This window comes from Serinus canaria, chromosome 3 (genome assembly GCF_022539315.1).
Source record: "Serinus canaria isolate serCan28SL12 chromosome 3, serCan2020, whole genome shotgun sequence".
Classification (NCBI taxonomy): Eukaryota; Metazoa; Chordata; class Aves; order Passeriformes; family Fringillidae; genus Serinus; species Serinus canaria.
Window position 1 is genome coordinate 61261391 of NC_066316.1, and position 288358 is coordinate 61549748.

Genomic DNA, 288358 nt, shown 5'->3' on the forward strand with positions numbered 1-288358 from the left:
ACACAGCTCTAGAAACTCTGATTTCCAGCCTACACGAGGAGCTATGTGAATGGTACTGCTGCCATCAGCTGAAAAAGCACCTTGGAGTTCTACTATAAGCAGCCTGAAAAATCTTTGGTTTGTAGAACAAGTTAATCTGCATTTCTTCAGTTGCTGCAGCTGGCCCCATAGCCTGAGGACAACAGTATGCTAAATGCTTCTCAACACTATCCTTGAAGATTCTTCATCCTTTTTCCAAGGCTCAGGCACATCATCTTCCCAAGCAAAATACAGGAAAGAAGATTGTTCTCCTGCTCTAGAATTGTTCGCCTCTCTTTCTTTGGGAAACAATGGACTTGCTTTCCAATTCCTGGCACAGAAGCAACACAAATGCATCCCCACTTTGTCCAGATGAAGCTCAAAAGCAGAAACTTTTCAAGGAGAGAAAACCAAGAAAAGTGAGAGGCCAGAGCTCTGCTCACTTCCATCTCTACTTCTCAGCTGAAGGTCCACAGAGCACCAGGGTTTCTACAATGCCAGGAGGTTGCTGGTAAAATGATTACACTTTTTTTCAAGCAAACCCACAGTTTCTAAGGGGGTTTGCTGAGAAGCATCACCACCTGCTGGAGAAAACAGTGGGAGCCAGTCACCCAGCCACCAGTTTTTATGTGTTGGCAGGACCTATTGGCTGGCATAAAGACATTTTTATTATCAACCCATATAATCAAATTGTCTGATTACAAGATTAAGCTAGGATTTTGCAAACTGATTAACTCGATTCCCAAAGATTTTCTAACTTATTACCGACCATTTTATCAAATAAAGAGAGGGAAACAGAAAGGTTCATAGATTTTATAAGACCATATCATTCTTCTAAATAAAGAAAGGCCGAGAAATATTACCCTTTTTCAAAATATTCAAAGACATATAATATTACAAATCCCCCTGTTCTCTGCCATATGATTTTCAAAGTTATATTAAGTTGGGAAAAATAGAACCTTAAAACAGACAGATCAACCTCTCCCAAGATCCTTGTTACAACAGAAATGGAGCTGAATGTATATGAATGACCTTCTATTTCATGGTTTCCCTTTTTCTTCTCTTCCACATAGAATTAATAACAAGTATAGGTTCATTCTATTAGTTAGACCCTTGAATAAAAGCAATTCCTGCCCTCTGTCTCTAACAAAACATCACTGAGTTCAAAATACCCCAACAGCTCTAGTAAGCTGTTACAGGTCTCTATTGAACAATTTCTTTGCAAATCAGATTGACATGGAACAATTTTGTTGGCCAAGAAAACCAAGAACTCAGCCAGAAAGAGAAACAAAAAAAAACCCCTGAACCTTTCCCCTTGGTTTTCATGCAAACACACAACTGTAATAATATTTGAGCATATTTTATCATCAGAATCAACTATTTCACTCTTAAACAACTTACAGTATTTAGCCAGCCATCCAACTAAACTGCTGGTCTCTCCAAACAATTAGTCATATTTTAAACCAATGATAACAGGAAACATCATGGTTTCCATAATAAATATATATAAGTTGATCATTATTATTATATGGTTTCATTAGTAGAAACCATACTTTGTATCTGTTTCTCCAATATATATCTTACTGTATGCATTTCAAGGCTGTTAATAATCAGATGACAACTGTTGGAGAAGAGAAAAGAAACTGAGGCTGGCATAGATCCTACCTCATCCTGAGTTTCTGCTTCTGGGGCAGGAGTCAGCAAAATGAAAGGTCTCAATAAACTTCATTCTGTCATAAGAAATGAATAGTAAAGAGGAAGGTGAACCCAACAAAGAAACTGGAACAAGACCTTGGCATTTCAAACTCCCTTCCAATTAATATAAAGAGATGCTATTTCCTTTGGGTTTCAATCTCTACCCCACCTTACTGCTGTGTTGCACATTATACATAGAGGCCCTAACCATTTACTTGACTGGATAAGCCCAGTGTGTTCCCAGAACTGTGACCACCAGGAGAACTCAGGTCACCAGCCCAAGAGACTGGCTGCTCTGCCCCTGCTAAGGGCTGAGTGGTTTTACTGACACAAAGCAGACACCTTTAGAGACAAGGTCATGGCACATTTTTGGTCCTTCCAAGCTCTGCACCACAAGGCACAATGTCCTGCTTTGACAGAAGAGGTATCGACGGCACAAAATAAAGCAGCTGACTTCCCACTGCAGGGGGGAGAAGGGGACTTTAGGAGAATGGGGGTCTGTGGTGGCCTGAGGCAGCTGGACACAGATCCCCTTTCCCTCTGACTGCCCATCTGGGCAGTGCTCAGAGGAGACCTGACAGTGGCTGCTGGTACATTGCCTCATAGCCATCTGCAGCAGGATCCTCTTCTCACGAGGACTGTCCGAAATAAAGACATTCAGAACTAAAATCTAGACTTTGCTGTAGGGCTTTTTGGAGCTGGGTTTTGTTGTGGTTTGGTATTTTTTTCAGGCAAACATTAATGTAACAGAGAGCACCTGAACTAACTGAAATCTAAGTAATAATGCAAGGAAAGGAGTGGGGAAAGAATGGGGAAAGGAGTGGAAAAGCTTGGTCATCAGTAATTCTGTACCTATAATAATTCCTAAACCTGGCTAAGCACCTAAGCATGTGCAAAACTGCCTAGACTGAAGTCTTCCTCTGGCTCCCCTCCAAGACATTAATGCAGATACACTCATAATTAACGAGATTACATATTTTTGTGAGATCTCATTGTTTCCAGCTTGATGTAAGAAGAGTAATTTTAGAGGGGTCAGTTGCCCTTTCTTATCCAAAGAACTTGCGTCAATGTAAAATTACTAAGTGGGAGGAGAATTAAAGCATGTCACTGGAAACTGAACTATTTAAGTCTCTGGAGATATACATCTGGCTTTACAGTTCATTCTTTGATATTTTTCTTTAAAAACCTGAAAGAATACAAGCAATTGAATCCCAGTTAAACCACTGCAGTGTCTGCAGGACATTTTTTCCATCACAGGCTCAATAACCTAAATGAGGTATTTTAGTTACTTCTGTTGAGTCCAGATTTACAAAAACACACAAACATGCATGTCTTTGAATGCTGGAACTCCTGGTTTCATCTCACATATTGAGATCAGTCCGAAGAAACTCAAAAACTACAGTGCAGTTATGTGTGCAGTAGTATGGTCAACAGATAGGAATCGTTTTGAAGAAAGGCACCCCCTTTGCCCCACTTAGAGCAGCTGTGAGTCAAAGTGAAGCACACCCAGCCATTGTAGCTGCAAATGCATCCTACAGCTGCAGCAGGGATGATTCAACAAATGTTCTCCACCTCCTTTTTCAGGACTTTTGTATTAGCACAGCAGATTAGTTGGACACTACAAACTGCCCTATCCAATTTCCCAGGTGCTCTAAATCTGCAAAGCAAAAGGTGAATGGTACCAGAAGACTCTTGGGTACCAAGCTTACAGACAGTCAAAGCCTTAAGCCAAGGAACTGTTAAGTCTCCTTTTCTCCACCCAGACTATAAAGAGGGTGTAATATTTCATGGTAAAATATTGCCATGAAAGATATTTGCCTGTGTTTTTTTTTAATAAAGTCTCTTTGGCAGCTATAGAAAAATGGACCATTAGGTATTTTTCCATCTCTAGAGTCTATTATTCTAACTTCATTCAGGAACAGTAGTCCAGTATCCATCTGTAGCAGTAAAGGCTAGAAAGGCAGAGTTAAGCACAGACATAAAATCACGGGCTGCTGGAACAGCCAAACGATCAGTTATCCATATCTGGTAGCCAGTAATCTGATAGTCTGGTTTCTTACCTTTAAGACTGAAAATATCCATCATCATAGAATGGGAATTCATTTCTAGAAGAATAAACATAAAACTTTGAAAATAATCTTCTGGGCATGTGCTGGAGGTACCTCACCACGCCGTCCTCTTCTTTGCGCTGATGTGTTGCATCCTGTGAAGAAGGCTAAGACAGCCTCTCTGAAATGTTGTGATGTTTTTCTCTTCACCTTGTCACAGCTCTGCTGAGTGATGGAGGAGGATTGAATGGTCTATTCTCTCTGGAGTGAGAGAATAGTGTCAACACTGCTATAGATTTCAGATCTGGCAAAATGTGCCTGAAGGTGACATGGAAGAACAGTAAGTTTTAAATGACATCTCCGCTCTCATATGACTCCCATGAAGATTTGCCATTAATAGCAGAAAGATTTCTTAAAAATTAAATGTTATTCTTGTGTTTCTTGTACTGAGTATCTCAGCCCAATGCTGATTTAAATAAGGCAGACACTTGGTTTAGATGTGGAGGACAGGCAACAATTCCAGCTTTAATGAAAATTTATGAGTGTGTTTTAGTCCCAGAACCATCAGTGCTCAGAGACTAGCAATACTCATAGATAAATTAGTCTTTCTTGGTGTTAGCAATCACAGACATTCATTTTTTACTTTGGAAATCCTAACAAAGACGGGGCTTTTGTGAAAGAAATCTTTCAGACAAGCTTTGAAGATAACTGCTACAATAAAGGATTGATTTTCTCGTTTCCTAGGTCTTGATCTGTTTGCTGTAGTTTAGTATAAAACAAAGAGTAGCTTTCTTACAATTGACAAGCCAGAGTGAATGAAACTAATTGTGCAGATTACAACCTTTGAAGTTTTACTTGAAGACTGTACTAATTGTCCAGAAAAAATTAACAGTAATTGACAAATTCACTTGCATTGTTTCTCATAGTAACAGGAAGTTTTGTTCAAGAGAACATTCAATATATTGAGGACAATTACTTTATATTTCACCAATAATTTTCCCACTTATTTTAAAATCATTCTTTCTTTCACATATTTTTAGTACAGTCCTATGGATCATTAGTTATTTCCAGTTAGAAAGCAAATTAATGAAAATAGTGCCTACAAGCACAAAAATATTAAATGCTACAACAGAACCTGTGAAATTACTAGTTTCACAGGTAGACCCAGGTTGGGATTTACAGATCCAGAACATTTTGCTTCCCTGATCTCCTAGCACAGAAAAAAATCCCAGTGGATGTACAGATATGTGAGTTTGTTGTGATCAGCCCTGGAAGAAAAGCTGGTGGAGTGGTTTGGGAGCTAGCCTGAGACTTGGGAGATGTTCATTTTCATGACATCATGTATGGCCTTGGGCAAGTCACATTTCTAAAATGGGAATAATGCCTATTTCATATGCATCTTCAGAGGACAAATGCATTCAAGAATGCAAGGCACTCAAATTATGAAACCATAGGAGCAGAGAAGCCTTAAAGTTCATCTTTTTCCAATTCCCATGCCATAGGCAAGGACACCTTCCACTAGACCAGGTTGCTCAGCGCTCAGGTTGCATCCAATCTGGCTTCAACACATCCAAGGATGGGGCATCCACAGCTTCTCTGGGAAAGCTATTTCAGTGCTTCAACAATCTTACAGGGCAGAATTTCTCTGTAATATCTAATAAAAACCTACCCTCTTTCAGTTTAAAACTGTTACCCCTTTTCCTATCACTACACTCCCTGATAACCAATCCCTCTTTATCTTTACTGTGGTTCCCCTTTAAGTACTGTAAGGCTACCGGAAGGTCTCTCTGGAGCCTCCTCCATGCTGAACAACACCAACTCTCAGTTTGTCATCCTAGGAGAGGTGCTCCAGCCCTTTGATCATCTTTGTGGCTTCCTCTAGACCTGTTTGAACAAATCAATGTTTTTTTTCTTATCTTGAGGGCCTGAGAACTTGTGGTTTACAAAAATACATAAAGGAACTTTGTAAGCTCTGTATTTGGAAACACTGCAGGATAAGGAGTTCTGGGCTCCCATATAACTTGCAGAAGGAAGGGCCAGAGGAAAGAGTCTTAACCCTGCCTTCCTGAAGGCAGATGTGTCACACAAGAAGATGTTCCCTAGCCCAGAGATGAACATGCTCTTGCATTTCACACACAGAAACCACCTTCCTGCTTCAGGCAGGATATGAACTCTGGGTTACCCATTGCAGTCACAGCTCCTGCTCTGTCACTTTTGTACCACTTCACCATCTCAGCATATCTAGCAAAAATATCCCCACATGGCACCTCCCAAAACTCCTCTGTGTGCTGCTGTTTGGTGGGTAACTTGCTACACAACCCTGCTGCTCCCTCACATTATTCAGGATGGGATTAACCAGTCAGTGATCTCACGTCTTCAGTCTGGCTTCTGTCCTGCTACTCAGACCTTACCCACACAGACAAGGACTGTCTCACCAAACCACAGAGAGAGAAAAATCAACAGCCCAGCACATCCTCACACCAACTACCCAGGCACGTTCTTGAAATGCTTGGGTTAATACATTGCAGCATCCAAATGAAAGGAATCCCAGGACAACCCTCAGCTGACAGACTGAGAGGAAAGGACTGATTTCTCAATAAAAAACAGTAGCCACTGAGATGCAATTCCAAATAGGACAAAGACCACAGCAGAAAAATATTGTTTTCCAAAAGGGCCACTTTCACCGTGTTGGAAACTATTATAAGCCAAATCAGCTTGAAGAGATTTTTAAGAAAAGTAGTAATTAGGAGGTATTTTAAAAGAGAGCACTGAATAACTAAATATCCACAATCACACACACAAAAAAGCTAATTTTTGCTCTGTGGCATATACTGTGGTTGGACGTCCCCACACACCTTAAAACCCTCCAAAATCTGAAGAAAGACTGCAAGTGCTGCAGGGCTGCAAATCTCTTTATGCCCCTCCAAGGTGGTAAATCCCATGGGCCGTTTGTAGCTCCACTACTGATCCTCATGGCTCTTCTGTGTTAACTCTGGCACACCTTACCCCTGGATCACAGGAAGGAAAGAAAGCTTTCAGCACTCATGACATAGCTCTTCAGTTAAGGGAAAAATGTAATAAAGCATTGAGTCTCAGGTGAATAAACAACCCCCAAAGGCAACCCTCCTCACTTCAGTGTATCATCCCTTTTCTCAAAGGCATGGCCTGAATTTCCTTCTTCTGAGGTGAGTTGTTGGATCAGCTCATGGTGGTCATGAAGCCATGGTCTCTGTCACACAAAAGACCATCATTTGCTTTCCTTCTGCCACGAAGTTCTTGGGCAATTCAGCAAAGAGCTTCACAGCCTCCGCAGTCAGCCTGAGGTCTAGGAGTGATGTGACAGAGATCAGAGTTCATGAGCACAACAAGCTGATCCAAGAGCTCACCTCAGAAGGTGGAAATTCATTGCCTTGGGATAATCTGTTTCAGCAAAATAGACAGTTTTATGCTGGCTTAGTATGCTGAACTGGCACAAGAAATGCTCCAGTAAGAATCACGGTCAGTGTAAGCATGGGTTACTCTGCAGAGCAGAGGGTGAGAAAAGCCAGGACCAGGGAATAGGGAAAATGCACAAACCCCACTCCTTTCAGCAGCGCTGCACTGTCACATTAGCATCCATGCTTGTGAAACCACAGGCTGAGGACTTGCTGAGGAGCAATAACTCATCTGCAGAACCTTTCATGAAGTGCAATTCAGTACTCCCAAGCAGGATTCGTATCTTACCCATCAGCTCTCCAAAGCATCATACATATAAAGTAACAATCCAGTGAAAGGGGAAATAAAATTACCTGCACAAATATTTAGATAACCCACGATAAAAGGAGAAGTAGTCAGCAGCTCACAGAAATCATGAGCTACAAACCTGATAGCATGGACAAAAGGACAGAAGGAAATAACTTCTGTGACTGCCAAGAGAGCAAGAGAGATTTTGATCTTTGGGTGTTTGCTCTCCTGGGTGTTTCTTGATTTAGTGGTTTTTCCTGTATATCAAAACCAAATTGGTTAATTTTTGGATGGACAAAGTAGATGAAAATGAAGAAGGCAAAACTATTTCATAAATATTCTTATCCAGCATCACAGAAGCAGGGGCTCATATGCATATATGAAATTAAGGTGAATTAACTGGCCTCACTGTAAACAAAGTTCAATAAAAAACAGACATTACCAAATAGAGTAGCTCCTAAATGAGCAAGTCTGAGTTGTGCACAAGCAAGAGCTCCAGAAGAGCAGATGGACAAGTGCCCTGCCCACTGACTACAAGGATACTAGCACAACTGCTTGAGATATGGCACTGACATGAAAGACAAGGTGCCTCGAAACTATACTCATGACTATCTCAAGGCATCCTGAGAAGGAAAGAAAAGCTCAAAGAAGCTGGAGACAGCCTCTCAAGCTCATACTTGCTGAACTGCAATGGAGCAAAACAGCAGGAGGACACCACATAAAAACAAAGCCCTTGGCCCACTGGAAATTAGTGGAAAGGGTAGGTCTCCCACAGAAGAACAGAGGGGCTGCATATCTTTCCATGCCAGCAGGCACAGCCTGGAGACAGGAGATGGTGCTGTGCCTACACTATCTCCCATAACAGAATTGGCCACCTCCTTCACAATCTTCAGATTTGCCAGAAATTGCAAGTGGGGAAAGTTGCTATGGTTCCTAATGATTATCAGACTATGCCATCAATATAACTGGTAATATTCATGTTCCTTCTCCATGCAGGAGGCACTCCAGGCAGGCCAGCAAGGTGCTTGGAGCATCTGCAGCAAGGAGCTCCTGCCATCCCCTCCAGGAAGCACTAGGATCTAAGACATCATGCTCACAAGTAGCTTTCAGGTGCCTGGAGGGGCTGTGCTGGTAAAGAGGGCAGCCTGTGGCAAGGCCATGGGAAGAGGCTGTCAGCATCCCACAGCACTGCCCATGTTCAGAGCACTGCCTTTTGTTGGCCTCAGCATGGCCATGAAGGGAGGAACTCACCGAGCGAGGGCTTAGTAAGCTCACAAGTTTCCAGAAGACTCTCCTGGCGAGAGGGAAGAGGAGCAGGAACATGGGCCACTTGCCAGAGATCGATTTGTCCAATTTGAAGAAATTAATTTAATTGTCTGTGGCAGCAGGAAAGCTTGCAGCTGCTGGCTCCAGGAAGCCTGGACAGAAAGACAAGACGGCGCCAACACCATAAGAATTAAGCAAGTGAGGTGAACACCCAGCAGCCGGGACTCAGGAAGCTTGGTGGCTTCACATCCTTGCAATGAGAGGCTTGCACACCCACCATTTCCACTCTGAATTGTTACATCCCAAGGCAGCAACTCTCTCTGAAATCCAGGCTGGCTGCTAACATTTAGTGCAGCTGGTACAAGATAGTGTTTAAAAACTCCACCACTCTGCAGTTAAAACCTTGCCCTGTAAAAGCCAGGGGTCTGTCCTGAAGAGGGGAGCCCCAGCAGGCTGCGGAGCTGGTGGGACCCTGTGTCCCAGTCCAGGGAGGTGAAAAGTAGGGAGAATACTAACAACTGTGTAATTACAAAATTATGTTTACTTTTTTTTTTCTTCAGAAGATAAGAACAGTTGGAGAAGTATATGCTGTGGGGCCTCAGCAAATCTACTGCCAGGATTCATCCATCCAGTTTTAATCCAAATTAGTAGGAGCTTCAGAAAGGGATTCTGGCAAAGTCACAGCTGGAAAGATTTTCATCATTAATTCTGCCAGGCATATAAAAATACAATTTAAAAAAATAGGAAGGGGGTGGGCTAGAACAGCTCTTGGCAGAAACTTGTTTTGGTTTGCTTTTAGAGTAAAAACAAAAACCAAAATAAAATCCGTATTTAATTAAGAAATAATCCTTATCTTTGTTTTCCTTGACATTTTTACATAAGGCTAAAAATGCCATTCTAGGATTATTATAGAATTAATTTCTTTACTTTGTAAAGAGGCAGGGCAGCTGGGGGTGAGCGGGGAGGGCCAGCTCCCCTGGCCCCAGTGGCACAGGGCTGTGCAGATTTTTGGCAGGTCATTCCTTGTAGCAAACAGCAGTAGTTTAACGAGTTCAGCCTGCAGCTTGTCAGGGGGACACCAGAGCAGGAGGCAGCACAAGCCCAGGTGGTGCCTGCGGCTTGTGTGTGTTCAGCCAGTAAGCACCAGCATGTCCCCCCATGTTCCTGGGACCAGCTCCTCAGCAGGGACAGGACCAGAGGTGCACACACATTTCTGTGACAGTTCCTGCTCCAAGCTGTGGAGACTCAAATGTGACATTTTGCAAATGCCGACTTTGACAAGTACTGCTTCAGCAAACCAGCTCCTCTTCTCATGTAATTTCATTTATTCAGGGAGTGTTGTGTTTGGGAATGAGGCTTGAGCAAGGGCACACAAGTACTCTGCCACATACAGATTTTGAAGAGAGAGTAGAACTTCCCAAAATGCTTCTAAATTGCTATGGGTCTGTCTATTAATGAGACACAAGGTTCCCTCAAGGACAGAAGCCTATGTCCTATGGTGCTGCTCATGATTCTGGTTATCCTAGTCTCTTTCACAGCTGTTATTGCAATAAACCCATTGCACCTGCCCAGCACTCCTGATCCCAGATAAAGCTTTAAGCCAACTACCTCAAAACAAACCTGATTTATAAAGGCACATTGTGACCACAGAGGCATCATTCCACCCATCACATACAGCCACACAAAGAAGACAACCATGAACAACTCAAGGCTGCCTGTACGTAAATGTGAGGGGCTAGACTGGGGAATCAGAATGGGGAATGAGATGCTGGAAAGCAGTCTTGTGGAAAGGGACCGGGGGGGTCCTGGTCAAAAGAGAGTTGAACACAAGCCAGCAGGGCCCCCGCAGCCAGGAGGGCCAACCATGTCCTGGGGTGCATCAGGCACAGCATTGCAGCTGGGCAAGGGAGGGGATTGTCCCATGCACTGGGGCAGCCTCACCTTGAACCCTGCATGCAGTTTGTGGTGCCACAACATAACAAAGACATTAAGCTATTAAAGGGTCCAAAGGAGGGCCATGAGAAAGGTGAAGGGCCTTATGAGGAGCAGCTGAGGTCACCTGGGTCTTTTCAGCCTGGAAATGACTAAAGGGAGACCTCATTGTGGTCTTCAGCATCTTTGTGAGGGGAAGAGGGGCAAGCACTGATCTCTTCACTCTGGTGATGTGACTGGACTAGAGGAAACAGCATGAAGTTGAGGTGGGGGAGCTTTAGGTTGGATATCAGGAAAAGGTTCTTCCCCCAGAGGGTGGCTGGGTGCTGGAACAGGCTCCTCAGGGAAGTGGTCAGAGCACCAAGCCTGACAGAGCTCAAGAAGCATCTGGACAATGCTCTCAGGCCCACGGCGTGATTTCTTGGGGATGTTCTGTGCAGGGCCAGGAGGTGCACTTGATGATCCTGATGGGTCCCTTCCAACTCAGCATATTCTGTGACTCTGTAATAGATCCAACTACTCAAAGGATTTTCTCCACATAGCTGTGTTTCATGTCTAGCCAAAAATCACAGTATTTAAGCAACCTTGGCTATTAGTTAAGAACTTTCATAACTGAATTTATTCTGTACTGCAGTTCCGCACTTGCATTTCCCCTAGTGCTATATCAATAGAAAAAAAGATAGAAAAAGGATTAGTTTTGCCTCCAAAATACACAGCATAATTCTCAGTGTTTAGTGGAAACCTTTCATATTGGTCTCAGGATAAAGCAAAGACACTCTGGGCTGTCCAGTCATGGCACTGAACATCCATCCCTAGACATCAGGCAGAGACATCCCATCTACTGGGACAGACTCCAGAGAAGGAAATATTGCAATTAACTATGACTACTTTGCCAATGGTATCTCCTTATGGAGATGAGACTTTTGTGGGTTATGTATTTAATTACAGTCAACTACTTATCCTATTTCATAAAATAACATAACCTGTTATTTTGCACTTTATTTTTTTAATGACATATTTATTAGAACGAATCCATGAAGAACAAATTTTAAAACAGAATTTATACATCAAGTGGCATTTTCATTGGAAAAAAACTTGAAACAATATTTTCTTTCTGAAAGAACTACTACAGTGATACTATGCTGTTTTAACATGCTTTTTTTATTTTCATCTCTTTCATGTAAGGCAACAAAACTTTGGATCAGGATCTCAGATGATCATTAACATGTTATTGTACAAAATCATCCTTTTCCAGCACCTAAAAACTGAATTTAAAAAAAATAAACATTTGGGGAATTTTAAATGAAGCAAAATATCCTGATCCTACTTTGCTACTCAAAGTACTCCTTGACAAACCTGACACAGTCAGTGGAATCCTCTGTGCCTTGGTTTGCTGTGGATTTTCAGCAGCATCTGAAGCACCTCCTGGGTGCACATTTAGCCAATATCCCAAGAGCAGGAGCAAAGACACTGAGATTTTCCTCCTGACAATGAACTTTACCTTTTAGCTGCCCTCCTCACTTTATGCAACCTACAAGAGTTAAAAAAGATCTTATTTGGCAAACCTGTCTCGAAGTCCAGGGCCCTCAGTGCAGCCAGCCAGAATGTCCATCCTCCAGGACCTTGGGTCTGATGAGGTATTTTAGCTAACAGAGAGCTTTCATCTCGTTGGAGTGGTGTCCTTCCCACCCACAGGCTCGGGAAAGCTGGAACTGGTGAGAGGCAGTACAAAATGCAAAATACAGTGTACAAAATCACAGCACCCAGGACAGAGAACTGTAATGAAAACAGCTGGGAGGATACATACATAAACACATGTTTTCTCAGCCCACTGAGCCAGCAAGACAACATCAGAGAAATATATTAAAAGGGTAGCACAGGGGCAGGTAAGATATATTTTGCATTTTAAAATTTTAAATTGATCACCAAAATCAATTACAGGAGAGAATAAGGTTAAAGAAATAGGGGGTTTTGGCAAATATCAAACAAAAAAGAAAGGTGGAGAGGGATACCAGTTTTTTCATTCTCCTGGGTACCCACAACTCTATTTTTTTTAGGAAGAAGTTTCCAGACTTAAAAGACAGCCTTGTTCAACTCTGGACCTCAGTTTAAACTGCAAACCAAACTAAACAGCAAAGAAAGAAACGTTAAATTTTTCTTCCCAGCTTCTATGAAAGGGTGGAGAGTCAGAAAAGAGAAACATGGTGGTGATGGGAGCTGAGCCAGCAGCTGAACCTCCTGCCAGCTAACCCCAGAGCTCTTCTTGTCCAACAGGGAAACCTGCAACCATTGCGTATCACCCCCATGCCTCTTCCCTCCTCTAACTGGACATTTTTGTCTGTGGAGAACCTGTGGCCAGAGGACAGTGCAAAGTCACAGGATCACCACTTTGTGATACCCTTCTCTGGCTGATGGCCTTGAAGCTGTGGAACAGTCCTGAAGACATGGGAAAAAACATTAAGAAGAAATCTTAAAAAGCAGAGCTAGAAGGAAAGCAAAGATTCAGAATTATTAAGGCATTTCCTCCCTATAACATTTCTACATTTAACCAATATCAAAGCAGCCTGAAGGCCCATGGTGTATCTTCCTAGCATCATTTTTCAGTAATTTTGGATAGGTGAGCCTTGACTGAGAACTCACAAAAATCTGACTGCCATCTGGCAGCTGTGGTGCATATGAACACCCGTGACCTTGTTAAGTCCCAACACTGAGTGCCTGTCTAATAGAAAGAGACACTGAACTGTTAAGGACTTCCACCACAGACTTCCAGGCCTCTAGAAAAGGCAGAGAGGAATAAAGGGTCCACCAAATCCAACCATCAAGAATTGCTGTTGGAAAGCCCATATCCAGTGAGGGGACATTGCCTCTCTACTGGAAGAAACCTAGCTGTCATCCTGTTAACAGACACCAGTTTCTTAGCATGGTTTACAGGGAGAGCTGCACTATCCTTGAGAAGTTCACCAAGCTGACACATTTGTCTGACTCAGTGATAAGGAGAAACTACTGAGTCTGAGTTTCTGCGAGATGGCCTCATAGCTTGAGTAGAAGTGGGAAGTTCAGCCAAGACCCTCGTGTTCCTACTAAAAAAAGCTTTATGTATGCTTTTACTTGTGTCTCTTTGTTTTAATGAGAAGATCAAGAAGCAGCATTGCCAGCACTGGTTGTAGTAGCAGAAACAAAAAGAATTGGTTAGAGCTTTTGTCCAGGTCTTGTTTCCATGTGGGTTCTCTGATGTTTAATGAGACTTGAACTCATATTACAGCCTTTTCCTTGGAAGAGGTTGTCATCTTCTTCACTCCCTCTGCCTATTTCAACATAAGTGTAGCTCTGTTATCAGTAAGACATCATCAAACCGTGACCTTCTGTTAAACTCAGTCAAATTGGCCACTAATTACAAAAAGTATTAGAGAGAGATGGCAGGTAGGGTACACAGTAAATGCACAGAAAATCTATTTCCACCACTTTTCCCCTTCCTCTTCCCACATATATGTGGTATGCTTGCAGTCAGAACACCACCACCAGGTAAATAGAGATCCTGTAAAAAGAGGGAGCTCTTTCCCTTTGTTGCCTCAACAAATTGCTCTCTACAGCAAGAGACAGCTTCTGCCCATATGACCTTGCAGCCGTTTTCAGCTCCTCCCTCCATCCAATCTGCCGCAGCACAACAAAGCACTCCAAAAATAACATTTATTTTTAAAAACTGGAAAATGGCACAAACCACCCCAAAGGAGAGAATGACAACGGCATGAGTTCAGCGCCGGCTCATGAACTGACACTCCCGGCCAGGGACAGGAAACTGGAACCTCATGGAAAGAGACTGAATGGAACCAGAGTGAAAGGAAGTGCCAGGAGCCGCGGCCACCGACGGCCAAATGCCGCCGAAAGGATAAGTCAGCCCTGCGCGAGGGAGAGCGCCAGGACTGTGTCACAGCTCTGGACCTATAAACGCCTGTGCTCTGGAAGTCTGCACACACAACAGGCTAGAGCGCCCACACTAGCAAGGAGAAATTTAAAGATGAGGAACGTTTCCAAATGACAGCTTTAAAGTTGGGGATCAGCAGAGACTGAACATCTGATTTCAATTCTAAATGATTTCTGATTAGCCAAGGTTGATGCAGTACCCCAAATACAGTTTCTGTTCAAAACGGTAACCTTCAGTAATGACAGAGCTGCTATGTATGGACTGCTAAACAAAGGCCACACCACCACTGCTGAAGGGACTAGAAGTTGGACCAGGCAAAGGAGAAATAAACTAAATCATTTTCGTTGAACAGGCTGAGCCAGATTTGCCACTACTTTACCTCTTGTACAACCACTTCAATCATGTGTAAGGTAGCTTTCACGAAAATGGAGTTTTAAATACATCTAGAAAAAATCCTTACCTATGAAGAATGGAAATTAATTTTAATTTGTTAAGTAATAAAAGATGAATGCTAAATTGTAATGCTGAAATGCAGACAGGTTTTCAGAAGCAGCACATTTTTGATGTAATATTTGAAAATGATAAATTCAAATTCTGCTTTTGAAAAAATTTCTGAGCTTTGATCTTGCTCCAAGTTGAGTCCAGAATGACTATTATATGGCTGACATTAAAAGTGTCAGGACAAAGTGATTTATAATGGAAACACAAAAAATAAATCATTATTTGAGAACTTTTTAACACACCGCAGATTAGAGCCAGAAGGCCAGACTAAGTTGTCACTGAGTTTGTAAGCTTTCCTGCTGCAGCTGAGGACCACAATACACAGAAGAGCAAATTCAGTTAATGAACTCAATCAGATACACACAATGACCTGCGCCTTCCTTGGAGAGGCACTTAAAAATTATGATCTACAAAGACATTAACATGACCACAGTCAGCGACCTGCAGCAAACTGAGAAGCAGGGCTCCTCTGGCTGCAGTGCTGATGCGTGCACCAGGGCCTTGCTTGGTGAACGCAGACCAAGAAGAATATGTGACCATATTTGACCACCAAAATGAGCAGAGCCATTAACATCCTGAATTAATGGGCTTAGTGGTTTTCAAATGAGGTATTTCCATGATGGACGTGGTGTGGATTCAGCAAAGTCTGCCCTTTCACAAATACAGCTTTGGTTTCAAAGATTTGATTAGGCTTAATACCATTAGGGAACCATTACTGATTTTATGCTGTTGTTGTTACTGGTTTAACTATCGATTTCTGAACCAAAAATTGAAGACAGTTGGCGTTACCAAGAGTCAAGGTTTAGGAATGCAAAAGCAAATCCAAGGTACAGATGAGCTTCAGATGTGGACAGGCTTCACAGGGTTTAATAGGCTCTCCAGAGTTTGTCAGGTCACAGAGGCTTTTCTTTTTGCGGGGTGTGCATGAGCCCAGTTGTTTCTTTGTGTTTGTTGTTTGTTTTAAACACTTGCGACCTCAGCCAGAGCAAGTGAAATTCATATGTGCAATTACTGCATGCAAGAATTAAAAAACCCTCACGCCAACCTCGGTTTATTGTACACCATTTACAAAAAAAACCAAAACAAATGAAAATGATCTTCTTAATCAGCAATCCCTGATCACCACCATGTGTTTTTAAAACAGCCAGATGTTCACAGTTTAAGAAGCCAAATAATACTACTACTTTCTTGTAAACGTTAATGGTGAAAGAACAATAATAATGGTTTTAGTCAATCATCATTAGTACTTGAAAGTACAAATATAAATTAAGTAAGACTCAAAAAACTTGTACAATAAAATCTGCTATAAACAAAGCTAATTAAAAAGAACTGCTCCCAACCTGGGTTGTGGGTTTCATCTTGTTTTAAAATTAAAAGCAGTATTTATTTTCCTGAAGCATCCAAATGAATGTTCATATCCAGATGTCCTTACAAAGAAACATGGTCTTCATTCTTTTCTCATTTTTTAAGCTGTTTATATAATATTTTACTTCTGATTGTCCTTTTCTTCCTTGGCAATCCTCTTTGTCACACCACTGAAATACTTCTCACGGAAAGAATTGTGTCCCCTGTACGGCATATACTGGCCATCCAACAAGTAAGAGTTCCCATCTTGATCCTGCACGGCACCAGAAGAGAAACATTAGACTTGAGGGTAGTGTGCTCAGCACGTATGCCACTCTGCCTCCAGACTTTTTCAAACCATGACATGCAAGGGTAAGGTAGTTAGGTTTTTGTTTTACAGTTCAACAGCACACACTTAAGTCGCTGAAAATATCTCAGCTGACATCACCAGAATCCCACCATTACACGACCAAATGAGCACAGGTACCATGCACCAAACAGGTCACTTTCCAGAAAAAATATTTTCAGGAGAATTCAGTCAGTCAGAGGTCTGTGGAAGGCAGGCACAAACAGAAGAGGAACACAAATGGTGAAGTGAGTTCCTACAGTTACTGAAGCACATTCAGAGATTATTTTTCTGTGCAACATTCATGTATTTCTGAAAGTTAAAGTTGACACAGGAAATCCCCACACATAATACCTATTTGACACCAGCCAAAAACACAGTTTAGAAAATTGGCCCACTGTATATACAAAGGTTTAGTTCATCATATACTGTGGCTTTATACAATTAAGATACTTGTCAGCTAACATTAGCAATGCTGTAAGATAAACATTACATCAAACTTTAATCTGAGTGTTAAAGAAAACTGATGGCAACTTCTAAAAACAGTTTAATGCTTCTGGGTGATGTCAGTTTCTCATTATGCTCAAAAGCAGGAAGGAACAGTGAGAAGCCTCACACAGAACAAATGAACAGCACAAGGAGAAAATAAAAACAAGCACACAACAGAACCAAGCCTCTATTCCGCCATGTGTTTCTTCTCAGTTTTAACCAATGCAGTAACATAAACATCAGTTCACTACCTTAAAACGCTTAATTATTTGTTTGTACTCAAAAATAAAGTTACTGTGGAATGTTTTAGCATTAGTAGGAACACTGAAGTAGCTTTTAGTCAATATTTTCATATTACAAGAGTACTACAATGCAAGGATGAACAGAATCCTAGAGGATAATCTCTCCCTTCAGCTCTTTTGTTGCCTTTTCCAGGTTTTCACCTACTAAGATCAACATCTCTCCTAGCTCCCCGAGATTTTAACAAGCATTCTAAGGGAGTGAAAGAAAAGGTTTTTCAACAAAGCAAGACGCTTTTGTGCATGTAGAAGGGCCCTCTTCTGGACACAATGAGATATTACTTCAAAGAAGGTCTCACCTGCTATGAAGGCAGACATCAGGAATGTGGCACCAGCTTAAATTAACTTGCTAAATGTTCAGTGCCATGTAGATATCTATTATATAAATCATGTGCACCAGCAGCAGCAGCTCTATTTAAATACTGCACTGTTGAAAAATAGCAGGAGAAAATGGCTTTAGGAAACCCAATGCAGGCACAGTATTATCTATTGTCTTTTGGTCACCTGCGAGGGACTGCTGTCTCCATGACTATTCTCAGGCTGATAAACAACAGGCTTTTAGCATGTTTGTGAAAAAATGAAAATTACTATAAACAGAACAGGAAACAAGAAGGATTTAAGACATACTCCTCTCACAGCCAGCCTGTACCCGTTTCTCCAGCCACTCTTTGGAAAAGAGCACTTTTTCTTCTCTTGAAATTCCAGCTCAGAAATACTTCTTCAACATAAACATATATTTTTATATCATTGGGATGTTTTAACAAGAATGCTATGTAATTCACTTCTTTTGAAAAATGGAAGGGATATTTGACCCTGGTGGATAATGATACATAGACCAAAGATACTCTAAGATAAAAATTATTCCCCACAACCTCTAAGAGGCCATGCATGTGTACAACATTCATCTTGATTTCACAGGAAACAAAATGCTGATTCAGTGGGAAGAGATGAAGGAGTAAACTACCCTCTCCTCTACCTCCAAGCTCGTTAGGGCAAAGAGAGGATGTGCTGTGTAGAAGAACAAACTTCAACGAGAACACAGGTGCAATAGGGGCAACTGTAAGCACCAGATAGAAACAGGTTTGGTGTACCACTCCACTGCAGAATCTCATCTCAAAAATCCAAGCCTCATCAAGAGCTCTGCAAACACTGCTCGCTAAATGAGAGATCTGCAGTCAGGCATGGATTTCATAAAACAGATTACAAAGGAAGTTCCTGGCCCACATCACAATAATTCCGGTCTAAGAGGTGCCATTCCCTATCTGTCACCTGTACAGGCATGACTGTCTAATAAATATGGCAATTGCTTAAAAAAAACCAAAAAAACAAACAAAAAACCCCAACCAAACACCAATAGGAATGGGAATTGCTGCTTAAAAATGGAAAAGAAAATAAGAAATCCAGAACTACCTGGGGATACCAGTCACTACTGAGATTTACTAGTCAAAGGAATTCTAAAGGCAGCATGAGGACTGATCAAAGTAATTGAAATTCTTGAATTTCAGAGACTAAGGATTTTCAAACAAATTCTAACTTACACCGTTGTATATCAAGGAGCTGAATGGGTACAATCTGAACATCAGGGATAGGCTTCATTTAACTCTACAGAGAAAATAACTTGCAAAAAAACCCTTCAACAATTTATTTGTTCTAAAGACAACATTAAAATAGGTTTTCGAGATCTCTAATAAATAATGAAGAGGCAGAAGAGAAGGGGATGCTGAACGATAACAAGAAAATGTTTTTCTTTAAATCTTGGCAAATATTGAGTGACTTTCTAAAGATTCTTATTCATCTAGCATGCCCCAGTCCAGCTTCAAGGTAATTACCCACATTTAGTTTTCATTTTAAAAAAAGTCTTCCTAGCCTTATCACTGTTTCCTACCACTCTACATCTGGTGCTGGACAGTAGCTATAGAAACCACTTGTACTAATGTTATACAGCTATAAACAAAAAGGAGCAGTTACCAAACCAGAGACAGCCGGGTCATAAACCCAGGAATAGACACTGCTAAATTCAGCAGGAAAAATTCTACACCAGTAACAACTCCACAGTAATGACGTGACATGGAAATGTTTCACCCATTCATCAGGGTGGGCTTGGGTGCCTGGTGCTTCACAGTCCCTTCCTGGACAATCATATGCTCAAAGTTTGTCCTTCAGTCAAGTTTTCTGTTACATCTTACTATATCATCTCTTGGTATTAAAAAAGTGGGATGCCTCACAGGGAGGGAGGAACATAGGGCTCTGGGCTGGGGCTGCAGCTGGCACTGCCCCACCCACCCCGGGTTTTGGGGTGAAAGTGTGCAGCTGTGCCAGGGGAGAGGCAGGAGGGGAGTGTGCATTTTGGGGTGAATGCTGTGCTGGGGGGAACAGTGGCAAGAGTTGTCTGAAACAATAATCAAATAAACCAAAACCCTTCTGCTCATACTGTGCACATGCTGGAAGAGCATATTCATATCAACACTGAGTTCAGGAAGAAATCTTTTCCAGTTGGCACAATTTCACTGTAAACTTAAAAAGAACAGACTGGATGCTTACAAGACAGTGAGTCATATACCAGGTTTGTGAGGTTTTTAATACAACATATGATCTTCATGCTTATGATCTGTTATGATAGATCAATACTTCACCTAGACATAGTCACTTTTTGCCTTCACTTTGATCTCCTTTTTATTACAAACCATTCCAATCAAACTGCATCACCAATTTCAACAACTGACTGAATTAATCTCCAGTTCAGAGTTTATTTAAAGTGTTAATAGCGAAATCAAAATTTGCTGTGAAATCTGCAATTCCTTATTGGTGGCAAACAGTGGGGAAACAGAAGAACTGCACAGTAACAGTAACATGATTTGTAACATTTCTCATCCATTTGCAAGCACTGCACTAAGCTGAATTAAAAGGCAACTGAGGGCCTGTTACAAACCAGTTTAGTAATGCAGACAGGAACCGTCTGCACACATAAATGTTAGGTATATCCATAAAAATTCACTCTTTCACTTAGGAAAAAGAAAAGCAGACAAAAGTATAACTACTGAATTTTATGGTCCTATCTGGTAAGTCAGAAGTATCCAATTCAAAGGTTGCTCAGAATATTAATAGAGGAAAAAACATGTTCCAGGTAAGGGACACTGGGGTGGGGAAATCTCAGACACCAACACAAGGTCCTAAACCAAGCAGGCAGTGGCTAAGGATTCAAATGTGAATTTTGTTCTCTAGACAAGTTTTGCATCATCAGAAACCACACATGGGTTCTGGTATCTTTAAATTATCTAACACACATCTGGAATACTGAATGTAAGCACTTCCACAGTCTTATCTAAGCAGCAAGCCTGCCAATGAGTCTCAGGTGCTCAGAGCTAAGCACTTCCAGACATGAACCTGTCAAACCATGAACTGAAGAACAGGTGATGCCCGAGAGGAGAGTAACAAATGACGCAAGTCTGTTTGCAGAAGGGCTGATAAACTTTTTAGGTTAGAATATGCTACCCTACAGCACTGATAGCAATAAAACTGCTGTCAAAAACCTCCCTGAACACCCTGGGATGTAGATGTCAAAAACTTTCATCATCTACTCTCCTGGTTTGCTACTGGTGAAGTTGGCAGCTCCGAGGCTGAACTCCAACACAGAGTGTTTACAGAAGTTCAGGTGTTGCTTGAGAACTGCAGTCACCACGAGCATCATGAAGGCAGCACTGAACCCCTGCTGTGTCAGTAGTGCAAGCACCACACAGACACAGCAGCCTGACTGCATCTCCTACCATCTGAAACAGCTCTTCCAGCTGACAAGCAATGTACTGAAAACACTTGCTCACTGAGTGCATTTTCATTTAGAATTTGCCTCACATGTGTTTAGCATTTCTTTTAACATTATTAAGTGAGAGAAGTAGCGAGAATGGAGAGGAGATCTGAATGCAGTATTCCCTGGTCCCAATGCCTCAGGGGAAGCACTCAGTGTGTCACAAAACAAAAACAGAAGAAAGATCTAGTGCACTTTGCTGTGCTTGTCACAACTTCAATATTATTCCAAAAATTAAAATGTACCACTCTAAAGATGAAGTAAAAGAATTAAATAAGGTCTACCTGTACTGCAAGACCCACAAAGATATGTAGTATTTACTTGGGCATTGAGACACACTTTGCAATCAATGGAAACTAAGGCGAAGACTCTGTGGATGGGATTTACAAGTAACTGTAAGTTCAAAGCTCTTTTTCACACTACCAAGGGACTTTTTCAGGATGAAAAGTTTACCAAAAACTGAGAATAAAAAGGAAGAAACCAAAACCAGAACAGTCCCTTAAATCACTGCTCAATTTCACAAAAGCTCTGATCATAAAAACCAAAGTGTGACAGAAACAAGGATCAAATGCTGAATAGCACGAACTTGTCACGAACACAACAGCTACTATTTTACAAAATATGATCAAGAATTCAAGCTTACCTTGAATTCTTTCACCTTTTCCATGGTTATGAGACGCCTTGATGTGTGGCTGGAAAGCAGCTGCTCGCAGTTGCTAATAAGTTTCAGGCATGGATGGCGGGGAATGATCTCTTCTGTGTATCTGGAAGAAATAATCATTCTTAATGCTGCAGGCTCATGAAGTGGAAGACCTGCAAACAAAATTCTTACAGACACTTCACAAAAAGGTTCACAGTTGAAAGTTGTTACGCACTTTAACCTGATTAAATTAATTCAGATATTACTGCTTCAGAGTTTTGACATCATATATATTCCAATCACCTTGACATGCAGTGTGTAGAATAAATTAAAACCTCACAGTAAAGAGACACTCCCCCCACTTTCTGCATGTATTTAAATGATGTTGATGTATGTACACATGGGCCTGCCTGTATAATTTCAAGCACAAAATACCTCAGCCAACCAAGAAGAACAACATTATCAGTCAGAGCTGTGATTTTAAAGATATTTTTCACAGTCAACATATATGAAGTTGAGAGAGACTTTACTCTGGCTCCCTAAAAGGAGATCATGGCACTTCAATTTCAAATCTTATTAAGACAGCTCTTATTAGAGAGTAACATTCCCAAACTTCAAAATCTGGTATTACAAATTTATCTCATTATAAATACTTTTTCTAATGGCAAAAAAAAAAAAAATCCACCACCATTTAACATTAGACAGGCTTTAATTATAAGCCAATGTTGCTACTATCTATAGAAGCAAGAGTTACAGTGTTAAATGTCCCACCTTATAAGCACACTAGTTTCTACATAGAAAGTCCTTTCCCTAAATTGCTTTCAATCCTTCTATTTCTCCAAATGCTGAAAGAGAAATTTATAGATTTAAGAGCTTTGCAAGGACTACATCAGCAAGAAGTATTAACCTAGCTGGTATGATAAATATGAGATATCCTTCCTATATACTGAAACATAGATCAGCCATTTATTCCTAGATTTTGTAATAAGCTTTCATGTAACAGTTATGAAAGGATAACACAGAAAATGGGTTCTGGTATTGTCAGGAATGATTTTGTACAAAACACCCGCTCCTATGATTCTCCAGTGTTTGGGGGTTAACAGAAGTCAGAATTGACCAACTTAATATCTATGACTTGAATTTAAAAGGTACAAAGGAGGAGATTTACATTTTTCCTGTAAAGAGGTGGATTTTCTGAATAAAAGTAAAGGTGTTGGTCTGGATTAAAATAGGATCTATCTAGGTGCTGGTGGAAAACTTGGCATTTCTTAAGATAACAGAGAGCTGCTAAAGAACTCAAACCCAAATACAGATATGCAAATAAGAAAAAGACCCAAACAGTACTGCCTCTTTACTTTCCTCCAAAACTTCCAGTCCACAAAACTAGCCACTTCTCATGTAGAAACAAGTATCTGCTTCAGCTAGGTGAAGTCAGAACATGCTTTTGGCAAAGAAGAATGAAATTAATTCTCAACTGCTTTTTCTATTACACAAGACTTTTGATGCATCCAGTACCACCAAGCTGTCTTTCTTCTACAAAGGTAGGCACCCGGCCACAATATTTTAAAAGTTTCTCTCAATAATCATACAGGAGGCTGACTTTAATGGAATTAGAAGAATTTGTACTCAACAATGATTTCAATGTCTGACTGAAAGAGTAAACTCTAGAGTGAGATCCTATCTTGAAGAGGGAGAGATCACTATCACTTTGTTAAAAAGCCTTTTCTGTTAGCATTAATGAATGTATCTCTACATTCTTTCAGGTAAAACTCAGAAATATGTCAAGTAAGAAATACACAAGCAATGATTTAAACAGACATCCAATCCAGTATTTTCGGCCTTAATTTAGGGTAATATTCAAAGATCTCAAAAAATGAAACTCAAGGCAGGTGTTGCCAGGGATATTTGATAATGCAACATGTTAGTAGAAAGTATCTTCTTCTCCCCACTTAATTGCTTCAGTGCCCCATGTTCATTATCACAGTTGAAAATAAAGTGACTATCCTATTATTCTATGCTAATTCTAGCAACTTTAGTATTTCAAGTCACAGTATGATGTGAAAATTTACTTTTAAAAAGTCAACTCAACTAGACCTCCCCAAAACAGCAACTAAAGTTGATCCCAAATATGCAGTTCCCAAGTTATCTGAAGTGAAACACTTTACACTGCTGTAGTGAGGAAGCACGCTTTTACAAAAGTTCAATGAGCAGAAGGAAAAGCACTGGTATCTTGACTAAAATAAATTCAGTAATTCCAAAGAGATTTTACTGACATGAAAATTAGCTATAACAGCATTCATTGCTTTGTCTGTGAATTGTTTCAAGAGAAAAAAGGCCTAAAATACCAATTTTATCATTTACTAAAAAATACAAACTACTAAGTGCACTCTCCTGTTACAGAATCATGTAACAGAAATGGCTCCTTTTGATTTCCAAATTTGCAAAACAGCATGAGATATACAGGACTATCACAAGCCATTTCCATGGTGAAACCAGGGACAACTACCACTTTATGTAACAGTATAGTTTGACTGTATATAGAAATATAAGACACTGTAGAAACTACCTTCAGAGCGAATCTGTATCTGGAAGACACCTTGAAACGACTACTACACATGAACTCCTCACTTTGCAGTAAAAATCTTTACAAAAACAAAACAAAAAATCCCTCAAACTTAATCTAAGAGATGCTGAAATAAGGCATGCAAACAGCTGGTTTTCCTTATGCACTCAGCTCTGATCCCAGGCTGCACTCCTGAGCAGACAGAATCCCACAGTCTCTGCTGGCCTCTCTCGTCCCTAACAGGGCTGCTCTCAGATGTTCCTGCCTCTCACTGCCACCTCTTGGTCATTTCACTTTTATTTCTCAGAAGTTAAATCAGTAGTGCTAAACCCCAAAGAACCAAGGATGACTTTTACACACCTCTATCAACTACTTTAGCAGAAACACATACTAATACTAGCCTTGCTTCTACTGTCTTAGAAATCTATCTGCACCTTGAAAGTAACTTTTTAAGCTTAAACCTCAACCCACTGGACATGCATTTACAATGATATGCAAAGGCATTTTCTGTTTGGTAACAGTCAGGAATTATCTCCATTCAAAAGCTCTGTTACAAAATGTGGCCTCCCTCACACAAAGTTTTAAAAGACAAAGTCTGGGCATTACTCTTAAGTGCTGGTACTATGGAAGCTCCAGCTATACTATGTCCCAAAGGAAAGCACAGTGAGAATACAGCATCCATTCTGACACACAACACAGCAGAATTCAACAGTACATACTCAGGCCTGTATATGGGCAGCCAGTAAACCAATCTTCCTCCCATCACCAGATATTCTGCCCCAAACTTCAAGAGGTCAAAAAAGATGTCACTTAGATGGTAACTGGATGAAACGAAGAAGTGATTTTCTGTGCTGAACAAAAAACATACAAGTGTAAACAAACAAGAGCATAGGTAAAACCTAAATTTTTAATAATAATAATTAAAAATATATACTAAGCCACAAAAGCACTTTCTGAGCTTTGCAAAGCTACCTAAGACAATCCAGGAGCACAGCTTTTACTATGAGAAATACAACTTCTCAAGTTCCCTATATCTCTGACTTCCACATGTATTAAAGATGAATCTAAAGAGCCACAGGTATGCTGGCTATAGTTATTTTGCACAGCATCTTTGTAAAGAAATTAAAGTCAGAAGGCAAGGAAGGCCAGGCGCTGGAAAAGCCATTGGACATCTCTGAAAAGAAAAGAGCAGTGGAAAATGCAAAAGAAAAAAGTTGCAGGTAAAATTACAGGTATTCCATTTTAGAGTGATTTCGCAGCTTGCAGGGACCAAAGACAACTTTTCTGGAAATACATGTTAACGGTGACTCAAAGAGGTGAGAAACAGGATTCAACACCTGAACATACACAAGGGATGAGGGAAAACAAAACCAAGAAGGTTTCAGGAAGTGACATAGTGGTTTTGCAAACCGAACAAAAAAAGGTTTTTCCTCCTTAACTATAATTGCTACCGTTTTTTAACTTCTGACAGCCAAACAAGAAGTAACAAACATTCTAGAACTCTAACTAGGTTTCTATTAAGACATTTATATTCTATAACAGACAAGACAGCTTCCCTACCTTCCTTCAACCGATTTAACTGCTTCCTTTTGTGATCTCATTCTGCGAGGAGCTTCTCTGATACCATATGGTGCTAGACAAAGCAAAAGCAAAATGCATAGATGAGAACCTCACCCTTTGTCCAAATAACACAAAATTACACCACACACACACAACAGTGCACAAACTGTGGCTTAAAGAAGGAAAGCTTTTACAAAGTTGAAGTCAGTAAGGGAAATTTCTTCAAGATCTGTTGAAAGCTTCTTGCTCCAAAAAGTTATTTTAAAACTGTTTCAAGCAAATCTCTTCAACTGTAAGAGCTTCTGGCAGCCTACAGTTTTGCTACATGGCTAAATGCTGTGTTGTTTCTTAAAAGATATTCCTTAGATTTCCAACATGTGATAAATAATCCCATCCTTTTTTGCTTGACAGACATGAATATGTCCCCTGTAGCACTTAACTAACCTTTTTCAAAATGAAATTAGGTATATCAGAATTCTTGTCAGCACGTTACACAAATGGTAATTTTCACACATAAGAACCAGGGAAGGTTTTTTGTCATACATTTTTTGCACATTTCTAATAGCATAAGATACTTACTTCATGTTCAAAAAAATCTGAATTTGTGCGACTTGTTTCACAATCACAGAAGCACCAATGTAACCACTGCAGAAGTTTTACAAATGGTTTCACACTCAATTCTAAGTCCATATTAATATTCTAAACTGTCTTGCTGTCGAACAGGCCAAAAAAAAACTAGCAAGCAACCCAAAAAGAAAAGTCACACTTCCTATTCCTAATGAATATGAGTGTGTTATTTTAAGAGCCAGCACTTGAGATCAGAAATTGCTGGATCAAGGTCTTCATTTATCCCCTTGGTTTCTCTTCCCTCTCATACAAGAAAAAAAGTGTTTAGTAAATTGGTTTCTAAAAGAGCAGAGGATCCTTTCAAACTGCTCTATCTTCCAGTAGCTAAGTGTATTGGAAACACATTAAAATTTCTCTTTGGAAGCATTACATTAAGCATTAACACAAGTCTCCCAAAGTCCATAAGATGCACGGCAGACTCCAATGTGCTGCCAACAGCAATACAGACCATTCTGGTAAGAAGTCTCTATGCACCAATCATGTAATGCTTTTACTGAAAGAGACTTCTTCAAAGGATGATTTTCAGCCACATTGATTTCTACTAGTGAATGTAACATTCTCTCCATGGGAGAAAGTGTCATTGTCAGCTTTATTACATGTTAATAACTATCCCTAAAATAAATGCAGAGATGTCAAATGCAGATCCAATTTCCGTAGTGCTGCTCTCAACAATCACCTTTGGAAACATGGAAGCTGCAGACCGGCACACTCATCCAGACATTTAATCAACAGGCAATAATGTTTTAGTCACTGTTACTGGGCAACAAAAGGCAGTAACAAACTTACGGTCTGTAATGATTGCATCAAACAACATCCCTTTTCTCCATACTGGCCTTGAAAAATCAGCAACGAGTGCATCGAGGTAGTATTTCTCTAAACCATACTGTCGGAGATTAGCTCTGATATTTTCATCTGGCCCTCTCCATTTCTGGTTCTTTCTGCTTGCCTTGCCTGGGAGGGGAAGTGGAATGGAAAGGGATAAAAAAAAGCATACTCAGCAAGAAGCTATTATATATGAAGAACTTTCATATACTATACCATTTAAATTAAAGGAAAATAATCAAATGCCACCAAAAAAAAAAACTATCAGAAGTGCTCACAATAAACTTCACAAGTAGTAACGAAAAATGAAAATACATGAGAAAAATTCTGCTGCACCATCTGCACAGGGTATCAAAGAACACATTTACAAAAATGTTGGTTTGTAAGAATCCCTCTCCATCCACCAGTCTCAACCCTGTCCACTAGGTCAAATATAATTTGTGTATTTGCAGAGAAGTAACAATGAGATGAAGGTTCCTGGCTCAGGTTTTGAAGAGCTTCCCACATCATAGGTTAAAAGAGCACACAGCTGTGGTAATGACTATTTGGAACTTTGTTTTGGTCTTCACTATTCTTTTTCAAAAATATTTCCAGCTTAAAAATAAGATAATATCTTGACTAGTGTACATGTAAATTGGTGAATAAAACTAAGTATGACCAAATAAATCCTGCAAAGATTAATGCTGCTTTAAAATCCACTAAGTATCATCAGCTACCATCAGTCTTCTTAAATTACAGAGGGTAAGATTTTAGTGGCTTCAAAATATGTAACATACCTAATCCATGGATTGTGTTGTAATCTATATCAGTACCACACACGTATGCCCCGAAATGTGCTGAGGAGATTAAAAGGCCACCTAAACAGGGGAGAAAAGAGGCGAAAAATAAACTTCTGTCATAAGTGTCACCTGCGTTAGGATTTTTTCCTCAGGGACTTCAGGAGCCTACAGCAGCAGCACACTAGACCCAAGGAAAAGAAAAAAACCCAAAGCAAACACTAAAAAAAGATGTAGAACTATCAACTTGTTAGAATCACTATGTAATTATAATCAGACATAATAACACTAAGTCCTTTGTCTGCTCTACATGATTTTCTTTATCTTGCTATGCCCTATGTCACTCCTCATCTCTGGAGATTGTTCAGGAGTTTTGTTTATGGCTTTCTATATTTTAAGCAGTAAGATCCTTTAATCATTACATGAACCAAAACTTTTGATTCTACTTTGCAAGGAGCAGAATTTCAAACTCCAATTTTTCCCAATTGTCAAGCAATTGGAAAAATCATCACCAAACAAATGGCAGTTCTACTGTGTCTGTTCTCAAAGCCAGTTTCTTTAAAGGTGTCCAAAAATCAAACTTCTGTAAGATGGCTATTGCCATTTTATAAGAAACAAAGGTCAGGAGCCTTACAAAAGTAAATATCTTCAATGTAAACATAAACATCAAAAACATTTCTGCAATCATTTTCAAGTGTGAAAACTACATACAAATGCATTTGTCTGTGAGTAGGCAGTCTACTTTGTCAGTAGCTTTACCAATGTACTTATTTTGTAATAACACCATTTTTGTTTAATTACTACTATTGCAACACATCTTCCTAATTAAAAAGAAAAGAACACCGTACCACAAAAAGTGTGATTTCCCCTTGATACTGACAACAGCTGAACAGCCCACAGAAAAGAATAAACGACATTAACTCTTTAACAGCTTCCAAATGAAACAATGGACAGACTGTAGGAGATGAACAGATACCTGTGTGGTCAAGTTATTAATAAAGAGGTCTGTGGCTATCAGAATGGTTTAGAACAGAAGAGAACTGAGAAAAAGGCTGTGAACCCCACTGGTGTCAACAGTCCTGCTAAATAAAGGGGATGACTGCTGCAGCATGAAGGCTGACAATTTGCAAGCTGGCTGGGGCGTGACACCAGTTCTCCCATTCACCAGGAGCGTGGAAAGAGGCATCTCAGGTGGCTGCACTGTCCTGAGCCACCCACTGAGCACCAGCAAATCCCTAATGTGCCCCGTGCTCACCAGAGAACTTTTAATGAACTCTACCAAAACCAAAGGTGAGCAAGAACAAAAAAACTTTTAATATTCCTCTGTTTTTTCTTGCGAAATGGATCAGGGAAAAACAAGGTTACTCACCCCAAAGGAATCACCCATTTCCCTTCTTGGCTGCAATCCCTCAGAACAGATGGGCAGTACATCCAGAGGGTCAAGACAAATTTAGCTAGCCCTGACCCCAAGTATGGCATACCACCCAGTCCTACAAAAAAAGTAAGAAGAGAGTCCTTTGCCCATCTAAGAATATTTTTAATCACAGGCAAAAAAAGAAGCTTGAAATTATGAATTTACAGCTTTTAATAAATCTCAGCTTGTACTAGTTCAGGTGTGTTCACACAGAAGGTGCATGGATACTTACACACTCTACCATGGCCAACCCTTTGATCGGTATATGAAACAGACAAAGGGTTAATCAGGGAATCACTCTGTCCCTGGTGACTTGTAGCAGAATGATGATGGCACAGAGCTTCATGCCTTTCTACCACACACTATTCTCTACCTCTTCACCATGGATGAGGTCTGGTCCTCCAGGATGCCAAAGAAAAACATCCTGCCATTTACAACTATGCAGTATCACAAATATCTTCCAAAAGAACAATCAACAAGATTACTGAGATAGCCTGAACTGACTGTCCAGGGGGAAGCACAAAATATTCAGGTAAAGGACTTGATTTATTGTTCTAGAAGCTTCCCGGCTTTCTTCTGCCCAGCCCTGAGGAAAGAATATCTAAACATGGATGGAAGTTAAAAACACAGTCTTGGCCATTCCAATTCTGCTCGACAATAAAAAGGGGAATCAAGTCTTCTAAAAGCCAGCCTGGTCAAAGAGCACTTTATATTTCAAGGAAAACTGCCAATTGTCCATTCTTATACTAATGTGAAAGACTTATGGTTTGGCTTATACAGCAAAAACCAGTCTGCCTGCAACTAGCAAGAACCATTTTGCAAGGCCATCCTGGTTTTGTTTTCTATTGGTTTATTACTGGTTTACTCTTCACTTTATCAGTGAAAAAAACCAGGCAGAAACACAGCCAGGTAACAAAGCTGTGCTAATAAAGAAATATGAACTGCAGTTCTTCAAAATGTTCCTCAGATCCTGAATATATATTTTTTCCAAACCCATCAGCTCAAAATGACTGCATCACACTCAACTCCAAACACTTCCCAGAAACTCCAATGACAGGGCACTGGAGTACTGCCAAGCTCAAACTCCAGTTACAGGGCACTGCAATATTGACAAGCTCAAAATCTTCTGAAAGTCCTCAAGAGACAACCGAAATTCCTGGGGTTTACTCAAAAGAAGTAAGTGCAAAAGCCACTGTTATTTAGTCATAAATACACTCTACTGACAAATGGCATGCCACCAAGTATCTCCCGTGTCCCCTTTAATCCCTACACTTTATTACAAATGTCTAACAAAAAACAAAAAAAAAATTGGAGTTCAAACTACTAGGCAATTTGGGGAGAATTCTGTATACGTTACATATATGAATGCATATGAACATATGCATGTACATTAATTATGTAAATGTTTGAACTGAAACACAACATTTATCTTGAATTTCTACAGCTTCATCATTTTTATGTGATTTTTCTGTCTTTACCCTTCCTTTCTTCCCCTCAGTTTCACTCCCAAGAGAAAGAATGCTTTCAGAGACTTTATTTTGTGATTTAAGTTAGCAGGTTTTATAAGACAAAAAGCCACAGATGCCAAAATGAAACCAACTGCTAAGAGGTAAGTAGAGGGATTTCCTGAACCTTTCAAAGGACAAGCACAAGAAAGAGGAGAAAATTTCATAAGGTATTATTATGCATTAAAAAATCAGGTCCTGTAAGAATAAAATTTAAGACAAAATCATAGAGTTCACCAAACCCTTCTGTTTCTGAAAATATCATATCCATGCTCTTTTTGGCACAGAGAAGACACATGCTAATAAGAATTTATCCTACTAGTGTAGTCTTCTCCCTCCCTAACTTCTCTGCAGAGATTTTTCTTCATCTCCCCAGTAATATAAGTATTTTTAAATCTATGCATTTCACATGTGGTCACCTTGACTAAAGTTTAGCAAGTTGAACATGAGTCAGCAGTGCCCTGGCAGCCAGGATGGCCAAGTGTGTCCTGCAGGGCATCAGGCACAACATTGCAGCTGGGCAAGGGAGGGGATTGTCCCGCTCTGCTCTGCACTGGGGCAGCCTCACCTCGAGTGCTGGGCGCAGTTCTGGGTGCCACAATGTCAAAAAGACATTGAAGTATTAGAAAGTGTCTAAAGGAGGGCAAGAAAGATGGTGAAGGGCCTTGAGGGGAAGCCTCAAGGGGAAGCAGCTGAGGTCACTTGGTCTGTTCATCCTGGAGAAGAAGAGATTGAGGGGAGACTGCAGTACAATTTACAGCTTCCTAGCTGGGAAAAGAGGAGGGGAAGGCACTGATCTCTTCCCTGTGGTCACCAGTGACAGGACCCAAGGGAATGGCCTGAAGTTGTGTCAGGGAAGTTTTAGGTTGGATATTAAAAAATACCCAGAAACACAGGCTTTGCTACATTTTTGAAGAAACTACTATAGGTAGCTTAACACAATATAGTCTGCTATAATTATATAGCACAAGCTGACACAATAGATCAGACGTTTCTATCCAGCAGTTTCCCTAAGGAAAAAAGTACTTGTGTGCCATGCACAGTGATATGTGGAATAAAAGCTCCCCCTCCTGGCTAAGACAGGGAAAGCTCAGCTGGGCAAGGGTACCTTGGGTGAGTAGTAATATCCTGAACACAGGCTTTGCACAATAAAGAGTTCCTCATGGAATGTTGCCATGACCTCACTATTGCTATGTAGTGTTGTATGACCAGAAATGCCCTCAGCACTCCCCTAAAGAGCCAGCTCTAAAATGCTGCCCTTTTTAATGTCCTGAAAGTGACTGCAGCAAGTGCTTAGCCAAATTCCAATTCTTGGTCACCTTGATCTTAAGCAATCCATGACACACATGGATGAGTGCTTAGGCCACTTGGTGTAAAAAAAACAATGAAGACAGACCTTTTAAAAGAGCAAAATAAACTGTTTACATATTTGGAATTTGGTCTCCTTCCTCCAAAATCCCTTTCAGGTTAACAAACCATAATTTTATAAACACCATTTTGCCTTTGGTATCATCTCAAATATCTGTTGAGCACCAGAAGTCATGACACCAGGTAAAAGAGCAGTGCAAGCACTAACACAATAATCCAGTTCTTCCCATCAGCTAAAGAAAAAAAAAATTACATACCTGTTCCAACAAATGGATCATATACAATGTCATTGGGTTTTACTCTCCCATGGTTTGCCATGATGAAGGAGAGGCAGGCATCCATGCTCGTATTTCCAATGAAGTGTCTCTTCTTTACACTGTAGGATTCGATGAGTTCTCTTTGGCCATCTGCAATCTGTTGAAACATTTAAAACCCCTGTCAAATCCTGGATACAAGATATAAACAGACTTGCTTTAGTGACACACCATCCAAAACCAGGTAACTTCACAACACGTCACCTTGCTTTCTGATGTCTGAAAATATGACAGGCCTCTTTCCAAGCAACAGATATCTTGGTTCAAAACCTGGGTAAATTCTTCCAGACAGAGGTCAAAAGTGTACAAACATTTTAGAGAGAAAATTCTAAGCAATTACAATTAGAGTAACTTTGCTATTATTCTAAGCATCAGAAAAACAATTCCTGGCAATTCATAGTTAAAAGGATTTCAAAAATATGAGGATTAAACATGCATGTTAAGACATGCACGTACATACACAGATGCTTAAGGTCAGACAGAATTTCTTTCTTCACTGGCATTTCTGTCCCACTCAAAATCCAAATTTAGGATAGCGTTGACAGGTGAGAATTTGAGGGAAAAGCAAACAAACACCAAATGCTGGCATTTTTACACCAGACTTCCAAAGTACATTGGAGAAGACCAAAGCAATCCAAAACAAAACATATTCAAACACTGTCCAATACTATCCCCCCACCTCTGCTCAGCTTCAGTCTTACTGGGCTAACAAAATACACCTGCCTATTTCTTCAGGTTGGTTTACTCATTTTTAAACACTTCAGGAATTCAGCACAGATGGGACAACAGTTGCAATGTTTCGCAGCATTACCACAACCCAGTGTGCTAGCACATCAATCACAGGCATGGAGAATATTCACAAGCCCTAACAGATCGCTTGAATCTCTAACTTCTCTGGAACACAAGCCACTGACTACAGCTACACCACCTCTGCAGTGCTTCTCCCTCCTTTCAGCTGCCCTTGACCCAGGACACTGCAAGCACATAGTCCCGCAAGCGGCGAGTGTCATTCTGACAGATATCCTTTGAGGTACCCCTTTTCCCTCACAAAAACATGAAAGATCAGATTTCCTCAGGATGTCCTAATAATGCAGCAGGTTTAGAGTGCACATGGCCAGCAAGCAAGAACATTTGTAGTGAAGACCACAGATGACAGGCTCCAGACAGTTTTTGTACTTGCCTCGTTCTGCACTGTCAGTGCTCCCTTGGGCAGGTGCCTGACTCTGGGCTGAACTCACTGATGTCCAAAGCCTCAGGGATCAGTCTGCACCTTTCCACGGAGGTGCCTACCACGGTCACTTGAAGCACTTACAGAATACTCCAGTGAGGCTGATGCCACTCAGCAGGGCCACGAGGCATCTACAGTTCTGTACATCTTTCTATGTGTTTGGAACAGGTGCTTTCAGCTGCAGCCAGGTCCAAAAAATTGTAACATGCCAACCCAGCTGTGCAGGCTCACGGCTGTGCTGAGTCCTCTCAGTGGATGGCAAGACAAAGGTGTGTTTCCAGATACAAATTCATTTTTTTTTCCACCTCTAAATTGTCCAGTAAAGCCACTTTTTCCTAGACACAGTAAGGACTCCCAAAACTTGCTTCAGAGTATTATGCAATGACAAATTCAGACGGCATTTTCTGCTTCTATTAAAAGTCAAAACACTTTTTACATTTAAACTGAAGTACACTCTCCTGAAAATACAAGCTTGCAAGAACTGAAGCAAACATGCACACGCACCCATCTACCAAAATACAGATGAATGGGCTCTTCTGGAACATCGTTTGGGTTCATTCCATAATCTTCCAAAATCCAAAATACGTGTTCTGGATTCTTTAAATTTACTTTTCCTTTGAATGGTAGAAACTCAAGGGCCTATACAATAAAGTAAAAAATAAACAAGTTTTTTTTTTTTTTTAAATAGGTACCTTCCCCCCCAAGAAAAAACACCAAACAAACAAAAAAATCAGCAAAACTCCCACAATTTCACTTGTGAGAAATGGTATATTAGTACTAAAAAGTTCAATTTTCACTGTTTTTTTGAAATGCCTTTCTTCTAAACAAAAATAGCTCAATGATTAAGGATTAGAAATTGGGAACCATAACACCTTTTATCAACTGAACAGAACTCAACTTCCTAGGAAATTAACTGTGCATATTAATTATGCAATTTTCAAGTTATAGGAACAACAATGATGATGAACAATGGGATGTGAAATTTCAGTGATGTGCAGCTACAACTGTTTACATACTTAGCATTATTTCATGTACACAAAAACTGAACAGACGTGGAAAAATAGCTGCTACTTATACAGATAATTTCAGTCTCTGTAAATGAAGAAAATTGAATAAATAGGTGCCAAAATAGAATGTGGAGGAGTAGAAATAAACAGTAATTTGGAAAAATTTCCTAAATTAAATACTGAAATAGCTAGGAGGATAGCATAAGTACAGATAAGAACAGGAGATCAGCACACAATCCACAGCTTGCAGCTGAAGTCACTTGTTCCACATTCTGCAACAATAAAAGCCTAATAAGGAGATCAAGTAACAGATTTTCCAAAAATCTAGCACCTAACTCTTGCCATTTGAATCTTATAGTTCTCAGCAGTAAGCTGCAGTTTCCCCAGCACACTGGGATGAAATCAGCAGTGATATTTGTTTGGCATTGTATATGCCTTAAACAGTCAGTTTATAGGGGGGAAAAAAGTTGTGAATTTTGAGAGAATGTTTATTCAGACACAAAAATCTCATTTAGCCCTGATAAGACACAAGACATAAACTCCCTTAAGATCTTGAAGAAACTTAAATACACTGATAGCATGGAATAAGAACAACATGAACAGATTAAACTAAACAAAGATTTCTTAACCATCTACTTACATCAATCTTTTTTATTTTCTGTGCTTGGGTCAGTGTTTTATTAAATGTATGAATATGTACTTTGTAAGTAGAGTCTGACTGTAGATATGGAAGCTGAAAAAAATAAAAGACAAAGACACTTTAATAAGTAGAGATACAGTGCTATTCAGTGGGCTTAAGGAACCACAGTATCCAGATTCTTTATATATACCATCTTGTCTGTTGGATAGTTCTTCAAAGATGCATAGAGCTCCCCTGCAGATTTTCCATGGCCCCACAGTTCAAATATAGACCTAAAATTACAAAGTTTTTTAAAGTCAGTCACATAGAGCAGGGAAAATGCCTTACAGATACTTATTTCTTTTAACCTATTTGGCCAATGTAGGCTTTAATTCATGGAGTTTTAATTCATGGAGTTTTAAAGTCAACATTTAATTCTAGATAAATGTTTCAGTTTGTCTGAAAACAAACTGAAGGCTGATTTCACTGATGCTTTTCTTTGTTTGGTAACATGCACCAAATCTTCAGAGCTTTTCATATTGATTAGCAGTGCAATGGAGGCTCCAGTGATCTTATTCTAAAACTAACACATCTCCCCACAACCAGCAGTAGGACAGAAAAATAAGCCATGGGCTAGTTATGCTTTATACACAGAATTAGCATACATTAGCTGAGAGTGCGTGGTGTGCAGAACATCTGAAAGCTGTTTTGTCACATTTTACTCCCCTAGCTGCCTGAAGCTGCTTTTTAAAGTGCAGTGCTCTATTCTTTGGGCAAAAGTGGAGAACCCAAGTCATTGTAGGTAAAACTGAACACCTGAGACAAGCACTCAACAGGGACTGTGCAACATTCTGCAGAGGAGGCCAAGCTCTGAAGAACACAGCACAGGCACCACAAACTTAGTATGGTCAGAGGGACATAACACACCTATGCTGCTTCTCATCCTGAACCATACTTCAAGGCCTCTTGCACACACCTCACTGGAAATGTCTGCCAGTTATTCAGACACCTCTAAAAAATTACCAACTGGACAATCACTCTCCAGCATATTCTTGTGCTCTTGAATTTCTTAGAAGGGACCTCTGCTGCAGAAGTCAGGGCTGAAGGCTCAGATGCCAGCACTAAGGGATCTTGAGTCACTAAGGGAGAGTGACTCAACCTTTCCCTTCCATGATTGTCAGTTTTCACATATCACTGGTTTTACCTTTCAATTCCATACATATTTTAGAAAAAGCCACTAACTCAACATTATACAAGGCACATAAAACATGAGTGACACTAGAAGTGCTGTCTCTGGAGTGAAGAACACCATTTTGAGACCCCGAATTGATCATATACTGAGTAAAGACGACACACAGGCATGCTACATAATCAGTCAGTCCTACAGGAGTCCTACAGGCTCCAGTAGCACCTTCTCAATTCTAGAGGAAATCAGAGACTCTTTATTTTATGACTCCATACAAAATTTGTATTTGTATGGAGTCATAAAATAAAGAGTCTCTGATTGTTCTATTAATACAAATTTTGTATTAATAGAACAATTAATATTGTTCTATTAATACAAAATTTGTATTAATAGAACAAAATCCCACTGCTTATATTTTTATTTACAGCATTTTTAATCTCTTACTTTGCACATACTGTCCGCTTCATTAGTCCCCTTGCCATCTCTTCTGAAGGAATATTAAGAATCCAAAAGGGAGACTGCAATCAAGAGAAGGTAAGTGATGCAAATACCCAGCTGCAGGATGTCACATGAATTACACAACTACACAGTTCTGTTCTATAAAACCAGAACATGCATACTGAAGATTAAATAAATTAATAAAAAATACATCTGTTACTATTAATCATACAGAGAACATGGGGATAAAAAAAATAATCTGACACAAAACTGTTTACTCAGCTTGAATGTCTGAGAAATTCTGTTATGCATTTAATTTTTCCAACATAACTGGCTTGGTAAAATATTATTTGCACTTCTCTTGATTATTCATTCTCTAAAGACTGGAAACACCTCATTACACACGAGCAGTAACTAAATCCCAGTAACATTCTCTGGCCAAGCACTGAGACCAGAATCATATGGCTTCATAACTGCACTCCTCCTCTGTCTCACTGATTTAGAGGCAAACACCAATTCCAATTTGAGTGTTTTCAGGGTTTAGCTATCCTAAAAAGCAATGAGAGCCTCCCAGCAGATGGCACTGCTTCTTTTCATGCTGGTAAATGAAGACAACTTGAGGTGCATTTTGTGCATCTTTTTTTTCAAGTTCTGAGTCTTTACTGAAATTGAGAAGTCCTCAGTTTTGGGAAGATTTCTGATTTTCCTAACAAACTTCAATATTTATTCAGATGCCCACAATTAATAAAAACACTGTAAAGAACATACTTGCAGGCCATACACACACTCAAGTAAAATATTTGGTCCTCACTTACATTTACACGAATTTCCTGCTCGCCACTGAATTGTCCACCACAAAGGGAGAGCAATGATGTTATTTCCTAAAGTGAAAACATAAAGGTCAGGCTTTAGAATCTTATAAAGAAGAAAAGGAAAAGGGAAAGAAGAGAAAAGAGAAGAAGCAGCATGACACAAATTCTAATGCAGACAGTGGCTAGGGCACACGTTCACAAGTAAATTCAGATTGTATGTACTGCTCATGAACTGAAAATGAAGACTTCCCCGCTATAAAAACAGCCTTCTCAAAATTCATTGGCAAATATTAGGAAAATTTCAGTAATGAAATCCCACCATTTCACATATTCTCCTTCATCAGAATCTCTACTGTTCAATCCTACACTCCCACAACAATATTACCCACTCTCTTCTTGAAATATTTTTCTAACTAACTAACTATGACTTTCTTCTAACTTCACATGACAGTGATATTTCACTAGTAACACTGACTCAGGGCCAGGATCAGCAGATCATCATCTGGCTAAAAAAATCTGTCCTTGCTTATTCCATTAAATTTTTGACAAATCATGTTCCCAGCATAGGTATCACTAAACCAAACAAGCTGAGCGGTCACCAAAATAAAGAAGATATGGCTCTGCTTCCTTCAGCAGCTGTATCAACAAAGTGTCACCAAAACCTTGGTGATAAAAGGAAAAACTTTCTGTGTTACATATCTATCATTTTCTTTTTACTTCATCCGATGACCTTGCCTAAAGAAAAATCAGGATGATCATGAATGGAACTCATCAGGTTCCAGTCCCACAAAGCAAACAGGAAAGAGAACCTTAATGAAAAAAAGGAAAATAAAAAATTCAAGACACATTAAACATTTTGTAACATGTGACAATCCAATCAAGGAGGGAACATCACCCTGTGAAACAGACCATGGCACTCAGTCTTGAGTGCCTGAGCACCTGCAGGGACGGTGACTCCACCAGCTCCCCGGGCAGTCCATGGAGGGAGGCGCTGGCGTGTGCCCAGGGCAGCACCAGCCACTCCTGCCCTCAGGGCACGCTGACGGGAGCTGACGTATAACTTAAACTTCAAAACTAGTCACCAAAGCCAACAACTTGAAAGCGTTATTATAACCCCAGCTTCCGCTTCTCACATAGAGCCCCGGGTACTCTGCTGGCAACCTCTCCTAGCGCCAGAGGCTCTGGAAAAGCGAGCGGCAAGAAAAGTGCTGCCTTAAAGCCACCACGCGGAGGCTCCCCATGAGCCTGGGGCAGGAGAGGGAACCTGGGGGTTCCCACAGGACGCGGGAAGCGGCGAGGGAAGAGGCGCCGGGCGCTCCGAACCCCCGGCTCTCCCAGAGTGAGGGGACCCCGGCCGGGGTCCCGCCCCCCGGCACACCCGAGGGCCGCGCTGTCCGGGAGCGCCCCGGAGGAGAGGGGAGGGCAGCGTCTCACCCGGCCCCGGCCCCGACCGCAGCCCCGATGGCGGTCGCGGTCGCGGTCCCGGCCCCGGTCCCGGTCCCAGCCACGCGCAGCGCTCACCGGCAAGCGGAACTCGAGGTGCTCCTGCGCCAGCAGCAGCAAATAGCGCCGCAGCGCCGGGGCCGCCAGCGCCATGTCCGGCCATCCCCCGCCTCCCGCATGCGCCGCCGGCAGGGAAGGGCGGGAGCGGCAGGAGGAGCCCGGGAAGGGGCGTGTGGCGGAGAGACCCCTGCGGCCCCTGCAGTGCCTGGAGCGGGACACGGGGCTGTGCGAGCTCTTCTAGAATTACTACTCATTTCATCTTCTTCTCATCCTCCTTGTAGTTATGTTTTGGGTGTGCTTTATTACGCGCGCCACGTGTCAGTGCAGCAGTACCTGCGTGTGGTTTATAAATAACTCCGTGTACACTGGGGACGCGCTCGCTCGGGGGTGTTTCACTGCCAGGGGCGCGCTGCGGCCTGTCCCGGCCGCGCTTAAGGATCTGGAGCATTAAATAACATTAAGAATTAACAGATGCCAAAGGAGTCGCATTCCTTTTTCCGTGGGAAGGAGGTCAGCGCCGGCGGCGTGGGTGTCGCAGCAGGTAGAGAAACATATTCCCAGGACAGGAGCAGAGAGAGTGTGACAGTCCGGCTGAGGGGCAAAAACGAGTTTGTCTTGCGGATTATGTTTTATTTTAATATCTAGTCTTGATAATTGTAATCCCGTAATCACTGGTCTCGCTGCTGTGTTGATCTGAAAGTTTCATCTTATTTTGGTAAGCTGTTTATTAGGACCAGGCTAGCTGAGCGCTGAACTCATGTTCTGTGTTTTATGTGCTGATGTTGTTGGGGTTGGTTTGGGGTTTTTTTCAGTTTTTTGGGTTTTTTTTTTCCCTAGATGGCTAAGATTTTGCTCATGACCTGTGAGCACTGCACGGGACACCTTCTTGATGCATCTCCATAATCTCATCCTGCAGCTTCTCCAGTTATCCCTTCCTGCAGTTATCAAAACTGAGGTTACTGTGAAGCTTTAGCCCTGATGATTGACAAGAAAACAATGTAAAGCGACCTGGCACCTAAATGTGAGCTTTCCTAGAAGAGAAAGGAAAGAGGTACATGTGGGTCCGGCTTCTCCACCCCAGTAGCTGAATGCTGAGACCTAGCAATAAACACATTGCTGAACTGCTGACAAACCCTGCAAGCCTGAGATTGCTTAAAAAATCTTGGAATTGCTGAGAGAGCTTTAGTGGAAGAAATCTGCTTCTATTTTTCCTATCTGCCTCACTTTGAATTTCTTAGCTGTATTGCTTCCATTTTAGAAACTCCTTAGAAGGGGTTGATGGTATTATTTTTAAGCTTAATCTCTTTGAAACTGGCTTTTGCTTACTTTATCTGCACTGCTTTACCTTCGGGGCATTGCTGCCCGTTCTCTCAAGGTGAATACCTGCTTTTCGCTGATACTGTTTCCTTCCGAAGATTTTAACAAAAGCCCTGGTTTTTTTCTTACTTTTGACTTGAGGATCCATGCATTATCTCTGGCAGTGTCTACATGTTGCTCCATTTAGTTTGAAAGTGAAGGTACATTACTAAGATTTACAGAGTATTTGAATTCTCACATAAAAACAAAATACTTTTCAGATGCAGTGTTTGGAAACAGATCATGCATTCCTGTAATGCCACTGAAGATAATCAAGCAGTTTGGTAGTGTGGATGTGGGGAGTCATCTTAAAAACATTTTATATAACTCTTAACTCTCCTAGGGAGGGAAAAGAAGAAAATTTACACATTTTAGCCTTCAGGGGAATTTTATATATACAAAGTGTAATTACTCAACTTGAAATTTATCCAGGAAGCTAGAATTAACCACTTTCCTGTCACAAAAGAATATGTAATATAAAATATGTAATAAAAATGGTGATATACAACAATTGTGAGTTTCAATTTAAAAGTGATAGACCATGATTGAAAAGCCATTATTTCATGTGTGCTGTTGCTTGTTTTTCCCAATTCCCTTCTCTAGCCATTGTGTTGCCACTCTATGCTCACCTCGTTCACTCTTCTGGACCCAGAGGCAACACAAGTGTTTTTTGACTGACCTGGAGGTTCTGCTGGGGAATTTAAGGAATCCTGTCCCTGCTCATGGGTTCACGTGCAACAGCACCAACATATGCATGCGGGCAAATGCCCATGAAAACTTATTTTTAAAACAACAATTGTTTCAAAATACAGAAATACCATCTGTAATTCAGCTGTTAAACTGTTCAGAATTTGCATTTCTATTTCCGCGTAGAAAATCCAGCACTAATCCTGTGTTTTGACTTCAAGTGTCCGTAGAAGTATCAGCTCTACTCATGTGCTACCTGGAAACTCCGGTTTGCGTAATTCGACAGGTGAACGATACGACCCAGCAAAGACATGGCTATAGCCCATTCAGATCTCTATAGGGATAAAAAAGTCTGTCTCTAATTCACCCGAATAACCACTTCCTGCACACACAGTCGGTACTCCAAGCGCATGGGATGCCGCAGGTGGTGGGCAGCCCGCAGCGTTCCGAGACCGCCGAGGCGCTCGCTCCCCTGCCCGCCCGCGGGCTGCAGCCGGCGGACATGGCCGTGCAGCACAGCCTTTTAAGGGAGAACAATCTATTCTGCCTTTGTCTTCCTCACTAAATAGGGTGTTGCGGACAGAGACGCGATCGCTAACTGGATTTTTACTTCTCCTTGCAGTGCCTGAGGAGGAAAATCCCCCTGCTCCCACCATGTACTGGCGTTTCGGCTCCAGATAATATTTTCTGCGCATAATAACTAACGCAGCCTGAGAGAACTTTGTCGGCACGGCGTGAATTCGTCCACCTTTAATCGGCGTTCAGGCGGAGAGCGGCTTCCCACCCCTGTGCATGGGTTGGTGTGCCGCTCGAGAATGGTTTGATCTCTCCGCAGCTCAGCCAGCACTGCATCGGATTGCTTGGGAAGTCAGCGGGGCTGCCGGGTACCAGGATAAAGTTCGTGGAAAGGCGTCATTGCAAGAGGAGTGAGTACTGCACTATGTGTTGCACGGAGGCTGCGGGGTTTGTTCAGTAACTGCGGGATCGGTGGAGCACCGAGTAACCTTGTAAGCATAATTTACTGCCCTGTGTTCTTAAATTACTTCTGAATTTCACCTGAATCACTTTCACTTTCTTCACTGCTGTAGAACTATGAATGGACTTAAAATCTTCAGATAATTAGCCTCTTTTTCAGCAGCTTTGCCTCTCGCTCGGGCAAAACTCTTCCAAAAAATATCAGGCTGATTTGTTGTTTTCCCCTCACAGCTGACAGTGCACACAAGGAACCACAGTTGCAGCCAGTCACTTATTCGTTTCCTGCTTGAGTGCCATAAAACATTTTCAGAAATGGAAGGAGAAAAAGGGCAGAGTGCTAAAGCTACCAGTGCAGTGGGTGACCTGAGGAAAAGCTGGCAGACCTGGGCAGAGGATCACATTGAGTATCAGAGGAAGAATCCATTCAGCAGTGATGACAGGCTTGCATCTAAACCTGCGCATACTCACAGAGGAGATCCTACCTACGGGAGACCCCCTGAAGGGTCTCGGACAGAGCAGAGAGGGAGAGATGCTCACTCACACGTGGGTAAGGAAGTAGAAGAGCTGTGCTTGATCATCAGAAGAACTGGAGAGGTGGGAGAAGATGGACACGTGAGAGTCACATTCGGGCAGCTGTTTGAAACATATGTGACTATTTCCAATAAAGTAGTGGGAATCTTGTTAAGAGCCAGAAAACATGGTCTGGTTCATTTTGAAGGTGAAATGCTTTGGCAAGGAAAAGATGATGACGTAGTCATCACTTTACTACAATAAGGCTTTGTCCTGGAATGAACTTTGCTGCATAGTTCCAGTTGGAAAAACATATCTAGATACCATCTTCACAGGTTTTGGTTACAGAATTTCAACTCAGCTACCTACTGGGACAAGCAGGAAAGGAAATGGGCAAAAAGGATATTTTTGTAAAAATGGTAGAGATTTGGACAGAAATTGCAGATTATGAGCTACTCTATCATGCTGACATTGGATTGTTCTTATTGTCATCTACTAGCAAATATATGAGTGTTCTTCAAATAACTATGCTGGCCGACTGCTCTTAGGTTACTAAAAGTATAAATTACTAACTTGCTGTGCTACACCACTGATTCCTGCAGTTTGTGAAATACTGCGTGGGAGAGTGGGATTTGTAAAACATGGAATTGAAAACTCTTGTGGGAATTCATATACTTCTTTAAAAAAAGAGCCTGGTATATAGCAAAAAATTTGGGTTCCATCTCACATAGTTAAACTGAATAAATGAAAGTTATTTTCATGAAGTAGATAGAAATTCCCAAACTTACAAAAATATCACAGCAAGGGTACTTGATGGTTTCTGAATTAGTTGCATCTTGCTTGGATTTTGGACAGCTGCACTGGTTTTGGTATTTAATAGGCTAATCTTACAATCATGTCTTCTCCAAACCTTCTGTGTCTCTTGTTCTTTTTGTTTTCTATCTCACACCAATTTTTTCCCATTCTTCTAATGCTTCATAAGTCCACAAAGCTCTGGAGCCTTTTCAGTGAAATCAGCTATACCACTTCAGAGAAGGTAGGGTGCCCCTATGTGAAGATGCAAGTCAGCAGTCGCTCTGTATTGGGGCACCTGTGCATTCATAAGGATAAAAAAAAAGGCTGTTCTTTCACCAAAATGTAGCAATGTTTTTTACAAGAGGAGAGTAGAGATACTGTAGTGCCAAATGCATAAATGAGAGTATTGCAGCAGTCCCATACCTCATTTACCTGCTTTCAGAGCACAGTTGTGAGCTCTTCAGAAGGAAAAAGAAAAGGATTGGTTATATAACATAGTTGTGATAGTGCTGTGAAAAATAATCAGGAGCTGTATTTACAATAGTTCCCACCAATAAAGCTGTATAATTAGAAATCTAAAGTTCTATTTTTTAGCAGTGCAAATAGAAGCTTCTGTGTGGTGTTAACTACACTACTTGATGAGTCTTTAAGAGACTGTTCTTGCATCAAAAGGATATTAAAATTTAATATAAATTAGGAACTTGATAAAAGTGATGTGTTATTTTATGATATTTATATAAAAGAACTTCTGTTGCAAAAAGCCTAAAAGAATGGGGTTTGTTTTGATGTTTTCATCCAATGGGGATTTGCACCAAACTAAGTCTCTGGCTGAGGATTTCATTATTTTCCTGCCTCCTTTTTTCTTTTTCTGGTGAAAGGACAATGAAAAGAGAAAAAAAAAGGAATAAATTAATGCGCTGAAATCAGTATATCTGGGGAACAGGGCAGTCAGGTGCAGGTAGAGAATGGATTTTAATCACCACATAATTTTACCACATTGGAAAAGGGGGAATATGCACTGCACCAGGCACTGTTAGTGTGCTCCCTTAGCTTTCAGAGCGAACATACTGCTTCTTTCTAAACAGATCTACATCTTGCAGCTGAAAAAGAAGTAGATGTAGTTTGTGATCTTAACATATTTACAGTGCTTTTTTCTTTTTGAAAAAGCATTGTTTGCCAAATGACATGAGCACACTTCATTTTTCAGCTCATATTAGAGGAAGTCTTTACGTCCATCAGATTTCAACACAAATTGAACTTTTTATAGTTCAGTTGTGGAATGAGTTTTGTTTAATTCTAACAATTCTGAAATCCACTCAGTTCTGCTGTAGTGTTAGTTCATAACTTGCAGGAAGCAGCATCAGGCATTCCAAGTGTCACCAGCTGACTAATGGGATGGCACTATCAGGAAAAATAATACATTGCTGGACATTGTACAAATAATTAATTGCACGACACACATGCGAGGTGGTATGCAGCCTGAGCACCATAAGATGCAAGTCCAGCTCACATAAATTTACTACATTTTAATTAAGGCTGGCTCAAATAGTTGAATATCAGCAATCTAGGCTGTCACTGCCATATAAGTGGTAGATGCTTGAGCACATCAACAAACACTTTTTAAGGACACCTCTGATCAAAACAGAAGCAGAGCAAACCCTTAATGACATGTCCTTACCTACTTTGTAAATGACTAAACAATGCTTCTCTATTATTATATTTTTAAAAGAACCAAGGATTACTATATAACAAAACTATTATTTATAGAGGGATTTTTTTAAGCAGTTACAGAGCCAGCCTGCTAGCTTTAGATGAGCATTCTGGAAAACGTGACTGAAATCTGCGTGCCCATGCAATGATTATAAACACTGAGCTGCCAAACTGGCTCAGCACACAGGTTGACAAATCCAGTCTTGTGCTTCCAGCAATAGCCAGCATTTCAAAAAAAAGACTAAAAGATAGATAATAGAACTAGTCAGCTTGCCCACTGGTACACTCTAGAATAAAAAATTACTCCTGAAGTCTAGTCATGAATGCATTATATCTAATGCACATGACTCAGTTCAGCTACAAGTTTTACAAAATTATGCTTTATCTGTGATTAGACTAACATCTACAGATTAAATAGGAATTTAGACTTTTCAACACGCAACTTGTTTTTTTCAGCAGGCTCCCATTAGAGTAAATGGAACAGAATTTATTAAATTGTTTTTGCAAAAATTGTAGCATGTAAGGGGTTTTAGTATTACAGATTATTTGGAGTAGTAAGTAAACCCCAGACTTTTTAAAAGGTGTTCTTGCCCTACTAAGCATCTTTCAGCTGTTTAAATCTCTCCTAAACTTCACTTTGTGACAGATTACATCAGTGGTCTTTGCCCTCCTTCCACTTCAAGTCTGTAAACTCTGCATCTGGTTTGGACTGTATATCATAGAGGGATTATCTGTGTTTTGTCAAACACTGAAGGCATGTCACCATTTCAATAAATGTTGCACATTAGTTTGAAATGACAAGAGTTTTTATGCAGCATTTTATTGTGTACAAGTTTCTTAAATTTCAAATACAATTTTCACGGGTTTGCTCTCATTACCAATTCAAGCACAATTTCTTTTTATTTTTAACAGCATTTTATGTGTATGTTTCATCCTTTCAGCATAAAAGCATTATTCTCTGAGTTCTTGTTAGGTTGGGAGTTTATGTAAAACAATTGAGCAAAACAGTACAAATAAAGCTTTGTCATTCCTAAACATGAGGTCAAAAAAGCAGCTTTTCTCAAGACGGCTAATACTGGATCAAAGAACAGAGCCAGCAGCAGTAGCTAAACAGCTTTCCTTTGCTTCTCCAGGCCCTTGGAGAGTAAGAGCTGCTGAGTTCATGCTCCTTATTGATCTTTGCTCCTTAGAAAGCTCTACAGATGGTTTTGGAAGTTTTAAAATTACTAAAAGCTTCTATAGAAGAGAGTGACAAAGTTAACAGGATCTGCCCACTGTCTCTTCCAGGGGCTAGCCAGTAATTCAGTACTATATTGGAAGTATTAGGTTAGGTTTTTCAGAAAGTATTTCTTCACCTAATTAAAACAATTATCTTCAGAGTCCAAGAATACTTGTCAATGCAGAAGGACAACAGACCACAGTTCTGAGCTGAAAAACACTAATGAGAGGCTGAGCATTCCTCTCAGTAATTAGTGTGCCTCTGTTTAATGCTTTGCTGCTTCAGCTGTTCTGAGCCCTATCTGTTGCTGTCAGGGAACATGGGATATCCCCATCTTTCTCATCAGCAAAACTCTGGAAGTGACATTATACCAAATTTTTACCTTTTCAGTCTTGTCCTTAGTGGGGCTGTTCTCCAACACTAAGACATAAACGTTGGCCTTTGTGCTTTCATATACATTTGGCAACATACAGAGTCTGGCTGGGATGGAGGTAACTTCCTTCAGAGCCTCCCAGGTTTTGGGTGTGACTGGAAGTGCTGGTAACACAGCAGTTCTGGTGATTGCTGAGCAGTGCATGGACAATGTCAGGGCCTTCTTTCTCCTGCTCTGCCCTCCCTCAGTGGGCAACAAGCTTCGAAAGAACACAACCTGCACACCTGACACAGACTGGCCAGCAGGGATATTCCATGACATATAATGTCTGGAATAAAAGCTGAAAAGCGGACTTTTTTTGGGTTGTGGGAGTTGTTGCTATTGGCCGGCCTGTGGGAGGTCATGAGTGATTACCTTTGCTTTTTTCTTTATCTTTCCTTCACATATTAAACTCAACCCATGAGTTTTTTCATTTTGTTCTTTCTGTTCTCCCACCCCACTGGGTTAAGTAATGAAGAGTGAGCAAAGAGCTATCTAGGATCAACCCTGAGTCATCAACTATTCAACTGCACTGGAAAATCATCCCAAGATAAGCATTTATTAATCCTTTTTGACAACAGTTCATGTTGATATTTAAAATATTACATGTCACATAAATTAATTACAGATCAGAACACATACACTTTAACTCCTGAAAGTTCTTAATGTACAGGTATTTCACTAATTCAGGAGCCAGCTCAAATCTCTTCATCTATTGCACAGTCAAAGTTTGGTGGCTTTAAGTCACACTTTTCCTACCAAACGTAACAAATTAAAACCCCAAAGGGCTGCAAATAAAACGCAAGTGCCCACTAATACATATAACAAGACATTAGGAAGAAGATCTTACAGACAGAAAGGTACAAACTCTGCCAGGTAGAAAATGCAGTTCTTCAGAAGGGGGTATATTCTCAGAAGTACTGTAAGAATATTACAACACATTGTATCACTAAGGCAACAGGTGCTGGATCCATGGAAAACACAGACTGTTATGTTCAGGGAAGCTTGCAGGTGCAACAAATGTTCTCACCTCAGCTGCATCTGAATGCATCAGGCAAGGGCACTTGGTTAGCTCGGCACCAAGACAAGCTCTGTGAACAGAGAAAATCCACTCCATGTGTTCTGGAGTTTTAACTTGCCAAACAGTCTGCCTTATTATGGTACTGAAAAACAAGTGCTAGCATTCCTGATTAGAGTCATGCAGCAAAGGCAAATGTTCAACAGGTTCCTTAAGCAACTTGGCATGTTCCAGTTTTGGGCTGAGTCCCTCCTATCCCAAAGTCAAATCACATTGCTGTTATGTAAGTCTGCCACACGCGCGCACACACACACACACACACACACACACACACACACACACACACACAGAGCATTTCAGACCAGCTTCTCTTATGACTTCATTTAGAATCCAAATTTGGCCAAGGCATTAGTAATCTGCAAGGGACTTGCAGTGAGAATAAGACAAGAAAATCCGGACTTTTCTATCTACTGCCATGTAGAAGAGCAGTATATTAAATGCATTCTTTTGAACTCTTCGCATTCTTTGTAAACATACACTAAATTCAAACATTGTGCAAATAAGAGGGAAAAAAAATCTTAAGGTCTATTTACACATAAACTATATTCTATTTAATAGAGCATTATCACATTTTGGGCACATACTGTATTCATGTTTAATGTGCCACTGTGATGCAAACAAGTCAGGTAAAGTGGTTTTGCACCAGAAAGTCAGTACTATACTTTCAGCAATGCACCTACTCATCACTAGGCATAAGTAACATATCATACAAATGCAGGTGGGAACAAATGTTTGAGATGTTACCTGCAATCCCAGAACAATGCATCTTGACAATGAAAGCTTGATTCTGCAGCAAGTACTTCCTTTGGTACCATTCATATGCTGTTAGTTGTACATTCTGCTGCTACGCTTTGCCTTTTAATAGGAAGAGTTCTGTGCCTGTGTGCATGTGTGTGTCTATAATGTATGTATCTATGCACATTAAAATTTTAACTAAAATACATCGCGCTATTGCCAGGGAAGTATACAGACTGAGATATCCAAATGGAAGAATTAGGTTAGCAGCTACAAATTCTGTGTGTATTTCCTCATAAGGAACTAAAGCTTTTTTTATCCTGGGATATTATTGGCAACATCAAACTGTGCAACCTTAAATCAGAGCTCAAAGACCAAACTGGCTGACAACACACGCTTTCAGCTGGCAGCATTTTCAGTCTGCAGTCTCTCGATCAGTTGTTCAGCCTACAAAAGAGAGAAAGCAATACATTAACTACACTGTGGGCCTTCATTTTACTGAAAATTCCATTTCTAAAATAGTGACACTAACAGAGAATTTGCTTTTCATTTTTACAGATCAAGTGTACAGGAGAAGCAGAATACAACAATTCCTTTCAACAGCAGACTCACAGTTTCCACCACGCACTCCTGAGGTGATCATGATGTGGAGGTCAGAGGAGGTCTGAGCAAATGAACAGCAGATCTGTTAAAGCACTGCAACTGCAGAGACCTCAGAAGACAGCAGTGCTCGGAGCAATCCAGTGGTGAGACCTGGGATTCTCTGTGAGCCACTCCAGAACTGTGTGTTGCGACCTCTCATCACTCACCCAGCTGCACCACCAGCCACAAATGCTACTGAGGGACACAGGGCATTCAATTGTGTGGCTCCTGTCAAGAGCTACCACCTCACCCTTTGGTCACATCACTGCACCAACACATACTTTTGTCATCATACATGGCTATTTATGCATCATGGGCAGAGCTGGGACAGCTGTACTTTGTACATATAACAGCACCAGCTCACAGAGCTCTCAGGAAGGCTCAGGGCAGGAGGAAGTCTGCCAACAAGTAGGCCAGATTGGGCACATGGAGGCCAACAGGGGCACTTCTGAAACAGATCAGTTTACTGTCAGCCTTTGCTTTTTTTGCCAGTCCTACTGAATTAATCTTTTAATTTGATCTAGTGCTTGAGGCTTTATTAAAATCTCCAAAGGAACTATATTAAGGTGAAAAGCTCAAGTTTTTAAAATGCCGACGATAAAAATGCAATCAGATACTTCAGGCAGGAGCAGCTCAACAGGAGTTCAGTAATTACTGCAGTTTATTTAAAATAAAACTACATAAAGCATGCAGCAGCTGAAAATTATATTATCTGAATCCTGTTTTGCATTCTTAAGCAAGTACCACATTCAGGATGCTGTAACAAAAAAAAAAAAACAAACCAGAACCACCACCAACCCAAGAACATTTTCCAACCTGACAGCAGGGCAAAATACCAAAGTGCATCCATACTGGATAACCAGACTTGGTAGGGATCTGCCTGACTTAATCCAAGATAATAAGCAGTAAAACTACACAGCTATATGTACTTCAGGGACAAATATTTCTGAGACACTCAATAACACAGCAGACACGTCTGCTTTTTTTGAGCTAGGAGCAAGGTCCCACTGTAAAGCAGCTGTGTTTCTTCTCTTTAAGTAAGAAGCTATCTCCATTTTTTAGAGATAGACCTTTTTCAGCAACTTTGATCTGGGGATGTGCAATGATACTAGGATGCTGCAGCTACCTTGCAAGGACAGGTGCTTTGCTGTATCAAAGCAGTGAGAGTGAGGTTTAGGTCTCTAGAGAGAGATTTTCAAAGTGCTTTAGTCAGTGTCAGTTCAGTCTCATTGCTAATCTCTACTGATATAAATCAGTACCAACAATGTTTTTGTAAAGCAGGCACTAAGTTTAGTCTAAGGATGACAAGATGAGGGAAAACCACACAAAGCCATAAATGCAGTCATTAGGTCTTCACCTACACAGGATTAACGAGGTTATGTGCAAAACAGTCCATCACATTTGAATAAAGTCCTTTATATAAAAACCCAAATATTTACAAAGTGTCACAGAGGAACATCACAGAGCCTGAGCCTTGGGCAACATCCAGAACTATTGTACTCTTTGCTGTTAGTTATTAGCACTCTGTTCCTTAATGTTTATAAACATAAAGGTCTTTATTTTTTCTCAGTTAATGCAAAATATGCATAACTGAGAATTAAAGTAATCACAAAAATAATTGGTCAGAGAATTTTTGGACACAGTTAAAAGGTTAGAAAGACATGGCATTTTCAGGTTCCAGCTGAAAACCTAGGGCAAAGCTCACCTGCCTTACACTTACCGTGATAAACCAGTAGGAATTGATTCTGTAGTAGATCCTGGATAAGAACCCCAGCTGACTGGCTGGGGCCAGGACGTGCAGATGCAAGTGGGCTATGGAGCAGAACGGTGGCCAGTGAAAACCCATTCTTCAGAAAAGAAAAAGAGGTACAAGATGGTGGTGATGTTAATTCAGGAAGAAGTGGAACATCGCGGGTTATTTAACATGATCCACAGAGTTAACAACTCATAGCAATTTTGATGTACATAGAAGCAAGAACAAAAACATGCCCTTTCATTATACCACAAAAAGCTCTTCAAAAGTTCATTCATTTCCTCCTTCACATCTCTGGATTTAAGACACATTAAAAGGGGTTAAAAGAAAAAGTATCTTAAATGTATCCTACCTAGTTTTCAGCTGGAAAGCCAACTATCACTTTTCATCCTGAAGAACCAGCTCCCTATTTCTCTACAGTGCTCAAATTATGAAACAGTCTATTTCAGAAATCAAGGGCCTTAACCTGAAGAATCCAACACCAAAATCCAGTGAATTCTAGTATGACTGAAACACAGAGGGGTGTCCTGCTTCAACAGGCCAAAGTTTACCTCTCTTCTGGCATCTTTGTAGATGCCAGAAGAGAGCATATTTGTAGCACATAATGAAAGAGCAGCCTCTTTGGTAAGCTATTTGAAGTGCTCTCCCAACATTTCAAGATGTGTTCAAGAAAGAATCTCAGAGCTAGAACCCAATTTGTGCCAGAAATTTATCAGAAAAAAAAAAGTTTTTATTCAGTGCCAGCAGATTTTAATTGAGATTTTATGCAATAAGTGAAATGTAGACTTGATTTCTTCCATAAATCACAGTACAGGATCTGCCTCCATCTCTAAAGTAACATTCTGAAAAGTAAAGAACAAACTCAATAAAAGATGGAAGGTATTTATTACATACCTTACATCATTCAGGTCACTAAAATTATTCTTCAGGAGAACAGCTTTTCCCACTTCCATCATTCTCTTCACTATTAAAACACAAATAAATTTCATTTTAAAAAGGAATTCTTCAGAATATTAACATCAACAGACTAACCTACATTGAGATCACAGACATGGGTTTTTCAAAATATAAACACTAACCACTCCTAGTCAAAGAAAAGACAATCAAGAGAGTGTGTGCAATGACTTACTTGAAAGCTGCCACTGATACCAACTTCCACACCTGCAATGCTTTCCAGTGTGATATAATTAAAAGAACTTTGGCCAAAGCCATGCCATCACCACACCCTTATTAAAAAAACCCAACAAGTACTGATTGGTCAGAATGATGACTTTACACTAATTCCAGTGTTGTATCTCTGCACAGCTACAGGACTTTGATCTCCAGAACCTGTGAAGCCTGGAGTACATTTCAGAGACAGTACATAAATTTAAATTAAATTGTAAGTACTTCTTATTACTAGCACACAGTTTCATTATCACTGAACAATGTAGTAACCCAAATTAAAAAAAAAAAATCAAGGCAGAAGTTAAAGGAATTGCTTTGAAGCCAAACACATACAGAAGTTTTTTTCTCTGGAGAAAACCACCCTATGTTTACAAGAGAAATACAGCAAAGCAAGATTTGCAAAATTCAATTATAACTCTTTTCTTGCATCACCTGTAAATTTCCCTAAGGTGGAATTTCTTCATGGCTGCAGTTTGTTCTGTTACTCAACACACTTAGCTAGCCATATCTTGTGAAACAAATTCCAGGACAATGTCCTCTTAAGGGGAAAAAAACCAAAATAAGCCTAGCAACAATAAATAATGGCTTCAACATTTCAGAATTTTATTTTCTCAATTTTTTTTAAAGTTATTGAAACACCATCTCCCTTTTTCATCTGTCATTCCCTTTTTTCCTGACAAATAATGCAGCACTTATCTGAAAGTATGCACATTATAAAATTCTTCTGTAAGCTTTTAGAATTGCATATTTATATCTAAGAAAATGCAATGAAGCAGCACATAAATGCTTTAAAAATAAAGTTGTACTTCCAACAAAGTGCAGAAGCATCTATACTCCATGCAAACAGTGACGTTTTTCCAGAACTGCACAAAAAAAAAGTGCCATTCTAGACCAGCAGCACATAGAAGTTCCCAGAAAGGGTAAGTCCCTGTCTACATTCACTCACATCAGCTATTTCTACATTTACAAATTATGTCCAAAGTTGTAATTTACTTGACAACCCTCTATTTCAGGCTGTGAAAAACGATTTTCCTTGACGTTAAGCACACACTTGCAGCCTTACCTAGAGGTATGTGCTCTGTCTTCAGTGTTTTGCAGTTTCCCATGTGCTTCACGGGCACCACCAGGTAGTGGTGGGGGGCACCAGGTTTTATATCTCTAAAGCAAACAAGGTCTTCATCCTGGAAAAGGATGCAAACGTTTTAGATTAGCACGAGGATACTGGCGCAGAGTAGGTAACAATGTCTACATCCCTCATATGAATAAGATACTAAATGTCACAGTTGACGCGACCAGCAACAAAAGCTGAGGGTATTTCGGAGGCAGGCTCCAGGCACGGTGCGCGTCCGCTGCTGACCTTCGGCAGTCAGCATTCCTCGGCGCCAGCTTTGAGGCTGCCGGCTGCTGGGCCAGCACTTACGGAAGGCTTTAAGGTGCTTTCCGTGCCAGCGATGTCTCCCCGCTCTGCCCATGCAGGCGCTGAGGGCCCTCAGAGCCGCCGCGACCCCAGGGCCGGCCCGTGAGGGAGCGGGGAAGGAGGGCGGGGAGGGAGGCGCCTCACGCACCTCGCAGGGGAGCAGCGCCGTGCCCGGCTCCTCCCGGCGGGCGATCCTGCAGAATACGCACTTCCCGTCGTAGCCATCGTGGCCGCCATTCCCGGCTTCGCTCCCCTCAGCGGCGGCGGCAGCACCAGCGGCCTCAGGCCCGGCCATGGCCGCGCTCCCGGTCCCGTTCCCGCTGCCGGCCCCTCCCTTGCGGGTGCCGGTGCTCCGCCTGCCGAAGGAGGAGCGCCCGGGCCCGGGAGCCCCCGCTGGCACCGGCCGGCTCCGCCCGCCGGGCACACGCGGAGCGGAACTGGGCCTCGCCGGGAAGTTTTCACGAAAAAAACAAAACAAAAAAAACCCCAACCAACTGAAAAAAAAAAAGGGGGAGGAATAAAACCATGGGAATGCACTCTTAAAAGTCGAATTGCTTCAGAGGGAAAAAACACGCAGTAAAGAGGGCGGAAAAAAGGATGGTAAGTGCTTATGATGCTGGATCTTTCTGGTTCTTCACCATAAAGTTATGTCCAGCAATTCATTGGTCAATACAAACCAAGAAAAATTTAGACATCTTGCCCCTATAGTTCAAGTTACTTGGATTTTTATATGCGCACAAATAATCTTAAAACACCATTTCAGCACTGTTGCAGTTTGTTCAGGGTCACTAATAGAATTCCAGAGATTTTTCCAAATGAGTCTACATTTTTTCTTCGATACTCCCAGCAGTGAGGGCTAAAATCTGATGTTAGTTCTAACCGCATAAGCTGGCAGCCCTGAAATTGTTGCCTCCTCATGACAGCTATGCTAATTCACAACCAAAGTAAGGTATTTTGTAAAATCACAGAATGGTTTGGCTTGGAAGGGACCTTGAAGATCATCTCGTTCCAACAACCTCCCCTGCCATGGGCAGGGACCAGGTAGACCAGGTTGCTCAAAGCTCCATCCAGCCAGGCCTTGAACAATTCCTGGGATGGGGCATCCACAACTTTTCTGGGCAATCTGTTCCAGTGCCTCACCATCCTCCTATCAACTACTTCTGAAGCTAATAAAGAGTAAGTGGTGGCTAGCCTTCAAGTTCTAAAAATGTTTTCTTAATAGTTTTTATTTAAAATAATTCGCACTGTTCATTAGACTAGAGCTGAAGAATCACTGACCGTGCAACTTAAAATTATTCTTCATGCAGCTCAAAAGGCACAACGTGCTTCTCCCACAGGTGACAAAAAGTGTTTTAAAAGGTAGTGAGATGAAAAATTAAGACTGAGATTTTCTTCAAAATTTGTTGTTTTTTTTTTTTTTTAAGCAAGCTGTGCCTGTACAAACAAGACATGGTTGGCTATTCTACCTGAAGCAACTCACTTGCCAGATGTGCCAACCTGCAGAGTGCTAGGTAGTCCCTTTGCAATGACCTCACCTGCTCCTTTTCTCGGTAACAAACAGGCAAATCAAATCTTTAGTTTACGAATGAGGATTGTTCTAACATAACCAGACTTTCCTTTGCTCTAAAGTTAGTCTTTGTGCAAAACATCCAGCACAAAAGATGGATGTCAGTACCCAGGTAATTGCAGATGTTTTATTTGGTGCACTTAAACTAGCACCAAATAAAACATCTGCAATTACCTGGGTACTGACAAGCCTGATTTGTGAGTCTGTGTTTGAACACGGTCCTGTATCAAAAATCTGTACCCAAGTACCACTGAAGGAACACGTATTTCATGTTGCAAGAACAAGATCTTGTTCTCTCTGAGAGAAAGATTACTAGTGATCATAATTTTCCAGTTACTTTAGGAAAGTTGTTACTGCCATTTCACTCAGAGCAAGGCTCATGGATAGCACACATGTTCAGTTTCACACATAATTGTAGTTTGTTTTCTTTTAATGCCACTGCTCTATACAATGAAAACCAGGTACTTTTAAGGCATCTTTGCTTTTCTGGACATAAAAATATATGTGAACACTTTGAAAATATGAAAAGGGTGCATACAAAAATGATGCACATGGACTTTTGACTTCTGGGAAGAGGTTGGTCAAAAAAGATGAGAGGATGCTTGTCATTCACTGCAGCTGAGAGCAGCAGCAAGAACTGCCAGGTAAACTGCTGTTTACTAGCATTTCTTAGCCCTTTGTCAGTCTGTCTCAGAGTGAATTCAAAACACAGCTCTCTTTAAGGGCACAACATACTACACATGCAAAAAATCCAAACCCCAGATCCAACCCCATCAAAGTCTCCAACCTCCTTATCTGTGTTTGTAAAATACAGAATTGCTGAAATTCTCTTTTTATGAGGTGGCACAGGTATTTGTCAGCATAACCTGTAACTTAAGCTGCATCCTCTCATCTTTAAAATGTTATAAAGTTTGTGAATAAAACAGAAAGCATCTGTAACAAGTTTCTGAATGCATAAATTCCTTTATTGAAAATATTGTGATAGCACTGCATTACATATATTCAATATTCATAGTTTTAAGGGTCACAGAATTTTGATTGAACAACACTGTTTTGAATATAGACCACAGCGTTTAGATATGCTTTGACAAGGATAATATAATGGAGTAAGTTGTAGGTAGCAAGAGTGAAATGTATGCAAAATGTTGAACTTGGTTTCATTTTGTTTGTTGTGGGGATTTTTTGTTGGGTGTTTGTTTGGTTGGGTTTTTTTAAACTATTCAGTGGTCTTCTGCCACCATTTAAAAGAGCAAAGAGTGTTAGATATTCTGGGTATCTTCAAAGCATTATGCTGTTAACAACTTCCAAAATATTTTAAAGCATTACCAATAAGAACTTTGTTTATGGCTGTAGTAGACCACAAAGAAAGGAAGTGTGAAAAGCTCAAGTGCAGGGTGTTACAGGCTTACTGTGTATAGCATTGTTCCATTAGACTGTGAAACTTCTGTGCAAGATTAAGATTTAGAACTGCTTTTGAAGGAAAAGAAATTGGCTTTTTTAAATTATTATTTAATCTATTGAAAAATGAAAGAGCAGTAACTAAATTGAGTTGTACTACTCAGTTAATAACATTCCAACATTAGATTGTACTGTTTTAATGCACACTACTGTCTCTAAAACCTGCCTTTCTCAGGACAATGAAACACTCAGGTCTAAGGGCAGGACAGCATACTAATATTAGGCCTGGATTGTGTAAACAAAACCACAGCTTAATGGCAATGCAGAATTCCTTAGCAAACAGTGAAGATTGCCAGTCCTCTCTCACACTCTCCCCATTTAACAAATGTTTTATAATTTTACAATACATTTTATTAGTAAAATAAATTTTACAGATTTTGTAATATAGAGTCTTTTCAGCTTTGGCAGGGGGGAGGGGAAAGTGTCTGATAATTTCATTAAAAACAAACAAGAATAATTAGTTGACTGTCAAATCCTAAACCAGACTGCTGCTTGAAGTATTCTTTTAAAGGAAATTATATGCGCAATTATTAGGAAAACAAGTTTTACACTAATGTGACCTGGCCTGCTAGGAAAAGAACTTTCTTCTCTAAATCTCAATTGTATTTTCTCCTTAAAAAATTCTTCAATTTGTAGAGAAATGCTCATAAAAGCAGAGTGGGTGGCTTATTTTGAACCATTTTGTGGTGATACAGAAAAACAGTTCTCTTCAAAATCTCCTTCATAATCAGTCAAATAATACTGAGTAGAATTGGAATAGCATAATAATGCTATCCCAATTCTCTGGACTGCAACTGAACTGATAAAGTCTACACCAGGGGGCAGCTGCCCAGTGTCTCCATACACTGGCCAAAATAGTTATCTATTAACAGGAATGTGATGGCAGAGTTAAGAAGAAGCACTATCCACCTCCTCCCTCATTTCAGGAAAAGAAAATGAAACAGAATTATGCACTCAAGTGTTTCTGCCAGGAAAACAAACCCTCTAATTAGGGTATAATGAAAACCTAATCTCATTTACAAAATAAAAATATAAAAATTAACTTCAGAAATCAAATAAATTGATTCAGAATAAATGCCAATGCATAAGAAACCCACCTCAACAGTAATTATCAAAATGAGATTTGAAACATTAAACAAAAAAAGCTCATAGCTAATACATTTACAAAAAAAATCTACTATACAGTAACAATAAATAAAATAATTTTAAAAAAAATGTTCCCTTAAGTGCTGTGTACACCTATTTCTGATTCTTTTCCACGGCAAACATTATGCTGTAGATTTTGGTAAAGTAACCTTTTATTTTTGGTCAGCATTTGCATGTTGAACATAAATACACATGGAATGTACTAGACAGTTATAGTTCTTCCACAGGATCTCTTTCACAGTTACATAAGAAGTTTTCAACTTATACATCATGAACATTTTCATAAGCATTGTATCTTCAATGGAAGAGTGCTGAAGAGGAAGTAAAAAACACTTCAGAGTGATCTCTCACTGTTCTGTCTCTTACTGCCTCTCAAAACCAATTCTTTTATTCTTGAGTTGTTTGGTTGGATTTTTTGCGTAGTCATGCTCTGGTACAAACTTGAGGAAAAAGCGTGTAACATTGTGAGGCAGCCTGCACCTTCTGGATAGCTTTTAAGTGCCTAATGGATCCAGTCCTTAAGGCAGTCAGTGTTTCACTCAAATGTCCATACTTCTACATCTTGTATTATGAAATCTTCTTTCTTAGTTAAGATGTCATTATTGAAGGTGCTGCAGGAGTTGCTTCGCCCATGATACAAATCTGCATCTAACCATAAACCAAACCGGCCACTAAAAGGAAATACACGACAGATTTGGTGTTAGATGGAACAGTAGAAGCACTGGAAGCTGTACAAACAATCAAAGCAGTGATACAGAGGAATCTAGGTGACTCTGAGGCCAAATGTGAAGAGCTCAGTACTGGCAAAGCACTCTCCAAGAAGCTCGTGGAGCCATCCTCTTGCTTTTGTTTACACCAGTGAGCAGGGCAGTGGGTAGGACCCTGCGAGTGCCTGCAGCCCTGGCCACCCGGCTGCTCACACTGCCAGCTGTGGCTACACCAGGGCACAGACCTTGGGGTCCCTTCCCTGGCTGTTTGAATGTGGACAGACCTTGGGGTCCCTTTCCCTGGCTGTCTGGATGTGGACAGACCTTGGGGTCCCTTCCCTGTCTGTTTGGATGTGGACAGACCTTGGGGTCCCTTTCCCTGGCTGTCTGGATGTGGACAGACCTTGGGGTCCTTTCCCTGGCTGTTTGGATGTGGACAGAGCACCTTCTGGTTATCCACTCCTGATGTAAACCATGCCCAGCTGTCCCATGGTGCAAGCTCCAAGTAAGCTTTAGTTGGTTGTACAGTCTTAGCCCTTGATTTTGTACCTACCAACCTTTGAAACTCATGAACTGATTATGCCCTGTCTCCTTGCTCTGTGCATCAACAGAAAAACAACTACTTAGTAATGACCACTTGATAAACCCCAGAAACTGATGGCAAAATTGCCATCAGGGATTATCTTCCAGAGACAAACCGCTTCAGCAACGAGTGATGTATCTACACAAAACATCTGTTTTTTTTCCTGGCTAAAAACAACTCCCATTCTGCAACAAACCCTACTTGCCTACCATCAGTCACTCTAAGCAAACAAAATTGCTTTCAGTCTGTAACAGAAATTAGATTGCCGAGGTATCTCTGCTAAACAGCTTACTAAAATTAAGTTCAGCCACTTTACTGTGAAGTTTTTCTTGCATCTACCATTGTCCCTATTTCCATTTAAAATTTAAAAAAGAAAAAAAGTTGGCTATATGATTTGAAAACCAAACACTCACTCACCCTCCACCTCCAAGCTCTAGAGAGGTAGTGTCTCCATTGATGAAGTAGGTGTTTTCTCCACTCCATTTAAATACCTGAGGAGAGGAAAAAACATGAACATATTTAGACTGAGGATTCTTGTAATCTCAAACTACTGGGTACCTACTCTTAGCAGCTAAGAGATGTGGTCATCTTTTATCTTTTTCTTTAAAGAGGAAAAGGTAAGGTAGGAAAGAAAACGATCAATACATATTTAAAACTATGAACAAAGCACCCTAATCCTTATTTTACATGCTGCTTCCCTCTCTAAATCAAGTGGTACCCTGTTAAAAAGGAACAATGTGTTTGATATAGAAAAAGTGCATAAGCTATGAGCATCAAGGGGTATTTCAGTAGCACTCATCTCTGTTTTGTGGTCACTGTGATCCTAAGAATGCATGACATTATATCCTGTTCTTGACTTCTAGGTAAGTCTTTGACACTCTAAGTTCTTCCTGCTTCCCTCTTCAACTCATTTAAAACTCTCTCCTCACACTTACAGACTGTCCTCCCTTCAGATAATTACAGACACTTTTGCTTGAAGTATTACATTGAAGCAATGAATGCTTAACTGTATTCATCAACATCTGGCACCTCATCTACACTCAAACATGATATTGTCATAAAAATCTCATACATGTTTCAGAAGTAGAAACCAAAAATCTTATTTCAGAAAATGGACACCCACTTACCTTGAAATGTGGACTGAAAGTGTAGAGGAATGTTTCACCTGTGCCATAGTAATGGTCACTAAACCTGAAGGGATGAGTAGCATACGCTCCAAATATCTGTCAGAATAAAATGATTACTTTAGTGGAAAGTGCAGAATTCAAGAGAAGAACCCCCAAACATGTCCAAGTAATTTCTAAGAACAACTAATCTGATTTTCATGTTAGAAGAACCAACTAGTGAAGTGTACAGATGTGCAAGTATTCCTCCACATCTTCTGTATCCTGCAAGTTAAAAGCCAGATGACAACCATGCAGTAGCATTGCTGACTCTAGCAGCTGCTGAAGAATGAGACTTCCAGAGAGGCATTGCTTGTGACAGCTCCTTAACTGAGATACCTGAGAAAGGTACTTCCAAAGGCACTACTGCACTCACTGCAATTCTAAAACTTTTAATAGTGCTGAAGTATTTTCCTTCAGTAACTCTAGTTTAGGCAGTAGAAAATATAAAAGAATACACCAATGTCTTATTTTGGTATGACATGACTTCACAGTATGACTAGCATTTCATAATGATCACTTTACAAAAGGCTGCCCTTTCTGCCCCACCCCCATGGAACAAGCACTCCTTACCTGGTTGTCCATGTCCTTGATGACAAGGAGAACTGGACTGTCGAGAGAAGCCGACTTGCGGTACAGAGTCTTGAGGCTGGTGCCGTGCTCCAGTGTGCTGTATGCCAGGCGCCACGGGTAGCCCTGCACCCGTGCGGGCAAGCGCCGGGCAAGCTGGGCAGGGAGCAGGGAATGAGGGAAATGGTTACACAAGCAGCACAGGCAGTGCCACAGCCTGTTCTCTTTCTCACACTTGACAGAGGCAGCACCACCTCTAAGAAGGAAACCTGAGACTTCAGCCATACCTGCTCTATGTGCATATTCTCCAGAAGAGCGCTGTGATGCTTTAGGATAGGCAAAGTATCATCATCTTCTTCTTCTTCATAGTAACTGCAAACGCTCTTTCGTCGTTTAGCTTCTTCTACAGTAATGATCTGTGGCAAGAGAACAAGTGTCCAAACTAAAGCACAGCTCTTACACCATCAATCCTCTGTTGAAGCCGATTCATCTAAAACTTACTCCTCAGTGAGTAAGTTTTTTTCTCCAAACAGAGTGTCACACTGTTTGGAGAAAAAACACCATATGGGATAATTTTATCAAGCACAGGTACCCTTAAGCAAATGGGGAAAATCTTTAGCTGGGGCTCAGTGCCACCAGGGCATATAGCAAGCAACAGCAAAAGCTCTGAAATGGAACTGATGAGAAAGAGAAGGGGAAGCAACGAGGCCTAGCTACGCAACAAACAGAAAACCTTTAACCGTCTTTTCCTTCCATGAGTGTATCACCACAGTGGTCTTGGAGCAGGAATTTCAGGATGCAGCTGCAGAGCCCATTGTGCTCTGCTATGCACCTCGCTGCCAATAAGGCTTCCAAATGGCTTTCATGTTACACACAGATCAAGTTTTGCATAATTCCTCCACGCCTTCATGAGCACTGCTGGAACTTGCAGAAGCTGTCAACAGTGAGACAACTGGGAAGAGATGCCTGGAGGTCCTACACACACCTGCCCCTCAGGCGAGAAAGCAAATGTGCTAGACTGACTCCAGGTGTGGATTTAACCACACAACAAAGCACAGAAGTTTTGCATGAGGACCAGGGCTGGTGAGGAGCTCTCACAGCCCTAATACCCTCAGTCACACCAGGCATCCCCAGTGGGATGAGAGCTACTCATCTGCTGCATGCACTCATGTCCAGTACATGCTCTCCCACAGATGCCTGGAGCTGAGCAGGGCATGTGGGCTCTGGCACTCCAATGCAGGGTCAGGAAAAGTGAGGAAGGCAGGATCACAAGGCAAAATCCAGCCTGCAGAACAAACACTGCTATGTATCCCTGCACACCTGAGCAGTTACAGGTATTCCTGCCCATGACAGCAAGAAATGTACTGCTTCATCCTGACCCTCCAGCCTCTCCTTCTGAGACTGCAGATAATCCTGTGATGGAAAATTTTTCATATGGTCAATTTCAGGAAAGGTTTGCACTGCAAAATTAGGGTAATTAAAAAAAACCCCAAAAACGCCCACAACAAACTGCTCAAAAAAAATCAATCTTTCTACTTGTATCATTGTTCTTTTTTCACTTCAGACTGGTATGCCTTCACTCCTCATCTCCCAGAACATTATTGTATATTTTTTAATTAACACCTTTGAGACATAAATCAAAGTACACAACTCCCCTTTTGAGGACTTTCTTTCAGGAATAGTCTCCCCCTCCTCCAGGAGTGGGGGAAAAGTACCAGACAACAGCAAATCAACCAAGAGGTATCTGTAGAAAAATACAGCCTAAGTCACTTAGGCAACCAGAGAAAACCTATTCACACAGTTGTAAATTGCAAATTGGCTCCAGATAGAGACAAGCCTCCTCTCTTCTCTGCATACACATTTATTCAGTCTCTGAATTGGATATGTGAATGAAGTTCAGTCAACATCTGCAGAAAGAGGCATCTGCAAGATCAGGTATTTACAGACCACACAAAAGCAGAAATGGATGAAAAAAACTGACCGCTACAGAAACCGGATCTACAGAGTCTTTCAAAGATTTTATAGGGCTGAGAAAGGAAGCCACCTGGAAATGCCCCTCACCTGAGTGAAGGACAGAAGTTCCATCATCAGATTCACACTGTTCAGATGGGAAATAATTTGACATACCTCTACGAAAGGTTCCTCCTGGTCTGGTCTGGCACAGTAAATAATTCGAATATTCAAAGGCATTTGTCTCTGTTTCATCATCTAGCAGTTTATTTTCAGTACTCACTACTCTACCCCTTGCTCTAGTGGCAAGAGTTCTGAGCCCCAAGAGTGACAGAGAGCTACTGGCTAAGGCATGCTGTGGTAAAACTGCTTATATGCTCCTCTACAATTAGAGTTTCTGTTTCCCCGCAAGGGAGAGTGAAACTTTCACTCTCATCATTTCTCAGTCATCATGCCCAAATTTGGACTTTATTCAATAGCGATTTCCTGGCAAACCTACTTTAAATTTGTGAAGCTGGAATATATTACAAATAAAACAGACACACCTTTGAAAGCAGTTTTCAGCTTTTCTTCCTTTCAATAAATATCTAAAAAAAACAATGAGAGACAAGCTCCCAGTGTGGCCAGATCTCTCCTACATCTGTATTTAGATCACTGACTCTCCTTCATTTATGAAAATGGTTTATGAAGTGGTTTATGAAAATGGCAGGCAAATAACTGCACAGTAAAATCTAGAGCAATGTCTTACTGCACTCAGCTCTAAGCAAAACAAGGAAGGTGGGTTTTTTTATATTTCAGCTCACAAAGCACTAACATTTACAAAACTGTAAAAATATTAGTTCCTTGGGAATATAGGTTGCTACATTTTAAATGACAGGTCCCACTTCCAAGCTCCATTTTTCAACAGAACATACTGTGAAGATCAAAATGCTCAAACAAACAAACAAAAAAAGAGAGGGTAGTAGAATTTAAAGAAAAAAAGTTTATGTTTAAGATGAATAATCAGATAACTTTTTAAATCACCATAAAGATATTTCCCTCTTTGGAATTTGTGTGTCTGTTTCATTTATCCTATATTCTTAGCACAGAAAGTGTTTGAGCATTGAGAAATATGTTTTTTAAAACTGTCTGTAAGCTTATTTCCCTTAGAAACTAGGCTTTGTATGCAGAAGAAGGAGATAACAAGCATAGGCATGCCAAGTGGTTAGAACAGATTGCAGAAGACCACACATGAAAAAGCCAAAGTCCAATGATAAACTTATCCCACTTACACCCAATATTCAAACAGAACTGCTGTGTGCACCCAAGAAGCATACACCAATCTACTTCAACCAGCACATAGGAGTCTGTGTTGATGTTTACATGCATATATACATTTCGAAGAATTTATCTGTAGCATATAAATACATCAGGAATTTAGCAATGCTGACCACATATGCCTGTATAGCTTTGCAAAAGACTAATATCACATGGTCAGAATATTTACACTTCTCCTGGTTGCACACCAGAGAGCTCCCAGTTGCTTACCTGCTCTTTCTAGGGAGAGAAGAAATGAAGACTGAAGGAATATGAATACATTTGTGAGACAGATACAAGCCTTAAGGAAACACCATAAAATCCTCTAAAGAACAACTGCTGAGATTCTTAGCAGAGGATGCACACTTGATACACACATGCTTCATATAAAGGCAGAAGGCACTCACCTCCCAGCTTTTAGTAGTGGGCTCACTAAAGAAGTTGTCAATCATGTCAAGCTCCTCCTTTTCTACCACAACAAAACCTTGCTCTTTGGCATCTTTCCCATATATTTCTGGTGACCACTGAACAAAAAATGTGTACAAGTGATCCACCCTGTTAAGAGAAGAAGAGGAGACAACCATTGCTCAGTGGTCCATGAACCCAACACTGTCATGTAGCACAGAGGTTTTGTCCAATGCCAAAGCAGGGACAACTACACAAACGGGATACCCATGTACCTCCTCCCTCCCATACCACACAAGGCAACAGCTCTCCCTCCACCTGGCAGCCTGAACCACTTCAAGGTTTCTCTGCTTGTATTTTCCTCCTCCCTTTGCTATATGAAAGCCAAAAAATCATGGTAAAGCAATATGGCTTGTCCAATCCCACACAATTCATATTAAGAAGTCAAATTGATTGATATTAGGTCATAGTCACTAAAGTTAACTCTGTAAAACATTCACTTTATCCATTTAGTTTGATTTCCAGCAATGAAACAAGCAATGAGATCACCAGTGAAATCTACACTACTGTTTTAGCCTCTATAACTTTAAAAGTTATAGAGGCTAGCCACAAAACAATCTTCATTCTCTTAGCATTATGAAAATAAGCTGTTACTGACAGCTTTGCTAATGATATAGTACCAGCAGCACACGCTCTTCCATAAATGTAGTCAGCTCTCAGCCACTGTCTTTAAAAAGATATTCCTTGACAACTTCCATAGCAAACCACAAAACAATTTCTGAAGAAGGAATTTATGTATTAAGTTAAAACGAACACGTACAATTTCAAACAGGAATACAACAGTGGATCCACTATACAAGAAGCTGAATTGCCAAGAAAAAAATCAGACCCACAGTAAAGAGGGCAGATAGAAAGATAGTAAGTGCCTACGACATCAGATCTTTTGCCAGCTTTTCACTAGAAAGTTACATCCAGCAACTCTTAGATCAACAGAAAACAGAAAAAACCTTTTAGAAATATAGACATCCCTCCCTTCCCCCACCATATTTCAAGTTATTTGGATTTATATGTATGCACAAATCTTAAAATACCCTCTCAGCACTGTTACAATTTGTTAGTCACTAGTATAATTCCAGATTTTTTCAAGTGAGTCTACAAAAAGAATAAAGAATTTACTTTGCTTCATCATGGAAATAATGAGAAAGGAATAAATTAGCATTGCTCACAGAGGTTTCAGAGAAAGCAGTCTGATTAGCTCTTTGCTAATTAATTTGAGCTTTAATTGAAAGAGACAACTGACCTGAGCACTGTGTATTTTATATACAGTAGTCCTACTCTGGAAAGCCAGCTACTTAATTCCTACAAATCCCTAAGAAAGGGCAATAGAAGTAGTGATTTCTGCTGTCTGGGTAAGATCAGTTTGAAAGCACGTTTGTGCAGGTGGATGAAGGAGAGCAGCACACTTGTATCTCAGAATCACAGAATGTATTTATGTTTTAAGCCATCTCTGGAAATCATCTAGGCCAGCTCCTGCTTATAGCAGGGCTAAGTTCCAGTTTAGAGGAGGTTGCACATTCTTGTCTATTTGAGTTGGAAAATCTCCAACAGTGATTCCAAAAGTTCTCCATGCATAGCCTGTCTTCTGGGTTTTTTTCTCTTTTATCTCATCACCATTTCCTCTGAAGCATGCAGCACATGATCTGAGAAGGGTCTGGTGCCATCCTACATTTTCTGTTTCTTGTCCCCTCCCCTCCATTTTTTAACCAAGTGCCTAAAAGGAAGAGGGGATTAATGGCTATGTAAATTGTTTGGCTGTACTTCCTTACTTGAGTCAGCAAGAAGTGAAGCCTTCGTTACTGCAAGGACACACCACTGACATGTTGAGTTTGTTCTCAACTTCCCCAACTCCTTTTCAGCAGAGCTACTCCCAGGCTGCCTTTTCCCACCTACTGCTGCAGGAACTGCTCCATCCCAGGTGCACAACTTTTCCATTTGCCTTTTCTGAACTTCCTGATGTTTCTGTCAGCCTGATGTGTTGAGGCCCCTCTGAATAGCAGCCCTGCCCTCTGATTATGAGCACTCTCCAAATTTTGTATCATTCCCCAAAATGACAGAGATGTGTTCTGTCTCAATGTCCATGCCACCAGTGAAGGCATTAAGCAGTCTCAGTCCCCAAGAATACCACTTGTACCTCACTGCCACTCAGACCAGCCACCAACTACCTTTGAGCCCAATGGTCCAGTCAATTTTACAACCACCTGTAACATGACTGTCCAGGTCATATCTTTCCACTTTGGCTACAAGGATACCATGGAAGATTGTGTTGAAACCCTTAGTAATGTGACGGTATCAATTCCTTGCTCTCTCCTTGCTCAAGGAGCCAGCAATCTCAAACAGAAAAGTTATTTGTTCAGTAGAAAAGCAATTTGCCCTTGGTAAATATATGACAGCTGATCCTGATCACTTCTTTCCCTCTGTGTGCTTGGAAATGGTGTCTGTAAGGACTTGCTTCCCAAGGACTGAGGTGAAGCTGACTGCCCTGTGCTCCCACAGATACTTCCTTGATTTTTCTGACAATGGTTGCAGCATTTGTCTTTCCAATTATTAAGGAATACTCCCCCTGAACACAACCTTTCAAAAGATGATAGAAAGCAGCTTTGTAATAACATCAACCAACTTCCTCAATATACTCAGAATGTTTCCTGTCAGGCCCCATGGACTTGTATATGCTCAGTTTATTTAAGCAGTACATAACTAAGTTTTCCTCTGCAATGGACAGTTGATAAATCCAGACAGTCTAGATTTAAAAAGCAGCAGCATAAAATAGAAATAGGTGATTACAGAGGTGATGTCATTCTGAAAAGGGATGATCTGCTAATAAAATTCTAACATTATGCTACAGTGGTATTTCCAAGCTACCAAATGTAAAACATTTGAACCAATTTTTAAATTGAAAGGCCACTTCTTGAGGAACTTTCTTACGGTCAACTAGACAGCTGTGAGAAAATTTATCCTAGAACTCAATAGCTGTTTTGGTGATCACATGCTTATGAGTGTATCATGCACTAAAAGAGAGACACCAATAAAACAAAGTACTTGGAAAGAGACAACTATAGAAACCTGAAGTTAGTAACTCCAGAAAGAAAATAATCCAAAGGCTCTAAGTCCAAGCACTGTTCCTCACACAAAGAAAGACATTAATCCAGAAGTATCCCATAACTTTGTTATAAATGTCCTTGACTAAATGATGATTCTTCCCAAATCTTGAGCACTGAGGTATTGTAAGCCCTCATATGCTTTTATGAGCTTATAGAGACTTCTGTGAGTCCTCATTATAAGACATTAAACTATAGATACAAACAGGTTTTCATAAATTTCCTCTGTACAGCTTGATATCTTATTATCAGGAGTCTAGGAGTATTCTCCTTATAAAAGGCTAATTCAAAAGGATTCTAAATCTAGCAAAAAAGTGGATGCCCTCTGAGCAGCACAATCTCAGTGCAGTGTCATTTACATCAACTTCAGTGCAAACTGTACATTCATAAAATAAACATGTTTGCAGAATTTACACTGTGGAAAATTAAACAGATTTACCTCTTGAATGAGGAACCAGTCAATGCTATTACTTACAAGCAAAGAAATTCTGCATTACTATCTGTGTCTCAGTGCAAGGCATTTTCTTGTAAAAGGTCTTCAGGAAATGTGTGACCTAATTACTGAGCTGCTACTCAAAATTCACTGGGGTAGGAAACCTACATACCATTTAAACATAAATCCATATGGTAAGAGCACACACAGACTTACCCTCTAATACTGTAAGCTATACCCATTGCAAAACTTCCCAGCAAAACAGTCAGTCGCTATTTGTGACCAAAAGCATGGGTGCACCTCTGCTCAGCTGAACCTGGCCAGAAGCTGCCCTAGGCTGAGTAATCTGTATATAAGGAACTCAAGATGCCCAGCACCCCCTCTGTGTGCTGAGGTGAGCACTGCTGTGACCAAGCAGGCAGCCCAAAGCAGCGCTGCAGTCACTGATTAACTCAGCCACACCATGTTGGTCATGGGCCGACGTGTGCTGGGACACACGTGGCACCTGGGAAACCATGCATGGAGAGAGAACACCTACAGCAAATGAGACAGAAGATTCAGTGCCTTTATAAAGAATATCAGCCTAAAAGTCTTCTTTCTAAATTAATAAAGTTTCCAGAGGCTTCCAACAAAAAAATAAATATATAAGTACTGGGCCCAGAAAGCAGCAGCAGCCTGCACATGGAAGAGCAGCTCTGCTGGGAGCTGTGGGCTATGGGAACAGGCTGAAATTGGGAGCCATTTTCACAACTGATGACAGAAGCTGTTTTAACAGCAAACACTATGACCATGGAAAAAATGTAACTAAAAGCAAATCAGAGGAATATTTAACTTACACTAAATATAGAAATGCAGACCAATTTTTTCACCATCTCACTCCAAAACTGGACAGTTTTTTTTTTATTTGCTTTGTTTTTTATTTTTTTTTTAATTACTACAAAACATTAAGATGCTGCACAAGCTACTGTGACTGGACTGGAGAAGGTGTTTTATTTATGCTACTTTGTGGCCAACAAGATGAGTGTTATTCTTGATATGTTCACACATGAATATAAATTGCATTCCAAGTAGTTTTAGACTTGGTGAACTATCTCATATTTTGTCTAAAATACATGGCAAAGCTATTGCAAACAATCTACTGTTCATGGCACTCCCAAGATGCAACACTATGTTTATATTCTACACAATACTGATTCAAGAATATCCCCAGAAGGTAGGAAGTGTTGTGTTTTGCTTTGGGAAAGCATCCAAGAGCTTGGAGGAAACACCATCTTGTTCAAGAGGCAAAGACATACCTGGCATTAATACAAAGGAATGGGTCTCACATTGAATTTCTGCTCCAAGTTGATCTGTCATGCAATTCTGGGGTGTTAGAACAGGCATGAATAGCACTAGAAAGACCCAAACTTACAACCAGTTATTCACCACTACTTTTGATCAAGATCCAAATGGCAGCCCTGACATCAAATATCTGGAATGTCAGCCAGCATGGCCAGGGGCTGCTGCAGCAGCTCATTGCAGAAGTTACTTTTTTCTCATTATAAAAACTGAAGGACAAACCAGTTGTCAGCACTTCAGTTTACAAAGGGATTAGTTCTGCTCACCATTCAGAAAGTTCCTGCTCATAAAAGGACAAGCAGAAAAGCTGTTTTCCAAGTCTGTGGTTAGAAGCTTGATAGATTTACCTGTTACACACAGCAGTGATTAGAGACGAACTCAGGCAGCTCAGCAGCTTTATTCACTGTTAGCTGCACTATCCCCAAAGCACTAACTGACCTTGTGTTGTATTACAGCATCACTACAGCTCCCTGAAGTATTTACTCAAACTTCAACCCAGAATTTTCTGAACCCACCCTTTTGCAATCCCTGATGAGTCCCAAGGACTGGGATTCACAGATAGCAAGCAAATCAAAAGCTATCCACCTACTCTCCCAAGGACCACATTCCAGCTGGATTAAACTCTCCCTCTCCTCCAGAAAGTAGTGTGGAAGTTGCTGTCTTGGAACTTTACAGACAATCAAAAGACTCCTTTTCAAACCACAAAAAATATAAACACTTAAATCAACACACAATACACATTTGAAATTAAAATTATTAAGTAAAAATTATTTTGAAAAAATTGACTGCATCTGAAAGAGACATCTCTGAGATGGATCACAAGTTCAGATTCCTCCTTCCTGGCATCTAATTTACCAGAATCACTGATTTTGGTTCATCAAGAGACCAGAGAATTGCTCTAGTTGCCTTCTGTCAACAAAATAATCACATATTTGATTCTTCACAGCCAGTGAAAATTCTTGGGTGATTTATGTGGAAAATCAAGACCTCCACTTCTCTAGTTTGTTGGTTTGCTTTTTTCTAGAGTACTATTTATGCATTAATACATACTTAAAGGAAAACATTTGTGTTCCTCAATTTTACTGCAAAGGGACTATTTTTAATGGGACAAAAGACAGGAATCCTCACCCTGTTTAGTTAGGAGTGTCTCCTTTTCCCATATGATTCCCTTTGCTCATGTGAAATACTTATTTTTTTTAGCACTGACACCTCAGTAGATTCCATCCCCCTCCAGGCACTGCTCCCCTTTCCCCCACTTCCGAGACTACAACTGAAACCCTGATCATCTCCCAGCTCTTTTATCATATGTTAGCTGCACATATATCCCTCTGTCCATCTTCAAGTGGCATCTGAGCCCTTTTTCCTTCCCACTGAGAGCCATATTAGACCACCAACAAACATTGCTTTATTTCACTGGCATGCAATGAAATGAGGGCACCCCTCAGCATTCCTGCTGCAGTTCACAACTTGGACCATGTAGGTAATGTGAGATTCACCTCTAGAAAGCACTTCACATTTAATAAGTAACAGAGACATTTTTGTGCTGACAGGATTGCAGCTTACCTTTCCCGAGGAACAGCAAACCAGTACTCTGGTTGCTTTATCTTTTTACTGTACTGTTGAGACATGGTTGTGCTCTGAGACACAAAGGACTTTCTCATGGGCTTGCCTACTTTAATGCACAGAAACATTGGAGGAGTCTTGCTCTTCTCCTCTTTTGAAGGAAGCATATCTGAACAAGACACAAAAGAAACAGTCAGCTTACAGGAAAGTACAAATGCCGCAGCTGATAAAACACTGTGACAAAGATTAACAATCCTGTGCAAAGGAATACTCAGAGGCACCATACAAAGAATTATACCTGACTTCAACAGCACAGCTAGTTTAGTAAAACCACGTTCATCCTAAACTGAGGCCATTTATTCCCATTTTGTCACTGCCTGTCTCCCCCTCAGCAGTGTACAGAACAGCCCTGTAAGGAAATAGGTAAAATGACCAGGCTGAGTGCTGCCTGCAACATGAAGCAGGCAAATAAAGGGGATGTGTTAGGGTCCAGAAAACCTGTCCAGGCTGAAGGGCAATCCTGCATGCACACACACACGCACACACACAAAAAGCCCAATCAGTTTCTCAACTCTGTCAGTCACACAGCCATACAAGCACCTTTTATCTGCACAAGACAAGGCCAAGCCTAGAAGCAGTTTAGCCTCCTTTAATTGCTAGTGTGATAAAAAAACTTGCTTATTAAACTGCAGCTTCAGTCACACTGAAGTTGCCTTCTTTGTTTTAGCAGTACATGTACAGCCAAATACCACCAGCAGAAACCCTTATGAAAAGAAAAAGGAAAAATCATTTTAAGAACAACATTCTTAAAATAGAGACTTCCACTTTAATCATCCCTCACCACCTGCTTTGACTCAAGGGTATGTCCACTGGTTCATTAAATTACCCAGAGAGGAGCATCAACGCTCCAGGACAGACTACTGCTTAGAGGCACTGGGCTGCCACAGAAATGGTAATATGTGTGCACATGCTCTGAACAGAGATTTCATTTGGGTATGTGCTTTCCTGGAACAGCCTGAATTATTTCTGATAATGCAGTAATCAATCAGGAGAAAACTGATAATTCAGTAGGACTATAGATGTATTCCTATTTATCACTTCTTTAAGGGTTTCCATAGCATGAGAGACACCAGACACGCAAATATTGTCAAGAATACTTCAGTGCCCCATTTCACAGCAATGCTCTGCTACCTTGGATACTATCAGAAACAAAACTGACAGACTTCAATGAGCCAACAGTGATTACCAATACAGAGTGACAGTTCCTAGGCCATGAAGTGTCCCTGCCAATACTCAAACTGGACGACATTTCACTATGCTTCTTAAAGGCAGCAAACAGAAGTAAAGATTGTATAAGCAATGATCACAGAATGTGGAAAAAGCACACAAACTACTTATCAAACTACAAGCTTAGAGAATTTGAAGACAGCAGGTAATATAAAATTGAAATGCACAAGGAGTAAAAAAGATACCAGGTATTACAGAAAGAAGAAATTTAGAGAAGGCTGTCAATTCAAAGGTTACCGTCATAATGCTGTCCAAGTCTCAGAGGAAACAAGCATAACCAGAGACCTACCTTCAATTGGCACTTGAATTTTCTGCAGCAGCCACAGTCTGATTTCTGATTGATTGTCTAACTGTGTTTCTTGACAGGTCTTGTCTACAGCTGGTACTAATGAAGAGTCCACAGACTCTTTCAGATCCTTTTCCTCTGCTGCTGCTGAGTTGATTTCTAATGAAGGTGCTTTCCTTTCAACACAGCAGGAATCAAGCTCCATACTTTTAACTGTATGGACTTCATTAGCTTGGGACTTTGAACAGCTAAGTGTAAGGTCTATGCCAATTGCTTTATTGTTTTCACCTTTCTGGATTTCAGCCTTGTGTAAGTCTTCAGATGACTGAGACCCATTTCCATCTTTATTGAGGTAAAATTCAATAAGTTTATCTTTCTCTAGCTCTTTCTTAGTGTCCAATTCAGTCTCCACCTTACCTGTCGGGGTACTGACACATTTGTTTACTTCTGGAATAACATCTTGCTTTTCACACAGCTCTAAGTCTAAGTCAGCTTTAGGTTCAACACTGTCCTTTTTTTCCAAGGAATCAACTGTCAAGTGCTCCTGGACTTCTGTAGTAGGTTTGGTTACCTGCTGCTTAGTTCTCCCCAAGTCCCTGGGGTCAGCCAGCAAGCCTTCCATTACTGAGATTTTCCTGTCCAACCCTCTATCCATATGAGATGATGTCTTTTCCAAGTCAGTGAACTCATCCTCTCCTTTTCCTAGAAGGGATTTTTCTTTGGTTTTGGTATCTGAAGCATTTTTCCCCCTGGAAGGGTCCTTGGTACATGCATCTGCATCAAACTTTTCCAAATGGTCAGTGGCAGTGACGTTGTTGGGAAACTCCAGAGACTTTGATTTGATTGAGCTTGTACTCTCTGATGACTGAAGAACTTCAAAATCCGCAGACTTTTCCTTATCTGAAGGCTTAATCTGTTTGGCACCCAGAGCAACAGATGCATCCCCATTCTGCTGCCTCTTTTCCCTGCTAAGGGATTTGAACTTGCTGAAAGGATTGATATCTTTCTCAGAGGACAGGTCTTCCCATTCTCCTGGCCTGTACAGAGGACAAAGATCCTTTGGTATGTCACTGTCAGGGGAAATGATGGGTGTACATACGATGTTAAAAGCAAAATGGAAATGGAAAAAAATGAAAATAAAAACTAAACATCAACTTAATTTAAACCATGAAACTTGTCGAAAAATAACTTTCTTCAAAATAAACATACAGTACTGGAAATAAGTGACTTTAAAGAGAATGGAGAAAAATGCTGAAAGTGTAATACCAAAATAAAATGAGTAAATCACTTGGCAGAATATGCCACATGGATAAAGAAATGTAACATGTAATAAGAATGTGGAAGTCATCAGAAGTTCCATAACAAAAAAGCACAGGACATGTATTTAGCTGCTGGAATTCAATTCAAATCCTATTAATATTGTAATTTCCCACACCTGACAATGAGTCAACATCTACAACCATCCATGCTTCCCTAGTCAGTACAAATGTATTTTTGAGGAAAAAAAAATCAGAGATAAGTTGTATCCTGTTTGAACACGTTTACTGTGGTACAGTAACAGGCAACACAGTAAGTAGATTTCTTCTTCTATTTGTCTCCATTATTCAAACATACTGTTTTGAATGCAGGCTTCCCCAAATATTTCTTTTTAAAGCAGGACAATCATAAAATGCTTCAAAATTAAAAATTCCAAATAAACGTATCAGCATAAAACTTCCGCTCTTTGTTACTGCTAAAACTCTGAGGAGAAGTAGAAAACAAGATCCTCATTGCTTAAAAATTACTAAGAAGTAGTATCTGGAAAGTTTTTCTTGAAATGAGGAATTCAGTGAATTTCACTGTTCAAACAGGTATTGCCTGTAAGAACAAAATCCTGCTTAGAACAAATAGATAAGCAGTGCCTGGTCTGTGCATAAATGAAAGCAGCCCACCCCAGAAAGTCTATAATGTATTATAGATTATAACTATCAATGTATTTCTGGTTCTGAGATACAAGTATTCCACAGTCTGGTGTTTCTGTAAGTAGTGAAGATGGTAGCTATGGTGGTGTAACCTTCAAAAGTTTCAAATACTCCTCTGAGAACTGTCCTGGTAACACAATAATGGTCAAAATCCAAACCTCTTCACATCCACTGAAAGAGCCCTAGAGACACGTCAGTATCAGAGCCCAGCTGTGGCATATTACAAATGCTTTTATTGATTACTGGTTTGTACTCCTTTGCACTTGGGTTCTCACATTTGTGACCCACTTGTGTTTAATGCCACTTTAGTGTTCTAAAGAGAGAGTTGCTGTTCTGAAGAACAACACGAGTGAATCATTCCTTCACCAGCACTAAAACTCTTCCCCCCTCCATTCCCCCATTCCACCCGCCTTTTCCATGACCCTTACTGAAAATCTGCAAACGTAAGTTCAGGGAAGAACACTCCTTACGATGGCAATGCATCTTTAATCTTCATGTGAGAGATGTCATTGTAGAGAGCTATAGAGACAACCTCCTCCATGGGGCAGATGAGCCCATACTCTTCACAGCCATTCTCAATTACCAGAGGATCAGACTTATGTGGGTCAAACATGATATTGTTTGGAGTGACTATCATGACTCCTCCAACGACGCCCTAAAACAGGAGAAGAAAGAGTCAACACATCACATGTAATGGACTTATCATTGGGTGTTGGATTTTAGGCTACTATCCTCAAAAGCAAAATGACTTTCCTGCCTCTTTATACTGTGTCATGCAGTGTTTGCTAGCAAAATACTTTGCTTTTCAATTGCATCAAGTCAGACATTTTAAGGAGAAAAAAAAAAAAAAATCTTACTAACGTCCAAGTTCCTGGCTGATAAGGAAGAACATATGAACTATTCAAATTTCAGTGCTGACTGCTACAAGCTAAAAATATGATTTTTAACCAATCTCAAACAAAACAGATTAGAGGATTTCTTTTTTTTTAATCTACTGGCATTTTATTCTAGATGCAGCTACTTTCATTTGATCCATGAATTTACATGCAACCATCACACTTGCATGCAGTTTTACTCATGGAAACATCCAGGTTACTATGCCAGGCTAACATCAGAGCCTGATTGATCTGCTCTCCCAGAGGTACATACAAAAAGCCTCTCCATACAGGGCTCTGGTATGAGAAAGCTTCTTCCCAACCTAAAAACAGCTCCTATGATTGGTCCAAGCATATTCTGCACAGCTGCAGAGGACTCATTTAATTCTTCAAAATGTGCTCTAGCAATGGATTTGATAAAATTCTGCTGGATCAGCCATTATTCAGCATCAATCCATGGCAACTGACCATCTTCCAAGGTTTAAAAAGAAGATTGCCACTGTCTCACTTCTGCACCCTCTCCTCCAGATGAACTACAAAATTCACCAGACTAACTAGGAATCTGTAAATCATGACATCTGACAAATGAGAGACAGAGATCAACTGGAATGGCCCACACTGCAGGTACTATTAATTATATGAGGTCATCTGCAAGGCAAGCCAAGGAAGGCTCATAAATACACAGGTAAAAGACCAAAAGCTTGGTCTGTGGGGCTTTTTTTTAAAGCAGTTAAGATATTGAGCTGATGGCTTGGCACTGGCAAATGAGCACATGAATGCCTGCTCCTTTATAAAGAGAAGTCTGTTTGTATTTCCCATTCACTTCTCCTGTGTGACTCGCTCCTTAAGCTTGGTTTGTGTTTGGATGACAGAATGAAAACAAGTGCAGAGGCTTCTCCCAGAAGTCAGAATAGAATACATCAGTAGGACGTACTTCCCACCCAGTCACTGCAGGAAGCCAGGCAACAAGGGATTTCAGCTACACTGGCAAAGAAGCCATCTAATTTTTGATTGCTCTGGCTGAAAATTACTTTTTCCACCCTGCAGCCATAAAATTGGCAATCTGTATCCCCTGCACCTAACAAGCATCACAGAGCAAGTGACAGCACTGCCCTAATTTACATGCCAGACATCAAGTCTCTATTACATTCTACAAAATGCAGATTGTAAAACTGCAGAGTTGATAAATAGAGTCTACATCCACTCAATGCAAAAAGAAGCTAGAAACCCTAAATGTAAACACATCCATCTTACAAAAATCAGGACTCAGGGGAAAAAATGTTGTAACTACAATGATTAGCATCTTCAGTGTTATAAATTCCAGAGAACTTGAAAACCCAAACACGCAGACAGCTAACTGAAACCAGAGTCAACAAGGACAGATATGTCAAAGTAGGCAGCTCAGGAAGACAGTGTCTTGCAACCTTGAGAAAAGGGCTAAAACACTACCCAAGCTCTGTGCTTCTAAAACACTTGCTGTAATTTAGGATTGCAGTCCTGGCCTATGTTACAAGAAACAGAAAGAAAAGATTGTATAATGCAATATTTTTCCTTTTATTAGGCTGCACAACATTCATTAGCAAGTGCAGAAGCAACATAAAAATATCTGGAAACACTGCTCTGGAAACAGTTAAAATTTATCTTCATATCATAAATGAAATAGATTGGCATGTACTCATTTTATAAAGCTGTTGCTCAATTTGATGGACATGGACAACTAATCCTGATATGTCATAACTCTGAAGTGCAGTTCTCTCTGTGTATCTAGCAACACAGAAGCAAAAGAACTAAAGTATACAGCATATTATCACAGTACCAACAAACACAACAGTAAGAGATAAAGCCAACATACGTTTTACATTCTTTAAAAACATTAGGAACATTTGACTCCCCCAGTATTCATCCCTCACTTATCCAAAGAGAATCTCAAACAATGCCCAAAAATCAGGTTCCACTTACCTTACCATCTGTGAAGTAACGACAATTCATTTTTAAAAATTTGACAACCACAGGCTCATCCTCTTCTGAAGTAGAGGACAGGACTCTCTCCACTGGTTTGAAAGCCTTTCTTGCCAAATCAGCATCCTTAGAAAAGAAAAAGTTCAGTGCAGAGCAACAGAACCAGAATCATATACTTCTAGATTTTTGAAAACTACAAGGCCAGGTTCAAACAATTATTTTCTGTTTGCATAAGGAAGAAAAGCAACAATCATGAATGTAGGTATATATGTAGACCTCTTACAGTGTCCTGTATTGAAAAAAAAAAAAACAAACCAAAAAAACCAACAAACCCACCCTTGTAACCTTACAAGAAACTCCATACAAATAACAGGCAAGAAATTAAAAAACACCAAGGCAGGTCAACTCACTAAAATTCAATTACACACTCTCAGTAGGGAGAGGGCCTACCCTGACACATCATCTACACTGAAGACCTCTGCTCACAGAGCACTGGTGTGATTCCCCTATGCAGATGGCATAGGGGCAAGGTTAAACAGAATTATTTACTCCAAGCTTCTCTCCACTTTTGACTAGTGATGCATTTGAAACGACTAATTACTTTCATCTCAGCAGATGTTAAAGAAGTTAAAGGCAGCTAAACTGCCTAAAGGTACTATCTAAAAATCATCATGGCAAATCACCTTCTAAAGAAAATGAAAGATCAGCTATGCCAAGACCTTTCAGAAAGATTAAATCCAGCAGTCTTGTCTAAAGACAAATCTGTATATGGGTACCACCACAATTTAACTAGAAAGAAACTGACTGCTCAGGCTAAACTAACAGACTCCCTGTTCAAGGATGCCAGCACAGGATCAAGGCTCTGGACTACAGAGCAGCATAAAAATCTCCACTAGGAAACACTAAATAATTTTTCATATTTAGCTTTCTATTCTTTGAAGATTATGCACTACACTATTTTTAGTAGTTTTGATAGACTTAGGGCCCAACTGAACTTGTAATGGATTTCCACACTCTGAATTCCTTCATTTGGAATATTTTTAAGACAATGGTAAATTCTGTAGTACAGCAAACTAATTTAATGCAAGACACTACACACAAGGCCCATAACCTCAAAAAACACCTATCTACACAGCCCTGATTCTCAGCTTCAAGATCAGAAAATATTTTGAGAGTTTAAGACCAGTGAAGTATGTTTGACTTACAGGGAGTTTATCATATTCAGCATCTGATGATGAAGGAGAAACAGGAGCACCAGGACTAGAAGACAGCCTCCCAGCACTTGTATCTGGCACAAAGAGAATCTAAATACAAAAAGGCATTTCAAAACAGTGATGCAAATGCTTTAAAAGGTTATTAAATGAGTTGTATTAGAAAGACAACACAATACTGATCACTCATATCTGCAATGTACACCTTAAAAACATTCAGAAAAATGAAACAATTTCCTTATTCCAGCTTTTGTCTGCTGGGTGTTCTTAGGCAAGTCACACTATCTTTCTGTTTCAGTTTCATCTGCAAATCAAGACACTTCAACCTCTGCATGGCTGTGAAGCAGAAGTAGAGATCTGCTCTTTAATAACCAAGTGTTAATCTCCACACTTGCATTTCCAGTCCTGGAAATTTTAGGATTTAGGACCCTCCTAAAAAGTCTCTCTCCATTTATTTCTCATCTTACAGGAGACTGACTCATACCCAAATTAAAGGCACAAAGACATTTCAATTTCTGTCTCTCTCTAATTCCTTAATGCATTATAGACTGCATTCATCCAGACTTCCCAATAATCCAACGCCCTTGCAACAGCTGTATTATCTTCTTGAGCTTCAGAGTCTTTTAGGCTTTTTAGGCTTTAGTGACAGTACATAAATAGCAAGTCAGATATGGCAATTACAAAGCTTTCCCATCACACCAATTCCAAGTAATAATCTACTGAGTTTCACTTTGAGGGAGGGCTTTAAATTAGTGCCCATTATCCTTGTATCCAAGTACCGAAAAGAGACATGTAAGTAGTAAAAAACTTCTTAATACATAGTAAATAATTACGTTTCAGGTATTTAAAAAAAAAACCCAGATAAATAAAAGATTTACCTGGCCTGGCACAATTGTCTGTGTGAAAAGCTTATTGAGCTCCACAAGCTTGTTTGGGGTGACGTTGAACTTTAATGCTATGCTGTTTATGGTGTCCTGATTTCCAGCCTGAAGAAAGAGTTAATGACAAAGATACCATACTGAACACAGCACCACACATGAACTAAACTCATTTAACAGACTGTTTGCAGGGATAGACTTGATAGACATCTATTTAACAGCTTAGGTGATAAGCCAGTATCAAAAAAAAGGATAGAAATATTCTTTCACAATATACAGTAAAAAAATGTAGAGGTGTTACAGATGTCCCTCTCTTTTTCTCTTAAAACTTTAAAGCAGCACATCTGTATTTACAACTGGTCTAGCACGGGGGGGAAGGTCATACACTGCAAAGTTCACTACACCTCCAGCAACCACAGCATGTCAGGCATTTGTGCAGTTCCCAGCTGGGACAATACCTCCCACAGAGGCTCTGTGTGGTAGAGTGGAATGCACTTAGGGACCTGAGGGCTCACACAGACAGAGCAGAGCTAGCATGCTGCTGCCCTGCTCCAGCTTAGAGAAACAGATCTCATCCAGCCCAGGTCAACTGCTTGGTGACTTAAGCAACACTGCAGAATGGGAGTATTTTTCAGAATAACAAAACCACTGCTCTATTAGAGAGCCGTAATGCAGAAGTAAAAATGGAACTGGCAGCTGCAAGAGGCAGGGATCCTGGGCTGAGCAGAGATTCAGGATGTGACCCCATATAATAACACCCCATATGGTGTTATTTCAATGGTATCAATAGAAGCAATCCCTACTGAGATAAGTGCAAACTGAGAAAGAATTGGTGCTCACAGTTTTGTGCTGCTGCCCCCTCTCAACCTCAACAGCTCCACCTTCAAAAGGCAGACATGAACACACCACACACCAGCACTTACTATATATTCTATGGTACCATGGGGCTTCTGAGAAACCATCTTCTTCTCTTTCTTTTCATTGCTTTTGTTTTGATTGTCATCTAAAGAGAAAAAAAAAATCAAGTAATTGACTGTCAAGATGTTTATCTTTCAGCATATTTTGAAAGAAAACTACAGCATGTGCAAATTGCAGCTGTGAAGAAGAAGAACAAGAGGACACATTAAAATGCCTATTGGGCCTTAAGATTAAATTGTAAAGCAAGAAACCTTCATGAAGTAAGGTTTAGTAATCATTCAGGAACTCTGCTGGAGTAATGTATATATGATACCATAGCAATATACAACTGCTCCCATGATTTCTTGGTGATTTCTACACAGTTCAGCTCTGGATACAAGCACTTTGTACTGCCAGGTGAATATACTCACATCTACTGCCTTGGTACAACCACAACAAATACTGGTTAGTCACCACTTTACAAGTACAATATGTTTAAACACTCCTTTAATCTCTGAAGGTAAAAGTGTGCCAAGAGTCCTGCAAAGCATACATGTATACAGTCCGGCATGAGAAAGCAGAAAGGTTGTGCAGAACAGTTTTTTTATCAGCTGCAATACACAGAACTCACTACAGCTGCAGAACCCAAACCCTTGCAGGACCCAAAAGGCACATGTGACTTTTCAGCACCAGAACTCTCTACCAGAGCAGGGTAGAGATTTCCAGTTCTTACAACAGCAGTGGGTGAGTAAAGCCAAGGCTCAGGGAGGATGGAGCTGCCCAGCCAGCCCCAGCCCCACTGGGCTCCCCTCCAAACCCAGAGCCCAGACCCACATACCTGGGGGGAGCGAGGGCAGCATGCAGCCCCAGCTCCAGGAGTGGGGATGGGGTGCCAGGAGGCAATTCATGGCTCTCCCTGCCTGACTGCCCCCAAGCCCTCAGAAAGGTCCCACTGCCTCTGGCAGGATGCTGCCGCCTGGATGAAGCGGGGAAAGACAAGAAGACAAGGCAAGGCTGGGCCCAGCAAAACCAGCAGCCAGGACCAGGAGCAGGGACACGCTGTCCAGGGTGGACTCCTCCTGTGGTCCAAGCCGGCAGCTCTGGAAGATCAGGGAGGAAAGGACTGGAAATGGCAGCACAGAGTTTCTGGCTTGCATTCAGGCTTTGCTGCAACCTTTGCTATTTCCAGAGAGCAAGAGGCAGATAGTAAAAGGAAGGGCGAGGACTTGCCTGCCACACTGTAATGTACACAAGAAACAAGGAGGGGCCCCGTGTGCTGCACCTGAGCCTTCTGCTGGCCCATGCCCACAGCAAGACAAATGCTGTGGGGCTGCCTCAGTGTGCTCAGTGTCCCTCAGACAGAAGAGACTCACAAGAGCCCTGGACATGCATCCAGATGTTACTGCTGGCATATCCCACCCACCACCTGTCAGGGATGCAGTCATGAGAAGTGCATTAGCGACACTACAATAAGGCAACAGAGGCAGAAAGTGTGTAGAAACCAAACACAGTTTAAGTACACGCACACAGTGTACCATGGCATGAAGGACAGCGGGAGGAACAGGAGAATCAGGATGATGCTGTTTTTTCCCTGACAGCATCAATCAATCATCTCAGACACTTCACCTCTGAGACTGGACACCCGCATTGAAACTTTTTTAATTAGCTCTCTTACTGTGTTTTTTCTGGCCATTTGTGTTTTCACCATTGTCACAACACCTTCTGCTGATCAAAGTAAAAGTGTGTGGAAAAACAGGTGATGGCAGCATCAGCAGGGCAGAGTATTAAACCATCAGAAACATAATGACAACATAACAAACAAAAAAATCTGACAAATACTGGATGTTTTCTTTATCCATTAATTGCATAAAACTGCCAATATAGCACAATCCTGCCTGAAGAAACCCTGCCAGCTACTGAGTTCACACTGTTTTGTGCTATTAGGAGAAACCACTTCAACTAGTCCAGGATAACTATAATTACAACTACGTACCACACATGTAGGCAAACTACCAGAACTTTTTGTGACCTTTCCCTGGAGCTAGACAAAAAAGGTAGATCTTTCAGCTAGACTTGGTTTAGCTGAATAAAGTAGACAAGTTTTCAGATATTTTACCATTACTTATCTCTGAAACAGTACTCAAGGTAGGAAACAGTTAAGAGCAATAATCTCACACTAACTAGACATGCACCAGTAAGACCCTGGAGGGGTGGGAATAAAAATAAAGTAGGCCAGAGAGATGTGGAGAGAGAGAGAGAGAGATTTTGCACCTGCTGAATGGGAAAAAGTTCAAGTCTGCATGTAGATGGGAGAAATAATGATATGCATTAAAAGCAGTTTCTCTGAAGAGCTTATAATATTTGCTATGAGCTGAACTTTTTTTTGTTCCAAAGCTTTATGTTTAAAAATGGAGAGCTGAGCACAACAGCCACCACTATGCCACTGTGGCACAAAAAGACCATGAAATAGCAATACAGACAATTCTCTCCCCTGCAGCTTCCTACCTGGGAGGTAGGACACCTCTGTCTCCCCCTGTGAAATACCAGTATTTTCCAGGTCCTCCTAACTGCATTGTCTGCTAAGTCTGGAGATGAAGAAATACTATCCAGGAAAAGGCTGTATAACCTGTATAACATTTACATAACCTATATATACTGTATTCACAGGAGACATATAGTATGCTCTAGTTCTTGGCTGACAGGACTGTGAACCTGTTTGCTTAGTACAACAGAGTGGTACAACAGAGAACTAAGTATGCACACATAGTTGAAAATGTCTACTGCAGGACAAGAAAAAGAGAAGTTTGAAAGGCAAGCTGAGTTAAGATTAAACAAAATACCGTGGTAATAAGTCCTAAATAAGTTGAACAATTAGGCAATTTTCTTTCACACCTATGTGCAAGAATACATGCTGTATAGTCTGTTTAGCTGCAGCCTAAAAGAAGCAGTCACAGTCTGTGAATTTATTTGCCTCCTGAAACCAAAATCTGACATTTTGTGTTTGGATACTTTTTTCTTCTACCCCCTACTGCTCCCTTTTTTTTTTTTTTTCTATCCCAGCAACAAAGGATTGAAAACACTGTCCATACATTATGCCTAACTACTAGACAGGTTTGGGCAATTCAAAACAACATCCTAATTATTTGAATAGTGTGAATTTTTAACTAGCCTATGTTTTTAATTGTGCATATAAAGATTTAAAATAATGAATTAAAGATTTCAGACCTTCAGAAGAAAAAATTGCAATGAATCTATTAAACCTGACAGGAACTGCTAAGCCCACATACTGCTCACGTGGTGAAGCCAAGGTCACAAAATCATGCTCGAGATGAACGGTTTACAGCAGAGTGACTGCCAAGCCTGCCAAAGCAGCACACTTAAAATACTTAAAAACACAGAATACTGTCTTTCCAGTTCCCCTTATCTTTTCCCATTTCTCCTCCAAGAAGCTAAACATTTTCTGACATGATCTGAAGGCAGGAAGCTCTTGTATAGCCACAGAGGCACCCAGAGCACACGCAGGCATGATGGCAGCCTCAGGAACCACATTTCTTTCAGTCTCAACTAGATGAAGAGCTCCACAGGCTTTAAACAACAGCCTTTGGCTACTTTTTGAACTTGAACACTTGCTTAGTGGTGAAATGACTCACGGTTCTAACTCCCAAATTTTCCTGCACTGCATGTACGCTGGAGATGGGATTGCACACCCATGAGAAGTGACTAGGTGTTAATGCAAATTTGATCACAGTGCATTTTTAGGCAAAAGGCAGAGTGGGTGGACTGAACCTCTCAGTGGTTTTGGGAAACTTGTAAATTGAGAACTATGTAAAAATAGTAAAATAATAAGCAGTGAGAAGAAGAATGCCAAGTGAGAACAGGCAAGAAAATACAGGCTTACTGAAAACAGACAGGTCTAGAATGGGAATTTTTCTGCCCATAATGATATATTTGTATCTCAGTTTCCTAGCAGACTCTTGACATTTCATTTAGCAGTGTTACAGGAAACCTTACAAAAAAGAGTTACCTAAGAGTAATTTGGAAACCAGCTATGGAAGGAGTATGATAAAGAGTTCAATCAGTTTATCACCCAGAAGACCTTGACGCATGATAGGAGAATTACACCTCTGCAACTGTGTAAATAGCTCTGTAAGTAGATAGACTAGGTCAAGGAGCACCAGGAGTCTCCTGGGCTGCCCACATGGAGCACGGGCCATCCCCTCTGCAGGATGATGCCATCAGCAGCACTGCTGCCCAGCCCAAATGAGTGTGAGGTGTGGCAGCGCTGGCAGTGCCAGCTGAACCCGCCAGGCAGGTCCCGAGCCACCGCCAGCCTCATGTCTGGCACTGCTGGCAGGAATGCCCAAGGAAATAGGGGATAAAGGACTGACCACCTTCCACACCTGGCAAACAAACTCAGTAGCCTGAGAGGACAGAGACACTGGCACATTTGGTGCAAAAATCCACTTTACTCATTAATTTCTGTCTTACCAAAGATTTAGGCCACATGTCAGTAGGGAAATCTTTCCCCTGATTAGCCCCAAAATCACAGATTTCCCAGAGTAACACCATTCACTGAGCTGTTCTGCTCTTTCAGGAGCTCCACACCACTTCTATGCCAACGAACCCCACGCTAACATGTGCTCATAAAGCAGTGCTTCCCTTCTTGTACCTCATACTGCACTGAACATCCTAATAATGCTATATTAGGGTGAACAAATAAATAGTCATTATTCACCTTCTGCATGCCACTCATGATGTCACAGATTTCCAGCATCTTTTCTCAGTTACTTAACTTTTTCCACCTGACTAATACTGCGATACTTTGGACTCTCCTGTTTCTCTGATCACAAAGGCTGCCCTTCTTGCTAGCTTTTCTTCTCCTACTACATCCTTTTTGAGCTGGAGGAAGTAAAACCAAACACAGGTTTAAAGCTATGAAAAAACCAATAATATGTGATGGTGACAGAAAAGAGGGTTTCCTTAAACATGTATGATACTAGTCATTTTCCCACAGCACATACTAATAATTTTTCCATGCTGCTCAGTATGTCACTGCTGTTTCAGGACATTCCAGTCCCACATTTCAATTACAGATTTGTTAGAAGCAATACAATTATGTTACTCTAGTCCAGCCAAGAACCAGGACAAAGGAGTGAAAACCTACAGGCAGCTTGAAAGAATCTGAAACACAATAAATTTGCGGGAGAACAGTTATCCCTCAGAGTAACCCAGTCAGGGTATTGATAAGAAATTAAGCAAACAAAGCTTCCTGGGGTAGCTTCCTTATCAATGAATGAGGTCTGATACCAATTATGGTGACAGAGATGGAATACAGTAAGTATCACTTTAGTGATTCTACACACAGAGATCTCAAGAATATGAAAGACCTACTTGGGACGATAAAGGGGGAAGACAAATCAGTTTATCTGAATAATTTTTTCCAGTCCTGCCTTCCACCCTGACATTTTAATAACTTTCAGCAATTCTGCTATGTGCAAATTTGTGCACCGAATGATGTAATTGTGATTTAAAACATCTTTCTGGCTTTGCTCATGACTCTCAAAGTGATGAACTGAACGGCATTCACATTAAAATTACTAGTTTTAAATAAAAAGTATTTCTTTCAGCTCCTGTCAAGTGTGGGTGAACCCCACCACCACAGGGGCCCAATTCCCGGTTTGGGACACCTTCTACCTACTCTGGTGTTTCAGCTGCAGTACCCTCTGAGAAAAGAGACCCAGCCTCTCCTTCAGCCAGCTGCAGCAGTTAGGGGGAAGGCATTTAAAAAGGTCTTTTAGCCATCTTATTAGACCTATCTCCCTGAAGAAACCAGTAAGTTAGGCAGAAACACTCCCTACTCAGATTTGGATAGTGTACTGCTACCATGTTAAATGAGAAATAAAAAAATCCCTACACTTTCTCACCAATTCAGGTATCTGTTTTTCCTTTCTGCTTCTCACTTTCACCAGTCTCCTGACAAGCCCTCACCTTATTTCTGCATTTTTTTACTCTACTGAATCCTATCAGTTGGCTTTCTCCTTCGCTACTGCTGAAGTCACTTGAAACAAAAGGGCAGCTGTCATCCGTCACAATCACACTTGTGCTCCTTCATTAGTGAGACTTCTCCTGACACAGGAACACAGCAATTCCCTGATCAGTACAAATCCAGACACATAACTCTGAAATAGCCATGCCTTGAACAACTTTTCTCCATTCTCAATAAAAACTGATTGTCCACTAATTATTTTCCAAGCAATTCTTCCAAACGAATAAAGAGATCACCAAAAATACAGAGTCTCAAGGAAAAATGAAAATCAGTTCAAAGAACTGATAAAAAAGGTAGTAACTCCTTCTGTTATTAGACATTTTTAGGCACACTTGAATAAAAATTTGACTACTGATATTCATGCAATATTCACATGCTGAAGCTTCTACACAAAAAACTGCAAATATTTAAGGAACTTAAATTTCCTCTTTATTTACTTCATCCCCTAGAAGGGGCTTTAGATCCTTTGTGGTCTGACAGCTTTACTTGTGAATCCTATTCAGGAACATGTCTGCTTTCACTAAAGTATCACCATAAAATTTTTGGCTATCCATGACATTAGGTACTCAAGAACCTGTCAACAAAGTAGGGCTGAGGGAGGGAAAACTTGGGCATCACAAGAGAAAATATGGACATTTCAGAAAACTGTTAACACTACACATGCTGGTTTTCTTCATTTATTTTGCTGCTTGAACACACCACAGCTTGCCTGGGAAGGAAGGCTATGCCATGTAAGTCAACCAGGACAATGTCTCCTAAAATCAAGCCCTGTACTGTCCTGTCTACTGAATGGTGTTTACAAGGTCAGAGGCTAAAAATAGAGATGAAAATCACAAAGATTCTAAAGATACAGGACACATGCTCTGTTTTTGTCTGGAGATGACATCAGCATCTGATGTGCTGCTGTCATCACTTCATCATGCAGATCCTCAGAAGCCATAGAAAAGAGCAACTCAGTTTATACAAGCTATTGTTGGATCCCAAGCATGACCCAACAAGTTGCAACAGAGACGTTGCAACAGACTGAGAAGATATTAGGAAATTCAGTAGAGAAAGCTGGGAGCCAGGGCGTTACACCAGCAAAAAAATCTGGCTTAACTTTGTATTATTATTTAAATGCACGTGAAGAGAGTGCTGCTTTTCAGAGCAGAACTTTCAACCGTGCTTTTCAAGCACAATATGGGAACTTGGTGGAGAAGAGAAATTGAAAGCCTGCCTCGAGGATACCATGCCTGAGTTATGCAGACACCCTAAAAATGAGTACTTCTGCCTCTGCTTGGAGACCAAAAGATTTGCAACATAATTTCAAATGCACTATATTGTGCTTTTTACATACTTGGCTTATGAATATTCCTGTCTTGGAGAAGAATGTCTGAAACTAAAATGAGAATATTCTGCCTATTCCCTGGGGGCAGAAATCCCAACAGAGCTACGGTGAGTCACTGGGAGAGAGCTGATACACGTGGGTGCTGCAGAGGACTGCTCTGCAGGCACTCAGGGTGCAGATTCTGGAAGCCTGGGTAGGGGAAGAGGCAAAGGATGTGATCTGCCTGCTTGACAGCCCTCCAGGAAACATGGAAGAGATAGACTTGTTAGAGTCCAACTCTTTATCCCAGCACAGGATACACCACCAAGACTGCCTCTGAAGAGCTGCACATGCCTTGCAGGTACTCAAGACTAACTCCACAGGGCACCCATGCTCAGCAAGCACAAGACTCAGCAGGCAGCTGGCACAGCCTAGAAAAGCCAGGCTACCCCAGGCATGATGAGCCAGTGGATCCTGGAAGTGACGAACTTGCTAACCACAAAGACTTATTTCCCTTCATTATCCCTGGCAGAAATATGACAACTCTTTTTATTAATTCTCCTGGCATGCTTCCTTTTCACCTCCTGCACACACACACCTGTCACAGCCTCACCATGGGCTATGGGACCAATCACTCCACAGCCTTCCTCTCTTCCTCTGGGACCACTTTTCAGAGATGTTAAGTGCATCTGAGCTTAAACATAATTAAAAACATAAGTGCTCACTCTTTCTGAAAATTCAGACCTTGGGAAAACAGGCAGCCCTTGGAAACACACCGGAGTCTTTCAGCAGTGAGATCAGTTTTAGCTAACTAAACACCAGCCTATCATTCCATAATCTGACCTTTCCAGAATAGATCACAAGATGTCACTGATTGACAAGATGTCAATCTTACTTTGAGTAATTGCTATAGTGGAATGTAACTTTGTAAAATAGCAAATACAGATATTTTTTCCCCCATGACAGAAACACCACTTTTTAATTTTCTGCCTCAATAATTTGTGCCACTGTCAGAAAGGTAACCCTGATTTCTAATCTCCACTTGTTTCTCTCCATGTCCTGGTCTGCTGAGCCTGTCAAAGCTCTTTGCTATATTTCAATTACACAGTTAATTTAGGATAAGGTTCTTGGGTTTTTCTCCCTTAAGAAGAATTATAACCAAAGTAGTCTCTCACAACTTCCTCCAGTCTACAACATCTTCCTTCTTCCCTGAGCTGTGCTGAACAGAACTCACAGTAAACCAAGTCAGAAACCTGAATTAAGAGTAAAAACACCCCCTGTTCCAGTATCCTGGATCCTGGAGGTCCAGAGAAGGCTAACAAGGACAAGCAAAGCCATGAAACAGCTTGCACGTAAAGAATGCTGAAGATCTTTAGCCTGGAAAGAAAACTATGGAAGAGGGATATTTTATAAAGAGAAAAGAACAAAAAAAAAAAAAAAAAAACCCAAAAACAAACAAACAAAAAAAAAAGAAACACCACAAAAAACCAACCAACCAGCCAGAAAACAACAAAGAAACACAAAAATCACAGGAGTCTTGGAGATGGTGAGTAGGGATTGACAGTTCAGTTTCTTATACAAGAACCCATGGCCACCTAACAAAGCCAGCAGAAACCTGTCACTCTTCACTAAAAGATACCGCAGGAACCTGCATACGCCCAGGGAGAGGCAAGATAAGCATATGGCAGAGCACTCTAAATGCATGAACTATGAGCAGCTCAGAAGAGGACAGTAGTGTCATAATCTTCCCCAGACATCCAGGTGTGGCTCTTGTGGGAGAACACATGCTACACTAAATGGGTTCTGGTCTGGAATGGCATGGGCTCTCCTATTGCCCCTCTAGCACCTCTTCCCACTGGAATCACACACAACACCAGGCTTGGACACAGTGGTTCAGTAGCAATCACAGAGTCACAGTGTAATTCCCTCTACTCACCTGCATAAAACTTTCAAGTACTGTAGGATTTTTTTGCCTCCAAAATGATGTTTTCCAAGTTTACAGTCGGGTAAATAGGCACATCAAGTAATTTTTCATAGTTAACAGGCCATTCGTCCTGGAAAGCTTTGTTCTACAACCTAGCTTTAAAACACGTAATCTGCCCGTACTCAAGTTACCACTCAATCCATGTAATTCAGCATCAGTAACCTGTGATGGGCACTTTCCCCCCTCACCTATAAAGTGCTGAATCATACAGAAAGCTACTGACACCTTCCAAGATAAACACACTTGGTCATCCTACCAGAGGGACCTACCATCCAAATCTTAAACTTGAGACATTCTTGAATATAAACTCAAAGGCCTCACAAAATACTAGTACATGACATCAGCAGTGTAATGCTTACAAATGCAATTTGCCTTGATTGACTATTCAAAAATTAAGGACAGAACATAAAAATTTTGTATCAACCTTTTTTAAAGGCTTACTGAAAAAAAACCACATCTGTTATCACAAATTCATCAATAAACTCTCAGGACTCCTATGTGAAAAACAGCTCTATCAATTAAAAAAAAAATAAAAAATTGTGTCTATTAAGCTACTGTTTACCTTTGTTTCTAACTGAGTGGAGAAAATCACACCACAGTATATAAATACATCAATTCTCCTTCTATGTTCTTTCATCTTCCTTGCTGTCAGAAGCATCAGAAATTTACTGAAAATTCAACTACTAGTATCAGATACTGAGCTAAAATTATTTTTAATTTCTCTTTTGTTCTTAACACAGTTAAGAAATCTCTTATTTTTCATGTTCCGGGACAGTTTTCATGTTGTGTCCTTTACTTTTCCATTCAATTCCCTTGCTTTCTACTTGAAATACACATGAGATTAGTGACTACCAACAGGTGAGTTTACAAGATAAGGTGTCATGTGTGCCACTGGGATTATTAGCTCATTTGCTTTGAGCATGGTGCTAATAATGCCAAAGTTGTGTTGATGGGCAATACCTACCTATTACATATAAAACATCAACTTTCAATTGTTTGCATCTTTTACTTAGTTAAACAACAAACAAAAGATATCCACCAAGATGAGAATTTGAAGCAGACCCCACACATGGGGAGCTTGCCCATTGTTAAAATTTCCACACAAATTTTCAGAACTTAAATGCTAACAACATTATTACTTGCACTTATTGCTCAGGTTGAATTCTCCTGCCTATGGACAAGGAATCCCTTCTCTGTGCAACTCTTTCTAGCAAACATCAGCACAGCTTCAATATAACTCAGTGGCCTTAACGCTGATGCTCGGGGATTCAAGACCATTTGTTCTCATTCCAAAACAAGTCACCTGAAAACAGCTGCCTTTCAATCATTTGTCCACTTTATTGTTTCCACATGGTTTCTATTAGCACTAACCAGTCCTAAAAATCCAGCTTCCTGAAGCTTCCCAACCAGCCACTGCCCAGTCAGTACTTTCATTTTCCCCTCATATGCAAGTCATTCCAATACCCTTATAGTATTCTACACAAGCAATTATAACCAAATTGACTGCTTCTTATGCTGCTTCAACTTTTTTTGAGATCTTCATTCTGAAAGAAACATATTATTTGCATTTTCACCCCTCCTTATATCCACAGTCATTTTTGGTCTGAAGCACAAACACTAAGCCAAGGTCTCAGAACTTGAGAAAATTTAGATCCTGTTCTTACTGCTGTATTAAGCAACTTAACACAACACTGGGTAGCCCACTTTGTAAATCACTTGGATCACTTAGAATAGAAAGTATTTCGCTACATGAATAGGGCTGACCAAATCAAGCCCCCAGGGATTAGGGCTGAGTACAGTTAGCTAGCTACAAGCAAAAATTTGTATGGATTTTCTCTTTTATTAATTCTTTCTTCTTCTTTTATGAGTAGCACCTGAATTAGGTCCTCAACTGCATCTTATGTTCTGTACCAGGTAATACAAAAGACAAAACCAGGACTCATAAGCAGAAGGAAATTTCCATTTAAACTCAATACGTATTGAAAAATCCACTTCAGATTAAGCCTACTTAGCAGATGACCTAACTATTTTGCAATGTGTGTTCAGGAAGTGTCCTACCATTTCATTACATTTAAATTCTCTATAAATTTTCACTGCATTGCAAGCAGCTTTCATCTTTGAAACAAAGTACCTCTGGTATCATGGGAGCTGCCTCTGCTGTTTTTTGTGCCCATCAGGGCCAATCTCACCACGCAATGAGCAATCGAAATTGTTATGTCCTCTCTGCTTTACTTACTAAAATTTGTTCTTGGTCATTTACCCAGAACATTCAGAGGCTTGGTAACTGCACACACTGCACTGTTCCTGCATCACTCTCTGCTAAGGGATGCCAGGGAGGACAAGTACAAAAAAAAGGCATCTGCTTTCTGCCCCTAGGGAGGTACTCTGGCACTTCCTGCTCAGCATGTGATATACTCTCTCATTAAATGGACATATACCACTTTCCTTCTCATGGTGTTTAAGAGTCCTGCTTGTCTTGATGTAAATCAGAGCTACACTAAGAGAGGGTTTTGTTACTCTCACCTCCCACTCCTGCAGAAATTGAACACCCTGCAATGAATGGGAAAGGATGGCTTTATGATTGCAGAGCACAATGATAAGCTAGTCAGCTGGATTTTATGTTGTTGACAAAAGTAACTCTGTGATATAGGACAAACCACCCAAACCAAACTTTACTTTATGACATTCTTTAATGGAGACCAATTCCTCACATATGTTGCCTGCTTGGGTTTTCAAGCAAACTGAGTTGAATCTAGGAATATTATGCACATCTGATAAAAAAGACACATTATATCATGCTGGAATGAATACATGGATGAAATTCAGTGTAGTTTTTGACCACTGTTACACTGCTTGCTTTCAGAATCTCACACTTTTACCTGCCTCTGTGTCTTCAGTGGCACAAAACAAATGTTTTCACCTAGTTCAGCAGCTCCTGACAGGAAGTTGTGGTTTCCTAATCTTTCAATAAAAACAGGCTTCCCAGAGACAGCACGTCAAAACCAAGAAGCCAAGCCGCAAAAGTAGGTCAGCTGGGTTATCCCCAGAAGGAGGGGAGAGCATGCTGGGCACCAAGTACAGCAGCCAGAGCACCTATGCAACCACTGTACTATGCCAGACAGACATATCCCCCAGAGGTCTGAAAATTGTTTACTGCAGCAACAACAGCAGAAAAAGTGAGACAAAGTTACAAAGCGGATTGCCACATAGGCCAAAAGATGTGGCAAGAATATAGAGAGTGCTGTTTCCACTGATCTTCAGGAAAAACAACAGGCAGTATTAGCATCTCTGTTGTCTGAAGGCAAGGGAGAGAGCAAGGGCTGTATCTGCAAGGCAGTGTCTTACAGGATGAGATCTGGAGACTGAATGTTGCAAACTATTACGGAACTACAGACCCACTGAAGAACAATGCAAGTGCTAAGAGGAAAAGAGCTATGAGGCTACACTGGAGAAACCTTCTGGCAGTAGGACCTAACCAGCCACTTAGCAGTGCCTCAAGAAAAATGATCATTCCTGTTTGCCATCAGGTTATGTGTAAGGCTGCCACCACAGTGTACGCCTATATGCTGTACTGCACAGTCTTGGCTGGGAGAGGGATGCTGGAGGATCCCATCCTAGAGGATGCCCCAATCACACCACCTCCTCCTCCTGCTCGGCTCGGCGGTGCCACCCGCTGGCTGCCGGCACTAACACAACACCACACCTGGATGCAGGACACGAGCTCCTCGCTGCACCGCTGCGCTTCCACCTTCCTCAAACAATCCCAGCCTTTTAGCCACTACCTTTTGTACAAGCTTGCCAGGAATAACCACCTCCAGTTCTGCACAGCTTTCAGAAGCTGTGTTAGTCCTTGCACCGGAGAAGAGGAATTCACTGAGTCAACAAAATCCCCCTGACAGCATTGGTGCCTGCAGGAATCTATTAAAAAGCTATTAAAATCTATTAAAAAGCTGAGCATTCAAAGTGGGAGTCAGGATGTCACTGCATTTGCAAATTCAAAAAGGGAAACACATTCACAAGCCTCTAATGAAAGAATGTGGTGTGCAAGGAACAAATTATAATGAAATGCTATGTTCCCTCCCCCATCTTTTAGAACAATAAATAAAGAAGGATTTATTGTCCTGTAAATTACGAGAGAGATATTATTCAGAGAACAGTGGTCTTCATTCTGTTAGACTGACAGACACAACTCTGGACTCAAATCATCTAATGACAGAACCTCCATTAATCCACAAAGCTTGGTCGTATCATGGGAATATGCAAGGCTGTTGCTACATTTAATAAATTTTCCTTCTGTGGAAAGTTAAACATTTTGATAAAGTGCAGAAAGCATTTAAGGAGAAAAGAAGTAATTACTGTGTCAGATTTTCATAATGTTAGAATTATAGAACTGTTTAAGTTGAAAGGGACCTTAAAAATCATCTAGCTCCAACCCCCCTACCATTTTCCAGACGTTAGTCAAAGCTGGATACTTGGGCAGAAACACACACCAAAACTCCCAAACCCTTCAGAAAACATAAATAGAAAAATGGTTAACAGAGAGAGTGTGCATGCTTTTTAGTCAGAGCACTTCCAAAATATCAATAATGGGACAAGTCAGAGGGGAAAAAAAGACAGGGAAGGGGGGGGAGAGGGAAATGAGGTATATGTATCCCTGACATTTAATAATTAAGACAGACGTATATGCATGGATAATCCCTCTCAGACACTTTCATATGAAAGCATATCAACAAGGAAAAGATAAAGTCTTTACAGATTGGCAGTACCTTCCCACCACTGCAGCTGGCACATCTTCCAGCAGAGAATTGCTGAATGTACGCCTGGCAGAACTCAGCAAGGCAGATGGGTTTGGCCTCTGCCACGCCATGTGCAGGTAAAAGGCAAACTACTACTTAAACAAATCCAGTTCTTTCAGACTGCTGTGGGTGTGCAGACAGCTCTCAGAAACTACTCAGGATATTGGCAAAGGTGGCAGCTTTCTGGAGAGCAGCAGTGACAAAAAGCTGAGCAGGTAACCCTGTGAGCTATAGCAGCAGTGGGTGAAGGCAGCATAAGCCATGTAGTCCAGTGCCGTAGCAACTAACAATTCCACTGAAAAGGCTTCATTTTGAAAGTTGCACAAGGAGCTACTGCACTTGTTTCACAATCAACTCTTTTCTGTCTCTATTTAAATTTCACTTCTGCAATTTGGTGCTCCAGTTGGGTAAAAGCCTTTAGGAACCACCAAAAGGAAGGCATTTAAACAAGGAGGAAGTTTTTATCTCTCTGGATTTTGCCAGTTGAGTCTGTGCTTAGCTCAACAGCAGCATTAAATTATTTCTCCACAGAAATTCTGTATTTCTGCAGAACCCAGAAACTCTGCACATCTACATGATGATAAGTAGCATTTCAAGTCATCCTGTAATGATGCCAATCCACATGAAACCAGGGAACAGTAAGGCAACAGACGCAAGTGAAACCTGAGTTTGTACTGATTGCTGGATCACAAGTCAAAGACAACTCAAACACACCTTTACATTTTCCTTAGCTAGCACTGCCACATTCTTCAGTGACACAGAGTGACCCCATTGCCCCCCATCTCGCCACCCCAAGTGCCAACTGCTGCAGAGTTTTTTAATTTAACTACTGAAAAACTTGAGAAACAAAATTCACCTACCTCACAAACCCCTAAGTTCCTCTAGGTACAAACCAACAAGTGCTTTTAGTAGAAGCACTTTACTAGGAATGCAGCAGAAGTTTATATTTTGGTGTGTTTGAGGTTTTTTATATCATCATACTACCAAAGCAGAAAGAATTTAAATGTTTGTTCATTAACTGTTCTCCTGTTTTCCTTTTAGAGATTTTATTTCCAGAACAGTGTGGTCAGAACTTCAGAGAGAGAGAAGAAAGTTCTTTTAGTTCTCAAATTATTGATTTTATGACATTCAAATCTGCCAAAAGTTACAGCCTGATCAATAAATCACTGTAAACCCCAGGAAGTATTACTCCAGGGTTTATCTTCCCTATGGCAGGGCCCATACTGCCTCATAAAAGGTGCTCTATGGTTGTGGGCCAGCTGTACAACCACTCCACAAATAACATTTTCACTGCATATTTCTTTTTTTTAATCCTAAAATAAGACTCCTCCTTAGGAGTCAGCCATCCATGTGTGAGCAGTAAAGAAGTCTGCTTTGAGGATAGCTAGACTTTTCTGTTCCTTTTCTTCTCTTTGGGAAAGAATTCCTTACAAGATGGAACCAGAGTCCTCCAAATCTAAGAATTCATTCCAACAAAATACCAAGACAAAATCTGGAATGAGAAGTAAATCATATCTAAATCATATATCTCTATCTAAATCATATATCTCTATCTAAATCATATCATATAAATAATATCTAAAACCATTTAAGAGTATCTAACAAATTACAATCCAGAAACGCAGATGTGTATATGACTCACTACATATATTAAGGTACAAATATTTTTTTCTGAAGTACTTGGAAAAAAAAATCTAAAAAGGAATTTATAATTAATTGAGTTACTTAGCTGGGGGGGTGAGGGGGAAACAAGCCATCACACAAGCCCTTTGACATCTTGTTTAAAAATATGCAGTTAATTTACATACTTCCTTGCACTTCAACAGACAAACATGAATATGAATTAAGACTGAAGTCTTGAACAGTATACATCAATTTATGAAAGAAATAGCTCTGCCAAAAAACCGGAACCCCATAAAACATTGAAGACTAATCTTAAAAATAACTAAAATAAAATGCAATAATAAACTAACCATGCCTATAACAACAGTGAACTTTAGAACTGAGAAACAAGACAAAGGTATTTTTGCAAGGTTTAAGTTAGTACCAGATATTCTGAACTATATAATTCTGTTTGCTTTTATAGGAAGGATATCCAAAGTTAGTTATCATTTTAAGAAGGCTTACAGAATATGAGAAAAGTACATCTGCAAGCTATCAAAGCAAACATATTTTAATGTACTACAGCATGAATATAACTCACCAGTACTATAGTATCTTTTAAGTTCTGTGCGTCTGATGTCTTTCAGTTGATTGTACTTTTTCTTCTTCTTTTCCTTGTCTGGAGCAGTTTCCTTTTCCCCAGGAGATTTACCGTTGTCTTCTGAGGAACTGATTTGCTCCAAAATAACTTTACTTTCATCATCTTTCTCAGAAGGTGTTTTGGAAACAGGAGATCCAGAGGAATTGGCAGAGACAGTCTCAGTGGTTTGTTTGACTTGCCTTTTCTTTTTCAAACTGTGCATAAAGAAAAAAAACCCACATTAAGATTTAGCCAACCTCTAGAGACAAGTAAACTCACTTTCTAAATTGATCTTTAAAAAAATTAATTTAATATCAGAATTCCTTACAACCCTTTAAAAATCACACACTTGGCATCAGTAACTTGGTAACTTAGATGATGCTACCTTATACTCTTTCTTCCAGTATATCATAATCTCAAGGACACCTTCTCAAGAATAACAAAGTTTTTACTGTTGTTCACTGAGAAGGAACAAAGAAGAACAAACAAACCAACCATTGAAAAACTGGGGGTTTTTAAAAGGACCATACATCTAAATGTAAAAACAAGGTACTGAATTCATGTTTTCAAGATGAAGCTAAATAAAACCTCAGATCACAATGTACTATAACACAACAGCTAACAACAATTCCACAGTCCACTGCTCCTGCTTTATAAAACCATCTGTTCTCATATAAACTTGTTATTTTTTTCCATTTTGTCCAAGGTTATCTCCTAGAGGCCACTCATGCTACTCCACAGCTGTTCTGGCACAACCCACACTAGCTGGTATTCCAGGTGTCACCCAGGAGCTCCATCTGCAACATTATCAACCTGGCCACAAACTGCTTGTGCCAGAACATTTTCCAGCTGCCTAGATTTCTTCTGAGAGAAATCTTCATGAGCTGCCTATAGATCTTCCAACTTATCACTATAGCAACAAGAGTATTTTCTTTTTAGAAGACTCCTTAAAGCACAGATCAAGTGAGAAAGATGCTTCAGGAATCCTAACACAGAATTTTCTGCTAAATCACCATTTATAGCACTGAGTTTGCTTAGTGAGAGCAAAGACTGACTTTATGGGTTGAGGGTCACTGTCACTAAAATAACTTCCAGTTAATCACTGACTCATACCATCCAAAATGAAAAACTAATCTATCTAATGCTCCTTCTCTTCAGTACATTAACTTATTGGTTACAAGGTACCTAAGGGAGTGAGTAGTGTATTTATCTTGTTGATGCCAAAAACTTTGCTTTGTGCCCAGGAAGAATTATGCATAGAAAATACAGACAGCCAGTGAGTCACCACAAATGGGAAAAGGTCTCATGAGCTCACAGCAGTAGCTTATGTAAGTGAAAACTTAATACAATAAGTTATTAATATAATGCAGGAATTTCAGAGATTCTTTTTTCCACCTTTTATGTTTATATGCTTTTCATGTATTCTTTTAGACCACAACATAAAAATATGTACAGAGCAACTGCAAATTTTAGTAAAACATTTTGGGCTACTGACCTTTTTTAAAAAATAAAATACTAAAACCAGTTCCAAGTTCAGAATGCTTAGAGTGAGAAGGATCAGTTTCTCAGACTACATGTGACCAGTGCTTTCCAGTGAAAAATTTCAAAATACAATAGCATTGTTATATTGTTTGTGTTACAAACTGTGTCGATCACATAATGTTTATTTCATGCTTCTCAAAATAGAGATTCACATCTTGCAGCCAATCTAGTGATCTGTCTCACAGATCTGTAAGACAACTAGCATTAGTAGCTCATGCTCTGCCCAGCAAGAGATAGTTACTGTATATGAAATTTATGAATTCAGTCCTGACTATGTATGAAAACACCATATGGGGATTTAGAAAAGATATAAGTGAATACATCTATATAACAAATAAAGTGTTTAAACTGACTAAGTGCTAAACTAGACTAATTAAAATTTGCATATGCAAAGGAGGCTTATTTTTAACTAGTAAGCCACATCCTTTCTAAAAGGTTGCTGTAGCCATCACAAAATATTACAAACACTCTGCATGCACAATGTGTATATTTAGCTCTGGTGTAAATCTTGGCAACACAGCCCTCAATGCTGAAATGGCATATTCCTACCATGGTTATACCCAATTACAGACTTTTAAATGAGCCACATTCCTAACTTTTGACTCCAGTGACTCAATGACCTTCCTGTGTGTGTGCATATCACAGGACACCCAAGTCACCTGCTTCAGTAGATGAGAACAAGCAAACATCCACTGGCACCCCATTTCTACTCACACTGCAGCAGAGACTGCTGTCTTCAGATTCACAGTCTATTTGTTTTGATCACAACTTGCTTAGTAAGCATCCTGTAGTATGAATGTATTATCTCAAAACAACAGGAGAGCCACTAGTGGAAACACAGAACCCTTTCTGGCAGGGGGGAAAAAAGAATAGAGTGAAACCTCTCAAGAGGTCGACAGTCCTTGTGACAATACTAACAGCTTCTGTCAGTACTTTCCTTAAAACATTCTCATTTGAGCTGGAGTTTCCAAAGATGGCCCCTGGCAACTTTTAGAATGAAGAGCTAAAACAGAACTGGTCCATTAGTGATAGAAAAAGGGAAAGCAGAAAGGAGGGTCTGAACTGACACACTGCAATGAAGCTGACTGGTTCTTGTCCACACAGTTTAATCCTGCTGCACTCCCAGTCCTACAGCACACTGGGGGCTCATTGCACAATGAACAGCATCCCCAGCACACAGCTGCTGCTGCTGTGAATGGACAGTGCCCTCGGTATTTCAGGTACAAGTGATCAAGGATCTGGGGACTCCATAATTTCTATTCCATCGCCATGGCAGCTCTCAGATTTTCAGATGGTGCCAAGCTTACTCCTCCTGCCCACTGCTCTGTTTCAAGGCCATGACCATCCAACACCAAAAGTGCAAATCTTAGCACTAGGAAAAAAGATTAAATTAAGACCAATTATCCATGACATTCCAGACAGGACTCAGAGTAACTGCAACTCTGACTAGGGTTGTGATCTCTGCTTGCAAGAGGCTTTTTCCTGAGGCTTTAGAAGCCTGGTAAAAATTACCAAAACCCCTTCAATTCACCACTCCTGAAAAGCCTTGCCTGTAATATATCAAGGAACCAAAACAAGCCTTCAACAGCATTTAAAGCCATAATGGCAGCTTCAAACCTCCTATGCTTTTGACATTATGCACCCTCTTAGTAAAGCAAAGCCCTGTGTACACACAAGGCAATTCATTATTAATGCACACTTGGTACAGTGCAGCAGAGACTGGGCTGTGAAGAGCACAGATGAAGGGTTTACTGCATCTTAAACTCCATTCCCTTGAGGTACCTCCCTCAGCCTCCACTCACCCTTCTCTCACAGACCTGCACATCCCACACAAGCTGCCAGTCCTTCTCCCGCTCAGATTTCAAACCCATCATCTCCTAAAGAAGGTAGGGGCTGAAAGTCTAATCGACTCTTCTCTCAGGTATTTCCCAACCTTCACAACAAGACCTGCTATGAACGATGGTTTTAAGAACCTAATTTGTTGAATTATTTCTTTTTTCAACTACTATGGAAGATTCTGAGTGGGTTTGTTCAGTTTCTAAGGGGCAGAGGTCTGTGAACCAATCTAATGTTCAGTTTTGTCCTAATAGTTATGAAAGTAAAAGGGAGCTGAACAACAAAAAAAAAAAATGAAACCCCTCAGTTTGATCTTGTTCTGTAATTACATTAGCCTTTCAGGCAAAACAAGATGCATACAGTGGATTCATGAAGTGTTGCTGCAGAAAATGCTTGGTTTTCAGTATCAGTTGATGGATATGTTGTGTTCCACAAAGAAAGCTGCTGGGGGAAGAAAGAAAAAGAAAGAAACAGGGAGGGCAGGATAAACAAACATCTTATCTGCAAAAACACTCCTGTTTATGACTAAAGTCTTACACATCTGTAATTTCATTTAGACACCAGATAACATTTTCCAAGCTAGCTGTTTCTGACAGGCAAAACATTTCTTCTGAGTTTATACAGAGGGGGATCCATTTCCAGCCACTCAAGTGCCTTCTGAGCAACAACCAATAAGGCAGTTTCTAAGTTTGTCCAAATACAAAGTTTGCCAGCAAAAGAAAAACTTACTGCAATACAAAGATCATTTAATTTAATAAAGACTAATGATCTGAAATGGAGACAATCTCAGAGTAGGCGGGTAAAAATGCAAGGTTAGCAGCACTTACTTAAATTAATTTGCAACTGACTGTTTAATACTTTGAGCACTGACTTACAGGAAAAGAGCTAGGAAGCATTCCAAGAAATGGCCTACTTCATCTTCCAGACCCAACTGTATTTGACTGCCTATGAAAGGCAAATAACTAATTTTTAGAAAAAAACAGCCTGAATTTCCCATTACACTTACAAGGTAGGTGGTTAGGGTAAAAAGAAAACTGCTCAGAGAAAAGAGAGGTGATTTTATCTGCCAACTTCCACTAGAAAATACAAGCAACCAGTAAAGCAACTCTGACACTGGACAATAAAGACATGGAAATCCAACAGTAACTTCTTTCCTAGAAATTTCATTTGTTTTTCTTAGCATTTATTCAATAGAGGTGTCTAACAGACAATTCAATAGGACCTCATTCAATACATAATGGCACAGTCAAAGAGCACTAGGTCCTTATCATAGGATGTTCTAAAAAACTCCTGTGATAGTAATGCATGTTTTTTATGATGTATTAGATTAATAAAGATCATACACCATGAGCAATTCTTGCTTTAGAAACAAAAGCATCTAATAAAGTGCCCCTCCAAAAATATAAACAAAAGAAGGGGGAAGGGAGAAGAAATCTTTTTATCTTTCAGCTGACAAGCCAAAATTTTCTTTTTTGGATATTTTCCACAATGTGCATCCTCTAAAATGTGCCTTGATATCTGGCATACAATCATCTTAACATCCTGCAGAGCACAAACAGATCATGTGCCTCAAATACCATTTTAAAAAATCTATTTATGCATATACACAATAAGATTACAAAAAACCCTTTAACACACTTCAAACACCTTAATCTGTTTTTTGTTCCTATTAAGATTCCTTTTATATAAAAATGATATGCACCCCAATTATTTACTTCAGAATTAATAATTTTAATCCTAATTTAAACTTCTGCACTGATTAGAATATATACTAGTTTCTTTCTACCCCCCATGCCTTTCTCCATGGAAGAGATAAATAATCAAATGTCATGTCAAAAAACCCCTACCTACCTACCTACAGAAATCTGGCAGTAAATATCACCATTAGTCACCCACTGGGCTGATCCTAATCAGTCCTTCTCTCCTTGCACAGATCAACCCTCTCCCCTTTACTCAGCCAGCTCCAGGCATGGCCCTGCTCTCAGCCCATCCCATGGAACCTGAAGAATAAGCAAATCTCAGACAAAATAAATCATTGCTGCTTGCAAAGCCAAAGGAAGTCAGACTGCTTGGCAGACCATAACACTTAACCCAGACCTTCCCGGTGCAGCTACTTTCACTTCAGCACAGAAACAAATACAAAGCCATTCACCGCCGAAATCTTCCTAAAACTGAACAGCATCCACCCCAAAATGAAGCACACTCCACGGAACACCAGCCATTTCAGGTTGGCACATGTCCTGTTTTGGAAACAAGCAAGCCACAAGGCTGTGTGTTTACTATAAAAACAGACTACTATTAAGGCAAATATAAGGGAGAGAACACATCTTTTGCCAGACATTTAAAGAATATCTTTATATATTTATATCTTCCACAGAGAGATTAAAAAAACTACCAAAAAAATCCATTCTGAAAAAGTTATCAAGGAGAACCATGTAGTTGCAGTATGGTGGTTGCAGACACTCAAAAGTGACCAACCTGGTCATTCCAAAGGACACAAAAAACAAATCCTGAAAGCTCTGATGTTAGTAGCACAGGTCAAAGCTGGAAATTTCCACTTTTATTGGAGCTCCTGTTACTGATTGACAGCAAGTACCAGAACCAGGCTTCACAGATGGTCAGCCAGCAGCAATGCTCAAGAAAGCTGGAGTGCTCCAGAGAGTGAAGTGTGTACTGACAATCCAGGGTACGTCTGTTTTCTTCCCAATATGGCCATTAACTTAAAAAACAAGTTATTACATCTGTTTCATCATCTGTAATGTGGAGGGGAGGATTTGCAGTAATGTTGTTCTGGAATTTTAAAGACACTGCACTTTCTGATGAGTTCTTAGATTAAGTAAAATATGTTAATCTCCCCTCCCCAGCTTTCTGACTTAGAGCAGGGAATTTAAAATATCTCCTCTAACATATTTTATGTTTATTTAAGGGGTGGGAATAATCCCTGTCTGTCTGGGTAAAACTCAAAGAGGGTTTTGAGCTGTCTGAAAGGTTTTGTTTTCCTAAATTTAAGACTACAGCGTTCCCACACACCTTAACAAACTTTCCATTTTCAAAGGCAAAAGTATCCCCATCTTTTGTGTTTACTTAGCAAAAAAGGTTACAATGTATTCAGCACTCAGTTGCTATGACAACAGTTTAATAAAATCTTTCCCATAGCAAAAGGATTCTGGAAAGCTATTTTGCTTGCTTTAGACATCTATTTGATTCTCTCCCTTACAACCTTAGTTACTGCAAGCTCTCAAAGAAGGCAGAAGGCAAAATGAAGAAGTCATTCCCTTCAGATGACACCTTTAACCTTGCCAGAAGTTCACTTAACAGGCTTACTCAGTCAGAGCAGCACCACAGAACTATTTTGTCACAAATACCAACTTGATTTTTAACACACTCCCATGGGCTCCTACTGCTTTCGTCTGCTGACAGTGCCAGATCCTCTCTCCTACTGTGTTGTTCATTCATCACCCCAAAGGGCTCCTACACATGCCAGGAATTCTTCTGAAAGTAGCTCAAGAAGACATTCTCCCTGCACTGAACCCTGGCAAGGGAGGGATGGCCCTGCCCTGTCACCTCCAGACAGCGCTGGCTCCCAGCCGCTCTCCCCACTGAATGCCAGCCCCTCGAGCCACCACTGCCCTCCACATCAGCTGAGAGAAACTGCAAGGAAAAGGGAACTGCAGTTACACAGCTAGGGAGGATCTTACAGAGAAGCTGCACAGAAGGAGCCACACTGTAGCAATCTTTTTAATTTTGATGAGGACAATAAGCTCATCAAGCTGGCTGACGCATCTCAAGTTTCTCCAAAGCTTTGGTAAACTCCTCACTCCCTGCCTCAACTGAACACTCTTCATAAAACCCAAATTCCATGAAAAAAAGAGGAAGGCCCTTTATCATTAATATTTAATTAACATAGGGAAACAAAATGCAAGAATTGAGAACAATCCCAAAGGCAACAACATGGAAAGCTCTGGGGGATGTGTGCTGCTCCATACAGTGGTTGCTCCACACCCACTTTCTCAGATCACCCATGTAACAAAATTTCCTGATAACAGAAAGCAGTTTTAGTATTGATTAAACTGCCTGAAAACAGAAAGAAATGTAGAGCTCAGTGACTCAAATGGCAATAAACATCCGCAAGGAAGCAATAAAACAGTAGGTGAAAATCAATGGTCATTTACAGCATAACTCACAGGAAATGTGCCACACATCATGCAGCAGTAATGTAGCTGGAGACCACCTCCAGGAAAAAAAACCTCAAGGAGTGCTATCTTAGTATTTCTTATATGAGAAGTACCAAAGATACCAAATTAAATTCTTTCAAGAAATACATTCAGATGAAAGTGAAATGCAGACAAAAATAAATAGCTTAGGCATGTTGTTTGCCAAAGATGTAAAAGGTAAAGAGCCAGTATGATGTAAAAAGATGCAAAAAGGTACAAAGAGCCAATATGAAAATACATCATGGCAGGGCCACGGAAAAATCAGTGACAAGGATACAGTCTTTCAGTTTTGGTGATTTGGTTAGTTTGTTTTGGTTTTAGGGGCTTGTTTGGTTTTTTTTCTCAGAAGGAATCTACATGGCAAAGGCTGCACACACGTGGGCAGACTCTTGAAGGATACCTGCAGGCACTCCTGTTTTTTTTCCCCATCCTTCATTCTTCAACAACTATTCTTCAGCATCTGGCCCCCAGCAGAAATCAATAATGGTGAGTGCAACAGTAAGGAGGCAAAAAGCACAGCAAACCCCCAGAGCTAAACACCATTTGAGGAAAAGGAGACTTGTTTCAAAGCCTGTAGCTCAAAGACACACCTTAAAGCCACTTCTGTTAGCAAGAGCAGGTGCCTCTCTCTATCTCTCTGCGCTCACCACTGATTCTGGCCCCAGGAGCTGTCCCCATTCTTGCACAAACCCATTTTTTGCAGCTGCACAGGGACCAGATCTGGGAAACTATGTAGGTTAAAGGCAACCCAGCAAAAGTACCAATATATGAATAAATTTTTCAAAATTGGATCACTCCACCATTAGATCCCACTTGGCTGTGCTAGCCTTTGTGTCAATACAAAAGGAGGCAGCCTTTTGTAAGCAGAGTCAAAACTGCTCCTCCAAGCAGGCACTTTGCTGAGATGGAAGGGCTTGTTGAGCAACTGCCTCTGTTATGTTACTTGAGACAGTAAAAAGAGGATGCCAGAAAGCCAAGCCAGGCACACACCACATCATGCCCAACAGACCTCTGGACTGGAACACTGAAGTGGTCATGGCAGATTCTTCCCACTTATCCAAAAAAGGTGCTTTGATGATGGGAAGTTTTCATAAACATTGGCACTCCGAGGGCTGGAAGATAAACAGCTTCCCCTGCTGCAAAAAGGAAACAGTGACTTTGTTCCTGCTTCTCCAACAGGAGCACAGAGAGAAGAAAGTGTTGTTTTCTCCATAAAAAGCATCTTAATGTTGAGTAAGTTGACACAACTCAGTAAGTGAAGTCATCTCTCAGCATTTGCTGACCAAAAGTTGCTATGGTTGAGAAGTCAGTGACCAAAGTAAAGTCAAAAATTCAACAGTTTTCTTATTTAAATGAGCAATAATAAAGCTATCTTAGAAAGGGAGGAGACTTGGATTTGAAGTACCTGTCTTTGCATTAGCCTTTGCTTCTCTTAAGAAAGTTACTTTGCAAATTACCATTTAAATGTCAAGCTGCTCTGCATCACTGCACCAACCTCTATGGCATCAAACTATCAATTTAATACAGCTGTAAACAAAAATAGTTTAAAAAAGAAAAACACAAAGAAAAAAAAACACATTTTCTCCTTTATATTATTAATAGACAAGGCCAAGTTTTTTTCTTTTTAAAAAAGGCACTAAATGGAAGCCAAACTGATGGCTTTAAATGCTAACTTTCATAGTAACACCAAAATTATCCAAATGTCACCATATATTTCTCAAGAATTCTATTAGTAACAGCTGGATATCACAGTATAAGAGATGCTGTGCACAGGCCTGCAAACAGGTTGAAAACTTATCTATTCAAGAACAAATTTAGAGCAAAAAGCACAGCAACGTGAGTGGAAAAAGGTTTTATTTAAAGTATTTCAGAGTAATTGCTAAAAACAAATCTCAACCAAACAAATGCATATCTCATTTCTCAACACTGTCCTCAAACAACTTGCATTCACTGTCCTCAACTTGCAACCTATTTTGCATGTTGAGCACTTTAATGTTTTTCCTGAACAGACTTCCCATGAACTGGCATGCAGCATAGAAGAAATGTTCATTTAGGATATTGTAACATGGATTAAAGTTCTGAAAAGACACACAGCCATGCTGTCATGGAGGAATAAAAAAGAACCTGTACTTTCAGTGTTCAGAATAATGGCTGATATTGTCTCATACAACAGGTATTTTGTAAGTGAGAATCCTGATCAATCTACACCCTGAACAGGTGTCTGCATCATATTCTGTATAAAATAATGTGGCACCACCTTTTTAATACTGTAGTGAAAAGGCCATTAACCACAGGTATAAAGATGACAAGACAGGGAGAGCTTGTCTTTGTGAGACAGTCACATGGCAGGCATGTACAAATGCAACTTCTAACAAGCATAACCTTAAAATGAGAATTTGACATGGTCTGATATTTTTCAGCAGCCATACCATTACATTAGTGTAGTCAGTCCTCAATTACACTCATCAGAGATAAAACGTGTATTAATTACTACTTCTTAAAACTGCTCTGTGGGTTTTATATCAAATATTATATTACTTATGGATTTATTTTTGCCTGAAGAATATTTGCATTCTTTCATTTTCACTTCAACTGAAACTTTTAACCTGCAGTTAAAATGCATATGGCTGGAAGGGGAAGAAGCAATTAATTCAAGGAAAATGAAAAAGCAAAAAGTAAACCTTGCCCTCTGTCAGCGTGATGGAAGATGGGAAGACACAAGAGGCTCTGCTCTATCTCCATGTTCTCTAGATTCTGTAAGTCCATGAGGTCTCACTGCCCTTGAGGCAGTAGCTGAGCTAGAATAATAAGCTGAGGAAGCCAGGGAGTTAGAGTGCTCCTGGATTGAATCCTGCAAGGCAGCCCTTCTGCTCCCTGCAGGAGCACACCCGGGAGGCTGAGTGCTGCCACCTTCTCCCTGCACATGCAGAGCAGGAGGGTGGTGGGGACAAGCAGGCCAGCAGCTTTCTTCAGCCTCCTGGTATTTTCAAGGACAACAACTATCAAATCCAGTCAGCCCACGCCAGGTAAGAGAGGTGCTCTGTGACACTGTGTCCTGCTGCCTGCCATTATGCCCACCAGTCCGTTCCCTTCTGGGCTGGGAAGGAAAGCTTCCTGGCATGCTGGCTGCTCCCCCTGCTATGGCAGGTGGGTAGGGAGCTGCTGACCTCCCCTCCCCTCTGCTGCTCTGGCACTTCTCCTTGCAGCTACAGCGCTTTGGACCTGCTCCCACCACTCGTGCCTGGACAGCTCAGCTCCTACAAGCAGCCTTCACTGTTCTGTAACAGTATAGTTCCTCACATGCATTTAATTGCTCAAATGCATCTGTCCATAGAACCAGAGTCATATGCTGTAGTTATGGATTGCCAAAAAAAAAAAAGAAAAAAACAGAAAAAAGACAGTTTTGTCAGTATTTGGAAGAACAAAAAAATCCTTCTTAGCCTCATGCAAGCAGAACTGCAACATGCAGCACCTGCTGTGGTCCAGGTGGAAAGAGCAACATCATCTTTTTAACATTTAATTCCCTAACAGATAGCAAACATACAGATAAATCTTCTGCTTGAGGAGATTTGACTTTTAAAGATTGTCTGATTGAAACATGTGATTGACACCTTCAAGCCATTTATTTATAGAAGCAGTACTGAAAGTAAAAATCCATTACAGAAATGCACTGTTATGCCAAAACCATAATATAATTTAAACTAAGCTTACTAGTGATTGGCTAGCTGTTAAGCTTACACCTACTGAAATAAAAATAGCCAGTCCAGAAAAATAGTAGCAAAAGCCTGAAGTTATTAGCAGTATATTAAGTATTATACAAGACAAGTTGTCTGTGCCAGAAACTGCTGTCTCACAGCAAAATACTCAGTGTATTAAGACACCCAAAGAACTGATTTATGGCTTATTTACATTCCAAAGGTTTTCCAATATAAGGACATTTATCTCCCTCCTCCCCAAATTCCTAAACATTCCTGCTGCTCTCCTTGGGATATTTTCTCATATAAATCAATAGGAGGAATCCCACAGATCCCAGTGGACTAACATGAGAGACTTAAAGCATAGGTAACATACATCTTCAAATTTCAGATGATCCTAGGAAACACTCCTTGCTCAGACTACAGAGTAGGACAGAAAAAAAACCACCCAAAACCTACGCTTACAACTCACCTCCACATAATCAGATTGGCAGGAGCAGGGTGGGGTGGAAGAAATCCCTTCCAAACACAGTCTGGAAGCTGGATTAACACTGAGGGCATGAGAGTTTACCATGGGGAGCCTAAGGCCACCAGGAATATGCACGCAGCCTCTTACCCTGCTCAAAGCTCCAGAGCAGAAGCAAAAAGCTTCATTTCCTCGGGAAGGCAAGAGTGGGGAGCCCAATGCCTAAAGGCATGCAGCAAAAACTACAGAACGTGCATCTCGCAGTTCAGATATAGTGCAAGCAGACAGGTATCCACTGTACCCACAGAGGACCCACAGTATTTCCTCTCTTACCAACAGAATTGCCTTAGTTAGCTCTATAGTGCTTTCCAGTCTCTCAGACAGAGGGGGAAAACTGCCCCTTTCCAAAAGCATGTTCCTGCAGCTATCATTCATACCTTTCCCCCTAAACATGCAGCACCCTTAGCAGAAATAAACTATACAATGTAGCATGGCACATGGCAAAACCATAAGACAAAAGCCTCAAATGATGGCAGATACAAAGGCAGGCAATTTTATTTGTGAGCCAGAAACGCTTTCCCTGAGGGTGCATGTCTATCTTCTTATCCACCTGTGCTTTCTTCAATCCAGGAAACTCTAACATAGCTCACAATGCCAACTGTTCTCCTTCTCAAAATACTGAACAGCCCACTCCCTACTCTCCATGGTATAAAGCACAGGAGAGCTGACCAGGACTGCTGCCAGAAGGAGGTAAGACAGCTGCTATTTCTCAGAGCATGAGCAGAAGCTGATTAACAGCAGCACTAAAAAGTCAGTACCATTAGGCATCTCTTTAGGTGGCTGCTTCTGGAAGGTGCCTTCATGCTGGGGCAGCTCAGTGATGGCAGCTCTGCCATCCATAAGAGACAGGGCAAAACCAGAAAGCTGATTGTGACCGCCTCCTTTCAGTAGCATCTTACACAGCCTCACTTCAAAATTGGCCATGCCACCACACCTCTGCCAAATATTATACTACATTTCCACCAGTGTTTAGGCTAGACCTAATTTTAAAACAGTTCACTGGGGTTAAGCAGAATTTTATGCAGAAGATACATAAAGTGCCTAAGAACAGAAGAGAACACCTGGGAGGCTGAAAGACAAGACTGTATCTGCAGACACTACAGAAACAGTGCCATTTAAAAATGTAATTATATCAGATACAGTAAGAAGTCTGTATCTCACCTATCCAGAAAGACACCTTGTGAAGACTGCAAATTTCATCATTTTTGAGATATGTCTTTAAATCCTTCCAAGAGCAAAAAGGTAAATGGCACAGCCCAAGAGGAACGCCCAGCACAGCCCTCAGTGCCGGGAATTCCCAGCGGCAGGCTGCAGGGAAGGGGAGGAAGACAAATTACATTGCAACTATGTTAATAGCCACTGTTATCCAAACTACACAGATGCCTACACCAAAAGGCCCATCATGTAACTATTTAGCCTAAAGAAGGCTAAATAAGTTTCTTTTTAAAGGCTGATAAAGGCACCCAAAGGTCCCTCTGGGAAAAGCAAATTTAAGCTCATTGCATGCTTCTGTCTAACAATCCAACCTTACAAGAATCTTGAGAGGTGAAAAACTGTGATATTACTGGTGTGACACAGTACATTTGGAGATTAACTAAACTCTCTTCTCTGCCCAGTCTTCTCTCAAAGAAATCAAGAAAAACACAAACCTCCCCCTTTCTGTCCTAAAAAAAGCCTCTTCCTTCAGAGGCCACACTGTTACCCAAGCCTCACTTCACATGCAGGGGAAGTGAATGGGTGAGGAGGTTAACCATGCTTCCTGTCTTACACAAGCTTTGTGTCTCCATAAACAGCACTTCTGATACTGGAAAGTTTCAAAGCCTAAGGAAAGCCTCAGGGCCCTGTTAAATACTTTCAGTAATTCTGTTACCAGTAACAAAATTCTTCTTCAATCCTAAATGACTTCACTACTCTTGAGGATGAAAGCACTGGAAAGAACCAAGACTACAGAAACCACTATCTTATGTTTCCCAGAGGAAGCACTCACATTGGGAATAATTCTGTGATTGAAAGACTAAACAGAAAATGGTGATTCATGTCCTTTTGCTGAATTCTATCCTGCACCACAGAATTACAAGACTGCTAACACAGAAACCTTGGAATCCAGAAAGCAACTCCAATGTGAGATGAGGAAATAGTTCCCAGGATAAACAGCTGTTCAACTTTTCCCAGGCAACACTTCAGAAAAGGCAGGTTCAATTTCCCTCCCAACTCTCATTCTAGAGATTTACACCTATGATAAAAAGAGAACTTTATATACACACACATACACATATATACATATATACACACTAAAAGGTTTGTAAGCAATGAATAGCAAGTGCCTCTCAAGCATCTGAAGGACCTGACCAGCCTCCCAAAGCCCCACCTAACAGGTCCCAGGGATGCTGTCAGTGAAATTCTAAACATTTTTCAACATCTTACACTACAACATTTGCAAAGGGCAGCTAAAATACTGACCTACAGCACAGAAGACAGAATGCTTGCTAAAAACATTGAAACCACTCAAGCATAAGTACATGGCAGGTAAAACACTGTATGTTTCAGAAATATTTTATGGGGTTTTTTCAGCTATCCACCATAGCAAATCAACTATCCTTCACACACACACACACACATCCTAAATAACAGAGCAAATAACAACCATTGCACGCCATAAATCTGAAGTAGTGATATATTCAGCCTTTTTTACAGAACAGAATGCCTCAGGCATACGTGATACTGCCTGAAACAATATGAATAAAATGCAATACTGTTATTCAGTTTCAGTAACTCAATTATGATGTAATGTTTATATATCTGGAAGCAGAGTTAAGATACTTTCATTGTATAGATGAACTAAAATGATGTATTATTTCCTAAGGCCATTTAAAAAATATTTAAGCATCTCCAGGATCTTGGCTTGACTATTCTTCACACCCAAGATAAACCTCCATGATGGTTTAAAAACAATGTGTGGAAAACTTTTCATCCTAAAAGCAAAAAATAAAATATGGGTGCTACAGGAAACCTGAATAAACATCAACACATTGACTCAGGAGAATTAGAACAATTGCAAGGAGGCAACTGCTGGAGGAATAGTGAGCTGAGGAGCAGCCAACACTTGAAGTCTGTTACATAGATATAGTGAGTCTGGCCAACAAGAAACACACCTAACAGAAAAACTTATGAAAAGGTCTCACATACATGAGATGCCCTCAAGTAACTTTGTGCATATATATCTTATCTAGGTTTTCCTCTGTCCTAGCCACCGCTGATGCCCTTCTTCCACACAGTTCCTCTGTACTTACTGCATTTTTATTTCATCATCCTACTGTGCCTTAATAGCCACAGGAATAAAAATTATGAAGTGCACTATTACTGAATATGGGAATAAAACAGAAGACAGGAGAAGTCCAGATGAGATGCTTACAGATCTGACAGCTTGCAATATGCAAAAGACTGACCAAGGGAGTGACCACAGCATCTGTGCAAGCCGACATCCTGCCTCCAACAGCTGCCAAGAGCAAGGATTAGGGAAAAACCACAACAACATGACAATTACATATAGCCTTCCCCAGCTAAGCTTTCCAGAACCTAGCTAGCTGCTAACAGCTCAGTAGTTAGGTATCAATGTTTCCTACTGTTGGAATTGTTGTGAATACTTAAAAGGAAAGCTATGGTTAGGTCATAACCAGCTATGGGACAGAAAAGTTGAACAACATTTATTGTATGGTTTTATCTAAGTATTAAAAAAAAATAGAAGGGGAAAAAAGGTGTAAATTGGAGCTGGTAACAAGTAAACAACAACTGCAGTAAACACTTATATTTATCTTCTTTAAATCTTGGGTTTAATGTATAAACCTTCATCTGTATGGATGTAAATTTAGGCATCTATGCCAAGAACCTAAGTCAACTTAAAACATGCTGTGAATTCCTTTATTTCCCTTAGATATTGGCATCATAAGGAAAGAGGAGGTGAGCATCAAGCTGTACAACTGGCCTCAGGTTCTGAAAAAGTATTAAAAACCTGGAGCTAAAGGGAGCCTCTGCCTGCTGAGATGGCCTTTGGAGCATGTCCTAGACATTTATGTGGTTTTCTCAATAGAAAGATGGTGGCAAGACCAATGTAAACTCAATAAACACAAAGGCACCCAACCCCCAGTGAGATTATTTTCCCTAATACAAGTGCTTCATTCTTGGCTTCTGAAATACAGCTTTCAGTGGTGACCAAAAAGAAACTGAAAGCCAAAATTCATAATTCCCTTGGAAGCCATTAAGAAATCGTTGAACATAAGTATGGTTTTTTACAGCTCATCTCCACACAGATTGTTCAGATTAAGTCACCACGAGTTGAAGACATAACAATTAATAAAATTAATGTAAGCATTTTGGTCAACTTGTTGAAAAGCAGCATTTTTCCATACAAAGCACACTTATTTCTTTTCCCTAAGACAGTAGAAGACAGCTACTTAACACAGGACTGTACAAAGCATGGAAAATGCTCAGCAACTTGCTGTGATGAATGCTGAGACCCAGAAAATATGAACCTGAAAGAGCCCCTTTTCTCATCCCTCCTAAAAACTATTCAAACTCTTCCCTTATGATTTCTCATATCCTTTAACTGCTTGTCCAAAGATATCCAGTATCACATAATAGCACATGCAAAATATATCCAGCAGCACACAACAGCACATGCAAACCAATTCCACTTTCAAGCTGGAATCAGCCTTCCAGACTACCAATTTATATCCAAGGCAATTCTTTTCATGTGATACACAAGACTCATTCTGGTAGTTTCTTTCTAAATTAAGTTAAAAATTTGATATCTACACATTTTATGAGGTGAACTACCCCTGAACTCAAGGCTAAGGGAAAATGGCCAAGGGAAAACAAGGCTCTACATTCTGTGAGAGAGAAGGTGCACAGGCAGATAGGAAATAGGTTTTATCTGGGTCCATGGGCACATAAGCACAATAAAAAGCACCAAATGTCACAGTGGAGTCAAAACACATAAATGTGCCACTGTACACCCATTACACTGTGCCACCTATTTTTGGACTTGCTGAATACCCGCAGAGATACTGGTCCCTTCGGGAGCCAGTTACACAGAAGGCAACAGAAATGCCTAAAAACATGATTGGGGAAAAAAGGCAAAAAAAAAAAGACTATTCTGTGTAGTTAAGTTAAGTAGGAGTAGCAGTTAAATAAGGATCTATTGCATAAGAGAAATTTATGCTCATGTTACTCTTCTACTTTCATTTCTTGCCTGTTAAACTCCTACGAGCCATAACATTTTATCTACACATGGAATCTAAATCACTCTTTAAAAAGTTTTGAAGACATTTCTATTTTGTTTGAAAAAAATCACTTTTTTTGTTTCCTGACAACCAAGGCAAAAAAATAAGCCCTTTACCACAAAACACAGTGGGTAAAATTGTATTTGGTAAGAAGCAAAAATGGATGGGAAAAGCTTTATTTCAGCTTCACTTGCCACAGGGAGGAGGGAAGACCTGGGAAAACTGAGGCACTGTATCTGTAGTGGAAAAATATGATGGCTGAGTGGGTGTCTTCAACAGAGCAATTTCAAATATTTTAAAGGACAAATGTGTAAACAATTTTGCTAAATTTGGAGGACAGAGATGCAGACAATTTCATGTTCATCTTGATCTTGCAATTCAGGAGCTGGTTTGTCAGCATATATTTTGGGATTCTTAAGCTTTCCTTCCAAGAATTGCAAGCATAACCACTCCGACATTGAGCACCACCCCTAGCTAGCTAAGAAACAGTAAGCTGGCTAAACCATATCATCTTTGTAAATAAAAGCAATGCTTTTTCAATCATTTTTATAATTTGGAATTTATGATCGGTGAATTTTAAGAAATAAGTGATGCTGCTTTCCTAATAATGTGTCTTTGTTAATTTAGCAAGTCTCTAATCATCTCTGAGCTCTGATGTACAAGAACAGCCAAGACCTGCAACCTATATTAAGAAAAAACATGAAAGCTGGGAAGGAAAGAGACAGGTAACCTCCCCAAAGTTACACAGCAGCAAAGTGCTGATACTATGAATTGATTTCCCATCTTTTTGAACATTGCTCAATGTCCTGTGCCCATACAAGACATGCTGCCCCTGTGAATTTTTAAAAGAGAACACTCACAAGATGACAGAGGAAAGCAGATTAAATATAGTTGTCAAGGACTTTCCTGAAAGCCTCTTGAGGATTTCCACTTGTTTAGCAGACAGCACTTAGAAAGAACACAAAACACTCTCAACACTAAAGCATCTTACTCAGACATCTATCTCAAAGCCTGAGTCTTCATTAACAGAAAATTTCTTGTTCCTTAGTACAATCCCTTTAGCTACTTCTGCTTTATCCTTCATAATGCCTCCTCTGTTTTAGGTGCCACTATCCATTTCCCCTTCTCAGAATCCCAAGCTGCAACATTTCTGCCAACATCTATTTGCATTTCTCCAAATAGAAAGCAAGTCACCAGACACTAATACATGACCAAAACTTCCTCCAGTCTTTAGCCACCATTACATAGAACTTGAATAGCAATAAAGCAGCAGCAACTTTTCCCCACACTGCTTCCAAATGTTGTGACAGGCATGTCTCTAGATCTAGTCTGTAATGCACTAAGGCTACAGTCATTTACTACTGAGTGGAGATACAATTCTCCTCTTCAACAGAACAGAAAACATCCTTGAGGCAAAGATGGTTTTCAAACCTATTTCCTATCCCCTCACTTAAAAGAGTCAGTGAGCTTTGGTTCTTCTTGTACATCAGAGCTCAGAGATGATAGAGACTTGCTAAATTAACAAAGACACATTATTGGGAAAGCAACATCATTTATTTCTTAAAAATCACCAATCATGAATTCAAAATGATAAAAATTATTGGAAAAGCATTGCTTTTATTTACAAGATGATATGGTTTAGCCAGCTTATTCTTTCTTAGGTAGCCTTACCCTATGAGATGATACTACTAAATCTTTGCTTTACTTGAAAACAAATAAACTTTGGGTTTAGACACACATACGTTTCAGATATGCTTGGTTTCATCAACACTGTCCAGGAACTTGATGCCAGAAGCTCAAATACAGTGCAATATGCAACTGAATAGCCAAGAATAGTTTAATATTACAAATTAGAATTATAATTCAAGTATCCTCTACTACTCAAAAGAAAAAAAATCTCCACTTAAACATCAGGGATACAGCAAGGAAACCACTTCCTGGATACATACTGCAGCACGGGTTTCATTTTTACACATACTTGAAAAATCACAAAGCCTTGTCAAAAAGGCAGAATAAGGAGTTCTGCGTTTTAACCAACACTGAAATAAGCGCTGTGAGCTTACCGAGCAAAATAGCCTTGTCGCCGTTCCTTCTTCTCCTCCTTGGTCTCCATCATTTACAGTGGAAGGGGCAAGGTGAGCAGCCAAGCGTGATACTCTTTTTCCCCTCAGTACCTCATAACCAGGCAGAGTCTCCTGTATATAACAGTTAAAAACAGGAAGTTCATAAATCAACACGTCAACAACACCTACAAAACCCAGCAGGTTGTGGAAATACAACTGACTCAGTGAAAAAGCAAAGTAAAACTTTAACCAATGTTTGCTGTGAAGTGTCCATTAAGTATACAATGAGACAAACCAATAAATGCACTCAAGCCAGTTTCTCAGCAGTGGAAGAGACATTTTGCAAAGCAGGAGACTCAAAGGGCAGCATCAAGTTTTAAAATTCTACTTTCAAGTTCATACAAAAAATATCTTCCAGGTCTCATGTGTTTCCTAGACAGGCAGATCAAGAGAAATTTGGAAATATATAGCATAAACAGAATAACCAGTAAGACACACAATGCTTAATTTGAATTTAAATTTTAAATTCCTAAAAATACTATAAGACTGTGAGAGATCTGAAAGTTTTAAAAAGATGTGAAAGAAAATAGAGTGATCTACATTCAAGGTACAAGGTTTGATTTTGTATTTGTGACCAATATACAAGCTCAAACAACCATACAGAGAGAAACAAGATGGACCTCTGGCTCTCCCAATGATGTGTAATCACCTTGAAATAGGTAGGACTAGGGAAGGTCATCTAGGTTATCTGAAAAATTAAAAAAAAAAAAAAAAAAAGGAGACCAGTAGCACTGTTTTTTGTCATGAAAATCACTACCTCTTGGTGGAATGCTGTATCAAGCCCCTTGGAAAACAGAAGCTGAGAATTTCCAAACTGCTTTATAATTACTGTAATTAACAACATGCCACATAAACTGCTGTCCAAGATCCCTGCCAAGATGATTCATAATTTTCCTCTCCTCAACATACATTTAACCTACCCCGATGGCTTGTGCACATGCACAAAGTAAGTTAACTTTAGAGTTTTTAATCGGTATTTCAGAATAAACTCAAACCAGAAGTTGCTACTAAACATTTTAGACTAATGAGCTGTATAACAAAGAAATGGAAGCCACATAAATTATGATTCATAGCAAAAGAAGAAAAAAATCCTCTGGGACCTAATCAGTTTCCATTATTTTCCCTTGCATTAAAAGATCATAAGCTACCAACTGCCAGATGTCAACAAAAGAGATGATGCAGCAAAGACAGACTAATCTACTTGAAAAGCCCAAGAACAAATCATGCTAGAAATACTTGCCACAATTTTCCCTCCTTATTGATGGATGATTAGGCCACAGCATATGACCCCATTGCTTCAAAATGCACTTTTTCTAACTCATTAGTTTTGAATTCATCCAGTGCATCAGAAAGAAAGAATCAAATTGCTCTCATTTTTACACATCAGGTAGCCTTACAGTAATGGGTACTCTTTATATGGCAAGTATCTGACATCTTTAGCTTTAGGAAGGGAATGCTATTTTATCTCTGCAAGGTAACACATAATGGAGGACACAGCTGGACACCAAAACCTACATGACAGAAGCATAACAGCAGCATTAGAACAAACTGGCCTGCTCAGATGTTCAGTCTGTATGAAGACACCACATACTTCCTCAGAATTCTGAGGCATCTCTATCTCCCCTGTCAGGGAAGGTTCTTAGATCTTCAGAGGATCAGAACTGGTGGCTTCATTAGCACTGCCTCTGGAGTTGCAGTAAGTCTTCCAAAGTGTACAACTACAATCTCTACAGCAAATTACAAAGAGAGTTCAAAGAAAGAGGAACCACTTTTCCCCCTTCACCTGCTTTGCCTTCACCACACTTGAGGGCACTGACAGGCCAGAGCTGAGCCTCACACTGACACCAAGAGCTATCAAATAACCCCAAAGCATCAATACAGTGTTAAACCCATGACCACAAGGACAGCAGGACCCATGAGAATGAGAAGAGGGAAGAGTCCTTCACCTCACTGAAACAAGATTAGTTGGGATGAACAGAGGCTAGAGAGACCTATCCTCACTGCCTAATCCCATGCAAGGGTCAGTGGTATGCCCTTTCAGTGAGGAGAGGCATTCCTCTCCCATGATCTGACATGCCCAGCCAGGGAAGCCACTGCCCAGCTCCAGGCTGGGAGATGAAGAGAGCACTACTGCCCAGGGAGCCAGGAGGAGAAACCCCTGCCTGCCCACTGCCCTGTCAGGCCCAGAGCCAGAGCAGCCACCCCTGCTTCAGCAGAAAGGGGCACAAAAAAGAAGAGAGGAGGTTAAGCCTGGATCTAACCACAGATGCTGCAGGAGGTGCCAGCACCAAACCAGTGAGGCACTGCTCAGCTCCCCACGTGTGAGGTTTGCTGTTTGCTTTCATCACTGCTAAGCTAAACAAAGCCAGCAACGGGTATGGAGCCTGCTCTTCTCATATCAAATAAATCCAACTCCAAGTCCTTTCACATGGTGAGGAGGAATAAATCAAGAATTAAAAAAAATGAAAATGAAATAATTGCATTTATAACAGATGGACACTCAGAAAATTGGAATGTTATCCACAGAGCAGACACAGCAAAGGCATTCAGGCAATTTTTTTTTCTTTCGTGACTAAAAAACCACAGCAATACAATATCCAGTCACCAGTTAAAGTAAATTTTTATAATAGTATAATTCAATGTCAGATCCCACTCTGTTGACCTAAAACTTAGTTTGCCCTCTTAGAAGAAACAACAATGTTGTTCTAGAAAGGCATATTAAAGTCTGAAAATTATACTTTGAAAACATAGTACTACAAATAGCAAACTGATTAGGAATGCTGATTTCTTAACTTCTGAGTTCACCTGTGTTGTTGGGAATTTTGCACTTGTTGCCTTAAAGGAAAAAAAAAAAAAAAAAAGAGAAAACCCAACAGCTAGCACAGCCTGCAGTAATTGCTACAGAACACTAGTATTTAGTATTTCTGAGAGGTCCTTTTCAATTTTAGTTGTTTAAGCAGTTACAGCACAAAAGTCAAATTTACTTTACAGGACGTCACTGACAATTTAAAGTTACATCAAAAAAGGCAAACCTACTCCACACTTCTCCCCTATTTGTCCTTTGATATTTTACAAGAAAAAAAAAAATCAAGGCATTCTTTATCACCTGTTTAAAATGCTATTAAGGCTATATGGTTCAAATGAATCTTGGTTTCCTGGCACTCCTTTCTGGTACAGATGAATACTGAATCAGCAGACTATTAAAAATGTACGTATTTGGGGATATTTATATGCTGAGAAACAGACAACTTACTCATATATCATGAGTTCAGTCCAAACTCAAAGAATGACAAAGCTGATTTTATATAAATTTCAGGCTCAGATTAACCTTTTCTATACACTGAAACAGAAGTAGACTCTGAAAATATTCTATTACACGTTTACAGCAGTGCTAATTCTTTTATTAGGCATTTTCAAGGCAAACCAAACAATGCATTTCAGTAAGGAGCCTGTTAAAAATTTGCCACTCTCCAAATTTAGCCAGTGTCAGCACCTGATAATTATATAAAGAAAAGAACAAAATACATAAACATACACTGTTTATATTTTATTTATATTTACTCATTTCTGGATACTTGCTGTATCTCTCTAGTGTTGCTGCCAGGGAGTTCTGGGGAGGTTACTGAAAATTTGTAATTAGAGTGGGAATGCTCCAACAAGGCCAAAAACCAAAAATTTTTCTTTTAAATGTTATAATCCCAGGAACAGACTGAACTCCTGACCATAGATATCCGCACCCCTTCTACTGTCACCACACTCTCAAGACCTCCAGAACCAACTTCAGGTTCTGCTGTCCTCCCTGCAACCTGGCACTGCAGACGGCAGCCTACTGCACTGGTACATTCAAAGTAGCAGCAGAAGATGCTCTAAGTGCAGGGATAAAAAAAGGAAACAGACGATTAAAAATAACTTAATGTGTGAACAGAGCACCCTTTAAAGACTGATAAATTTACCAATTTTTTAAAATTATTTCTTCTCCCTTTTCCTTTCCTTCTCCTGCATGAAGAATAACGTACCTTGCTACTTGCAGTTTAAGTAGTTCACATTTCCATGAAACAAGAAAAAGTCCTGCTTGCTGTGCTCAGGAGTAGGCACCCAGAAATCCTGTCTGCTGGCCCTAAAGCATCAATAAGCAATCCTTTAGTAGGGGGCATTACTTTCCAAAACCGTGCACGTGAACAACAGTACATCCAACAGCACAGCAATGCAGAAGCCAATGAAGCATCTGACTATTTTTAGAACGTTCAGTGGACTTGATAGCTTTTCTCTGGCCATCTGTGCCCACTGCAAGTTCTGGAAAAACATACGGAGAAAAAGAAACATTCAAGATCATGGGATTCTCTAGGCATATTTTTCATGATCCTGCAGATCAGTATCTCTCAACCTCTCATGAGGTAGGAAAATTATGTAATTCCCTGCTTTGCAAATGGGGAGCTGAACTGCAAGAACTACCTCCACACGCTCAAATGAGAGCAGAAGAGCAACATGTGCAAGTGCCCTCCCCGTAGCTTTAATCCAGCCTTAACAATGAGAACACGGGAGGAGATTACTTTGACAAGGAGATAGTTATTAGTTTCTGTGAAATTTAAACTAACTTTGGAAACCAAGAGCACAATCTCGATTTTATCTGGCTCTGTGGGCATATACATAAGAATCAGATCCACAAAAGAAAACAGAAAGCCTAACTCTAACACCTCTGAGAATCCAGGCTCACTCAGCCCCTTCAGCAAGGAGCAAGTATGTAAAAAAAGCAATTAACTGGCTTCAGGAAAACCAAGTCAAGGGTAGCATATTCCATAACTTAGCAAGACCCTCATAATGCAAGAGACAGTGGCAACAGTCACACTGTGAACAACAAGCAGGGAAGGTCTACAGTCTACACACAAATTTTCCAGTTCGGAAGGCAGAGCAGATGAAGGTACAAGACTCCCAGTGAGACAGGCAAGTAGACATGGCCACAGCAAGGATGCAACAGGGAGACCCCACTGTGCTGAGGGAACAGGATGCTGCCCAGACACACCACGTAGCTCTCTTCTGATCTCTGGCACAGTGCCCCACACAACAGTAATTTTTTATTTTTGCTTCTCTGCTATACCTCTGCCCCTGAGATTACAAACACCACACACATCTGTTCACAGCAGTGCACGCTTCCCATCACCTGCTCTAATACCAACATTCAAAACTGGTCATATTCAGACACCAAGCACTACTAATGACCTGGCTTAGGTCTGCAACTCTGCAACAGTGTCTTCTGAATAATAAGTCTTCTGGGTACATGTGCCAGTTCTGACCCCTATAAGATGCAGCATGAGGGATGACAAGGGTTACACCAATAAGCCACTAATAAGACAAAAAAACCAGAAAAGATATGTTTGTAATACTTCAAGAGCAATATTAAAAATACCTCCCAAGTTGAAAGAGTAAGAAATTGTAGAACAAATCACAGATAGAAGGGAAGGGGTTTCAATGTATTAGATCTGAAACTGAACCCTTGGAGGTTGCTAGTTGTGCCTCTGATGAGCCCAAAGCAGTTACCAGAGCACCGTGCAGATGCAAATAAATAAAAACACACACAATCTTCAAATATAAGGCAACAAAAACAGTTTAACATGGAACAGGGTATGTTTTAATTTGCTACTGGTCATATAAATGCCTATTATTAAGCTTCACAAGCCAGAACACTAATAATAACCCTTGCATTCATTTCCACAAACCTCCCATTTTTAAAAGCAGGAAAGTGAATGCCCACTTGCACTTTATGAGAAATGCTAAACGTTGCAGCATTTCATTAAAGCATCACTGACTGGACTAAGAAGGCTCTGTTCTGCTGGTTTTAGGATCTGCTAGTATATGTTATTTGGTGTAATAGAAAAGATAAAAGTTTCTGTATAAACACTACAGCATCTCAAGATGAAATGTAACAGAAATGCATAGCCAGCAAAGAGGAGAACAAATTACAATTTTATTTAGTCATGTCTTAAGGCAGAATGACCTAGGAAAAAGTGACATTGGAAGCTTTCAGAAAAGTACCTAGCAAAGGAATTAAAACATAGCACCAACTTAATACATTCAATACAATGGGCAAAAGAGTGTTAATTCTAAACCTATCTGAAGTATGGAATTATTTTGATACAATTATATAGTTACAATATAGTTATGATGCATGGTGTACTGTTAATTCTAAAACACTAATAAACTCTATAAAGAAGTTCCAGTCCATTACACGTAACTGGAGGACACTAAACTAACCCAGGAGAGCTACTCCACCTGAAGTTCACTCAGCCCTTGCTCAGGTGAATAGCCCTTCTTTATGCCTTTCATCTTTGAAGCATTATGTCTGTCATGTTTCTTGTGACAAGGGTGTGTATTAAAAAACACAAAAAACAAAACCACAAAAATGAGACGGAAAAATAAGTGTGTAAGCAGAAGCAATTTCTAGACTTCTTGTTCATATTAAACACAGAACAGTCATAATTTCTGTGTCCCCAAATGGAGAGAAACAAAGAGATTCAATGTGGCTATTTGCATGCTGCGGGCTCTCAAGGACAGTGAAGAGGAGATCTGGAGATAGGCAAAGAAAATAAACACCCACGCTCTTGAGGAATGGGATACAGTGTTTACCAGGTAATTATCCTCCCTACAGTAGTGTAGTAAACTAAAAGTTCAAGCACTTTCATTCCCTACTAATGAGTAAGAGGATGCTAAGCTTAGATCACCTTCAGTACCCCTATTAGATTTCCTACAGTCTGTCCACATGAACAAAGTTCAAATAAAATAAATGACAAACAACATAGCAGAAACATTTCTGATTCAGAAACAGAACAATAACAAAACTTGATTCAGCTCCAAAGAATTCTCCAGACAAATTATTCCTGTTTTACTCGGGAAGAGGCTTTAACCCACTAACTCAGGCTGCCATGTTTCACACAGAGTAAGAGGAAGCAAACGCACTACCAGGAATTCCACATCACCAGTTGTGTGATGTGTGACAACACAAAAACATCTTCCCTCATTGGCAGCTGAACATCACCAGATGCATTTTCCATACAGAACAATGCATTTTACTGTTTAACTCAGCTTCTAGACAGAAACTCATTACAAAGCCTAGTATAAACTATTAACAGGCAGAGTGCTATGCTATTCCAAATGCAAAAGTGCGGTGCTGCTGGAAATCAGGCCACCTGGGAAGATTTTCATTTTTAGGTCAACAAGAACATTGCTGTAGCTGTTTTAAAATAATTAGTAACTTCATCTTTCTTTATCTCCTGTTTCATCCTACCCCAATTCAATTAAACATCGAGTCCAAGCCCTCTGACCTCTCAGCTTCTCACACTCCCATTGTGCAGGTATACACAGTGTTGCCCCCTACAACTACTGGAAAGAAAGAGGTGGGGAGGTGGGAGTCAGCCTCTTCTCCCAGGCAACTAGTAACAGGACACAAGGAAAGGACTTAAACTGTGCCAGGGGAGTTCACGGTAGATATTAGGAAATATTTTTTTTGCTAGAATAGTGGTTAAGGATTGGATTTTTTGAACACTTCCCTCTGGAAGTGTTCAAAAAATGAGCACACATAGCATCTCACAATATGGATTCGGTCAGAGGTTGGATTTGATGATCTTAGAGGTCTTTTCCAACCTTAATGACTCTGTGACTATATCAACCACAGAAGGATGAAATTTACCATACCCAGAGAAGGTAAGATGGATATCATTGTTCCCTTACCTCTGCCTGGAGCATGTAGGCATATACACAAAAGGCTTTTCATGTATGTGCTCCCCAGCATTTAACTAAAACACCAAGTACTTGCAGTTTTCTAAAACACAAAAACTGGTGAACATTCAAGACATCAACTAGCATTTAGACAATCCCCTTAGCAGTACCTTGCTATTTTGTTAGTCGATATTATCATGTTCCTTGCTTATAACAACTAATTTCATGAACTGTTTAGTATTTCAAAGAAAGCCTTGCACATCTGTTTTGATAAGATCAAGAAAGAGACATACAAGCAACCACATCACATCCAGACCCAACGAATTACAGGCTGTCTACCAGGTTTACAAGGGGCACGATCAAGTCTTCTTACACTCCCCTCTTACCATACTCAGAATGCTGCTAAAGGCCACTGGATCCACAGTGTCACACACATTGCAGGCCTGGCCACACTCCAGAGCTGCTTCTATGAATTAGCTTACACAGGCCACAGAGTGGGATTTGCAATAGCCAAACAGCAGCATCACAGCAGACAGATGAACAGCAAATATCCTTTGGTGATTAAGTCAAAATGCCAAGCCAAAGAATTTGGGCTTTCCCTTGTCTCAGGATGTTAGAATCTGTCCATGGAGCAAGCAGCTGCCAGTTCCAAGTATTACTGCCCTTTGCCTTTCTCCCTTCTGCCCACTTCAGTTGCCTGATAACATTCCTCCAGCCAAAATGACCACACCAATGACTTGCAGCAGACTCAGCAGAAGTGGCTCTGTATCTGCATTTCAGTTTCTATCCCACCATGCCAGCTCACACCCCCTTCCAGCAGCAGCCTTTGCTGCACACAGCTGAATTACAAGCACGCCCTCACATCACACAGACCTGCAGCAGAAAGCTTGGGCAGAAAACCATCGGTGGGGCTCCCTGAGCAGTGACTCTCTTCTGTGGGAAGTAGCAAGCACACATGTGGAAAGATGAGTGCCAGCATTCATGGGATGACAAACAGACTACAAGAGACAAACACCTGACCTCAGCTTCACAGCTAACTTGCTCTCTTCTCAGCTCTTTTCTCACCAACGCAAGAAAGGCTTTTATATGAAATGTAAATAAAGCTGAGGTAGAGCAAAAAGACACTGGAATTTGGAGATTCTTAAATCACAAAGATGTGGCTTGATGCTTGGCACAAATATCTATATTGTCAATCACAGGTACCATTAATCACCTTCTGTTTACAATTATTAATTAGTTTAGGTCCCAAAGGTTTATATTAAATATTCCCATTGTACTCAATGAGACTAGATTAACATGTTCTTAATGTTTTAAAGACAAGACTAGGCAACCAGAAACCCATGAGGAAAACATCCATCAGTCTAACAGAAAGCACTAGAAATGGTCAGTATTTTATGTCAAGTACATTTCCAGCAATTTACATAATCATGCTGTGAAAATTATTGGAAATGTCTCTTTTAAAAGTACCCCATCATTTTCAGGTGTTTAGAAAAAGAACCTGAAATCAACCCAGAGACACTACATTGTGAAAGATAAGCATCAAAATACATCATTATTTCAAAAAAGTAACTAGACACAAGAGCTACTTTAAGGTAAAATGATTATTTTTGAGTTTCAGCTCAACACCTCTTTTTATAATTGACCCTGACTCATGTAAATTCCAGGTCATCGCTGCTTCTCTATCATCTACCTCCCAACTGAGAAGCAAAGAAGCTGAGGAGTGGGGGCAGAAAGGAGTCTAGCAGTAATGCAATGCAAATCTTTTCCTATCTGAAACACTGTTAACAGAACCAAAATGCCAGGTTTCCATAGCAACCTGAACTGTGTCACAAGCTTACACTGTATATTAAGGAACATTGAATAGTTTAATTGTAATACAAAATCCTGTACATCTGTAATGTAAAGAATTAACACTGGAAACCTTCACTATTTATTTTTCAATTGCTTAACCTGCAGAATTTATTGCAGTCTGTTGAGTGTGACCTTGTATTACACCCACGCAGCTTCATAGGTGCTCCAATGCTAGCAGTGTAAGGTGCATCAAAATTACAATGATCAACAACAAATCAAACTCTCTTTACACAGCATAGATTGAATCTCATTTTTAAAAGCAGCAATGTTTCTAATTATTTCCTTCTTCCTTTGAAAATCCCCTTAGGCACTGTGTAACACAAGACTATTTAGTTGTCTTGTCCTTCTGAAACATCCTGAAAACTTCTATTATCTTACCTTCTTTCCTTCCTCCACCTCCAGATTGCTGTAAACACTCCACACTGTTGCTGACCTTGTACCGAGTTACCCAGCACTGTATGCAGGGCAAAAACTTCCCTCTCAAAAGGAATTCCCCTCGCTATACACCAGAGCACCTCACATTTACCTACTAATTAGGGAGAGACTCTTTGAAGAGCTGCTTGCTTCAGAAGCAGAAACAGAAGAGTTCTTTGTATTTTATTGTGTTCTAACAATGTGTGCACAGATAACTCTTTAAAATTATCCAGGTAAGTAAAGTCACCTATGTATATGTACGCAGAAAAGATAGAACAATGTTATGATTCATGCAAAACTGTCATATGCCATCCTTCCTTCAGCACCTCTGATTGGGCTTTTACGCTCAACTCTGCATGCATTCAACCGGTGAGATGGCTCAGTGCTTAACTAAACAACAAAAAAATTAAAAATATACCTGAATTAAGCTTGAGTACTCTTGCATAAAAAACAGATGTGCAGAAGTTTTCTGGTGAAGCAGTAGCAGTATATATTCTACTTTCAGATTACTCAAGTGTTTTAAACATTATTATAGAACTAAGGTTCTCTTGTTAAACAAAACAAAAACAGACTAATTTTGAAACTAAAATTAAAACTTCTTACGCTGATAGCATCAACAATGTAACTCAGCGTTCTAAAGCTAGATATTTCCTTTTGCTGGAGGGTGGGGAGGAACCCCCCAAAAAGACAGAAAAATGACAAACAGCTTCCATTCCTCCAGTGTTGCATTTTCAGGAAAGCCATCCATCTCAGCCACATCAGAGACTCTGAGCTCTCTACTCCCGTACCAAGGGCATTCAGAGGGACTACTCACACAGGTTATGTTTGTGACACCTAAGCAAACATGGGACCCAAAGATGAAAGCTGCCAAATTTCTGTTCACCGCAGGTTATACCTGACATAGCTGCTCACATGTCAAACAAAACCTTGTATTCTCTTGTTTACAGCTACATCAGTGTAATTGCTTGTCCCTTCTAGAGTTGAAGCCAGCCAAATTAGTAAATGCATTAACAAGTTTTGGATTTGGCCTTGCTTTTTTCCATGTTAAAGCACCTATTTTTGAGGGGCCATAGTCCTTCCATTTTTGGTGTTAAAATTTGTCTTTGAAAATCTACCAAAACTGGGTAGAGACCTACACTTTAAAAATACAAAAAGCAGTTTGCACCTACCCCACCAGAGTGCATTAGTGATCTGTTGTTAAAAAGGACTGACACATTACCTGTGAAAAGGGTATTACCTCAGAGCTAGATTCATAGAATCAAAAACCATTTTGGTTGAAAAAGACCTTTTAGGTCATCAAGTTTAACCGTAAACCTACGCATGTTCTTGCCAATAATTATGACAGGACCTAGGATTAAAACTCATACATCCAATCCCAAACACATGGCCAGGCTAACCTCATGAACAGGTCTAGCTTCCACAGGTCAAAATTTACTTTCTGAGATATCTGCATGCTGGACTCAGGGAAGTAAAAAGAAGGGGCAAAAAATAAGTGAAAAGAAGCAGGAAGAGAGATATGTTTCAAGGCCAGACGAAATAAATTCCAATTTATAACATGGGATTCTGTCATCCTAGAGCCTTTCAGTGAGAAAATCATTCACAGGTTTTGCATCACAAAAATCACAGAATTCAGAAAAAACAGTCCATGAAGAAGAAATTAAAACTTAAACAACAGATGTAAAACACAGTACCGTAGAACTTTTTATTTTAATTGCAATATAATGCTGACAGCAAAGCAGTTAAGATTTGAAAACTGTACTCAGTGAAGTCCTGATTCCAGTGACAGCCATGGAAGTCTGCTTCTTTACAAAGCTTCCAGATCCCCAAAAAAAACCCCAACCCAACCAAAGCAAACAAACAAAAAAGAAAATAAAAACCACAAAAAACAAACAAACAAACAAAACAACAACCAAAAAAAACTTAATCAGAGGAGAGACTTTTGAAGGACTGTTACCATTTACTAATGGATGACAGTTGTTCCCAAGAAATGCATTTTGTAACTTGAAGCTTTTACATCCCAAACTCTACACTGGTCCACAACAAAATGAACATGTAACAGTTACCAAGTAAAAAGAAATACATGTCTCCTCAGAAGCACCTTAAAAATCAGGTTTGGTGCTACAAGTGGCTTCTTCAGCTGCAACACCTTTCCTTTTGCAAACCTCCTTGGCTTTCTGCTTGCATTTGCACACACTACCCACAGCATCCTTCAGGCATGGCTCATTCCTAATGGAGCAAGGTGCCACTCTGCAAGCAGCAGCATCGCTCTGCCCTGCCAGGTCTGAGCCTACATCTGCTTCTCTGGAGGAAAACAAAGAAATGAACGCATCTGGCTTGCTCGTCCCATAAACTTCACTTGAATTGTGTTCCTAGGGGAGGAGAAAGACTAGGAACTGCTCTCCTGGATGCAGTGTTATCCCACAGCTCAGCACCCATGGAGGCAGGAGAATCCTCCAACACATGCCAGTGTGTAAGGTCTGGTTCATCCCTAGGGTTCACCTTCCTCGCTCTTCCCAGCCTCCCTTTAGAAGATTGATTATGTCTTGGTTTTGCTGTACCATTTTGGTTTCAAGATCAGTCTCTAGTCCCCTACCCCTAAAATCTGCCTATTACATGCCAGGCTCAGCCAGGGACTGGGAACCACCAGAGCAGGGCTTAGAAAAGGACACAACTAGTTGACAAAACATTGAAACTTCCTTCTCACACAATAGGGTCAGGTGCACAGTGTCAACAGTGCAGGAGAAAAGAAAACTAATCTTCATCTTCTTAATCTCTTTTCATGACAACCAGTGTGTTACTTGTACTAACAAAAATTGTGCACTACAAACAGAATCCAGTTTTCAAAACAAACAACCCAATTAAAAATTTGTCCACTGAGGGATCAGTCAGCAGCAGAGACCCTTTTTCAGGAATTTAGAATTTCTAATAGAAGGAAACAAATGGACATTTGTTGTGGTGTGATACGAGTAACCCCATCAGCACAAGCCCAGCAAAGGAGATTTTCCTTTCCATCCTGTAAGTATGACTGTAGCAGGACACAAATGCAGACATCACAGGACATTCTTGCCTAGCCTCTGCACACTGATATGATACAACTGTCTATTCACTCTAACTAAAAGGCACACCTAACCAACACCACCCAGCAACACACACTAAGAAACCCCAATACCATAGAACAAAGCCAAAAACCAAATTTCCCGTAAATAAAATGAAATTTCTTCAGTGGATACCTAACCACGAGGACTAGAGAACAACTCATGGCACTGGCAGAAAGCCACCCTTGTCCTTCCTTTGTGGTTCTCCATTTGTTTCCTAACTGACCTGACCATGACCCAGGCTGCTTGTGACTTGACCCAACATATCTGGGTGGCAAAAGGACTTTCATGTTCATCAGCTGTAAATCATTTGGGCCAGATCTGCACAAGTGACTGGCTCACAGCAGGCAAAGTCCATCTGCCACCAAATACCTGGCTACATTTCAGCACACTACTCTGTAATAAAGTAAAAGTTTCATCTCCTTGGTTCTTCACCTATTATCACTGGTTCTTCACCAAGATATCACTGTTTACACAACATAGCTACCACACAATACCTGCATTTCAGAAGCTTTTGGAGTTGGGACAGAAGGTACAGACCAGATTTTATGTCACGGATTACCACAGCTCCTGCCTTTAGCAGTCTTCAGCAGTTTCACTACAAAAGGTCTGATCAGCAACCAGGATGGAAAAAGGGAGTACAAAATGTCCAACACTGCTTATATAAGAGAAGAATTTCTTTTTAATAGAATTCTAAATATCATGCAAAAAATCTTCATGTGTAAAATTATTATACACTTCAATGCTTCCCTGAATTAGCTGAACCTTTGTTAGAAAGCATGAGGGAAGAACTCAAGACACTCTCTGGCCTACAAAGTTTTGCTGAGTTTGCTGCAGCTACCAAAAATCTGCATACAGATTAAACCCAGCTTTATCCCAAGTACCCATGTCTTTGGCATCACTGCAGCTGCTTAATAAGCATTTTAAAAATGATACTTAAGTTGAGAGTAAAATAAAGCCCTTGCCACCAGACTGGGGCACTACTTAACCATGAGACAGTTAACTACAGCAAAAGCTCACTGACACAGCACAGAAGCAGTGCCAAGCCACTGACAACATCAAGTTATTCCACAAAGCATCTCCTTCAAAGTAACAACCTAGGCAGACCCAAGGATCTTCTGCAATCACAGCATTACCTGATCTGGAAGAAAGCAATCCACACCTCGTCCCCTCTGAATCAAAATGGCAGTGATGCTTTGTGAATATTCATACTTCTTTTTTATCCGCTGCATTACCTTAGAGTATTTAAAAAGAAAACAAACTGCAAAATAAGACAGATGGCATGTGGGGCAGAAAGCAGAAAAAAATAGACTGGAGTAACAGCAGACAGAGTAAATGCTGCTAGAAAAGGTTACATTTATTTGAAAAAAATGAGTCAGGGAATACATTACCTTTTCTTAAGATAAGGCTGAGTTCAAGGAAGCAACAGCTCTCACTGTGAACTTCTCTAAAACAAAGCTGTGATTTCTGGTGCACTGGGACCAATCCTTGCCCGCAGTATCTTAGATTCTGAGGAAATGACCCTCAGTTATCTTCAGAAACTATGAGAGGATCCCAAAATTAATGGGATTAATGGATGAGAAAATAAAATTTCCTTTCTAGAAATAATTCTAACAAAAAGCTTTTAAATCCTAAAGTGAACACAAAATTAAACATAAACAGTACTATTTTGACACTGTAACCAAAAAATAAACACATATCCTGCCTGTATAAAGAATATAATTTCCCTGCTAAGCTTGCATGTTTTCAGCTCCTGTAAATCAGTTCCATATGATCATTACATAAACATGGGTACTCATGCAAGCCACATTTCAAGAAGGACGTTGAAAAAGCCCCCTGAAAAACATACAGAGTAGCCATAAGAAAAGCAGCAACATGGAAGAAATGGCACCTTGGTGGGCTCTACACATAGCATACCAAAGAGAAGGCCAAATGCTAAATTAGCTCAGGAGTACTACAGGGCACAGAATGACTGAGCAGGGAACAGCTTCACCAAACTCTGACAGGGACATTGGACCTCATAGCATTGGGAATTTGAGGCATGCAACTGAAAGCACAGTTCACCTCTTATGATAAATAGCAATCAGAAAGGCTTACTGAGATTATGATGAGTACTCTACACATTGACAAATTCAAGTCTAATCCAGAAGTCTTCCCAAAGGCTCGAACCTTTGTGGTTCCATGACAAGTCATTATTCCCAGGTAAGTACAGGAAGGCCAGGAGGACACTATATGGTACTGAGCTGAAATATTGGTACCCTTTCTCCCAGCTTGATACCAAGAGACTGGGAGTGGTGCAGGTGCAAGAGCAAAGCACTGCAAGAGCAAAGCACTGCACCTGGTTGTGGGCACTTAGTACGACCTTCTGCACTGCACCCCAGCGGGAAGCACCAGCAGATCCCTGAAGCCTGCCTGCACTCTGCCCTTGCAGGCAAGCTGGGGAGACACTGCAGATACACAGCCATGGTCCCATGCAAGGCTGCAGGGTGCTGCCCACCCCAAAACTGAACAAACAGGTCCCAACACACAACTTCCAGCTCCAGCACAACCACCCACACCCATCTGATATTCTGACCAAGAACAAAGACATTTAGATTTCCACCTATAATAGAAGGGTTTGCAAAGAAAATCAGGAAGAAAAAGAAAATACTCCTCTGTGCATGTTGAATAGATCAATCTGAAACATTTTGTTTGGGGAGCGAAATATAATTCCTCTAGCCTGCTGTGAATTTTGTCACTAACTCAGAAATCTGGCTAGGGAAAAATGGCAGCGGAATAAGATTTTTAAAAGGAAAAAAAAGAAGGAGAAGAAGGAAAGAAGAACTGAAGACTTGTTTCTCCTACTCTGCTTTCTATCCTAGTCAAAGGAGGTCACTTAAATGAGCACTCTTACTGCTGACTTCAGTCATCAAATATAGCATTACATTTCCTCTTTTTGGGAAAGCAATCTTAACCGCCAGGACAAACTCACAGCAGAAGTGGCAGCAACATGACTTGGACATCTCCTGCCGTGAGGGTGCAGATCACTAACAAGAGGGAGTGAGAAGCCATCAACTTTGTGGCAGGCAGCCACCCCCACCATCAGTAACTCCACCAGCAGGTGGATACCTCACTAAAACGAAAGCCACACCTGTAAAGCCTGTGACTATTTTGATTTATTGATCATGATGAGGAAGAGGTTTATTAGTCAGCTGCTTTTTAAGTGATGACACTGAACTTTTTCTGCCAGATGAGGTGAGGACCATGACTGCCTGCTGCTGAACTGGGCACCCGCTGAGACACAGAGGGCACAAGCCAGGTGCTGGACAGAGAGCTTTACCCTTTTTCTCAGCATTGGTCATGTTCCAACTTTCCTTTCACGCCTACTTGATAGCAAAGGGAAATTGAGTCCCTTTGTCCTTGATTTCCATAATTATTGTTTGCGAGCAGCTCCAGCTGCCTAGAACAGCAATTCCTTGTGTCAGATCTCGCTGCAGAGGCTCACACTGCGTTCTCACCTTTGAAACACCCACCCAAATGGGTGACTGCAGACTCATTCTGGCTGCAGTAACTAGCCACAGGATCCCATAATTTCTTTAACTACCTTTCTGAAGACATGTTATCCTCCAATACAAATCACTCTCAAAGGAATTCACTTCTACTTGAAAAGAGGGGCTTATTCATTAACACTTAAAGAGATTTGCAAGCTGCCCCCTGAAGCCAGGACCATAAGGCAGCCAAACATCTACTAGAGTCAGCCTCCAACCAATTTCAACCTTCTCTTTCAAAATCATGGATACACAAAGCAACAAAGCCATATTCCTAATAAGACAAGGACTGCTCCAATCAATTCTAACTTGCTTCATCTCCAAAGGGAATCACTTATCATTTCAGCAGCAGATGTGACACATCCAAATGTGAGTGTGGCTACTGCTGCAGTAAGAACAGGGCATTGGGCAAAGCCAAGGAATGAAACCCGGAGACTGCCTCATGAACAACTTGGATAAATCAAGCATTCCAGGATTGTTTATTTTCCATAACATAATATGCAAGGAAAAACAAAACAACAAAAGACACAGAATTCCCCCCAAGCCCAAGATTTTGATCCACTACTTTAAAAAAAAATCAAAAAATACCCAACAAAAACCAGAAAGCCCTCAGACAGCATTCTGGCTACAAGCATCTACTTCAACACAACTCTTCAAAGGATCAACATTACTTGAGTATTTTGGTCCTTAAAATATTTTGCGTATATTTATGGACATTTTCCAGGTAAAAAGATGAAAGAGAAGGCAGTCTAAAATGCACTGCAACTTACATATTTTTTATCATGGCTTACATTTAAAAATATATTCTTGATAAAGTAATTTTCATTCAGAAAGTATATATTCAAGCATACTTACACATATATTCTTGGCATTTTCTACTGCCCTCTCCATTAATTTTCTGAAAGACTGTGTGTCTACACGTAAGTGTTAGATGGAACAATATCAGGAAATTATCATTTCCATGCTGTGTAAACACTGGCTGATACAATATGCTGGCAGAGTTCATCAACACACATTTTAAGTATCACACAAGCACAGGCCCTTAGGCTGGGGCATAGCATTTTAAGCAAACCATAATAGATTAATGGGCACCTACCCATCTTAGAAGTCCACCACTGCACATTAATACAAGAAATGTATGACTACCTAATGGGAAAACAGTAATTGTAGCATGTAAAGTAAACACATGCTAAAAGCCTGTTACTGAGTCGAAGTGATCATCTCATTTCATCACCTAGGGGATGAACAGTTACTACATCCTTTAGCACCACGATACTGCACACACATCACCCAAGATACAAGTACGCCACTCCACCCGTAAACCAACTCTGAAGCAGAGTATGATGAAGGACAGAGAGGAAAGTCCACTGCACTGATTAAAGACACAAAAATCAATTATTGACACACCTTTGCAACCCGGCAGGACTTCGCAATCAAGACCACCAAAGGCTATACAAATTAATATAGAGAGAGAGCCTGGAACATTCCAGTAATTCATCCAAGACCCTGAGAGGGAGGAAATAAATGAGGTTCGAAGCCGCGAATGCCATCTCGGCCACACCGGCTGGGTAGCGGCGGCAGCAGAGCACACCGCGGGTGCCGAGCAGCAGCACCCGGGGCGGGCGGGCAGTTCCCTGGAGCCGCCCCGCGCCCCCGGCCGCGCCCGCACGGACACAGCGCGCCCGCGGGGCCGCCCCGCGCCTCCCGGGCTGCGCTGCCGGGCTGGCTCCGCGCACCAGCGAGCGGACGAAGCGCTCCTCTGCCACCACAGCGCCGGCCCCGGCCCCGTCCCCGCCCCGCCGGGCTCCGCGTCCCCCGGCCGGGGCACAAGGCCGCGCCCGAGCAGCCCCGCCCGCCCCGCGGCCCGGCGCGCACAGACAGACCTGCGGGCGGGCGGCATGGCGGGCCCGGCCCGGCGCCGCGCCCCGAGCGCTCTGCGGGAGCGCCGCCGCCTCCGCCGCTCTCCGCTCGGCCACAGCGGCGCCGGCCCCGCCGCGCCCCGCAGCTCCGCCCCGCCCGGCGGTCCCGCCTCCCCTCGGCCCCGCCCTGGCCCCGCCGGATCGCGGTGGCTCCGGGGCTGGGGGCGGTGGCCGCGCTCCTAAGGCTTACAGCCCTGTCCTGGGCAAAGGGGTTGGTGTGCGGAGCCAGAAGTCCTACGAGTCATAAAGCCCAAGCGCCGGAGTCTTCCTCTGGATGGCAGTTTTCTCAAGGGCGGCGCTAAAAACAAAACAGCCAGTTTTGGAAATTGAGGTTAACCAAAGCCTTCAGATCCGTGGGAAACTGAAACGCCTAGAAACCTCATCCGCTGTTTCTACACTGTCCGCCAGTAGGCTTCCTCACCCAATCCCCAGAAAACAACACCCGCTATATTTACCAGAAACTCCACTCCCTTACCCGAGATAACTGCAGGTAACCCTTCCAGATGTTTGTGGCTAGCCTAAACAAGACCTAGCTTCTTTTTTTATTCCTTAGGTTAGTAATCAGCTCTGAAAGACTGATTTCGAGCATTGTAACAAAGGCATTTGTAAGACTATTAAATTCCAAATTCTGCAAGACAAAATCTCAAGCCTGAAGATATGCAGATACCTGCATAAATGAAAAGCACACACAAAGTGTACACACATACAGAGAGATGCTAAAAGAGTGTGTCAACAAATGGTGCACAGGGGTCTCAAGAATAATATTTTTACTAGTTATAATGATATGAATCCAATGAGTTTTAAGTAAGAGATTTGTCAGAGGCTTGTTTTTTTAATTTAACAGCTGCTTAGAAGACTCATTTCAAAAACGTGTCATTTTCAGGACCAAATGCATCTCCCATACAGACACAGCCATCTCCCACCATTGCCATTATCCTATTTGTAGCACATGCTTGCTACCACTCAGTGTCACTACTGGAACAGCAACTGTCTCAACTCCTCCACTAAATTTGCTGCTGCACTTTCAGCTAAAATTGAAGTTTCCATTTGATTTTTTTTTTTTAACCAAACCAGTTTCTTTTACGAGGGACAGATTTTCTTTAAAACATAGTCTGCTCCTTAAAGGATACGTTCTTGTAACACACTGAAGTTAGTACATCTTATTATTACCCAGCAAAAGATGGACAAACCCAAAGTTACTTTGGTTAGAATCTCAAAGACTTAATTGCTGCAAGGGTTCTCTACCACCACATGGAAGAAATGGGCCCTGCTCTCAGTTACTCTTCTAGCAGTACTTAGATAACAAAACTGGGAAAAAAAGAGGAAGAACAGTAGTTCTGTTTACCCAACCTCCTTTGCCAAATTGCAGGAGCTATGAAGCCCTATCCATCAAAGTGGTGGAAGCCCTATTTATCTCTTAGCTGCACTTGCAGAACAATGACAGTGACTAACAGCTTGTTTTAGCTCCAGAAAATCTATCCCTGTCCTACTGTACCAGTTTGCTGTCCATCATCATTCCAAGCATAGTCACCTTTATTGGTACAGGGTAGAAAGCTCTATGAAGACAATGCATGAACTCCATATAGCAAAGAAACCATGCATTTCTATATTTTGCCCTGAGCATATCAAGTACACATTCTAGACTGCTGGCATGGGGGAGAAATCACTCAAATTCCTGTCAGAGCAGCAGGATAAGCAGGCTAGGACTGGGACAGAAGCATAGTACAAGCTGTGGTTATGCCACTGTGGGTTGTTGCCTGTGGCTCAACCCACAGGCTTCATGTCATTGGAAGAAGTCATTGTGTGAGTGGCACGTCACACACACATTTGTTTTACTGAGTGTGGAATACTCAGAAATGCCTGCCTCTCTGTTGCAATGATGAACATGAGATAGGCAGATAATAGGTAGATTAGACACACACACATCACCTTTGAAATAAAATTTAGTTTTAGTCTCACTGCAGTACAGAGGATAGCAGACAGTCTGAATAGTTTGCTCTTTCCCATGGCAATATGTTCCTTGCCAATTCATTTGAATACAAATGCTCTAACATCATTTAATTCATTGTCTTAGTGGTATCAATGCTTAGAATATCTTTACCAGAGAAAATCTTAAATTCATGTTGCTCATTGTTTTCAGTATTGGGCAAATTTGTTTTATCACTGTTTGCATTATTTTGATGGAGACAAAAATGTAAATTTGCTATTTTCATCACTTCCAAATTGTGATTTTTTTTATCCTGGAAAAATATTTACAAACACACATGTATAACCACACATGAAAGACAGAACAGACTTGGAATACTGAAATACTACATTTGTATGGGTTTTGATCTTCTGCTTCAGTGTACATTAACAGAGTTACATACATTCAAGAGAAAAAATTGCTAGAGGTACTGTAAACATACTGTATGTGGCCTGCACTCAGATCAGCTCACACTAATAGCAGAAAAAATACTGTATTGCTCATGTAGTTCATGTAGTTTTTGTTTCTTTTTTTACATCTGTAATTGTTAGCTCACAGCTCATTTATTTAAGAAAGACAACCTGCCATAAAAAATTACACTGACAACCTTGACTGTTGTAAGTCCAGTTTTGAAAAGATATAAAAATAAAGGTGACACCAATCATTTTTTTTCCATTATCAGCCCTTCTGTTTTTGCCTATTACTCCTACCATAATTCACCATGAAGTAGTCACAAAATAGGTTCCATACAGACAGACTTTTATGCATACATAATTGAGGCTCTGCTTGATCCTTCTGCACTGAGGGCTATTCTTAGCCTGGCTTCTTTGGTTTATGTAATGATGAATTTTCAGAGTGTCCCCAACTCACCCTTTAACTTTGAATTGATTGTCTAGATATAACTCAGTGTGACTGAGGTATTGAAATTTTCCACAAGTTTTACGAAAAAATGAGAAAGAGACCATAGCTTGAAACTTTTATAAGATGTTCTCCCCTAACAGCTGATTCTGTGCACCTATTTCTCTATCTTGAAGAGCAAACCAGAAGTGTCTTCCAAAATGTTCAACTGAAGAAAGACTATAAAAAGAAATTGAATTTGCTGCAATACAAGAGGAGATGACAAAAAAGTCCTATTTGTTTCAACTAAGGTAGCTCAGTGGACACTGCATGAAGCACCTGACCGCCACGCTTTATACCAAAACTCAGAATCACGTGCATTTTAAAATGGGCTAAAAGGGAAAAGAAGCTAGCCCAGGCTTTACTATATCAAATGTAGCGCCAGGGGAAAAACGGAAGCTGAAGAAAAAGAATACAAGACCATGCGAAAGTACTTCTGTAAAGTAAGTACTGTATAATATTGCTGGCTGCTCCCCGTCTCGTTCTTCAGGATCATTAAAATATCCCCCAGGAGTGGGACTGCCGCGCCCTGCCGGCCCCGAGCCGTGGCTCTGCCCATCCCCGCGTCGCGTCCCCTGGCGCGACGAGCGCCACACTGCAGGCGTGCCAGTCACCGCACGCCTGGAATCCGCTCTTGGAGGTGGGAGTACCACAGAAGCTGCGACGTCTGGACAACGCCTCTTCAGGTTTTCCTCACTTTATTTCCATCAAAACACTACTGCGGTTAAAACAGATATAATAAGTAAAAAGTACAGTAGCATTTTTACCCAGAAAATTGTTATAATCCAACAGTTAGGTCACCAATTTGACCATACATGGAAATTAAACATAAAATAGCAAAAGACTGTGCCTCATCTCTTCCTTCCTTCTCCTTTCCACTTCCTTGAAACTGGCATGATGTACAATTACAAGTCAGGCAAACTTACAGAAGAAAATCTGATACCAAGACTTTCCACATGAAACACAAACTTGAGAAAAGAGAGGACTGATAAATGCAGTTTCTGTGCAGATCAAGGGTTTTCACTAGAGCTGAAGCATGTACCCCAGGTACTAAAGAAAATTTGTAGTTACCATTATATAGTACATACATACTCAAATTATATACTTTCCATAACTTAGCATATTACTTTGATGTTATTCTTACTCATTTTTACATCGTAAGCCTACTGTCACAAATCAATCAGAGTGTCAAATTAAAGTAATAATAATATGTAATGTATTCATATGGAACAGACAAGTTAATTGCATGCTGCTGTACAGCTTGCATTTAAAGGAATCCCTCTGATTTTTCCAAAATTCAGCCTTACCTACCAAACTGTGACAGCCATGCTCCAGTACCTCTAACACTGAATGCTGCTCACTCGGTTTCACAGGCACACCAGCGTTAAGAGAAAAGAAACATCGGCCTCTGACATTCCTTTCCTGGTGTCTTTGGGAAGATCATTCTTCTCCAGCTACCATCTCAGGGATGGAGGCACAGGCACTGGCGGCTTCTGTGCTGGCAGGAGGCTGAATCGCTGACAGTTTCACTGATGCACTTCTCTATTGGATACAGGAAGCCAGAGGAGAGGCACAATCTTTTGTCAGTGCACATGACTTGCACAGCAAAAAAAGCCATTTCTAAAATTAACTAGGCAGCATATGACTCTCAATGCTATTTTCCTGATGCTCTAGTAGTCAGCCCTCACCTCTGAGGTTAACATCAAGGAAAAGATTTGCTATTTCAGTCAATTTCTCTTCTACATACCTTAGTTTTCACTGCTCCTGTGGCTGTAATTAACAACCCTTCCACTGCTCAAGAGAAATTTAGTAAGATATATTACTCGCTTGGAAAGTGATTTGCTAACTGTCAAGCGTAACAGAGCAGGATTGCTTTCCTTCTACATCTAACAGCTACCTAGGGCATGGAAAAAACACATTTGGCCACCCTGCCATCAGCATAAGGTCACATTTTTCATAGGCTCAGCTACTTTTCTGAAATTGTCAGGAGGAGTATTTTGTCTCCATCACTGAGGTAGCTTAAGAACCAAGGGGAGGCTCACCCCTGCCTTCCTCTGTGGTGTCACATAACAGAGGGCGGTAAAGACCATTCTGTAACATGTATCTTCAATCCTGCCAATGCAGCTGCTGTGGGCCTAGAATTGTTCTAACCTAGCTGTCTGCAGTGTTGCTAACATCACAGCCACAGAAGTAAGTACCCCTCCAAAACCCACCTGAGACGCACCCAGAGTAGAGAAGCCTATGCTTTTAAACACAACACTGTAGACCTACTGGAGTATACAAACTCCTAAGGTTAGATGAGTTTCTGCAGTATAACCACCTCAATATCTGGCTGGTGTTCCTTGCAGGTGCCACTCAGTAGGAAACTAGGTCCCACTTTCTCTTTCACTTCAGCAATGGGCACAGATTACCTGCTGCGACCAGCTGACCTGTCTCACCTAAGCAGACCCACCTCTTTGAAGTGGCCTCAGGCCTTCAGTTTCCAGCCCTACTCAGCTTCGGCTCCTCAAGTCCTGAAATGCCTTCGTCTTGCCAAAGGGGATGCTGTCAATCCTACACATGTGAAAAGCTGTTCCTGCATATATAAGACATTGGATCATATCTAAGAGGGCCTGATTTTTACCTCATATTTTGTTATTTCTCTCACTGCACAGTAAAAGTGCTGAATTTAGACCAAAGAAAGCTTCACATTTTGTTCTAGACTGCTACAGTAAATGTTTTGTGATGAAATGAACCATTGGCTTAATAGGGATGCTCCTCCCAGAAGAAAATTATCCCCTAAGTTTGTTTTCAGACTCTAAAGCTTTTGAAGATCAGCTAATGCATATTTGCACAGTCCACAAGCACACAGTCTGAAGCTTATTTATCTTAACACAGAGAGGTTTTTGCATTTTAGAGGCAAAGGGCTTGAGAACTAGCGAAATTTGCTCTGGCTGAGCCAACCCTCGTGTATCGTTGGACACTGCCTAAATAGGGAATATTATTTTTGCTAGTAGAGCTCCCAGATCTTCTGTGCTCATGAAAACAACATGCCAGACGAAAGAGCTTTTACACAGAGGTCATCCACAGCACTGTCCGCTTTCATTCCGCTCACACAAACCTTAAAAAAACAAAACCAAGGTCACAAATTAATATCTATTGGCAGAGCAAGGCCAGCAAACACCGACCTCGACCCCCACTGTGGAGCCACTGGCTCCCACCTGAGAAAGGCCTTTGGAGCCGCTTTTCCCTGCAGGCCTAGCACCGGAACCCGGACAAGCTGAGGTGTTCCCACAGCCTGCCCGTGCAGCGACCGGGCCGGCGCCGAGGGAAGCGCCGCATCCTTCCCCTCCCGGCTGCCGCCGCCGAGATGTGCGGTGCGGAGCGCTCGGCTGGCGGGGTGCCGCCTGCAGCTGTGACAGCGACACCCCGTACAGAGACGATGGTGTCACGACCGGCTTGTCAACGCGAAATGAGGGAAAACAACCGCGCGAAGCCCTCGCCTGTCGGGGGCGGCGGTAAGAGCGCTGGTGGAACACGAGAGGGAGACGCTGAGCGGCCGCCGGCGCCCTCCTGCGAGCCCCCCGCCCCGGCCGTGGCCGCGCGGCACCGCCGGGCTGCCCGCTCCTTTCCGCCCGAGGCTCCGTCCTGCCCGCTCCCCCAGCACCATCCCGCCTGCCGCCCAAGGCGAGGGCCCTCCACCAGCCTCGCCTGGGCGGCCCCCTCTCCACCCCAGCCTGCCGCCGCTATTCTCTTGCGTGGGATGGAATACAACGTCCTTCTCCGGACGTAGCTGCTTCCAGGACTTGGTATTGCCTGGAAAGTGGGAGCGCAAGGAGAAAGCAGCAGCACAACGCGGTCGAAGTAGGGAATGGAGAATGCTTTGTGATTGCTTCTTTACAAAGACAGGGATACGCTGCATTAAGAATCCCTGGTGGTCTAGTGGTTAGGATTCGGCGCTCTCACCGCCGCGGCCCGGGTTCGATTCCCGGTCAGGGAAAACTTACTTTTTCTCTACTGCCTTCATCTCTGTTTTGGTTTAGGATTCTCTCCGGCCCCCTCCTTTTGCTCTGACAATTCTGGGACCAACGGCCGGCTGCTGTGCGAGCCCGACACGAGGGGACTGTAAGGGCGCACCTGACAGCTTGCAGAAATCGGGCACAAAGGCAAAAAGTGCAAAAGGTGTCAGCGCCCTGTGCTGGTGGGCAGGGGAAGGTGTAGCGTTAGCAGGTGCCTGGAAATCTTTCAGTCACAGCACTGCCTTTAGACATCCCATGCCCACCTACAGGGATTCTAGAAATCTGCAGAGGCCTGCCTAGAGGGCTACATGCAGTTAGAAATAACATAACTTCTTTTTTTTTTTTTTTTTTTTTTGGCTTCTCTAACAGCTTAGGGTGCTCCCACACCTTCCCCGCCCCAGATGAATGGTCACTTAGTGCTATCATGAATCTTTGAACCGCGGCAGCAGGGACGCAGTAGAGGCTGGAGCATCTCTCTCATAAGGAAAGGATGAGGAAACTGGGTTTGTTCAGCCTTGATTGAGACAGCTGAGACAGGACGTCATCAATGTCTACAACTACCTGAAGTGAGGTGCCAAGGGGATAGAGCCACGCCCTTCTTGGTGGTGCTTGATGCAAAAGCACCACTGGAAGTAACGGGTTTGGCTGCCCTTCCCAGGGTGTGCCAGAGCCTAGGCTGCCCTCCACTGCAGATAGGAGTGTCTTTTGGGAAGGGCCACCACTATATTTTTTATGAAAAAGAAGCTTCAAGGACATTCAAAGGGAAGGGATCACCTTTGCTCTAAGGCAGAAAGCAAACAGACAAAAGGGCTGTTGTCACCCTATAAAGAAAATGTGCCACCAAATTATACTTAAATACCAGGTCCACAGGTTGCCACCCAAGGAATTACTGCATTCCTATAGCCGGCGGTTCTTAATAGTGGGCTGGACAAGTTATCAAGTCTCTCAGAGTGGGCAAGGGGAATGGCTCAGTGGATGTCCTAAGATCCTGAAAGTCACAATTATATGATTTCTTCCTGCACTTTCCCCTATAATCAACACTTTACCTGTTAATTAGAACTGTGTAGGGCTCTGAGATTCTTCTCTGCCTCTTTGATCTCAGTGAAATGCCTTACCAAGCTGATGGAAGAAGTTGCTGCTTTCTATGTCAGAAAATGATGGGCAATTTTTGAAGCAGCTAAAATGAATTTCAGGTGTTGACTGCCTTCCCAGAAAAGGCATATATATGGTTTTACAGAATAGGAACAAAATAAGCATTTCTTTTTGCTTTTACTCATTTTGTAGTAGGACATTTGCACACTCTTAGCAGTGTAAGTCCGGCTGTAGTCACCTGAGAAAAATAATCATATGTAAAATTTTAGAAACATGTAAAAAATGCTAGAATAGCTCTTGCACACAAAGAAAGAGTAGATTCCGATATTTTGTTAGGATTGCTGCATAATCTCTGAAGAAGCTGTCAAATGGCCTTCCAAATGCCTTTTCAGTCCAATGCCAGACTTGAAACTTGCCCTTGCATAGACAGCAAATATTCACCCAGCAAGGAGTAGTCACCAATCCTCTTGGCTTGGTGTCCTTACACGTCAGGTTCCACTGTGAGTAAAGGTGTCCTGGTCTGGGATGTAAAGAGCCCAGATCAATGTTCACCTTGAGCATGTGTTACTGTTACAGCAGCTTCTGGTTCCTTGCTCCTGGATCTCAGTGATGGAGGGAAGGAACTGGGTACTTGTTTTTATGTGGTAGAAGAACCATCCTTCCTAGAGCTTTTGTTGATATTTTTGATTTTCATAACAGGTAACTCATGATGCTGGCATGCTGAAGCCCCAGAAAAGGTGGGCTGTTTTACCCAGGACTGGCAGTGCAATCAAAAGCACATGATAGAAGTGATCTGGCAAGAGCAGAGGTATTTCAAACAAATATAAGATTATTAATAACACATTTTCGAAGTGTAGCTTAATTTGCTTCTCACTGTGGTAGATTTTGAGAGATACTGGCTCACAAATATTTTCACTTTCTTTTCTGTTCTTCGTCAAAAGGGCGACCAAGTGCTTTCCATGTCACAGCAAAGGTGTATGAAAATGAAATGCAGAAGAAATAAGAATTATAAGGAAGACAATACCTTAACTATAGATCAAGTTAAACCAGCAGCTGAGTCAACTTTTCTTTCTTGCTACCTCCTTTAAGTTACGGCCCTACATTAGTTCCACTTTGTAAGTTTTTTTCCAATCTTACATGAAGTATCTTGGCTGTAAGTGAACATTAAATTTTGCATGAGTTTTATACCTAGCAATTCTTTAGAAAATTAAAGTTCCCACTCTTTTTTACAGGCGTATTTTCTACTTGCCGTCATATTTCACTTCTGTTTGAAGGGCATAGAGTCATGCAATCGTTAGATTTATTTTGTTCTCAGGACATTCTCTTGGCCACTTTTCACCTTTTTGTCTGTTTTATTGTGGATATAAAAGAGTGCAACTCCGTGGTGTCCTCCCCAAGGCAACGAGCCTTTGCCTAGTGATGTAAATATTGTGAGAACACGCCACGAGGTGGCATCCCCGTCCTGTGTCTGCCGCCACCCGCCCGCGGTTCCCAGAGCAGCCCCTCCTCTGGAGGTGTCAGACTCAGTTCCCTAAGTTAACGTTGAGCCCGTTTCATTCCAATGATCTATAGAGCAATGAAGGACTTGTATTTGCTGATAAAGCAAATTTCATGTACAAATGAAGCTTTTATTAAGGCTAATCACTTGATAGTTTCTGAGTTGAATGCTACATATGGAAACTTTACAAGATGTCTTTAAACAATCTTAATATAGCATTAAAAAAAAAAAGTCACAAAGTATAATCAGGAGTGTGACTCGGACTCTATCACCTCATCCTGCCTGTGGCAATAATACTATGAGGACACATGTCATTAGCAGAGTGACAAAGAACCATGTGCCCCTGAACAGGTTCACCTCCACAGCCACTCTGTTGGGGTCAGCAACACCTCTGCTTTACACCTGCAGGTTTTGAACTGAAGGACATGCACAAAGTTTGTGCCAAGGTGAAGAAGGGAACCACAATTTCTGCATCCCAGGTCAGGTTACTGGGGCATCAGCTGCTCAAGGACACAAGATAAGGTCTGGTTTCATTCCCTTCACTTCTGCACGGATCCACAAGGCTGGTGAGCCATGGGAGCAGTCTGTGCTATAACATCAATGCTGTCACCATGGCAGTTAAAGGACACAAACAAGGCAAAGTGTTTATTAAACTGGTGGGGTGGAAGGAAAAACAAACCTAGAAGATGCTTTCAGGCACACAATCCTTTTTCCAGGCTTTTTTTTTCCCCCGTCCTATTATCTATTCCAATATTCTTTCTATATAATATTGATGTCATAAAATATAACTGTAAATTTCTTCCCAAGCTACAGATTCACTATGAAACACCTTCTGGACAATAAGATAAAAAAAAAAAAAAATATGACAACCTCACTGCACATCCTGCCAGGACTGTTCCCTGGGAACCACAGTTGGAAAATGTACTCTGAATTGTGTTTAAAGAGAAACTATTTTATGCAAGCCAAGGCAGTTTATTTAAGGTAATGTTATTGAAAGGCCAATACAGATTTAATTACCACTCCCAGATCTAGATAATACTGTCCAAGGACCATTTTCCAGCAAGTCCTTTTGCAGGAGCAGTTGCCATGTCTTATTAAGAAGTACTCTGATCATGAAATTATGAAAGCTCTGATCCTTTTAAAAGTCTGAGTTTTTCTCTTGCATGCTGCAAATCTGCTTTCTAGATCCTTTTTATACTGCCTTGTGGCTACAGTCAATCATTACCTTCTGCCTTTCCATGCTTTGTTTCCCATGTGCTCTTTTGAATAATCACACTTTAGTAAACTATATGAACAACATTATTATGTTGTGCCTAATTTTTGTCTTGCTAGCAGGAAAACAGAGCTGGGAGATTCCAGTTTTCCCCCTGAAGCAGGAAAATAATAACAGACTATAAATTGGTATTACAACACAGGCTCTGGCTGGTGGTGCTGTCTGCTGCATGTAGCTGGGAATAGCAACAACCCAGACAAAGACAAGGCAGCTGGGCTGATGGAGGGTGCCTTTGTGGCTGTCCATCCAAACTGCCCCTGCACCCTTTGCAAGGGATTTTTTACAGAAATTACAACTTTGTATTCCATAACTGGAAACTGCAGCTCTGCACAAGAGATCCAGCAAAATAAATGAAAAAACAGGAATGATCTCCCTGTCTGCTTAGATAAGAAGCACCTGCCTAGTTCTATCAGGATGACGTTTTGCAGTTTGCTCTTTCTCTACCCCAAGCCAGGCAGTAACTCTCAGTTTCAGATTTGTTGGGACTGTGGCCCTGGTTCAGTCAAAATGGAGCTCCTTGCTGTAGCCTGCCAGGGCTTTCATCCCTCCTACCACACTGCACTCATCTTCCCTTAAGTAACCAGGCTGAAGTGGAGTGTGAAGCACGTGAGAAGACAAATATGAGCTCCTCAGCTTCTGTCACCATGACTCTCCTGGCTGCTACAAGGCTCACAGGGAGCCTCTGTGCACATGCCAGACCCAGTCCTGAAGTGGTCTCTCTTGGGTTTACCATCCTGATCCCACTAAGTGTGTCTTTGGTGAGAAAGGAGTGGCTGGTGGTTCTGCTGTGGATTAAGGCAAAATCCAGGTATCTTAAAGATAAACCAGATATCTTAAAATCTCTTGTACCTACTGTTTATTACAGTTTGCTGATCCTCAAAAAAAAAAAAGTCCAAATGAATAAATGTAATTTAATGATGTCTACTTCTCTTCTGGCAGAGAGGAGTTACATTCAAAGGGGCTTTCCTTCCATGTCATCCATTATGCCATCAGAAATTTTCCTCCCTCAGTAGCATCTGGGCTCCAGGAGAGCTACTATCTTCTATTAACCGAAGGCTTATGGTAAAGTATATAAGCTTGAGTTAAAAGTGCTCCCAAGTTGATGATGACTTAGGAACTAGTCTTTCCCCTGGGGTCTGTGGTCTAATTAGACAAGATCAAGGACAAGTATTAATTAACACTATTCCCACTTTACAGGTGAGTAGCCAAGAAGTGATTAACAAATACGTTGTATTTCTCATGTATTTAAACACTCAAAAAGTAGCTTGACACCCAGAACATTTAAAAATCAGACAAAAATGCATCCTCTAAAGTTTTGGTCCTGTAGGGGGCTTGAAAATGTAAAGAATTTTGTTTATACAAATAATCACACTGAAGAGGAATAGTTCCTCTGTTTCCCTCAGAAGTACATCCTTAATTCCTTTGCAGGACAAGTGCTGAGTCATATTGGTGATGAACTGTAACACTGATTTTGAAAAGCAACAGGGACTGAAAAAGTCACGCATGTCAACAATAGCTAAAAAAATATCTCTAACATGCCTTGTTCTTCTTCACTTTAAAGGTTATATACAGGAGAAAAAGAGCTTTATTTCCCCCTTTTTTTCCTCCAGTTTGAACCCCAGGCACAGAAACACTCCACTGCAAAAGCTGGACATATGGGCAAGCAGGTCTTACATATTTATATTGAATTATTACTTCTCTTTTGTTTTGTTGGTGGCTACTGCTATTGGGCATCCTTGGGTTTTGACGGTCACATCAAAGGAGCGGCTCTGGCGTGAGAACCGGTCAAAATGAGCCAGATAATTAATGGATTTATTACTGAGGTCGGTTCCCATGATTGTCGGTGGGCAGCAGCCACTGCTGTGTCGTAATCCTCATTCTCTTGGTAAGGCACACACTGCCTTAAAAAGGTTTAATGATCCAATAGTGATTTACTAATGGGAATCTTTCTTGTCAGTTTAGCAGGCCTTGAAGGAGGACAGGGTGGCACATGAAGGTCAGTTTTCTGCAGTATCAAGAAATGGCTTTATTTGTTTTGTTTTGAGATTCCTGTTTGGCGCATTTTAATTCACTAAATGCAATAATAAATTGAAGGGTCAAAGTCATTGTTGCAGGGCAGGTATCAGATTCTTGATAACACGAGGAGGGAAGCAGACAGACATTGGCCAAAGTAGATTGAGGTTGAAGATCTGACATAATTATCAGAAAACATTCACTTCAGCTTCTGTGATTGAAAAAATTAAAAAGTGCGGTAAGAGGGACTGAAACAGCTTCATGAAACCGCAGGCTGGCAGCTGATCCTCGCCACCAGCCCCTGCCGGGGTGGCTGCCTGGTTTGCAAAGGTTGCATCCCCTTTCTGCTGGGAAAGGAGGGAGGGGGACAACCAGTGGGACAGCTGCCCAAAAAGAGGGCAGGGGAAGGAAAAGGAGAGGCAGCAGCTTCGCCTACACAGAGGGAAGGAGATGCTGTTGGTGCCCAAGGAGCCAGAGTCCCCGCCACTGCTCCCCCTTGCCACACTGGTGCCTCTTCAGAAAAACAAACCCCAGAAAAGCCAAGAAAAATAAACTTTCTTCTCCTCCACCAAAATACATTTAGAAAGCAAAAGAGGGAGAGAGGGTGGGGAGAAAAACAATGTTATTTTATTTTAGGGCTTGTATAATAAAACCAAGGGCTGTGCTGGCAAGTGACATTAAGAGCTATGTGAACAATCCACACTCAACAGACACACACAAAACCTTGTCCTGTTAGTCAAGTTGTGAAAGTGTGCCTTAAATGTTTAGCTTTTGTTTTAAACTCATCGAGGGAGAAAGTCCTTGTTCTCAAGAAAATTAAAGTAACTTTTCTCTCTGACATATGAAAAAAATACAGCATTCTGAGTAAAATCAAAAGGGGGAAAAAGTGTATGTAGGCCTTTACATAACTACTGTTTTATCTCCTTGGGTTTATATATTGCCTTGTATTCATTTGTTAGATTTTCACTTACCACATAGTAATATCCATGGGTATTCTTTACAGGTAAAACAGTTTCCTTTACATCTTCCATTGGGACACTGTTTCCTGGAGTGGTTGTAGAGGTCTTGCAGTTCACGTAGGCAGTGTTCGAAATTTCCTTGCAACCACAATTTCAGTGTTGCATCAAGGTATTTTTCATCCTGAAAACTTTCTTTGTAGAAGAGAAAAATCCTGAAAATGAACTGAGTGGGAAGCAAAATTCAGGCACTAACTCAGAAGACTTTCCTGTAGAATAAGTAATAGCATTGTTAAAACATTGTCTAAAACAATTAGCTTTGCTTGAATTCAATATTGGCAGTTGTACATCTGTAGAAAAGGAATCTGCCTCTTCAGACCTTGAAAGTAATTCAACCAGACATATTTCATTTCCCATAATCACTTCCTTTTGCTTCTGGTATTTGAGTATTTAGGGTACAACACTAATTCATGTGTCCCAGATTTACATTGCTACTATGAATGCAGAAAAATATGCCTTTAAAAACAAATTATATTGATGTCATCTTATAATCACCACCACTAAGTCAGAGCATTAAGAGGACTTCTAAAATTAATGCTGATTGAGGTGTTGACTGGTCTTACTTCAATGGAAGTGATAGATGATAATGCACTATCACCAAATGATTTTGATACTGTTCTATTGTTTCTTCTGTGAGGAGTCTGATTCTTTGAAAAAATTAGATCATATGTGAAAATATTATTAAGCTTCAAGTCCTCTGTCTCCAAAGATGATGCAAGATGGAGAGAAATTCAGTTGCCTGGCCTGACATATATCGTGCCTCTTAAGCAACTTGGATTTCCCAGGCATCTGCACAGGACTGGTAGTGGTGACACAGGACACAAGGGAGACCTACCCCCTCCAAAGTGATAGTTGGAGCCAAACTTAGGACATGGCAAACATTTAGACAAGCAAACTGAATGATGACTATGTGATTCTGTTTGCACATTCATAGCATTTTATAAGTTCCAGTAAAAGCAATTACCAGGATAAAAAAAAAAAATCAAAACCAAACACACCTTTTCCCAAAAAAAAAAAAAAAAATCACGTGTATTTTATGGAAATTATCTGTCAATTATCTGTCAAAATGTTATTTCATTTATAAATCAGGAGAGGTTTTGTTTACCCTTGAGTGGAGATCTCAGCATTTCTAGTACCTGCCTAGTGCTCCTCTGCTTATAATTTCTAGTTATGATCAGATGTGTTGCTGCACTCATTCCTTTGAGATTTGTACACACTAGTGTCTAAGTATTTGCTGTGTAAAATGATGAAGCAGAGAAATAGAGCACAAGTAGAAAGTTCAGTGTTGAGTAAAATTAACTTAGGTTCATGCAGTGGCCTCACACAGATGAAACTGGGATGCATGAAGTTTGCAAACAAAGCTATATCAATTCCTTCATCTTTTCTCAAAGTTGAGCAAAAATACCAGTTCAATCCCTCAGGTCCTCAGTTGTGTGATCTCAGGCTATCTGTGCCCACAGAAGCAAATGAAAAATGAGGCTGGTGACTACCGAGCTGGTGAAATCCACTTCACATATCAGTATTTTCTTATTTTGTATCTTTTGACAACAAAGGGGCTTGTGACCTGTTGTAAAGAAGAGATTCCTCGTTTACAGTAGCTCTAAGAATTTGGCAAAATCCATGTTCGAGGTTTATCTCATGGCATCCTGATTGAAGTACCATCTTTCAAAACAGCTGCAAACATTTTGAAGGGTCACACTAAGGAGGCAGCAGCATAAACTGGCACCTCCTGGCAGTTGTTCAGGCAGAGGTAGTCACAGATGGTTTTTTTACTTTGAATATATGCATTCAGCCCTCGGCCACAGTAGCCGGTTTTTCTTCTAGGCAATACCTAATGCCAGATTTCCTCCACTTGCAATCACTGCAAAGAGAGGACAGGCAGCACTGCCTCTCAGTTGCCTGTCTCCTCTCTAGGGTAATAATCTTCTCTCAGCAGCCTAAGTGCTTTTTATTTGCATTGCTGAGGGCTAAGGTTTCGAGCCTGCTAATGCTGAGTGACAGAATTGGTTTTCAGTTTTTTCCTTTTAAGAAAAACATTCTAGGAAATTGCATAACCTGCTTTGATCCTCCTGATAATTGGAATTTAAAGTTGCAAACCCACCCAATGAAAAGTTAGTCAAAGCTAACTGCTAACTGTTGAACAAGCAGCCTGACTTGTGTTCTTGTAGTAAGTGCTATGATCTACTCTTAAATTATATAAACTACTATTACTATTCTTCATCCAGGTCCATTCCTCATTGAATGCACAATAAAGATAGAAAGGGCTGAAGTAAAGTTGCACGTGCACAGCCTAACTTTTGCATCTTGCTTATGCCAAGGAAACAGCTTTCCCTTACTCTGTTTTAAAAACTGCATAGATGCCTTCAGCTCTGACCTGTTAGCACAGCTACAGCCAAAGCCACCAGAAGCTATTGCCCTCTCATGTCTTTCCAACTGCACATGTGAGATATGTGTCTTTGTCGTTAATTTCTCACCTGGAAAATCTTCATCCACTCTCAGAGAGGTAACATTCCCAGCAGCCTAGGAATAAGCAGGCATGAAGGATGAGCTCCTCATGTCCTCTAGGTGATTTGATTCAAACCAAACCAAACCAGAAGACAACACAGAAATAGTGGAGGCCAAAAGCCAACACAACAAGAAATAGTGGAGAACAAAAGCCAATACAACAAGCAATAGAGGACGCATCAGCCACTCATGGATTTGGCCTGTTTTTTGAAAGTGAAAATGGGATAGGCACAAACAGGCTGTACAAATCTATCAGTGGTGTGTACCTAACCAGTGTCTTTTCGAACTGCCTATTTTTAGAACAAGGCAGAATATTGCATTTTGGGAAACAAATGATGTTTTGAGGTACATCAATTAGATTGAAGTGGTGGATGAGGTGGAACCAAGTCAGTGGGTGCCTATTTTTAAGGTGATACATGCCTCAGAGACCTCCTACTAGGGTCTTCGAGGGCAAGTTAATAGTTAATAGCTTACTGTGAAGTAGGGCTGTGATCTGCTCTTTCATGCAAATAAACCCCACTTTTTATCTACCAGCCACTAATGCCCTCTTTTTTCTTGAAAATACACATTTCAAAAGTAGTGATACCTCATCTGTACACTGCTAAATATGCTGGAACAGCAGCACAGCATTTCTGCCCTTAATAAAAAAAAGTCGGATTTTCCCCAAACAATACTATTTCAAAGAATATCAAGGTTGATTAACAATGTAGGGGTTACAAGACTTCTTCCCCCTCTTTTGCCCATTTTTTCAGGTGAATGACAACCCCTCCTCTCTAATGTGCCAGAGACCAGCTAATTGAGGCAAGGATGAGTTCCAGGTTTAATATTTGGGAGAAAGGATGATATGGGAGTGAGCCACTGAGGCTGCTGAGGCTTTTGATGACAGGTGAAGTGTCTGTCTGGCTGTGGTGTGATCCCCTTTTTCTGTGCCTCAGTCTTGCAGGCTGTTATTTCAGCATTCAGACATGTAAGACTGTGTCCTCATCCTTACAAAGAGAGCTTTCCATACTTTCCACAGAGGGGCTTAGCAGGTCTGATGGAACAATAGCAAACCCTTGCCTCAGTGAGAACGGTCAAATTAGAAGACCACAACTTGTAAAAACGACCTTCTCTCATTCCATATATTTATGGATTTATTAATTATGTCATTGGGTTAACACTTTCACCTTCTAAACCCTATGGAAAGCTGAACCTAGAAACCTCAATGATTTTCGGGGCTCTCCAGGATGAACAGATATGCTTGCATCATTAAGCATACCATCAATGCAGAGCCAGTTTGCAAGCCTGAAAACCAATGCTGCTTTGCTGTTTTTCCCTGCCTATTCCAGAGCACACTGGAGAAGGTGGGTTTCCTGGCAGAGCAAGGGGAGCAGAAGAGTACAGAGCAGCCAACAGGCTTGTTATCAGGGGCAGAAAACAACTCTGAGTCCACAAGTATTCTTCAAAAGCAAACAAATACTGCAACAAATAATCCATAAAACGCAGTCAAAAAGGACTTCATTTAATTAGTGATATGTAAAGACTTTTGCATAGAAAAAAGGTTAACAAAGTAATGCATAAAAGACCGACTAGGTACAGTATTTTTAAAACAAATATTTTAAAGTATATTTTGCATAATGTTTAACATTTTCAATGCTTATTGCTTTCTCCACACAGCAGAGAAATCAAGTGCATAATAGTACATGCTGTGTTTTATTTTTATTTTCTTTTTTTTTTTACATAAAATCTCTAGTTCTTGACTGGTTGTATTAAAATACTTAGGTTATTTTAAGTCACTGTAATAAAAAAATGAAAGCAAACCATTTTATGCAGCACTAGTTATCTGGGTATTGACAAAATAATTTACTCACATCCCATTAATACATTCATTTTGGTTTGGAATCAAACCCACATTACAATGTTGGCATGTTAATAGCCAATTTAAAAGTCGTCCCTACCATAACTTCATTCATACCCAGAGTGATCATTCTCCCCGAAGTTGATAGTGAAAAGAAGAGGGATTTTGCACTGAATTGGCTTTGGACAGTGAATGTCCAAATACAACTAAATAAGTTAAGTTGAACTCTTACAACACTGAATCTCTTGTATTGGCATGAATCAACTCCATCCAAGAGTGCACACTTTCAATAGGTGGCTACTTCTGGGTGCATGACAAATTCACTGTTTGTGCAGATAGGAGCTAGCACCAAGTTTAAGCCAAAAAAATGGGTGCCTCAGGGCTCACAGGCAATGCTGAAACGTTCATTAATCCCAGCACTGATAAGATAATTGCTTTTGCCAATGCTATGCTAGACGTCACAATTTGGCAAGTCTGTACAAAGAAAGTGAACTAAGCGAGAACTAGGCCTGTCAAACTAAACATTCTTCCTCGGCAATCTTTTGGCTAAAAAAAACTCTTTCCTTCAAGAGCATGATCTGCCCTGGAAAAGTATCCTAGTTCTGGAGCGGAACACAGAATTTCACCTCTCTCCCATACCATATCCATACCTGTGCAATGTTATTTGTTTTAGCAGAACACACACACACATATATATATTTATTTATTATTTTTTCAATGTCAGGCACTTATGAAACTGGAGCTCCTTTTCTAGCATGGGGAGACTTGGTAGATGCAATCGCTCACCCCTCTGCCAAACAAGGATGCATAGCTGGAGAACTATTAGTTCTAACGTCTACGTATTCCTACGCATGTTGCAGGAAACCTCTACATGCCGATATGGTCACACTGATATGAAAGCCATTGCTGCTCCCTCAGGGTGCCTCCAGCAAGACAAACGGAGAAGAAGAAGGTGCCTCCCCATGTCCTGTCGGCCAAGGGCAGTGAGGAAGGATAATCGCGCGGTTCCTCGCTGGGCTGGCCGGCACCGCTCAGGCCCTTCGGGCGAGGGCTGAGCAGGGAGGACACGGCGAGTGCCGAGGCTGGGGCTGGGGATGGCGGGCTCGTGGGTGTGAGCACATGCACGTGTGCTGACAGGGAGAGGAGGGAGCTGCAGTGGGAAGAGGTGTGTGTGGCCGGGGCGGGGAGGGACTTAAAAGGCTCCAACTTCAGTCCCCCAGGGTCGGTAGGGTTTCGTGCCGCCGCCGGTGCCAGCCTGCTGAGGGCTGGCAGTGGCTGACACGGCCAGCGGAGGGGTGATGGCGGTGGCCGCGGCCACGGCAGCGGCGGCCGCGCTGGGGGGGAGCATGGGGAAGGTGCCGGTGAAGGACAGGGGGAAGCTCTGGGCTGCAGCTGTGGCTGCTGCTGCCGCGGCGTGAACAGTGGCTGACAGGGACAAGAGGGAAGTAGAGAGAGGAGGGACACAGGGAGCGATGCTGCCAGCCGAGGGGACTCTGAGGGCGGCATCGGCGTGGGCGAAGGTGGCCGTGAGCAGGGCGGAGCCGTGAGGGGGCACGTCCGAGGAGAGTCTGCATGGGGCGGCGTCGGAGGCGTGGAGTCCATTCGGCTGCAGCAGAGCGGCCGGGAGGTGGTGGAAAGCGGCTGCCCAGTGGTGAGGGTGCAAGGGGTGGTGGTGGTGGTGGACCATGGAGGAGGTCATGGCAGCAGCTTCCCTCTGAGAGGCGCAGGTGCTCAAGTGGGACACGAGTCTAACGCGCAGCGGGTCGGATGTGTCGAGACCTTCCACCGAAGTCAGGTACCTCGCGACTTCTGTCAAGCACTCCCGGAAACCGATGCTCATGAAATCCATGGCCAGGGAATGGGCGTCAAAATAACCTGCAAGGGGAGGGCAAAATACGTGTTGAATGTGGAGCTAGCCAACCCAGTCCTGGCTCAGCCACCGCATTTCCCGTTTGCCATTTGTGGGTTAAGATGTGCAACAGAAGTTTGTTCTCTGGTCTGTAAATGATCTGTGTGACCATCCCTGTAATGTAATAGGCTGCAGTTGTTTATGCAGACAATATACGAATGAAAAGAAGTAAGTCCATAAGACACTTAAAACATGATGCCTCTCCTGAAATTGCCCAGCAAGCTGCTGCAGTGCAGTGTTGATCCCGTACGTGTGAATGAGATGGCCATCCACACAAAGAAACAGGCTGGAGATCAGAGAGCTTGCATGTACTACCCTGCCTTTTCTTCCCTACACTGGCATTCATCCTAATGCTTTCAAACTATTTCTTGACATTGTGAGGTAGTTGTTGTAGCTGCTGCCGGGGTCCCATCTACTTCACAGAGTCATTAAGACAATATGACATACGGTGTTGCTTAACTACAAACAAAAAACATCTTGTGATGACTCTGCACACACACAATAAAAAGCTTTACTGAAAAAACGTTTTATGTAATGCCATCTCTAATTTTGAGATGGAAGACTGACAGTCATATGGCCCATGAGGTATTTCAACAAACAGCAACTGGAGCTACATAGGCTTGGGACAAAAAAGCATTTGAAAAAAAAAGTTTTATTAAATGCAGATGAAAAGATACTCCCTTTCTAAAAGGGTTGAGAATAAAATCTTGCATTTAACTTGCAGCTCTTCAACCACAAAAACCCATTCCACTTTTTGGAATTTTCCTATTTTAGTTTAAATGTTGTCTCCATGGGGGAATAATATCCTATCCACACCCAAGCTGGCACGGTGTTTTTCCTCTCACTTTCAATGAAAATTTTTAGGTATGCATGACTGTGATGTGTGTCAGTATATAAAGATCAAGTGCCCCTCTTATGGTGGAACGTGGCAGCAATGCCTTGTACTCTCTCATGAAATAATCTTGGCCTTTCTGAAAAATGCTAGCACTTCAGATGGCTTTTTTCATTTTAATCAATTTTCAGGCTAGAAAGAAGTGCTTCCACCACTGCATGCCCTCATTACAGAATTAACTCAGGCACATTTATCCACGTTGCTCCAAATCCCCTGCCCGCTATACACTCCATCTTGCCAAATCACGACGATGCTTTTGCTGCAAGTCTACTTCCTTATCTGAACCTGAGTGAAACTCTGGCTCAGCCAGCAGATCAACGAGCATGAGGAGTTGAGGACTCCTGTCTACAAGTGCTGACACCTCACAGCTCTCTTCCTGATGGGTCCACTGCGACCAAAGGTTTGAGTGAACTCCTGAGAAACAAAGGCCAGGCATGCCAGCAGCAGTGAGATAGCAAGGCACCTTCTTGGGTGCCAGTCAGCCTGGCGTGGGGACTGCTTCTGTGCCGGAGGCTCCAGGACCTCCAGCAGCTTCAGAGGGGCTGATGCACAGCCAGAACCACTTCCCAGCCCTGGCCACGAGTCAGCCAGCTTGGGAGTCCTGAGAGCACTCAGCTCAAGCCAGGGCTTCCCAGCCTCCCTCTCTCCAGACTGGAAGAGATGTGGGGGATGTGGTTGTCACCAGCTTCCCCTGAGTCTGAGCTGCTGGCTCTGTGACAAGCCATCCCAAAGCCCTGGTGATCCTGGCTCCCTTTCAGTCTCCTATGGTGGCCGAGGCATGAAAACAGAGGCTAGATGAGATCTGGGACTCCCAGGCTCCATTATATTTTGATGGTTATCTTTTCCCGGTTTCTCCTTCATCAGCTTCTCCCTTCTGAGAGAGACTTTAAAATGTTGTTTCTCATTTCTTTCCCAACCCACAAACATCCTCCACCATGTGCACATGCCAGTGTTTTGTAGTGAATAGGAACTCTTGGTTTTGCCTCATCTGTCCTGGTAACCCACCTGTGCTGCACACAGATCACTTAAGCTACATGAACGCATGCACTGACCCAGGTGTCACTCACTCAAGATAAATTTGTGTGAAGCTTCAATAAAAGACACTGAGTTCTCTGCAAGCAACTCACTGTTGACTTGCAATATCAGCAAAAAGCCCTGGCCTTAGGCCAAAATAATAGCTCAACAGGAGACTGTCCACAGAACTGTCCACACCTGCATCAGGGTGGTGGAAACACAGAGTCTGCACAGGACCTGAGAGGCATCTGCCTGCCTGCCCAGGCAGCTCTGAAAAGCAGAGAAGGGGCAGAAGCAGTTGGGTTTCTTTCCCGCAGTGCCCACCTCAGGATCAGTGTGCTGAGCGGTGGCCAAGCCCATCCTGACTTGCCAAGTCCCACCCGTTCCCCATCATGGATGTCCTCCTTTCTGTGTGAGGAAGAGGACAGTCCTCAATGCAGGGCAGCATATGGGTATCAGTACCCATTTCTCCTTTCCGCAGTAATAAGTGTTTGCCCCTGGTAAAACTCATTTTTTTTCTGATACAAAAAAAACCCCTCTGGCTTACAAGATGAATTACAAAGAGGGAAATAAATGCAAATAAAACAAATATCTACTTTAAAAATACTCTAAGAAATTATGTTTAAAAGTGTTAGATTGCTAAGTAAAGCATTAAGCAAGCAGGAAATGCAGGCTTAAACTTTGCCCAGTACTCATTCTCAAACCTCTTTTTCTTACAGTTTCTTAATCTGTGCAGTGAGATTACTCTTATCTCTAGGACAGAAGGAGCAGATAAAGTTGTAGTATTTGTGAAGCGATCAGGTATTATTGTGATGGGCCACCCACTGTGGATCATGGTGTGAAAGGCAGTTGCAGAAATAAGCCTGCATTGCCTCTCCCCGCACAACACTTCATCCTTTCCCGCGCTGCCTCAGCTGTACTGGTGTCAGCTGGGGCAGGAGAGACATGGAGCAGAGACCAACCAAGTAAGAGAAAGACTGCAAGACTTGGGACAGCTAGCAACATCCAGTTTGTCCAATTGGAGCCAGAGGCTGGGCTCCACCAACATGTCTCTCTGCCTCATAGCTCCCATCCCAGGCATTTCATCCCCTGCCCCACTTGGCCACCTGACCTGACCCATTTATAAAAAAATCCCCTGCATACTTTTTTTGGGCGGGGAAGCCAGGGAAGGAAGCTTCCTGATAAATGAGGTCTCCATTTGGGTTCACCCCCTGGCCGTCCCGCTGTCGGTGCAAACACTGGAGGGGTGGAAACACTGCAGCAAACACTGCTGCAGCTCCTCAGAGGAACAATATGCAGTGTGACGTGGGGGTCAGGCTGGAATAGCTGAGCCACACGTTGTGTGGGGAGGAAGAAGCGAAACAGCCACCACTCCCCTCTGCAGCCAAGCACTGCGTGCTCCATGCACCAAGGGAGGTAGAGCTTGTGGAACACCAGCACACAGCTACACACTCAGAGAAGGCACCATCACTCAGACACACAGAGGATCCGAATCACCTCAGTACAGACTGCACAACCATGATCAATTCTGGAGTTCCATAACTTTCAAGAGTGTATCTTTAGCAACTACAGTGCTTTCTCAAGGAATTTTTACATATATATGTTAAACTTCTTTTAACATTTTGTACATTTTCTGAGGAATCAAGAGACATGTCTGTTACCTGATGGGCGATAGAACTCCTTTCATCTCTTATCAAACAAGTTACCCAGAAATTTCAAGCTTAAATGGACTCCTAGAAAAAACTCCTTAACGCCTAGAAAAAAGATGTGTCAGCTTGGTGTTAATTTTCACAAATAACAGAACACCAGCCTTTAACGTGCTTTTCTATAGCCATCTGCTGTTAGGCATGCACTTATTCCGAGCTGAGTTTTTAATTGCTGCAAGGTACGGAGAGGAGCATAATTCAGTCATGCACTAAAAACTTTGGTCAAAAAAAAAGTAAGAGAGACAAAGCAGCAGTTTCTTTTCTAGCCTTTACCTATATGGCACAGTGGGTGAGTGAAGAATCAGCTGGTTTCCATTACAACAATTCAAAGCATGATCACGGTTGATGGCACAGGACATGGGACCATTCTTATGGAATGCCAGCAAGTTTTTCGCTCCAAATAAGTTCCAAAATCATGACTACACAGAACACCTCGTGGGTGGCTGAAACCATTTGGCCTCCAGCCTTGGGACTGTCAGCTTGCACAAGCGAGGTACGCTCGACTCCCAGCACTCAGCTGATCTAATGGGTCAGCGAGTGCAGCTACTGCGTCATGCCAGCACCCATTAACAGGGAGCTATGCCAGCCTCTGACACACAAATATAGCACAGAAATGTGAGTGCAGAGAGCATTGCCTGCCTACCCACTTTACCAGATACCTGGAGCTGCACAGAGCAAGACTGGGTTTTGTTCTGGTGAATGAGATGGTCTAACCTGGAACTGAAAAGTCTTTCCAGAACAAAGAAAATATTTAAACATAAAGTTCTTCTCCATTCACTTCCTTCGGTATAGCAGCTCAATAATGAGGTTTAGCATCAGGTTTTTTGCTACACAATTGTTGCCACAAACCTCCTGTTTATGTTTGGTGTTTGTGTATTTGTTTTGTCTCCCTGCGCAGATTTCAGTGCTCTTTGGAAACCCCAAACAAATCTCTGACTGGGCTGCCTGTGAATGAAGCCTTTACTCCCACAGTGTTATGAAAGCAAACACAAGCCCAGGGTCAAGTGCTTCTTTTGTCCCAGTAGCTCTTTCCCACGAGTTCAGCCCTGCCATTAGCATTGATTTCCAGTCCTTTAATCTGGAAACGCCTATCACAGCTCCTCAAAGCAGTTTTTGATGAGATTTCCCCAAATATTAGAAAAAAATTTGTTGGCTCCTTACCTTTCCCTCCTGTTGCCTGCAGCATCTTCAGATGATCCACTGTCATTTGCAGTATTTCCGCTTTTTCTAATTTGGCAGATCCCTTTGAGATAAGAGACACATATAAATAAAGGCTTATGAGTACTAGAAACTTCAATTTGATATACTTTCCACTGAGCTCAGCCTTATGGTTTCAATTTCCCCTATCATTAGGATATTCTCTGCTTAATTCTTTCATAAGCATCTGCTTCCCAGACTTGGTCTAAGGACTAATACCATCTCCCTAATTTCCCTTTATTAGGGCTATACCTCAGCACAGCTCTGGCCTTGAAGGTAGTGTAGAGATGACATCTTCAAGAAATGAGAGAAATAGGTAACTTTCTGGACTTCCTTTTGATCAACAACAAATGCAAGTGGAGAGCTGACAGGAGGGGTGTGTGGCCACAGATTAGGACCTTGCTGCAACGTTACTTTTTGTGCTATTACCGGTAGGTGTCCCTGCGGACACACACCCAGCACTGTCCCTCTCTTCGTGGCCTGTTAATTTGCAATGTGTCATTTAGTTGTTGAATATTCCATTCTCATTTTTTGACTGAAAAAACTGCTACACAGCCCACAGTATTTTAAGTTAGTGAGAGGTCTACTTTGCAAAGACTAAATACTGCAAAAGAGTGTAGCTCCTCTGTCGGTAAAAATCTTTTCTGACACTAAGAGTGGCTCACAGGGCTACAAGAGATACTGGAAAAGTACAAAATAGAACTCAAAAGGTAGTATTGATATATTATTGTATAAACAAAACTATTTTGCTTGGTAGCATTCTCTTGGATATCTGGAAAACACCCAGACAACACAAATGTTATTCCAGTGCAAGAGATCATCCCTTGGCATCAGTTAAAATCAGGGCCATACAAGCTGCAGCCACCAGCAGATCGCATCCTGCCAGCCAATTTTTTTCTCTTGTTTATCATCTGGGCCACCTCACTGTCTTGGCCAGCTTCACCCAGGTTGCACATTTTTGAGTTGGGCAAAGCTTGCTTGGCGCTATGCAGTCATGCTTCAGAGCGCTCATCTCTGCCACATTTGGGAGTAGCACGGTGGCTTGGGAAGGGAAGGAGGCGGAAGCGAAACTAAACCTCCAACTTGGAAACTCCAGTGAGCTGAATGTCAAGGAGCTGGGCAAGGACTGATGACTTTGTCCTTGGCATATTGCAGGAAAATGGTGGGACTTTCTGATTCAAATACAGCACATGCTCATTTTTTATGGCAGTGCCTTTTTTTCAATCTGCTTATTGCTTTCAAAGTACCAAGGCTGATGTGCGTGTGAATTTTTTGTCAGAATTCCCCGTTTTACATGCAGCTACATCCTGTAGCTTTCTCAGACTTCATCTTTTCCACAGACACAGTACAAGCTGTCTCAGTGAGAGTGACTAATAGCTAAAAACTGCATGGTGCTGGGTAATTTCCAAAGGCTCTGTAGGACTTGTTTTATAATGTTTGTGGTTTTCAAGAAATAAACAATAAAATGGGACAAACAACTGTTGTCTCTTGCCCCTGTTTATCTAGCTGAAAATATCCCTGTCACTGTATTGCCAGAACCAACGGAAGGGCACAGTGACAACTACCAGTTACTAAAATTCATATTGCAGGTGACACAAGTGATGCTCTCAACCAATACTTCAAATTTATTTTTTCCAGTCAGCTTTTGCTCAGACCAGGGATGAAATAGGCCTAACAGAGTGCGGTGTTTGCCACGTAGTTACCACTTACATTCAGCACCTCCTAATCTTGCTCTCAGATTTTACTTTCTGGGTTTTTTTTTACTATTACAAAGAAGTCAGGTTATTTATTTTCAGATGTTTCATTTTTATTGAAACAGTGTCAGTTGCACACATCCATCAATCTTCAGACACTTCTAGCAGTCCAAAAAATAAAATTCAAGATATGGAAAAAAAAATATTTGAATGGAAAAACCAAAATGCCTTTTTTTTTTCTTTTTAATGAAACATTGTATTCTAGTCTCTTGGTCTGTCATTTCATGACCAAGGAACTGAGCCAAAGTTAACTGGATCCTTTCAGACTTCCTACTAAATACTTTCTCACCAAAAGTCTGAATATATCACTGACTTCACTAGCTGACAAACACGGGCCTATTCCAACTCCTAATGCACTGGTTTTAAAGATTAATCTTAAAACATGAATAATTCAGACTGTCTGTTCCCTTTTCAGGAAACTGGACTGATTTCGCTTGCAACGGAAAGTATAGATTTGAAAAAAAAAAGGTCTGTTAAAATAGCAGCAAAGTAAATTATATATAAAGATTTAGACAGAAAGCTAATTTACATACAGGTTTGGGGAGTTGTGTTGGGTTTGTGTATTTTTTTTTTTTTTTTAATTTGGAGTAAAGCACATTTTTAATGAAACCACTACTGGAATTCATCGAAAGAACAGAGGCAACATGAACACAGTTACCCTTAAGGGAAAAACAAGCCAAAGAATGGAAATGTTTTTCAGCCTTATAATGAATTATGTTTCTAATAGTTTTGCCACAACAAAGCATTTTATTGAAATGCCTGCTTTGTGCCAGATCAGGACACATACAGTATTATTTTAATGAGATTTACAAGAGAACTAACATTGCCAGATGAGATACAGAATTTATACTTAAAAAAAAAAAGCTTACTTGTTTTTCAAAAGCAGTTGGCACAAGCCGCCTCAGCTCTGATAAACTGTTATTTATACGATCACGGCGCCTTTTCTCTATAATCTATTCCCAAAAAAACAAAACACATTAAGTTTATAAAAATGAAGGGCAAAATCACAGCACATATGCAAATTGTCAAATGCAAAAATAATTGAATGAAACATACCCCTCTTCTTTTCTTTCTGGCCATGATCTGAGATGTTGTTGTTGGGGAATTTGATCGAATGACAGAACTATTACTTTGCCTGCGAAACAATAAAAGTACGTCAGGTGTTGCACAACTTGACACCGCTCTTAGAAGACACCTTAGGTCACCATATTACGTATGCATAGTCCCTCTAATGCCATTTTCAATGCTTTTAAGATGTGCCTTGCATTGCACAGTGTTTTTGAAGACAGCAATGCATTTCAGTTTTGACTGCCCCAGCATACATTTTGAATTGACATTTTGAATTTTCCAGCACTCTGTAGGAAATAAAGTCCTTTTCTGTAGACAGTTCACTATCCAGCGCAGATTTCATTTTCTTTGCATGTAAAGTCCTGCCTACCAAGTGGAGGCTGAAGAACCAGGCCCAAATCCACATGAACCATCTCTATATGGCAACAACAGTGGTGAGTGGACATAGACGATGACACAACCTCTGTCAGGCCTGCTGGGTTTTGACGTTGCTGCCCATTGCTACAGTCATACCCTACAGTCATACCCTACAGTCAGTAGGTGGTCAAGTACGATGCCAGGTGCCCAGCCTGGCTCTGTTGCATTATCCAGGAGCAGAATTCAAAATCTGTTTTTAAAACTATACTACCCACAAGTACAAAGTTGCTCTAATTTCATCATAAGCGTGTGGGAAAAAAAAAAAAAACAACAGTATCCTTTAATACTCATTTAGCCACTGATGAGGACGAGATAGAGCTCTGGTGCATGAACTTCTAAACTGGCAGGAGAAGCTCTGAAGCCCTTCAGCGTCCCCGCAGCGCGCCCAGCCCGACCCTCCCTGGGCAAACACCACTTGCTCGCCCTCGGCTCGCACGGCGGGTTTGCTGAAGTTCAGCTGCTGAGGATCCCTGCTTACTTTCCACGGCTCATTTCCCACTGGCGCCGGTTCCCTTAGGTTGTTCGGCCTGATCAGGAGCGGTTTTGGAAAAGGTCTGATTGCAAATGGCAAATTAAGCGGAGCTAATGAACCGCAGCCCGGTGGCTCACACAGCTACTGGAGTGCTGCGAGTAATTTCGAGGCTCGCGCAGTCCAAGCGCGGGGCTAATTTTTGGTGGGCTATGTGCGAGCTGCCAGCTGACCTGGAGGGGGATATAACACCTCTGACCTCAGGGGTCGCCGCCCCCCCACCCCCATCCCAAGGGGGTGTCCAGGTCTCCCCCTAGCCCTGCCCCAGCTCGGGGCGCACCCGCACGCGTCCCCGACGGTGCCCCACTTACCCCGAGTAATTGTTCTCGCTACCCACGTCTATAGTCTCGTCCATATCGCTGTCTGAGGTAGTTTCTTCGCACGGTCGCTTCATCGTGTGCACGGCGCAAAGATAAATAAATCCGGGGGGGGATGGGGGGGGCTCCGGGCACGGCACAGCTCGGAACAGCACGACTCCGTACCGCCAGCAGAGGAAACCCTCTCTGAGACGCTTTCCCACGCCGCGGCACAGCCTCAAGCCCGACGGCCCGCCCCCGGCAAGGCCCGCCCTGCCGAGGGTGACGGGCGGGGGCCGCCCACCGCCGGGGTGCGGAGGCGTGCGGAGGAGCGGGCGGCCGCCTGCCTGCCTGGCGGGGTCTCTGCCGCCCTCGGCTCACGGCAGGCAGGGAGCGGAGCCGGCACGGGGCCAGGGAGGGAGGGGTACGGGGTTCCGAGCATCCTCAGAGCTCGCCCTGCGGGGAGAAGGAACAGTACTGAATTCCCAGCCCTCCGATGCTGCCGGAAAAAGAGGGGTGGCCAATGTCGCCCCGCTGTCCATCTCTCACCGGGCATTTGGGACGATCTTGCTCCCCTCCACCAGTAGCACACGAGCCGGATCAGCCCCCTGCCCAGTGCTCCAGAGTCCCGGGAGGTGGCAGCAGGCCCGGTCTCCCTTCTTGCGGTGCCGCGAGTTGTGTTATCGGGCACACGAGAGTGCGTTGGAGAGCTGTGTAAGTCCCGGGAAATGTATAAATCCCTCCCGGCCGGGCGCGCGTCCCCGGCCGCCCCGTCCCGCTGGGCTCCACGGGCGCGCCGAGGGCTAGCGGGCGCTTGCAGGGCCGGGAGCCAAGCACAGTGATAATCCCTGCTGGGAACGGCTTGGGAGGAAGTTTAGCGTCTCGCTTACCGGAGGATCTGCAGCAGGCGGGTTTTATTTTGCTTTTGTTTGGGATTTCCCCACCCCGTTTGTTTGTGTTTTCAAATTCTGAATTCCTGACAAAATACATTCGGAGTGGTATGTTCTCCGCAGAAATTTAATCTTTCAACTGCGGTGACTGCCCCTGTCTGCCTGTTCCCCCTTCCATCCCCTTTGCTACCATCCTAGGAACGTTTTTCTCTCGCTCCTGCTGTCGGACGCTGGCCGAGAGGGGCCGGGACGGGGCAGGGAGGGTTCGGCACCAGCTTGCACACCTCTGCCTTATCCTGGCTCTCGGAGGCACACAGATTCGCGGTCGCTGAGCAGCCCGGAGGACTTGAAGGCTACCGGTGAGGGGGCTGCCCTTGCTACGACTCGGTGCCTTGTCGGGACAGGCGGGGCAGCCCCCTCGCCGCCCCGCCTGGCCGCCCGACCGGGGCTCCGGCAAGCGGCACCTGCCGGAGAGAGAGGCGGGAAGGAGCTGCCGGCGTCGCCGCAAAATGACAGAGCGGCGAAAAGTCTCCCGTTCAGCGCGGCGTGGCCCCGCGACCCTCACCGTGGCCGCACTGCTCTCGCCTCTCCGGGTTTCCAGGCGGCGACAGCACGATGCTGATCCGGACAGAGGGAGGGAGGGAAGAAGGGCCGGAGGGGCCGATGACTCCCGTTTTCCCTTTCGGGGCAGGCTGCGAGCTCGCTGGGCCGGAGGGAGCGGGAACCTTCCCGGCACGGCTCCGTTCGGCAGCGCCGGTGCCGCTTCTGCCTGCGGGCGGAGTTTGGCCCGGCTGCTTTATATTTAGCAGCCGACGGTACCAATGACTCAGTTTTCCACTCGGTTAAATGCCGTGGAAGGTACAGGTGGTTTGGTTCGTTCGCGCGTGTGCGTGCGGCAAAGTGCCGTTGCGAATGAGAAACCGGCGCCAGCTCTTTTGTACGCCGACATCCGCCATCTCTGCAATTATATTTGGTTGCACGTCGGGTGTTTGCCCTTTCATGTGGATGTTGCTACTATGTAAAGGAACAGCGGGATTTCATGCCTCATTGCTCTACCGGGACATCCTTTTCATGCCCGTATTTGCAGAGTTACTAAAAGCTCCGCGGCTGCTCACTCACAACAGAAGCAAGCGTCCGCGGGAATGGCGAAGACAGCTCCAGGGAACTTGGGACGCATTCCCCACAATGGCCCCTTTGATGGGATCTGAACAAAAACCAAACCAAACCAAAATACAACCCCCCCCCCAAAGAGAAAAAAAAAAAAGGAAAAAAAAAAAACCAAACCAAAACCCACGAAATAAATCCCCACGAACAAACAACCCTAAAAAGTATCGGGATCTCTCGGGAGAAGTGGACTAGCAGGAGCAGCCTGTGGCGCCCGACTGCAATTTGAAGCACAAACGCTTTAGGAGTCTGGGATTAAGGCTCAGCAGTTTCAGTGCTCGACGGGGGCGGGAGGGTTTCTATAATATTTTTAAAATCCCAATAAACAAAAAAAAAAAAAAAAAAAAAAAAAAAAAAAAAAAAACCACCCCAAATTATTTTTCGTTGTCTGTACTGTAAGGACACGGGGAGACATGAGATAGCCGGGCTTGCTCCCGTCCGGGACCCTGGTGCTGGGCGACGCGGGAGCGGCCGGGAGCCTCAGACATCGCCTTTCAGTGCGAGGTGAGGTTTGGTAGGTCTGAGTTTGAGCCCGTGTTGCCCGGGCAGGGCTGCAGCTGCTCGAGAGACGCCTGCACACACGGGGAGGGGGGGACACAGGCTCGAGCGTGGGTGTCCGAATCCCCGCTAAAGCACGCGAATCGCCCGGGGATGTTGGTGCGTTTCCGAGCTGTCTCGGGGTTTTGCACAGAAATCTTTCATGTCACGCGTCGGTGCCGCTGGATTTTTAATTTCTGCTCACTCTGGAAATAGCTCCTGCTGCTTTATGGTATTTTTTTCCCCCTGGGGCACAACTCCCGCATGCTGTTTTCCTACAGAAACCTGAGCTATCCTATGGTTACCTCCCCGAGTAGAGTTAATGTCAGCGTCGTTTGTCGTCGATACGGCTGCTAAATCCTCCTGGCAGCCTCGCTAAAGGCCCTCCTCCGGGAAAATGCTGTTTTCATCTTGCCCAGATTACGGTGGGGGTTTTTTGTTTTGTTTTTAATTATTTTTGAGAGATCTACCTGCTCCTTGGGTGAGAAATTACGGCCTTTGCCGGGTCGCACTGAGGAAAGGCACGCCCTTGCACCTCTGCCAGGTCTCAGGCTCTCCCCTGCGGCAGGTGCGCTGCGACAGGCAGGAGCTCCGTGGCACGGCACCAGCACCAAGCCTCCCTGGCTGTACAGCACACGTGTCTCTTTCTCCCGTGGCCCCATAAAGCGTGGATCCCGGGAATCCTTGCTGCGGCGGGATTGCCCGCTAGGCTGGCAGCACGCAGCGCTGACAGCCGCGCAGTCGAAGCCCAGAGAAACGCATCTTTCGCCGTTCCCCGTTGCTTTTCCCTCCGAAGGGAAAAAGCCGGGCGGACTCGCTGCTTTCCGCCAGCCTGGAGGTCCCGGGACAGCCCCCGCCCTCACCCACCACCCACGCCAGGCAGCTCTCTGTGCAGGCCGCCCTCGCCCCCCGGAGTCCCCCGAGCAGCGTTTTCCCGGGAGACGAGGCCCCGGCCGGCGGCTCCGCGGTGGAGGCTCCCCGGCCCGCAGGCTTCCTGTCCCGGCCGGGGGGCGTCGGGGGGAGGCCAGGCAGCTCCCTCTCCCTCCCTCCCTCCCTCCCTCCCTGCTTTCTTGTGGGTTTGTTGTTTGGGGGTTTTGTTTGTTTGTTTTTGCTCTCGTGGTGCTCGCGGTGGCTGCGGGGCCTGGTGGGTCACACGAGGCCAGCCCGGCGCTCCGGCCCCGACAGGCGCTGAGCCGTGTGGGCGCCTCCAGAAGCGGCTTGCCAAAAAGCAAAGCAGTACATTTCTCGCTACGTCTAGAGAGCTGGCTCCCTTAGAGAAGTGACTCTCTTCTGCTCCGTTCCCGAAAATGAAATGTTCTATCCCCCGAGATTTCAGGATTTTACACGTCGCTGTGAGCCGTTTAGGATTAAATAGTTAGGGACTTTAAAGACTATTTTTAAAATGTGCATGGCCTTCTGAAGGAGCTGAAGTTTTGCTCAGCAGCTCTCTTCAAGGGGACTCAAGATTGTCCCGAGTTTCTTAACTGAACACGGTAGGTACTCAGACACTTAAGTCATTGAGCAGGTTTTTTTTTTAACTTTACTTTCTCCTTCTTAAAAAGCCATTTGCATCCCATATCCTTCTCTCAGTAAGCAGACTCTTGGGGATAGCTGTTCTACTACTTTTAAGTTACTTTCTCTATTAGGAAACTCTTAAGAACAGGAGAGAAATGCAATTCCCATTCATGGCGCTGGTTTTGTTTTCCTTCTTGATTTTTTTTCCCCTGATGTGATTGTAAATAGGTGGTTAAAAAGATTTCTGGCCACATTCATACCAAGGTGGGATGGACAGACTGAAGAAAGAGCACAGAGCTGAGGTAGTCACATGTGACAGGTGAAGGAAATAATGCTAAAAAAAAAAAAAAAAAAAGTCTTTAAAACGTGGCTTTGCCTAGACAGTGGCTACACACGGGTGGAAGTGGGTGCATGGCATTCCATGCAGGTCTGTATTGTGGAGGAGAATTTGACTATTAGCTGGGCTGTAGGATTTTTGCCAATGAATCACAGTAGTGCCTGATCCACAGTGGTTCCTGTGGTAGTATAATAACCCCACAGGTACTGATAAAATTGCAATTCCCTGAGATGGATGCAATCACTCCAGTAGATCACTTCAGTTTTAGGAAGGATAAAAAGTGTACAAAGACTTGCTACAATAAATTTCAAGCTAAAGATTATGGAGGAAAAAAAAAGTGGGAAGGAAGATGCAGTGAATATTTATAGATCTTTCTAAGTAACAACTTTTAATGTTTATCACTGAGCTACACCTCCACAAATCTGATCTTGGTCAAGTAGGGAAACTGACTATTGGGATTTTAGGCTGATGACTATGAAAATGTAACTCTGCATCTCCTGCAGTGTGTCACACTGCTTCTCTGTTTTCGGTGCCTACAGGGGTCAATGAATGCACCCTTCTGGGTCGAGTGCTTCCTCCTGGCCCCTAGTCAGTAGGTGCTGCATGTTTGTCCAGAGCATGAAATGCTCTCCCTGAGAGCTGTCACTACATTGTAGGTGACACAGAAAGACAGGAACACCTCCTCTGGCTCCCACTGTCTGGTGATAAGGAGCATGATTGAACAGCACCCCAAGGAAGGGCAGCTGGAGAGGACAAACCCTGTGGCTGAGAGCCTCATCCTTAACTCTTTGCACCTTGGCACACTTCCTATGTGAGCTCAGGCACTCAGGACAATTAATTAAATTAACAAAAGTTGTAAATTAGAAGTGTCTGTGAACTGTATTGAAACTCAGTCTGCATGCTCTTATTCACAAGAGAACTGGCTGCAATTTGATTTAAATTAACTCACTTTCAGAATAAAATAACATTGACTAGAATAAAAGCAGCTTTAATTTTGAATGGATGTCTACATAAAATTGTTTGTGGTTTAACTAATCCACTCTAAATATTAAGTCTGTTGATTTTCCCCGGCACTTCCATCTGGGCTAGTTTGCTGTGTGCCTCTATTTTAGGCTCCTGTCACTAAAATGGAAATAGTAATTGCCTGCTAAAGTTTAAAGTCATTGTGTGAAGGATCTTGATAATGACAGCATTTTGCCTAATACTCAGTATACACATTCTGCAAAAGCCAACTCTTGATTTTCTATACATGTGCAAAGTTCTTGCCAGGTAATATTTTACAATGACTGTACCCAGCTGTACATGAGCAGGGGAGACATGCAGCAGTGGAGAATTAGGGCATCATTTTGGATTTTAGACTTTCACTTATCTCCTGGGATTTGGCTCTCTGTTTTCCTCGAAGACTATGGGCCAAGATTTAAGAACTCTCTAACTTCAGTCATCCTAATGAACAGCCTCAATAGTGTTAAAGGGAACTAGGGCACTTCCTTTTCTAGTGGAAATCAGGCCACTTAATTACCTCACAATAATATACAGAACCTAATCTCACAGTTTTTTGCACAACATGAATTATGAACTTTAATCTATTTTAGCAGTACTGCTATTAAAATCCATAGATCTGTATCAAGAATAAAACTATCCTATTATAATGGAAATGGAGTACTTGTAAAAATGAGCAAATGAGCACATAATCACTTTCTCATTGAAACTCATTTCTGTTTAAATAAATTTTTACAGTGGTGAGGCATGCTTTAATTCACTAGTGACTGTGGCAAGTCTAGATAAACACATCCTGTGTCAGAAATGGGGACCTTCTTGAATTTTTGTAGTAAAAACTTGAACTTGGTGGGTTTTGAACTAAAGCAATTCCATCTTTTTTTTTTTTTCTTTTTCAGTTCCTTCTTCCTTGTCAGCTTTTTACAGCATGTCCCTTTATTTCTTATTTCTTTTATGTTTTTCACGCTGAATGGACCTTTTTTGGTTTGTTTTTTTTTTTTTTTTTTTTTTTTTTTTTTTTTTTTTGTTTGTTTTTTGTTTTTTGCATGCCAGAAACTGGAGAATTGTCATTATTTGAGTTTTATTGTTCGTTGCTCCTCTAAGATAAAAAACCCCATGCTGCCCAGAGAGTTAAGAAGGAAAAATTTTCAGGGAGTGCTAAGGTTTTATCCAATATTCATTTATGAAAGAAAATAGTGTATCATCTCCAGGCTTCAAACCTAGCTGTTATAATAAAGCATTTCACCTAATGCTCTAAAAATACTCCTTTATATAAACTATGCACGTGATACAAATAAAAATCTCAGATATTCTGAATAGATCTATGATATTTTTGCAAACTTCCTCAGTAACAGTAGTCCTATTGGCACTCAGAATGGACTTTGGAACTACAGATCCTGCACAGCTAGGTAAGTAAAAGGACACACTAAACATCTCCTTGTCAGTAGAAGAAGTTATGATCTCTGGAAATAAAAAATTATTAATGGAAACATCTTCCAAGTCTCTGAAAGAAAGCATGTGGGGTCAACATGAATACTCAGCTGGTAAAATTTATACACAAATTAAACAGGCATACATTCAGTCAAGAGCCAGGGTCTTACACCACAGAAGTTTGGATCAGGATTTTCAGCCAAAGAGAAACAGTTTTTCCCCAGACTGGAAGTTTCATACTTCCATGAATATATGTCCATGTAGAGAACAGTTCATCTAAACTACAGGAAGATCCCTTTTGTCACCTGCTGTCCAAGGGAGAGAAGTTGTCTCTGTTCCATTCTCATGAGTCTTGTGTCTTACAACTGCCTGTGCCTAAACAAGTATTTTCAGGATTCTTTAGTTACTATCATGTTTGATCCTGCTGAGCCTAATCAGGAAAGCCTGTGTTGACTGGGGATGACTTTTGCTTCAAGAAGGAAATTGAAAAGCTCTCTCTGCAGGAACTGGGCCTAATTCCAATTTTCTCCTTACTTCTAAAAGAAAACAATTTTGTGAAGGTATTTTTGATTTTTAGTGATAAGCATTTTTCTCTCCTTCAAAACATTATATTACTTTGGTAGTATTTTATTTTAACATCTTTCTAATTAATTTTATTCAGTGTATCTTTTTTGTTACACACAGTTGAAAATAAATATGTCTTATTACAGCAAAGGTAGATCAGACTTTGAGAAGAAAGCTCTGCAGCTCTGAGGATGCATCAGACTTTAATGAAAACTTTAAAAAGTTTTCATTGTCAGTGACTTAAAAAGTGTTCACTGTTCTTTTTGGTAAAAGAGATAAAAAATCCTGTGCAGACTGAAGGCTTTCCAAAATGCTAAATACTTTCCTTTGCTTGGTAGGTTGTTTTCTTGTGTTTCATTTTTTATGGCAGATGTTAACCAAAGCACACTTAAAATTACTGTGAGAGCAGTTTGCTTTTGGTGCTTGCTGGTTCTGTGTGAGTGCTGGTGCTCACCTTTGCAAGGGGCAGAGGTACCATTTTTGATCCTATGCTCTTCCTTTTCTGAGCTCCATCACAGGGCCTGAGGTGGCTGGCAGGACTTCCTCAGGCCTTCAGCCTGGGAGTCTCTTTCTCTGGATATATTCAAAAGCTGACACAATCCTAAGTAATGTGCCCTAAGGGACCCTGCCTGTGCCAGGGGGTTGGAATAGATGCCATGCAGTGGTCCCACCTGACCTGATCCTTTCTGTGGTTTTGTAACCCTTCCAGAATTACAGAAAATGGACACCACCCCCCGCCAAAACACCATGAGATGTCCAGGTGTTTTTATCCTGGTCTAAAGGTTAAAATCAGATGCTGCTGTTTCATGTTTCCTCCCTTCAGCCCCCAGCTTAGCCACTGTTGTATTGTTTTTGACTATGGAACACTTCTTTAACTGAAGACTTTAGCTTTATTTTCTGAGCCAAATCTCAGGTCTCTGAAACTTTCTCTTCTTTGAGGCCATTGCTCCTACTTGGAAAGCTGCCCTACCCTTCTGCAAACCTTTCTCCTTAGCTTTGTTTCTGACTGGTGCTTTATTTTCTACTGCTCTTCATGAGGCATCTTCCCTTCCTTTTTGCTAGCTCCTTTTCTGGGAACAACCTGATGACGTCTTCTGGATTGCAGCTCACAGAACTTTCTAGCAATGACTTCCCAGTCACAGAATGGCTTTTATGTGAGGTCTCTTTTGATAGACTCCCCCTCTTCAAGTGTCCTTTTCCCATCTTTGTCCTTTGCACAGTCAATATTGATCTTCTATCTTAAAGCTCGTTTTCTCTGCTTCCTTGAACAAGGCTGAGGACATCTCAGTCTTGGAGAGAAAGGCTTATAATGCTGGTGTCTTCTCTGCTTTATTGTTTGCTTAGATGTGAAAGTTGTCTCCAAGTGCAGCTATCAGATCTTCATACAAAAGCAGAGAATAATCTGATTTTTCTGCTAGGTAGGCTAAATTTCGTTCAGGCTCCTGCCTGGCTTCCCAAGCACATCTCTTCTCTGTGTTTCTGGGCTTTTAGAAAAGCAATTCAGTTCATCCTTCTGGTTAATAGCTCTAGCCATATTGCTCTTGTCACTGCCTCTGGACCACTCATTCCTACTCTGCCTGAGACACCCTGCCTTTAGCATCTTGGCCTTTCTCCAGCCCTCCCTCAGCCCTCCTTTTCTCTTACCATACTCTCTATTCCCTTCTTCTGGTAGTCTTCTCAATCCAGACTTACCTGCCTTCCCCATTTTGTGAGTGCAGTCTCTGAAACTTTTTGATGGATTTTCCAAACACTCAGGATTAGCAGTGGCTGTGCAGGGCTCCCACCATGAGGGCTGTGGTGATTGTGACATCTGCTCAGATTCACCATACTGATTTTCTAGGCTCAGCAGATGCTCCCCAGTGCAGACTAGCTCCATTTTTTTCCAAGTTATATTACAATAGCACTGCTAGTTTATCTCCTGCATTACCTTTTAATTGTCTCTGGGCCTAAACATAGGTGCTGTAAACCCCGAGTGCACCCAGGATTACTAGGTGTGTCCATGTCCCTAAGATGTCAAAATGTTCCCCTCAGCCTTGGAGCTCCTTCTGTCTGGAAACTGCACACTGAGGTACTTCAGCATGCATGAAGTTTTTTTTTTGTGAGGTGACATGTCAGAGCAGTGGCATTTTAACTCCATCATCCATCCATCTCTGTGGGAGGTTTGGGTTCCTGCAATCAGAGAGGATTTTTCTTCCCTGATAGGGGAATTCCAAGCTGGCACAGCAGCGCACTGGCTCTGTCAGGGAAGAGAGAGGTGAGAGGGATGAGCTACAGAAACCTCCCTGTTGCTCCCTTCCTGCCGGAGGGGACAAACCTTCCTGCTGTGAGAGGGAGTCTGACAGTAAGGAAAACAAGGAAAAATATTCTTGCTGGCTTTGAGTAAGGAGAAGGAATTGTCATGCAGAGCAATTGCCCTGCTGGAAGCAGTTACCGAGCACCTGCCTGTTTTAATTTGGTTAGTACCCACACAGTGGGTGTGTGTCACTTTTTTCACTTGTATGCTCTGCTTCCAAAACCAGGTACCCTGCAGAGCTTAGGGGCTCAGGGCACAGTTTCACATAGAGTGAGATTTTTGCTGTGGTTACAGAAAGGCCAGAGTCCTTGTGTTCTCTAAGTCTATGCCATCATCTAAAGTCCATCACGTGTGTTATTAACAAAACAGTCTCTTGTTTGTTTCATACAGTAAAACATACCGCAAGTAACTCATATTTAGATTTCCAGGACTACTCTGTCATGCAGAGTTTTTCCAGGAATTTTTACTTTCTTCTAATTAAAATAATCTCAGATAAAAGCACTGCAGTAAAGAGAGAAAGACAGCTAACAGACCAGCTATAAAGAGGAGGTGCCAGCAATGCATTATGGTCTGGAGAGGAGTGTCTGAGGGAATTGTTGTGTAGTCCATTGATTTCTTCTGTATTGATCTTAAATGGGAAGTAAGGAGACTACAGGACTGATGCTAAGTAGAGCATATAAATTTATTTAAAATGTAGAAGATCTGGCAACAGCAGATAGGGCATGAGAATGAGAAAAAACAACCTGAGGAGCTCAGGAAACACAGCCCGAGCAAGGTGAGAAAGAGGGGTGCATTTCAGTGAGCAGGAGGGCACAGAGTGTTTTTAGCATAGCAAGCCTATAAAGTGGCCACTGTAGCTCAGCTGGTGAAATGGCTGTGCACTTGTGGAGCAGGTCTGCATAGGGGAATAAATCCTCCTGTGCCAGCCAGATGCTGTCATGTCAGAGACAGGCCATTTAGCCCAGTCAGAAGGCTCAGGAAGAAGGAGCTTGGACTGGTTGCCCTCCTTGGTGTGCCCTCCATGCTGTCCTTGCCTTCTTGTTCAAGTCACAGTTTTTCAATTCAAAACATGCTTTGTTCAGGTATCAGTCAATACAGGAAATATTTAGAGAGATGATAACTCTGTGTAGAAAGACAACAGAATTTCATTGCTAGGGTCCGGGGTAGTCCAAAGTACACATGTACACCACACACCTTAGTCCACACAGCTGTTTCTCACCTTCCCCTTCCCTGTGGGCATAGAGAGCATTTTCTTTCCTATCACACCCATCTCCTTTTTCATGTGTGCCTGCAAAGGTTAAGACTCTTGAGTTGGGAAAAATTCAAGCCCTTCAAAAACAATGGGAGAACCTGTTGAGTTAATTTTCAGTGTAGCCAGTTTTTCAGTCTTGGGTTGGCTAGACTTGTGATATTTTGCTAGTGTTTCGTGATTGTTGGCAAAATGACTAGGCAAGTATTTCACAGAGTCATCTGAGGAAGAAAAGAAAGCATCCTAACAGAACACATTCCAGCAGATGACGAACTTTTAAAAATACATTTTGGTACTTGCTCATACAACCCTACATCACATACAAAATTGTAATGGATGAGAAAATGCACCAACATCTCTTTTCCTACATCAATAAACAAATTCTTCAGTCAAGACATGTTCAAATACCTCTTGTGAGAGATATTATGAGCATTAGAGCACAGGCTATGATAAACTCTTGTTCTAAAGTAATGGTGTAACCAATCTGCTGGTATTTTATACTTCAGTAGGTTTGAGAAGACACATTATGCCTTATACAAAAACCTCTATATTTTGATAATAGGAACATTTTAATTGATTTCTATATTAGCATATTACATGGTCTAGTTATAAATCACTTCATCAGTCACTAATTAACTGAATAACTGGTGCTTTAAAATCTGCATCTTGTCAATATACAGTAAGTCAGTTTTAAAGTATGGTAGCATTTAATGTTGAACTTTCCCTTGTACTTTTAAACAGATTGAGTGCTCTTCCTAGACTCAAAATATCCAGACTTAATGGCTCCCACATAATAAATAAAATTGTTCAAATGGCAATGCTGCAAAACTCCAGTTCAAAGGGTGACAATTTTGCAAAATGTTGCAATAATAATAAATGTAAATTTTGCTGTGGCCACTTGGTGTCATCTAGTCAGAGCTAGTTAGTTTCTTGTTCTAGACTTGGCTGTAGTGTTAAAAAAAATCATATTTAATTTTGTTTATCTGAGACCCAGAGGCCTGATACCTGCTCTTATTCTCTCCAGGTGAGTTCTTCAGAGACAGTATTGCAGTATCACCAGAAGACTACCAGTCTTAAGAATAGTATTCCCTCCTAGAAAGGCTGCTTTGGAGGGAGACTGAGGCACATGACTGAGGCCTTTTGCCCTGATTGCAAAGATGTTTTGCTGCCATTGCTGCTGGAGGGCAGACAGGTGAGTACGTCCTGCTTACTATAGCTGAGATGATACACAAGATTCCAGTGTCCAGCAGGCAGCACTATTGGGTGGCACAGGTGCAGCCTTCAGGAGTTCTCATGAAATTCTGGTGTCAGCTCAGGACAGCTCTTCATTCACCCTGCATCTTGAGCCCTTTACTTTTTTTTGCCAGTTTTCTAGCAACAGGAAGATACTCAGCCCTCAAATGAGACAAACAACCCCCAGTCTCTGGGGAGAAGCAAATTTTTCAAGAATTCTCTGTGAGGTGGAACACTTGGAATAATTTTTTTTCTTTGTAAAGAGCCTTCTCTGTTCTGCTCTCCAGTTGGGTGATCCTGCATTGAGTTACACCCAGCCAATGTGTAATTGCTTGAAACTGGATCCAAGGCTTGGAAAATCTTTTTGTGTTTAAATCTGTACCTAATAAAATATCTACTCACTCTGTGAGGAACAAGAATGTAGAGCAGAGAGGGGGAATATTTCCCATTGGTAGAAATGAAAAGCAGTGTTTTTGTTTGGTTGCTTTGCAGCCACATAAATTCAGTTCACCAGGAGACTAGGTTAGAGAGAGGATGCTTCTGAAAGGGTTTTAATTGTTTCATATACCACAGTTTGGTGAGTTTTAAATATTTATGTCAATTACCTTCACTGCTGACAGACTAAAGAATCCAATTTTGTCTGGTGCTGCTTACCACAACCTTGTAATATGGAGAGTATAATGAAACTGGGAAAAAACAGACATGGAATTAAGTGCAATTAGTAACATGCAGCAAATGAGCAGTTGATTAGTTATAAAAAAGAACCTTGTCAGCACTGCGACAGTCCAGTGATTCAAAGATCAGAACGTTGCAGATTGCTGTTGACAAACAGGAGGGAGTTCACATAAAATAACTCAAACCTCTGTTTGACTTAAAAGACTGGTTTATGGGAAAGATTAGGACAGCCAGATAAAGCCTGTCTGTCTAAATACTTTCATAACAGTAATGAATGTGTTATACAGCACTGTATGTTGAAGGGCTTAGAGGAAGTAGAAGGATCCAGTAACCCCTTACAAAGCTGTAGCCTGTAAGCATGAAGAAAGGATAGAAGTGGGTAAGGATTGCTGAAGGAGCACAAGTGCTTAGATGAAAAGGAGAAAAGCTCATGCCAAACACTAGGAAATATTACCTCCTGTGAGAACTGTTAGCTGTGGTCAGAAGTTGTACAAAACCCCTTAGCTGAGTCATTTAAACTGAATTGTAAAACACACTAGAAAATATGCTGTATTGGCAGAGAGCACGCCTAGATCAGGAACAACCAGCCTACTCCCTGGTTTCCTTTTTCCCAAGGGCCCTTTACTGCTGGTGTGGTAGATATCAATTGACTTAGCAGGAGGCAGAACAGGGATGGCTGGAGGCAAAGAGGGAAAATTCAGTCCATGAGTTTTGTGCAGGGCAGGGGCTCAGCACGGCCGCTCTTACGTACGTGCAGCATCCCCATGGATGTGGGACGTCACAGCACCGACCGGCAGGAGCCAGTGTGCCTCATCCCACAATGAGCTCTTTATCAGCTCAGATCTAATCTTCCCTGTAGTGCTGATCAAAGGGGTCTGCATCAAGAGGAGCCACCAGGAGATATAACGGGGCGAGCTGGGTAATCTGCAACAGCTGCTGCTATTGCATCCATGTTGATGGATGATTGTGCCCATGGAAGGGGGTGAGAAATGAGAGGTGGGAGGCTTGCAAAGACACGTCACCATGCCACTCTGATGTGTTTTCACCTCTTTCTACTACCCCACCACAGATTTCACACATTTTTAGTTAAGAAGAAAAAGGGTTGAACATGTCAGTCTGTACATTTCATGTTTCCTTCCTTTTTTTGTATTGATAAAGCCAGAGTTGCAGGATTTTGGGGCAGTTGCAAGCAGCCTGGAAAAAACTATTGCTCTCTTGGGAGCCTCAGAAGAAAGCTACAGAGTGAAAAATATTGTTCTCTGCTTCATGGAAAATGCTGGATGAACTTACTCATCCTGCTGAGGTCACCATGAAAGCTTGGTGGTGCCCAGCTGCACCCATCATGCACATTTAGTTATTTGCTTCTCCAGGAGATTTCTTTCCATGGCTTTACTCCTTTGTGACCAGCTCTATGTTCACCTGGCTAAAATTAATTTTAAACACAGTTTTTCGCACCAACACTGTCTTTATCATGAGAGATTATTTGTGATTTCAGTGATTGAGAGTTTGTGAAGTCTCAATTCTCAGTCTATTTGTTGGAAAATTTGTTTTTAATTTCATTTATGAAGGCCACCTGAGAGTGACCACACTTCACCACACTGTGAAGGTGATCAGCAGGGAGTATCATTTCTGCATAGCACCTATAACTCCATCATAGCAAAATGACTCCAAAGACACAAAGAGTTAAGCACATTAAGTATTTTAATGTGTTTTTTATTTACTGTATGCCTCCAAGATGCAGAAATGTTTTCTGTGGTGAAAAATGTTATTTGTATTATACAGCTGGGCATGTGTTGGCCTAAGGAATAGATTTACAATGGGACACTGGAGTTTTGACTCTCAGCATTGGCTTTGAGTTGGGCTCCCAAGGATATGCAGGCATATTATGGGGAGAGCACAGCACTTCTGAACAGCAGTCCCACTCTGGCATGTGCAGTGCCACATGTTGTGGATGTAAATGATGTGTATGTGTTGCTTAGCAGGCTAGTAGGACACACCATGGGGATATCCAAGCTCCAGGCCTTTCTGGATCTCTGGTGCTGATGCTGAGCTGCTGTGGGACAGATACTGAAACTCTCCCCTCAAGGCAGAGCCCAAAGCATCCCTTGTTCAAAGTTTTCAACAGCCAGCCTGGTCTGAGGGCAGTGGTGGAGAGACTGGGCTTGCCCTGGAGAGAGATGAGGGAGGAGGAAAGTGCAAATAGGAGGCAGAGAACTGTGGGAGAGCCCAGCTTGCTCTTCTTGCTCAGGGGTGGATGCCTGGTGTACGGGCAAGGACCGCAGCAGCAGGTGCTGGTCATGCAAGGCAAAGGAGCAAACCCAGTTTCTCAGGCCCATGCCACCAGCAGAACAGAACAAGGTGCTGCCATCCTCTGCAGGCCATGGCCCTTCTCAGCTGCTTCTGGCCAATCCCAACCCTGTGCAACAGCCAGTCCTTTGGAAAACAGCCAGGCTTATCTCTTTCTCTACAAATTTACTTGGAGATGAAGTGCTTGTTCCTTCTATGCTTCAGAATTGATGCATGTGGGAAAAAATGTTCACTTTCACTTCCACTGAAGTCTGAAGTCATGGCCTTTTGGGATGACCATAAAAAGAAAAAAAAAAAAAAAACAAAAAACAAAACAAAACAAAACAAAAAACCCAAAAAACCCCCAAAAAAACCCACAAGAGCAGACCTATTCTTGCATAGACAGCACTCTGAATGAGACCTGCTGCCAGCCTGGCATGGAGGAGGAAAGTTTCATGACTTAATGTCATGTGACCTTGAGCCCAACCAGCACAATTCTTCCTACAGGTATTTAGAAAGTAATACTAATAACTTTTAATTATACTACTTAATACTTCTCAAGTGTTTACATTTTAGGAAATTTTGACCTAGGGGTCTCTTTTCTTTTGATATATTACAGCAGGGAAAAGCAGACACAGACAGAGACTTTTTGTACATCTGAATATGGGAGTTGCAAGATGGTGGGATGTTCTGCAGAAGATGTCCTCTGGCAGAGCCTTTGGCTGAGTGTGTTAAATTCTCACTGAAATATAAAGGACCCTTTCCTCTCTGTCAGGCTTACAGGATGGGTAGCAAAAAGCAGACCTGAAAAGTTTTAAAGTTCAACAGGGTCTGTGGGCTGTTCATTTGATGATGTATTTTTTGCAGAATATGATAGGTATCCTGTTCTGGGAGAAAAATTCAGTGAATAAATACAAGTTGTTGCTTTCAACACTCTCCTCCTGGACTCCTGCTGTCAAGTGGCTGCAGAATTCAAAGAGATTATTTTGGCAGTTCCAAAAATCTGTCATACAGATCTGAGTTTTTCCCTTGTATTTGTCAATGTGTGACTAAGCACAAGTATTACAGGAAACATGGAAATGTTTCGGCTTTAAAGAATGGCTGTGGAAAAAGACCTCCCACTGATTAACAACTGTTGTTTAATAAAATAATTTTCGGATGTCCAAATTGCTGATTGTTCCAGTGAGGGTTACATTCTGACCAGAAGGGATCCCACCAGTCCCATGTCATCAGCCTGTGTGCTCTGAGAAGAGGCTTTTCTGTGGCCATTTCCTGCTTCAAAACAATGGAGCATGAGAGATGCCCATCTTTGCTCCCCAAACTGCTTAGCCCAGTCCCTAGGGTGGCATTAAAACCATGGGAGAATGAACTAGGAGAGGAGCTGGAGTGTGAAGATGTGTCTTTGTTTCAGAGATGCAACCCACGGGATGAAAGCCCAGCTAGGATGGGAACAGAGAAGATCCCTCATGTTTGGGGCATTAAGGGTCAGTGTGGGCGTATCAGGTGCTGGCTGGAAGGAGAGCAGAGGGCCAGGGACCCCCAAGAAGTTCACCAGAAGCTTTTCTGTTCTGAATTCCTCCCTTCATAGCAGGGACCAAGCCCAGGTGCTCTTATGCTGTCCTCTGTAGGGCTGGTACTCAGGGCCTGCTGCACACATCCCAAAGTCCTGGGTGGCACTGGGGGTGTTTTGCTGTAATTGTGCTCATTCAAGGGCTCACACAGACACACATAGAGAAACTTTTATTTCTGTTACATTTTGTGACTGTTCTGCTGTGCTGTGAGGCTTTCATCTAGTTTATCTGTCTTGTGAAGTAGCTGCTGCGTGGCCTGTCACAGGTGATGTGGGCAGTGCTGCAGCTGAAATTTCCACCTTGAACCAGGGACTCCTTGAGAGTGTCATTCAGGTCTGACACTTTCCTAGCAATCCATGTTCCCCCTGCCAGTTTCTTTATGGAGACAATACTTCAGTTCCATGCATCTGGATATTCTTAGTCTAAATGTGGCTGAAGGCAACAAATTAATGTCACTGCCCATTTTTAATGTTGGTTTGTTTGTTTTGGGTTTTTTAATAGGCAGCCAGCAGATGTGCGCAAGGGTTGCTTATTGGCATTAATCATTACCCTGTTGATAGCCCTGGGCAGGCAGCTTTAATTGACCAGAACTGAATCCAGTAATCATATAATGGAAAATATACATCACATTTATTTCAGTAGCACATCTGAATTACAGTAATATGAGTTCATGGCGAAACTCTCCGTGACTGCATTAGAAGCGGAGCGGGAGCAGAGCCATTGTCTGATAGCACAGATGTAACTGAGCTGTGCCCCACAATCTGCTGTGCTTGGGCAGGACAGTGAAGCTATGTCCAAAAAGTCATAAAATTACCCTCCAGGATCTTGCAGACCAAGCCCTATTCAGACAAATAAAGAGAAGTCCGTACATGGTGGTTGTAGAATTGTGTCATTCATTGTTTTCTTTGAGTACAGCCCTTCAATAGAAGGGATGGTCACAGCCTCTTCAAACAGCAGAAATGCTCCAGTAAGAATACATAAAAGAGACCATCCAAAAAAAAAAAAAAAAACCAACAAACCAACCAAAACAATTACAGAAGTCTTTCCTTTAACCCTATTTACCTACAGAAAATTATACTTTAAAAAAATCTCTGAGAAAGTAAAGCAATGGAAAAAGCCTGTGAGATTTAGTTTGATCATTTTATAACTGGGGAAAAATCCCAAGAACCTAATCAACAAACAATATTGATTTATTGACTAATGTGTTAATGAATTCAATTTTTGTTAAATAGATCAACATGTTAGATATTACATGGAAAAGAAACAAGGATGAATAGATAGCCAACATAGTCAATTGAGCCTGTTTTTTCGATGGTGAATGCTAAGTCTGTGACCTTTGTTCAACAGAATGGTTGAGAGATGAGGTTTGGGACTGTGTTAAGTCACCACGAATGGCAGAATCCAGGCAGAGCAGATGTGATTAGTTGCCTAAACTTGACTATGGATATATTCCTGTAAACCTTTTCTCATCCTGTTCCATGCAGCAACATTCTAATAGCTAAATATTTACTATATTTATATATGAAATGTAGATGAAGGTGCTGATTTGTAAAAACAGATATCTCGAGGATGAGCAGAGCCCTTGGGTTCAATGAGTATGAATATGTTATACATGCTTCACTTTGTGCATTAACTACATGTTAAGGTGGTTTGCTGACATTAAAGCTCCAAACAGCCAAAATGTCTCTTTTGAAATGGTAGAATTATAAACCAGTAGGATTGTGTACAGTATGCAAATTAAATTACACTTTAGTGTAACTCTTGTTCAAGGTTTTTGTATAAAACTAAGACCTTATTTACATGGGAAAAATAAAATCACTGAAAGCCAGTGAGAGTTGTACAGTTGTTCCAGACATTAAAGTAGTTTATTAATATAGGTTTTTAAAGCAATGCTGATGTAATTTCTAATGTAATTTTAGGTAACACCCACCCCCTTAAACTTTGCTGTCTCTGAGAAAGGAGGTAGACTGCACTGAAAAACAGAGGACACACATGCAGTAAGATGAGCAATGTACATGTGCTCAAAGGGTAGGTAGTCTTTAGTAAGATCATTGCCTCCTCTTTTGCAGAAAAAGTGTTTTAATTATCAAGAGACATCTGCAAGGGTGTCAAATGGGAAATTGGTTAGATGGATCAGAATATTTTGCTAGTACTAATCTGGGGAGCTTTGAAGGGGAGAGGTAGAATTGAAAAATAGTTGCAGGTTTTTTATTTATTTATTCTTTTTTTTTTTTAAACTTATTCTGAGACTAGAATTAGTTTACATTTTGTAAAGTAAACTAAGTGATTTTGTACAAAATACTTTAATTATAGCCTACTTCGTAGGAAGAACAGCCTCTTCATAGCAGTGAGTAAACTTCTGGAGAAAAATTGATGTTTATAATCTATTTAATTCAGGAGGAGGTGCATTTTTGAGGTTCTTCAAAAATTCATATTTTCATTGATGTTTTCATTTTTCTTTTAGGCCATCATGGTAATGCATAAAATTTAGACAATACCGAGATTTTAACTTTCTTATTTCAGTCCCCTAATAACAGAAATATTGCAGCAAGTAAGACAAAACAATTCTCAGAAGATAAAAATTCAATTGACTGCTACCTTATTAAGCCGTGTACTTATTCAGATTTTGGAATTCATGCAGATTTTAATGGGGAATCTCAGTTTTCAAACCTTTTTTTATGTAGCCAAACGTGAATAATAATAATGATTTAAATTATTATCTAACTTGATCTATGGGGGATCTCCTTAGGGATCTCCTAAACTCACTGTGTGTAGTTTAGACATATTCTTGAGTGATTTGTTGTCCCAGGGCCCATGCTGAATGTTCTAGGGGATCATGGGATTTCATTGTTGCAAACCTTGAATAATGAAATCAGGGACACAGTAAAGCTGGAACCGTCTTTCCATGGCTTTGTCCTCAACTCTCTTTTCTGTATAAACTTATTCTTTAAAGTACTGGTGAGAAAATTTGTGGTTCTGCTGACTTCCCTGCATTCTAGAAATGACTGTCAGGTTAGTAAGTTATACATCTAGGGGAAATATTAAAAGAATTAAGCTATCAAGACTGAATTTAATTTTCTCGTACTTCCAGAAAGGATTGAATTACATTAGTGATGGTTTCATGTTTGAATTTGCAAAGTTGTAGGGAAGAGTTTGTAGAGTTGTAGGGACAACATATCTTTTTGTCAGTGAAATGCTCACCTAACTGTCTCTGTTTCCAGCCTTTCCTCTGTTAGTCCTCATTAAATGCACAGACTGGTTAAAATTCACCTCCTTCTGTTTAGATATTTGGCCCCATGTTGACTGTTTTTCTAAGTGTAAGAACTTTTACAAGGAAAAAGAGAAGACCCTGAAGAATGTGATGCTGCTTTATGGAGGACAAATCTTCTATTTCTACCCTGACATGAAACTCTTAAAGGTGAACAAAGAGGGAGACATGTCTAGAAATGCACAAAGAAGCTGAGCTAATTAAGAGAGCTCCCACTGCCTCCCTTCATGAAAGCTGCTATGCTTTTGAAACCCTGGAGATGGTTTGACTGTGGATTTGTGAGGTTAGGAATACAGCTGGGATGCTGAGACTGTGGGCTGGGTGGTATGTATAGAATGTGTTTGATCAGTTTCCCTGGTTGTATTAGAAAGAGATGGCATAAAACAAATGGGGTGGAAATAGGCAGAAAGGACGAGGAGCTCCCTCTGGGATAGGTCTGAATTGATTTATATTGTGGGAATTTTGTGTGTGTACTAAATGTATTTTTCCTGGAGATTTCAGGGACAATTTTTTTTCTTCTAATCTTTATCAATGTTACAGAAAATGGATTTGAGCCTTCAGCAACATGAGGTTCAAACCTTGCAGTTCATTCCTGCAGATGTTTGCATGGCATGCTATAGCCCTGCTTTCTGTATGCTGACATGCAAATAGCTTGTCAGTCTCGTCTTGCACCATTACTATGATTCCTTACTTGGTTCCTGTCACTTCCAGGTATTTAACACTGTAAAAATACTTTTGTGGTATTTTGGATAAACAGAAGCTGGGTGATGCAGATGCAGGGCACGCTGCCTCTGTTCACAAGCCACTGAGATAAATAATGAATATTCAGTGCACCACATTAAATCTGCCAATGTTAAGGCTACCCAGGAGATCACAACATGCTGGTGGGGAGATTCATACAGCAGTCAGTCCTTTTGGTCATATTCACAGGCAACAGCTCCTTCACTCTTATACTTTGATAAGAAGAATATAAACAAGACCTTTACACAGTCTTGAAATGCATAAAAAATCCTTGTGTCTCCTCTTCCCTGGTGAGCCTAACTCTGATCATCTAATTCCTATATCAGCAGAAGGATTTCCTCTCTTGACAGAAGCATGGATAAACTTGGCAGAAAGTAAAGAGCATTAATAATAAGAGATGTTGTAATGTTTTTCTGTGTTTACAATATGCCTGTATGCTCCATGTATCATTTGAAATTATATTGGAATTATTGATTTTTATTTAATTACTATAAGATAAATCATTTTCAGAACAGCTCAAGGGTTTTGGAAAATTAAATTAAAAAATCAGAGTCTGTCTGAGAAATTCTGTGCTTGGACCTGACTCCACCCAATAAAAACAGGTACTCAGTTAAATGGAAAAGTATAATTTTGCTTTAGTTTTGTTTCTTTTCTATTGTAAAGATGAGAGCTGCACTGAAATTCTGCAGAAAAGCAATACCAATAAAACATCAGAATTAAGGGGGAAACAATTTTAAAATTTGCTTGAAAATTGTACGCAATTATATATGTCTGCCTAATCTTTCAATCTATCTTCCTTTTGGCTTTTATTCAGCAAGCTGTTTAAGCTTATGTCTCACCTTAAGCAGGCAGCAGGTTAAAACCCTTGTAGAACTGGAGTAGGCACAGTTACATGTTAGTTCAGGTCAGAATGATAAATATTTGCTCATATTAGTGCTATGCAAAACCTGATTTTTAGCCTCATGGAAACTCTGTGACATGAGCAAATTACTTGGAGACTTGCACAAGCCTCTTGAGGAGAAATCCCCCACGCACACAATGCATGAAGGGCACCTTTATTCAGAAGCAGCCATGGATCTGTAGATCTGTGATGATTCATTGAGCAATTTCTAGTGATCCTGGAAACCTGAGTTTCCTGGGGCAGCAGAAGGACTACTAACACATTTGACAAAGGAAATGGACTAACTTTGCTTTTTCTGCCGACCAGAGGACACCACAATCTCCCTTAGGGTGTCAGCAGAGGGTCTAACAATCAGCCTTTGAGTCTAAGTTCCTTCCTGCTTTCCCACATGATGCTTGGCAGGACATGAGTGAGGGGGTACTAGGGCAAGGCATATCCACTACAAGCAAATATTGATTGAGTTTGCAGTTTTCATGAAGTGCATCAACTAATTTCATTTGAGCTGTAAAACTTTGGTTGTAAAAACCAGAAAACACTCCCCAGCCCAAAGCCAAAATTCTGACTAGAATGCTGTGATCAGGAGCACTCTATGGCATTGCTGGTTTTGCAGATTTGGCCCTGGTGAGCCATTTCCCCCAAGAGGCAGAGCCTCCCATTGCCTACCCTGTGAGAAGCTGGAGTGACAGAGCCTCCTGAGAAGTGTCACCCCTGAGAAGCCTGGGCAGTGGCAGCACTGGCCCTGTATTGGGATGATGTTTGCCAAAGCTACTGGGGTGCCACTTTTAGCAAAACACCCTTTTGAAATTCAACATAGTGAGGGATTAAAACCTGTGCTCTGCAGTCCCACTTAGGCAAATACTCTCTTCAAGCTGGAGAACCACTCTGTGTACCCCTTTTTAAGTACACCCTTCCAAGAGGCAGAAATATTCTCTTTCCTTTTTAGCAACTGGAAGATTTTTAAAAATGCTTTCCTGGCATCAGGCTCTGAGCAGACTCAAAGTAGTTGAACCACACTTCTCACAGGGCAATAATTCAACTGTTCTGCTGTTCTGCTCTGATTCAACTGTTCTGCTGTTCAGCTTATATCAAAGCTCTTTTTTTTTTTTTTTTTTTTTTTTTTTTTTTTTTTTTTTTGTGCTCCCTGTCCTGGACACATTCTACCACCATTTCCAAAACTGGTTCTTGCCTATGCTGCTGAGAAGCCTTGATCTGGCTTTACATTAAAAAAAATACTGAAGTCAGATGAGTACTTAGGAATGTGGAGGCTGTGGAAAATTTGAATCATAAGCAACAATATTGTTTGAATGAGACTCTGACTTTGAAAGAAATACTCTGACATTTTAGGTATGGGGTAATTTATTTTTTTTTCCCACTGTTCTCTCCCAAGGTTGCAATTTTATAGCTTAGTCTTTGTATGTCCCCAAATCCATATGCCAGTTTGTCACCCATAGCTCACTGTTGCCTCCTTTGCAAGTGGCTGGGTGCTCCATATAGGTGGAGCCTCAGTCTTGAGTTGCCTTAATCCAAATCTCAGCTACAGCAACAACACTGAGGTGAAGCTGTGTTGACAGATTTGGGATCTGTTGTGTTGCTACTCTGAGCTTTGTGGGGATCCAAGACACATTGTGGTATTTTGGAGCAAACATTTCAAAGAGAAGGGACAATTTTTGGTAAACTGTAGGGAGTGTGGGAGAGCAGTTTTGCTGTTAGAATAGGAAGCTGGAAATAAAGGTTTTTGCTTATTCCTGCATGGAGAGGTCACTCAGCATCTGAACTCCCAGTTACCTCCTATAAAAAATATTACAGCTGTTAATGTGAGCCATTGTAGTGCCCAAGCACAAACTAGACAAACTGAATGGCAGAGCTGGTCTTTGGGGTTTTTTTTCTGTTTGTTTGGAGGGTGGATTTTTTGGGGCTTTTTTGTTGTTGTTGATTTGTTTTGTTTGGGGCTTTGTTTGTTTGTTTTGATTTTGGGGGTTGTTTGTTGGGGGTTTTGTTGTTTTTCATTGGTTTTCTTTTTTTTGGTTTTGTTTGGGGTTTTTTTTTTTTTGTTCATCTGTATGGAAGAAAAAAAAGAGGAATAAAATAGGTGCAAATTGTAATGCCTTTTCTCTCAGTTTTAAATTGGTGTAATAAAAAAGCCCAATATATAACAGCCACATGGAGAAAAACACAGAGGGAAAAAGGAATTGTAAGGTTAAGAAGCAGAGCTCATTAGGCTGGGTGCATTATGGCATTAATCATAGGATCATGGAATCATTTAGGCTGGGAAAGAAAGACCTCTAAGATCTTTGAGTCAAGCCATTTACCCAGCACTGCCAAATCCATCACGAAACCACGTCCGCAAGTGCCGTATCTACACGTCTTTTAAGTACCTCTGGGGATGCTGACTCAAACCCTTCCCTGGGCAGCCTCTTCCAGTGCCTGACAACCCTTTCCATGAAGAAATTTTTCCTAATATCCAGTCTGAACCTCCCCTGCAGGATTAAATGTCCCTCCCTGCAGTAGCTCATTTGTAAGTGATTTGAGGATCTCTGCAGGCTGTTAGCAGTCCTGTGCTCTGGGATACCTGTTTTCTGGGTCTGTACCCCTGCTCCTGGGAAGTGCTCAGCTGAGAGCAGCTCCTTTCCCATCACAGTTCTGCAGCTAGGGGCAGAACTAGCCCAGGCAACTTGGCACTGCCCCACAGATCCCTTGGCTGGGAAGATGATGGCCGAGGAAATGTATGTACTCCTGGAACAATTCTGACCATCTGTTCCTGATTAGCCTCTGTTTTCAAGGGACTGCTAGCTTCAGGCATGGGTCTGTCTATCCCCCAACTCGGGTGACAAACCCAGCTGTGGGGTTAGAGGGAAGAGAAGGAGGCAGCAGGGTGAAACTGCCTCTCCTGGACAGCCCAGCTGGGTTATATACACTCCTAACTGCCTCCTGAAAAGGTGGGAAATAGAGGATTTAACTTGTTTCCTGCACACCCAATGACTCTGCACAAGCACCTTGGTCAGTCATTATATTTTCTCTGGAGTCCTCTATTTCTCTGGCAGAGAAGCTGGCATTGTCACAGCATATGCTGACAGCCAGCTGTCCTACTTGGAAAGCAGCACTTTGCTTCTGCTTCCTGGTTTGCCAGTCTGCCCCAGCCACAGAGAAATCCTGTGGAAAAAAGTTGAATATCAGGTTTGTATCAGAATAAATGTATACGAGGATCTCAAATTAACACTGTGTGGGGAATCATAGTTTTATGCTTCCTAAATTTTAAGTGCCTGACTTTGCACCTTATCAATATTCATAGCATTTTTCTTCTTTTACATTTTATTGTCATGGGGAGCTCTTGGCTGGTGATTAAGTACTATGAGCAGTCCCGAAGAAACCCGCAGATTATTGGGAAATATATTAATTTGTTCCAGATCTCACTTTACTTATCATCATTGGTTTTGGAAGCCAATAACATTAAACTAGACTTGCAAATCATTTCAACATGTTAAAACCTACAGTGATATGTACATTCATGTGTGTATGCCATGTCTTAAACACAGATGTACGTTTTATGTGAAACACTCAAATGATCACTTAAGAAAATGGGAATTTATTTAAATTTTGGCTGCCTATTAAGTGTTTGACTACATTTCCACTATATAATAATGACATCAAGACCTTTGTTAAATTAACCACAAGACCAATATATATTTCCTATGGCTTTCTCAGGGGACATCCAGTACCAGAATCATTCCAAAAGGCAACATGCTAAAATATTGCAGAGACTGAGTACATGCAGAGCAAGACTGCAGCTGAAAAGTGACTGTCAGGTACTAAAGTCCAGTGTAGATCTACATAATTTAGGGTTATTGCTGCTGTTCTGGAATGTAAAATAAATCTATCACCAGTTTGATGGCAGCCCTTTGGGGTGAATTGATCACTAGAATGTGTGGCTGAGGATGCTCTGCTCACACTGGGAACTTCATGGCACATCTGTTTTCCTGTCTCTTGTGTCCTGTCTCATTGGGTTTCAGTACTGAAAACTGCTGCCCCAGGCCATGCACACAGGCAAACGTTGGCTGCTGTTTTTTGTATGTGTGAGTAAGTCTGTCTTTTCTCAAAGATTCACTTAGAAATGACTGCTTCAGTTCCACTGCCTGTTGATGAATGCTTTCAGTTTCTGGTTGTAGAAATAATATCCTATGATTTAGGTATAAAACAAATAGCATATTCCTCAATAAAGTGTTGCAGTGAATTTCTTGCAAGTGAAAAAAAATATAAACAATGCAGAGTTGAAACTCAAATTATGAATAGAAAAAATGGCTGGAATTGTTATGTTGTTGACTACAAACAGTTTGCTTAACTCTGGTGCTGAAACAGGCAGGTAGTTACTGTAGTGTCCAAATTCTGTTTGGCTCCAGGATCTTCAGCAGCTTTGCTAAACAAAAAGGAGGACTGGGTGGACCACAGCATTTCCTGTGGTCTGATCCTCTCCTGTCTTGTCTCTTCCCTTTGTGGGCAGCTTCATAGCAGTGATCTCCAGGAAGCACAGTAACTAAATGTCACTAGAAAAATGGTGTTTACAATTTTTTACTCCTAACAGCCAGGAATACTGCAGACATACAATGACAGTGATTACACCTGGAAACACCCATAGCATGTGTGAAGACTGTAGGAAAGCCAGGTTTTTTGTATTGTACCTGCATCATATATTGGTAATAATGGTAGGGGTTCATTATTGGTAATAATGGCTAGGGTTCAATTAAGTTTTGTGGCAATACCTAAAAAAAAAAAAAGAAATTTTTCAATTTCCAAAAGTCATTTCCAACAGTCATTTCTTCAGAGTCCCTAGACATACGTATCAGTGGTACAGCATCAAGCTTTCTGGTGAGTTCCTAGCAAACAAAATGGAATAGTCATGCCTTGCCCTAAAGTATCAGCATTTTAAAAGATGACTTATCATAGAATCAGAGAATCAGCTAGGTTGGAAAAGACCTTTGGGATTGAGCCCAGCCTATGACTTAATATCACCTTATCAACTAGACTGTGGAACACCACTCTTTTCTTAAACACCTCCAGGGGTGGTGACTCTACCACCTTCCTGTGCAGCCCATTTCAATGTCCAATCCCCCTTTCTGTGAAAAAAATTCTTCCTTAAGTCTCAGACTTCAAAAGTCAGATGTGGTTGGATTGCCATTACCTAGCTGACTGAGCTGATTTGGCTTGCAAAAGTGATAATTGTCTATGTAGCCTCCTTGGTGAAGGCAAACATTTACAGCCAGGAGAACAAGCAGCTGCTGATGTTCCCCTTGGCAGGGTCATCAATACATCAGTCAGGCAGTGTAGCACAGGCTGGGAATCACTGCTGTAGGGTAAGGCCTTGACACACAAAAAGCTGCCTCCACACTCACTTGTCAGGTATCCAAATGAGTCAGTGGTGTGTCCCCTGTAGAAAGCATTCTGGTTATGTGTTCATTAGCACGGGCAGTATAGGTAGATAGAAAAGTCATCATTTTTTTTAGGTATTGGAAATGCAAGAGGCTAAATCTGTATGCCCAAGTGACTCCCTAGAGTATCACATTCTGTGGTAGCAAGGTGTGCTCATTCCTAAGGTCTTAGCAGAGTGGCCAGGACAACTGCACCGTAATACAAGCTCATGATAGAGTAATTTGGGGACACTTGCTTTGTATTGCCTGTTTTACCATGAAACTCCAAATACCAGGCCACTCCGTGAACAGTTGCAAGCAAGGGAAGACCACATTTGTACTGACAAGGGACTGTTTCTGGTATTTGTCCACTAGATGGCTGCAATTGTTGAAGGTAAGTACCTTACGTGCTTGAAAGAGGCCTCAGATGCCAAAATCTACATTCCATTCTCCCCTCAGCTGTTGTCCTTACTTTCATTGCTTAGACTACACAAAGAACTGAGGGGCAGCAGAGGGCCAGAATTTCTCAATTCAGAGGTGTAATATTTATATCCATGTGTAAAACATATACAGTCTACCTCAAAGATGTAAAACCTACTTTATCTTTTCCAAGGGGCACCTTGCAGAAAGGGTCTCACTTGTGGCCTAATGATTAGTTGTGTCAAACAACAACCTATGAATGAAACTTTAGGGCTAAAATGAATGGAAAAAAGAATGATAATGAAATAAACCTTTTACTGAGCTTGGAAAATGTAGGGACAAAGTGAGAATTTCCAGAAGTCAAGCTCTTAAAAAAAGAAATTACAAAAAATGACAGCTGGTAAAGCAAGAAATGTAAAGCAAAAAAAAAAAAAAAAAAAAAAAAAAAAGAAAAAAAAGAAAGAGAATGTTTATCTAATTCTAATGTGCCCCGAGGACATTACAAGGTTTACAATAATCTGTATATCCTGTAAAAGCTAAACAAATACTTTGTCTCAGCTTTCAACAGTGATGATATTGGCCATGAGGTAAAAAGTGGGGAAGTGAATGGGAGTATTTATCATAGAATAAGAGTGATGGAAATAAGACTCAGTCAGGAAATAAGGAAATAAGGAAGTGTCAGGAAATAAGACAGTCAAATAAGATATAGTAGATTACATAAATATGTGAGTCAACTTACTGTGTTTGTTTGACAATCCATCTCACCATGCTTCCCAACACAATATTAGTTTCTGAGCCTCCTGCAGTTTGTGGCCCAGGGACTCACATACCCAGTGCAAATGTGGGGAGGGTCATAAGTGTTGTCCTTCAGTCGTTTCCTCTTTCATTTACTTGTTTATGTACCCCCTCCCCTGTTTTTATCTTTAACCATTCACAGCATCTCATGACAAGGAATTCCAGAGGTTACCTGCAGCTTGATTGATACAACCTTCTTGTGTTTGCTTCAAATGTGTCTCCTGCTCCTCAGATTGGAAGAGACAGTGAGGAACATGTGGTCTCCAAAGCCTCTCCATGTACTCCGGTTAAGGCACTAGACACTCTTCACCCATGAGACCAGCTGGAGAAATGTTAGTACTATTAGCAAGGATTTGTAGCACAGCTTACTGCTGACATACAGAATAATTAAGCAAATGGAGATAAATAGAAAGCATGATTAAAAATTACCTTGGTTGAATAAAGCATTGCAAAATGTCTCTTTGAGATAAAGGAGTGATTTTCTAACTGAAGAAAATAATGTGAAATCATGGAATCATTTTGGTTGGAGAAGATCTTTAAATCATTGAGTTCAATGTTAACCCTGTGCTGCCAAGTCCGTCACTAAATCATGTCCCCACATGTTTTAAATACCTCCAGGGTTGGTGACTCCCAGCACTTTCCTGGGCACACAGTTTGAATATTCCTGGTCTCTCCTGAAATATTTTATATTGAACCATCTGAGAAGCTGTCATATTGGAAACAATAGAGATTAATATGAGAAACCTGAGTTGCACATAAAAGGGATGGGACGACATGCTGTGCTGAAAAGAAACCTGTCAGGCTGCAAGGAGGTGTCTTGAGACCCTGTCTTGGCACTGGTGTCATTCAATATGTTTGTTTCATGAGTTTGGAATAAAATACAGGAATAAGCTGATGAAAATTGCCAGTGATAAATAAAAAGAGAAGCATGTCTATACAGATGAAAATCAGACCTTTGCATGAAGATGACTCTGAAGACTACTTTGTCAATGACTTGAGCAGAAATGAGAGAGAATTTAATAGTACAAATAGACAATCATAGCGTTTAGGATGTCATTGAAACCTCCGTTATAAGCTGAATCTCTGTAAGAGGTAATAGGAATTAGAAACACGAGTGTGATTTGGAAGGGAAAAAGGCTTCTGCTCAAAGGTTTTACCAGGTCTGGCAGCTCCAGTGGAGGTAGACAAGTGTTATTTTGCAAGGTGCTTTTGAGCTAGTATTTGAAGTTTCATTCTCCTCTGTTTACCCCACTTCAAGAGAAACTAGATTAGACCAGAGTAGAGTCAGAAGTGTAAAAGGAGAATGATCACAAATAGAAGATCTTGCATACAATAAGAAAATAGCAGAGGCTGGTGTATTAGCTTAGTGCGGGGGAGGGGTTATGGTTACTCTCTGTAAACAATGGAGAGGAGAAGATAAGCTAAGTAAAGCTAATTTAGAAAGAAACTAAATACCAATATAAGCAGAAGAGCAAATGGCTATAAACTTACTGTAAGTAGGTAGCAAAAAAAAGACAAACTTTTTTTTCCTGAGTTAGATAAATACATAAAAATATGCTTCTGTCAATTCCTCTGGTGATAAAGGAAAGCTCAGGAAAGTCTTTGTTTTATCATTTTTCTGTCACAGGCTGATGAGCCATTTGCCTCTGATCTCTGAGAAGTTTGAACTGGCAAAACATGCCCCAGAGAAGGACACTGACTACTTGGTGATACCTTTCCTGGTATGGGTTATGTGCCAGCCTTGAGCAAAATGCCAACAAAATGTTCAAGAGCCTTGGCACATTTGTTTGTGGTTGGTCACACTAGTTTCCAGAACACAGTGTCCTTCCCACTCTCTTTCGGAGAGTCCTGTCTCATGCTGCCTATTTTTAGATCCCTTTTTGCCCATTGTCTGCGGTCAGGGGTTTGCCTTCAACCTCTTAAAATGCTCTTCATGTTCTCCTTCCATTTCCTTAATTTATTTTTTTTTCCCCCCCAATCCTCTTTTTCCCTCACTAATTGTGAAGCCTGCACAAAGGTGTCTTTGAGATATTTCAAAAGGACACAACACTCCCTAAAGAAGGTTTTCAAATGCCTTCCTTCTTTCTCTCCAGGGCCATATGATCAGATGCATCTACATTTTGTCAGATCAGCTTGGTTGCTTGCTGGTCATTCTTTCAAGATTCTGAGTTGTTTTTTTTTTTTAAATGGGATGATAGGGCTGGTTTTGTGGTTTCTTTTAAATCACCATTGAAGAGAGGGATGCCTGTGTACAAAGTAATCTCTCTTCCCTTTCTGTCCTGGTCTGCTAGTTCATGAAACATGGGATCTGTTGGAAAATACTGGAGCTGTCTTCAGCAAATGCATGTTACGTTCCTCACCTTGTGATTTGAGGCATGAGGGAGGCAGGGAGGCTCCACTTGTCAGTCTTGTTTTGGCTGTCCCCACAGTCAGAGTGAGGATTGTGGGCTTGCCTCAGGCATGGAGCTGGTACTGGGGACTGGTCAAATAGCACAGCCTAGGGCTGTGTAGGCTCTCACCTGTGATTAGTGTCAGTTCCTCTTGTGGTCGTTTAGGTTTGTTCAGTTCATTTCAAGGGAGGAGCATCAGAAGCACACAGAAAACAGAGAAAACAGCTGTTTTGCCCAAAGCTGTAGCAGGTCTGGTGAAAGACTTAAGGAAACTTTAACCCCAGATCTAGAATTAAAGTCAGATAAGCAATGAACTCATCAACGTCACATTTGATATTGAGATTTTTTTTCCCATATTTTTCCCTTTGTATGACCAAGATCTCCCCACTCTTAATTTTTGTACATTGCATACCACATGAAAACCCACACATGAATTTCAGAAAAAGAAAGTCTTACCATGATGAGGGAGGAATATGAAAAGATGCCCTTGGTTGTTGTGCTGTTTCTCATTGTACCACATAGATTAGCTAATGTGATGTTTTAGCAGGGCTAGTGAGGAAGAATACCTGTGTAAAGTAATAGGTGACAAGCTGGCCCGTGGTCAATGTTATGTCACTCTTCTGTGAATTGCTTTGCACATCACACTTTAAATGACAAATGGTGACTCTGTACCAAGTGATTCCATTTGCCATGCAAGAGATGCAAATATAAATCAAAGAGGTCTAGTGGAAGCTGGGTCTTATTTTCCGCATTTCTCGCAACAAAGGACCTGTCTCAAATGTCTGTGGGACATCTATTCCAACACAAATACACCACGGTTAATGCTTGATTTGAAATCCATTACAGACATCTGAGACTAGAGAACATCCATCGTTTCTTTCTTAGTTTTTGTGCCAGTTTGCTAAAAGCCCTCCCAACATTTTCTATAATCCTCTTCTTTTCTATCTCTGTGGAAGTGAGCATTCTGAGAAAAAGATTTTTTTTCCCAAGCTCCCAAGTGGGTCAGTGCTGCAGGCTGCAGGATGTAGGGAGATACTTGGGAGTGTTTCTGTTTAACTGATTGTTGTTAGGTAATTTTAGTGGAAATGGAGAAACTATGCTGATGTTACAAGTAACAGCAGCAGCTGTGAGCTGGGAAAGATGTGGAAGGAGCTGACTTAAACTACCAACTTGGTATCTCCAAAATGTACAGAGATTAGGGAAATATTTGTTGAACTATTTAAAGGAATGTATGGACATTTTGAACATATGCCACCAATCACTAGTGAGCAAATGACCCTGGGTCACAATGACCATCAGAGGGACACCAGAGAGATACTGTTAAGGAGGACTGTTCTGCTTTGGCATAGCTGATACTTTTTCAACATAATGAGAATATTATTTTGAACAACCTTCCTGAAACTCTGTGTTGATACTTGATATTTTCCGAAATAGGGCAATGGCTGTTCTGCGATTGATTTCTTGGATTGAACTTCCTGCATGACTTCTCCCAACAAAGCTCCCCCCAGTGACTCAGAGTGCTGGCTAGCTCAATACTCGGCTCATGGCAAGGAAAATACCACTCCCTTTTTGTGACTGAGTCCTTGCAGGCTCCCCTTAGTGCATCTCCTGGCAATGATTAGGAACATCTACTTATTTTTTTAAAGGCTACTCCCCCTCCCATAGACTTCAGTCCTGTGAAGTCCTTAGGAAACATACCAGATCTGAAAAGCTATTGTTTGGTATTTCAAATCCTGGTCCCTTTATGTCCAGCTGGTGGGAAAAGAGGAGAGAGAGACAGAAAGAAAATAGGAAGGCAGCAGCGGGGAATGCGGGGGAGAGTTAGAAGTGTAACACAAAATGAGAAGAACTAGGGATAAATGGATCCAAGGGACAGAGAAAAGTGGGACAAAAGTAGAGGAAAGTATGCTTAGTCCTGGTCCCGCCGGATGTTCTAGTAGAGATTTTATGCAGCTGGGGGAGGTTTTCTCTTATGAAATAGCCTGTAGGAAGAGGTAATTAAAAATACAAGCACCTCAATAAACAACATGAAGATTAAAAAAAAGAAAATCAAACAGAATACTAGCAAGAAAAAGAAAGCAAAAATATCTAAGAAGTATCTGGATTATAAAGACAGGAGTAAAAAATGAACAAAAAGCAAGTATTCTGTAGGTGGCTTCCTGCCAAGGACAGATGATTTTATCTCTCTGTGCCGTGGTTCTTCCCACTGCAGAATGGAGCTATGAATGCTCTTCCAATTTTTCAGAAATATTTGAAGTTGCTTGGATTGCTACTAACACTGGATAATGTAGAGTGGGAGAGGCTTGCTACAGAGATGGAGTCATTTTGGGACTATCAAGACAAAGGAAACACCAGTATGTAATAAAGCTACTGAGCTTTAGGAAAGAAAATTAGGACACTTTTAATGAAGATGAAGAAAGCATTAAGAACATATATTAATAAAAATCATATTTGTATGCAAAGGCTTGATTTGACATGTAACTTAATTTAGCATTTTCCCCTCCCATATTTAGAGAATTTTGTTTTTAACTTTGTAGTTTAATACATACTTTTTTTTTGCTTTGACTTTTCCCTCCCATTCGCATCTCCAAGCTGGAGGTCATCAGCTTTGTTTACCATCTATGACAGAAAAATCTTCAGAATAAAAGATTGTCTTTGGCTGTCTGAGCCAAACACACACAGTACATTTAGGGAGTCTGCTATTCTGTGGCAAAGGCAATCACCGTCTGTCTGGTAATCTTGCATTATGCTTCTGGTAGACACATATAGAGATGTACAGACTACATGGGAAGTTTGTATGGAATCATTTGGCACATGTTTGTGTCCTTTCCTGGGCTGAAATAAGTTTGTGAAATGGCTTCCACTACTAACAGCTGAAAATCATAATAATTTCTTTCATCTCTGACACCACTGAAAACCACATGACTATTCTCCATTGCAAAACTCTGATGGTCTCTGTCAGTTTCTCGAAACTTTGGCTATGGCTGTAACTTTCTTACCCATCCCTGCACTATCTAATTTCATATTTACCTCATGTATTCATATTTACCTCAAACTCTTGGATGATGCCTTATTTTTTGTTCAGCACCAGTTTGTCTTAAACTTCACTTGAGTCATGGCAAAATTTGGGACATGCTTGGAAAAACAATGTCAAAAGAAGTTTGGATGCGCTTCAGATCTCTCATATTTCAAACAGTATTTGGCTGCAATAAAGACAACAAATTGTGACCAAAGGATTTTATTTTCAATGCTTAGGAAACTAAAAATGATACAACAGATTAGAAGAAGTATAAAAACATAAGGTTATAGTTGCATTTGTACATGAGCAGCAAAGCATTGAAATACCCATATTTTTGGAGGAATGCAGATCCGTTTCTTTGTTTCACAGATAAGTATGTGCAGAACTGTAATTAAGGGTGGAATTTCTTCTGAACTCCACTCTTCTGGCTGCATGGGGAGACCTGCTGGTGGTTTTGTTTAATGAGAATAGTCCCACAGAGTTTCTGTCTTCAAAACTCTGGGATTAAAAAATAAAGAATGCAAAAGCTATGAATACTGAGGAGGCTAATGTTTTTCTTATTCCACTGATTTACAAACCAAGTGTGACTACTTGTTGTCTGGAGCTGGCCTATGGAACTGTCTCACCAGTATGAAGTTTTGAAATAAGTGTGTGACAGTGTTTCCTGATGGCCTTCATGGCTGCCTGGCTTCGGGATCTACTCGGGATCGGTTTGACATTGATTTTTATGCATCAGTCATGGTGAGAAACACCTGGGTGTGTTCTAGAGATGCTTAAGTGTGTCTGTACAGCTGCTGCATGTGGCTTATTGCATTCTTTAACAGAGCTCCATCTTAGTATGACTAAATTCAGGATGCTGCATAATTCTAATCTATGAAGACAAAGACAGTTTTCCTTTCCTCTGGAAGTATAAAGAGTTGATGGAAATGAAAGTAGTACTCCTTTCTACAGCATGACAAAATAGGTACTAAGTGCTTTTAAATACTCTTGCTCCATAATGAAGAAATTAGGTCATGCTTCTTGAGCTATGCTGTGAAGGGCTGAGCAAAAATGATGGCTTTTATGAACATTGAATTCCCTCCACAAGTTTTACCTCTGGCTTTGTGATCCTTGTGATCATTGTACTGGTCCAGCTTATGGTTAAGCCAGGAATAAAAGGATTGCCAAGATGCACAACATAAGATAATTTCAAGTTTGATTGACATATCAGAATCTATCTTTATACTGTGGTGTCAGTGATTGCTATGGTGTTACTTTCAGCAAATGAACTACGACCCCATGGCCAGAGATTTTAGGGTGGAAAAAGATGTCTATTCCCTCTATTTATGAAAAGGGCAAAGTGTTATTATGCACAGCTTCAGTGGCAGGACAGAAATCTGAGAGGTAACTGTTCATAGTTGTACAAGTGCTTGGAATTTAACAGAAGTGTATTCTTATAGCAAAGACTTCATTTCTATGCTCCAAGACATTCTGCTCAAGGTTGCTGCAGAGATCCCTTTTCTGGGGTCCCTGTTACAAGGGACTGAACTATGGGTGGGTGATGGTAAGAACCACCTTGCAGTGGGATGTAGCACACGGGCCAGCGGTACCTTCCTCACCTCTCCCACCACTCAGGGAAGCTGGAGCACAGAGTAAAGAAGTAATGCTCACAAAGTAGTCTAAGCAAGATTGTCTTCCAAGGACTAGAGACAGACTTGCCAAGAGAAGCCTGGGCTGCTGCCCTGCCTTGACATGGTCAGTGAGAAGTGGTGAACCTGGTATGGCTGTGGGACAATATTCAACTCAAGGGAAATGAGAGTCAGAGAAGTCTTTACTAAGAGCATTAGAAAGGTAAGAAAGGTATGAGAGTGATACTTTTTTTTACCCTACTTGCTGTATTTCAGTAGGGTGTCTGTTTTTTTTCTTGGCCTGAGTTCATGATTGTATTCCCCATCGTCTTCTTAGGACTTTGTTTCTAAGTCTTTGAGTACTGGAATGTGAGAATTGATGTGGGGAAGAGTCCTAGGGGAGGAACACTGAATTTCCCCATATTTATGAATTAGTCCAAGCCTACAATCTATCAGGAGAAACCCCTATGGGTGCCAACATCTAAAGGGCTCATGGGAGCCCAGGGGTGGCCAGCTGCAGACTGGTATCAGGGCAGCTGGGGGACAGCTCTTTCCCCTCCCAGGCTGCTCAGTGTGGCACGGTCTCCAGACAGCTTCCCAGGGCTTATCTCAGGGACTGGCAACACCAGGCTTAGTGCAGCCCATCTAAATCATTGTCTTCTTTTGGGGTGAAACTTCACAAACTAACTAAAGGCCAGAAGTGGAAAAAGAGAGCACTTCAGGAGATATACTGATTCTGTTTTTTCCTCTCCTTGCATTCCTACCAGCAGCTCAGATGAGACCTGACGATTGCTTTCTACTGCCTCCATGGAGGGAGGGTGCTCTCTGTGCCACAGCAAACTTTGTCTCTGTTAAATCAACCTTAGAGGCTTAAAATACCCTTCTAAAGGAACTTTTGTCTCACTGGTGCAATGTCCTGTATCCCTGGTGCCAATCACATTATGTTGGTTTTGCTTGCCACTTTGGGGCTATCTTTACAGCATTTTATTTCTGAAGTCCTTTGCCAACAATCCAATCACACTGTTACCTCCCTGTTGGAAATGTGAAAAAATATTTAAAAAGTGTTATTATTCTCTCTTTAAACCCAGGATGTTCTGCAGTACTTTCAAGAATTGGAGAAACTAGTGAAATGACAAGATCTAGTTGTTTTAGATGAGAAGCTTTCTCCAAAGTTTCAAGTGGGCAGGTAACTCAAAGTACAAGAGAGAATGTTGGGAGGGATTTAGTTGGAATACATAAGTACATTGCACCTTTCCAATGATGGCAGGGTACTAAAGTAGAACTTCATACATAAAGTATATACAGTATATATGTATATACTATATTGATTTTTAATATAAAATTATTCACACATCTGTATTTGCTCTTCTATTTATTTTTTAACTTGACCACCTTCTGGGAAAGAAAAGGAAAAGCTCAGTTTCTAGCAGAAGAAAAACCACAGCTAACAGAAAAAGTTATCTATCCCATTCTTCAGTATAATGAGATATAACTATGCTTCTCTACCACCTCTAAGTGTACAAAAACTTCCTTTGGGTCATGTGGGGGAAACACTGATGGCTCTGTACATAAAAACTGGAAAAGTGAATGCTGTATTTCAGTGCCCTCTACCCTGTACATTCTTGTAATTCTTATCTTTGAAGTTCAAGGTGTTGTATATTCAAAATGAATGCTGGAGGTATGTATATATATGTATAGGTCAGCATGTGCCTTTCATAGATTTAAATATAATCTATGCCCTGTTTTCTCTGGGGAATATTTGACCTGACACTGCACAAAATTTAAGAGATTGAAATCCCTTCATAAAGGCAAGTGCTGAAAATTTATTACATCTGTTTCACCTTGTGGGAAAATTATGTGGTTTACAGAAAATCTAAAAAATTAAATTAAAACACACAACATGCTGGAAGCAGGTTGCTTCTGAAGTACTTGGAGTGTTTTCTTCTGCAACTGCACAGCAGCATGCCTGGCCAAAATATGACTGAAAATAAAAGAATCTGGAAAGCACCAGCAAAAGGAACAGAAAAGTGATTTAAGTTCCAAAGTTAGTGCTGGAAAAAAGAGCGTCAAACAAAGCCAGCCACTAATTTTATCACTATCAGAGCAATTTTAACACAGCTATGACAGTTTTAGGTGGCTTGCATAGGTACCATATCAAAACATAGGATGAAGTGAACAATCAGGGACATTTAATGTAGCTGCTGCTCTAGAAAGGTCTGAATAAGAGACACTATGGTTGCTGTATAAAATTTTTTTCCTGTGACACCACTCATACTCTTCCCTGGCAGAAGCATCACTCCTTTTACTCCCCCTGTTTCAGCTCTCAGGGTCTTTGCCCCATCCACTGCTGTGCCTGAGCTCTTTCTCATGCAGCCAAAGAGCAAGATCACTTTCTGTAGCCAAAAACCAGGGAGGGGTGAAATAGAGGTGGTTGCCTGATAGGAGGTGTTACAGCAGCACCACCAGCACTGTTCTGCCTCCAGCTGGTCGCTGCTCCTTCTTCCCCTCACCTCTGATGTATGACACTGGGTACAGAGGAGACTGCTCAAGCAGGCACCAGGGAGTCCCTGGGTACCAAAAGGGCTCTCTGCACATCCAGCTGCCACTGCTACCCATTCACCAATTGCTCTTAGTTAGAGCACGTGGAAGATAATAATTCTTAGCCTGTTACTACAGATGCAAAGCGAAATACCAGGATGGGCTGAGAAAACCTGTCCCACAGCAGCCTGTACCCAGCAGCCACAGTGCTCTCCACAAAGGTTTGAAATCCAAATTGACTGTTTGTCTTTCCTCATAACCCAGCAGTGACTCACAAATCATTTACTTGGTTCTTCATTCCAGTGGTTTTGCTACAATGAAGATAATGTGATTTTCCTACTATCCTATAACTTTTCCATTTCCTGAAGGTATAAAGGCAATTCAGGTTACATGGTGTGAGATATTGGAGCACTGGACGCTATCCAATTTAAAAATGTCCAGTTTAAAATAATTGTCAAGGATTCCTCTGTAATTGTGGGAGAGATGGGTGCCTCAATTGACTCATTTTAGGAACCATTTTAAGATGAGGAAATTGCATTCTGGAGAAGATGCTTGTCCCCAATGACTGTGCAATGTAGGTTGTTAATGATGTGTGACTTTTGGATGATCCTCACTGGGTGGCATGAATGTCCATTCTGTGTTTGCCCATCTGACTCTTGTGAATGCTCAAGGTTAGTTTCAGCTAATTCTTTAAATATCAGAGGGTAAAATAATTAGGAGGCTGATTTGGAAAACAACAAAACTAATCAGCTAGCTTTTCTAAATATTCTCTACCCAGTTTCAGGCTGTGCTCTTAGCCTCAGAGTTGGGTTCTGATGTGGGATTTGTTATTTGCCTGATTGCACCCAATATTTGAATTGAAGGCTGATGCAAAGGTTCATTATTTTGCCTTTGTGTGGTCAAGTGGTGTAGTTCCTTCCACACAACATGGTGGTCCAGCTCTTTTCCTGTCTTCTTACTTCTAATGTAACTGGAGTATGTATTTTTGTTGTCTTTTGTGTCTGTTGGTGTGTGTGTATGCTGTAGAATTGTAATTTCAGCCATGTAAAAATCTTTTGTATGATTATTGCATAGCTGCCTCGTAAATTCTGACATGACGAATGTTTTAAGAACAACAGAGTGGGATTAATTCACATCATAGACTAATCTGCTGCCAATGTCCTTTTAAAAAGTCTTTTATATCACTCATCAAAGAAAGCATCAAGCAATAGAAGAAGAAAAACAACAGAGACAAAACTGAGAAGAAATGGGGTTCTTCTTAACTTTAAATGGTGTGAACAGATTTTTTCCCATATTTCTAGACTGACAGTGCTTGGCATATATGTTCCAGAATAAATTTGTGTTGTGATCATGCAAGCAGGTTGTTTTGAGCCAAAGATCTCAGACAAGAATGTTTTGACTGCAATATGGTGACAGTTAACAAAGTGAATTTAAAGAAATAACATGAATGGTCCGATAGAGGATCTACTGCACATATATCTAAGCAGTATAAAGGCAACTGAGATCATTATATCTTAGCCATGTAGGAGAGAGTTCTACTGCCAAAAATACTTCTCTGGCTGATGGAGTTGTACCTGGAGGTTTTACCATACTACAACAGCTTAAGTACTGGAACTTGTGTGTGCAGGAAGGCAGCATGTGTCCTTCTTTCTGTCAGTGCCCCTTGCATTTCCAGGAGCCTCTCACGTGCATCAGGCTGTGTGTCTGTGCAGCTGCTGCATGTGCTGCTGAAAGCAAATGACACAGATGCTGTGTGTGAGGCTAAGCACATAGCTGTGAAACATATCGTGCTATCAATTTTAAAGCGCTCTTGAAGAAGTGAGGGTGCAGAATGGCTTTTAAAAATAAGTGCAAAGGATTAAGTGTCCTAAGTGGAGGGCAACAACAGGAGTAAATAACAGTGCCAAAACTTTCTATGACATTTTCTAACTGCTAGGCAGCCTTTTCTCTGTGTCCAAGATAGCCAAGCTGTGACATTCTTGCAAGCTAAGCATGGCTTTTGGCATGGGACACCTTGCAGGAAGACTAAGTGTTGTCCAAGGAATAATGCTCTCCTGGTAGTTAATTAGGGAACAGGTCCTTCTTCCCTAGAAGTGAGGAATGTCAGTGTCCCAGCATGAAGCTCAGGGTTCCAGATTTCCATGCTCATTGACAGAGCTTCAGTGCAGCTTTTTGTATGCTTAGTTTCTCCTCCAAATTTCAAACTGAGAAATTATGCTCTGGTTGTCTGGTTGTCTGTTTTGCTGCACTGGTTTTATTTGGGCACGATATAATCATTGTCTGTAGCTGTTACAGCGTTGCTGTTTGTTCTCATAGCACACAAAATGTTCCACCTCAGAAGCAGCTGCTTTTCAGGGTAAATATTGCCAGCATATGCAGCACATAAAGTCCTTTAAAATTCCACACAATGAAATGTCCTGTATTTTGGAAAGCTGTGTTCTTGTTCTTTTAGGCCTCAAACAGGAAATATTTAAGCACATTTTTAATTAAGTTGCAATGAAGTTAGTGTAATTGATGTCCATATTTTTAGCATGTGTTTCTAATTAAATGCATCCATAGATGCTGTCCTGATCTGAGGTCTTTAAGCCTGCAAAGCGTGAAAGCTGAAGCATTCATGTTTGGCTGCTCTGAGTGTTTGAGTACAAACATTTGAAAGCAATCATCATATTCCCTCCTTCCTTAGCACCAGGTCTTAGACCTGAGCTGGGAACTGCAGTTGTACCTACAGAGTTCTGGTCTCAAGGCTATGGGGTTGCTCAAATCAGTACTGGAAGGTATGGTTCTTGTATGTTACACAGACAATAGTCAAGCACACACATAAAAAACAACTGAAGAAGCACTGGAGTGGAAGGTTTCACAAATTAATTTAATGTTCCTGACATGCTGGTTTGAAAGCACACACCACAATCTACAGGACAGAGAGCTGGTTTAAGCCATCATTAGTTTGCTCTGGCTGGAAAGAGAAAAAAACCATTCAAAATAAAGCACTGATTTGGGCTGAGCAATGGTAAAATGTTTTTGCAGCATAAAGCAGAGGTACTTTAGACAAGTCATTCAACACTACACCAGGAGAAAAGAGAGCAGGGTGCTACACATTAGCACTGGTTTCATTTGCCTGTTCATTACAATGTTGGGTCTCCATGATAGTCCTTCTGCATTGTTCAACTTTTACAGCTTGAGATCACTAAAAGAAAAGTTTATTCACAAACTAGATCCATCTAGATATATATTCTGAGGTACCTGGCTGGTTGGATAAACATGTTTGTAAGTGCAAGCTGCCTGTTTGAATTGAATTTTATAATTTAGTCTTTTATGTCAAGTAAGGAATATGACACTTTTTCTAACCTTTTTTCACAGGCTTGCAGAGGAACAGATTTTCTTCATCATCTATAGCTAATGACAGAAAAAATTATTTTTCAAAAAAGAAAGGCAGGATCTGGTTGTGTTTTTGTGAAAGTAACCTGACACTCATTTCCTGGCTTCTTTTACTGTGCTATTCATCTCAAGTTTTGAAGAGCTCATCAACTTGTAAAAAAGTTCCCCAAAACCAGAAGGAGATTTCAGCATCTTTCTCCTTCTCTGTGTTTTAGATTTTTTTAAAAATTTTTTAAAAATTTTCTCTTGTGTTTTTAATTCTGAGCTCTGAATAGCTGGAGGATTAAGGGTTCACCATATTTCTACATTTTCTTCTCAAAAGGTGTAAATGTTGATGTTTGAGCCATTCTGCAGTTGCTGAAAATCACATTCTGCAGCTGAAGTCTGGATGTTTCAGAGTGGTTTCAGACAGGCACAAGGCTTGAACTTGAGGATCTTGACAGCTCCACTGTCCCCAGGAAAGTAGGTGCCATAAGAAGCTGTTGCCCCCTGTCTTGGCCCACAGGTGGCCTTGGTAGGTCTTACAGAGGGTTTTGACACAGAGGACACAACAGAGGGGCTGTTGAAGGATGTGCCTGTAAAACGTCAAAGAACAGACAGTAAAATATGACAATAGCACTGCTGAGGACATTCAGGCAAATGTTTGTACAATGATTAAGCAAACCAAACACTAACTCGCTGATTTTGTCTTAACAAAGTAGAATGTGATGTTTGTCACTTTACTGGAGAATGAGCACACTGCAGGATCCCAAAATGTTTTGGCTTCTGACCATACAAAGAGCACCATGTTTGTTACCCTTGCAAAAAATCTTGCTCTGGTTTCTCAGGGCAGTGGCAGCCTCAGCTTATGCACCTACTGTAGTTCCAAGCATACTGCTACTGCAGCTCCAACTTGTCCCTCTGCATAATTTTCATAACAGGGCTGAGTTATCAAGTACTCCCTCACTGACACTTGACACTTCCTTGTGACACCCTTTGCCACATTTTGCCTTCCATCCTCAATTCTTTCGAGACCAGTTCTGTGATATTTTCCTTTCATTTTCTTTGCTATCAGCTGTAGACTTCAGCTTTTCTTCCTTTTCTTCACGGCTCCAAATAGCCAAGCTAAAGCATCACATAGGCAGTTAACCATAAACACACTCTTGGGAATACTCCAGGGTTTGTGATCTTGCTTGCAGTAGGAGGAACATATTTGCAAGGCCTCCATTTCAGAGAAGCTGAACAAGCTTCCAGCAATTATTACATGACCTTAAGCCTTATAGGAGTTATTTAATATTGTAATTATTTTGCTAACACATGCCACAATGCTGTAGTTCTTATTTAGAAAAATTTCTGCTAAAAAACTTCATTGTTTATGAATTAATTTGATAATACTTGTAAAAACAGAGTCATGACTTTGCTTGTAAATTATTTGGTCTTTTTCTTGAGAGATCTTAATGTTAAAGGCTCGTACCCACCACATAAATCAATTTCAGTAGTTCCTCACCAGGGAAGATGCCCCCAAGGAATATCAGCTTGTTGTATAAGGTCATATCAAGTATTTGTACTTTTTGAACATGTGAAGTGGAAAATTCTTTGCAAGCAGGGACATACATCATCATTGTTCATTTTTGCCCTCTATCTCCTCCACCCAAAGCTTCTGACATTAATCTCAAGTCTGTAAGTCCCAAATTATCTAGTCAGTGGTTGTATATATGTGCTCCATAAAGTTTTACCCTTCCAAGAGGTGATATTACATATCTACCTTTAATTGGCTAAATAGACATGTAAGGATGCCATGGCTGGCTCTGTAAAAGTCTCCTTTGACAGAATAGGTGGAGCTCTTTCTCCTGGCTTGAGATGGTCAGGTTTCCCTATCTCCTGTATAAAAACATGTACTGTAATTTTATCATCTTGATGGTCTTGATGAGACTCCTGTACACCTCAGTGTCTTGAGTTACATCTCTTAGGCATGTTTTATAGTGCCTAAGTAATGTCAGTCTCAATAACTTTCAGAGCTCCACTGTGCCCTTTTGTTTGCTGGCTAACATCAGTGTGCAGAGTTGGCTCCTGAAGGTGGATGAGCTGAGGGGTGAAGGGGACCCCAGCGTGGGTCATGTCCTCACCAGCGGGTGCTGTCCCAGTGTCTGATCACGGTGGGCAGGTCTGGAGGCTGTGACAGCACCCATCAACAGACCCTGACATGGCAAGTGACAAAACAGGGCCAGGGACCATCCAGGTGCTTCTGTCAGAAGCAAGTGGAGATGGAGCTGGCCTAATGCATGGCTCCAAAATCCACCCAGACCCAGAGGCAGGACTGGAGACAAGCTGCCATGCCCATCCAGGAGACAGGCTATTCATGGCATAGGTCTGGTGCTTTCAGGGGATGGGGATGGAAGCCAGCATTGCTGTGGCAGGGACTGACCACCCCAGGCTGAACAGAAACGGGGTCCTGGGCTGTGTGCAGGGTAGGGGGAGTCCTAAGAGGGGCTGGTTGGGACAGTAAGTCCTGTGGGTGACCTTAGCACCATGACAGGTATGGGGGCAGCTGTCACTACTGCCAACAACATTACTTGTGATTTTGCTTTATTTACTAGCTGGGTTTTCTAGGAAATAAGGCTCCCACCATACCACTCAATGTGGCATGCATGTGTTTGTTCATATTCACACCCCCTGATAATTTTCAAACCAGCTGGCAATTGGCCAGCTAAAGTTGGTAGGAATCACAAGGTGTTAATGATATTCCTGCAAGCTTCATGAAATCACACAGGCCTGTTGCATAAGGCCAGCTGAGAGAAACACTGCTGGGGGAGCACAGCTCTAGGAGACACTTGAGAATCCGCTGGAGACAGAGTTTTCCAAAGAAGAAACTTTACTCCTCTCAGGACACTGGCTTTGAAATAGAATTCTGTGGGAAACCATGTGCCCTTTGAGCTGGCACCTGGAGTGACGCACTTGGTGGGCACTTTGGTTTTCTCCCCTTGCCCCTGCTTTGGCAGCCGCTGGCTGGGAGCAGCCAACTGGTCTGGTCAGCCCACATTGTTCTTGCTTTTCCCTCCAACATAAAGGTGCATTCATTACTCATTAGTGCTTGCAGCTCGTACTTTTTGTACATTTACTTGTTAGGAAAGGAGTAAGTGGCAGCAACAGGTTTTATTGAGAAATCAGGAAGAGGAAACAATCTGTGGGAGTAATGCTGGATGCCAAAGGAGCAGCTACAAACCTTCACATTCAAACTCGTGCTTGACAAGGAAAGCAGCTCTTACACAGCACAGTTCCTCTTCTGAAGGGGGGCAAAAATTCTCAGTCCTCTCACCACAGGAGGGAAAGCAGCATTATTGAAAGTTTTAAAAAAATCCATAAGGCATCAGGACAATACATGTAGAAAGACACACAAGAAGTAGCAGTGCCCCAGTGTACAGGAGGAATGAAAAAGAAATGCTGCCCTCTTTTTTTGTGGGCTCCCATGAGGCTGGGCTTGTATCATGGAGAAGAACAATCCATCCGGTGTCCAGCTGGAATCTCAAATAACCATCTCATTTTTCTTTTCCAGTAACAGGGCCAGATTTGTGGCAAAAAAGTAGACATAGAGGTCCAGAGAGAGAAGAATTGTTAAACCCATGTGTAAGTGCAATTGCATTTGGCTGAAAAAAATTAGAATGAGTTTTCTTGAAGTAGGAGAATACTTGAATATAGAAGTTGAAGGCTGAAGATGTTTCCAGGAACAACTCCTGTACCTCATTCCCACCGGTACCTTTATATTTTTATGAATATGTCTCATAGTGGACAAACATAATATTTGCAGAGTGCAGAAAAATATTTTGCAAGTGTGCCTAAAAGGTTTTTGACTGATGTGGTACAATTTGGTTTGTCCTCAAAATGAGATTTTGTGCACTCTGCCATCAGCTTACAATTGAGATGATTTGCACCTCTGAGGACATCTTCTCTATGGTTTTTAATACCCAATAATAAGCCAAAAAATCATAACTAGCCCTGGTACAGTGCCCTTCTGTGTTCCTTGTCACTCAACCGCTGAGCTTTGGGAAGCCTGCCAAGTCCCTGACAGCAGCTTCTTCTTGTGGGAGCAGAACTGCACAATTTGATGAAGGAGAAGAGACAGAGTTTTCATACTTTACTCTGATGTCAGCAGCAGAAACCTTCAAAGTGGAGGGCTACTCCCCAGCTGTGGGCTGAGCTGCTCAGGAGGTACCACTCCTGCTGCATTGTCAAGTTGATCAGGGTAGGAGAGGGCTCTTCTCCTAGGCTGGGTGCGCTGAAGAGGCGCCAGGGCCTCCCACCCACAGCCCTCATTAAAGAAAAATAACAACAGCACAAAGCCCAAGGATTGTTTACTTATTTGTAGTATCTCAGCAACGGCTACTCTCTATCATCTGTTTTTGCTTTGGTGATTTCTTTTTTTTATTAAGAAGAAATGCCACATGTTGCCACACAAGTAGCTAACCTCCTGCAGCCGGTCAGAGGCTGCCCGCCGTGCCCAGAGCAGGGGCTCTGCTCCCCAGCTGCTTGACCTGCCTCAGAAGGAACTGCCACAGAGCAGGACTTTGCAATTGTTCTCTTTGCCCCAATAAATCCAGCATTGCCCAAAAGTTCAGCCTCGTGACACTGGGTCAAACCCGACAGCTACTTTTGGCCAAGCAAAAAGTAACAGAGTTAGTTCTAGAAATGCCCAACTGGTTCTTTTCCACATTTTCAGAAGGAAACATTGAGTTTTGGAAGGCTCCATCCTTGGGGCAACATAGCAACTTTCACAATGCAGAGAAGAGGGAGAAGGTTGCACATCCCTCCTGTGCAACTATAGTCTGGTGTTTACAGCACTCGTCTGAGTGGGTAATTAATCACTTTCTATAATTTGGTATGAAGCTCCAGTTAGGAATACTGGGTGAGCTGCACTCCCGTTCACCTCTTCTGAGTGTTGAGACACGTTCCTAAGGGGTAAACTGCCCAAATTCAATGTTGCTCTCTGCAGTAGAGTCACAAGGAGGAGTGTTGAATTTTTTTCTCCTTGGTAAATACTGCAACAAGCAAACTTTGCTGATTAGGGATATAGGCTCAGGGAACATGTTCTCAAGATTTTTAAAGCAGTTTGGTAAATCCAGCCTCAAATTTCCTATTTTTTTTCTGTTAAAGTCCTTAAAAAGAAAATAATGCTTCTGGAGAAAAAAAAAAGTCAAAATAGCTCTGAGTCAAACATTGAATTTAAAATAATTTCCAGGAAAGCTGAGAAAAGGCAAGGGTTAGCACTGTATGAAGGATGAGCTAGCAGGTTCTTTTGAGATGAAAATCATGTTATTGCATTTCTGTCTGCAACAGATGGCACCTCACTGGAGTAGAGCTCTGCGTGAGTGCTGGGCAACTCTTTTGCAGTAAAACAGTTGTAAAACTTTAATGAGTTGTGGAGGATGTTTCTGGCCTATGGAAAAAGCTGTGCTTCTGCCTGTGATGGTGAGTCTGCCAAACTCCTGTGGAGGAAACCAAAGGAAACCAAACCAAACAACAAGAAGCAGGAGAGCTCTGTCTCACAGCTAGCAGTTGTCCAGAGAGGATGGCAGCACAGTGTGATAATGCTAAGCTCGGTAGCAGTCATTGTTAAAAGATAAAAAATGTAAGCTGTATGTGGGCATCTCTCTGGCTGTTCTTTTGGACTCCCATGCAGCCCTCAGAGACGTTGCTGTCCCTGTGGAAGGCACTGCATAAACATGGGGAAAAAGGCACTCCTGGCCTGGAGACCCACAGCTATGACACACTGTAGCACAGATACTGCTGGTTTCATTCCTCTTGTGTCACCAACTTGTGTTGTGAAAAATCCTTTCCTTAGGATTTTTTTCCTCCTGAGAAGCTGAGAGCAAAGCCTCAGGAACAAAGTGTAAACAATTCTTATCTGCCACTGTGGAATGCAACAGAAGGATCTGGGATTGGTCTCATCTGGTTGTTTCTAATTCATGGCCAATCACAGTCCAGCTGTCCAGACTGCCTCGGTCAGAGACAAACATTTGTTATTCATTCCTTTTCTATTCTTAGCTAAGCCTTCTGATGAAATCCTTTCTTCTATTCTTTTAGTATAGTTTTTAATATAATATATATCATAAAATAATAAATCAAGCCTTCTGTAACATGGAGTCAACTTTCTCGTCTCTTCCCTCATCCTGGGACCCCTGTGAACATTGTCACACTCTTGTGTTAGATTTCTTGTCTCACCAGCATTTCATTTAGTCTCTAGCTGAGGTAGAGACTGAGTTAAAAGCACCTGGGCATCAGTGCTGTGACCTGCAGCCGTGTGTCAGAGGAACACCACAACAGCAAGAATGACTGAATGAAAAGTCTCTCCACAGGCAATTTCTGTTCCAACCACCAGGGCACAGGGGATTATTCCTTTCCCTCCCACACTCCACCATGCAGCTTGCTCACAGGCTCCTTTGTACTTGCTCCTTTGGTTAAGGGACTGCCCTGATCGGGCTGGTGGGACAAGCTCTGCATGCACTGGTGTAATAGAAAATGGTAAGGAGCACAGCATGAATCGTTCCTGAGTACTGGAAACAATACTCACAAAATCACTTCACAGTAGTTGTAACTCAACTTGCTGGAACTCAAACAGCTTTGAAGACCAATGGCTACTTAAAAACCACTCTGAACAAAGGAGTGCTTATGCTCTGCTACATTCAAGTCTACCTGTGTTTCTGATCTGCAACAAAGGTAGTTTTAAGAGAAAAGGAAGATGTCAGTGCTTTCCCTATGGAGATACATGAATGCCTTTTCCCAAAGGAGATGGTGTGAATATTTGTTTTGATTTTGCTAAGGCTGAGAAAAATGAGGGCTCAATTTTTATTATCAGCCTACTTTAAGGAGCATCATGGAGGAAAATTATTTAGTAACACATTTAACCCTCTGGCTACTGATTTTCTCATGCAATATAGATATTCAAGCTAAGTGTACAATCTCAGGTGACCTCCAGGACTGAAAATCCTCAGGATATTCACACCATCCCTTTACATTAGCAGTCTGGAAATGATGCTGAACGCTTTTCTGTATTTTCCAAGCAAACTTGGGGGAAAAAACTAAACAAAAACTGAAAATGAAAACAAAAACATTTGGTGCCCTTGCAGCCCCAAGTGCTGAACTTGTCTTTCTGAAATGCTGTGTCAACAGCTCTTCACTCACAAGCCCATTATTTTTATTGGCCACGGCTCTTAGGCTGGTGTTGACAGGTTAATTTACAGTAACAGTGAGAGTCACCTTTACTCACTACACCCAAAAGCACAACTCACATTGTACTTGAGTGCCACACTCTCGAGAGCAGGAATGTTGGGGGGAGAGGGAGAGAAAGAGCCTTGAAGCCTCGTGCAGGCACTCGGGGAGTTGTACAAAAGAATGCTCTTTTGGTGAAATAATTTTTGCCAGCATACGCAACTTGAGCAGGAATGGTTGCAATTATTTCTTACCGTGCTTGTTAGAGAGGACATATGGGAAGATTAGCCTCAAGAATGTCACTCTTGGACATGGTCTTCTCGTGGGGATTACACCACATGGGGGTTGGTTTTTTTCTAGTCCTTTTCCTCTTTTCTTTTTTCCCCTCTTTTCAATACATCAAAGTTCACAGAGAGAAATTTCCCTGAGTAACTTGTACAGATAAGCAGATCTCAGAAGATATGTGTCATGGGATATACTTTAAGGACTTGTTTCCCTTTTGCTCTTCTATCTTATCTCCCCTCCTCACACGTCTTCTCTTCTTTTTTTCCCATTTTATTTTCTTGTCTTCCTAAATGAGTCTTAAAAGAGCAATCCTAGCAATAGTAAGGAAGTTAGTTATAGGCTGGGAGAAAGGCCTTTTCTCTAGTTTGTAAGGTTGTGGTGCTGCTGATGTGGTGCAGAGGGTGAAGACTCCATGACAAAGCCAATGGAGAACACATACATTGAAGAAGTAGGAGGAATTCAGAGCAGCTAAGTGAGAGGGGTAAGTGCTGCCAAGAGGCAAATTATGCCAGGTTGCAAGCTGACAGACCTTTCATCACAGGGGAACTGAAAAAAAAAATAACAGTGTCTTTCTAAGTGGTTTGTTTTTTTACAGTACTGTTTCTTTTTGTTAGTTTGATTTTTTTTTTAAATAAGACTGCCATGTAAAACCTTGTGAATTAATAGCTTTTTGACTGTAGAACTACCAGATACCAAAACTCTTGCAGTATTTTTCAGTCTAACCCTAAAAACTCACCATGTTCTGGGACTACTTACCCAGCACGAGGCACCCCCAAGGCTGGACCAGAGACAGAATTTCTCTTCTCTCAGCACTGGTGGACAGAGAGCTGCTGCACCTACAGCCCTCAGGCTCATGTTCTGTTTTGGCTACATGACCATTATAGAATCCAGAAGGCACGCCTCTGAGGTTGTGACCATAATGGAATTTAGGGTGTTTACACTCTGCTGAAGTGGTCCTATGAGTTTGGAACACACTCTTTCCAGACTAGCCATCAGCCTGGCTTTTACAGTCTCCTGACACACTGAGTACAAATGTAAAAGCAATGAATGCATTTAGTCTGCAAATCACAGACTCACAGAATGGGTCAGGTTGAAAGGACCACAGTGGGTCACCTGGTCCAGCCTCCCTGCTCAAGCACACTCCTGCTAGAGCTCATGGCACAGGATTGCTTCCAGACAGTTCTTAGATATCTCCAGTAAGGGAGACTCCACAACCTCTCTGGGCAACCTGTTCCAGGGCTGAGTAGAGGGGCAGGATCACATCCCTCAGCCTGCTGGGAATGCTCTTTTAGTGCACACCAGGATATCTCCAGCCTTCTTGGCCTCAAGGGCATACTGCTGACTCAGAGATGCTTGCTGTCCCCCGGGACCCACAGGTCCTTTTCTGCAGAGCTGTTTTGCAGCAGATCATCCCCCAGCCTCTACAGGTGCTCAGGATTATTCATCCTAAGGGGCAGGACCCCACATTTACCTTTGTTGAATTTCAGGCAGCTCATCTCTGCTCATCTCTCTGACCTGTTGTGGTCCTTCTGAAGGGCTGCATAGCCCCTGGGATTGGCCACCCCTCCCAATTTAGTATCATCAGCAAACTTGCTGAGGAGGCATCTGCCCCTTCATCCAAGCCATTGATGAATAAATTAAACAGTACTGGGCCCAGTATTGAACCTTAAGGAGCACCACTAGTGAAAGGCCTCAGTAAAACCTCCTCCTTGAAAATCAGGCTGCTTAAATATATTTTAACATAGACACCAGCAAACTGAGGGCCACTTGAAGCCATCCCACAGAAAGAAGTGATATGTGGGAAACCAGATTAGGAAGAAAAGACAAAACTTCGGTCTCCTGGGGTAGTGTCATGAAGGCAAGAAGGCCAGGACTAATGGCATGGCATGCCATGTGTAACAGCTGCTGCAGAGCCTGTCTGGGCTTGTAAAGGCAGAAGGCTCCTTTGCTGATCTGTATCACTTCTGTAGCTCTGGTTGGAGAGGCCTCTCTGTTTCCATGGCCAGGGGATGGAGATGTTCTCACAGCCTCCTTTGCACTGCTGTAACTCAATCTCTGTGTGATAACAGACAAAGGCAGACACAGAGACACTGAATCAGAAAACCTCTTCTCCTTTGAGCCCCCGTCTCTGCTACACCATCTCTTTTGCTCACAGCAAGAATGCCAGGGAGACAGAGTTAAACACACACCAGCACATCAGCACAGGAGGATGCTCCCCTGCTGTTGAGACTGTCCAAACTGAAGGCAAAGGCTGTAACAGAGTTCTCTTATGCAAGTCAATAGCCCTTACAGTTTTAGGATGAAAATTTCCACTCCACATCAGTGTTGCATGACCTACTATGGCAAAAGGGTGTAATAAAAGTAGACAAGCTTTGTCTGCTCTCAGACTGACAGAGAGCCAAGCAGGATCTGTCACTGTCCCTGCTGTCATTCCTGCTTCCATGTAAGAATGTGGGGAGGGACAGATTATGTGCTTCAAGCAGAAGAGCCCCTCATGCTGCTGCCAGGATGTTCCTGTGCTGCTGCAGAACCTGTCACCTTCCACGTGAAAGGCCATGGGGGGTGATCAGCTCAACAGCAGCCTGGGATCATTCCAATAGCCCCTTGAGCAGTAGGAGGCACCTCCAGGCTTGCAGAGAGGGCTCCAGCCTGGCTGAGTCCTCCCAGGACTGCCAGCCATGGTTGCAAGGGGTTTAGCAGCTGCCTTGAAATGGGAATGTGCAGCTAGTGGGAAATCCATGTTTGAGCACAGTGTGTTGGGCCCAAAGTGTTTCTGTCACTGATCTCATGACCAGCCTTGGGTTGGAGGGCTGAAATATTTAGCATCCTGTCATTCTGACACACATCCAAATGATCAGTTCAAATTCATAGCAGAAGTCTCTGGTGGAGCTGAAAATGGTTATAATTTTCAGTTTGGTCTCCCCACGTTCACAGCTAAACTCCTGTTATGCATTTTTCCTGAGGAGAGGAGCAGTAGACTGATTAGTGTTAGACTAGATAACTAATTTATTTCTGTGAACTGAAAAACAGACTTCATAGCCAAGTCCCTAATTTAGCAATCTCTGACATCTGTAACAGATTGTTAAAATTAACATCTCTGCCCTGGTGGCTTTCAAGCAGCAAGAATGTTACACATTTTGCCTTGCACTTTGGATTAATCACTTTCTGGAGCCCAAAAAACAGTCCCTGCCTCACACCATGCTGGAATCTGTAGCTGTTGCCCAGTGAAAAAGGAAAAATGATTGATATTCCCTTCTTGGATTACAGCTGGGGCTCTTCCACAGCAGTAGTTTCATCTACAGGTAAGGTGAGGTCCAAAGTTTTGTTACAAGTTCATGTTGGAAAGTACTGTGGCAGTCTCTTTGTACCTGCTCAGGAATCTCTCATTCCCACAGTCAACAAGCCCAAAGAGCCAAAAGAAAATTTTCCATCATCTAGAAACCTGGTGTTACTCAGTGCCCCTCTCAGTAACGCTGGAGCACATGTAGGGAACTCTTTGATACCAGTTTCAAAAAACCTTTCAGTATCCTTGCTGTTATTGCTGCAGGAAAAGGGCTTGCTCCGGTCTCCTGCACCACTATTCCACCTCTATGACACCTGTGTTGTGACTCAGGGGCAAGAAAAGCCCTTTTCTCTTTATTAAACCTCTTACTTTCTCCACAATAACACAGTGATTTTAGTAGGAGCTTCAGACAAAGAAGAGTAGCGCGACAGAAAGCATCACAGCCTTCATTTAGCTTAGCACTCCAGCTGACACAGCAGGTCTAACTAAAGAGCACAAGAAAAGTTCGAGAAGAGAGTAGTTTCAGAGAGTGAAAGCAGATGGGAAAGACAGCAAGGACCTGACCCCTTGACCAAATCGGTGGCACTGCCTTTTTTCCTTCTGACCTGTTCCACATTGCTCCCTGCCCCTGTGTGCTGCCATTCCAGCTTCTCTCTGCTCCTGGCAGAATCAGAAGGTAGTGCAGGCATTACTTTGAAATATGTCTGCACATAATGGACTGAGAGATTCAAATGTCAATGGCAATTGAAGCTCTCCTCTCAGATATCATTACGGCCCTTTAAAAAACTCTTACAATCTTCTTTATTACTCTAGAAGTGTAAAAGCCCCAAACTCCCAAATTCTTGTAAGAGGCTATTACTTGTCAGAGTCATATATCTCATATGTCTTTGCTCTTAACACAATTATTTTAAGGGCTAGTTTGTTTATAAGGGACACAAAAGAAAACCAGAAATGTATGACTTGTGCTCTTCAAAAGCAGTTATTTATAACTATACTAATTGTTTTGTTTCCTTAAAAGCTGTGGGTCGTGGCAACACAGCTGCTTTTGGTCTGGCTATAAGCCTTAGTTTGGGACTAATGTCAGGGTAACAAGTTTTCAAGCCTGTTACACACACAGCCCACCAGTAGTGACACAAAACCTTAATCTGCCTGCTGTGATCTGCTGAGAGGCTGCAAAGGTAGAGATTTATTTGTGCTTTGAAACACACCTACTGTTTTTCTTTCAAGCATTTCATGACACATTTTCCCTTGATTATACCAGTTACACACAGGAGAGGATGAATTTGTTAACCAATACCAGGATTCTTCTGAAACCTTTCAAAAAGGCTCTGCCCTATCCTGCAGGAGTCAGTAACTTACATGGGCTTGCTGCCTGTCAAAGGCATTTGTAAGCAATGCAAAATCAACCTAGTATCTCAGTGTCATTTAATGAAAAATATTTAATTATTTAATGCAAAAAAAAAAAATGTCTTCAAGTGATATTTTCCTGTTAGACACTCAATCATGTATTCATTAATAAGAATGTGCCCCACAGAACAGGTGTGCAGGCTGTGTCTGGCTCCTGACTTGGAGCAGAGACAAAAAACCATTTGCTGGATGCTAAATGTAGCTCACAGTTCACTGACAGAACAAATGGTGTTTTAGGCTAAATAAACTAGACAAAACCCAAGGATTCAGGGAAATTGTGGTTGCTGTAACTGTGGGACAGTGTAGTGGCTTGCACTAGAAGTGGTAAAGGCAGGGATACTGCTCTTTTATTTTTTAAGACATCCTGCACACAGAGTCTTATGGAGTCAGAGACATGGCCAGGAAAATCTTCTCATGGTTGGGGAGCACACAGGTGTAGTGGGAGTTGGGTACTGTAATTAAAATCTAAAGCCAGAAATGTAGTGCTGAAGTGTTGCAGCTCAGCTGGTAAAAAGAATAAATTAAAGAATGAGATTTGCAGTGACCAGCCCTGCTAAATATTTTTGTTCCAGATGTGATGGCGAGAAGGGAAAAGATGTTACCTTGAGGCTGCTTTTAGAATTATTCCAATATCTCTTCCTTTTAGGGTCATGGTAGTTCTCAGACCAGCATGTGGCTCATCCTGTTTAATAGTCTACCTTAAAAAACACAGGCAGCAGTAGACACTTGGTGACAAAACCTTCCCTTACACAAGCAGACACCTTTGTGTTCCCCCTCTTCAGGTTTATTCCTTCCCACCAATATTCAAAGCCATCTAAATCATAAAGTAAAGAATTTAATGTCTCCTTTGGATTTTTTTCAGCATTATTCCTTATATTTTTGTTCTTCACCTAGCTGTCCAAGCTCTTTTTCACAGCACTTACTATTCACTAATTTGTACTTTCTGTCTCTGAGGAACATCAAATAGACACTTTTACTGAAGCCCTCCAAAATTTACCCAAATCTTCTTTCTGGTCACTAAAATAAGTGTTGCATTTCTTGGATGCTAGGTGAGTATTAAAATTTGCTCTGCCTTTCCTGTGTCACTGCTTTGCAATTATCTCAAGGAAACATCTAATCCACTGATTTGAGAAGAGAGAATTTTGGATAACATTGTTAATATCACCACATTGAAAATAACTCTTTATGGATCCTAGATTTTTCAACACTCCACAGTTTTTGCTTTGTAGCTGGATTCTTTGTAGTACTAGGAGAATAATATGCAGATTTGTTCTTTTTGATTATTTTTATTTTTCAGTTAAAATTAATTTTTTTTCATTATTATTATTGACCTGTCAGTTCAGACTGAGAGAGATCCATGTGGCTGTCTGATATGCAAAGTTCATTGCCCAATGTTACTTGGTACCCAGTTACTGCAATTGATTTAAATGTTGGATGTTTCCTTTTCCTTCCCTGCTTGCACTTCTGAAAGGGCCAGTGCTTTTAAAACAATGGTGATAGGAAGTGTACTACAGCACTCACAAAAGGGAGTCCTACAGTTAGAATTTGGCTGGGCAAAATGCTGCAAGTAATGGAGCATATTCCAGCTTTAATCTCACCATCCTGGAACCATTAGGAGGGAAGATGGACCTGACTGGACACATCCCTGACAAGGATAAAGGCAGCCCAAATCAAAATGCTAAAGTGTAATGCATTTTGCCTTCCAGGAGAATGTGATGCATGCATACTAAACAGTAATAAAGGGGATTGGGGTAGATCTTAGGAATGATTTTTAATGTGCAGTCAGCTACTCACTGAATCATGTTACCTGGGGAAACTGAGGAATCTCCATCATTTGAGATCTTAAAGACAAGATTCCATAAACGTGCCTGGAATAGTTTAGGCATAACTGGTCCTTCCTTGGAGCCAAGTCAGAAAATCTTTTCAAGTCCTATAGTCTGTCTGTTGTTTAAAGATCTCCTCATGATTCTCTTGTGATGCCACCATCACAAAATCCTGTTTGCTGCTTGCTTGGAAACTGCTTAGTTTGTAACAAGTCCCCTCTGTTACTGCTGTGACAAGGAATTCTTTCAGTGGCTGTGCTGTTTCCTAACATGGGCCCTGGATTGTTCATATACAAAACATATTGCTATAAAATTATTTTTCTGTGTAACAGGTCATGATAGCACCTATTTTGTGATTCTTTTTTTTCTCTATTAATCTTTGATCTGGAACCAGCCCTATCCCTCTGAGAAGCTGGCTTGCTGCTCTCTATTCCCCAGAAAACTTGGCTTACTTTGTACACCCGTATATTTGGCCTTTGAAAGTTGGCTTGCAGTTAGCAGACAGAAGCAGGGTCAGAATTAGTTCAAAATAAATTAATAGTCAGAAGTTCTAACTTGCTAAGCTGCATGCAATCCACCCTTCAAAGGATATTCACCAATTGCTGTAATTGCTCTCTTCAAGGGCTTCCAAAAAATCCTTGGACATGCTAATTAATGCTGTTTTAGATATATGTTGAGGCATTTGACCTGAGAGTTTAATTCTACAGTTTAATTCCATAATGATTGTAAATGGTAGGACTGCTGCATATTTAAAAGAACATTAGTGTGAATTTAGCTAGCTGTTGGCAGTTTAACAGTGACTAACAGATATTAAATAAGCATGAAATTCTGGTGGTGAATGACTTTTATAGAGGCAAGGGCTGGGAGCTGAAGGCAGGAGAAAATATTGCAACCATCCATGGTGACCTTCCCTTTTCCCTGGATTTTACAGAGTCTTTGTACAACTTTCCCATCATTGGGACAAGCCTGAGTTGGTGGAAGGGCCTTGTCCTTGCAGGCTTGGACAGCACATGATGAACTTGGTGGGATTGGAACTTGTTGATATGCTGAAGTCATTGACAATCCCTTGCTGATGTCACTGACACCAGGATTTCCCCAAATAACTGAATATTTCAGCCACTCACAGATAATCACATCTTCCAGTGTCAAGAAAGAAGTCTGTAAATTCTACCCCTTCTTCTGCCAAAATTGTTCTTTCTTTTCTTTTTTCAAAGTGGATGTCAGAAGAAATAAATTGCCGGAGAAAAGAAAAGAAAACAAGTTGATCCTTTTATTGTTACTGTTCAAAGGCGTCTCTTTGTTTTAGAAACAAAAATGGTAGCAAGTGACTTTTTTCCACCCCTCAGTGGCTACATAAATTTCTGCTACTAAGGGACAAACATCATTGATTTGACCGACTTATTCAAAACAGGTCACGGAGCTACAGCTTGTTGTGTCAGTTCTCATCATATACTGATGTGGCAGGTTTTATGAATAAAATATGGCCAGTTGCTGGCTGGGAGGATGCCACATCTTAGCTACCCAAAACCCTCTGTCCTTGAAGAGCAAAGCTTTGAAAAATTAGGACCATGTTTCAATCCAAACTGTACAATATGCTTTTCAATGAAGTGTAATATATTGTTTTTAGCTGAATAACTTTCTTCTCCTCTTCTCCCCTCCCCCTGTCCCTCCCCTACTTAGGAAAAAGAAAAAAAAAAAAGCCGTGCCATCTTAAACTAAAGCACACTTCAGTCAGTCTCCCTGTGTGTGCTCTGTGCCAGCAGCCACAGCAATTCTTTCATCTTGGCTTCAAAGTGGTGCTGAGAGGGGGAGGGGGGCATCTAATGAAAGAAGAGAAAACAAACAAACAAACAAACAAGCACAAAAGGGGGGAGGAAATGAAAAATAGCAGTCTACCTTTCAAATCTGAGTGTTGCCTGCAGGCATGCTCTGCAGTGGATGTTGCACTCAGCTTCAGCCCCTTGTATATTTTTTTTTGTTATTGCCACTTCCCATGCTGGGAAGATTCTTGTCATCCCTCACATATTTTATGTGCAGAAAAGACTGCCCTGCCCTGTGCTTGGTGATTGAGGCTGTGCCCCTGGTGTGCCACACTATCAGTGGTTCCCAAGGCTGCCTAGCCTGGGAAAAGCTGCATGGAAACGGTCCAAAATCAGCATTACATGCATTATTGTTCTTACTCTCTCTGATTAGAGTGCACACAATGAAAACAACAGCAACAGCCTCGTTTTCCAGCTCTCCTCCCAACACAGGGCTGTTCTTAGGCTGTTTTTTTTTTCTCAGAGTCTTCATAGAAATTAACTGCTTCTGTGCTGGTAGGTCCCAGGCATCCCAGCAGCTTTTCTGGGGGGCAGCCCAAAGAGCTCAGTCTGACTGGGAGTAACATTCTCAAAAGTGCCTAGCTGACTTGTGAAATCCCAGTTTTTAAAAACAGGTCTAGTGGGAGGCTGCCTTGTGGACCACTGGAAACACACAGCTTGGAGGCTGTGGTAAAATGCAAGGCACAGTAATCCCCATAAAACAAAACAGAATAGGCTGAATGATACTTAGGCATTAGTCCCTTGAATACTCATGCTTTGTGTTAAATGCTGGAGGCAACACACACAACGTTCCAGCAGCGTGTCACAGCACCTGGGTCTGCCCCAGCCCAGCCAGCACCACTGTTTTTCTTACTCCCTGGTCAAAGAAGTTTTGCAGTCCTGGCTGAGGAGTGCCAGCATGGACTAGCACTGCTCTAGTGGCTAAGCAGTCATTTGGCACACAATAGTTTAAATTTCATGAGGCCTGTTCCACGTCCTGGTGTAGCCAGTTTGGGATGGGATAAATCTCAGCTTGCTCTATGAAGTAATGGTATCCCATTGTGTTTATCCCAAGCACAGGGAAATGCCACTTAGGAGTCACTGGGTGAGACATGGCATTTCAGGCTTAATCTGATTTCATATTTCCTGAAATATATTAGGTGACATATCAAACAAAGGAGGCAAAGAATTTTCTTCCCATTTAACAGATTAGGTATATTCTAGAGGGTCAAATACCTGCACCTTGGATGTGCACAAGTATTTGACAGGAGATGAACTCTTAAAGCTTCTCCAGAAGAGAGCAGTAGATAGACTTGGGTGCTAAAGATGAGAGAGAAATACTGTGTTTTTAGACATGAAAATCCCATAGAGTACATTGTTGTTCAGTTGTAATAGGTGCTAGTCTTCCTAGTTGTTTTTTATTTTTTTTTTAAAAAAGAGCAGGTTAAGTGTTGAAGACACTATTGGGAACACAAGTAGGAACAGACATATGCTGTAAGTAATGTTTTGTTTTAGGAGCTTCTTATGACTTTTTTTATATGCTCCAGCTGATGCTGTATTCTTCACAGAAAGAGATCTAGATGCTCTGGGTTACTCTGCAGCCAAGGACCACCAAGAGCCCCAAGCATCTCTTGCTATGAGGGACCTCAGATCTTGAGAGGTGCCTGGGGGGTTAATGGTTGATGGTCTTAAATTGCCATCCAGCAGAAGAAAGACAGATGTTTACTTTTAAAACATTTTAAGACCGGGGAAAAAAGCACTTTGAAATCTGAAGAAAAAGAAACAGCTCTGTAGTCAATGCCTTGTATAGTCTTCTGTTGTGGAAAGGATTAGACTTAATCATGGAAAACAAAAATGTAAAGTTGCAGAGTTCTGGTCTGCCACTAGTCTCAGTGTCACAATGGTTAAATCTAAAACTTTTTTCCAAGTTTTTTAGGTTCAGCTTGAAATTTCATAATCGATTGAGAAGGTTTTTTTCTGCCTTGTGCATCACTCATGGTAAAAAGTGTGAGAAGAAAGTCAGTTCACTGTTTTTCTAAGATTGAAATGCACAATGAAGGAAAAAATTTTTTTTATTCTTCAAGTGCTCTACTGACATCATATTTCTCTGAAAAATAATGTCTCTTTTTATGCTAACAAAGTCCTTATGGTCCAAAGGCAAAGCTGGGTAAAAAACTGCTCTTGTCTTAGCTGACTAATATATTTTTGGCCAGGATTGACCCTTTGGTTATCTTATATATCATAACTCATTTAACTTTCAGGGGCTGCATAAAGAAAAAGGTGAATAGAGGGCTGTAAGAAATAATTTTAATGAGCTTTTCTGAACTTTTCCATGTTTGAAAAACAACTTGTGTTACTTCATATGTGAACTTAAATACAACTGGGATGGGACTTCTGTATCAAAAAGATTTCCTCTATTAAAAACCTGGAAACTGGCTGTCATTACTCTTGCTTCTCTTTCTTCCCAAATCAAATAGTTGTGCCAACTGCTTGTTTTGTTTAACAGTCCCAGTCAGAGAGATATCATGGCTAATCACAGTATCATTTTCTAATGTTCGCTGGAAGGAAATCTCAAATTGTTCTTGAGAACCTAAATATTAGGCTTATTATAAATCTGATTAAGCAGGGGCACCAGTCCTTGAAGGCAGGATGAATACAACTCCTAGGAAATTGTGGAAAAGAAAACCAAGCATTTCTGAACCTTACTGTTCACAGATTGTTTCTGGAGATTGGTCTTCCAAAATGTGTATATTTTGGAAAAATCTCTGCTTTGATTAACTAATTTATTTATAGGTATCTTTTTCATTAGTTATACAAGATCAAAATTTAAAGAGTACTGGCAAAACTGGTCCCTGCACTCTTTGCTAACATGCCCAGCATGAACTGAAGCTCTTATTTTCTCCTGTGTGCCAAGAGTGACATAGGACTCAGGCATGCAGTACCCCTGACCTTGTACTCCTGTCTCCATTGCCAAATGCCAAACAGGAGGGATATCCATGGATCTAGATGTGCAAAGCCCTCCACATGTGAAGTGATCCAACTGCCAGCTTGGAGAAGCTGTTATCCTGGCCAAGAGCTAGAGGGAGGCAGGCCCTAAGGTCACTTTGAAAAACAGTGTTTAGATTATGACTCCAACAGGTTCTTTAGAAAAAAAAAAGCTACTTGAAATGTACCAAGACCAAAGCTATTTCTACATCTACATGAGATTCACATGGGGCATCGTATCTGCCTGTGGTTTTGTTATGCCATGTTACCATGTGGGAAAAAAGTCTGACTGACTCATGAACATGCATTATGGCCCAAAAGAAGCTCCCTTGGCATTGACTTGGAGTCCTGCTGAGGTACACAGGAGCTGGATGTGACAGAGATGCCACCTGGGTTTGAGCTGTTATGTAACTCTGTTGTGTGGCCCCCTTTCAGCAGCTGGGGAGGCTGAGGGCTGTTTCCACCCCCAGGACCAGCAGGACTGATGTGGCCAACAGCTCCCTGCGGTGGGGGGACAGCAGGTCTGAGAGGACGTGCTGAAGTGTGCCTGCATGTCAGCCAGGGCCCTGCCCCCTGCCTTGCTGCAGGGCCATCCCATCCTCACGGTGCCCTTCACCTGCCCACTGTCTGGGCTCATTTGTCATCTTTTCTTGTTTCCACAATAGCCAAGGAGCTTGTCCCAGTCTCCTTGCTTGAGTACCACAAGATGGGAGAAATCCTGGCAGTAAGCAGGCTAGCAGACAGTTTTCTTTCTTTCTTAATATTTTATTTATGGGGAAGAGGCCACAGGAATAATTGAAGATGCCTGTTTGCACCCACTGCAATCTGTGAGTGGTTTGCAATGTAAACATGTCAGCTCACAACTGGAGCTTGAGAAACACATGTGCCAGAGAGCCTGGGGCCCTTTGTCTGTCAGTCACACTCACCTTCCCAGCAGTGCCCTCCTCTCACGAAGAAGGACAAGCCCAAGTGTGGGGGAGTTCCTGCCCTGGATGACACTGGTGCAAGTTTCCATGGAAAAATTGATGCGGAGGAGAACGGGAACACGCACATGGCATGAGGTGAACTTATGGTGTATTTTACCCAGTAAAAAGCAAGTGGTATTTCAGACTGGTTTTATTTTATTTTTTTTCTTTCTTGTGTAACATACAAATTGAGATCAGCTGAGGCACCAATAGGGTTGTCTTTAAAGAAACTGAAATGCTGTGCAGAAATACTCGACAGGAACAGCGGACAAAAGGCCAAGAGGGAGAAGGAAAGAGGTGGAGAGGCCTGGAGCATTGCAGGGGGATGCTAACAATCCTGCTTGCTTAGAATTAGAAAGGGGTAACAGGAGATAGAAGTATTGCTTAATAAAGCACCATAGGAAAACAGAAATAATGCAAAAGACTAGAATTCTATAAGAAGTGGCAAGGTCTCCAAAGTCTTCTAAATCTGATTTTGCTACATAAAAGCCAGAGGCTGAATGGATGAGGTCCTCAATACAGTTCTTGATCTGGAGTTATTTATGAATACAAGTGTAAACTCGGTGGTGAGGGTGCAGTGTAATGAATCAATTCCTATAAATATTAAAGAAAGATTGACATTTAAAGCTTCTGTCATCCTAACACCCTAGAGCACACAGGAGACAGCATTTACTTCCCTCCAAGCCTAGTACTCAGGGGAAACAGAGTTGTTTTTTAGGTGCATTGGATCAAAACTGAAGAATTTGGAAAAAGTCAGAATATTTTCCATACACATGATGATGAATTAAAAAAAACAAGAGAGCATATCAGACCCTAGAAAACTTATGCAGGAGACTGTTCTCAGTGTACAGAAGCAACGTTAGAAAAGTCTCTGTGACAGAAATATTCAGACAGTCATGATTGCTTCTTTCTTCTTGGCAAAAAGTGGAATGTGAGCGAATAGGATTTTGTAGAAATTTCTGTTAAAGTTTACTGAATTGAATCAAGTTGAGAAATGTATTCTACCAGAAGCTTCAAAAATGTGTATTTATTTTTTTAAAAATGAGGTGTAAGGGAGCAACATCACTATGTTAGGAACAAAGTTGATGCAAAAAAAGAGCTCTGGTGTGGAGCTCTCACTTCTCACCAACTTTGCACTGACGTCACTTTGTTGGCTACAGTGGACCCAGCCCTGATTAATTGCCCTTGTCAGTCAGATCCTGGGAAAGAGTCTTGAAGGCAGGCTGATACTCTAAGGGCATGTCAGATGTGAGGTTATTTGATTAGTGTCTTAGCTGAGAGCAGACTTAAAGTGTTTTGAGTTGCTGGCTTGTGTAGTGGAACTGACCATTAAGAATTGCCATGTGTACAGGTTCAGCCTCCTATTTCTCCATGAAGCTGAAGGCCTCCCTCCAAGATGTGTGCATAGCTCCTGCCAAAATCAGTGGGAATTCTGTGAAAGTGTTGGAGCACGGTATTATTGAGGATTGTTTTCTGCAACTTAAAGCTTTTATATTAGAGTTAATAATGCTCAAGATATTTTCTTGCATTTCCTAAATTAGGACATGCCTCACTTGTATCTAAATTTAGTTTGGATATGACTTCTGTAATATTTTTTCTTATTTTATATTCAGCTCTCTTCTGTCTGCTGGCTTAAATTCAGACAAAGAAAGTCAATATTTTCTCTGCGAGTTATTTCATTTTGTTGGTCTATGATATCATAGCAAATGTCAGCTGATCTTATGTAATATGAAGTTGAAGACTGTTATCCTTCCTTTTACAAATAAACAGATCTAAATAACATAGGTTGGTGGTCAAATAGAGTATTTTTAGAGCTATTAAAGGAGTAAAATAGTTTTCTCTGCTGATGAGAAAGTCTGCCTCTTATCCTGGTGGTCTCTTGTTTCTCCCCCGCTTGCATTTGATCTCTAACACTGTGACACTGTACCATTTTGCCTGTAACAAAGTCATCATTCACTCATTACTTAGCAAGTCTGGGCACATTTTATGGTTGATAGCTGGATTGCCAGCATGGTCCAAAATTAACCTCTCTCTGCTTATTTTTGCTGAGCTGTAGGGCCAAGGCAGTATGAAACTCCACATGTGGCAGGAGGCAGCATGCAATAGCTGCCTCCCTGCATAGGGAAATGTAGATTTCCCTACACTGAAGGGGCAAAGTCCTCCACTCTTTTGAGTGCAAGTATGTCTGCGGTCAGCAGAAGAAATTCTGGCCCAACCTCACTGAGAACTTCACCATTCCTTCAGCCTGTGATTTGGGTAGGAGCTGGATGTCTCTCTGAGTTGACAACTGATGGGCAGCCTTAAAATGTCCACGATACATAGGCACAGCAGCTTCTTGCCTGCTCAGGCAGTGGAAATAAGCGAGTAGGACGCATAGGAGGATCAGTGTTTGCACTGTGTTGCCCTTTTCCTTGGTGGGCCACAGTTGTGGGGAGGAAGAGCCGAGGGGGCTCCTCGGTCAGATGTGAACTGCCGGGAGATGCTGGAGAGCCCCAGCCATCAGCACATGGAGCTTTTTCTCTCCCAGCACATTGGATTAATTTCTGCTGTTGGCAAAAGGGCTACACAAACGCATTTTAAAATCCCTTCCTCTGCATAATCAAAAGGGAAGGAACACGACACGAAAGCTGCCGAACAAAGAGCAGACAAGCGCTCCCACCCCTCGAGCCTCCCTTTCAGCCACCCGTGCGCCGGCTGGCTCTCAAGGCCTGTCTAGGTCGTATTATGACTCCTTTATTAGTGTTTAAGGTCACCGGGAGACATGCAAGTGCATCCTATATCAGGAAGTGTAGTATGTCTCTGGAGTGAAATATTTGGCTGTTAGGAGGAGCTGCGGCCGCGGCTCGGAGATCCCGGGACGCGCCGGCAGGGCGGGCAGGCTCCCGGCGCCGCGCTGCCTCCCGCCAGACAGAGCCGCCGGGAAGCGGGACGGCTTTCCTGCCATTCTCCGCACGGGGCTGCCTTCCTCCCAGGCTTCCCCACCGGGACCCGACAGCTCCCTTGCCACTCTGGCCAGCTGCCTGTGGGCTGCAATCCCGAGGAAAAGGCCTCAGCTAAGGCAGGTACCCGGCGCAAAAATGTGCCGCCGTCTGCCCCGCCGCTGCCGCTCCTGCAGGAAAACTGATTAGGAGCACGGCGGGCGGGCAGGGAGCGCTGGGTGCCAGCCCTTGGCGCTGTGCGAGCCGGCACAGATTCACTGCCGTGCCTGTGAGCGCGGGCACGGCGCGGACGGGGCTGGTGCGCCCTGCGGCACGCAGCGCAGCGCAGCGCAGCCCGGCGGGCACCACCGCCCGGACAGAGCGGGACAGAACGGGACAGAGCGGGAGCTCTGGGGCTCGCACCTGCTCCACGACCTGCTCACAGCCAAAGCTGAGCCTTCTGGGGCTGCCGGTCCCGCGGCCAAGGTCAGATGGCAAGTGTGAAGATCCTTGAAGCGCGTTGGGTGATGTGAAAAGCGCCAAACACTTGTTTTTAAAGTTTTAAAAGTTTAATAGTAATAAAATGGTTATAAAAATATTAATGCTATTAGAGTAGTAATAATTTAGACAATTTGAATTAGGACAATATGAGACAATAGAAACAAAGAGTTACAGACGGCCGGGTACCATTTTCTGGGCAGCACAAGCCCGAAAAGGGACACGCATTAACAAAGGATTCACCCTTAAAAACAATAACCTGTTGCATATTCATACACATGACACATAAATTCCATTCAAATACAAGATTCTGTCTAGTCATCGTCAACTCCTTCCTCTGTATCCTAACGGCGCCATCGAGGCAGGAAGAAGTTCGTTTCTTCTGATAAGGAGGCAATAAATTCTCTTTCTCTGAATGATTTAGGTGTCCTGTGGCTGCTATCTTGCTGTGAGTCCTTTAGAAAAAGTATTCTACATAGCATAGTTTCTATTTTAACAATTTTTTATAACCTAAAACTATATTTAACACACTACTCAAGAGAATTAATACAGCATTACTTTCTGACACAACACATATAATATCTATTTTAATATTTGTGAAAAGCCAGTCATAAAATGCACGTTTTTCACAGGTGATGGAGAGAGTCACAGCTTCCTCCGCTGCACCCACACCCGCTCTGCCAGGCTCTTGCTCCAACGTCACTCAAGCACAAACCCTGCTCAGAGCATTTTTTATGCATCATGCCTGACAATAGCTAAATGAAACTGCCATTCTGCATCCCTGATGCAGAAAGGGAGGCAGAAACAAGAACTTTTTTTTCTTATCTCTGTGAGCAACTTCAAAATATTTGTGTTGTACCAGTATGTGCAAGGATAATGTCCCCTTTCTTTTCGTTGTCCAAATGTGACAGAGAGATGCAGACAAGACTATGTGTCAAGACAAAAATTTCAGACATTGAAGTGCTTTTCATCAGCTTTAGCTCTGGTCTCATAATGGGATGGAGGATCCTCTCAAAAATACATCCAACTGCAAATAAATAAATACTAAAAACTTGAGTATGCTTTCCCCAACAGAAGGGAGAGACTACCAAGAAATCATTGTCTCAGTCTAATAAATTACAATTACAGCAACATCTCTAGGCCCTGCTAGAATGTTAATTGCAATGAGATGGAGAAAGCAAACTCCTATTAACATTGATGCCTATTGCAGCTACAGAGTTATTCCACCAGAGATCACCATTTTCAGGCATTTCTGACTTTTTGTTTATCCAAATTAGCCTTGGACAAGTGGCATACACGTGTGTGTATTTGTATATGTTTTTATATGTTTATATGTGCGCAGAGACAGCAAAAATATCTTGCTGTCTGATTTTTTAGCTTCAATGAAATAGACAGCCATAAATAAGAGAGTGCAGCATAGAAAGTGTTGAGGCTGATTTGGAATTGCAAGGTTTCTGTTCTGAAATACTTTTCGTTTCCCAAAAATGTATTTGACATTTTAAAGGGATATTGTTATTGAAATTTCATTAAAAATCACACATGAAACACAGTTTCAAAGGAAACAAACCAAATAACCATCTTAAAAAGAAGCTTAGTAGGGGAAAAAATTTGGCAAATTATTTAAGTGTTAATAGTACTTAGATGAAATGTCTGACCTTAAAGGAAAAACTCCAATAACACCACCAATGTGTGGCCAACAGTCATCTTCCAAAAATGCCAGTTTTTTATGATGCATGTGTTTTGAAGTGTGTTTTGGTCAGCTGCAGATTAATTTCCTTTTTACAATTTTTTTTTTTAGCACAATAAAAAGAAGAGAAAGGTCACATTTTAAAAATGCTCCAGCCTCGCTGTTAAGGGTGTAGTTTTAACTTCTTGGCTCTGAGTAAATCTCCACACAACCAGAGACATTTTATTAATACAGTTCATGTAGGTAAAAAGTGTTGTGTGTACATGCAAGAAAAAGATTTTACTGGAGGGTCGGTTTTCCCTGAAGTGTTTTCTCCCATTTGAAAAAGAAAAAGAATAAAACTCCAGTGCTAGGCTGTGTGTGTGACATATGGTGACTTGCAGTAGCAATTAAGCACTGTCCTTCACACTCCTCTGTCCTGTGGGACTCCCACCTGCCCCCACAGGGCACCTTTGAGCATCCTCTTTGCTCTGGGTAGCTGAGACAGGCATGCACGACAGGTCCCCTGAGCACCTTGGGCCCTCAGCTCACAGATGGAGATTTTCTTGTGTGCTGATTTTGGCAGTCAGATCAGATTAGTCAGTCTAACCCTATGCCAGCTGGTTTTGACAGGTTCATTTATTACATTGTTTTAAATTATTTATGTCTGTGCTGCAATAGAGCCCGTCCATGCCTCATATCGCTGCCTTTAGAAGATCATCTACATGGACATGACTGAGCACCCAGAGGGTGGGATGGAGACTTTTTGGAAAAGTTAATCTTAACAGTTCTCCTATGTGGTTTTCTTTGCCTTTTCCTCACCTCTCCCTGGAGGGATGTCTCCATGTCTCGCCTGCTGTGGTGGAGGGAGTAGCAATTCCTACATGGGGAGGTGATGGTGATGGGCTAAGGGTTGTTTCCTTTCCTTTTCCACTGGAGGAATGCTGTTCTCCAGCACAGGATGTGCAAGCCTTTACAGGCCTGGAGGAGCTATGAGGGGGTGTGTGCAATCTGTTTTTCTCTCACAGATCTGAGATCCACAGCGTGACAAACCTGGCTGTGTCATGCATGGCAGGCTCAGGGCATTAATAAGCACTTTTCTTAGCTGTGGCTGTAAGACAAGTCTCTTCTCTGTGAGTCTTTTAGAAGATATTTACTGCTTGAATTAAAAAATAAGAAAAAAAAAAGACCAAATGTTGGACAGATGAAACTAATTAAAGACTTCATTTTACTAACTAAAATTTCATATTTCCCTCCACATAAGCTATTGTAAATTGCATGATGACTAACCTAAACATTATCACACGGCATGCTGTCATCTTTCATGAATAATAAAAGGATTGCTGTAATCCTGCTTAAACCCAGCTTTGGATGTTGAGAAATATTACACAAGTGTCCAACATGAAAAGAATCATGTTTCTTATTCCACCACTCTGGCCAAATATCATGTTGTCTTTACTGGAAAACTGTGTTCATCAAACAAGTTTAAAGCTGAGAGTGGGAGAGGGTGGGACATTGCATTCTTGAGGAATGACAGGATAAACAATACGGTACTGCTTTGTGCTGTCAGTAAATTGGGGATATTCTAGAGTAAACAGGGAGAGCACGCCATGCTGTGCTTGGGCTCCATCTTCGCTGTTTTCTTCACAGAACTCAGAGACTACAGAAGATGATCTGCTCTCACTGGGGCTTCCCACTCCCTTCTTCACTTCCCTTCTGCTTCATTCTCTTTAAGCTTGAAGCTTAAAATGTTCTTCTTCAATATTTTAGCCCGTAATTGAAAACGAGAAAGATGGGGAGGGGGCTGGAATAGGAAAGACAATCCAGCATGTTGTTGAGGAAGGACAGAGGTTGATTTAGAGAGGCTGTGCCATACAAATATTGATGTATAAGCATTTTTTTCTGCATGTTAGTGGCTTGCTGTGGGCTACAGGTCCTCAAATCATAAGCATTGAAGTGTTTTAAAGGTGCCATTTTTAATCCATGACTCACAGCTTTCTTGATGTAGGGTTTTATGCATGGGAAAAGAGTAGACTTCTCTTTTCAAAAAAGGACTTTTCCACGAAATTAATATAACAGAGAGCATTGCATTGTGTGCTTACTGTTCACTATATAAAATTAACTTTCCCTCTTCAGTCTTGGAGGCCTGCAGTACCAGCCAGTGGTGCACTGTGCCTGCTTTGGGAGTTTTGTATATCAGGAATATATCAGTCTCATGTGGACACTCTCCTCATGTGTGCTCTCATACACAGGAACTGGGTGGAAGCTGTTCAGCTGAAAGATGCTAATGGCCTCCTTTATCAAAGGAAGCAAGAGGCAAAACAGCAAGTGTTTTAATAATTTCTTATGTATGCTTCTTGTTTTAATAATTTCTTACATGGTTTTCTATGTATCCCATGGAAATTGGATTCCAGAAACACTGGAAATTATCAGGGTATAACAGGGTATATCAAGGTAAAATAAGAGTTTTTTAAGAAGTTTGAATCCCTTTCTTGTGGGAGCATTTTCTGAATTGTCTAGCAAGCTGTTGAAGCTTGGAACTGAAAAAAGTGTGACTAGGCTGCCCCAAGTTCTAAGGTTGTGCAAGGCCCTTCACCCCCTTCCATATTTTATCTCTTGCCATTTAGCTCTCTCCTCCCCCCTTCCCACTTCATCTTCCCTCTCTCTCCTGTTTCTCCCACGAGGACACAGATTTTGGGAAGGAAAGAACAAGACAGCTGTCTCCTGCCCTGGTAGACCCAGGGAGAACAGTGAGAAGGACCTTTCCTCATCATGTCTTTAATACACTGTCCTGCTGCAGCCTCTGCACCTCAAAATCTGGTGCATCATTGGAGCACCACAGATGACACAGAAACAACAGCTAACCACGACTGTAATGAAGAGAGACAAAGGGCAAACAGTTTTTCTCCTTCCTTTCTATTCCACAGTGAGGAGGGGAACTGAGTAGGTGAGCTGGAGACAGGGAACTGGTAGAGAATCAAAGTGCTCTTGAGCCAGTGCTGGCTGGCAAAGGATGCACCCTCATCCTGCAGAGTGAGGCACACGTGCAGGGCATTGTGCTGGCCCCATCCCCAGCTGCTTTCTTGGTAGCTCTGTAAATGCTGTTGATGCTTGAGACAGGTTTGAGTGAGCACGAATAGCTTAAAAAGCAGAGTGTAGAGCTTTGTGTTTCTCTCTAGGGAAATTCCTGGTCAGGTTCTAGCAACAGTGGGCAGAAGAGCACACAGAGATGTGTTTGGGAGAGATTGCTAAAAGAGCTTGGAAGTGGGCTGGGCATTTGCTTATGAGCTTTTCTTTATTTTGTGAGCACGGACTATAGGGATATTAATGAGAAGACAATAGGCTGTGGTTTCTATTCCCTGAGAAGCACAAGGTAGACAACTCCTATCCATCTACATATTTGTTAGGCTCATGTAAGGCAGTGAATGACTCAGTCCTGACTGATAAATATCTGCCAATGAATACTGCTCCCAAACATTAATATATCAGTAGTGACTATCAAAAGCTCAGACCAGCTTTCTTATGCTGGTCCAGTCTACAATTCAAAAAGCTCTTGAAATCCTTTCCTGAATCTAAACCTTGTATCTAAACTCTCACTGAAAAGACTTTTCTGTGGAGCTGTGCTGTACTTTCATCACGGATCTAAGCGAGTCTGTGGTCTCAGTCAACAAAACTGCATCTGCAGTTCTACTTACCTTGCAACTGCATGCCAGAAACCCTCATCTAATTGTGGATAAAAAAGCTGTATGCCAACAAAGTATAGGATTAGAAAATTATTGAAGAGCACTAGCTATTTTGTATATATATATAAGGCAAACCTGTGAAAGAAAAAAAGGTATTATCTTAGAATAAATAATAAGTTTTAAGCCTGGGAGCAATTTCATGCTTCATCTAATCTCATATGTTCTTGAACATATTGATTTTTTTTTTTAGCTCTTGATACTAAACATAAGCATTAGAGTCAAATTTGTAGTGAAAATACAATCTAAATATCAAAAGTTGGAGGACATATCCTCTCTTGACAGCTGCTCATGAACAGAAACAGTTTAAATGTGATCAGAAACAGTTTAAATGTAAACAGATCAGTAGGTAAGGTGTTCTGGTTTAATTTATAAATTTGTTTTTTCCCCCATCTACAATAGCCCTGAATAAAACTATTTTGGCTGCAATCTCCTCCCAGCTACCCCTCTGGCAAACCCAGAAGTGAAGGCTTTAGGTCACTTTTGCAATACTCTTGGATCACTGTGGCATACCAGGAGAAGAACAAAGTTTTCTTCCTTCAGCTGTCTCATCCAATCTGGCACAGGACAGTTTTGAGAAAAAAAATTCCAAAAGGCTTTCTGATATCTTACCAGTGTTTTGTGCAGCAAAATTTATGCAATAAATCCTATTATTTTTTTCCCTGGGAAATAATAAATATAATGTGGAATAATAAATGTATTGATGAATTCTGGAATTCAATAATAATAATAATAATAATAATAATAATAATAATAATAATAATAATAATAATAATAATAATAATAATAATAATAATAATAATAGTCATCATCATCATCATCTCTTATTTGGAAAGCTTCATTAAGTAATTTGGGTTAATATTTAATGATATTAATTCTTGCAAGGTGAGCATTTTTTCATGAGAGATCATGAAGAAAGACTACAGAACTTCAGAACAACTACAGAAAGAAGGGGATGCCCGACCTGCATCAGACAGAATTTTGGCCTCACTTTCTCAGGCTCCCAAGTTGTTAGCAGGGCAATACTGATAATATTCCCACTAATAACTGCAGGGTGCTATTTCCCTACTTGACAATCTGGGGGCTTGTAATGGGTGTACCTCACAGGCTGTCCATTGCCAGGACAGCCTCTTGCTTGTCACTTGAGCTTTTTAAGTCCTGATGGGTCAGCTTTCCAACAGATTCACTGGAAATGAGTGGCACTCTGATGGAAGAGATAAAATTCTGATGAAATTCTGATGTCATTAACAAAGGGTAAATTCCTGTCTTAAAAACTTTAAACCAGAAATATATAGAAATCTAAAATGAATAGTACAGAACTATGTATCAACCTTCAAAAACTATGCTGTTTTCTTCGTCTGTGGTAGTTGTAAATATGGTTTATTTATTTCCACGTTGTATGTTTGCAGCTTCCACAGTTGGTAAATTTGTTAACAGCCTGGTATAGTTGCTTAATTAAGACTAGAGATGTAGTTTCAACTTCATATTTGTGATAAACTCTTGTTTTTCAAATCATGGGGACAGACAAAACAGTCCTTGGTCTGTGCTTTTGCTTTGTTTTCATTTGTGTGCAACAAATTGTTTTCTCTGAAGTGTCTGTATGGAGATTTACATGAATAGGACTGCAGCAGAGAATTATAGCAGAAGTCTATGAATAAAAAATCCCCAGAACAGTACAATGAAAAGCATCGTAAATACTTGCTGTTCTGCAGGGAACTTAGGTATTAAGCTGCAGGAGAAAGGGATCTTTATGCACAAATACAGTCAAATGTTCACTTCTCTTTTGCATCTCTTTATGCTAATGTGACTTCAGTGAAATGTTTCTTTAAAACAGTGGGGTTATCCTGCAGGAGAAAACCTGTTCCAGAAAGCACCGCAGCACATTGTGTGCTCTCTCTAACTTATTGACCATAGAAAATATCTGTGACCATTTGTATTTTGCATCTCCATGCAAACTGAAAATTCGAGGCAGAGATAAAGCACTAAGCATTCTGGGAGATGAAACCTGTTGCACATTATGCCAAAAGTAAAGCAGTGGAAGTAAATAAAAAACATTCTCTGAGGCGAACCCAGATTTAGTGCAAAGAAAAGCTGCACCCGTGATGGTATCAGAATTTGTTCTCCCCCCTGGAGCCAGTAACATGGCTTCCATGAGCTAATGATATTCAGGTTTCTGTCCTTCAATTTGTAGTGGGTGGCTTTGAAGTATTACCTCCAGTGCCACAAAATGAGAGAAATTTTCTCTGCGAGAGAGATGAAAGAGATACATCTTCTGGCGAAGACCTAAAAGTAGGTAGTCGAGGGTCTAGAGGGCCTTAATCTTTTCCTCTCTAAGGCAAACTAATTTTAAAAATATACTATCAGGCTTACAGCAGATCATAAGAACTCTTGAGGGCAAATTTGGGCAGTAGATCAGGAACATTAGTAGTGTAAAATTGATTAACAGAGCTGTGCAATCAGAAACATAGAGGAAGCTTATGGGGAAGGTCCTGCCAGAAGTAACTTGTTATTAACCCATTTGAAAATGCCATACTAGTATATAAAAATTTAGAACGCACCTTTTTCTGCGAGATGGTGACTCTTGCACTCTAAAAACTGATGTCAGTTGTAAACACCAGCAAAGAATGCTCAGAGTTACCCTGCTAGAGAGTAACTTCCCAGTTTTTCCCCAGCTGCACAGCACTGCAGGGTAACTGGACTGTATTGCAAATCAGTTCTGCTCCCATCCAAATTTAGGGACAAGATGCTGAAGGCTCCTCTGCATATAAGGTTCAGTGTTACGTTAGTGGCCTAGGTTACTAAAACCATAAGACACAAAAGGGAAGGGTGAAAAAGAAAGCTAGATAGTGATAAAATACAAGTTATAAATATTTCGTTAACGTTTTGTCAATATGTTGTGGATCATCTCTGAGGAGCTTTTATTGTAGGATGCTAAAGTTGCTAAATCATGTGGAATGAGTCATGTAATATGTCTCTGCATTTGAAAAATGTTTTGGAAATTGATCTCTGAACAGATGAGGGCCTATAATTTAATTAATAAGGTCTGTGAAGATGGATTCCATCCCAAAATGACACATGCTGCTGTGATAAGTGTGATCTCCTGCTTGAATACACCAGAGGAGTAGGAGTCAGAATGTGTCAGAACATGTTGAAGACAAAAAACTCCTGTAGATTGAGATGGATTCCTGAAGAGTTAAAGAGCAATCATGGATGCAGGATGCTTTACAGAAACTTACTGCTTCCCTAAGCCTTCAGACTCCAGCTTCTGATGTCAATTAAAGCAGGCAAGAGTCAATCTGGTCTGATAGAACAATAGCATAAGTATCACTGTGTTGGTTAGGTGTTGGCCAAAGCTGTCTACGCTTGAGGCAAAAATCCATTTATTCTCTACACGCGGTTTCCAACCCTCCTAGCTCAGCCCCACCTCTTCTTTTCCACGGAGAAGAGCAGCTAAGGCACCTGTGTAGTTTCCCCTCATAAACAGAGAAACCCTCACCTGGTTTTTGTTTATTCCTGCTTCATTTCTTTCAGTTGAGACCTAATGTCTGTGTCAGCTCTCCGCAGTGTCACTCACTGTGACCTTGCATCCTCGCAACTGGGGGAGCTTTGTATTTTGCTGGGAATGGAATTGCCTCAAGGTAACTGGCATTTCCTTCCAGGAGCAGGATTCAGGCTTTGACTGTGGCTTGGTTATATGATACCACTCATGATGAGTGAAATCAGTCGAGTTGCTAACTCTCTGTTGGATTTCATTCATATTTCAAAGTGGTTAAAGAACAATTGGTGTTATGTTATCTACCGCCAGACATACTGCCAAATTGTCTGAGTCCTCTAGAGCTTGTGCCTTTAAAAGAATACATTTTTCTCAACTGATATCTACTTCCAATCTGCAGAGTAACAACACTGAATATAAAATCAGGGAATGTATTAATTTACATAAAGGTAAGAATCGTGTTATCAAATTCATTGACAAGCAGATTGAATAGTTTCCAGTATTTTCTTTTCCTAAACTAGAATGAAGCATCATCAAGAAATGCAACTAACTTGGCCTTTCTGTGCAACACATACTTTTCATACTTTTCATCACACGCTCTTAAACTGTGATCTAGTTTAAAAGCATGTGATGACTTTAAAATACTCAATAGATAGAGACTTATAGCATGACATTACATTCCTGAGAAAACTGGGACAAGATAATGTAAGTAAATATAGAAATACAGAAAATGGTCCCGTTTTTCCAGCTGTGCTGTACATTTATGTGGTGAGAAATCAGGTGACTAAAGATGACAGAGAACTAAAGGATTTGCCTACAAGGACCAGAAATATGGAGTCTCAAGAATCGCTCCAGGATGGAGATGGTTACACTGAGGGTGTCGATCTCCTTCCGCAGATAACAACAGGTCAAAGGAAAGCAACCTCAAGTTGTGCCAAGAAAGTTTAGATTGACTATTAGGAAATATTTCTTCATGGAAAGAGTGTTCAAGCATTGGGATGGACTTCTCAGGGAAGTTTTTGAGTTGCCAGCCCTGGAGGTATTTAAAAGATGTGTAGAGGAGGCATTTAGGTTCTGAGTTCAGTGGTGGACCTGGCAGTGCTGGGTTCATAATCTTATAGATCTCTTCCAGCTTAAATGATTATATGATCCTGTGATAATAGGCTTTAGTTATAAAAATTCTTACACAATAGAAAATAAATTTACATGACAATTTTCTATTATTAAACTGAAAAGAAAGGCTTGCATTGAAGTCAGTAAATTGAAAGGTACCTTAGTAGAAAGTGATATAAAATATTAGAGGCGTTGCTCTTAAGTTGGAGAATTTGTTACATTGGATTGTTCATTACTACTTTTCTTGCTAGCAGGAAACAAGAACATAGTTAATTATTGCCTCTTCCACTCTCAGGTTTGTAGTTTTCTGCAGAAGTAGAAAATGAGGCAAATATCTCCTGGAACAACTTCTTTGGAGACCATATGGTCCATGGGATCTCAGAGGAAAGTGTTTATACATTGCAGACAATCATTGCATCATTTGAGCAGAGCTAACAAAATAACCAATATTAAAAAACCCCCAGTTTCTTCTTTCCAACTAGAAGAGGAGCATAGCCTAGAAGGATGCATGAGGAGCAGTGTTGCTGGTTCTGCTGTTGTCATCTGCTCTTCACCATCTATCTCGCAAATTGTGGGTTATAACAATTGTTCTCTGAGCAGTAATAGAGAAATGGAAGTGTGAAAGAAGATTGAATGATTTGCAATTTCTCCAAAGAATAGAATTACAGGCTTGAGGTTTGTGTGTTACTAGATACAAAAAGAATGCAAAATATTAAGGGTTTCCTGCAACAAGCCATTCTAAGAACAAACATTGCAAGGGTAATAAATCCAAAGGCTTCCAGAGACAAACTTGTTAAAAAGTTTGTTTTAGCAAGGAGCCGCAGTCAAACCACTAAGAGTAGAGAGATCCAAGTCTCTTCCCGTTGCAGTTAGTGGCTGCACATCTCGCTCCAGATTTGGGGTCAAGCTTTCACAGCAATGATTTAGGAGCTATGAACATTCCCTGTGGCCACCGTTGGGTTAGAAGCAACAAGAGACTGCACTTCTTTCAGGGATGTGAGGAAAGCTGAGAATCCCCTCTTCAACTGCTCCCAGCCCACCCTGTTAACCTGAACTGGTTTGGGCTGGGAGGCAGATGGCAGCTGAGTCTGAGTGCAGGGGTGGAGAGATCCTGAGGGCAATAACCTGCTAGGGGTTTTCATCCCACAATTCCCAGAGCTTCTGAAAGGACAGCTGGAGAGGGATAAGCAAGCAACAGAAAATCCTAAACATCTCAGAGAACTGATAGAAGTATCTTAGACAGAAATGTTAGAAAAAATTTTATTCTCTGTGTGTGCTCTTTTATTCCCTTTAATTTTCTGTTTTAAGGAGAGATTTGTGGTTAATGAGATGTGATTAAAGAAGGCTGTAAATTAGCATCTGGATATTTACTTTATAGTAAGCTGTAATTACATTGGTGTATAGATACAATTTGGTATCTATTATCTCTCTGTGCCTGTGGACAGGCATCCAGGGGCATCTCTCACAGGGATCTTCTTCTCCCTAATGTCCCCTACACCCAGGGTGGGTAAGGGAGCCTGGGGGCCCTGCACCTCTCCCAGAGCTCTATAACCACACCAGATGGAAGTTAAGTTGCTAAAGGTAGCCGGGAAAATGGGAGTTTTTCTGAGTACTCCTCCTCTGCCACTTAAACAGGTTAGAAATAGTCTCATTTGCATAAAATGGCTTGAAGGGGACTGTATTTGGGAAGCAACTTTGACTAGACACAGACACTGTGGTCTTTTAATCTGAAATAAGTTTTTGTGGTGAAATAGTGCCACCATTGACACCAACCATCATTCAGGCTTTAGGACTGAATATGATAATACTAAGGAACTAATTAGTTAGCTCTGTGTTGGCTTGTAAGTGATCATGAGATACTGTACAGCAGTTCCCTTTTTGTTTGGTCCTAGTGGTATTCTTGCAGACATCTTGGGACTTGAAGCAGGATTTTCCATGTTGGACAAAAGAATATTCACTTAATAGGGTGCAGTTTTGCATTGAATTTTCATATACCCATGGGCATATACAGCAAATAGGTCTCAGAAGACTTTGCTTCAATTAGTACTGTTGTGAATAAACATTTTAGCTTTTGTTTCACACAGTTACAGTTCTCCTTTCTGAGTGCTGAAGGGGATTGTACAGGGGTGTGCAAAGGTCAGGAAGAACACTGTTACCAAGCCTGTTTGTGAAAAAAAATGCATGTAAAAACACTTGGAGTGCTTAAGAGCAATTTATGGAGCCATCTAGATAATGTTACAGGAGTTTCTGTTATGCCAAGAGCATAATACTGTGATAGTCCTGCTTATCTCAATTCATTTACTTGACAGACAGTTCTTGTACCAGACCAATTCATGCTTGTGTGAAATAAGCAGAGTTGCACAGTTGGTCTTATTTTAATGTTTTTACCACCTGGAGACAGCAATGGGCTTTCAGTGCAAGGAACTAGGAAACTCCTTTGCTAACACCCTAATGAGCTCACTCTCCCTGTTTGACATCATGCTGCACACAGCATGTTTTTCAACAGATGTTGTAGAGGCTATTGATGAGCATCTGCTTTTTTCTTAAAGCTGAGGAGTTGTTCTGCTGCCCAGAAGTGCAAACACAGATGAGAACTGAACTCTCTGTAAGTAAGGATGTGCATAATACCCTTTATTCCCTTTCTTGAACATGAGTTTATCTGCTGGATTCCTGTTCTCTGATAATATTGATGATGCATTTTAAGCACTAAAAAATTTCCACCCAAAACTTACTGTGGGAGGCTAATGTAAGAAGCTGCCATTGTGTGTTATTGATGGTGTATCAGCAGGGGTGGATGAGCAGCAGAGGGACCAGCAGGGCAGTGAATGCTCTGGAAGACCAATATGACCCATCATTCGGGAAAGGTAAAGAACACAACTGGATGAAATTAATAGTGCCCCCCTTACAATATTGTACAAGTGCTGTTCATCCCTGAGACCATGGCAGTGGCAGCTTTTGGAAGTAAACTGATGTGCTGGCTTTCAAATTTACCTTGTCTCGAAGTAAATGCATGTTCAGAGATTGTGAAATGGAATAATAATACAAACTGTATACCAGATTGAAAATGGTGATTAAGGATCTATGATAACACCACAGAGATGTCCCATTCTGTCTACAGGTAAAAGTGTTAAAAGTTTTCCTTTTGATTTGGGACTTCATCCATTACACATTTGAAACATCTCATTCACACAGAATATCAGAAAAAGAAATATCATATTAGACTATTTTGCATTAAATAATAGAATGGAAGATAATATATTCCTCAGCATGTAGAACTTCAATAATTCTTTTTTTATAAGTTGCAGTGAAATGATCAAATCCCCCCCCCACAACTGAAAATCAAGCACTAAAATGGAACTTGCATCACAATCTTAGCTAAAATAGTGAATTATTGAGTTAATAATTCTGTATGTTTTAATGCTGTCATTCTCTTTCTACCAGTTACTATCAGGGTGTCTTTCTCGCTCTTTATGGATAATAGATTGATTTTCTTGATGAGAAAAAATCCACCACTATGATCACATGACGTGAAACACTGATTGAGAAGAAATTCACATCATCAGCATAAGCGTGCCAAAACCCATTGACCGCCCAGCTGTGCACCAGAAGGATTTATGCCAGATCTTGTATTATCTTCCTGTGCTGCTCTAACTTTGTGCTGGCTCACCTATTTTAAGTCCTCCTAAAGTCAGAACAAAACAGGCAGAAAAACGCCTAGAACTGGCACAGACTCTGTAGTGGTCTCTGGTTAATTGGACAGAGATGGGGATGGAGCTTGGGCTTCACAGGTGACCTGATGGGGTGCATATCTCTGAGTGCTGCTGACCACAGAATGAAGAACATTTGAAGTTGGGATTGAGAAGAAAACTTCCATGGGCCAAACCATATCCTTGGGCTGGAGCTCCTGTCAAACATGCAAAGTGCCTTGGCCAGGTTCCAAAAGGCATTGCATGAACCTGTTCCTCACAGGGATGACAGAAACAGGCAGCTAACACCTAGTGCTGGCACTGGAGAATAAGAGGATGCACCAGAGAGAACCGAACAAGATTCCTCAGATGATCAGATTAGCCCTGATCATTTCCTGTATGCCACAGCTCTCCTGAAAGAGTCGATCCCATTTGAAATAATTTTATCAGAGGTCATCTTCTTTTAGCAGAGAAGGGGTGGTTCCTTGCCCCTGTGAACTCTCAGTAATTTTATTTATTACTTTATTTAAGGTCCCTTCAAAGGGACTACATACAGGGATCTGGCAGTCTCTGTTGGAAATACATTTGAACGGGTTCTGTAAGAATAAGAGTAAACTCTGTTAGCAACTTAATAACAATTTTTTTTTAAAGGAAGGAGTAAAGGTATGAAAATACTTTTAATCTGGTCTCAGGAGTGTCTTCTATGGCCTTTGGTAGGGAGATAAAAGAGTCTGTGTGATGTTTACACAGCCCCCCGCAGAGTAATTGCCATAGCAGCTCATATAAAAGCAACAGTGGAAAGGTGTAAAAGTCATTTGCTGGGAAGAAATAGGAAGCAATCAGCAACACTTTAAACAAATTATTGCCATGAAATCACTCGCTCAGCTTGAGATAAGCACTCGGGGTCTGTTAAAGCTATAAGAGCCCTGTGGCTTCTTCTCCTGAGACATTTAGCTGTTAAGCTTTTTCACCAAATGTGGAGTTATGCTTTAAGGCAGTGTTGAATGTGCTTGTCCCCAGGCAGCAGCTTTGAACCTCACCCTTTGTGAACGCGTGTGTGTGTCCGTGTGTGTGCAAGGACTTTCCAAATGCACAGCTAAGCGCGATGTGCTTTTCCAGCAACGCAGAAATCTGTGTGGGTTCAGCTGTGTGGAAGGAGCTGTTTGCAGAGGAGCCTCTGCAGATGTCTGTGGCAGGCAGCAGGGCTCTGAGCTGCCCCGAGAGGGAAGCACTTGGCACAGGTGAGCTGGGAAAGGAATATCCTTTCTCTAGAAGCATAAAGGACTGGAGGATTTTTGAGGCTGCCTGTGAATCTGGGCCAGCTCTGTGGCCACCCTGGCTCCGAGGGAGGGAGATGTTCTTTCCTGGTGCTCTGCCTTCAGAGAGAAAGTGTGGCTCTTGTGAATCTCCTACCCTGCCCTTGGCAAGAGGCCACATCCGCGCTGAGCGTTTGGCTGCTTGCTCCAGCTCCTGGTTACCACATCCAAAGGGTACTTGAACTGTGAATCCAGTTTGTTGTCACAGGAAATTCAGAAGGGTTTGCTTTTAGATTCTGCTATATTTCTTTGTGTGCATGTCTTTTTGCTGTTGTTTCCACTTATTCTCTTCTTTTTAAAACTTCTTTTTCTGTTTTTTTTTTTTTTTTTTATTTGGAAACAGATGGGTGTGGGTGGAGACAATGAATATAAGACCACTCACTTTTGCCTTTTACTGAAAATTCAAATGTCTGCCCATTCCCACTGATGTCACTGGTAGGATTAAGAGTGCAGGTGGGGACTAAACAGATGAGCTCTTGAGAAGGAAATTCTCATTTTGTAAATCTTCTTTCTGAAAGAAACTTGGCTGCCTAGAGCTTCAGGGCTCCAGGGTTATGATTCAAAGGAAAGAAAAACAGGAATAGCAGTGGACTGTGGTATTACACTGTGTGAATACGTGTTAACATGAAAGTAATCATGACTGAGGCGTGGTGGTCCTTGAATTTGGGGAAGGGGCAGTGACTGAGAGGGATGGGAGGTTACAGGGCTACCTTTAGTGTGAGAAAATGGTTCTTGGCTCTTGCTAGCCATGCCCAAGCAATGCAAGCAGGCTCAGAGGCAGCTGTGGGCAGGGCTCCCAGGAGCCTGCTGACAGCCAAGTGTCAGAGGCAGTCATGGGCTGGTGCTTAAGGCTTTTGCCTTGTCTTGCTGAATTCACCGGTGCAGGCACAGCCAGAGCGAAACTGGCATGCAGGAGCTAGCTTGAAAAAGAGAGATCTCTGTCATGAAGGGGAGAAACAATCCCAGTATTCCCAGTAGGACCTCTGATGGAGAGAAGTGTTGCAGATAAGTCTTAAATCAATGAGAAGAAAATGGAAATGGAAAGGAAAAGAGCCAATCAATCCACAGCTGCCTGCTTATAGGTATCAGTTTTTTAATTCAGGTGCCCAGGTGTGGATGCAGGGATAGCCCCTTCAAAACACTTCTGTTGGAAGAGATTTGTAGGTGTTACAGAGCCAGGGTTCATAGACTTCAGTAAAAACAAGCTGTGGTGACTCTGGTTATTATTCTGTGCCTTTCTGACCAGCTCAGCACCACCTACATTGCAGCACTCATAAACTTTCTGGGAGGTAAATTGACCCAGAGGGGAAGTGTGAAAGAAGGATGCTGCTGCTCTTTGTTGCTGCTTTGCCACCAGCCTGGGAACTTTCTCAGTCATACTGAAAGGTGCTGCTACTTGTATTACTGTAATGCTCATTTTCCTTTTCTCAAACACTGAAAAGTTACCAAATGTCTTACTTCCATCTAAGTTTGTGACATATCAGGCTCATTTTTAGTTTTGAAACATTAGTGAAGTTATATTTATTTGACATTTTCTTATCAGTCATTGGTTGTGTTCTGCATTTTCTTTCAAGCTACTGTGTATTCCTTGCTAAGGATTTGACTTCTGTTAATACTAAGTGAAGGTGAATCCAGATTACAAAAATTGAATCCATCTCTGAATTCAAATTTTTCCAAAAGTCAGGAACAGTGTAAGACAGAGTTTGTTCAGGCTCATGTCTGAATGGCAAATATTTAAACCTGTCTCAAGGTTTGTTTACATGGTTTTTCATTTCAATATTACATGAAACAACTGCTGTTTAATTAGTGAGACATTGTAGAAATTCTTCTTACGGGTGTAATTTCCTTTGATCTCTTGCCTGAGGAAGGAGTTCAGTAATGGAATCACTGCTCCTTCCTATTACAAGCACACATAATGGTAGCTGCTTTGTCCTGGTTGTGGACTAGATTATTTCTTGACTGCTTTTTAAATATTGCTATGTCCTCTCAGGAGCGAGCCATGCATCTCTTGCTTCTTTATTAGTCCATGCTGGTTTAGTTTTCATGCTTCATGCTGCCACTGCTTTTTTTATTAGGGTCTTTTGACTAGAAAAGTGATTAGTGAACATCCTTTGTAAGCTGTATGCATAACCTCATAGGTTGCTTCACCTTTACTTTACAGTTTTTTACATCTGTGTGGAGAACAAGCAACATCCAACAATTCTTACCTATGCAATCAACAAACTTAGAAGAGTTGCACATGTGCAATTATTTACTTGTTATGATGGCACGGCCACTTTAGGGCTTTCTGGCGCACCTCTCCTGTTGACCTCTTTGGTATTAGGTGGCCTGAACCCTGTGCATGATGCTCTGTAATTGTGTTTACCCTGGCAGGAAGCAGTCTGCCTGGACACGCTGTCAAGCAGAGTGCAGGAGGTGAGTCTGGCCTCTTTCCTTCAGGAGAAACAGCTGGGCTGGAGCCAGGCAGGGAGGAGAGGTCAGCAGGTCACCCTCGGGTCAGGGATGCAAAAACCTGAATTTGAGTAAAGTCCTAGTTCCCTCAGACACAGCAAATCTTCCCTCCCACCTTTTCATCTTTCATCTCTTCCCGCTCCTCCCCAGCCTCGGCATCTGTGGGGCCACGTAGCTCATCTTTCAGCAGCAATCAGAGGAGCTGCTGACATCCTCACTCTGTGTGCCTTTTGCAGGCTTGGCAGGAAAAATAATCTCCATAGGTAGACCAGACTACAGCATAAGGTGACCCCAAAAGTGAGGGATGAACCAGCAGCTGGGAGGGCAGAGCCAGTTCTAACCCTTTAGCAAGGTGTACCTAGTTGCATAAAAAGGGAATGGAAGGCTGCAAGAGATAGAGAGAAGCAAAAGAGTTCCTCCTGCCCCACCATCCCTGCTGAAGGGATGTGTGGGGGGGAAAATTTCTCTTGCACCCATTCATGGTACAAATTTTGGGGGATACGGAGTGGACCATATGTGTTCATTTGGGGTGATTTCACCACTGACCTTCTGAACAAGATTTTCCTCCTGTGGATTATCATGCATTCTTCTCTACCACTTTCTGACAGCCTGGACTGGGACCTTCAGCTGCTCCCTCTAAATAAATGTTTAGATACAGCAAAGCATGGCAAGAAATCGCCATTCAGTCAATGCCAGAGTTTCCTTTTTTTCTTCTCTTTACTTGCTTCCCCCTGTGCCCACTGCCTCTGAAGTTTAGCATCCCCTCTTGCTTTTAGGAAGAGCAAACTAACAGGTGGAAGAGAGCTGGTGAACCAAAAAAAAGCTCCTTGCATGGTGCTGTCTCTCAGCACACTCTGTGCCCCACATTCACACCTGTAAAATGGGATTGAAACTTCCGTGCCAAACAGAGCGACTGTAGAAATTAGACTATGTCAAGTAACCAGAAAGACAACTGGGTATCATGTCTGAGGAAGAAAACAGGGCTGAGCTGGTCTTCTTGGCAAAAGCAAGATGGAAGCCTTGATTTAATAAAGCAGGATGACGCCATGTACCTCAATGAGCTGGCAGCTGTGAGAAAGAGGGCAAACCCCACTTGGTGTGCATTTATGAGCAGAGCTTTTGCAGCACCCTGCTGTCACACGTTGCTGTGTCCTTCTTAGCTTCTTGCTGAGCTCAGACTTCAGGCAGGCCCTCCTGACATCTGGACAGGGACCTCACTCTGCTCATCACACAAAGAGCTAAGCAAGCTGCCCAACTCATCATTCGAAGCAATATAACATTTTTTGCAGGTCCAGTGTTCTCATTCTGCATGTAGATATATTTTTAAAAGCCCATACAGACTTTGGTATGGTTATTATTACAGTCTGGACCTCTTGGTTGGCAGACACTCTGTGAACATGTGGCAGGAGTTTGCAAACTAAGTATCTGTGCTGCAACACCATATTGTAAAGCTTCCTGCTTATTGATGGAACAGAAAATATACAAAAGGCAGCACCCTTCCTTGTGTCCCAGGTGTATTTTGGCCCGAAGTCAGGGATGGCCACTCAAACCCCTGTCAGGCTGCCAGCAAAGAGATGGGTCAGGCAGGTGTTTAAGACCTGGTAAAGGGCAGAATGGGGATGAAATGAGGGTATGCTGAAGGCAGCTGTCCTCCTCTGCCAGTGCCTGCAATACAAATGTGCCCAGGGTTTTCTGAGGCCAAGTGCTTGTGGTGAAGGGAAATAGGAGAGTAAAAGAAGGTATGAGGTAGAACATGGATAGCCTTTAAAATTCCACGGACTTGAAGAAGGAGATAAAAAAGTTATATTTCTCAAATGGCTAAGGTATGACATTGGGGGAGACAGGAACAAGGGGGAAAGGATTTCTTTTTCTCGCTGTCCCTATTTTGCCCTTTTTCTTCCTCTTGCTTGATACAGTGAGTCACAGTATGTGTCAGAGGGATGAGAAACTTCAAGTCATAGATCCTTTCTGTCACAGCCACACTTCCAACCAAAATTCCTGCTGAACTCAACTCCTCAGAGCACTCCTGCAGCTGCTTCCAAAGCAGTGCTCACCGCCTGGCTGCCTCCAGACATGCATTTTTCGGGACACCCACACCAACAATTTACATTGTGGTAAGACCTCAGTCTCATCACTCTTGAGCTGTTCCTCTTGAGCTGTAAAATGAGGTAAAAGGGAGAGCCCCAACTTTAATCTTTCCCAGACCATGGATCTTTTTCTGTTCATTATAATCACCACGGGTCATTTCTTAGGCACATGCAGCCCTGATAAGGCTAGCATTTAAAATGGCTATTCAGCCACATCAGGAAAAGACAACAGCATGCTGAGACTGTCACAGCAGACCTGCTGCCCCTGCTCAGCTGGTGTCCCCTGCAAGGTCTTTCTGGCCCTGGGCTGTTCTCAGATTACTCTCAACTTCAGGGGCAGCCAGGTGTGCTCTATCAGGCCTATTTTGAACATGGGGAGCCAGACCAGATAGGTGTCAGCAGGACTTAAGATCCAGTTTTGACCATATCCTCCCTCACACTCACATCCTCAGTCAGGATTTCAACAAATAAATAAAAAGCTGGGGAATAATTAGTAGGCACCATGTCACATCCAGAAGTGGAACAAACCCAGGCTATATAGGTGATAGGTATTGAGGCTGGAGAGAAGTGTGTCACCTGGTTAAGGAGATTGCCAGGTTTTCCTTTAGACTAGAAGATTTGCACTTTTCCTCGTATTTGCACAACATTTTATTTTATCAACACACACAATAATGCTTATTTGCGAACACTGCATATTTACAAATAATTACATACATAAAATGCCTAGTGATAACATATTAAATCCTGGAGTCCTTGCCTCAAGGCCTTGACATTTGATAAAAATGTTTTGGGAGAAATGGAGGATAATTTAGTTATTTCATAGCCCATGACAAATATTAAGAATGTGAAATTTATGGATCAATAAATTTTCTTAGAAGCAAATATACAAACATTTTCTGGAAGTTTAGAGAGCATTCCAATTTTAAGTCTCTTAATTCTATTACATACATAAGGCTTTAAAGCTTTAATTAATTCAATTATGCAAGGAAAAGTAATAATAAAAGTAACTTTATTATTTCAGAATAAATAACTGGATTATTTATTCTGAAATAACCCAGATTTATCAAAAATAATCTTTAGCATTGTCCTGTTCTTTATTAAAGACAAGCCTTTTGTTAAAATAATCAGCAGCTTGTGAAGGTATTTAAGCAAATGATAGTAGGTCTGACTGGGGAAAATTTGCTGCAGCATCACATCTATCCCACAAAGCAGAAGAAGCTCTGATATCTGACCAGTTTTAGGCATCTATAACAATTTCTGTCTTGGGTTTTGCTCTATGCTGAAAAAGCATCTCCCCCTCTTGTGGCTGCATTTCACCCCAGGTTTTCCCCTTCCACTTTCAGGTTGTGCAATAAGTCACAGCAAGGGCATCCAATCACATCTAGAATGTGACAACATTTGGTTCAGATTCCCTTATCAGCATCACCTTTCCTTCTGTCCCTGCCCCATCCTTAAAGAACACCAGGCAGTGGGCCTTGGAGATCAGTCACACGTCGACTGCTTCTTCAAACACTTTATGTGGGAAACCATGCAGGGGCAGGGCTGCTGAGCTGCAGACCTGGAAAATAACTGTCATCAAGACCTTTGCATCTGTCAAAGGAATTTCAGCTCAGTGGCACAGCTTTGCCTCTATTTTGTTGTTTGATTTATTTTTTTTTTAACTTCAGAAAGCCCTTGGATTCTCTATGACTTGAAACTACCACTGTGGGACATTACTAGGGGAAGAACTCTAATTCCCACACATATATTGGCCAAAAATTACTTACACACCTTTTAGATGAAAGAGGTCTTTGTGGCATATTTTGCTCTGACTCAGATAAAACCACATGCTTTGTTTCCATTGTTCCTGTCAATCTGTGGAAAAACCTGTGCTCCTGCAGCCCTTAAAAGCCAATTGCAGCTGGCTCTGAGCTGGAGGGGCTGCATGAGGGGCAGGGCAACCTCCCTGCCTTGCTGCCCCGTGGCCCCAGACAGCCTCTCTAGATGGCATAGGCTGCCCTGTGCTCCTGGCTGCCTTCCATGGTGAGCCAAAGGAGGTCCCAGCCCTTTGCCTGAGGACCAATATCAGCCAGCAGAGCTGGGTCGGCAGGCAGGGAGGCAGTTCCAACCGCAGCCATACAAGGTGAAGAAGGGTGGCTCTGATCCTGAATATATCACCTTAGCTTGAGCCTGACTCTAAACATGTGATGGAGACCTACTGGGTGGGACTCAGTGGTGGGAATGAAGTTTGGCTTGTGTTGGTGGGTTCTGCTGGACACCAAAATTTGGGTATGTTATCATAGATTTTGTTGAACCAGGACCTGATTGTGCTGAAACGTCTCACTGCAGAAATGTGAAATGCTGCTGCATATACCCCATATGTGCATTATAAAGTACAAAACCTGCTACAAACCTGACCTCTATTTCATTTTGTTATGTCTTTAAAGTTGCCAGCTGCTTCCTACATGAGTGTTTTTACATGCAATGGCATTGGAATATAATGGCACTTTGAGCCTTACAGCCAGTTTGGAAAGTTGTGCACAAATTTTTTTTAGTTCTTCAACTCTGCTCATTTAGGAGTGGCTTTTGTGAGTCCTACTTAAATCTCAGTTCAAAAGCTCCTGTTGAAAGCTGTGTGCTATATTCTAAAAAATGTAAATTATATGTTTTGAATACATTTAAACACGTCAGTATTGGCCTGCTGCTATCACTGTACATGGAAGGCAGGAAACATTTTGCTGTCTTACATAATTTGCATTTAAATTCTGTTGAATGTTTTTATCAAACAATCTTTTATTTTTGCTTTGGTTGATTACAAAATCACATCCAAATATTGGAAGTAATGTGCTTTGAAAGCAAATCATATCTTGCTATTTCTTCCCTTAAGCAACCTTAAGACCTGTTAACTTTTATGAGGCTGTGTCCTTTTCTTTGTAGAATACAAGGCAGAATGTCTTGTATTCTTAAGTAAGACTTAATAAAAACATAAAACCCAAACCAAGTTTCAGCTTTGACCTTAATATCCTCCTCACTGTATGAACCTTTGTACACTAGTTAATGAGTTATGCTTTGAATTCAAATGACTCCTTTTTCCTGAAGATCACACAGAACTTGAAATAATTATCCACCAGAAAGAACTGCAACTATTTACAAATGTCTCTTAGCTTAATTTGCATATTATTTCCCTGACAGAGTAGATGTTGTAGCCAAGCTTAGCTGAAGAGGGTCAACATCATCAGTCTTCCTGTGAGGCACTCTGACAAGAGGAGGATGGTTCTGAATGTGGTTACACCTCTTCAAGCAGACAATGCACACAGGAAGGACAGTAGGAAACAAGGAGGAGCGGCGACGGCCGGCCGGCACGGCCGGGCCGGGCGGAAGGCCGGCCGCCCGTTCCGGTTCCGGTGCCCCCCGGTTGGGTGGCAGCCGGACAGGCCGGACGGGCCGGCCTTGCCGTGCCGGCCGGCAAGCCGGACCGGACGTCAGGCCGTGCTAGGACAGGCCGGCCTGCCGGCCGGCGGAAGGCCAGGACGGCCAAGGACCAGGAACGCCGGAGGAAGGCGGCCAGGAAGGCAGGCGGCCGGCGGCCGGCGGACGGCCGGCCGGGCAGGATCGGCCAGGCAGGCCGGCAGGCAGGAACGGCTACGCGGCCGGCAGGCCGGCCGTACAGGCCTGGACGGGAAGGCCGGCACGTGAAACGGAAGGAAGGAAGGCCGGAAGGCAGGACCGGACTGTAAGGAAAAGGAAGGAGGAAGGAAGGAGGCAAGGCGGAAGGAAAAGGAAGGAAGTGAAGGATAGAGGAAGGAAGGAAGGACAGGAAGGAAGGAAAGGAAGGAAGGAAGGAGGAAGGAATGGAAAGGCAGGTGAAGGAAGGAAGGAAGGAAGGAAGGAAGGAAGAAGGGAAGGAAGGACAGGAGGGAGGAAGGAAGGCAGGAAGGAAGGAGGGAAGGAATTCCTTCCTTCCTTCCATTCCCTGCCTTCTTCCTTCATTCTGTCCTTTCATTCCGTCCTTCTTACTTCCGTCCTTTCCTTTCCCCTTCCCTTCCTTCTTCTTCCTTTCTTCCTTCCTCCTTCCTTCCTTCCTTCCCCTTTTCGATAATTATTTAATCCTTTCCTCTAAAAAGATTTCAGTGATGTGTCACTGCCAGACATCCAACCCCATCATAACTTTAATGCAAAAAGTTCATTTTTGCATCTGTTTGCTACTCAGAAATTATTCCTTTATAGCTTGCATAGGGAGATATGGCTTTTTTGGGAAGGTCATTCTAGGCTGTTGGGGTTACAGTCAGACCATGATGAGGAAATGGAGAGGATGGGTCAGATCCAGAGGAAAGCCCCTGCATTCTGGATTGAATTCCAGGGAAGTGGATCAGGAGAAGATGAGCCTTTCGTGGAATAAAAGGTCAGCTCATAGTTGGCCCAGCCTGTCAGCCAGCAGCTGTGGCATGGGGTTATCAGTCTGTGTTTCTGCTGAAGATGAGGAGATAGTTGCTTATTCCCAAGACACCTTTACTTGGCTTTAGTCTGGTAGCACGGAGTGCTGATAAGTTATCAAGCCTTTCTAGTCAGACACTGGTTCTGTTCTCCAACACACCAGCCAGACCCATTTAGGTAGTGGTCATATGCCTATATGTGGAAGCAGCTGCTGCAGCAAGAAGTTATGTTTAAAAGTATGTCAGTGAGCAGCTGAAAAACTGTCCTCCACCAAATTAAAATATTTCACATCAGAGGAAAGAAAACACATTCCCAAAGGGGATGTGCTTTGTTTGTGCACACTGCAATATGGCAGCCTTTCTAATTATCACCTAGTCAAAGAGGATGTTTTCTGTTTTGTGCGTATGGCTGCGTGTTACTCATTCCTGGCTGAATTCTCACCCCTGTAATTTCAGCACTCATCTGTAGCCCTGGAATGCATGCCCAAAAAGAAAGCCCATGAGAAACAGATTCGTGAGCAAAAAGAAAGCAAATCCCCTCCTCCTAGAAATCTATAACAACAGCCCCCCTTGTATGGATGTGAGACACTTCAAAAAGATGGGTGTAGTAGAAAATTAAAAGCATGCTTTGGCTTCATGTTTCGGAAGCTGGTTCAAGTAGCAGCAGGTATCTTGCTTTCTCTGCTCTCAGTTTCCCCACATCAGATTTATAATCTATTCCCAAACACGCACTAGGAGTGCATACCAAGCAGATATTTTACTTTCAACACAGATGCATCCCATCTCCTTTGTACAAGACTGTGACCACAGACAGAAGTCTCTTGCAGGGACTCTCTTATTAGTAGTATTCTCATTAGTTTCCTCTTTGTTCATCCATTTTTTTTTCTCTTTCAGTTGAAACTCTGACAGAATAGTGAATATATTTCATCATCCAAGGAACATATTTGTTGTAGATATCTCCTATAGAAATTTGGAGCATAAATTATGCAAAAGCTCTCTCTGTTAGTTTCACTGCAGACATATGACAGGGTCTTCTCTGTTTGCGTAGTTCTGAATTCAGATGTTAACAGGCAACTTCAGGAAGGAAAAACTGCCTCATATACACTGTGTTTTAAAGTTAAGGTATCATGTTTAAAAGCATGGAGTTATTGAAATCTGAGATAATCTATTGATGTATTTCTTAAGTGTGAGCTGCACATACCTGCTCACTATGATACATTGCAAAGCCCCAGTTCACCCATCATTCAGAAGCCTTCTCAGCTCGAAATTGGGTGGTTAAAGCATGCTGCACATCCTGGCCCGCTTGTAGACCTGGTTTTCCTCAGCACAAGAACCACAGTACGCCGAGAGGTGGGGAGCAGGTCTATTAAGCAGGTCTATTAAGGAGGTCTATTAAGAATCCCCAAGTACCCACCTATTCTCTTTTGCCTGCCTGCATTGAGAAAAAGGGATGTTGCACCTGCACATATGTAGCCCCAGCATGTGAGCACCTAGGTCATGCAGGAGACTTGTGTGACTTGAATTTTCAGATAGATGGGTTTGTCTCCCAGCCTCACACAGAACCCTCTTCTTCTTTGGGAGAGTGGACAGAGAACTGCACTGCCTATGCTTCTGACTCATTCCTGCATTAGCAACTTGCTTTTCTTCCCATCTCTTTAGGAGATAACTGTTAGAACTGCAGGTTCAACCCATCCCCTGTCTGTCTGGAGTGGCTCATTCCTGAGCATTTGCTTGTCTTTTCCCTAGGCTTGTTTGCAAAGTGTCGGTGATGGTGATAAAAGTCAGCTGAACTGAAGGCAATGTTAACAGCCAAGTACTGTCTTCACGCTGACCCTCTGAAGTGCCTCCTAGAAAGTCTGGAAAAAGGACGTGGACAGTTTATTAAGGACAGTGCGTTAAGGACATAACTACCTTTTTGGTAGCCTCTCTGGAGACTTGTAACAAGGTTGCTCATTCCTTCCATGACAACAAATCATCTGAGTGTCCCTTGTACGAGAAGTGGAACATGGCTAAATTAAACACAAGGCATAGCTTAGTCTTCTGACAGCAAGGCTTCAGCTGCAGCTTGAGAGGGCTGAGCTCCATCCATGCTGGAGGAAGGAGCTGCTCAGTGCCCCAGGAGTCTGGGCACCCCTTGTGGCCCCAGGATGCTCAGACTCCTATCAGATGGGCTCCTTTAAATCTGCAGCTCTAATTTCAATTGATTTTTGAGAAACAAAAGGCACTGCAGGAAAAAAAAAAAAAAAGAGAAAAAAAAAACTTAAAAAGAAAAAAGGCTTTCAATTCAAAGCACATAGTTGTGAAAAAGCCATGCTTGAACCAGGGTGAGAGAAAGCAGCTCAAGGCATATATTCTACCCATGCCTGTATTTAATTATGTGTTTTGAATTGAAAACAAACATATTTAAAATGGCTACTGAGACGCACTTCTCGAATGAATCCAAGATGGTGGCAGATGTTACGGCTTCTGTGATAAATGGTTTCAAAGGCACACAGGCCGATCACCCCTCTAAAGTGACAGCACTTGGGTCTCTCCAGCCGCTTTCCAGCTCTCCAGCAGTTTCTTCACTTGGTGGTTTTTGGGAAGCTTTTCCACCCTGTTTCACAACATTGCCACATCATTCGAGTGGGATGAAACCGAGCCGTTTCTGTGACATTCGTGCAGAAGGACGGCCACTGTGATCCTAAAGAATGTGGCACCCACAAGCAGACACATGGCTTTGATATTTTTTATTTTATTCAGAGCCCTCTAATTTAGAAAGCCATGTGTCACCAGGCAAAACCGAATGCCTGCTCGCAGTGATCACAGCCTCCTGCCTCTCTGGCCTGCAGCAGTTAATGGCTCAAGAAGTTGCTAGAGAAGCTACTCAGGAAAGTCCTCCATTTTTAAGAAATATTGTTCAAATGTTGTCTGCCAGTTAGCCAAGAGGCTGGAAGATACAACTGGCCCAGCACAAGCCTTAAGAAATAGTAGGCTCCATAAAAAGACCAAAAGGTCATAACCAAAACTAAACTTTTCCTTAGAATAATGGAATAATGTGTAGTGGGGCAGTGGGAAGAATCCATATGTTCAAGTACAACAAAAGAGTTGTGAAAAATGAACGTATCCTAAACACCAAGCTGGGACTGCCACATATAGAATACATGGAAAATTACTAATATACCAGTATGGGAGAGGAAGAAGAAGAAGAAATAATTTTGAACCAAAATATAGTGTATTAGACAAACAAACAAAAAAAAATTGTCATGGGTGGAAGACAAGTCTCCTCTCAAACAACTTGTAATTTTACACTATGTCTCTTCCCTCCTCTTCTGCAACTTGTTGGTATTTTGGGAGAAGGCTTTTCTCCTGGTTTCCCTAGCCCAAGCAGTCTTGCAGGCTGCAGAATGTCCTGTAGGGAAGGAGTATTTCATTACCTGTATAAAATCATTTTGAAAAGATCAATTTTGGGAAAGAGAGCAGGAAGACAAAATTACTTACATTCAATGCAATAAGTAATTATTTACTACTAAATTTTCTTTTGGTGATCCTCTTACACTGATGATACCTAGAGCCTCTGTGGGTGGGGAGAGCTATGAAAATGCTGAGCCTCACCCAGTTAGTTCTGCTTGACCTCCCACTTGACTCTGTTACACCTCGCCTGTGATGGAGACCATGACCTGCTCTCAGGTTTCTCACTTGTGAGCGTTGAAGTGTTAGTCCCATAATCCACTTTGTAAGTGGGCTGTAAGATGGGTGCATGAGGCACAGGCAAATTCCTCCTGCGGGAGATAAGTCTCCATCAGTCATAGGCATGTGGATCAAATGGTGCAGGTGGGGTCAAGGATCCAGATAAGCAGGTGAGGTCCAGGAGCATCCAGCCCTCTTGTCATGAGGAGTGCCTTGTAGCCCACTTTCATTGTTATTTCAGCTTGTAGCAACACAGAAATATCTTTGAATATCAGCTCCATCTTGGAGTTTCTCAACATCAGTTCCCATGACAGGAATACTGTGATTGGTAAACACAGGTGCTTTTTGCATCAAACTGTTTATTCTTTGGATACAGAACCTACCTGGAATCTATGGACTAAGCAGCAGTGATTCTTAGGAAATCTAGAAGAGATTGGTCCCAGCATAGCCATCAATCAGGATGAAATTTAACTTCATCAGTACTGCATGTTATTCAGAAACATTTATTTATTGTTAAAAAAAAAGAAAAGAGAGAGCTATGGAGCTCTTGTTCGCCTTACTATTCTCTGCCATTCTGCCAGGAAGAGCCTTTAGGAGGATGAAACACACAGGTACATATATGTAATGGCTTTTGGCTTATGCTGAGGTCCTGAATGATGTTTAAGAAAACAATAATAATTAAAAAAACCCTTAAAAATTTGTTGAATAGAAAATACACCCAAACATCATTTCTCTGAAGGCGGACTTTGCAGTTCTGACAGCTTGTGCCTCCTGCAGAGTGTGTGTGTGTGTGTGTGTGTGTGTGTGTGTGTGTGTGTGTATTCTCATGCCTTACTTCCCACTTGTGCATACATGTTCAGCCACACACACAATGGGCACCTGTCTTCCAAAATATCTTGGTGTTACTGCTCGACTGTGCTGTATTATATGCACATATTCTTTCTTGTTGGTTTCTTGACCTGGGCTAGCTGTGGAGACAGCAGTCATAAGGCAGCAATTCCATTAATATCTGTGTTATTTCTTTCCTTTTGTGACTTTTAGCTTCCTGAATTGTATTTCACAGTTAGCAGCTGTTTGGAGCTACATCCAAGAAAAAGACAACACAACTACAAAGTGTGTGCTTGGCCCCCAGAATGCAATTTGAAGGTTGGAGTTACATCCCTTTATCACTTTAGCAAAGTGTCCTGACTGCAAAGCCATCCATGGTCAGCTAAGAGAAAACAAAAAATGTGGAATTGCACTGGAAATCCTGTCCAGTTCCACCTGTCAGAGACAAGGTTAAGGTTGCAAAGATGTCTTCCCCCAGAGAGGAGAGACAATCTGTCCCTCTGTGGAACATTTCTTATGACCAAAATGAGATGGGCACATTGTGGCTACTGCCACATTACTGCTTAAATTATCCTCTTACTTAAACTGCTCAGAGAAAAGAAAACAGGGGATTCATTCCACAGTGGGAAGAGATTCAAGGCATTTGAGACTGGACATGCCATCCTGGCAGCCTGTTGTTTTTGTGCCCAGGGGATATTTTGCATCCTGCTGATGCTGTGACTGCAGAGAGGAGCACAGGACAGAGACATGCTTCTTGCCTTACAGAGACTTTGGATGAAAAGATGGAAAGCCAGAAAAAGTCTGACAGCAGAGATCAAAACCCATACCATCTTAAGTGTGGCAGCAGCATGGGACAGTCCCTGCACAGGAGAGGGACTAACACCAAACACCAGGCAGAGCTGCCTTCCTTCCTCCCCATTCCCACTTGCGGGGCTGCAGTCAGCCCTTATGGACTGCGATGAGGAGAAAGGAAAGCCCCTCCCACAGATGCCACAGTGTAAAATGATGGTGGGAGAGGAAACAACAGAGACAGAGGAAGTAGGAAAGGACAATTTGTGCAACTTGCACAAACTGGCAGATAGGAAAGCACAACTGGGAAAACAAATAAGCTGTCAGGGAAAATAACAAATTAATAGAGAGAAAACACCCAGGAAAGAGACAGCCTGATCTAGGATTTGTAAGTAGGGAGTTTCCCTCCACAGTATTATTTCAGGGAAAGGTTAATCAGGAAAACACTGAGAAGCTTTTTTAAAGCCATTGGCTGCATCTATATCAGTAAACTAAACAGCCCTTTGTCTGGCTCCAAAGCTGGAGATACAGCCTGGCCACATCTGTAGCTATTGAACTCTGCTGACCTCCAAAGCAAGGTGTCCATGGGTAGGCTGCCTGTTGGGAACAGGCTCCATGTGAGCTGTGACCAGGAATGCCTTGGGAGAATTGCTAACTGGCATGACTAAAGGGTGCCAGGGACATTTCACAAATTTAAAAATTTGTGAAATGTCCCTGGCATTGTGAATACATTCCCAAATCTGGGAATGTATTCACAATTGAGAATACATTCCCAGATTTCAGCATGTTTTATCATTGCAGATACAGTTGTGGGTGCCTGTGCATTTTGCACTCCCATTAGAAGCATCATCTAACAATGGTGTTTGATGGTGGGTTGTAAGGACAGAAGCTGAATTGGGAAAAGTATGATGCAAAGATATTGGGGACATGGGAAATGGCAAAAGCTCTCTGTGATCCAACATCCTGTATTGAAGAGAGTGGACAAGGACCAGAACTTTGAGGGGAGGTTGGACAGGCGTATAAGAGAATAGGTGACCAACACGGTTCTGAGAGGGCACAAGTGCCTGTCACTTTCTGCTGTAATTCTGTAATTCTGAATGAATTACCTTGCAAATCAGGTTTTCAAAGAGTAGTTCACATCTCCTCTTCCTTAAAGAGATCCTAAAATGCAAAACATTTTTAATATTTATCAGCCCATTGGATTTTTATCATTATTTTGTCTCTTCACTCACTGGCTTGGTCACTTGGAGCATCCTATTATTCTCATCTTTGATGTGAGGTAATGCAATCAACTTTTTTTTCATCAATGTAGTAGCTGCTTTCTTTCCACCTTTATGATGTAGTAAGACAACAAACAAAGATGTCTCAAGAAGTTAAGTTAGTGGGCAATCTAATATTTTTGGTATGATCACAGAATTACAGAATAGTTAGAGATGGAAGGAGATCATCTAGTCCAGCACCCATGCCAAGGCAGGGTTATCGAGAGCCAGGTTACACAGGAGAGAGTCCAGGTGGGTTTTGAATTTCTCCAGAGAGGGAGATTCCATGGCCTCCCTGGGCAGGCTGTTCCCGTGCTCTGTCACCCTCAACATAAAGAAGTTCTTCCTTTTGTTAAGGTGGGACTTCCTGTGTTTAATTTATGGCCATTACTCCTCATCATGTTGCTTGCACCACTGAAGAGACTGGTACCACCCTCCTGGCACCTACCTTTGAGATATTTTTATGCATTGATAAGATCCCCCTTTCAGTCTTCTCCAGACTGCACAGGCCCATTTCCCTCAGTGTCTGCTTGTAAGAGACAAGGTCCAGAACCCTAATCATCTTTATCTCTGTTTTGTGACCCTCCATTGGATCCTCTCTGGTAGCTCCTTGTCTTTCTTGAACTGCTGAGACCAGAATTTAATCAAATACTCCAAATGTGGCCCCACTATGGCTCAGTAGAGGGGAGAGATCGTATTTGTTCTGAGAGAAATTGAGATTATATCCAGGTGTATCAGATTTGCTGTTGAACTTGCCAGCACCACGGAAAAATAAACAACAAATGGTATCTGCTAGCAGTGTTTTGAAGATGATGACTCTTCTGAACTAATTAGGCTTCACTGGAAGCAAGACAGGAACTGTTTTACCTGTTGGAATATTTGTGTTACTACTTGACGATGCCAGACCAAAGCTGCCAGAGGATTTCTGTCTTTGCTACAGATGCAAATCAGAAGGCATTTTAAAATCCAGATTCCATTGATTAGTCCCAGTCACAGCTTTGGCAAGTATTCCTAATTTTCACAAGTGAAAATCAGAGTCAAGTCTGCTGTGTTTTAGAGGCTGAACCCATCACAAACTAATGGATAGATCAGAGGTTATTGGACAGTCAGGATGAAAAAGGACATGCTTCCCTCTTGCCCAGGTCTTGGTGAACCTCTGCTTTCCAGTCACCTCCTTTTACTGTGAGTGCAGTTCTCTCCACCCTACCGAAGAAAGATCACTCTACTGTTGCTCACAGTTAGGGTTATTTTGGTTAAGCCAAACTTCATATAAATGTCTTGGACAACAGTCAAGTCTTTGCAGGGCAGTGAGGAAATAGAGTTTTCCTTGCATGCAGAGCTGGAATGCAGTCTCCAGTGCTCTTGCAAGGAAGCATGGTAACATCACTCACTGCAATACTCCAGTCCAATAAAAGATACAGTCTGGCCACACTGACCTTTTCTTTTTTTCCAGTCTGGACAGGCTCAAGCTCCTTAATTGAAAGAAAATAATGGGCCCTGAGGTCAGTTTTGTTATTTTGGGTAGAGTTCCTTCATTCAAGCGAGCTTCTGTGTAAAACATGAGAACAATTTCCAGAGCCTTATCAGAGCACCAGCCAAGGAGTGTCTAGCCCACTATCTGCACCTTCCTAGCGAAACAATGAGAACCCAAAGGCAGACAACGAGGCGAGCGCCAGTGCACCCTCCCTGGAGAGTGGCAGCAGGGGTGGGAAGGAGGGGCAATCATCGCCCTGTTGGGAACATAATAGCCCCTGGGTAGGCCACTGCAAGCAGGAAGGGTGTGGACAGGATCTGAGTGCAGCTGCTGCTCTGCTAACAGCATCTGTTCCCACCAGCTTTGATCCGGGGGCATGCGGCATTCTGTGCCTAGAGATAAACACTCCTGGAGAGGGTTTGTTTGCCTTACACGTTTCTTCCTGATGAGGTGTGTGCCCAGGCAGCCACACACTCTGCATCCAGAGCAACGAGACCTAGCCTTTCTGGGACCATTGCTGCGGGTCCTTGCAACCTTTTCACAAGTCCGGGAGAGGTGACATCATGTGAATACTGCTTGCCAGCCCCAGGTTTCTCACAGCCCAGCACAATCACAGCCCTTAGTGTTGCTCCTGCCAAACCAGCCAGACTGCTTCTCTCTCTCTCGTCTCTATGATTGAATCCCTCAGAGCAGGGAACCCAATTTAACCTAATTAGTTCTCGTGAAGAAAATTATTCTAGTTGGCTTCTTGGCATGGCTCAAGCACTTTGTCTGCAATAGCTGGAGCCCTTAGGTTTGGAAAAAAAGCAGGGAATCCCAAATTACCAATTTACAGGGGCCAGAAAACACTGCCTCACTGGGAATAGATTTGGAGTTGTACCTGCAAGCCCAATCCAACACCCACTGAAGCCAACGGGAAGCTGTTTAGAAACTTCAAGGCGTGTTTGTGAGTCCCTGGCAAATGAAGAGGGAAACTGAGTAAGTGTCACAATGTCAGAAGTTTTCAAGACCTTCCCAGTAGTCCAAAGGCTTGCCCTGAGGAGAAGGGAGAGCAGCTGAAGTTAGCTGCCTCACCTCCCATTTTCAGAGGTGAGAGATACCATTGCACATAGGGGTGTTTGCATTTGTGCAAGGCATTTTAGAAATATGGCAGTTCTTCACCACGAGTGAACATGAGACAGTGACAAACTACCTTCACATTCTTTGCTGGAAGAAATGGCAGGGAAAAAGTAATAGGTCAACATTTTCCAATGAATCATACTCAGGTCAGCTGAAAAGTTGTCCGTAGCCAAAGGGCAATAAGTTTTGCCTGTGCTCTTTAGGAGCTCCCCCAAACCCCTGAATTCTCTGTAGAGAGCAGCCTGGTGCAGAAATCCATCTGGAATTGTCTTCCTGCAGTCAACAAGAAGCACTGATACGAATGTATGATGTGAAGATGACATATATGGGTAGGACAGCAGCTGTGAAAAGGCTGGAATTTGGGGAAAAACACAAGGAACTTTTATATTCCTTCTATTGATATTCAAGGCAGGCATGTCATGGTATCACAGGATGATATCCTGTTTAGTTGCACTCCTGGGAGTAATCGTCCAACTCCTCTGTGTACAGTAGCACTTGCTGAAAGCATTGTTGAATTGAGAAGAAAGACTTTCCAGATGTGACTTTCCAGATGTGAAAGATGAGTCAGGTGGACACTAAGGGCCTTGATTATGGTGCCTTTTGCAAATAATTTTTATCCTTGGGATTTTTAATGAGATTTTCATTAAGGAGAACAAACCAGCAAAACTCTAATTTGCAGCTGCCCAAAACCATTTGGCCAGAGAATTATGTGGTAGAGGCCTGCTTGTAAGCTAAAATAGACCAAGTCCTTCAGTTTCTACCTTTAATTTCATGGCAGTTTTCCAGAGTTAAAATTATCTACAACTTATATACTAATAAGGTTCAATATAATTAGCAACCTGCTATTATTTTGTGGGGTGTGTACACCAATGACTAAATAGATCATGAGCTGTCAGTGTTCACAAGTGTTTGTGAACACTGTGTGTTCACAAACACACAGTTTTTGTGGTTGTTTCCAGTGAACAGCTGCAGGCAAATAATTGTTCCTGTCTTCATCAAAGATTAGACTTTTATTTATTTGACCATGGACTTTAGGCTTTCCTTCCATTCTCTGCCATTTGTTCTGTGAACAGCAATAGTGCCCCACCTTATTAGATTTTGTGCCTTCTTTGGCAGCCATTATGGCTATTCCAAAATACTCTTCCTCTATCTGACTTTACTCACATTCACTGAAGTCAGGGGAAGGACAGGCTCTTTTGTCCTTCTGGAAGAAGTTTAACACGAGGTGCACAGCACTGTCAGGACCCAATGCACTGTGCCAATCAATGCCTTGCAAACACCAAGGGCAGCCACCCTGCATGGGCAGCCGTGGTGGGTTGCTAAACCTAGAGCACCAGGAGCACCCACAGGGCTCAGACAGAACCTCCACAGCACATTTCCTCTTCATCTTCAAAGAGGTTTGGATCAGAATCCTCAGGCACTTATTTCTGAAACACAAGATTGTGGGAAACAGAAGAAAAAGCATTGGAACAACTTTTTGCTTTGCTTTGTATTGTTTTATCTTGTCACTTTTTAAAGTTCCTTTTATCTCTGACTGACCTAGTGCACTTTCAAAAGATTATTCCTTCAATATGTGGACTGAATTCAATATCAATAATTTTACAATAACTGTATTTTTCTGATTAATAGCAACATTATTAAACATTGTACGTTTTAGATAACGATTTAGAAAAACTTAATAGATAAGCATTAAAGAACCCCCTTGCCTATTTTATATATATCTGTATATATATAGTGTATATATCTCAAAGTTTATAACAAAAACCTCACCAAAACCACTGACTAAATATTATAAAATCATTATAAAAATCTCTGTGTTTTTAAAGAGAGGTCAGAGTTCCTTTATTGTGATCACAGCAGAAGGCTCTTTTTTACCTCTGTCTAGTGGTGGAAAGTGTCTGGATCCTCTACACCAAAGAGAAAAGAGCACAGAGAGAGTTTCAACATCTTGGAAGATAAAAACAATGATTTGGTGAAGTTTTATTAGGCGTAGGATGTTTTAGACATTATCAGGAACAAATATAAGTTCCTGCACACATTTAACCCAGTGGATGGGGTACTCAAATATCAGAAAAATATTAATTTATTTCATATTTCCAGAGGCATGCCATTTATTTGACTTCTTTTGACTTATTAAGTACTTGTGGAAACTTCATTTTATGCAGGAAATAGCTATAATCACCAGCAAATATCACTTTAATAACTAAGATGCTGGGAGCCATTTTTGGTTGGCTCACACACTAACCTCACACACACTAAAACCTTGTGATAAAATGGCCTATTTTCTTATCTAAAGTTGAAAGTCAGGACAAATCTGACTGATTAGGAAAATCTTCAAGCATGATACCATATTTCCTTTCTAAAATTAAACTCTGGCTGAAGATGCTCTTACTTCTGCTAGAAGTTCTCAAAATGCAAGTATTGGCAAAAAAATCTGTAGAATATTTTTGTTTAAAAATAATAGTCTTTATATGACAAGCAAAATAATATAAAACACAGCTTGGAAAAACAAGTTTGTGAATCAGTACAAGCAGTTGATTACGAATTGATTTCAGTTGGTAACTTAAATACCAGAAAAATGGTTTTGACATTTTTGTCCTTCCAGCCTCATCAGGGCTCATGTGAAAATATGTGTGCATGTGCAGGTTAGGACACACACTGACCATACTTCCACGGACATAAAGAGAGAGACTTCCATCATTGGAGTATTAAACTTTAAATAGGATAATGGAAATGTTATGGAAAAGACTCAGCCCCCTTGTGAATAGCAGCCTTGGTGGATTTATTTCTCACCCATCCCCACTGCCTGTGGGACCCATGACCTTCGGCTCCCTGAGCAGACAGACACACAGTAAATGTAGTGCTGGTCCTGGGAATTGTAAGGGGGAAAAGGACACATCCATAAACAGGGACAAACATCTTTCCCTAAGCAAAGCTGTCAGGTCTATTTAAACAGAGACCTGCTCAATCTTTTCCTCTGGGGCCACTTTTTCCTGTCTGGCAACGTCTGTGGCATTGCCTGTCTGCTCCTGAGTGACCATCACTGAGAGGTTTAGATAAGGCAACAAATCGCACTCAACAGTCTGCTGATCCCAGGCTCCAAGGAAAATGGGAAGGCTGTACTTTTCCTACCACTCTTTCAGAGGAAAAAAAGCACCCAACAAAACCCAAGCACATATCAACTGAACAAAGGCTGAATTGTTTGCTGGGAAACACAGATCCTCAGCAATTGTCCTCATTTGGATTTGTGTAAGAGAAGTGCTTTTAGGTGGTCTAGCTCAAGTATTAGTCTGGGGGTGGCAGCTACAGGCTTTAGCTATGTTGCTGACTCTAGAATAAATTAGATGAGGCAAAGAAAAAAAAAAAAAAAAGAAATTTTACTACCTGTGGCAACATTAAGTTGTAAGTACCTTGGAGAAAAACTCTTGTCTTGTGTTGAATACAAGGCAGAACACTATAACTGCAGACTGCAAATATTATTAATTATGCTTTCTGGAACTTAAAATTTGGTGGTTTACCTTTAAGCAAGGAAAACAACATTCAATTATCTTAATACATACACAGTCAAATTCATCAAACATTTACATATGAAATCATAGTAATAAGTGTATAAATATAAACATGCCCTATGCCCGAGCACTTGTCTTCAAGTGCAGCTCAGATGTAGGTAGGAGATTCCTGTGTCTTTTGTGTGCAGTATAATGGTCAGAACCACATGTACCAAATGGCAGCGTATGAGGAACTGAAGGGAGCAGCTCTCTCTGGTTACTAAACATCTTTCAGAGTTTAGAAAGATACCAGATCACTTGGACCAAACCACCTTTGACATGCAAAAACACTGCATGGATCTAATGCAATTTTTCTTTATTATTTGCACTGGGAAAGGGCCCAGAAACCTTAATCACATATGGTGTCTTTTTCTCAAAAACTCTGTAAAATAGTTGTAATTAGAAAACTGCCTGTGCTCCACAGACCTTGAGAGACAGTACTCTTTTTCTGTTTTTGGAATGTATAGCAGCTCTTGATAAAGGAATGCAGCACAAAGATGCGATGTAGAGAACTACCAGCCTTTAGCTGGTACATATTGGCACAGCTCCAGAACATCACATTATGTGCCATTCCTTCAACTGGTATATACTGGCACAGCTCCAGTGACTTCACAGAGTGCTGCTAATTTACACCAAACTTATCTGGCTTTATATCCATAATTATTGCCAGAAACAATACATAATTATAAAGGAGAATTATTGTTTGAAACCTTGAATGAGAGGCAGACAAGATGCTTTCTGTCTCCCAGGAGAAGACACATCCTTTTTTTTCCCTTTTTCATCATTCAAGAAAATAGCCAAATAAAGGCTCAGGCCAGCACAGGATGAAGTCAGTAGAAAGTTTCCCTATAATACCCTGAGATTTTTGCTCTTGGATGTGACAGCACTTCAGTGGTGGGATGACACAAGCCAACACTTCAGTTGGCTTGGTGTAGGTTCAGATAAACAAGTACTTTTGACAGACACATAAAATAACATTGGAAATATGTATCAGAGGCAGGCAATTTTTGCTCTTTGGATAAGATCACACTAGACATCAAATCAAAATCAACATCTAGGTCTGAGCCCTACCTGTTCTCTTTAAACTCTTAGATTCTAATGTGAGGTACTCCTGGAAGAGGTTTTCTCACCTTTAAAGTGTGGTGTGAATGGAAAGAAAGCCATGGGAGTCATGGATGGGGGGGTATTTGCCAAACCACAAAAGCCTAGAGGGACTTCTTTCCTTCACGTGGTTTATTTTCAGGAGCACCAGGACAACCACAAGCACCCCACTTTCAAGAGAAGGCTTTCAGCCTAGAGCTCCCAGCAGTACGTTGTGTGGCCTTGCTCATGCTGCAGGAAGTGGATCTGTTGGCATGAAGAACTGGTGCCACATGGGAGTGCATTTAGATGTGCTCTGGTGGGAATCTGGGACCAGCACCAGTGGATGGGTATGGTGTGTTTCTGGCTGTGCTTCAGCAGCCAGCACTGGCTGGCATTCCCAGAGGGCTGACTGACTTCCCACCCAGGTCACCTGCTGTAAAGATGGAGCTTGACAAGTTAATGGAAGAGGTTGTATGGCATGGCACCAAGGGGAGCAATAGGACAAGCTTTATTTGGAATGTTCTTTGCTGTCCTGTGCTCTTGGTGGTTACACTGGCCCTTTTAAGAAGTGACAAAGGTAGGGGTAGCTGCACATCACATCTCGCCATAATGAGACAGAGTTCCTGAGCTAACTGGAGAAAGCAAATAGCATCATTGGAATGCTATTTTTGACTGGTTGAATGAGATAGTTTGTAGCAGTTAGAAGAGCAAGCACATTAAACACTGACTGAAAATACTTGCTATTTGGTAAAATGCAAAGGATGTGATTGCACTGCTAATAAGAACTGATTTTATACTTGTTTAGTGGAAGGAAGCATGAAACTTAATCTTTTAATAGCATGAAACTGAAACAGAGGTTTAAATTTCCTCTGAATCATGAACAGTGCAGAGGAGCTGAGCAATGCACATAGCTGACCACTACTAAATAGGCTAAATTTCCAAGTTAACTTAATCTAACATCACTGTTGTGGCTCCATGTAAATCAAGAGAGGATTGCACTCAGTTATTCCACCCTTGGCTAAAAAAAAAGTGCTGATTTCAGAGTTATCCATGGAGACTACTGAAATAAATCTGAAATGAACATCAGTATGGAAGTGGACTATGCTCTCTGATTAAAAGAAAAGTGCATTCAGGTTACTCAAAATCTTTAACTAATTATTATGTTGTCAGCTTGTTGCAGTATTTTTCCTCCCTCTCTGATTCTATAAAGTTCATCTGTTTTGTTCAGTTAGCTTCAATCGGGATTTGTGTTTTAGCCTGATTAAACTGCCTACAATTTTTTTGTAAAGGAAAGATCTCAACTTCCTTTAAAAATATTATATCAAGCCAAAATGATGCTTTGAATGTAGTTGATTGCTGGAAATTTTTAAAGCCATTTTAAGCTGCTCTTTCTAGAATTATCTTAAAATATTATAAAAAAAAATTTGCTGTGAGCTGTAGCAGTATACCTCACTGAGTCACAAAGGACATTCTGAATGAATTTCCAGAATAAGTGATTGTAATTTATTCTTCTTTTCCTTTTGACCTTGGCTTCACAGCCCAACATTATTGTCAATGAGTGATAATAAAAGAAAACTAACTTGTGTCAAGATTGTCTTTGAGAAGTCAAAAAGGAAGAAAGGACTTCAGAGCTACAGTACGTATATCCTACCTACAGTGAGCTCATAAGATTATAGAAACTAGGATCTCTAGCTAAATATCATGCTGTCTTGGGAGTTTTTCCACTGACTAACTCTGTCCAAGATTTTACCCAGGACTGTGAAGTTCTGTCTAAAGTGGCTCTGAAACAGAAAAATAATTCACAGGAATTTCTTCATTCATGCTGTGGAAGAAAAAATGAAGGAAAGCATTAAAGTGTTGATATGACAGGATGAAGATCCCTACTATTTTAAATGGTAGTTACTCCTTTAAGCAAGAGTTATATAATCTGCTTTATAGATGTGACACACCAATGTCAGCCTTTGGAAACCCAGGTGTGTTGAGCCTGTTGCTGGGACTGTGAAATTTTAGAAATTGCAGAAGAATAACTTTACACTTCTCATGTTTATCAGCATTAGTAGGAAGGATTTTTTATTAATTTTTTCAGAAAAGAGAAACTGTCCTTCATTGTCATGCTCTAGGGCAAAACAGGTGCAGTCAGCAGGCTGGGGTCACTTGGGAGGGAACTGCTCACAAGAAACCCCATTTGGCTTCTATAGTCCAACAGGAATATTCTTGAAGAACATGAAAAAGACTTTATTTGTTTTCCAAAGATTTAAGTCAACCTTTTCAGATTCCTCTGCTGAATAGGAGTCTTTCAAATGCATGCTGTTGCAAGACATGCTGTGCTAACTGATGGTCTGTCTGCCCTGGGAGTGTTTTTCTGACTCTGGCAATTAAGTGGGCAGGTTCTGATGTGGGTGCATTTTTGAATATATTCTCCATTGCTGCAGTTTCCTAATTCTGAGGTAGGATGGGAAAAGACAGAGCACCTTCATGTCATTAATCTCATGGCCACCAACCTGAATGGAAGAATATGAACACCAGGGAGCAAATTGAGTTTATTATGTCTGGAGAAGCTGCTAGATTTCCAGTAGATATTTGAGAGCATTATTTCAGAGAAAATTGTCGTATAGAATGCTTATAATTAGCACTAATTTCTTTCTTATTGTGTTATTGTCAAGGTGGTTATTTTTTAAATGACCCACCACTTTCTAATTTGATCTTTGGAAAGCATACCATGCTATATAATTTAGATTTTTCTCCCTTTTGTTTTAAAATATCCAGGAAGGAGTTGCCAAATGTACTTTTAAGTTAATTAAGAAATCAGTCAGGTTACAAAAAAAAAAAAAAAAAACCAAAACAAAACCAAAAACCAAAACAGATTATGTTGTCAAGCAAGTTGTGTTTTTGGTAGAAATAGTCCCTAGTGTTTTCCACAATGATGATTCTCAGATCTCCAAGCTCTCCAAGATCTTTGTCCTAACAGGACTGATGTTACTCACATTGGCACTGAAGAAGACAGTAAAATCTACCACCAGTACATTCACTTTGGTAAGGGAATGCAGTGGCTGCTTCCCCTCAAGCACATGAGTTGAAGCTTCCAAGCAATACCTAAAGTAAGAGAATTGAATTGCAAGTAATACAGTAGCCAGTCTACTAACTGAAAGGTGAATCATGTAGCAATGCTGGTTATTCCTACAGAGAACGTGAATGATTTGGGGAGAGCCCTAATCACAGCCCTGGAGCTGATTGATGAAAGCAAACAAGGGCTGACTGCTGCCTCCCAGGCTCTGGTGTCTCCTGAGATTCTGTGCACAATAGCAGTCCCCATGCCAAGCTTCACAGGAAGCTGAAGGGTGAACTTCATCCACAGATTTCACAGGATCAGGTTACTTGCATTCATCAAAAACCCGTAGGTACAATTAACTTCTCAGCTATCCTTCAATAAAAGGCAAACAATCCCACATTGCAGGTTGCTTTCCCTCCTTCCCACACAGGTTTGGTGTCATCCTAGCTTCCAGAAATGACACATTGCTAGTGTTACAGGCACTGAGACCAGCATCTTAAATTACAAAGCAGCTTTACTGTATTTGGGGTTTCCTGCTTTACCCAGACATGTTGCTGCACTGCTGCTGGCTCCCTATCCCAAATTTCAATACACAGTGCTTCTCATTTTATAAACTTCACTTCTTTTTGTTTAGGGTCTTTTGATTGGTTTTCTTTTCTCTTCTTTAATTTAATGTCCAGAAGGGTTGTTATTTAATTATTAAAGGATATAAACTTATTTCTCTTTTATTTCACCAAAAATACAGAGTTAACACACTGAGAGATAAATCACAAATTACTTGTGTGGGATTCATCTAGAGTTAATTAAGTTTTCAAGGAGAATGTTTTCAAGAATGAGAACTCCCTGCTCTCTTCCCACCTATTTTAATCGTCACACTCCCTTATGACATTCTTTTTTCATTTATTATTTTTCTTCTTGTATAAGGTACAAATTAAGGCTGTAAGAGCAGGCTTGTAAGACTGATCAACTCTAAGCATGTCCTTTGCATATAATTTATGTCAGTAAAATGAACCATTTGCACTTATGTTACAGGGAGGAAGCTATAAATTATAGCCTGCCAATGAAGTGATTCATGTAGAAACAGAAAAGGAAAGGAAGAAGTGAATGACAAAAAGATGACCTTTTTTACAGCAGCTTGTAAGAGAACAGGCTTGGCCCCACACATATATCCTAAATTTAGTCAGGAGCACATAATGTATCTTGGGGCTTAGAAACGTGGGAAGGCTTGAAGAAAAAAAATTATGGAACTGGAAGTAGCTTTAGAAATGAAAGAAAGTCCACCAAACAAAGGGTAGTTGATCCCAAAACAAAAAACCAGGCAAGGACTAGGCCACACTCCAAAACATCCCAAACTCTGAAAAGTCAAGATCCTTGTTGTACAACATATTTTTAAGTCTCATATGACAACAGTTTCCAGATCTCTGGCATGGTCCTTAACAAAAATGAGCCTCTTTCAGACTTGAAAACATATCACAGAATTATAAAGTTCTTTTGCATTTAATATTGCATTAGCTGGGACAAGGGTATTTGTATCAGTGGCTCTGTAACAGAGTGTTCCTGGCTTGCTGGAAGTGTTTGACTGACCAGTAGTGACAAATGGTCTAAAAAAGGAAAATGCTCAAAACAAGAAACACTTGCTAAACAATTCCTTAAAGCCAGATTTTCATTGACTTGAGAGGAACTTCACCCATTAATCCATAGCAAGAAGCTTGCTTGCTTTCATGGGAAAGCTGTGGAGACTCTTACCATGAGAAAAGTTGCTTGTTCTCAAACGACAGAATATTGGCTCCAACCTTGCTCAGTATCTAGCATTTAGCAAAAACAGATACTCTACCCCACCCCCTTTCCTCAAGTAATATGTTCCTAGCCTGGGCATCTTATAGTTGCAGGCAAAAGAAGCCACCCTAAACTGCAAAGACTGAAATTTTATTTACAAGGTAATAATATTAATACAAAAAATAATAAAATCATCCCAATCCCAACATTAACATTTTCAGAGTTTGGTGGTGGTATGCACAGTATTCAAGACACTTGGAGACCTCTGGCCACGCTTCTGTCTGAGAGCGAGCCCAGGTAGGAATGTGACAGCCTGGCAGTCCTGGCACTTAGGCAATGTTTCTTGCTCTCCAGATTACTCCTGCTACAGCACTTCAACTCTTGAGTCTCTTAGCAGAGAGAGAACTCCTGAAGCACGAAGGAAGAGATAATAAGCCTCACTTTATCTGTTCAGTATTTGTAGCTCTTTCATGCATCAAACACAGTCCTCTGTTGCTTGTTCATTTTTTTTTCATGTGGGAATGTCTTGTTCTTCTGTGTTAGCAGCTTTCTCTATCAACCGCTGCAGTCCAGATATAGGAAAAAATGTGAAGGATTTTAACAATTCAGCTTATTACAACACTTGAAGAACATAATTCAGCCTCTTGCATTACATGATTGAAATAGCCTGTTTAGAACTGTAGCTAAAATGTAACAAACTATTCATATAAATTAAATCACTACTGCTGGTATATTATTATTATTTTATTTTTGCTGTAGATCTCACTAAGATGGTTTGATCAGGTGGTTAGACAACAGTTCTTCCAAGCCTTTTCATCACCAGTAAAGCAGTCACTAATCCAGGGCTGCTGAAGACAGCCACAAGTTTTATAGGGCTGCAGTTGTAAAAAAGATCAGTGCAGGGATAGATCCTTTTTCATATCTCTGCAATAGCACTGAGAACTCAAAGAAGGTTTAAGGAAGCTTTTGGCCCAGGATTACCATGTGGACACAAGACAAAACATCTCCCATAACTATTACACACTAAACCAGTTCATTTTCTGTTGGAGGCTCATTTGCTTCATTCAATAGTGCATTGGTTTCCTCAGTTAAATCCCAGATTTCATGTCAGTGTGATCTAGGAGAAGATATTTGCTGTTAGTACCCCTACCATTTTCCTCTTTTGGCACAGTCTTATTAGATCTATCCTGCTGTTTTCTTCTAAAAAGTGTTTCCAAGCTCAAAACCTTCATTCTATTGTATTATTATTACTACCCCATATCCAAACTGCTGACAATTGCTAATGTTTTATTAGTGATTTTGAACTCCTGAGCAGAACAAGTGGTGCCAAAAAGATGAAGAAATGAAACAGGAAATGTCACAAATAGCTTGGTGATCTGGGCAGTCAACTCCATCTTGCTAACAGGCAAAGTAAGTGACTAAAGACTTATTAACTAAATAGCTGAGCAATTCTATTGATCATAAATTGCAGTAATACTGTGAGTAGGATAATATTTTAAAGCTCCAGTGAATCTCTGGGCCACTGGCAGTTTTTTAAAAAGTCATCAGAAGGGGGCTGTGGCACTTAAGCCAGTTTAGAAGCTCAGATCAGGCACTGCTGTTGCATGTATATTAAAATCTCACTTGCTTTCTCCTTGCATACTTTCTCCAAAGCTGTCACAATGTGAAGAAATTTAGCTGTTTAAAGGAAAACAAACAAGTATAAAGCAACTCAGAAACAGGAAAAATATTTTGAGTATCAAAAGAAATTGTACTCCTAGAACTCTGTATGGGACAATCAGGAGCTGGCTTCATCTGCTCATGGGGAATGAAGGGGGAAACAAGGTAAGAGGCAGGGAAGGAAGAGCTACAGAATGGGCTCAGTCTGAGATGCCATTAGAAATCAGGGATGGTTTTGCTTCTGTGGTGTCTATACAGTAATTATTGGCCTCTGTGTTAAATTTGACAGCCTGTATCTTAGTGATATAAAAAGATTAAGAAAAATGAAAGTTTTAGACAATCCTAACATTTTCATAGTTCTTTTTTTGTATGGTGACCTCAACTCACACTTGTGGTCCATAGGCATCCTATGAGCATAAAATTATTCAGAATATACACTGTGCACTTGTGGCACAGTTGTTAAAGAAGGCATTGCAGAGCTTAGAGCAAATCTAATATCTCACTGCATGCAAAGCTAATCAACAGAATTTACAATTGCTCTTGTGTTACTGGAATGAAGGACTGATTTTTTTCTGTGTTGGAAGATGGCTTCTCTAATCCTTATTGCCTTGAAAGGCTGTATTGTTGTTTTCATCACTTGACCCATTAGTCTTTTCATAATTTAATTAAATTATAAACTCTCTTGCTGATGCTGATTGCTTGGATATTTTCCCAACCTTCTTTGTATGAACTCCTGTTCACCTACTGCTTTTTCAATTTTCTAATCTGCTTTGTCACTAACATCAATGCTGGAAGTTAAAAGCTGACACACAAATACATTTAAAGTAAGGTCTGGGTCTATTTTTTGATCTGATACATATTTAAAAAAAAAAAAAAACAAAACCTTATGAAATTGTACCATTTCCTCTATTTCAAGCAAGTGTTAGAAGAATAAATACTTGTCTGTTCTCCCATGATGTGTAGGAGTTGACCTGGGCCGCATTGTGAATGAGTAGAGTAGATAGGCTTTTGGAGGTATGCTGTAAAACAGTCACAGCTCTCTACAACAGGAACACACTTTTCTCCTGCTTTCAGAAAAATCAGAATAATTTTTGCAGATTAAAACCATCTCAGCAACTTTCCACTGACATGTCAAGGAAAATGTCTGCAATATTTTTATTTTCATTTTTAAGCCTGTTCAATATGTTACGCCCCCAAGCTCCCCTCAAAAGAAGAGAGAAATCTATTCCCAAAGCCTTGGCTGTACCCCTTCTGCAGAATGAGAACTTCAGTGAAGCTGATATTTGTCAGTGCAGCAGAAAACTTTGCTTTTTGCAGAGCTCTGCGTGCGCACACAAGGCAAATGAAATAATTTGGGTTGTGTTTGCCTCTTCCAGTGCTACCACACCGACAACATGCATGCTCAGTGTGCATGCACTGCTCACTACAAATTATCCAAAAAGGAAAAAGGTAGTAAAGGGAAGTGTTTTGTCCATCACAGAATCAGCTTCCTGCTGTCTTTAGACCTAAGGTGTTCCAGAGTCTCATCTGTGTTTATTTCTGTATTGCTGAAGGGGAAGCAGGTTCTCTGTTTCTCACATGTACACCTAAGAATTAGCAAGCTGGCAGGCATGTGCAGATGCATCAAAATAATATTCTGCAGTTAGAACCATTAGATAGGATCCACCTGCATCACCACTATTTGTACTGGTAGAAAGTTTCTTCCCTTAAAACTTTGGTTGAAGCTGAATGCTTTCATCATTAGCTGTGATCAGCCGGGCTGTACTTCTGTACCATTACCCTTTCATCTGGTTTTACCTTTGCCTGCTGAGAACAGCACCTTCTGTACCATTTGTGTTATATAAAGCAGAAGCCTTTTGTAACTGAGCTGATTACTGAAATCAAGGCCAATCTGTTAACACTGAATGTCAGAGAATTTTAAATGAGGGTGTTTGCAAATCAGGTAAGGTAATATTACTTTTTCCTATAAACACTACTCGGATTGAAATGTCTTCATTGGCTGCCTACCCCACTTGTGGATTCCTTAAATGATAAAGTAATAGGTATTTTTCTTCTAACAGGCAATTACTTTTCAAGCCTGGAATCAGACCCTGTAAGTGTTCAGTATAAGATTTTCAGTCTCTTTGCATCACTGTCCCCTTTCTATCATTACCTCATTTAACAAACAGTACTGTATTCCCAAGATGACATTTTCTCATAAAGATTGATCACTACAGAATGCATTGAGATAATTATTTAATTTAAAAGGTAGTTTATAATTAATTTTTCTACCTATAGCTGTATCATTACTTGTGCTGCTGTGTCCTTCATGAGCAGACCCCTCATAATCCTAGAAGATGTATACCCACGTAACAAGAAGTCTGTACCAATAATCTGCTGAAGGAAGTTTAGCCTTGAATAATGGTAAGACACAGTGATTGAAAGGTACAGGTTGCAGAAGGAATAGAAGAAAAGACAACAAATTTTATACAATAATCCAAAATGTCAGCCTAACATTTGCTCTGCAGGATGTTAAAGCACAAAACACAGCAGAAAAGTGCCCTTTCTCTCTGCTCTTTTGTTGTGGACAGTTATTTTGTTGGCTATGTGGTTTGGATAGCTGTGGTGTCATCACATATCTACATTCAGTATTTCTTACCTGTTTCAAGCCTGCTGAAGTTAAGAAATACATCAGTCATTGGAGGTTTTCATACAGTGGGATTCTTCTATCCACCCTCCTGTCCATGCATGCACCAGTTTGGAAAGGTTTCCAGTGGTCCCCACCTCTGGCAGATCTCTTTTTTGGCTGTAAATGAAAATAACATCTTTGTGAGAAAAGCAACACAAGTAAAAACATTATTAATTCCTTTGGATTAGAAATTTACATCTGACCTATCTGTATTAAGCTACTCAAGGCCATCATTTCTCTGTGTCTGCCTCTCTGACCTTTCAGATTGCACCAACTTGTACCACTTTCCTCCCTCATGCTTTCCCTAGCCCAGGTTCTGGCACCCATCAGGGCTGGGTCTTTGGCTTAGTGTAACAGCCAGCTTTCCAGTTTAGTCTGAATGAAAAGCTGACAGGCTGAGTAACTGACTGCAGCCAACCTGTCTCTTTCTCACCTGAGTGGAAAAAAAAGCACTTTTAGAAAAATCCTGAGACAGTCTGCTGTGGAAACTCAGGTATCACAACAGACTGAAAAAACACATGTATTCTGTACATTCTGAAAAAACACCTGTATTCACAGGCCTCTCTTAAAAGGTTGTTAAACATAAAAAAATAAATTTATGAAAATCTAACTGTTTTGAGTCATAAAACACTAGTTGTGCTTACACTGTAGGGACTGCTAGATCAACATTATATCACCATCTCTGTGAGCTTTCTACATCTCCAGGGTAACACTGGAAACCAGCTCCATTTGTCTTGGTCTCTGTATTAAGCAATTGAAAAAGGAATGCCCCTTCCTCGTGCTGTTTGTCTTCAAATCTCCTCCCCTGACACAGGTGTGCCATGTCAAACAGCAGCAGGGCAGAGGTGGGGAGGGAGGGCTCACCCTCCTGGGCTGTGTTTAGGCTCCAGCCTGCTGTCAACAGGCAAAGGGAATCCTTCAGTATGAGCACTGAGGGGAGACAGCCTTGAAAAGCACTTGCAGCAACTAAAGTGCTGTCCCAGCAGTGGCTCAGGGGGGAGATCTCCTATGCACGCAGACTGTCTAGAAAAGCAATAAGAAAGTAAGGATCAAATCAAACCAAATCAAAGGACTGCCTTGCCCAGCCTTTGGCAGCCATCAGTAGAAAGTGTGTAGGGAAAGTATAAGAACAAAATGAGTGTGCAGTGGTACATCACCTCATGTTCTCCTAGCTTCCAGTGATTTGTTCCCATCCCAAAGGAAAGGTTGCATTTTTACATTTAAGAAATCCTGACAGAATTATCTGAATTTTGTCCAATTGGTTTTGAACCTGTACAAACTTTGATTGCCCATAGCATCCTTTGTCAAGGAAGCCCACAGCTCAGCTATGTAGAATGTGAAACAAAACACCTTTTTGTTTTGTTTTGTTTTGGAAGCTCTGCTTTTACTTGACACTTTCCATTCCTGCACTCAGGAAGATCCTTTCCAACCAAAGTCCTGAGCTCTGTGTCCTTTGTGATGTCTGTTGTAAGGCATTCCTTTTTCAGCTGTAAGAGTGCTTCTAGACTATTTGGGTTTTGTCTTGAAGCCACTCTGCACTGCTAATCATCTTTGTTCCTCCTCTCTATATCTTTTCTGAAGATACCAGAACAAAGAAAAAGGCCTCAGCAGAACAGTACTGAGCACTAAGATAATAATTTCACATATCTATTTGTTATGAGATAAATACTTGATTCCTCAGCATTAGCAGCAACATGGAACCTATCCTAGTAGGTGTAAGTAATGGAGTTTGCATTATATGTGTTGAATTCCACCTGCCAGTGGCTATTACAAATATTCCTGAAATTAAGTTTCACATAATTTTTAGCACCAATTTGAAGCAAATAATTGGCAGCATCCTGTGCAAAGAAGAATAATAGTGTAGTAACATTCCCAAGGTGCTGCAGTGGAAATGTAACTCTGCACTTCTTAAAGAGGATGTTGTTTGGTCCTTATGACCAAATAATCTCTTTCCCTACAGATTCTCTGGCAAGATGCCTTTTTCTAACATGTTTGAAAAATAATTTATTATGCAAGTCCATGTCATTTGCAAATAGTTTCTCAAAATTCCTGCCTTTGGGTGAATTCTATTCAACCTTCCAGATCTAATGATGTTTTCTTAGAGAGATCTGATCTCTGAGACCTTCCTCAATCAGTTGCCATCATACCTGCTTTCTTCTGGTCTTTTTATGATTTTTTTAAGGATCTGGTATGTATTTTCTTTGTGCCTCCAATACACAGTTATTGTGGTATTACCCAGCAGGCAGCTAAGCACCACACAGCCATTCACTCACTCCCTTAGCTGGGCTGGGGGACAGAACAGGAAAAAAAGGGTAGAACCCCTGGCTTGAGATGAAGACAGCTTAGTACAACAGAAAATAGATGGATAATAATAACAATAATAATAATAATAATAATAATAATAATAATAATAATAATAATAATAATAATAATAATAATAATAATAATAATAATAATAATAATAATAATAATAATAATAGGATATGCAAAACAAGTGATGCGCAACACATTGGCTGCTCACTGGCAGATTGATGCCCAGCTGGTCTCTGAGCAGGAGCAGCCACTCTCTGGCCAACATCCCCAAGCTCTATGTGTTGAGCATGATGCCAGGCAGTATGGAATGTCCCTTTGGCCAGTGAGGGTCAGCTGTCCTGGTTGTGCCCCCTCCCATCTTCATCTCTGTCAGTGTGAGAAGCTGAAATTTCCTTGACTCTGTGCAAGCACTACTCAGCAGCAACTAAAATATCAGTGTGTTGTCAATGTAATTCTCATCCTAAATCCAAAACACAGCACCATACCAGCTATTAGGAAGACAATTATCCCAGTCAAAACAAGGAGATTTGAATGCAATATTTTAATTACCTGCATGCCATCTCTAAAGACTTTACTTTTCAAAAGTTGGTGGTTTCATTTTTTATGTAATCCTACATGTTTTTAAACACATTTTTACATTATTACCTTTTGAAATTAGGCATGATGGCATGGAGATTCGGTGGTTTTATTTGTTCTGTTAGTATGTTGGATGTGAGCCTAATTTGGTCCCTGTTATGGAGTGCCCATTCCACAACAGCATGTCTGGATCAAGTCCAGTGATGCTCAGGGCAAAGTAAAGAGCTGATCATTCCATCTAAGATTCTCTGAGTCCTTGTTCCAGGAGGAAGTCATTAAGAATAACTAAATGCTTTACTCTGATGCCCCATCCAGCAGAGCATTAGCCAATGCACCAGGAGTGTTTGCAGTGTCCTGCCACAGCTGTGTTTCCTGTTCTGGGGTTCTCCTCCACCAGCACGTCACAGGCGCTGCTGCATTCCAGGGATCCCAGGGCTGTATAGGTATCCTGTGGGGGACAGAGGAAGGGCAGGCACACTAAACACTGCCAAAAGTAATGCAAATTACAAGAGGACAAAAATATTGCTAATTTGCTTAGAAAAGTCAATGAAATTTCAAGGTTTGAAACAGGCAGACTTTGATGAATATAGAAATAGAGAGCTTGTGCTTGAACTAACACTTAAGAAGTTCAAATACCTATGAGGGTTTTGCCCACTGTAAGTAGCTAATTTGTAGGCAGCTTTGAATATAACACCCAAGGGACTGTATCCATGTCTTTGCACTGCATTACCCTGCAAAGAGATGCAAGCAGACATCTGTTCACTAAGGTGGTCTTATTACAGTAGTGGCACCCTCAGATATTCTTTAGCAAAACTAAAATAATTCATGCACCAATCAGGCTATCTACAACAGCTAGTGAAGGTAAGGATAGCTCAATGGAATGAAAGGGTATTTAAAGAAATGGTACAACAAAAAGAGGGATAAACATAAATAAGTCACTTGTCCTGCTAATCTTGAAACATTCATGCCCTTGTTCAGAGTGAAAATGTTGCCCAGGACAAGTAGGCTATTGTACTGAAAAATATTGGCTGCCTGATGATTTTGGAAAAAAATATGCCGTGTTCTCGAATACCTCCCCTGACCTGTTTATTAAAAAGGACAATAAATGACTGAGCAGTAAATATTCAGAGCCTGGGAGATTTTATCAGCATAATGTTTCTGAAAAAAATTGTATGATAGAGCTGGCTGTGGGAAGAACTACAAGTTCAGATCTTTCTCAGGTCAGCTGATTCTGTTCATTTTCTAATTCCATGTACAGTTGCTATTTAACATTTTGCCAATCTTCTGGGAAAGTTTGTCAAACAAAGGTTTTGAACGTGACTTGCACAGATTGCTGACTGCCTTTCACAGCCTGGACATTTTATGAAGTCCTTCATGGGTGACTGTGTTTTGTTTTATTTTTAAATGTATTCCATAAAGAAAGAATTCTGAACTAAGCCACTGTGATTGCACTTAATCAGCTTGCAAACAAAACACAGAAAAGAATTCATTATATTGCTATAGTGCTTTCCTGCTATTTAAGGACAGTGCCATTATGAATAGAGCTTATTGGAACAAAATGCCTGAATTTATTTATAGATCTTATGTACAAATGAAAGAAGCAAAGTAGTTTTAAAACAGCCAATGCACTTGCTGTGATACTGGCTTTCCTAAAAGTTAGCTGCAATAGGGGCAAGTCACCATGGGTGAGACTTTGCGCTCAGCATTAGCTTCTACCTGCTGCTGATGAGGTTTGCAGGAAATCTTCATTTACATCACAGGAAACAGAATCATGCCAAGACTAAGCTCTTCTGAAAATATGTAGTTCTAAGAAATGTAGAAGGCTGCAGCTAATGTAACTCCAGTGTTTCACCAGCACTAGGAAGCAGCATATGAAAATGCTAAGCATTTCATCCTTGAAACTCCAGAAATGTTTTAGAAACCATTACCAGGAGTTCAGGGAAGTTGATTCCAGAGTAGATGACCTCCAAATAAAATCTCCCTGTGCCATGTTCCTTAAAGGTACTTCTCAAAAAACCCCAATATCATAATAAAATATGTTATTTAGCTAAGATTCTTTTTATCTGCCTGGCAAAAAGTAGAAGCCTAAATAAACTACAAAGATTATTTTTTAGACCATATTTAATCCAATGGAAGAAAGATGAGCCACTTAGTGGTTTCAAATATTTCAAATACCACTGTGGTAATATCTGGTGATATCAGTATCCTACCAAGATCTGTACTGTTTCTCAGAAAGGAATGCTACAGGCACTGTATATTGCTACCAAACATTCACGGCTTACAAATGAAGTAAGTGTGCTCCACTGCACTGATGTTAGTCAAGAAGAGCCCCACAGGAGCCAGGTGAGCTACCCCAGCAGATGAGAAGAGTTAGATCAGAATCAGACCTTGTATCACAATGTGTAATTCATTAATCCCTTGTAAATAGCTAGTACCCTGACTCCACCTCTTTCATAATCAGGGAATTAGGCATTCCCTGGCTCTGGTGCCAGATATATAGCCAAATGTCAATTTATTGGAAGAACTGTACATATTGACTTCTGACAACTGTTGATGTTGTTGTTGTTTACTTATGATAATCAGCATACACAGTCTGCTAGTCACTGTCCCAAAGAGCTTACCAAAAGAGCTTTGTCCCTTGTCCATGGGCTTCCAAGGGACATGAATTGAAGCCAAGCAGAGTTGCAAGATGTTTTCACTTGAGGGTCATATCCTAGCATGGAATCTATTTCAAGCAGAGCTGACTAGGAATTTGGCTCACTTGCACTTTGGCTGACGGTGGTGTTGCCCATCAGGTTCACAATGACAAGTGAACAGGAAATTTCAGCGCTGCGTCATCAGGATGTTTCAGATTGCTCCAGGTGCAGCACGGAGCCAACCTCTCTCAGTGGAAACCCAGAGATGTGAGGCACAATGCAATCACTGTCTCTTGCTCTCCAAACAGTGTGCCTGAATAGGCTGTGGTGAAACCTTCCCAGGGAGACAACAAAAGCCCGATCCCTTTGGTCATTTAGAGCTGCATAGGAGGAAACACTTATGGATGTACTGTAGGGTGAAATTCTTCTTGGCAGAGTCTGTGTTAAGTGGTGTAAGAGATGGCTGTTCAGCTCTTATTTCTATGCCTTTGAGGGTATAGTGTTGCTATTTGCCTTCTTAAGCAGAGGCCTGAGCCTCAGAAGGAATGATATAAAAGAGGAGATAATCAAATAACTGATTTCCCTGCATGCTTTCTTTGAAGTGTTCAAAAGTGAGGTGTTGGGCTAGAGGCAAACACTGATAGAGTTACAACGAGCTGAGAAGCAAAGAGTTTATTAGTGTCCCTTTGGGTCTACTTTCCATGTTGCCACCTCCATATTTTCTGCTACACCACCATGCACAGAGACTGTTCCTGAATAACACTGGAAGTTTTTGAATCTATGTCCAAGACTTTTATGTGCTGGGACATTTAAAAGGAATTGGCAGATAATCATGGCTTTGTAGATTCAAAATGGGAATAGTGCAATTAAAAAAGCTGGAAACAAAATATTTTTTACTAATCAGATGGTGTTCAATGATAGATATACAAATGCTGTACTCATGTTCATGCTAGTTCTTGCTAATCTTCTATCAGTCTTTTTTTTTTAGACTATTTTTTTCCTCTTCAACAAGTTTTTCATTAAGTAGATGGAGCTCTGCCAGAGTCAGTTTCATTTACATTATTATAAATCATGGTTGAAACCTGTGGTATTATTCCTGTTTTCTCCACGTACAACTTAGATGAGCTTTTAGGCCGTTGCCTTAGGGCTCAATACATCTTGATACTTTTTGAAAAACATTTGAAAAGTGAAAGAACAGTTCTGAGGCTTCTTTCTTCTTCTTTCTTTCTTTCTTTCATTCTCTCTCTTGCTGTCTCCACACCCCCTTCCCATCTGTCTCTTTCCCCTCTTTCTTGCCTGCTGCCCCAGGCTCTTGTCATCTTCCCCAACTTTTAAAAAATGTAATTGTGATGAGCTAGTGAGGTAATTTGGAACATCTCCCAGCACTTCAGCAATGTTGTGGCAAAAATCTGAAATACCCACAGTTCACAATTGCTACAATGGCATACCTGCCATCTGTTTATTCTCTCACCTGCAAGCCTGTTCAGATATTAAAATCCTCTCATGTCTAAAATCATGCAGACTGTTAAGCTTCACAAAGGCATGAAATGTGAGACACAAGTAATAGTAACGTACTTATATAACAGCATTTGCTCTAAGATTTTCTTGTTGCCTTTGGTGGAGCCCAACTGTTTGCTTTTGTGTCTCTGTCTTTAGGGAAAAATTATTGAATTGTTACCTTTTGGTTGACTCAGAATCTGAAGATAGTGCTGTTCAAGCATCCTATCATTTTAAAGTGTCCCAGACCTGTGATAGCTGGGCAATCTTGTGCTAAAGTTGTGTTATATTGAAAGAATTCAGGAGCATGGTCAGAGGAGCAATAGGCTACTCAGTGAATTATGAAGACAGATGTCCTGTGGAAATACCTAAGTGATTGCATAGAATAGATATGGTAGGTGGCACAACATCCCCTGACTGACACTGGCTTCCAGTCTTAATTAAGCTGCAAGTGAATCATTCCAAATTTCCAATTCAGCGTGTCATAAGCACACTAAATAATTGCTATAGATGGCAATTTCTGCTCTGTAGCTGCTGAAGGTGCAGCCACTGGACTCAGAACAATGATGTTCTCTAGCACTCCAATTGGTCTTACCAAGGTGAAGCACCTCCAGCATGCACAGGAGCTCAGTATTTAGCCTGGCACAAATTTGCACCATTTATCAGGCACTGTGCTAACAGAGTGCCCCAGAGTATTTTGTTCCTAAGAAATGATTTCTTCCTCTTTCCTTTCTCCTCTCTTCATGTCACCCTGCTAAACCCAGCTCCACTACACACCTCCAAACAGTTGCTACAAATCTTGCTTGTAACAGGGCAGCAAAACTTTGCCAGTGATAGAGCCTTGGAAAGCCAGGACGAAGATGGTGCTGAAGAGCAAGGCAGTTTCTGCTTTCAATTCTAGCATCCCCTGGAAGCTGTACCTATTTTGCTCCTCCTGGTCTCTTCCTGCACCTCTGTTCTTTCTCTGACCACGGGTGGAAAAGTCCAGCCCTGCCTAGCACAAACCCTCGTGTCTGGGGAAGCAGACACCAATTTTGTCTACAAAACAGGTGAGTTTTGAACTCATTCTTGTCACCTAGTCACGAGCTTCAAGTTTTAGCTCAAAAAGTATGATTCATTTCAGGTCTCTCTGACAGCAGATAGCACTGTCCCTTAGCTCAACCACTCTTTCATAAACCAAATGCTTGATTGAGATAGGAGATCACACAGTGAGTCTATGCATTCCTTAAGGACTAATTATTTAAAGTTGGCTTCCAGCATTTTTTGTACATATAATCTGGGGCCAAAAGATATATCTCTCCTAAGTGTTTAGAAGATGCTAGATAAGGAGAAGCTCAAAAAAGCATGCTATGTTGAGTGCTCTAATTGCTGACACATTTCTGTGGTATACTTGATCATTAGAACAGCTCACTTGAAACAATATTTTCTTTATAGAAAGGAAGTTGGTAATAGAATTGTTGTGCTTCTCTGCTTTGCATTTTCAGTTTATGTGTTCAGCTGGCATTCAGTGTAAGGTTACTGGTTACCAGAGAGTGTTTCAAATTTTCATTACCAAACTGCAAGTTGATTTTGTTGAATGATGCTTAAGCACATGGTTGCTGCAGATTTTCATGTATGGGCCTTTTGGATTTTAGTTGTGAATATGGGCCATTTAAAAATGCTGCAATCTATAATTACACTGTGATTAAAATGGCTGTGACACAGATTTGACTTTGGTCAAGTCTATCTTCAAACCACAGTGACCAAAATGAACTGGTTGTAGAAACCATGCAAGGAAATACCTTATGTAAAGTACAAATCCAGCAAAATACAAATCCAAATTATATCAGGCTGAGTGGAATCTTGCCAAAACATCCAATTTGACTGTCTGGGGATGAGCTAAACCTGTGCTATTGGTGAGTTTCATGTGTTTGTGGCCAGAGTGTAAAGTGGTATGGGGAAACATTAGCTCTACACAAGTCCTACTCCCACTACGGTCTTATCACTCCCCATCACCCAGAGTCATTCTGGTGTCCCAGTCATTCTCAGTCTCAGCTGTGAAATGCCACCATCCCTCCGTTGCCCTCGCTGCACAACAGCATGTGAGCCTCACCTGAACCCCAGGCTCTTCTCTCTGAGCTAGTCTCTCTGCTCAGGCTGCCTGTGCCCCTACCACCCTTCCTCAACTCTTGTTGGGCACTTTGAAAACCATCAGAATGCATTCAGAGGGGTTTATGAGATGGAAGCAAAATGAAGAGTAAGGGGTAAAGATCATCTCTATTCTGTGAAGCAGTGTTGTTCCGGAAGAAAGGGCTTTTCTCAAAAAAGCCTAGAGATAGTTACCATCTTCCATGAAACTTCTTTGAACAAGATTCTGCTCCAAGAAAATGTAGAATATGGATTTCGTTGTGTTCATTTGATCCCTCTTCAAATTAGGTGTCTTGTCCACATTTGCCACCTTTGCTCCTTTGGAAGAGGAAAATAATTCAGTGCACCTATCTGTAACATCTGCTTTAAGATGGGATTACCTGTGTCTCTAGAAGTTGCATAGACAATTAACGAAGGCAAGGTGCTAACCTTTTATGTCTTGGGTTAGGTCAGCTGAATCATGCACAAAAGAGTCATTACAGAAGCTACAGAGTGTGTTGGACAGGAGAGGGTTGCATTTCTTAGCAGGAATTTACAAAACTATTTACTATGTGATTAATATTTTTCAACACATACAATAAAAAATTTAAGAATTTCACCCTGAATGAAGTCCTACTGGATGAGTTAAACTTATGTGCCTCACTTCATAAAAATCACTGCCTTTTCTCTTACAGAAATAGAAAATGAATACCACAAGACACTGCTGGAAAATCCCGAAATATTTAATGCAGATGTAAGTTGCCTGGGCACGTCAGTTAAAACTTTAAATCCTGTATACTTTATTTAAAAGACAAGTTAAATCTCACAAAACTACTCAGATCCATTAAAAGAGATGTGTGCTCATAAAAGTCATCTAGCCTGTGGACTAGAACTTTTGTCAGCACTGACTCCATGACTCCCTGTGCTCTCTGGTGTTGTTGAATGAAATGCATATCTCTACCATGAAACACTGAGTTCACACCATACCCAGATTTTTTGGTGAGGTCTGTACTTTTTTAATATTACTTGAGAACACTTTTTAAGCACTATTCCAAGTCCCAGGAGATCTGATGCAGTACAAGTCTTCCATGAATTAACATTGAAATAATAGGTATGTTTGGACTGATCACCTAACTTCCTTTGCATGTCAATAGAAAGAAAAATTCACAGTGCGAGTCATCTTATCCAGAAAAAGCACAAAAACAACTGGCAAGTCCTTTCTAAAAAGGATATGTGGGTACATATTTAGGTTAATAACATTTTTGTTAGTCTAATGTCAGGGAAGATGAACAGAATACTCTTCAGGTTAGTAGAACACAACACTTGCAAAGCAAAATCAGTCAGCTGGAAATTGTGCAGCAGCACCATGTCTGACTCCTTACTTCAAGTTTTAGCATGTGAAATTATTTCTAAGAAGTCAAATTAAAAGAAGATTAAAAATTTCAGCTGATATTTACAGATGTTACCGTATTGCCCTACTTCCACAGACATACATCTCTGCTTGCAGCACCTTTTGTTGTTTGAAATCTATTTTTAATCCAATTGCCCTTAGAAATTCTTCATACTGTGTAACATTTAACTGCACTGGCAGCTCAGGAAGAGCAACAGTGAAAAATGTCCAACACAGGTTTTTTGAAGCTCCAGTTTTCTTTTAGACCCTGTTATAGGACTATTGGATTGGTTTTAAAGCCAGGCTTTGGAAGAGTAATCCAGTAACAAAAGTGCTTAACATTTAATTGTTAAGTGGAGCAATTATTACATAGTGTGAAAGTCTCAAGTTCAGCCTTCCAGTACTTTTTGAGCTTGAAATGCATTGCACCAACAAATGGCCTCACAATTTAATGTAAGCAAAACCTTTTACTGGCATAAATTTTTCTGTAGTCACCGCGAGGGAAAGAAAAAGGGAAGGATGGTGTTGATTCTCCCTCTGCTATGTCTCATATATTGTTTATTCTGCAATGCATTATTTATTTTAGCTTGGTATTTCTTTTTAAAATGTCTACACTGGACCAGACCGCTACGATTTTAAGCCTCACAGGGAAACTTTAGCAAGTTATGAATAACCAGGGAGTGGGATTTCAATGTAATTCAGGAATGAGAACTAAGCAAAGAAGAATATTCAACCTTTTCATGGAAGGATTGAGTATTCTTTTCAAAGTCATATATCAAAAAGCCACATACAATGGAAACATTCTCTCTCCCTAGAACATAAAAGAAGAGGGAACTGCCTGTTATGTGTTCTGAAATGATCCCTTTTCATTACAACTTCAGAATTTTTCTCTCTGGGGATCGCTGACTTCAAACCATGAAGAAAGGGAGAAACGACATCATACCATTTCCATTAAAAGCAGCCATGTGTAACCTATATTTTTTCCTTTCTTTTACACCCCCCCCATTTCACAATAATATTTGCATTCCAAAAAACTTAATCTCTTTTTTTTTAATGTGCTGAGCTTAAGCAAATGAGGTTGCTGCTGACAGTGTTGTTCATACCACTTGCGTGCTCCTTGTTTTAAGCCAGCACGAGAGAAACTGCTACGTCTGTGTGAAATTAATTAGAAAACAAAACATTCCATCTTTCCTAATTTGGCCTGCTCCTTCTTGTTTACCATAATTGAGTTATGAGAAAATCATCTTACACACTAGGAATACAAAATTCTCTGACTCTTGTAAAAGCATAAGCTAGAACTGACTTGATTTTTTTGAGCGGTCCCACATAGTGCATATTCAGAAAATTCTTGCATATGAACAGTCAGAAAAGAAATAAGAATAAATGATTCAGAGAAAAGAGAAGAAATCTGAAGAAAAGGAAATAAGTATTATGAGGCAAAAGTTTCATCTGTTTTTTAATAGCGTGAAGAAATATAAAATTAACAAAGAACAGACAGTATAACACAAGGAATATAAAAGAAAATGCAACATGGTCCCACAGAGGGATTTTTCCAGGTTCAATAGGACTGACTCAAGAAGACTTTGGATTTATCAATAGTAAAAATATAAAACAACTGTAGGGAAAGTTTAGAGAGGAGAGGTAAAATGTGAGTGTGAGACACAGACTAAAAATGAAAGAAAAACCAGTTCTTACCATTCACATATTGTTCTTTAGGTGTTCAAAGCAGTGTACAGACATTATCAATTAACTCCCATATAATGCCTGTTTAACACAAATAGGTTTTTAATTCTCTTTTCACAAATCAGGATACAAAAGCAGAAATGTAAAATAGCTTGTCTAGGGACCCCCTAATAGGATGAGACAACTTGAGCCTCATTCTGCTATTCATCCCTCCAGATGATAAGACTATTAATAAAAAGACCTGGGTAAAGCATAATGCGTAATGCACATCTTCTATTTTCCACAGTAAAATCACAGCAATTACAGGAGCCATGCTTTATGAATTTCTGAAATGTGAGCTATCAGAAGAAAAAAAACAACATAATGAGATAATGGCATAAAAATATTAAAAAGTTATATTAAAGATTATATATTTTGTAAATCAAAGGCAATATGAAAACATTCAGATGGATTTGTCTGGAGCCCTGAGGTGGTTTTTCAAAGCATGTTTTACCAATCCTGTTGCTGAGCTTAAGCCTGGACTCTTCCAACTCTAAGCATTCTGACAAGAGAGTGCTAATACTATCTAAAGCAATTCACAGGTTACAAGAAAAATTAGCAAGTATATTTAATATCTGCATGTTGATGAAAATCCACAATGTTTGATGCAACTTGCTGGAAGCTTCAAATTACTGATCTTTGCAACATACACAGGGCAATTGCCTTTCTGCAGTCACACAGAGATTTGTATGCATAGCTGGAATTGCTAGTGAATATAAGGAAAAACTGCTTTGAGCTCATTAGAAAAAAATCCTCTTCTCTGAAGGTGAAGACTAAATCTTGCTATGGGGGTTGATATTAAAAGGCACTCTGCAAATGTTCATTGTTGCCATCAGTGGCACTTTCAATAGAGTGTGTTTGAACAGGATATCAGATTGCTACAATCACACCCTGTTTCCTAGAATAACACAGTACCACAGCACTAATTTTGCTAAAGACTAGTATTATCCTTTCTGGAGTTTAGGAGAATAAGATTTGATACTGCAAATACTTCTGTTTCT

At 41.4% G+C, this 288358-nt stretch overlaps 4 protein-coding genes, 2 long non-coding RNA genes and 1 other non-coding gene across 21 annotated transcripts; 3 read left to right on the forward strand and 4 right to left on the reverse strand.

The window, feature by feature from the left end:
* Positions 1 to 16124: 16124 nt before the first annotated feature.
* Positions 16125 to 39888, reverse strand: TRMT11 (tRNA methyltransferase 11 homolog). Of its 2 annotated transcripts, none has more exons than XM_009092434.4 (13): positions 39786 to 39888; positions 38268 to 38333; positions 37459 to 37532; positions 36040 to 36121; positions 35850 to 35942; positions 34707 to 34841; positions 32918 to 33074; positions 28374 to 28454; positions 27562 to 27726; positions 26149 to 26221; positions 25308 to 25439; positions 22029 to 22149; positions 16125 to 16723 (listed from the first exon to the last, which is right to left on the reverse strand). In XM_009092434.4, exons 1-13 carry the CDS (start codon positions 39858 to 39860, stop codon positions 16592 to 16594), a joined length of 1386 nt encoding a protein of 461 aa, XP_009090682.3. In that variant the 5' UTR covers positions 39861 to 39888; the 3' UTR covers positions 16125 to 16591. The 2 variants fall into 2 exon arrangements, with proteins under 2 accessions (XP_009090682.3, XP_050829004.1); XM_050973047.1 differs by having other exon boundaries at positions 39699 to 39860.
* A 280-nt stretch (positions 39889 to 40168) lies between these two features.
* Positions 40169 to 48801, forward strand: LOC108962426 (uncharacterized). Of its 5 annotated transcripts, none has more exons than XR_007777351.1 (4): positions 40169 to 40308; positions 40605 to 40818; positions 41727 to 42817; positions 43017 to 48801. It is a non-coding gene; the product is annotated as an uncharacterized LOC108962426 (long non-coding RNA). The 5 variants fall into 5 exon arrangements; XR_001991052.3 differs by having other exon boundaries at positions 42433 to 42817; XR_007777349.1 differs by having other exon boundaries at positions 40605 to 42817.
* HINT3 (histidine triad nucleotide binding protein 3) lies at positions 47972 to 54584 on the reverse strand. The gene is made up of 5 exons (XM_009096919.4): positions 54372 to 54584; positions 53870 to 53987; positions 52534 to 52603; positions 51607 to 51733; positions 47972 to 49691 (listed from the first exon to the last, which is right to left on the reverse strand). Exons 1-5 carry the CDS (start codon positions 54516 to 54518, stop codon positions 49644 to 49646), a joined length of 510 nt encoding a protein of 169 aa, XP_009095167.1. The 5' UTR covers positions 54519 to 54584; the 3' UTR covers positions 47972 to 49643.
* A 2149-nt stretch (positions 54585 to 56733) lies between these two features.
* On the reverse strand, positions 56734 to 135131 carry NCOA7 (nuclear receptor coactivator 7). Of its 10 annotated transcripts, XM_050973045.1 has the most exons (19): positions 134981 to 135128; positions 130962 to 131111; positions 130707 to 130805; positions 116441 to 116572; positions 105887 to 106013; positions 97247 to 97500; positions 80938 to 81017; positions 80015 to 80122; positions 79131 to 79229; positions 77926 to 78051; positions 75562 to 75746; positions 73134 to 74200; positions 71558 to 71726; positions 65071 to 65218; positions 61705 to 61833; positions 61421 to 61573; positions 60812 to 60907; positions 60102 to 60175; positions 56734 to 59065 (listed from the first exon to the last, which is right to left on the reverse strand). In XM_050973045.1, exons 7-19 carry the CDS (start codon positions 80974 to 80976, stop codon positions 58930 to 58932), a joined length of 2529 nt encoding a protein of 842 aa, XP_050829002.1. In that variant the 5' UTR covers positions 80977 to 81017; positions 97247 to 97500; positions 105887 to 106013; positions 116441 to 116572; positions 130707 to 130805; positions 130962 to 131111; positions 134981 to 135128; the 3' UTR covers positions 56734 to 58929. The 10 variants fall into 10 exon arrangements, with proteins under 10 accessions (XP_050829002.1, XP_050828997.1, XP_050828999.1 ...); XM_050973040.1 differs by lacking the exon at positions 105887 to 106013; XM_050973042.1 differs by lacking the exons at positions 105887 to 106013; positions 130707 to 130805; positions 130962 to 131111 and adding an exon at positions 134505 to 134603 and having other exon boundaries at positions 134981 to 135078.
* Positions 135132 to 141786: 6655 nt separating this feature from the next.
* TRNAE-CUC (transfer RNA glutamic acid (anticodon CUC)) lies at positions 141787 to 141858 on the forward strand. The gene has a single exon. It is a non-coding gene; the product is annotated as a tRNA-Glu (tRNA).
* Positions 141859 to 152754: 10896 nt separating this feature from the next.
* HEY2 (hes related family bHLH transcription factor with YRPW motif 2) lies at positions 152755 to 164138 on the reverse strand. The gene is made up of 5 exons (XM_009092466.4): positions 163909 to 164138; positions 162640 to 162718; positions 162453 to 162536; positions 159794 to 159875; positions 152755 to 154986 (listed from the first exon to the last, which is right to left on the reverse strand). The coding sequence occupies exons 1-5, from the start codon at positions 163989 to 163991 to the stop codon at positions 154304 to 154306; spliced, it is 1011 nt and encodes a 336-aa protein (XP_009090714.1). The 5' UTR covers positions 163992 to 164138; the 3' UTR covers positions 152755 to 154303.
* A 2195-nt stretch (positions 164139 to 166333) lies between these two features.
* Positions 166334 to 192616, forward strand: LOC127059455 (uncharacterized). Its single transcript, XR_007777316.1, has 3 exons — positions 166334 to 166451; positions 175894 to 176061; positions 192301 to 192616. It is a non-coding gene; the product is annotated as an uncharacterized LOC127059455 (long non-coding RNA).
* The last annotated feature ends 95742 nt before the right edge of the window (positions 192617 to 288358 follow it).

Excerpts from the sequence above, each read along its gene's own strand:
- NCOA7 (XM_030235671.2), bottom strand. The coding sequence starts at position 116,493 with ATGATGGAGACCAAGGAGGAGAAGAAGGAACGGCGACAAGGCTATTTT. Across the intron at positions 65,219-71,557 it reads TTTGCTGTTCCTCGGGAAAG|GGTGGATCACTTGTACACAT; the intron begins GTAAGCTGCAAT and ends TTCTCTTAACAG. Across the intron at positions 60,908-61,420 it reads TCAAGGACATGGACAACCAG|ATATTTGGAGCGTATGCTAC; the intron begins GTAAGGAGTGCT and ends TTATTCTGACAG.
- HINT3 (XM_009096919.4), bottom strand. The coding sequence starts at position 54,518 with ATGGCCGGGCCTGAGGCCGCTGGTGCTGCCGCCGCCGCTGAGGGGAGC. Across the intron at positions 53,988-54,371 it reads CGGCGCTGCTCCCCTGCGAG|GATGAAGACCTTGTTTGCTT; the intron begins GTGCGTGAGGCG and ends ATCCTTTTCCAG. Across the intron at positions 51,734-52,533 it reads AGTGACCTGAATGATGTAAG|AATGGGTTTTCACTGGCCAC; the intron begins GTATGTAATAAA and ends TCTTTTCTGAAG.
- TRMT11 (XM_050973047.1), bottom strand. The coding sequence starts at position 39,860 with ATGGCGCTGGCGGCCCCGGCGCTGCGGCGCTATTTGCTGCTGCTGGCG. Across the intron at positions 28,455-32,917 it reads TGATCCATTTGTTGGAACAG|GTGGCCTTTTAATCTCCTCA; the intron begins GTATGTAATTTT and ends TCCCCTGTTTAG. Across the intron at positions 22,150-25,307 it reads CTGCCCATATACAGGCCTGA|ATACACAGAAGAGATCATTC; the intron begins GTATGTACTGTT and ends TATTTCTTCCAG.
- HEY2 (XM_009092466.4), bottom strand. The coding sequence starts at position 163,991 with ATGAAGCGACCGTGCGAAGAAACTACCTCAGACAGCGATATGGACGAG. Across the intron at positions 162,537-162,639 it reads CCAGAAAGAAAAGAAGAGGG|ATTATAGAGAAAAGGCGCCG; the intron begins GTATGTTTCATT and ends TTTTGGGAATAG. Across the intron at positions 154,987-159,793 it reads GCAGGCAACAGGAGGGAAAG|GTTATTTTGACGCCCATTCC; the intron begins GTAAGGAGCCAA and ends CTCCCCTTGCAG.